General features: G+C 38.8%; 2 protein-coding genes and 2 long non-coding RNA genes across 18 annotated transcripts; 1 reads left to right on the top strand and 3 right to left on the bottom strand.

Annotated features, from left to right (window-relative positions):
* Positions 1-88,604: 88,604 nt before the first annotated feature.
* Positions 88,605-226,557, bottom strand: LOC5577356 (monocarboxylate transporter 14). Of its 13 annotated transcripts, none has more exons than XM_021850302.1 (11): positions 226,408-226,557; positions 220,021-220,301; positions 122,400-122,524; positions 103,007-103,552; positions 102,518-102,942; positions 102,252-102,454; positions 96,331-96,562; positions 96,081-96,259; positions 95,791-96,013; positions 95,494-95,725; positions 88,605-90,140 (listed from the first exon to the last, which is right to left on the bottom strand). In XM_021850302.1, exons 2-11 carry the CDS (start codon positions 220,105-220,107, stop codon positions 89,882-89,884), a joined length of 2,511 nt encoding a protein of 836 aa, XP_021705994.1. In that variant the 5' UTR covers positions 220,108-220,301; positions 226,408-226,557; the 3' UTR covers positions 88,605-89,881. The 13 variants fall into 13 exon arrangements, with proteins under 13 accessions (XP_021705994.1, XP_021705993.1, XP_021705995.1 ...); XM_021850301.1 differs by having other exon boundaries at positions 220,021-220,282; positions 226,408-226,555; XM_021850303.1 differs by having other exon boundaries at positions 220,021-220,311; positions 226,408-226,554.
* Positions 226,558-245,597: 19,040 nt separating this feature from the next.
* LOC110679380 lies at positions 245,598-246,539 on the bottom strand. Its single transcript, XR_002502441.1, has 3 exons — positions 246,233-246,539; positions 246,089-246,167; positions 245,598-246,018 (listed from the first exon to the last, which is right to left on the bottom strand). It is a non-coding gene; the product is annotated as an uncharacterized LOC110679380 (long non-coding RNA).
* A 7,247-nt stretch (positions 246,540-253,786) lies between these two features.
* On the top strand, positions 253,787-254,186 carry LOC110678796. Its single transcript, XR_002501946.1, has 2 exons — positions 253,787-253,983; positions 254,043-254,186. It is a non-coding gene; the product is annotated as an uncharacterized LOC110678796 (long non-coding RNA).
* Positions 254,187-254,191: 5 nt separating this feature from the next.
* On the bottom strand, positions 254,192-254,717 carry LOC5577355. Of its 3 annotated transcripts, none has more exons than XM_001656383.2 (2): positions 254,564-254,717; positions 254,192-254,498 (listed from the first exon to the last, which is right to left on the bottom strand). In XM_001656383.2, the coding sequence occupies exon 2, from the start codon at positions 254,474-254,476 to the stop codon at positions 254,246-254,248; it is 231 nt and encodes a 76-aa protein (XP_001656433.1). In that variant the 5' UTR covers positions 254,477-254,498; positions 254,564-254,717; the 3' UTR covers positions 254,192-254,245. The 3 variants fall into 3 exon arrangements, with proteins under 3 accessions (XP_001656433.1, XP_001656432.1, XP_021707870.1); XM_001656382.2 differs by having other exon boundaries at positions 254,571-254,671; XM_021852178.1 differs by having other exon boundaries at positions 254,557-254,653.
* Positions 254,718-263,090: the final 8,373 nt, after the last annotated feature.

The raw sequence follows: 263,090 nt of genomic DNA, 5'->3' as shown, positions 1-263,090 counted from the left end.
AAATTGCTGTCAATTGAACATTTTGAAATTCATTGTATCTCAAGATTCTGATCATATAGAAGCATGACTTTTTCTTCAAGTTTGTCAAGGTTGAAAATCGCTTTCAATTGAACATTTTGGAATGCAAGATGGTGGCCTAGCAATCAAGGTGGTGACATCCGGTTCATGAAAATCATTATATCTCAAGGTCCTGATCATTTAGAAGGCTTCTGGTCCAAATGATACTGCTCAAAACTTCTATAAATGATAATAATTATTATTATTCAGAAGGATGATTTCTTCGACAAGTTTGTTCAGGTAAAAAATTGCTTTCAATTAAACATTTTGGAGTCCAACTTGGCGGTTTATTAAACAAGATTGCGACTTCCAGTCCATAAAAATAATTGTATCTCAAGATCTTGATCATTAACGAGGAATGATTATTTCTACAAGTATTTCCAGGTTGAAAATTGCTTTCAGTTGAACATTTTGGAATTCAATATAGCGGCCAAGAAAACAGAATGGCGACTTCCGGTTCATGAAATTCATTGCATCTCAAGATCTTGATCCTGAACTAAGTAATCGAGCTCGTGCAGTTTCAGAAGTTCTGTCCAAACAGGAGAAATGTCATCGTACTTTTCTGAGAAGTTTGAAAAAATCGCAATAATTAAGAGCTTCTTAACTCCGATATCTTTGAAATCTTTTCCAGTCGCTTGTTCCGTTTGATTGTAAATCAAAGATAATGTGATTTTAAACCCTCTTCTTTTTCATCTTTCTGGCATTACGTCCCCACTGGGACAGAGCCTGCTTCTCAGCTTAGTGTTGTTTTGAGCACTTCCACAGTTATTAACTGAGAGCTTTCTGTGCCAATGACCATTTTTGCATGCGTATATCGTGTGGCAGGTACGAAGATACTCTATGCCCTGGGAAGTCGAGAAAATTTCCAACCCGAAAAGATCCTCGACCGGTGGGATTCGAACCCAAGACCCTCAGCTTGGTCTTGCTGAAAAGCTGCGCGTTTACCGCTACGGCTATATGGGCCCCTCGTCAATTCCTATTTTCACTAGAAAATTATCTCCAATAGATTGTCTTGACCGCTTTACTCATTTTATCAGCTCGGGTACATCCGTACAATATACAACATCCCCACCCGACGCAGAACCAACCTTTCCTATGAGGCTTTTTAATTCCTTGACTTCAAATAAATCTTCTACAGCCAGTTCAATCCAACCAAATTCTTACGCATTCCAAGTTCAATCTTCACTCTCGATGCTCGAATACGTTTTATCACACCTAAATAATAAAGTCAATGCTTAACCAATTTTTTTCCTTAATAAATCTCTAATTGCCCAAGGTTAAACAATACTTTCGTCCTCAGATTCTTGAAAGTATCCGGAAACGATACTTTCTTGAATGCAGATGGCTTCCCACGAAGATTTCACAGGACGCGTGTACTATATTGATAGAAAAAATATTTAGATTTTTGAAATCATGTAATAACTATAACAATATCAAATGCACAGTTAATTAATGATCATGTAGGCAATTCCCGCCTAACGAAACTTGCTGTTATAAGATTTGAAGTTTACATGTACACGACGAAACACGTGTCAAATATACAAATTGAATACATAATATCGTTTAACCTGGTGATTCCGACTGTGAACGCATAAGGTCCAAGTAAAAATGGAGCAAATATCAAAACTGGAAAAAACAGTTTTCTTATTTTAAACCAACAAATTGAAGAAACATCTTCTTCTTCTTTCTGGCGTTACGTCCCAACTGGGACAAAGCCTGCTTCTCAGATTAGTGTTCTTATGAGCACTTCCACAGTTATTAACTGAGAGCTTTCATTGCCGATTGACCATTTTTGCATGTATACATCGTGTGGCAGGTACGAAGATACTCTATGCCCTGGGAATCGAGAAAATTTCCTTTACGAAAAGATCCTCGACCAGCGGGATTCGAACCCACGACCCTTAGCATGGTCATGCTGAATAGCTGCGCGTTTACCGCTATGGCTATCTGTGCCCCCAATTAAAAACATACAGAAGTTTAATTTGGAAAATAAAAGAGCTGTGTGTCCTTATTTTCCTCGATTAGGGTCAGTGTTTCCTTAGTGGACAGTCCCCTATAGTCGCACTAGTGGCTTTTTACGGTCGTTTCGCTATAGATTTCAAAATATTGTTTGACATGAAGGTCAGGAGCTATTTATCTAAGTACCATTGATACACAGCTTTATTTTGTTCAAGAAATAATCGAAATAATTAGTTTTGCTTAAAATTCTAAATCTATTGTTCCTATAGTAGCACTACTGAGAGAAACTGTTTCTTATTATACGAAATAATTAATGAATTAAGAATTTTTTTACATCAAACGAAAGCTTTTGATCCACACTTTGGAGAAAAAATATAAAAGCTTTGTAACAATACGGTTTTTATTAGTATTTTGCCAACGCCGTAATGCTAGTGCTACTATAGGAACAAAAATTAGATATAGTGCTACTATAGGTACATGTCCTATAGTGGCACAAGTGATAATAAATACAAACATATGAGTTTTCGTAGTATTCATATTTTTCCCACAAAACCAAGATAAAAAGCTTTCAGATGATGTATATAATAATGACGCTAGCGTTATTTTTAGATTTTATACGAATATTTGTTCTTAGCTATGCGGCTATTGGTACATCGACCCTAATTGGGTCCTAAAATTTTCAATGAAATCTTGTTTTTATTTAATACCACGATAAAGCATGTTACTGCAACTACTTTAGCAATTTTTCCCGCTTAAATAATGGCTATATCATATTTAAATTTAAATTTAAAAAATTGGTCCATAAATGAACCTTGACACTTTAGATCATGTTTGACGTTCGTTTAGTCGACAAAAACACCACAGGGGTTTTAGTTTTAACACTGGGATTGTTCCTATCTGACATTTCGGAAGGGACACGTTAAACAAAATACACACAAAATTTGAGTTTAAGCCAAAAGTTTGACAAAATCTAAAAAAAATATTTTTTGGACTTAAACCAATGGAAAACATTAGAAAATTAAGTAAAAATGTGTTTTTGGCCTAAACTTAAGCGTTTGGCACTAAAATTGGGACAGGGCTTTAGGACCCTATTGAATTAAAAAGAGAAAACTGCTTTCTCAGTTTTGACATTTGCACCATTTTTACTTGAGCCATAAAGTCTGCTACCGCTGCATCCACAGAACTCGACGAGGACTTTCCATTTTTCATCATACCTACTTTTTAAATTTGATGCTCGAGTGAAGTGATTGCAACGGTGCCCTTCCTCTTCCGTATTCGCTGTAGTTAGTTCCACAAATAAACATTGCTTTACGTACACTCATGCCTTCTGTATCAGTACTAGATTTGGGTCTTCCGCGCTTCAGACTCTTAGGTTTTAAACCCGGCAGATTACTTCGACCCTCACGTGTACCGGCTGCGACGAAAATCTCGCTTTTGCACATACTCTGAGATCGAGTGGTGATTGAAATTTCGAGGTTGTAGTTGTGAATCTTCGGAACCCTCGGGCTTTCCTTCCCATACGACCCACAAGCCACGCGGCACGTTCCGCAGATGACCAACGGATACAAATTTTCTCTGGATTGAGAATTTTGCAGAAATTTTCAGTTAACATCTCTTGTACCTAACTAGGTATATCATTTAATTCCACTAGAGTTTGTATCCTTTGACAGATACGCGTATTTCGATCTCAACTGTAAGTGTCGTGTACTAGACTCGACTTGAAGAAAACCATCGTATGCATACATTAAATATTTAAACTAGAATAGTCTTAATTCCCAATCGTCTTTTGCAAAAACTTTATAGCTGTTAGATACAGTGCTGTTCTGAATAATAGCAGCGCATGTCGATTTTCATACAAAATGCTCAACTTTGACATGCTGTAGTTTTGTTCCCTTTCAAGCAATCGAGCTGAAATTTTCTCCACAGAACTACAAATATGATGACAGTTTTTTTCTGAGTCCCTGCCGAAAAGTGAGACACTAGGTGAAATTTTTCGAAAAAATAGCAGTTTTTCATTTTAAAATTTTTCTCCTACAAATATTTTAAACATTTTCGGTTTAGGTGTAGGTTTGATAAGTAGGAGGAGATTGTTCCAATGGTAAGTGATATACAATACAAAACTATAATGTCAAGCCGAAATTCAAATTTTTAAAACTGCTATTTTTTCGAGCAATTTCACCTAGTATCTCACTTTCCGGCAGGGGCTTAGAAAATTTTGAAATTTTGTGTTTACAAAATTGGGCATAATTGTAGTTCTGTGGAGAAAATTTCAACTCAATTGCTTGAAAGGGAACAAAACTACAGCATGTCAAAGTTGAGCATTTTGTATGAAAATTGACATGCGCTGCTATTATTCAGAACAGCACTGTACATCACGGGAGCGATTAGTAGGAACCAAGCTGAAAAGCCATGTATTGCTGTTGCGTAGGTACCTGTTTGCAAATTTCCAGACTCTCCACCACATCCAATTTCCAAGGTGAAGAAACAGGGCCCAGATAGCCGTAGCGGTAAACGCGCAGCTATTCAGCATGACCATGCTGAGGGTCGTGGGTTCGAATCCCGCTGGTCGAGGATCTTTTCGTTAAGGAAACTTTCTCGATTCCCAAGGCATAGAGTATCTTCGTACCTGCCACACGATAAACACATGCAAAAATGGTCAATCGGCAAAGAAAGCTTTCAGTTAATAACTGTGGAAGTGCTCATAAGCTAACGCTAAAATTGGAAATTTTTGAAAACCCACAGCCCCCCCCTCCCCCCGGTACCGCTTTTTGTATGAAAATTTTAAAAATTTTGTATGAGCCGTAACGCTAGAGCCTACTCCCCCCCTCCCCCTAGAGCGTTACGTAATTTGTGGATGCCGCCTAAGTGTTCCTTGAATCTAACATCGAGAGACCGCTTTGTTTGACCAACGTAGACCTTGCTGCAATGAAGACAACTGATTTTGTAAACACCGGCCTTGTTCAGTGTGTTTACGGGATCCTTAGCTTTCGGCGGTGCTGTTTGCTGATGTGTCTGTCGTATAGGATGGAGACTCTCTTCATGGGTTCGGTGATAGGGGTGAGTGTCGTCAAAGCACTCCGGAAATGCTGTCTTTCCTTTTTGTCGATAATGACTTTTATAGTCCTTTCCTTGTATCCGTTGAACCTTGCCGTCTCGTAGATATATTCCAGTTCCTTAGTTTTTCCGTCTTCGCTGAGGGGTAGAGTCTGCATCCCTTGGATCATGTGGTGAAATGCTGCCATGTTATGCTGGAACAAATGATTCGATGTGAAGGCTTCCTATATATTCCGAAGTTGTGAACTTTCTTCACTGGTGAGATCCAAAAACGGTAGTTTTCCATCCTTCACCTGCTCGTGGATGGTCTTGATTGTGTACGCTGTTGATTGTATAAGCTGCTACGTAAAAAAAAGGGCACTGCAAAACGCAAGAGCGTAAAGAGAGCCTATAGCTCATTACCACAGCGGGTTAAGAATGACAGAATGTCCTGAAGATTCAGGTTTCTGAAATCAGTTTCACTTAATAAGTGTTTACCAAGTAATTGGAATCGCAATTACGCGAAAATTGGACAGTTACATATCATGTGATAAGAAGTTCCATAATCGGAATCACAACTATCACACACAAATCTATCAGCACGCTGAATGTTTACCATGTGATAGTTGAGTCGGCAGTAGCCAGTCAAGGTTGTAACCAAGAGACTGCAATTCTGCTTTGACAGATTTGTTAAATACTTAGCCATTTTTGGGATGGCTCAGTAATGTATAATTTTGTTTGACGACAAGACTCCAAATTATTCCAATATTGCTTGTGCTGAGTTGCCGCCCAAGAATTTCTGGAGCTTCACACAGCACTTCAAAATTGGAATAGCTGCCTGAGGGCCAATGAAGTTATGCGATGCTCCATTGCGAGCTAACTCATAAGCCAATTCATTCCCAGCAATGGAAGAATAGCATGGACCCATACAAGGTTTACAGAGTTCACTGAATTCAGTTCCTCAAATTAAGTTCGACGTGCGATAACAAGCATAGACCCTGAATTGGCCGAAGCAAGAGCTTTAAAGGCAGTCTGACTATCTGACATATTCCTTTACAAATAGCCAGACGTCCACTCGTCCTGCGAAGGGACTTGTGAGGAACATTTCCTATAAGCAAAGTGACAAGCAATTGGGTCATAAAATGTTTAATGAATTCTTGTTTTTATTTAATAATACGAAAGAGCATGTTATTGCAACTACTTTAGCAAGTTTTCCAGCTCAAATAACGGCTATAACATTTTTAAACTTCAATTTTAAAAATGGTTTCGAATATGAACCTTGACACTTGTGATCTTGTTTGACATTCACTTTTTCGACAAAAATGCCACAGGGCATATAGTTTGAACACTGGGGTTGTTCCTATCTGACATTTCGGAAGGGACACGGAAAACAAAATATACCCAACATTTGAGTTTAAACCAAAAGGTGTGACAAAATCATAAAAAAATGTTTTTTGTACTTAAACCAATGAAAATCAATTAAAAATTGAGTAAACATGTGTTTCTGCCCTAAACTTAAGCGTTTGGTACTAAAATTGAGACAGGGCTTTAGGACCCTATTGTGAGATCACTCGAAGCAAGGACAATTGTGTCCCAATGCACTGGAAGTGGAAACATCCAAATCACTAGGATTTCCAATGGACGCAGAGAATCCATGGTATTTGGTGACAACCAATTCCCAGTTTGTGGAGTATAACAAATGCAAAGTCTGCAAATTTACATTCATATGTTCATATTGAGATGTAGCGATGATCAGATAATGATTCATCATCTGATACATGTCAATTCGTCAACTCGTGACTGATTCTGTTCTAGCGAAGCATTATGTCTAACACTTCTTCTCTAGCAGATGCCATGAAGGTTCCTACAATAAGTAATCCAAGATTTGAACTACATAAGCATTCCATCAGACTGGAGCTTCTCAAATTGATATCCGAGCTGCTCCAGATGATGTGATGAGTATCAGCATCACTGCCCACAATCAGCAGAAGGCCTTTTCATAGGCAGTGAACGACAACTCGTTTGAAATCATCCATTGGGGATGGTCCACCATGTGGCAAATACACCACAAAACGAAAGACGTATTTCCTATTGAATATATAATATATGAACAGAAATATCAATTGTGACATCACATACATCTCTGGTTGTTAACTCAGAAATGAGTGTAGCAACGTCTGCGCTATTTACGAGCACGCATGCACGAGGCATGTCACGTGAGTTTACCATTTCCTGTTTCTGAAAGTAGCAAAAACTGGGTCCACAAGGTTATCTAGATAAAAGTTCACAAAAGTAAGGTTTTTGAACTAGCGCCACTTGAGCTGTACCATTTGCATGAGTCTACAAAGAATCATCGTTGCTGATATTCTATGCTGAAGATTGGTCTAACTAAGCTATCCTAACCGTAGCCACTACCCAAACTAGGTAGGAATAAGCTTTTCGCAATCTCAGCACGAAAGACCAGCAGCGAAAAAAACAGATCGGTATCTCTTAAAAGTCGCCAAAGGCAAAAAGCACAGAATACACTGTGTAAAACGGATAATGCGAGACCATTAAGGTGAAAATTTAAACTAAATTACAACGTATTAATAATCCCACCCTTATTAAGCCTCAGGCTTGAGACTGAAGAAGGGAAGCCGATTATCTCGGAGAAACACAAGGTCACCTGCACCATTGCTCCGGGTAGAACAGGAAGAGCATAATACTGTAGAGAGCGCCCTAATACTCCACAGGCTCCGTTTGCGGTTAGGTTTTATTTAGACCCCCCTAACCATTCATTCTTAGGCACGGTAAGCTTAAAGCCGCATGAATTAGGGGTCACCTGTTAGGTGGACTTTTACCACCGGAACAAGCAGTCCGTAGTGTTAATTCTTAGCCAGTTGAAACAACCGCTACCGACACTACGCGGCTATCTAGGCTGATCGGAAAAGGAAGTTAACATTGATGATTAACTCCTGACGTGCCCCGAACCAACCCGGAAAGAAGTGTGCTTCGAGATCACCAAAAGTGGCGTGTGAAGTACTGTGGCCGGTTCAACACCTTCGAAAGTGGTCACGCGTGTGTTTGAGGGCGACAGGTTTCCCACGTTTGCGGGAACAATTTGTGCCACCTGACGGATCCAGACACCAGATCAAGGTCGAGTGCCGATAGCCAATTTCGCTGCGCCACACGTGACGTGATCGCGGAAGCGCTCGTCTCTGAGGTTGAGACCCGGTAAGGTTGTTTGGTTTCGCGCCCGCTTACCGAGGACCCTTAACTGATGCGTTCAGCGTATGCCTGTGGGCATTTGGACCATTTTGAGGACAGTAAGAACCACCCTTGAGGAATACCCGTGCCGGTGACCAGTGAGTACCCATCGCCAATTTCGCTGGGTCACACGCGGCGAGATTACGCAATACGCATACGCTCGTTACTGAGGTTAGGACCCGGTAAGGTTGTGTGGTTTCGCGCCCGCTTACCAAAGTTTCCTGACGAATGCGTACCGCATCCGTCAGCGGGTACCGAGAATCCCTTAAAAATCCATGACGTGACAACCCAACCGTGAGAGCCAAAACGACTACACCCAAGACCCGGCGGAGCCGGTCAGTACGAGGACGAATCAAGTCAATTATCACCAATAACCAGGACACCCACGTTGCTCAGCCATCCACAAGGAGCGCCTTTGGGCATTCAGACCCCTCCCCCTCGGCCCCGCTCTGTATCGTCAGCATGGTACGCCTCTATCATAACCCACCCCACACGAGGACCGTCGGCCAGCGCCAAGTCGCCGACTCCATCAGGCAAGTCATCGAGCAAGCCGCATGAAAAGGTATGACAAATTCTCCTCCTCCTATTCCTTACCACCATTTAAAGGGAAGCAAGGGCCCCAACGTTCCAGTAACGGCCGCACCGAACTCAATCAAAATTAAAGAAGCATGTAATTTGTAGGTTTAAATAAAATATGTATGTTTAAGCTATATTTTTCTGTTAAGATTATTTTTCAAACCACTTGTCTCGTTTGGTTCTCCACTTTGTGCTGTTTTCACCTTGTCGTTCAGTTGTTTGATACTGGTGAGACCTCTTCCAGCAAGCTATCGCCGACCCTGAGAGGATATAGCCACGGGTCTAGTCGAGCATTACACTATGGTAAACGAAGTTATCAAGGGGGTTTCATCGACGGCCACCTGACAACGGATTAAATCTTTTCATTGCGGCCAAATCTTACAAAAATGCCATGAATATCAGGTCTTACAATTCTCTTGTTCATCGAATTTAAGACGGCATACGACAGTATTGACCATCAAGAGCTATGAATGATTATGGACGAAAACCCAGTACCCTGAAGGTGGCGGAGTCTGTTGTTAGAATGCCGGACAACAACACTGTGAAAAAGGGTAGGCGAATCCGGCGTGGGGTCCAGATAGCTGAAGAAGAAGAAGAAACAGAAAAAGTAGGTGTTTGGGCAGCGATCTAGGTGGATTGTTCAGTTGAACCATGACCAAAAAAACGGGGGTCACAACCGAGGATGGAGAGTGGCGGCCATGAACCCATTGAATTGGCAAAATATTGTTGAACCTCGTTTCATCGAGGAAATTGATGTAGAACCGAATGAATAATAGCTTGAGCAACGATTAAAATTTATTAAAAATATCACAAGCAGCAAGCTTTTTGGAAATGTTGAATGTTCTTGATTGTTTACAAACATCCGAGTAATCTTGCGCAATAAAATCGTAGGTACCTTCACTTTTCATAAAACATGCCTCTAGCCATGGGTCAAGGGATCTGCTTTTTTATTGCTCTAGAAGAAAAACAAAGTTTTAGAACCTCATGATCGTCGATTCGTCTTTCACTTTTCAAACATGTATTGAAAACGAAGATTGCGTGTGGTAGCCATAAAGATTGTAACATGTTTCGGTTTCTTTTGGTTCGATTCGTGCCCTCGTGCGTATACGTGCTTGCTCAAACAGAGTCTCGCCTCGGAGCTGGCCCAAGCCAAGACAGACATCAATCGTGTATTGGACGGTGCGAAATCGAAGTCTCTCCGAGTCGATCACTTGAGCCAGCTATTCGATTTGGAAGAGATAGAGAGAGAGGATCACAGGACGGAACAATTCTGCGAAGATGCCATTCCATCAAGTGGAACTTTGTTTACTCGTTTTGAAAATGAGAAAAAAAAATAAGTGCCTTGCCTTTGATACATTTGGGCCGAATCAATGGCCATTCGCCTTTTTTGTGGGATTCTGTCTTTCTCTTTTCTTTCACATGTATCACCATACAGGATTTGCAAGATATAGGGTTTGTTCCTGTTTCGAGCCTTATATAATAGGTTTTTGGGAAATTTCCGAGCACATGGTATTTGCAAAAAAAAAATCAAACAGTGTGTTACAAACAACAGAATAAGGTCCAAGTAGATGAGATGTTTACATAGAATTTGATAAAATAATTCTTGAGCCATTTTTTGTTATTAATTGTGGATGTGAACTGAGAATAAGCATAAGAATCCAGAAAACCAACAAACACGCGTAGTCAAATGTTTCGTGAAATTTGGAATAAATTGCTAACATAAAGCAATTCAATGGCTTATAAGCTCTGTACTATTGCTATTAATCTAGTTACTAAACTCTAGTATAGTTGATTTGGTTCGCTAAGTACCTGGTGGTTACTTGGGAATAAACATATCCTGTTTTAATAAGCCGAGAGTCTACTATTTCTCCTGATCACGAAAAGTGCACATAATTCATGACTAAGTACCAGTCTAGATGAAGCCTTATTTGGAATGCAATACACGATGCGGCCCCACATACTGTGCAGACGTTTGAGAACCACTCAAAAATGCGTAGCAAATATGCTCACGCAAACGATCATGCACAGATAAACCATGGTCAGACGATCTTTGAAGGTCCATATTTGTGCGCTGGAACATTCCATCAAAGAAATTTTCCCAGAAATTCCGAAACTTCACGTGGTTTGTTTGAAGCACGTCTCTGCAGCGACGACGACCAATACAACTGTGGGAATAAGAATAAAATACATTATGCAGAATTATCCGGTCGCGAGCTGATACGGGATTTTTATCGATTTATTGTCCTCTTCAGACGTACGTCGGCGGAATTGTTTTACTATCCTCATCGTAATCAGTGACTGAATTTTTCGAGTGTTTAATTACAAATGTATCGTGATTTGGAAGTATAGAGCGCTGCATATGACGAGCCTAACCTCACTTATTTGACAGCTGCTGGTCCTGTTGTTTACGTTTCGGACTTAGTCGTTTTTTCCATCATTTTTTCATCTTCGCATTTCTATCACCTGCTGATGGTGACGATTTTCCACGGTAGGAAGATAGAATAATACGATCCTTGGGTGTCTGCAGTGGATTTCACCTCTCCTCGCAGCAAACTTTCACGAAATTAAGAATGATTTGAAAAAAGTACTAAGTCCAAACTGTAAACAACAGGACCAGTACCTGTCAAAATTGATGCGTGACGTCACAGTGCAGTGGATTTTTGTATTCTGCCATTATGACCAAGGGGTCGTCCATAAACCACGTGGTCGTGGGAGGGCGGTGGTGGCCAAATGATCACGAAAAGCTACGCCTATGGGACGCCGGTGGGAGGGAGGTAGTATGATCAACCACGTGGTTTTATCGGATACAAGTTTTTGTTGTGGCTTTTTTTTTGGCACATAATAGTGTTTTGATTGAGTATTCTTGTGCTGTAAAACTCTTCTTGTCCATTTTATACAAATATTCTTGATAATAAATGATCTTGAAATTTCAACTACTTCTCAACAATCCTAGCTTTGTTAGAAGCCCTTAGAATTCTCAAATAAGTAGTTGTCATAATTTCCGAAAGGTGCTCGAAAAAATATCTGATTTCTTAAAATAAACCGATATTATAATGGGAAACTATAGAAGCAATTGTGAAGGCGTGCCTTCAGTATTACAACAGTAATTTCCCACAAAAATTCTAGAAATATGGATATTTACGTATTCTCGGCAGTCTAAGCCGATGTTGCTCTTCTTTTAATATTTTCTCGGTCATATGTACACAAATTACGTGTCTGTTTATATTTATACGCTGGTAAATCCTTCATCGATTCACATCGACAGACTTGTTAAAAACGCTTCAAACATCTCATGTCAGTTGACTATTAATGGCAGCCTTTTTCTCTTCGACAGCTTTCCCAAACTGCAGGCAAATCTGTTCGGCAGCTCCAAGTCAGTCGCACTTTGAGGCGTATTTATTTCAACTCATAATTTCTCTGGTGAAATTGTTTATTTAGCCTCGGAAATCTCGTCAGCGGGAAGCTGACAGAACATGAAATCATCTGAATGTTTGGTTCCAAAGCCGTAAATTAATCTATGTCTTCATAATTCTCCCCAAAATCTTTTGATAAAATTTTGATAGATAATGGTAAAAAAGAGTGATGGTTAAATAATATTTTTGCCTTCATTGAAACCTCTGTAATTATCACAATTCAGAGTAGTTTTCACATAAGTTTCTGAATGACCACTGGAGATATCTTTACTGTGGGACATTTCAGTTTTTGTTTTAAAAACTAGACATGTGACTGCTCAATCTTCTTTATTTTGAATTCCTGTGACTCTCCTCGTTCAATTATAGATGAATGACCACTCTAGCTTATTGTAACCATCCAAATAACTCAGGAATGACCACCGGAGATAGCCGTAATGTAGGATACTTGAGTTTTTGTTCCAAAACTAGGCATGCAAAGGCTCACTCTTCATGATTTTGAATACCTACCCGATCACGCGCCTCTGCATTTCACTCATCATTATAAAAGCTGTTCCCAGCTCGTTTGTGTTGCCGCAGCTCTGGTAGATGGTATGGTTCTCTAAACTGTGGTGAATACCACCCTTAGGGTTTAAAACGATCAGCTACTGCCATTGTAGCGATCAAAATCACATAAGATAACGAATTGTTACGTATTAATAATACCTAAAAGAAGAAGATCTTTTGTATAGATTCCTACAAATAAAGTGATCGAGCAGGCACTCGATCTTCTATAACTTGAACTGCCAACTAAACAACATCTTTCAATATTGGAGTTATCTCGAGAAACCTTGTTTATTTCCTAGTTTATCCTTTAGCTTATATCAATTACACGTATATAAAATAAACGAGCGCACCATTGATCCCTTACACGCAACGATGACGAATCCGCGGTCCTTCAGCACGTCGGCGAGTACGTTTGTTTACCAGTTCGAATTTTTCTCCATGAACTTGGTAGTAGTTCAAAAGGCAGTGCTTCGAAAAGCCCAAGCGAGACGGTTCGTTTTCGGGTCGCTGAGAAGTTCTACGGTTTGCGTTGTGTGAGTGCGAAAAGATATCCGTGTTAAGTCGAGGATTTTTGAATGGTTCGACATTATGGATGTTGACGTATATTTTAAAACTTCTATCAAAAACTTTTAATTTCGAGACATAAATGTACAGCGTTATTCTTCTGAACTTTTCAAACAAACCATGTATGGTTCGTCATTACAAGTGTCAGCATTATTCCTGTCTCATATTATTTAAAATATATAGGGTCAGCGTTCCCTTAGTGGACAGTTCCCTATAGTCGCACTAGTGGCTTTTTACAGCCGTTTTGCTATAAATCTTCTCAAAATATTTTTTGACATAAAGGTCAGGAGCTATTTATCTAAGTACTATTGATACACAGCTCGATTTTGTTCAAAAAATGATCGAAATAATTAGTTTTGCTCAAAATTTGATCGCCCTTGCGCCTATAGTAAACCTATTGTTCCTATAGTAGCACTACTGAGAGAAACTATTTTTTATTATACGAAATAATTAATGAATTAGGAACTTTTTTTACATCAAACGAAAGCTTTCGATCCACACTTTGAAGGAAAAATATAAGAGCTTTGTAAAAATACGGTTTTGATTAGTATTTTGCCAACGCCGTGATGCTAGTGCTACTATAGGAACAGAAATTAGAAATAGTGCTACTATAGGCACATGTATTCCTATAGTGGCACAAGTGATAATAAATACAAACATATGAATTTTCTTAGTTTTCATATTTTTCCCGCATAACCAAGATAAAAAGCTAGCATTAATTTTCGATTTTATACGAATATTTGTTCTTAGCTATGCGGCTATTGGTACATCGACCCTACATATTTTTTTCTCTTTTCGCTATTACTAAAAACATCTTTTGAATGGTTCGGCATTATGGATGCTGACGAATTTTTTTAAATCTTCTACCAAAAACTTCTCGAGACAAAATGCAAAACTAGCTTTAACTTGTATTTTTCCTCCTTATTCATGGATCGCATCACCGACCAAAGGTGACTCCCAGATCTTTTCCTCCCTCACTAATAAACACCCTTCCCGTGGTGATTGTGGAGATGCAGAGGTATTCTCGGTCTCTAGCAGCAACAATTATTACACCCTAACATTCCTTCTTCATCCCAACTGACTGTAAGGACTTGGCCGGCGCCGGTATTGATCAATAATATTAGAGCTGCTAAAATTGTATTTCGAGAATAAGCGGACACTCCCATCCCTTATTCATTTGGAGCGTAGTGCAATTCTTACCAGTTCCGATCAATCACGGACATGTACAGTCAGTCTATGCTATGCTATGCTGAACTTGGTAGTAGTTCAAAAGTTTTCCAGGTGTGACTAACAGGAATTACACCAGGAATTCCTTCATCCGGGGATTTCTTTCAGGAATTTATCCTGGAATTTGCTGCAGGAATTGCTCCGAGGATATTTCCTCCAAGAATCCCTCCCGAAAACCCTACAGGTATTTTAATCACAATTTTCTTCGTAGATTTCATCCAGAAATTCCTCCGGGGATTCGTTCTAAAAAAATTTCCGGGGATTTCGTCCTGGATTTTCGCTGGAGATTTTCACCAGTAATTCATCCGGGGATTTATATAAGAATATCTTCCAGGCATTTTCTCCAGAAATTCCCACGGGAATATTATCATAGAATTTATTCAGGAATTTCTTCCAGGAATTTCTCTGAGATATGCACTAGCTATTTCTTCGGGGGTTTCGTCCAGGAATGCTTCCGAGAATCACATCCAGGAATTCCTCCACGAATTCTGCCATGGATTTACCCCAGGAATTGCTGAAAATTTGTTTTAGGAGTTCCTCCGGGGATTTTCTCCAGAAATCACTACGGAGAGTTTTTTCCAAGAATTCCTCCGGGGATTTTATCCAGAAATTTTTCCGGAGTTTTTTCTAAGAATTTCTCCGGAGATTTCTCCCAAGAATTCCTCCAGGGATTTCATTCAGAAATTTTCCGGGGGATTTCTGAGAATTCCTTCGGAAATTTCGTCCAAAAATTCATTGAAATATGCTCCGCGGATTTTCTCCATAAATTCTTTCGGGTTTTTTAATGAGAATTCATCCAAAAAGTTCTGTGGGGATTTGCACCAGATTTCCTAAAGGGATTCCTCTGGGGATTTCAAGGATTCATCTGGAATATCCCAAAAGCAATCCTCCCGGAATTTTCTCCAGGAATTTCTTTTTTCCAGAGATTTTCAAAAGCGATTCCTGTGTTGATTTCGTCCAGAAATTCCTCCAGAGATTGTTTTTTTTTTAATTCATTCGGAGATTTCCTCCAGGTATTTGTCTGGAAATTGGCACAAAGAGTTTCTCCGGAGATTTCCTACGACGATTTTAAGGATTTCCTCCGGGGATTTTTTCCAGAAATATCTCAGAGGATTTCCAAAAGCAAATCCTGCTGGAATTTCGTCCAGGAATTCTCCCGGGGAGTTTTCAGAGAATTCATCCAGGAATTTCTCTGAAAAATTGCACCTGGATTCCTTTCCTGCTGTTGGAAATTCCCTCTTAAAATTCCTGGAGAAAATCTTGGAAGAGTTCTTGGGGGAAATCCCTGAAAAATTCTTGGAAAAAATCTCTGGAGAAATTTCTGGAGAAAATCTCCGGAGGAATACCTGGAGCAAATCTACTTCCTCCGGGAAATACTCCCAAACTTCCTCCGGAAATCCTCCACAGTTTTTTTTTTGAAGTCCCTTCAGCAGTTCCTCTGAAGTTCATCTGGAGTTCCACCGGAAATTTCTTAGTAGTTCTTCCGAAAAAGTCTCCGGAGCTCCACCGAGAATACCTTCGGAGCTCTGCAGGAATACTTTCTAATACTTCGGAATTCTTCAGGTTTAATCAATTCTGCTATTCAATTGATTATTTGTTTGTTTTTGTCGATCACATTCAAAATGGATCGAAAAAAATACAACAACCGGTGTATGCGCGTGCGTCTTGGTCTATTTTTGGTGGTCTATTTAATTTTAACAGGTCCATTTTTGGTATAAATTTGGAACAATAAATGGACCACCGATGGAGTTGCCCTTAGGTTCCGCAATTTTCAAATTCGCCTCGTATAAATCATTGATTCCTTCGGTGGCTCTCTACGGGCATGAAGCGTAGACGTTGAAAGAGGCAGACCGGAAAACCTTCGGCGTTTTTGAGCATAAAGAGCTGCGGACAATACTCGGTAGGAAACTAGAAAATGGTGTGATGCGCAGACGCTTGAATTACGAGTTATATCATGTGTATAATGATCCGAATATTATTAAGCATGTGAAATGCGGCAAACATCAGTGGGCTGGTCACTTAGTGCGAATGTCGGAAGAAAGAATCGCGAAAATAATATTCAGCAGGAAACCAGGTAGGGATAGGCAATTTCGTGGAAGATTACGATTACGCTGACTGTATGCAGTGGAAGAGGACCTGGCGATCTTAAACGTTCGGACAACTGGAGAAGTATCACCCCCCACCGTATTTAGTTTGATCAAATTCGGATTATAGTGTTTTCTAATACAGAACACCTAGATATAAGAAATGAATGTAATATATGGAATGATACTAATAAATAAATATCAAATAAGCACAGATTTTATAAATTGAAGAGTTATTTGTGAGCCTGTCTAAAATGAAACAAATATCGTAAAAATATGCTAACATAAGGATAAAAAGAGAAAAATAGATGAGATAATACTTCTTAGAAGCATTGGTGGATAAATTTATAGGAAAAACTCTAACACGAATGAAGTTTTTCGGATAACTAAAAAAAAAAATTTACTTATAAACAACTTGGGGAAAATCTTGGTGTTATTCAAAAAATATATCTTTGAGCAATGTAATCAAAAGAACTTTTTCCACTGTGAGTTAATTAGGGTTCATGTAACACAAAACAACAATTTAAAATCGGCGCCACCGAGGACCTTTGCATTCAAACCCATCGTTTGATAAGGTTTCCGCCGGGAATAAAATGAAATACATTCACATCACCAAATTTGCCAAGCCCTCCCTTTATAAAGGAATCACTATTGCCGGCAGGAATGGCACCTGGAATAACGATGGTTGAGTTGAGAAATTATCAGTATATTATAGTAGAGGGCATGAAATGTGCATCTCTTGCTTCCTCTTATTTGATTGCCGATCCTCTCACCTTATCAATGGTGGGTCAAAAAGGGTATCGAGCCGTTATCAGTCATGCCATGAGTTTTAAATTTTTCAGAATTTGCCTTCTTTTTCTATACTATTTTTTTGTGCTGAATAAGGCTATTTAGCAAAAAAGGCAACAAACGACGGTTGATTAGAATTTAGATGATGCTCCTCACAAAACCCACCAGTTGCCTCAAAAAGTTATTTTGATTCAGTGACATTGTTTGTTTAAAATCAACGAAGACATGTAGAAAAGAGACACTATATTCCCGAGCAGAATCTGATTGCAAAATTATATCTAATTTTGTTTACACTACCATATTGCTAATGGTTTTCTATAATGAATACTTATTTTGATTTCATTTTTTTCTGTCGAAATAACACAAATAACTAAATAAGTGATCAATTTGATGGAATTATATCAAAATTTGTTATTTAATTTGTTTTCACACAACATTTGGATCTCAAATTTTTCTATGAATGTTGTTATTTCGACCAGAGTATTATCGTATTCAATGATTCCAAAACATCAAAATAAATTTTCATTTAGTTTTCATTCCCTACTCGGATTCTCTTCAAAATGCAATGACCTGCATTTTGCGTGTGTGGGACAGGTTTACATAGAACTGCATAGACGCATGTTGGTAAACCTTTCGCTACAAATCGGCTGCTGTCGTTTAGACGCACCGTCGGGAATGCGAAGGAATACCGGCTAAAAATATCCGATGCAATGTGATGGATTGGTTCTTTCTTGCATCCCATTACTAGTCGTACTTGATACAAATGATTCTTCTGTTAGAGTTAGAGGGTTTCAACAGCTAGCTCAACACAGTTTCGTCCGTACACTTGCGAGAGGAGGCTATCAATTATCAATCAAGCAAGAAGCAAAAGATTTAGCTCAGCAGATTGAAATCTGGATCAGCATGCAATACGTAGGCAATATTTACTGATAAAGGAAATTGAGTTAGCGATAGGAAGAGTTAGTAATGAAACAAGATTAAAATTGTAAATATTTTCCACTCGATTGTTACATTTAAGAAAGTTTATAATATTTTCAATCCGAAAATTATGTGACCGTATCGAGGCTGTCTTTCTAAGTGCACATGATCCGGGATTAAATTTATCAGTTCGGGATTCCCTTCAAGGATGACAAATGCTTCGTCTATATCGCACACTTTATATCAGGACTGAATAAAAAAAACACAAATTAATGAGATTAATCTTGATTGGGTTACAACATTTTTTCTAAAATGACTTCCTTTAACATTTGATGATTGAATCCAGAACAAAAGTAATTGTCAAAATACCAACATAATTTCACTGATTTATAGATTCCACTATGGGCGGTTTCCATACAGACTGGTGGCCAAAAATATTGTTTCCATCTCATGTCGTATTCATGAGTTTTGTTATACAAATTTGATGTTTTATTTTCAAAAACAAGTTTTTGAGACTAACTTTTGAATAGGGCCTATAGCGAAATAATAAGTTTTGTTTATAATGATGCTTATAAGCCATTTAGGCGATTAACGTTGTGCAAACCATTAAAAATATTATAACTAACAAAGAAATGTTGATATGAATGATTTAGCGCTATTCAGTCATCCTCTGAATTATTTTTTAGCAGGGGCTATTGCACATCGCATCCTCCAGGTTAGCTGCGTAGCCATGCAGCAACGAACATCGATGACACGCTTATGGGGGTCCACCAAGGTAGCATGCTGGCGCATTGCCAGCTTCCCGGGTGGTCCTCACCTCCCGTTGTCCGCTGAAAGCGGGCAGGGTTGACCACTAAGCCCGCGCCCAGCTGCACCGCAGGTATCAAGAACTGATACTGCGGGCTTCGCAATTTGACCTACTGAAGGCTCAGGCCCTATCAGCTAGCACCAGCTGGGATTGCTGACGAAGGGGCCTCCACCTGCCCCGAACAACCAGAGGCTCGTATCCACCCAGTAGGCCGGCGCTACCAGGATGTTCTCCCCGCGGCCACTTAATCGCTGGAAGGGTCGATTTTGGCCGTAGGGCACCGGTATGACCTACGTAGCCGACTGCGAACCCTTGGACCACCTGTTGATTAGCGTCTGCACTAGTCACTTCTCGAGTCCACAAGCCACCTCCTTTGGAGTTCCGAGACGATGTGGGTGATAGCCGATGAAACGGCATTCCAGCCAAACTCGTCTGCACGCATCCTCTGGACCAAATTGTCTGGAGTCGTGTCCCAACCGCATGTGGCAAACATGCGGTCACGCCTTGTGCTGAAACGCGGGCACACGAACAAAACGTGTTCCGCCGTTTTCTCTAAACCTGCACAAACTGGACATTCGGGAGAACCCGCATGACCGAAACGGTGTAGATACTGTCTAAAGCATCCATGGCCCGAAAGGACCTGTGTTAGGTGGAATGTTAGTTCCCCATGGCGCCTATTGCCCGACTAAGGGTACATAACAAAATTATATCAGCATATGTTATTATGTTATAAGTTTTTTTCGAACATAGGTTGTTACAAATTTGATGCAGGATGTTGTTAAAATAACTAAAATTATAACAAAAAGTGTATGAATAGTAACATAAACATAACAAAATGTGTTTTAATTCTATCAAAAACATATCAAACCAAGTTATGATGTTTGATACAAAGTATCAAAATTATAATACTGTTCGATATACGATAATATTGTATATTATTGAAATGCATAACTATCTTTTTATTTTGTTATAAAGTTGTTAAAAATGAACAAAAAAATATCTTAAAGGGAAATAAAACACATAATGTTATATTTCTGTTTTATTATGTTCTATGGATAGCGGAGCCTAACAAAATTATATCATAATATGATATGCATATCATATTCTGATAAAATTTTATTATATTTTTGTTACAAGCCTCTAGTCGGGTGACCCAGATATCTGACCTCGGAATCAACCTGTGAGTCCACACTCCCTTGGTGGAACTGTCCCACGCACGCTGCCATTTGACCATGGAGGTCAGTCTGGCAGTCCTGCGTATGCCTCTTGTGCCGCGCCTTTCGAAGCACTCTATGTCTTCCATGATAAGGATACCCGACTAAGGGTACATAACACAATTATATCAGCATATGTTATTATGTTATAAGTTTTTTTCGAACATAGGTTGTTAAAAACTTGATGCAGGATGTTGTTAAAATAACTAAAATTATAACAAAAAGTGTATGAATAGTAATATAAACATAACAAAATGTGTTTTAATTCTATCAAAAACATATCAAACCAAGTTATAATGTTTGATACAAAGTATGAAAATTATAATACTGTTCGATATATCAGGTATCAGAAGGCCGGCTCCAAAGGCACGTTCCCCACCAGTTGGGAGATTTGTGCCATCGCCATATTTGAGCCTATTTCATCATCTACCCGATGGGAGAGGAAAGGGAAGGGAAAGATGGGAGGAAATAGGAGTGGGGTCCCTTGAAGAGGGAAGATCGCATAAGCGAAATGAGAGCATGTAGCTCCATACCACAATGGGTTCGAACAGCGCCCTAAAAAAGGCACTGCAAAACGCATGAGCGTAAAGAGAGCCTATAGCTCATTACCACAGCGGGTTAAGAATAACAGGATGTCCTGAAGATTCAGGCTTCTGTATTCAGTTTCACTTAATAAGTGTTTACCAAGTAATTGGAATCGCATTTGCGCAAAAACTGGACAGTTACATATCAGGTGATACGAAGTCCCATAACACAACGTAACAAAAATGACACTTTCGCGTGTCTCAAGGATCAAACTATGTGTTTCTATTAGATTTTGGGTCGCTGAATCTGATGCCGATCTCAGAAATGTTCCAGCACGTCACAATTTTTAGCTACAGGTCGCCAAAGTTGTATAAAACACTGGTTTTATTGATGTTTACATGAAATTTAAAGTATGATTTATTAAACTTTTTTGTGATATAATCTACCAAACATGCTAAATAGGACTTGAACTTTCAGTTTAGATACAAATCAGTTGAAATTTTACGATAAAATTTAGGTTAAATCGATTTTTTTCAACATGTTTGCAGTCTTCATATAAAATTATTCGTTTCTCTTATATGGCATAATACAATACTTTTCTGAACCCCCAAAAAATAACATTTTACCATCGAAAATATTTTGAACTTCGTTGATAATTATTGTTCTATACATAAAGTTTGAATTCTGTGACAAATTGAGCAAACAAATTGCCGTACAAGTTGGAAAACTTGCATGCAAGTTGGCTGAAACAGTCAAATTTAGCATTTTCAACAGTCAATATCTCAAAAACTAGACGTGCCATGATATTTCTGAAAACGGCAATGGACTCAGCAACCCTTAATTTAGTAAATAGCGGTATTTTGGTTCTTGAGGCAAAACCGTGTTCCGCAGTGTAATCGGAGTCACAACTATCACACACAAATGAGTCAGCACGCTGAATATTTGCCATGTGATAGTTGAGTCGGCAGTGGCCTGTCAACGCTCTGACCAAGAGACTGCAATTCTGCTTTGACAGATTTGTTAAGTACTTCGCCACCTTTGGAGATGGCTCAGTAATATACAATTTTGTTTGACGACACGACTCCAAACTATTCCAATATTGCTTGTGCTGAGTTGCCGCCCAAGAGTTTATCTGAAGCTTCACCCAGCACTTCGAAATTGGAATAGCCGGCTCAGGGCCAATGAAGTCATGCGATGCTCCATCGCGAGCTAGCTCATCAGCCAATTCATTTCCAGCGATGGAAGAATGGCCAGGTACCCATACAAGGTTTACAGAGTTGACTGAATTCAGTTCCTCAATTTGAGTTCGACATGCGATAACAAGCTTCGACCTTGAGTTGGCCGAAGCGAGAGCTTTTATAGCAGCTTGACTATCTGAACAGAAGTATATTACTTTACCCATTACGCGCTGTTGTAGTGCTGATTGCACTCCACACATAAGAGCAAATATTTCCGCCTGAAAAACGGTGCAGTTTCTACCAAGTGAGTAAAACTGATTCAGCCTTAGCTCACGAGAATATACTCCTGCACCAGCTCTACCTTCAAGAAGGGAGCCATCAGTGTAACATACTATACACTGTTTGATATACTTCTTTCCAAATAGCCAGACGTCCACTCTTCCCGTGAAGGGAATTGTGTGGTAAATGTCCTGTAAGGAAAGTTACAAGCAATTGTGAGATCACTTGGAGCAAGGACAATTTTGTCCCAATTTACCAAAAGTGGAAACAACGAAGTGTGTGTAGATCTACGATTCACTGGATTTTTTTCCAGTAGATCCAGTACCCATAAACGGTAAGAGCAAGAAAGTGCTTCTTGTTTAAGATATATGTGTAGTGGCGCAACGTCGAAAAGGCCCTCGAGCGCTGCTGTGGGAGTTGTAGAGAACGCACCAGACATCGCCATCAAGCACATCCTTTGGAGATGGCCCAATTTTGATCGGATTGTTCTCACTTCGCCCTTTTGCCACCACACAAGACATCCATATACCAATATTGGTCGAACAACTGTTGTATAAATCCATTTGATATATTTGGGTTTGAGGCCCCAAGTTTTACCAAAGGTTCGCCGGCATTGACCGAAGGCCATGCAAGCTTTTTTAACTCTGAAATCAATGTGAGGTGTCCATGAAAGTTTGGCATCTAGAATGACTCCGACATACTTTACTTGATCAGTCACATTAATCTCAGTGCCAAAAAGACGTAAAGGTCGAATTCCATCGCGGTTTCGTCTTTCCGTAAAAAGAACAATAGATGTTTTATTCGGGTTAACCGAAAGGCCATATTGGCGACACCAACTCTCGACTACCTGAAGAGCACTTTGCATCAGGTCGAATAGGGTGCTTATGCACATACTAACTATCAGAGCTAGATAGTCGTCGGCAAATCCATAAGTTGGAAAACCGCAATTATTGAGTTGCCTCAATAGCGTATCTGCTACGAGATTCCACAAAAGTGGTGACAAGACTCCCCCTTGGGGGCATCCGCAAACACTCAATTTTCGAATCGCTGCTTGACGCAATGTCGAGAAGAGATGTCGGTTTTTGAGCATTTGATGAATCCAATTGGTAATCATTGTAGGTAGCCCATGGTTTCGTGCGGCTTCCAATATGGCATCGAAAGACACGTTATCAAAGGCACCCTCAATATCCAAGAAAACACCCAAGCAGGATTGCTTCTGAGCGAATGCTTTCTCGATATCGTATACAACTTTGTGAAAAAGAGTCACAGTGGACTTTCCAGATTGGTAAGCATGTTGATTGACATGAAGAGGCATGTTTGCCAAATAAACATCACGGATGTGATGATCGATAATGCGTTCCAGACATTTCAGAAGAAAAGAGGTCAGACTGATTGGTCTAAAACTCTTCGCTTCCTCATACGACGCACGTCCTCCTTTTGGGATAAACTTTACAGTAATATCACGCCAGGATTTGGGAATGTACCCGGTAGCAAAACTGCTTACAAGTAGCTTTTTCAAAACATGTTTGATAGACTCAAATCCCTTTTGGAGCAGAACCACGGAGAACAAAATATAGTGTTCGTAATCATTTTTCCGGTCAATATAACTATATTTTAAGGTTAATTTGGAGATAACTAAAAATATAGTTGAATTGACACTATATTGTTAAACATAACTATACCATATAGTTGTTGATAACTATATTTTTGATTGAATTTACAAACGTCAAACGTCAAAATTTAACTATATTTTTGTTGACTCAAAGTGAATTTTATTGAGTTTACAATATTTTGCAATGTTTACTCAGCATTTTGTTCTGCTTTATCAACATATCTGAAAAGATTCGGTGCTGCTTTATCGATCTAAAAAAAACATTGCAAAAATGAAAACAAAGGGCGAGTCGACAAACTTGATATGTGGTCTCCTGCGACAAACTTGATATGTGGTCTCCTGCGTGAGAGGTGGTCATCTTAGCACCTACACTATTCCTTGCAAGTTAGAAGTAAGTAGATTTGTGAGCATGACTTGAATTCTAGGGAGATGAATGTTTCCGAATAGTGATAATTATCAAAATTATAATTGTTATAAGGACAAGTGGATAGCTCAATCAAAGAAGTGTGTTTATTTGATTTGACGTTAATTTAGTGTTGGCGTAAGTTAATTTTATTTCGAAACAACTATTTGTGCGTAGGTAAAAGTAAATGACAGGATTGTAATCTTAACATACAGAAATTCTTCTGCGTGACAGGATAAATCCCATCCGCTCCTGGAGATTTGAAAGGAGCAAAACTATTAAGTGCCCATTGAATCGATTCAGTAGTTACGATACTACGAGCCGAGGCCAGAGACTCGTAACTACATGAAAAGACATTTGGTTCATCCGCAGATGCTATGTCCACACATCCGGGGAAGTGTGTATTGAATAAACATTCTAAAACTTCTTCATCGGAAGAAGTAAAGTCACCATTAGGTAAGCGAATTTCGTTCACTTGGAAATCCTTAGATTTTGCAAGAATTTTGTTCAACCGACTGACTTCACTCAAACTGGAAACATTTGTACAAAGGTTTTTCCAGCCGGATCGTTCAGCAGAACGAAGAGCCTTCTTGTAAGCCTTGCGAGCCGACTTGAACAACTCTGATCCAGCTGAACGGCGTCGGTTCCAACTCCTTCTACATTGTTTCCTGAGTCTAGTCAGATCGGAATTCCACCATGGGGTCCCTCTTGTAGTCTTTACAGACCGCAGAGGACATGCTTCTTCGAAAGCTTCCATAATGTAGGATGTTGTAGTATCAACGGCATCATCCAGATCACTTGGATTTTCAATGGACGGAGAATATCCATGAAATTTGGTCGCAACCAATTCAATGTAGAGTTCCCAGTTTGTTGACCGGGGATTCCTAAAACGCAAAGTCTGCGCAGTTACATTTGAATGTTCAAAGAAGATGTAGCGATGATCAGATAATGATTCCTCATCTGATACATGCCAATTCGTCAACTCGTGACTGATTCTATTCGAGCAGAGCGTTATGTCTAACACTTCTTCTCTATTAGAAACCATGAAGGTTGGTCGATTGCCCATGTTAAGTAATCCAAGGTCTGTACTACTTAAGTATTCCATCAGACTGGAGCCTCTGAGCCGTGTAGTTCCGGCGTCCAGAATAGAACTACGGACGACCTGTTCCGGTGGTAAGAGTCCACCAAACGGGGTAGCCCCAATTCAAGGTGTGATGCGAAAAACCGTGCTGAGGAATGAATGGTCGAAGGGGTGAAAAAGATGTTCGGCCGTTAACGGAGCCTGTGGGGCACCTGGGCACCCCTCACAGTATTTTGTCCCTTACCGCGTTAATGCAGGGCTCTGGCGTGGTGGACCTCTTTTCCCGTGCTACTCGTGGGATCCAATCATGAATACAAACTTAAACCAAAATCAAAATAATAGTAGTAGTGCAGGTAGTAGCAGTAGTAGGGAAGCGAACCCCTTCGCAAGAAGTGGGTTAGCTAGGTCTCCGTTGAGGAGAGCGGAAGCAGGAGGAGGCAGCAGCACTGACTAAACTGACGTGGTGGCTAGAGCATTTTGCTTCATGAATAATAGCCAAATATTTGAATGAAAATACGTTGGAACACTAACTCCATCTGGTGGTTTTTGTAAAGAAACACTTTGACGGACAAATCTTTAGCACTCCGAGGAAAAACTACACATGTTCGGGTAAAAATACGAGGAATATATTTAATCATATTTGGGAAATAGAGAATACAAAAATCTAAACTTTCCTTTACGAAATAAAATTTTCTAGACTCAAATATATTGCTTTAGAATCAGACTCACATGATTGTCGATAGTTTTGACAAAACTAAAATGCATCATACGAAATTGATTTAGTTTATTTTAGATTTAGTATTTTCCTCATACCTTACTAGTTTGAAACCAGTGTGTATTGTTTGGTTTGACTGATGAAGATGCTCGTTGTATAAATGTCACCTTCGCATCAGTTTGACTTATGCGACCACTCATCATTTGAATTGACCGTTGCATATTTTCGGTTACCGTCTGCAATCGAGAGTTACGTCAGTTTAGTCAGTGGCAGCAGTGCACGTAGTGCCAGTGCTGGAAACCATATTTCATCCCCGGCTAACGCATCGGGTGAGGTTATGGATGGAGCGTGGTTGATGAGGGCCATCAATAAAAGTAGAGATGGGCTCTCTGCGATGGAAGTGGCTGCACAGCAGCTCGACTCCATAATTGACTTTGCGTCCTCGAAGTCTAACATCAGCAAGGACCTCAAGCAGGCCCTGTTCAGACTTCGTAAGTCGATGTTCGCGGCCAAGCAGAATCATGCTGAACCCATGGCGACTGTGGCTGCGGCAGAACCCGTGAAATTGAAGGTGCCGAAGTCTACCCAGACGGAGCCCTTCGTCTTCGCGGGTAGCCCCAAAAGTGCGGAAGCGAATGCTTACAACAAGCAATCGCAGAAGCGCGCGAGACAGCCGTCAGGGGAGGAGCTACCCGGCGGCGCTCGCAAGGCCAGGCGGATATTAACCCCGAAAACCGGCAGAAGTGCCGGAAAATCGGACCCCAGCCAGGCGTCCCGGAAAGCCGAGAAGGGTGGGCCCGAAAAGGCTGGCCCCTCACGGAGTGATGGGAACAGGGGGTTGCGACCTTTGAGAGGTCCTCAATCACCACAGGTTAGGGCGGATCAGGGGGGGGGACGCCCCCTGGACAACCGTAGTGAGAAAGAAGAAGAAGGAGAAGCAGGAAGTTCAGGAGCGCAGGGATACCAGGCCTAAGAAAAGTAGGAGGGTAGGTGCCAAGCGCGAAAAGGGTGATGCGATCATCATCAAGACGGAAGAGTCCAAGTACTCGGAAGTCCTGAAGGCGATGCGCAGTGACGCGAAGCTCGCAGATCTTGGAGCCGACGTACGCAGTGTCAGACGCACTCGTACAGGTGAAATGATTCTCGAGCTTAAGCGCGACAAGGAGCGCAAGGGCGCCGCCTACAAAAGTTTGGCGGAAGAGGTCCTTGGCGAGGGTGTCGAAGTGAGGGCTCTGACGCAGTCAGTGACTCTGAAGGTGATGAACCTTGACGAGATCACCAACGCAGAAGAGCTCGTCACAGCACTGCGGCAACAGTACGAGATTCAGGTGCCCACCGCTGCCGTTCAGCTACGGAAAGGTCCGGCAGGTACTCAGGTGGCCTTAGTACACCTACCTGTGGCGGACGCAAATAAGTCCGCTAAGGTAGGCAAGATCAAGGTTGGTTGGTCAGTATGCTCACTGAACATACATGAGCAACCGGTGATCTGCTTTAGGTGTAGGGAACCAGGACACAAGTCCTGGGGCTGTAAAGGCCCTGATAGGACCAAGTTGTGTAGGCGTTGTGGTGAGGAAGGTCATAAGGCACTAGGCTGCAAGAACCCTCCCAAGTGCTTGATTTGTTCCGGCAAGTCCGTGAACAACAATCATCCAACGGGAGGCTCAAGGTGCCCGACCTTCAAACGAGCCATTAACGAAAAGTCACAGTGCAGGTAACGCAGCTGAACCTGAACCACTGTGACGCAGCTCAGCAACTGCTGTACCAGGCAGTTGCTGAGTGGGGGACGGACATCGCCATCATATCGGACCCATACCGAGTACCCGCCGGCAACGGCAACTGGGTCGTGGATGGATCCGGAAAAATGGCGGCGATATGGACGACGGGTAAATACCCCGTCCAGGAGTTGGTGTCTACTACGAGGGCTTCGTGATCGCCATGGTAAACGGAGTCCTCTTTTGTAGCTGCTATGCGCCTCCGAGTTGGTCGACCGAGCGGTTCACGCAGATGCTGGACTGCATGACGACCGTGTTGACAGGGCAAAGGCCAGTAGTAATAGCGGGTGACTTCAATGCCTGGGCCGTGGAATGGGGAAGCCGCATCACGAACCAGCGAGGTCAAATCCTGCTAGAGGCACTGGCCGTGCTAGATGTCGATCTGGCTAATGTTGGTACCAAAAGTACCTTCAGCCGAAACGGAGCGGAGTCGATTATCGACGTTACTTTTTGTAGTCCTGGCCTAACGAGTAGTTCGAACTGGAGGGTAGACAATGCCTACACTCACAGCGACCACCTGGCGGTTCGCTACAGTATCGACTACAACAACAGCAGGCAGCGCGTAGAGGAAGCGGCTAGGTCACGGCCAAGCCCTCGTAGGTGGAAGACATCGTACTTCAATGACGAAGTACTTAGGGAGGCGCTCCGTCGTGAGCGTAACCTACTCGGCCTAAGCGGGGACGAACTGGTAGCGGTGCTTTCGCGTGCGTGCGATGCGACCATGCCTAGGAAAGTCCACCCTAGAAATGGGAGACCACCGACGTACTGGTGGACTCAAGCAATTGCGAACCTGCGCCGTGCCTGCCTACGGGCCAGGAGGCGGATGCAGCGAGCACGTACCGAGCAGGAGCGTGAAGAACGACGGGTGGTGTTCACCGCTGCCAAAGTCGCGCTGAAGTCCGAGATAAGGGCAAGCAAAAAGGCCTGTTTTGAGAGACTCTGTCAGAGTGCCAACGTGAACCCGTGGGGTGATGCCTACAGGATCGTTATGGCGAAGACAAGAGGTGCAATTGCTCCTACGGAACAATCTCCACAGATGCTGGAGGGGATCATCGAGGGGCTCTTTCCGATGCGCACCTGCGTCTGGGGATACCCGAGTACCTGTACAAGATTCTCGGAAGTTACTTCCAGAATCGGGTATTAGTCTATGACACAGAGGTGGGTCGGAAGTGCTTTCACATAACCTCAGGAGTCCCGCAAGGTTCCATCCTGGGCCCGGCTTTATGGAATGTCATGTATGACGAGGTGTTGAGATTAAAATTACCGGCGGGTGTGGTCATCGTTGGCTTTGCCGACGATATTACGCTGGAGGTCTACGGTGAATCGATCGAAGAAGTGGAATTGACTGCAGCCCACTCGATCGCAATTGTGGAGGAGTGGATGAGCTCCAGGAAACTGGAATTGGCTCACCACAAAACTGAGGCGGTTGTTGTCAACAACCGAAAGTCGGTGCAGCAATCGGTGATCAGTGTAGGCGACTGCACGATCACTTCGAAGCGCTCCGTCAAACACTTGGGGGTGATGATCGACGATAAGCTTACCTTCGGTAGCCACGTCGATTATGCCTGCAAGAGAGCCTCCACAGCTATTGTGGCACTGTCCCGGATGATGTCCAATAGCTCTGCGGTGTACGCCAGCAAGCGTAAGCTTCTGGCCAGTGTCGCCTCGTCCATACTGAGGTATGGTGGCCCGGCTTGGGGCACGGCTTTGAGTATCGATAGCTACCGTAGCAAGCTAGAGAGTACTTATAGGCTAATGTGCTTGAGGGTTGCGAGCGCGTACCGTACCGTGTCACACGATGCACTTTGTGTCATCACCGGTATGATGCCTATTGGTATCCTTATCATGGAAGACATAGAGTGCTTCGAAATGCGCGGCACAAGAGGCATACGCAGGACTGCCAGACTGGCCTCCATGGCCAAATGGCAGCGTGCGTGGGACAGTTCCACCAAGGGAGTGTGGACTCACAGGTTGATTCCGAGGTTAGATATCTGGGTCAATAGGCGCCATGGGGAACTAACATTCCACCTGACACAGGTCCTTTCGGGCCATGGTTGCTTTAGACAGTATCTACACCGTTTCGGTCATGCGGGTTCTCCCGAATGTCCAGTTTGTGCAGGTTTAGAGGAAACGGCGGAACACGTTTTGTTCGTGTGCCCGCGTTTCCGCACAATGCGTGACCGCATGTTAGCCACATGCGGTCGGGACACGACTCCGGACAATTTGGTCCAGAGGATGTGTGAAGACGAGTTTGGCTGGAATGCCGTTTCATCGGCTATCACCCACATCGTCTCGGAACTGCAAAGGAGGTGGCGAGTGGACTCGAGGAGTGGCTAGTGCAGACGCTAAACAACAGGTGGTCCAAGGGTTCGCAGTCGGCTACGTAGGTCATACCGGTGCCCTACGGTCGAAATCGACCCTTACAGCGATTAAGTGGCCGCGGGGAGAACATCCTGGTAGCGCTGCTGTCGTGGCGCCGGCCTACTGGGTGGATACGAGCCTCTGGTTGTTCGGGGCAGGTGGAGGCCCCTTCGTCAGCAATCCCAGCTGGTGCTAGCTGATAGGGCCTGAGCCTTCAGTAGGTCAAATTGCGAAGCCCGCAGTATCAGTTCTTGATACCTGCGGTGCAGCTGGGCGCGGGCGTAGTGGTCGACCCTGCCCGCTTTCAGCGGACAACGGGAGGTGAGGACCACCTGGGAAGCTGGCAAAGCGCCAGCATGCTACCTTGGTGGACCCCCCTAAGCGTGTCATCGATGTTCGTTGCTGCATGGCTACGCAGCTAACCTGGAGGATGCGATGTGCAATAGCCCCTCTCCGAAGCAATGCCTTCTTGGTGGTCCCGGAGAGACGAAGGGTTTGGCGGCAATGGAAATGGTTTAGTGGGTCGGGAGTGTAGTCCTGTTTACTGCTTGCATGTAGTAAATGGTCCCTAACCCCACACGGCGTCTGTTGAGCAGATTATCCCCCCATTGCTTAGAAAAAAAAAAAAAAAAAGACTGGAGCCTCTCAAATTGATATCCGAGCTGCCCCAGATGATGTGATGAGCATTGGCATCACTGCCCACAATCAGAGGAAGGCCTTTTGTTACGCAGTGTACGACAACTCGTTTGAAGTCATCCGTTGGGGATGGTTCATCATATGGTAAATATACCGAACAATAGACGTATTTCCTGTTGAGGTCACCAACAGAAACATCGATTGTGACAGCACATACATCTCTGGTAGTTAACTCAGAAATGAGTGTAGCAACGATTGCTTTATTAACGAGCACGCATGCGCGGGGCATGAAGCGCGAGTTTGCCATTTCAAGCTTGCTAAAAGTAGCAAAAACTGGGTCCACAAGGTTACCTAGATAGAAGTTCCCTCTACGAAAGTAGGGTTCTTGAACTAGCGCCACTTGGGCTGCACCATTTTGCATGAGTCTGCAAAGATTGATCGTTGCTGTTCTTTTATGCTGAAGATTGATCTGAGCTAACCTAGCCGTAGCCACTACCCAAACTAGGCAGGATTAAGCTTTTTGCAATCTCAGCACGAACAAGACCAGCAACGAAAAAACCAGATCGGTATCTATTTAAAGTCGCCAAAGGCGAAAGAGCACAGAATACACTGTGTAAAACGCATAATGCGAATCCATATAGGTGATAATTTAAATTAAATGTCAACATATTCATAATCCCACCCTTATTAAGCCTCAGGATAGAGACTGAAGAAGGGCAGCCGATTATCTCGGAGAAGCACAAGGTCACCTGCACCATTGCTCCGGGTAGCACAGGAAGGACTCAATACTGTGGAGAGCGCCCTGGTACCCCACAGGCTCCGTTAGCGGTTAGGTTTTATTTAGACCCCCCTAACCATTCATTCCTAGGCACGGTACGCATCACACCATAAATTAGGGGTCACCTGTGAGGTGGACTTTTACCACCGGAACAGGCAGTCCGTAGTGTTAATTCTTAGCCAGTTGAAACAACCGCTACCGACACTACGCGGCTATCTAGGCTGCTCTGGAAAAGGAGGTTAATATTGATGATTAACTCCTGACATGCCAAAGCAGCCGTCAAAACATATCAAACCAAGTTATAATGTTTGATACAAAGTATGAAAATTATAATACTGTTCGATATACGATAATATTGTAGATTATTGAAATGCATAACTACCCGACAAGAGGCTTGTAACAAAAATGTAATACAATTTTATCAGAATATGATATGCATATCATATTATGATATATTTTTATTAGGCTCCGTCATCCACAGAACATATTAAATTATTTATTATTTCCCTTCAAGATATATTTTTGTTCATTTTTAATAACTTTATAACAAAATTAAATAGATACTTATGCTTTTCAACAATATACAATATTATCGTATATCGAACAGTATAATAATTTTGATACTTTGTATCAAACGTTATAACTTGGTTTGATATGTTTTTGATATAATTAAAACACATTTTGTTATGTTTATGTTAGTATTCATACACTTTATGTTATAATTTTAGTTATTTTAACAACATCCTGCATCAAGTTTATAACAACCTATGTTCGAAAAAACATTTAAACATAATAACATGTGCTGATATAATTTTGTTATGTACCCTTAGTCGGGTATCTATTTATTTTGTTATAAAGTTGTTAAAAATGAACAAAAAATATTTTAAAGGGAAATAAAACACATTATGTTATATTTCTGTTTTATTATGTTCTATGGATAACGGAGCCTAACAAAATTATATCATAATATGATATGCATATCATATCCTGATAAAATTTTATTATATTTTTGTTACAAGCCTCTAATCGGGTACCAATAGGCATCATACCAGTGATGACACAGAGTGCATCGTGTGACACGGTACGGTACGCGCTCGCAACCCTCAGGCACATTAGCCTATAAGTACTCTCTAGCTTGCTACGGTAGCTATCGATACTCAAAGCCGTGCCCCAAGCCGGGCCACCATACCTCAGTATGGACGAGGCGACACTGGCCAGAAGCTTACGCTTACTGGCGTACACTGCAGAGCTATTGGACATCATCCGGGACAGTGCCACAATAGCTGTGGAGGCTCTCTTGCAGGCATAATCGACATGGCTACCGAAGGTAAGCTTGTCGTCGATCATCACCCCCAAGTGTTCGACGGAGCGCTTCGAAGTGATTGTGCAGTCGCCTACACTGATCACCGCTTGCTGCACCGACTTTCGGTTATTGACAACAACAGCCTCAGTTTTGTGGTGAGCCAATTCCAGTTTCCTGGAGCTCATCCACTCCTCCACAATTGCGATCGAGTGGGCTGCAGTCAATTCCACCTCTTCGATCGATTCACCGTAGACCTCCAGCGTAATATCGTCGGCAAAGCCAACGATGACCACACCCGCCGGGAATTTTAATCTCAACACCTCGTCGTACATGACATTTCGTCCCCTTGATGCTACAACTAGATAACTCGAAATTTGAAATTTTTGACTTTAATATGTCAAAACATTTTTCTTAATTAGATCTGCAAAATATCCACAGGTCTTAAGCGTGTGATTCAAAATACACAAGTTAAAGATTATTTTTAAATCATAATCGCTGCGATTAACCATCACCTTGTTAAACGGTCATACTTTCAAAGTTGCACATCTCAAAATTTTAATTTTCGAGTTATCTAGTTGTAGCATTAAGGGGACGATTTCATAACACCGGACCCAGGATGGAACCTTGCGGGACTCCTGAGGTTATGTGAAAGCACTTTCGACCCACCTCTGTGTCATAGACTAATACCCGATTGTGGAAGTAATTTCCGAGAATTTTGTACAGGTACTCGGGTATCCCCAGACGCAGGAGCGCATCAGCAATAGCCGCCCAACTGGCACTATTAAATGCGTTCCTTACATCCAGAATCACTACTGCGCAGTAGCGAATACCCCTCCTCTTACGCTGGAGTGCTATCTCAGCGGTTTTCTTAACCGTCAGAATAGCGTCTACGGTGGACCTACCTTTCCGAAAGAGCTTTGTTAGTCTTGTTGTAACGACTGGCATGGAAATGAGATTGTTCGAAGCAAATTGATATTGGTGAAAACAATCTAGATTTTAAAAAATCTACTTTGAAGTTTTTTCAGCATCAAGAACAAACAAGCCAGTTTTCCCAAATATCTCCTTCTTTTGATTGCTGATCGTTTTTTCTAGTTCAGCACCCTGTCACTGGAGACTATTTTTGCACATTTTGGAACTATATCACTATTCGGGGAAACGGGTCTCTTCGGAAACTGAAATTCGAGGAAATGACGATTGGGGAAACGACATTCGGGGAAAAGTAGCACAATCAAATGAACCACATAAGTGAAAGACATAAAATACTACACAGCAAAAATTTGTAAAATTTACATGATACGTAACTTTTTATGCAAATGATGTAAAACGAATTATAACTGAATATTCAACGATAAATAATGTAAACTGTCTCATTGCATGCGAAAATGCTTGCAATCTTGAGTGAAACTGAAACATTTCATGATCTTTCATCCGTCAATGTTGCATGCTTTGCATCTTGAGAATGAAATTGCAAACAAGAATGCACGGTTTACATGATTCTACGCTGAATATTCTGTCTGCACATGGATGGATCGACGGCTTGTCATGTCATTTTCAGCGTGAAAATCATGTAAACCGAGCCGTTTTGCACACAACATTCCTTGAGAGAAGACGTTTCGCTTTCAATATCATGGATTTTGATAACAATGTAGGATACAATAGATGTATTTATGGGTTTTATCATTGAATAATACATGAGAAATGGCTTTGCGAGATTGCGACTAAAATCACATTACGTGTAAATCTAAGATTTTTTGGTGTGTATCAGCGAAATGTCTTCAAATTGACAGAAATCATGCTTGAATATCACATTTTTCGAATGTTGAATAATTCGAATCTGTAGGTTGTTTGCTTTAGTTGTTACTGGTAAGTGATGCTCAGCTCGAGAAATTTCTAAAAAAAATATCTCTTGAAAATAACCCTTAATCTTCAAAAAACAATTAATTCCGGGTAGAATCCTTCAAATATTTCTAGTGTTATTCCCGTAGGAATCCCTCGATGATTCTATCACTTCCTGGTACAATTTTTTAGAAAGTACCTTAAGCAAATAAGATGAATTCATGGAAGAATCTCTGATATATTTTTAAAGCTACTAGTAAAGCTACTACTAAGCAAAATACTTCAATTTCGAGATAAATTTATTGATTTGATTTACAGATTGCATTTCATCCACAAATATCTTAGAAAACAGAAATTTATGGAAGGATCCTTGAAGGAGATCATTGAATTGTCCATTGCAGAACCTTGAGTGAAGACTCAGGAGCCTTTTTATGAAAAATCTTGATCTTGATGAGGTACTGAAGGTGTCTAAATAAAAGTAAAATTAATGAACTCTTCAGGAAAAACAGAAAAAAAACGTTCTTGGGATAATTTCTCGAAAAATCTGTAGGAGAAGTGGTGCAAAAATGAACACCGTGCCACAGAATAAAAACAAATACAGGTATGTCCCGTTTTTATCACGTTCCGATTTTGTTACGCTCCGATTTTGTCACGTTCCGATTTCGTCAACAAATTATTCCGTTTTTATCAACACAAAATATAATATATATTTTTTTAAATTCTTCAAATATAAACTTAAAACTTATTTTGATGCTATTAAATGTTTTTCAATAGCCTCAGGGTTGAATTTTCGCATTATGTTTGTGTTGATCACCTACGATCCATAATAGATGTCAAGTCATATACGATTCAATAAGGTTTGACTCCTTCCTAACCGCTAATCAATTAGAGTTTTCAAACTTAGCATGGACCGTTGGACGATATTGACGCATCTTTCAGCAGTCGAGAGTTGCTCTGGCCACGTCCTAGCCACCAGGCTTGACAGAAGTCTTCTGCGATACAAAAAACAATGAAACGATTTCGATGTTTTAACACAGATCTTGAGGATTCAACACAGATCCTCAAACGATTCGAGGGAGAGTGCAAAAAATACGAGGATTTTTTCTGATACTCTTTTCCGCTTTTGGTACTATGCTCACATTTACTCACGCTTTGAAAAAACTCTTGAGTGTCCCGCCCGAACAAAACAGCATTCGCAGAGTTGTGATGGCACTCTTTTTTATGGAATTTTGCTCTGTTCTGCATCTTCCTCGCTCATTTTAGTTGCCTCTCTGTTTATAATTTTATCGCTCCCTCGCAAAGAGGCAAAAGCAGCACGCTATGTTAGAGTATGTCACCTGTTGATGTTGAGGAGTATTATCAAGCCTGCTAGCAACAACTGGAATTTGTGATACGTACTTAATAGAGTTGTAGAGACCTCTCCTTTTTCTTATATAAAATGGCATAATCGAATTTTCGTTGTGAATGTGATAGACATATATCAATGAGCATGTTCAGTTTATAAGGGATGTACCTGAGAATGAGTTCAAGATAGTTTTAGTAATGGAAAGGGACATGATCAAGTTCATTTTATTTTTGATTAGAGTATCGATTGCTATCGATCTCGTCATATTTGGTACATTATCTTTTATCTTGTTACCGTTGAGATACGCTAACTTTGTTAATTGTTTGTTAAGAATAAGTTTGTCAATTGGTTAGTATTTGTTATCAGAGTTAATATTATATTGTGTTAATTGTTATCCTTTTGTTTGTTAAATGTTAGTAAACTATTAGAAAATTAGGATATATGAGAACAAAATTTGTTAACACACTATCACCATACACTGAACATGTCTAAGACAACACACATAATATTGATCCAAAATGGGGAAAACGGGTTGCCACAGTTAAACCCACATCAAAAAGAGAAAATAAATGATGAAAAGGACAGAGGGAAAAGGGACAGGCATCTGGGTCGAACTGAGCTAAGAGCAAAGCCTATTCAAGTTAGAACCTCGAGGCAACCAGTTCGCCAATCAAACTATATACCCGGTGTACTTAAAATAACCGTTGGTCAAGAAGTTAAGTTCTAGTAACAGTCGCTGTGATAGATAACCGAATCAGGACCCATTACTATAGGCCGATTTCGCGTGGTATTGACCACCCCCGGACCGTCGGCTTCCGAGTGGTGTACTACAAGCTACCCAGAGCATCCAAGTGGCTCTAGAAGTCACACCAGAGACCCAAACCGTCGTTGAAAGCCCTCCGACACCCAGGTCACTTGGTGGACGCTCCAAGATACCGAATTCTCTCCGCAGCCATCGCCCAGTCGATAATCGGTGGCATCCGCCCCAGAAACCCGAATTCAGCCCAGCAACCCCAGGACAACCCTCACGTGCTCCACTTCCGGCTGGCCGCAACGTTCCACGCGCCACACCCAGACACTACACACACCAGTAAGTTGGAAAAAAATATAAAGTTAAAAGCCAAAATAGTGCGTTTTACTTGAGTTCTTGACCAGCTCAAACGTGCCGACCCTAAGAGTCTCACCCCTAAGGCAGGTCCTTCCGACCCGCCAGCTAACAATCTCTCAAACTCTATAACATTGCACAGATTATAGCAACAGCCATTGATTAGGTCCCATTGCAAGAATAGGGGAAATGGTCCAGCAAAATTTAACAATCTATTTAAATATTTGGAATCTCCATACAATAAAATTGCATCAAGAAATATTTTGTCTAAGAAAATTATTCCGTTTTTGTCACGGTTCCGTTTTTGTCAACTGAAAATTGCCGATCGTGTTGATAAAAACGGAACATACCTGTATCATGCAAAGATGGTGTTTGCTTCGAATCCGGTTGGTAGAGGTTCCTGGGGCAATATGCACCACTTAAGGAAAACGAGCCGAAATTATCACTTAACAACATGTAGGGTAAATCGCCAATTGTTGAACGGTAAAAATGCTCGCTAATTGTTGAACACGCCATAAGGAATACACGGGCTGTTCAACAATAGGCGAGGTTTTTAGCCGTTCAAAATTAGGCGACTTGCCCTATATAGTGTTTAAATACATGAATCTAGTTGGTTTGGGTTCCCGCTACATGGTGTTGAGCGAATTTTCATCATAATTACATTAGATTGTTGGAAAATTCAACACTTTTGCGTGAATTAAGATTGATGCGGGCACGATGCATCGCTTTTTGGGGCAGAACGCACCACATCATTGAGGCAAGACGCACCTAAACAAAGGGGCATGATGCACCACAACAATGAGACAAGATGCACCATCGTGTTTTAAACGTAATTTTATTTATCGTAAAAAACACGAGTTTTGGATGATTTTTGTCTACAAGATGATACAATTGTGCATAAATACATCAGTAAACACTAACTTTTATGACTGTAGTCTATTTTGGAATGGATCGTTCTGCATCGACCAATGGAGTGCATGTTGCCCCAACCGGACGCGTTACAAAAAAAAAATTGGGAAATAGAAATTGTTGTGTTATATCGCCAAATCATGTCATCAACAACTTACCCATTCTCTAATCATATGTTTTTTGATGAAAGAATGTAAAAATTCTCAATTCAGCGCTTTCAAAACAACAAGGCAAATGATCGGGAAAGTTACATCATGAATCCGCATAGTGTTTTTTCTCTCACAACTCGTTTATTTTAGAGAAATTAACAAGGTGAGTTTTGTCCCGGCAATGCATATTACCCCAGGAGCCCCTACAAGAAAGTGTGGAGCGCAGTGAGCTAGGTGGGTGGATCAAGTGCGCGTCGATTTGGAGAGTGTGGGGCAGAACCGAGGATAGAGAGATGCGGCATAGAACCGATTGTGGCGTCATTTTTTTTTTATTTAGTGTCATCTGTTCGGATGTTAACAAAAAAAATATTAGTTGAATTTCTCATCATCATTATGATACATTGCCATTTCATTATACTCCAGCCGTTCCAACTTACTCCGGTGAATGTACCTTACTCGAAATTGACCAAAAATGCTAATGTTACAAATATGCGTAAACTGGTGAAGGAGCAGTTAGGCAAATAAATATAGAACTGTATCCAAGCGCTTGTTGAATCATCTTCCCAATCGAAACGATCGTTGAATGGCTTATCAATCACTCGATGCACATAAGATTTAATGTTATCATCACCCATTCGAATTTCGGCCGTACAGTGGTCGTGACACAAATGGAAACTGTTTGTCTCCCATTTCTACCAAATAGGTTATCTCGTCGAAAGGCAAACAAACTTTGGTGAAAGCACAAACAGCAACAGACAGTTTTGTGGAATAAATCTGTCTCTAGCAGGACGAGGAGCCGTCTTGTTTTTGCGGATGGAATTGAGTGCACTAAAACAAACTTCCCAGAGAGCAAAACAACCCCAATTACGTTGCAATCGTTCAAAGGGCAGTGTCTGATTTTTTCGTCTAATTTCCATATAGTTAAGCTATCGGTAGGAATAATCGAACATGTGCAGAACTTCAGTCACTTGACTGGGTAGTTGAACAAGACAATAATTCCGTTGGCCATTATTGTAAGCAGATGAGCTGTGGAACCTTATCTCGCACGTCCAGTGGCAAATCAAATAAGCTAAAAGCTTAGACTGTTGTTCTGCAAAGATGACGGGCCTATTATTATCAGTGCGCCCGTTAACACAGTCCAGTTCACATGGCATTGTTGAAGCCATTGATGGATTATATTTTAAGACAGGAGTAAATTTTTGCATAGCACTACACGCTTGGTTGCCTACGCTAGGGAACAGATAGCGCCATTTAGCTGTTGTTAGTCAACTGTTTGCTTAAATATTGAAACTATGTGTAAGTTTATCTCACAAATGTTGTACGAGTATTTAGGGTAAGATAATGATTGTTGGAGCTCTTTAATAAGTAAATGAATCAGTTGATTTCATGTATTTTAAAATGGAAAACTGGTTTCGTAAATACCGTAATCCGGGGTTTTTTTTATTTAGCGGATATGATCACCTATGTAAACAACGTTCGGTATTACTGAAAATGTCATTACTTACTTTAATCATGGCCCCTGAAGCCCTTACAGGTCATTTGCTTTTTGAGTTATTTCAAAATTAATAACACCTTGAACCATGGAATACGCCTAAAGGTAGGAATTTTCTAAGGAAATTCTATATTCTTTACAGTAATTTGTAAATGTTGCCTAATTGACCATACTTATGAAAGTTTTGACAACGAAATCGTTTTCAGCGATGCCATTTTTAGTAAGCATCGCATTTTCTTTGCTCAAATCTTTTTCAGAACTTATGTGCGACATGAATCTTACCCATTGAAATCATTGTTTCGAAAAGTTGACAAATTTACGCATGAGGTAAACGCAATTTGGCACAGTAAATGGCTGGGCATGGCGTACCATTGGTACCTCGCGTACCTACAGGAATAAAACAGACCCCATTGTATGGTCCTTAGCCTCTTGCCCATCAACTCCTATCCCTACCTGCTCGTGGTCTTGGTCTTGGGGAAGATCGGGTAAACAACCCCCGGTGGGAACTTTGGTCGTATGCTGACAGGGAAGGGGGGTTTGCTTTTGATCTTACTTCTGCAAACCTTGAGCGTCTGTACTCCATTACTCCATGTTAGGAGCGGCTTCCCCATGTCAGGGGGATCAGACGCTGATCATCGTCCGAGTACCAGAGAAGGACTCTAAGCTAAACTTGCGCACTATGGCCCTCCGAACATTTACGGGGAATGGTCCTCCGGAAATCTAGGGGGATGGTGTCAGGCCCTGCAAGCCAGCCGTAAAAATACACCAGCACAGGAACGTCAACGAGAGAACACGGACCGGAACAATCGGCAAAGACCACAGCGGCAAAAGTGGACTAGCGATTGGAAACTCGGTACGTGGAACTGCAAATCTCTCAACTTCATCGGAAGCATACGCATACTCTCCGATGTACTGAAGATCCGCGGTTTCGACATCGTAGCGCTGCAGGAGGTGTGCTGGACAGGTTCGATGGTGCAAAAGTTAGGGGTAATCATACCATCTAACAGAGCTGCGGCAACACACGTGAGCTGGGAACAGCTTTTATAGTGATGAGTGATATGCAAAGGCGCGTGATCGGGTGTTGGCCGATCAACGAAAGAATGTGCAAGTTGAGGCTCAAAGGCCGGTTCTTCAACTTCAGCATCATAAACGTGCATAGCCCTCACTCCGGAAGCACTGATGATGACGAGGATGCATTTTACGCGCAGCTCGAACACGAGTACGACCGCTGCCCAAGCCACGACGTCAAGATCATCATAGGAGATTTGAACGCTCAGGTTGGCCAGGAGGAGGAGTTCAGACCGACGATTGGAAAGTTTAGCGCCCACCGACTGACAAATGAGAATGGCCTACGACTGATAGATTTTGCCGCCACTATCTAGTGATGGTTAAACTGCGCCAAAAACTACCCGTCATCAACAATCTACGGTATCGCCGCCCGCCTCGGTATAACCTAGCGCGACTGACCCAACCGAACGTCGCTACCGCATACACGCAGCATCTCGAGGTAGCGTTGCCGGAAGAGGGCGAGCTTGACGATGCTCCTCTTGAGGACTGCTGGAGCAACATAAAAGCAGCCATCAACAACGCAACCGAGAGGAGCATCGTCGGGTACTTGGAAAGGAGGACATGTAACGATTGGTTCGACGAAGAATGCAGGCAGGTTTTGAAGGAGAAGGATGCAGCTTTCCCAGATTATCTTCCGTCGTCTATCACCAATAACAAATGAGTTTGTGGGAAGTTATCAAGCTGGTTTCATCAACGGCCGCTCGACAACGGACCAAATCTTCACTGTACGGCAAATCCTCCAGAAATGCCGTGAATACCAAGTCCCAACGCATCACCTGTTCATCGATTTCAAAGCGGCTTATGATAGCATCGACCGCGAAGAGCTATGGAAAATCATGGACGAGTACAGCTTTCCCGGGAAGCTCACAAGACTAATAAGAGTAACGGTGGACGGTGTGCAGAATAGCGTGAAGATTTCGGGCGAACATTCCAGTTCGTTCGAATGTCGCCGGGGACTTCGACAGGGTGATGGACGTTCGTGCCTGCTGTTCAACATCGCGCTAGAAGGTGTCATGCGGAGAGTCGGGGTACGATTTTCACAAGATCCAGCCAATTTGTTTGCTTCGCGGATGATATGGATATTGTCGGCAGAACATTTGGAACGGTGGCAGACCTGTACACCCGCCTGAAACGTGAAGCGACGAAAGTCGGCCTGGTGGTGAATGCGTCCAAGTACATGCAGATAGTTGGAGCCGAGCGCGACAGAGCCCGCCTGGAAAGCAGTGTTACGATAGACGGGGATACTTTTGCGGTGGTTAATGATTTCGTCTACCTCGGATCCTTGTTAACGGCTGATAACAACGTTATTCGTGAAATATGGAGACGCATCATCAGTGGAATTCGCGCCTACTATGGGCTCCAGAAGAAGCTGCGGTCGAGAAAGATTCACCCCCGCACCAATTGTACCATGTACAAAACGCTTATAAGACCGGTGGTCCTCTATGTACATGAAGTATGGATCATGCTGGAAGAGGACCTGCAAGCACTTGGAGTGTTCGAACGAAGGGTGCTTAGGACGATCTTTGACGGAGTGCAGGAGAACGGTGTGTGGCGGCGAAGAATGAACCACGAGCTCGCTAGGCTCTACGGTGAACCCAGTATCCAGAAGGTTGCGAAAGCCGGAAGGGTGCGCTGGGCAGGGCATGTTGCAAGACTACCGGACAACAATCCTGCAAAGATAGTGTTTGCGTCGAATCCGGTTGGCACAAAAAGGCGGGGAGCACAGCGAGCGAGGTGGCTTGATCAGGTTCAACAGGATCTGGAGAACGTGGGCCAGAATCGAAGTTGGACAGACACAGCCATGGACCGGGTAGATTGGCGTAACATCGTTAACGAGGTTTTATAAAATTAATTGATGTAACACCAACTAAATAAATAAAATAAAATAGTAAAAGCAATTTTAATAAAAATCTTCACTCTCATTAGCTCATAAATATAGGAAAGAGAAGCACCATTCATGATTTGGGAATGTGCCACCAATAAATGATGATACGATTTTTTTACAAGATGAGTCAATCCGATCAATGTTACTCAGCTGATCAATGATACCCCGGATTACGGTAGCTTAAAAGCAATAAGCCAAAGCTTTCTATAATATTTGTTAAAATAGCACTTTTTTTTCTACAGCTTCAGAAGTTCAGTTTGCAATTTCTAATGAATTTTCTCAAAAAAAGGTACTAGGTACTTCTTTACGAATGTCCTTAGAGGACATATATGAGAATTCTGTACATTCGCGAACTCTTTACGGACAATTTGGTTCTGCAATCATGTTACTTATGGTTTTGAAATAATATGTTTTATTATTTTATTGTTTATTTTCTCATGTCAAGGTATGAAGTGTTGGTAAATTACCTCCCGTTTATCAAAGTATTATGCCCATATTATATACAGAGCGTTAATTATATATCTATCTATATAAATAAAAATGGAGTAGTGTTTGAATGTCACGAAATGGCTTGAGAACGGATTAATGGATTGACTTAAATTTTTCGCTGTTGCGCTCAACAAGGAATGCGACGTGATCGTGTGAGAAAAAGTTCAGGAAAGTCTCCAAAAGATTTGGGAAATCGGGAGAATACTAATGTGACATTTTGTATGGGAGATTACATGACGTTTTACAACAGCCTACTTAAATCATAAATCATAAAATCGTGTTATCTATGTGTCCATGACAACGAATGAATTCAGCTCCGCTCAAACGTCAAAATAGTGAACCCGTGCATCGGTCCATACTGACATGAATCGCAATACAAAATTCATTTGTGCATCATTATTTGTTAGCTATATCCGTACATACACGTGGATCCTGTACGATTTTCCTGATATATTTTTTTTTCTTACATATTCGAATACATACTGGAAAAGCTAACCAGAATGATACTCAACCTCGGAAGTGGTGCATTTGATTCTAATTCTACTGGTTTGGTTGGAATTTCGATCCGATTGGTTTGATTAATGCTTTATTCAAACCGTCGTTTGATTGTTTTTTTTTCATTTTCGGGTTCGGGTCGGGTTTGTAGGCTACAAAACTATCGGGTACGGATCGGGTTTGGCTTGAAAAAAGTCGGGTTGAAGGGAAACTTTAGATGCATCAGAAACGATGAATTTGTCATTTTTCAAACCTGATCGCACAACGGATATAGATGGGTTTATACTACAATTCTCGACTCGTCGTGTAAACCAAATGGAAAATCACTTCACTAGAGCCGAGAATTGTCACTTCGCTATACGAGACCGACAATTCTGACCTGATCTGGAGGCTGCATGTCGAAGAAAATGAAATAAATTGGAAAAATCATTCCCTACGTGGACTTGCTGTTGCTGTTAAACAAGTATGATTAGTCTAGTTACTATTGGATTTGTGCATGGAAAAATTACTCAAAAATATATGTTGAAATTCAAGTAATGCCTGACATGCTGTGAAAACTTCATTTTAATCCGTCAAAAAATAACTGAGAACTAGCCTGCTCAAGTTGACCATTTTGTATAGAAGATTGAAAATATTGAAAATGTATTGTCCAAACCTGAATATACCAATTATCAGTCCAAAACAAGAAAAAAATGAAAATAAAAGTCCATATTAGTTCAAAATGACATAAAATATGTAAAATACATGATTTCAGCTATTTTAAAGAGAGTTTGAGGTTTTGGCCGACATTTTTTCTAGATCGAACCACTGTGCAATGTGTAGTGATGCAACATCGCACTCTGGATCATAATCACTGCAAGATGAGTGATCACGTGGTAATTACCCAAACTAATGATGTTCTACAGTGAACAAGACGTAGTTTCAATCCATCTGCAGCACTTCCAAAAATATCGTACTGATAAATTGCTATTTTATTTGCCGAAATAAAGGCTAAACTTAACCTATCAGTGATATTCATAGTCTAGTCATAGTCAGCTTGATGTTGATGTGATATCGAATTATCAAAATTGTATCGCATTCGGCCTGTACAAATCAGCAACTTCTAAGCGTTGAAAGTGACAGCAAGCAACTCTGTGATATACATCGTTTTACCGATTTTACAGATGTTATTTGTATTTATTTATTTATTTATTTATTCATTTTAACAAAAAAATGGAAGAGGGGAAAAACCGTTTTGAGTGATTTGTTTTTCCAAAATACTTCTCAAAAGGGCGCAAAACCTCTTCATCTTTTCGAAATACGTTATAAAATAAGTAAAACTAATACTAATGGCTCAACCGGAAGCAATCCATAACAGAGCCAATATCTTGAACGAAGAACATCGATCAGCAATAGTTGAGGGACAAATATGTTTCTTGAACTCTGAAAAGAAAATTTGAAAGGCAATATCAAATAATATAACGAATTTCATTTAAATATTCAAAAATAGTTTTCATTATAACAAGAGATTTACTACCAAGAATATCTCGAACCGATGTAGGTACAGAATAAATTAATTTTTGAAAACTATCAAAGATTTTTCTCCTTGGCATAACATACGTCTGACAATGAAAAACAATGTGATCAATATCTTGATAAGATGCACCACATTCACATAGATTAGAATCTACAATATTTATACGAAACAAATGACTATTGCAAATATAATGATTGGACATGAGTCTTGAAATAAGACAAATAAAATTCCTGCCAACAGATAAATTTTTAAACCAGGGTTTATTATCTACATTTGATGTACAGTGCATTTGTATGTACAGTGTCCATTTGATTTTGGCACGGTTTGTTTTTAGCACTCATCGATTTTAACAACACGAAACATTAATTTTAACACCGTGCCAAAACCGAACAGTTTTCCAAAATATGATAGATTTTAGGAATTCTTAGCAACAATTTCTACACTTCAACCAAAACTAAGGTTGTAGGATGATTTTGTAATTCATTCACAATAAATTAAGTTAGAAGAAATACACCATGGAAAGACCGTTCGATTTAAATAACATAAAATTTTGTACTTGTTGCCAAAATCGAACTGACACTGTAATTATAACTGTCTGTATAAGAAGTTTTCTTCTAACGGGTAGCTTCTACCATTAGCAACTCATTTTTACAAAAATTTGACTATACTGTTTTGTCTCAAATTCCGAATATAACCCATATTTCGAACACTCGACTTTTTATAGCGATTTTTGAGGAAACCTAATTTTTTTAAGAAAACTCAAATTACTCAAACACTTCAATCTTCGAATTCCCGAAGACATTTTCATCTGAATACCAGCAATCGCTAATGCAACATAGACGGATATGGCGAATCGATCAGTGGAGCTGACAAGAAGGAGTTAATGGAACTGACGAATGATCTCGCTAATATGCTTCATACGCTGTACATCATGCAAAGATTGAACCCACAAGGCATGTGCTGATATACGAAGCACCCTGTGGGATACCCTATTATGGGAGATAGTATGCTATACAATGTACCGCTCGGTTTGCTGCCAGTTGACGTTTATCCAACCGAGTCGGCATGCACTGCCAACACGCATACCACTAACGTATGCACGCAGTAGCACAATTCGTCCCCTTTCTCCTGTGGACTACCGACCCGACAAGACGTGCCGATCTGCATCGTATAGTGAGTATTGGCATCGTTGGGCAATCCTCTGCGGGTTTATTCTTGGAATTCCACAATGGCGATCCTGCCAGGTTAGCAGCAAATTGTTTGCTGCTAATAATTAAAAGCGAATCGAGAGGATAAACAAATTGAGGATTGCTCAACATGTCCGGCTTGGGTAAAAAAATAGGATCGGAAAAAAGTACTGTGTGCTGCAAGTGTGCGTGGAATATTTGACAGTGGCGGCTGGCGTCGATGGAAAAAGTAGGAAATATTTGCCGCATTTGATAAAATGTTCAATTTATTTTTTCTTGGTGTTTTGCATCGAAACAAAATAAGCTCAAGTGTTTGCTTTGTTTTGTTTGCGCAAGATGAGCGCCAAGTGATGACAGCGTGCATATTTTTTTCCTACGAATATAGCGGTGTTGTTTGATAGACGGCGTGTAGCTGTTTGGAATTTTCAAGCTGATGAAAATAATGTTCTTCAATGCTTTTTTCACGAGACGGGACGCTCGGTGAATATCGCAGATAAGGGAAACTGTCACGAGTCGGGACGCTCGGTGAATAATGCAAACTAAGAAATTTTCACGAGACGGGACGCTCGGTGGAATACAGAAAAAGTCAACCACGGAGTGGGATGCTCAGTGGAAGATTTCAAGTGCTTCGTTCACGAGGTGGGACACTCAATGAAATGCATTTCAAAATCTGCCACGAAACGGGACGTTCGTAAGACTAGAAGGAAAGTTTACCTCAAGGCGGGATGCCTAGTAGAGATTTAGAAATGCTTGATTCACGAGATGAGACGCTCGGTAAAATACTTCATTATATTAAGAATCTGCCACGTGTCGGGATGCTCAGTGGAGATTTTGTGTTATCCACGAGAGCGGATGTTCTGTGGAATAAGAGGCTGTTCAAGTAGGCAAAGGCTGCACATCGTAAGCAACTAAACGCCACCGTTCAGAATAATCTGTCAGTAGGTTAAAATCTGATGGAAGCCAGTAATACGAAACGATTTTACTTAATATTTCCAAAAATCTTTTACCCTGAGAGCAATTGCACCGTTCAAAAACGGGATAAGCGTGTATATGAGGAGAAGTTTTAGTGTTGAGTATGTGCTCTATACAATAACATTTCTAGTAATCCTAAGTCAACTTGACGGAAAGAGCTACAGAGCTTCTACAAACACATCTATAAACATATACACACAGTCAACTGGACTATCGAAATTTTAGCTTGAATGATGGAACGATTATTGCAATAGTAACGCTCTATGCATCGTTTTAGCAGCATTCCACATCAAGTTGTCGATTGGCGCGTGGTGTAAGCACGGGCCTATCAATCGCAAGGTTATTGGTTCCATTCCCGGTTTCCGCAAATTTTTTGTTGTTTTAAGTTTTGGTTTTATAAGCCAAATTGAAGTTATTTCCCCGGGATTGCATTTTTTTAGAGAAGGAGTGGGATGTGGGATACCCTATTATGGGAGATAGTATGCTATACAATGTACCGCTCGGTTTGCTGCCAGTTGACGTTTATCCAACCGAGTCGGCATGCACTGCCAACACGCATACCACTAACGTATGCACGCAGTAGCACAATTCGTCCCCTTTCTCCTGTGGACTACCGACCCGACAAGACGTGCCGATCTGCATCGTATAGTGAGTATTGGCATCGTTGGGCAATCCTCTACGGGTTTATTCTTGGAATTCCACACACCCCTTTGCCTTTCTGTGGGTTTGCTGTAAACTTTGATTGTGAAAATCATAGTGTCCGAATATAGAGGACATAGTGCCCGGTCATAAAGGACACATTTCAGTGCACACCATTTTTGGTACATAATATAATCCACCATAAAAATGAATTGGAAAAATTTATTTTTTTTCTGTGAGTTTTTACTTCAAATAATGTGATTTTTTATACTGTACAAAAATTAACGGTAAAACTAATGTAGATTTTGAAATATTACCAAAAAACAGAAAGTGTCCGGGCATAGAGGACTTCCCCCTAATATTCTTCATGTTGTGGCATCAAAGTCTTCACCCACCATTCGAAAGTTAAGTGTCTTGAAGGCTTGATAACATAGAGGAATCATACAGAATGATATATTTTATATGCTCTTTGGTGAGTCCTTAAGTGTCCGTAATTTGAATCAAAAGAGTACACTCAACTCTCCATAACTCGATATTTCATATCTTTGTATCAAAGCCACGGTAGACTTAACAAGGTAGGCTATTCCCATGTGTAAACAACGATTTTCAATCAAAACATGTGTCGTCATTCCTATCGCCAAGCATGAGGCTTACTGGATAATAAAAGAGAGCTAGCCTTGCTTTCTTTTGCACTCGTCTGAGTTTGCGATAGAAAATGACGTCACTGCCAAATGTCATTTTTCGGAATATAATACCTTTATTCTTTTTACCGTGCCAAGAACCACCAAAGTTAGTTTTCATGGCTACCTCTATGATTCTTTGGACCGCAGTTGCACTGATTTTGATGATCCCTTAGTATGAAGTGTTAACTGTATAGCAGCTTGTTTTCAAACCCATTTTCAAAGCTACCCCAAAACTGTCGATGCTATCATAAGCCGCTTTGAAATCGATGAACAGGTGATGCGTTGGGACTTGGTATTCACGGCATTTCTGGAGGATTTGCCGTACAGTGAAGATTTGGTCCGTTGTCGAGCGGTCGTTGATGAAACCAGCTTGATAACTTCCCACAAACTCATTTGTTATTGGTGATAGACGACGGAAGATAATCTGGGATAGCCCTTTGTAGGCGACATTCAGGATAGTGATCGCACGATAGTTTTCACATTCTAGTTTGTCGCCCTTCTTGTAGATGGGGCATATGACCCCTTGCTTCCACTCCTCCGGCAGCTGTTCGGTTTCCCAGATTCTGACAATCAGCCGGTGCAGACAGGCGGCCAACCTCTCCGGGCCCATTTTGATGAGTTCAGCTCCAATACCATCTTTACCAGCGGCCTTATTATTCTTGAGCTGGCTGATGGCATCCTTAACTGCCCTCAATGTGGGGGCAGGTTGGTTTCCTTCATCCGCCGTGCTGACGTAGTCACTTCCTCCGCTGTCGTGACCCTCGTCGCCTGTGTTCTCCGTGCCATTCAGGTGTTCATCGTAGTGCTGCTTCCACCTTTCGATCACCTCGCGTCCGTCCGTCAAGATGCTTCCGTCCTTATCCCTACACTTTTCGGCTCGCGGCACGAAGCCTTTTCGGGATGCGTTTAGCTTCTCGTAGAACTTTCGCGTTTCTTGAGAATGATGCAGCTGTTCCATTTCTTCACATTCCGCTTCTTCCAGGCGGCGCTTTTTGTCCCGGAATAGGCGGGTTTGCTGCTTCCGTTTTCTTTTATATCGCTCCACGTTTTGTCGCGTTCCTTGCTGCAGCATTGCAGCCCGCGCTGCATCCTTCTCCTCCAAAACCTGCCTGCATTCTTCGTCGAATCAATCGTTACATGTCCTCCTTTCCACGTACCCGATGATGCTCTCGGCTGCGTTGTTGATGGCTGCTTTTATGTTGCTCCAGCAGTCCTCAAGAGGGGCTTCGTCAAGCTCGCCCTCTTCCGGCAACGCTACCTCGAGATGCTGCGCGTATGCGGCAGCGACGTTCGGTTGGGCCAGTCGCGCTAGGTTATACCGAGGCGGGCGTCGATACCGTACATTGTTGATGACGGATAGTTTTTGGCGCAGTTTCACCATCACTAGATAGTGATCAGAGTCAATGTTAGCGCCACGATAGGTTCTGACGTCGGTAATATCGGAGAAGTGCCGTCATCGATCAAAACGTGGTCGATTTGTGATTCCGTCTGCAGTGGTGATCTCCAGGTGTATCGATACGGGAGGCTGTGCTGGAAGTAGGTGCTGCGAATGGCCATGTTCTTGGAGGTGGCAAAATCTATCAGTCGTAGGCCGTTCTCGTTCGTCAGCCGGTGGGCGCTGAACCTTCCAATCGTCGGTCTGAACTCCTCCTCCTGGCCAACCTGAGCGTTCAAATCTCCTATGATGATCTTGACATCGTGGTCATATAAATAATTAAGTTAACGCAAAAAATTTGCTCCCTTGCACCAATAGTCGCCGTCGTGTTCCAGTAGTGGATCAACGGATGGAAGCAGGTTTTAAAATGGATGTATAAAAATGAAGAAAAGTCCCATAGATGATCTTTATGCTTCATTCGAAAGATATTAATTGCTGTTTCGAGGCAAAAATGTAAAACTTAACCATTTTGTTCAAAATTCCTTGTATTATTCCCGAACGTCTACTACTGGAGCACTAGTGCAACTACTGGAACACGTGTACCAATAGTGGCTCAAGCGATTTTATGTTAAAAAATTAGTTTTATCACTCTTTTTATATTTTTCCCATATAGTAGAGGTTGAAATCTTTCTGTTGACGCCAAAAGATCTCTGTTAAGGCTTTTCGTTATTTAGTTATGATTTTTTAAGCTTAGGTAGTCTACTAATGGCACCGGCACTCTATATGAGAAATTATAAGTCAACTAAAAGTGAACCGTTGTTCAATCACACAACTGCACCTATTGATGAAGTAGATAAAATAGAAAGAAATCAACATTTGAACACATTTAGCCCCAACATTTGACACTAACGATCAAAGCACCCACAGTAGGTGGTTAGGTGTTTTCTGTTCTCTTTCTCCTGAAGCTTTATTGCGCAATGCCTGCTCGCGAATCATGGTCGCTGCAGCGTACTTTGACCCCTTCATTCATCGTTTTCGCTAAATCTCATCGTACCTCTCTGTGCTACCTTGCCAAAAATTTTGCACGTGAAAAGCGTCCAGCCAATCGACTTCACGCTTCGATCGGCCCGCAAAAGAGGCTATTGCGTCGTATTTTATTACTTTCTGTGTCAATCAATCAACGAACGAGCGAGAAAAAAGCACAGCGATCTGAACAGACCTTCTCAGTTTTGAAGGTTGTTACATGAATTCGCACATTTTTTGTGCTAGTTCAATTCCAGATACTTTTGTTCAACCTTTTAATGGTAATTTAAAATATAAGAATTGAACATTTTATAGGAAATATTAGGTCTAGATTAGTTACACGTGGTCATAGGAGGTGGAGTAAATGGTTTAGTTATAAGACTTAATCACATGGACAGGGGCCATGTGGTTTAGCCATTACGTAAAGGGGGAATATTTTAGATTTCTTCCACGCCATACAAATTATTTTAAATTTTCATACAAAAAACTTAATATGTGTGGGAAGTGGTTAAATAATGGACGGCCCCAGACAGCGGAAAGATTTTAAGATGAACAAAATCATAGTTTATGGACGACCCACGATGAGATTGAGAGGCATTGAGGGCATAATAGAAACATTAATTGAATGCTTTGCTTATGAATATGTAATGGTATTACCTCCCAACTCATCTCAGTTAGTTTTATTGTTTCTTATAAATATTGCTGTCTTCGTTTATATCATTCAAACCGTATCAAGTGTTCGAGAAACGAGACAGAAAATAAGGTTTAAATCACGGCTGGCGGATTTCTGATAAGCTCATGGATCTTTCAAGAATCAAATTTCGTTGATATCTAAGTTTTTACTTCAATATCGAAGTTTCACTTATCATATTTATACCAAAAGTGAACTTTGGAGTTCACTGCCTAAAGTTTGTTCCACTAGGAATTTGGCCGCACAATATGAATGGTGTTGTGGCTTTTTTATTAAGCTTCGAGGTAAAATTATAAGAAAAAATACCTGCAGCAGTTTTTTGAAGAATGAATCTTTATAATAAATGATTTTGTGATTGAATTGATTGATTTACTCGTATGCAAGATTTACTCGTAGGAGTTTTCGCTGGAGAATTTTGACTATTTTAATTATTCTGGAGTTTACTTTAAAGTTCAGGATTTTTTACTAGTTCGTTTATTTAAAGGCTCATTTGTGAATTACACTTTACGGAGCCGATACTTTTTTAAATAATTACAAAAAAAACAATACAAATCAATCATGGTACACTTCTACTAGGTCTACATGCATATTGTAGACCTCAGCTATTCTTCTCTGGTCATCCTGTATTAAAAGCTGGCGTTCTTTCTCATCTTCAATCCACTCATACGATGGAATATGGAACCTTCTTTTTTCTGGAGGTCGGTCGGGAACCGTTACAGGACTACACACACTTTTACTTGACGATGGGTTGTCTGTGCTCGGCTTCTTTTGTATCTGGGTTTCCGCATCCGAATCGGATGAGTGCTGTCGCTTTGTCTCAACTTTTTTTCCTTTCTGTTTCGCTTGTTTGTTCTTTTGTTTGCCACTGCAAGGTCCATTGTCAATAGCTCCTGCAGCATCTGTTGCATCTTTGACCTCTTTGAGAATCTCGGCATCTGGCTTCACCGATGATGGCTTCAGGGTCTCCTTCACAGCACGTCGTTCTTGGAGCAGCGGACAACACTTTTTCAAATGTCCATCCGATCTGCACGCGTAACACCTCGTTTTGATACCGTCGTAGTAAACTCTCCCTTTGCGGTGACGAAAGTAGAGCACCTCTGGAATCTCCTGTTGAATGTCCATATAGACTCCACGTACACCAGTGTACATGTCTAACTGGAACTCGGCTGGGAACCGTTCACGCACGGTGCGGTGAACCTTCCCAAATTTCGCCATTGCTGCTGTCAAGTCGAGATCCGATATCTCCGGTGGTAAATCGAACACCCGCACATACCGATTGTTTCCTCCCGCAATAGACATGCGAACCATCACCTCTTTTCCATCAGTGTAATGGAAAGGAAGCATTTCGTCGTTGTTCTCGAATGAGAACTGCATCGCTTCTTCGCTTTTGAAGCGAATGAACACTGACTTTTCATCCGATATTTTGTATGCTGTTTCCATCATTGACTGATCGCCGGTAAGCGCTTTAACAAAGCGAACCATGTCAGCCAGGTTTGGTTGAGCGGCATTTGCTGGAAATGCAAAGGCCAATGTACGCTTCACTGTAGCTCCTTCACTGCACATTTCGATCGATAGGTAACACGTGCGCGATTGAAAACAATAGAAAAACAAGCTCGAGCGAACAAACGCGTCTGCTCACATCGAGAGTTGATCGTTCACTGAAAGTTCAGGATAAGGTAGAGATCCTGGGAACACCGATGGTTGCTACAGTGAAACCTCCATGAGTCGATGTTCCATGACTCGATATCGACTCATGGAACCATACTAAACACAAAATGTTATGGTTACTATGATGATCCCTTTAAACAGCATTCCAAAGCATTCCTGTTCCATTAGAATTGAAGAAAATTTGTTACTAGCGCCACCTAGCGAAGAAATTCTCAATTAGTTTTGTTACTGCCGTATAGCCCTTGATCTGTTGAACAACTTTGCCGAAGACACCAACCTTGTAGCTCGTCTGGGTCTTGAGGGCCAATTTTGGTACCCCAAGACAATTCGGAATATCTTCGGAACCACTTGGACCATATTCCCAAGTTTCCTGGACCATAAACTAGAAGAGATTTCGGGAGGTTTTGAAAGTGAATGATGCACCCTTCTTCCAAACTTCAAATCCACAACCATTAGCGAAATTTGGGGCAAGTGTGCCACTCCTGTTTTTTTTTTATAAAAACTACAAACTATATTTTTTTCTTTGAGCTTAACAATATGTTCTCTTATAGTTCATAATACAATGATCAAAGTATGATGAAAATTACTCTATTTTTCACTTTACATCAACTTTTGTAAAAATCATCAAATTCTAGCGATTTTTTATAAGATTACGATGTTTCTAAATAGCATGGTGAGAGGTAAATTAAAAACAGATTTTTCAAACGTACTGTACATCGTGAAGCTATATAAAGGTATAAGTAATTGTGGCATTTGAACGAAAAAAATATTTAGTTTTACATACGAAATCCATTTTGGTTGAAATCTATACTTTTTGGGGCAAGTATGCCACCTATTTGGCAAACAAAATTGGTTGGAGTGAATTTCATAATAATGAATCAAAATAAAACACCAGTAGTGGTTTCTGAAGAGTAGAAGGGGAATAACGAACTTTTTTGCTCCCGAAGTGATCTTTTCTTCAAATATTCGATAATAACATGGTTTTAAGATCTTTTTTACTAATTTTCATCAATATTTTACCGTTATTTAGTGCTGATCTAGTGTAATATAATACAGATCACCCGTAATGAAAGGGTAATTCATATATCGTATTGAATGGAGACAAAAATAATGATTTTAGTTATTCGAATTGAACCTTGATGAACCTTGTTATAAAGCATCCCCTTATGACAGTATACTTAAATAGTTATTTATGCAACAAGTTGCAAAATGATGATTTTTTCAGCACGAGTCGGATAAATACGACGAGTGCGGAAAAAAGCGAGTTTTGCAACGAGTTGCATACAACATTTTTTGCAATAACGAAAAATGCCGGTAGAGTTGGAATTTTGGGGATATTTCAAGAAAATCCACATGGCCATCCATGCGTTGTAGCAACTCAGTATTTCTCAATCAGGTAGGCTGTGGAATGACTGTCATAAATTTTCACACTTTCATTACTGATTCTACTTTCAAAGACAGACCAGGTAAGGACGCCCCGCTTAGAATTTCCAACCATATTGTATATGCTGAATTGCCAAGATTACAAGAACCGTCCCATAACGTCCCGTCCTTTTATATAGTGAACCCATAAATCCTCTACTTCCGCAAGACTCAGAATCCGTGGGTCAACCAGTTTCTGATTGTAGGATCTGAATCCGATTTAATTCGGTACGTCAAATGGATGAAGAATCAACTTAAGTTCTGATTCTACATTCATTTGGCGAACCGAATTAAATCGGATTCGGATCTAAGAATCAGAAACTGGTTTAAGAAAATCACAGTATTCAATGACGTATAGAGGTGAACCGACGCCGATTCGGTAACTTCCAAAACAGTACTGAAAAGTGCTACTTTTCGATACTGTTATTAGTGCTGAAAAGTAACACTTTTCAGCACTGTTTGTATCGATAGGAAAAGTAGGCTGTTATGTAGGTCATTTCTTTGATAAAAAGTAAGCCGATATGCAATCGAATTGCAAAAATAATTTTCAAAACTATCAATTAGGCGTTGATTTGATAGCAATATCAACAGGAAATAAAGAAAAAAATTTACAAGTAGAATTACATGAGTTGTAATTGTAATTGCCGTCGTGCTTATAAAAAGTTGTGAAACTAACATCATGAGGCTAAATTGGTGGGGTTTTAAGCTTTAGACAAAGTTAGAGAACCATTTGCTTAAGGTGGCATACTTGCTCCAAATTCCGCTACTGTTTGACATCATTGCAGTTGGAACTGGATTGCAAAATGTCAATCTCTATGAACGTGGGTAAGATTCTGTTATTATAAGTACAGAATTTATAGAAAAAAAAATCACCTACAAAAATATTTTAAGTGAAGGAAAACACGACAAGCACCATTACAAGTTTATAATAGTTCGATAAAATCAATTTGCTGAATAGATTTCGAATCATACCCAACTTATGTTTCGACTTCAAAATCTTCATAAATCAATCGTTTTCGTTGCTGATTCATAGCTAAGCATATTTTCAACAAAATCGGAAGAATTACGTGAAGTAGGGTGTAATACCACTTATTTATAAGTGTTTCAAAACTGCTGAAATCTCATCAATTTTTAATATTCGAATATAAAACCAGAAATGATCTCGATTCCAATGACAATAGTTCTGACATGAAGTGCCATACTGAAGCCCCAAACACAATGTGAACGACAGCACGGTATAACGGCAAGCCCATCTAGATCTACACTCTACTTGTCATGTCCATGTTGAATCTGATTAAATCGACATTGGTCAAAACATTGATATGTCACTCGAATCGGTGTTGCCGTTTTGCCATTCTTGCTATTGCATTGTCTTTGACCCTTGATACTCTTTACTTTTGCATTCGTTTTGCTTAACAGATTAACTGAAATTATGCTGCTTAGATTATCAAAGATACCCCATTTTACTGTAGCACTTTCAAATCAAATTATATAATGATTGTTTCACAACTGCTCGTCTTCCGAACTGCGCTCAGTTTCTCGAATATTTCGCCAAAATGTATGCAACCTCTTTTAGAATTAACGTTTGGCCGATCAGGCATTCTTGCTCGATTCGAATTCGGCGGGTATACCCTATAGTAAAGTAACCAGACGTCCCGCGTTTCGCGGGACAGCGCAATTTTCAACACGATATTACAGCATCAAATCTATTTGTTTGACTGAAATAAGCATTTAGATCATGAATTAGGCCTAAAACGGTTGTGGAATACATATCCGATACGAAAAATGTTTGATTAGAAACGAGAACTGACAGGGCGTCCCGCGTTTCGCGGGACATATATGGTCGCTTTACCCTATAGCAATTTTATGAGACGTTTCGAATCATATGGTTTCCGTTTGTTTACCAGCTTTGAAAGTTTCTGGCGGGCCGATTTATTTACGTTTCTTCTAGCGCTACATTTGGAAGGAGTCTATTCAACAATGGCGCTGGTGGCAATGCAACAAAGTTTTTAATTTTCGCATATAAAATTGAAATCAGCGGACAGGGAAGATATTTTTCATCTACAGGTAACATTATACATGTAAACCGGGTAGAAACATGCGCTGAAAGAGACGGGAACGTCATCGCCAACAAAAATGTGACCAGCGCCATTCAGATATTATGCTAGTTTTTTGAACATCAACAATGAGCGGCCCGACAGAAAACGTCATTCGAACGTCTCGTAAAATGGCTTATAGCAATACCTAGCAATACTTATCACTGATATTTTCAAATTTTGAAACCAAACACAACAATTATTTATCTTTTTCCAAAAAACCGTTAAGATGATACGAGAGGATGGGACTTAAAATTTATTCAACTCTGCATCACCAAAACAACGCACAGTGGACTTTTTTGCAAAAAAATGTCTTTAAATTCAATATCTCTGGATGCCGCTGGAATAAAATCGATCTTTTTACCGCAAAAGAAAGATTTTTTTCATGGGAAAAATGATAGTGAGGTGAGTATTCACTGCAAGTTATTTTTTCGTACCGTTTTGACCTATTAAAGGTCATTTGACCCTATTTTCTACGGAAATGATATATTCATAATTCAATATTTCTAGATTCTGCTGAAATAAAATCGATCTTTTTAGAGCAAAAGAAAGATTTTTTCATGGGCAAAACGATAGTGAGGTGGAATTTTACTGCGCTTTATTTATTTTTGTACGGTTTTGACCTATTAAAGGTCATTTTACCCTTTTTTCAATGGAACTCATGTATTCATAGTTCAATAACTTTGGATTCCGCTGGAATAAAATCGATCTTTTTACTGCAAAAGAAAGATTTTTTCATGGGCAAAACGATAGTGAGGTGAGAGTTCAATGCACGTTATTTTTTGTACTGTGTTGACCTATTAGAGGTCATTTTACCCAATTTTTTATGAGAATTTGATGTTTATATCTATAGACTCCGCTGAGATAGAAACGATCTGTTCGCCTCTGAAGAAAGATTATTTCATATTTAAGTGGATGGTGACAGGGTGTCCATCCATCCGGGAAATCCGAGAAAAGCGAGAAAAACCCGGGAATTACGATTGACCGGGAGAAATACGGGAAATACCCAGGAATTTGTAGGACACGCCGGGAAAAAGCACTAGAAAAGTTTGCCAAGGAATAGGGCTCTGCGATGTTTTAATTTTGTATGGGATTTTGACGTTTACTGGCCTTGTTGTTTACAAATTGTATGTAGGAGTAAAAGAGAGAGGAAGATTTTTGTGCAGTGACCCATACACGACTGAATGCTAGAAAAATTGTTAAATAAATAAATATATAAATAAATAAATAGCATCAGTAGCAAATGTAATGAACTTCATCATTGAACTCGATCGCTCAGTTTGAGTGAATAGTAGCATAGAACTCAATTAACTCACTGAGCTCACTTGCTCCACACCGCAGTCCATAAATTAAATGAGTTCCAACTAGCTTTCAGGCGCCAAACCTCAGCAGCCATACGAACTTTGTTGAAGCGACCATGTGACGATCCTCAGACATCGACCTGTCGAGATCGTATTGAAGAATCGTTGACCCGGACTTTCCTTTTCATAATCTTCGGGAGGGCAGCGATTTGGAAGATCTATCTTGGGGAAAGGGAATGCTTTCACCCGACGAATTAGAACGTTGGTGTGCGTGAAAGCGAAGTCTTGACCTTCGCGAAATTAACTTCGTTTATTACGCGTAACATCCGGTGACAAAGACTGTTGCGAACGGATTCTTTCGGAGGTCTAGCAGCAGAACACTCGTTTTAGGAGTAGATTAAGCTCAAAGCTGTAAATAGTAATTTTATTGGCAATCAATTTAAATTGTCTTGACTTATATTACGACTCACATGCTCAGTAGGGGTGTTCGATACGAGGGGCTGTTGCGGCGAACATCCCTACTGAGCACCATGGTGAGCTACCTAAAAGTCAACAGACAGTATGAGATCTTCTGGTATGACAATTTAAATTGAATGCGTAGGAGATTATTTGTATTGAGAAATCTAATTTGATCGATTGTGAAATTTTCTGAATTAAAAAGGTACAAGAGTTTGAAATTAAACTGAATTTAAGTAGTATTCAATAATACATTTTTATTATAGCATTTTTGAAGTTAAATTCATCATCTGTTTGCGAATTGGTAGTGATACAGTTAAATCGGAGACTAAAATGTGAGTCGTAATATAAGTCAAGACAATTTATATTGATTGCCAATAAAATTACTATTTACAGCTTTGAGCTTAATCTACTCCTAAAACGAGTGTTCTGCTGCTAGACCTCCGAAAGAATCCGTTCGCAACAGATTCTCAAAGATTTTAACCGGACCATAATGAACCTCCAGAGTAACGTGCGGTAGACTCGGTCGAGAACGAGGGCTTTCCAGCAGGAGAATGCTGACCCTACTCCGCCGGGTGAAGACGATAAGGTGTCGAATGCGTCGTCGGATGTTTCGTTCGTTCCATCCATGGTAGACAACGATGGAGGTGAGTTACGGTGTTGTGTCGGTTGTGATCGGCCGAACAACGCAGAAAAATACATGGTACAATGTCAGAAGTGTACTCTGTGGTACCATTTCTCCTGTGCGAATGTCAGCACGGCTACGGTACGTATGACTACTTTCGAGTGTGAGAAATGTAGGCCAAGCGGTGATCCGCTTGTACCGGCGAGAACGGTGAGCGTAGCAAGTGGAATTTCTAGTTCATCTAGTGCACGCAGGGCCAGAATCGATCGTGAGCTGAAACGTCTGGACGAAGAAAAGAAGCTTATGGAGGATTTGAGTCGTGAAAGGATCGAGATGGAGCGAGCTCTGCAAGAACGTCGACTTCAGGAGAAATTGGACCGAGAAAGACAATTCATCGCACGGAAACATGAGTTGTTAAGCCAGCAAGATGGTGAAGAGGGTAGCGTACGTAGTATGCGTAGTAGCCGGAGTAGTACCAAGCGCACGGAGGATTGGGTCAGGCAGTCAGTTGGTAGAACGGCCGAGAATTCCGGCCGGAATGTCGTAGAACCGATTACGTCAATCGCTACCATCTCTGACCTACCGGACGACGTACAATCAGAAAATCCGCAGATTGTACAACATTCCTCAACACCACTGAAGGCTACCACATCCACAGTTCCACCACTCACTGGTAACGCTATACGGGATGCAGGATCAGAGGCAAAATCGATCGCACGCACGCTCGGAAGCATTACGATTGGAGATGAATCAGAAGTGTCTCTGGAAGGCGCCGTTGGAGGAGATGCGGACAATGAAGACAAAGGACCATACAATTTGCCTTTCGTTGATCTGCAGCCATACACTGATCTGTTGAAGGTTGAAGAAGTACCGCCAGCCGGCGTAGATCCGAGGATTAATCGTTTCGGCTCCCATTGCTACAAGCGTTGGAGCGTTCAAACTGGTGAGCTCCGAAGTCAGATTGCGTTACAGCAACAACAGTACACGGAAGCGGAACGCCGGGCAATGCAGGAACTTGTAGTGAAATATCAGGTTGACATCGACGAAAGACGGCAAAGAGAAGTCGATCTAGTGCATCGGATCAAAAGTTTGCAGTTGCAACATAACGCCGAGTTGAAGCTAGTTCGGAATTCGGAGGAAGGATTACGTATTCAGCTGAACAAGCGAGACAGTGAATGGATAGATTTGAAGAACCAAATTCAAATTTTCGAGAAGCGACTTGTCGAAGAAAAGGAGCGAATGTGCACTTCGGAAAAAGATTTGCACGATCAGCTCATGGAAAGCAAGAGAGAATGCGAAGCTCTTCGGCTTCAAGTGGCAGAACTGGAGAGTGAAATCCAGTGCCTGCGTGAGGCGGAGCTGCAGCTACAATCTCAAATTGATTCAAGTCGTCAGCGTGAAAACGAAGCCATCCGTCTGCGGCGTGTAGCAGAGAAAGAATACTGGGACCTGCACGACGAGGTTTAACAGATCATCAATCGAAACGAAGATCATTCAACAAGCGGCGATTGTTCTCCTCCGTTACCACCCCCTCCGTTGTCGTGGTATGAATCCATGAATGCGTCTAATACAGATACTTCTTCTCTTCCTCATCCTCCTCCTCCTCCAATTTGTGTTGATGATGGTTTACCTTACGATCGACGAGAAACCACCGCAAATGTTGGAGCCTTTGGTGAAAGTATCAATATTCCTGCTCCAATTCCATTCACTTCCACCACCGTTCATCCCGAGGTTCACCCGCAACTAGCAACCCACCATCTAGTGCCTCCATATGTAAGCAATCAGTGTGGACCATCGCCTCAACAAATTGCCGCTAGACAAGTGGTCACCAAAGAGCTTCCGGTCTTCTCCGGGGATCCAATTGATTGGCCGCTGTTTATTAGCAGCTATCAGCACTCAACGGATAGATGTGGGTACACTAATTCGGAAAATCTTCTGCGGCTACAGCGCAGTTTGAGGGGTAGTGCGAAAGACTCCGTCAGTAGCTTCTTACTTCATCCGTCGACGGTACCACAAGTTTTGTCCACTCTACAACAATTGTACGGACGACCGGAACAGATCGTTAACAATATGATTGCTAAGGTTCGTGCGACACCACCACCGAAGCCTGATCGTTTGGAGACGCTTGTTAGTTTCAGCTTGATGGTCCAAAACCTTTGTGGGCATTTGAAAGCGGTTGGCCTAGAAAGACATCTTGCAAACCCAATTCTGCTACAAGAGTTGGTCGATAAGCTGCCGGCTACAGTAAAATTCAGCTGGGCACTCTATCAGGAACAAGTTCCAGTGGTGGACGAATACATGGCGAAGATATCCTCAGCGGCTAGTGGCGTCACCCAGCTTGCGAGCTTCCCGCAGAAAGCACCAAAAGATGAGCGAAGTCGTCAAAAAGAGCGATCGTTTGTGAACACACACGTCTCAATGAATCAACCAAAAGCGAATCGAAGAGAAGAGGTCAATAAATCAGTAATAAACAACGAAAAGCAGAACGAAAGAGATGCTGGCAATATCAATGTCAAATCGTGCTCGATGTGCAACGCAGGGAGCCACCAGATTGAGCATTGTACATCTTTCAAAAGCCTGGATTTGGATGGCATGTGGAAGGCAGTGAAGGCGAATAAACTTTGTGCTCGATGCCTCACTTCCCATGCCCGTTGGCCTTGCAAAGGCGAAGTTTGCGGGATCAACGACTGCCCGAAGCGACATCATCGTTTGCTGCACTTTGAGCCGCCAGCGGTGGCCAAGGCTACCAATGCAGTGGTAACGGTACATCGTCAATTGTCTTCATCAACGCTTTTCCGCATTCTGCCAGTCACGTTGTTCGGGAGAAACGGGAAGGTGGACACGTTCGCGTTCCCCGACGACGGATCATCAGTGACACTCGTCGAACGATCGATCGCGGAAGCTCTTGGAGTCAACGGAGAGATAGAAACGCTACATATTGAATGGACCGGCGGTATCAACAAGACAATTGCAGGAGCCGAAGTCGTAGCGATGAAAATATCCGAAGCCGGAGGAAACAAGCGCTACAAGTTGTCAGAGGTGTACACTGTAGACAATCTCGGTTTACCAAGGCAGACTACAGACTACACAGAGCTTGCAGCGAGGTTTGCCCATCTCAAGAAACTACCAGTGAAAAGTTTCAGATCCGTTGAACCCGGAATCCTGATCGGACAGAGCAACTCTCATCTGTTAGCTACATTGAAGTTGCGCGAGGGAAAACTTGACGAGCCGATTGCTACAAAGACGAGAATTGGATGGGCTGTTTGTGGTAGCCTGCGAAATGCACAATCAAATACGACGCACAGACAGCTTCACATTGCAGAGCCAACACTAGGGGATCTGCACGAGTATGTCCGCGGCTTTTTCGACATCGAAAGCTTGGGCGTAGCAATTGTGCCAGCCGTGATAGGCACAGAGGAACAACGGGCGCTGCACATTCTTGAAGCGACTACACGACGATTACCTGGTGATAAGTTCGAGACGGGCTTGCTCTGGAAGCATGATTATGTGGAGTTTCCAGACAGCTGGCCGATGGCAGAACGACGTTTCAAGTGCCTGGAAAAACGTTTAGCCCAGAAACAAGACCTTTATGAAAGCGTTCGTCTTCAAATAGCAGACTTCAAGGCCAAAGGATATATCCACGAAGCGACAGCAACAGGAATGGAAGGATTCGACTTGCGGCGAACCTGGTTTTTGCCGATTGGAGTCGTCGTGAATGAGAAGAAGCCAGGAAAGGTTAGAGTTATTTGGGATGCTGCAGCGAAAGTTGACGGCGTTTCGTTGAACTCAATGTTGCTGAAGGGCCCCGATTTGCTTACTCCACTGCTGTCTGTACTGTTTTCATACCGAGAACGTCAGGTGGCTGTGTCGGCAGACATCAAAGAGATGTTTCTGCAAATTTTGATTCGTCAGCAGGATCGCAGCGCTTTGCTATTCCCTTATAGGGAATCCCCGCAACTGCCGATGAGTATCATGGCGATTTTTGGCGCAGCATGCTCGCCAGCACACGCGCAGTACATAAAGAATTTAAACGCTACAGAACAAGAAGTAGAGCTTCCACGAGGTTCCGCGGCAGTTAAAAAGAAGCACTATGTAGACGATTACGTAGACAGTTTCGATACGTCGGAAGAAGCATTTGAAGTGGCAAAAGAAGTAATCGAGGTGCATCGGCGAGCAGGATTCTACATTCGGAATTGGTTGTCGAGTGACAAAAGTGTACTGGAGAAGCTAGGAGAAGTAAGCCAGGAACCGTCAAAGGCCATGCTACCTGAAAAAGACATTAGTTTTGAACGAGTGTTGGGGCTGGCATGGATGCCTGAGGAGGACGTCATTACCTTTTCGTTGAAGTTTTGTGAAAAAGTGCAAGCCTTACTGGAAAGTAGTCAGATTCCCACGAAAAGGGAACTGCTTCAATTGGTGATGAGTATTTACGACCCTTTAGGGTTAGTAGCATCGTTCGTCATCCAAGGAAAAATCCTTGGAAAAATCCATCCAAGAAGTATGGCGTACGGAAACAGGTTGGGACTGCCAGATCCCATTAGAAATAGCGCCTCGCTGGACCGAGTGGATATCGGTACTCAAGAAGATGGACGTGTTGCGTATTCCTCGGTGCTATTTTCCGGGCTATGATCCAGAAAGTTTTAAAAACCTGGAGCTACACGTGTTCGTGGACGCGAGTGCTCAAGCATTTGCAGCAGTGGCATACTTCCGCATAATAGATCGGGGACAGATCAGAGTCGCGCTTGTTTCCTCTAAAACAAAAGTTGCTCCGCTTCGGGCACTTTCGATTCCTCGACTGGAACTGATGGCAGCCTTGCTGGGCGTTCGATTGCGGAAAACTGTCGAGAAAAACCATTCATTGAAAATCCAGAAAACCTTTTTTTGGAGTGATTCATCGACCGTTTGCTCATGGATCATTGAGTTTTGAGTTGACTGTGGTATGGAGTGGTAGTAATATTCTTGCCCGCGATGCTAATTGCTTGAAATCGTGAAAAACGCTCTAAATATCCTCCTAGTGAAGTTAGATAGTCACGTCATATTATATACCACAAAGGGAAAGCGGTGCACCTAGCCAAAATTCTTATATCTCTGTGATATTGGCTGGAAAATAATCGTCAGAATCACTGTAGTTATCGTCGACGCCATTACGCTGCTACTTGTTTCGATATCCAACCGAAGAGAACTGCTGAGTTCCAAATGATGTCGAGGAGAGATACAACAGTGTCCAAGCGCGTGGGCAACGTGAAGACTGGTGAGGTGTACAACGACGATACCGACGAAATGACTATCTCCCAATTAGCTGGCTCAATATCGGAGCAGCTAACCAACACCAAGAGAGAAATATCGCAACAACTGTATGATGAGGTTCGTGGTCTTAAAAAAACCATCAAAACTGATTTGGAAGGAATGCGCTCTGCACTGGAGAAATCGGTATCCGAGCTAAGCCGCTGTGTTGATTGTTATATTCTCACAGGGTTAAACCCGAGACGCTCGCTGGGGACGAGACCTTACAGGCCTAGCCACCAGGGGTTCCCAAACTCTTCTTTCAGGGTCGGCTCTTAGCACTGATCAAAAGTTCAACAACTAGCACTTTTCTTTTAATATAATTTTATTGACTTACGGTGTGTCTGGTGTGGGTGTGTGTGTATAGGGGCCGGCCGGCACTGGAGAGGCGATAGGGCGATCTAGCGGGCTAACAATGATGGGATTGGTCGTGGTCTCCTGGGCTGGTGGTTTGCTGGGCTTCGTGGTGCTGCTATTCCGGGCGTGGGGTACACTGATGGTAGGATGTTCCCACGTGGCTTAGCAAGCCGATGATGGAACGACGGGCTTCGCGGGTCCTACTAGCGTATCCACGTGCTTGCTAGTGTATAGCCACGGAATGTGACCTCCGGAATGGATGGTGGGTTTGGAACCCACTGAAACTCCTAGCCGAAACTTTAATGGGTCCTAATAGGGATGGCGTAGGGGTAGGGAGCTTTTAGGGTTCTGCTAGGCCGCTTTATTAGGTTAGGTTACCTGACTCGGTGGTACTTGGCGTCGTCTCGCCTTTTCCACTTCTTTTGAAACCCTTTCAGGGTCTATATTATCACTAGTGAACTAAGGTCCAACTGCACTTCATTATCTATTTTCGTACGTCTGTACTGCTTGAATACTTAAGTGGAAAAGACTGGCCAAAGGTCTTACAACTTAAGGCAGACCCCTTAGCATACCCTATCTTCCCCCTTCGCACCTCCTTTTTCCATCTCCTTTGCCCCTCCTCCCATCCTTTGATCCAATAATGCCCACTTACTCCTCCCATTCCAGTATCCTTTTGTGTATGTGGTATGTCATGTGTTATGAGCGTTACAATCGTTTTTTTCTTCATTCAAACCAACAGTTGGCGGTGGGAGTGAGTCATAAATTTTCTTTCTAATCGGAATTCAATTTTAATCTCCGCTTCCCATGTTGCATACAAGAAATGAGTGACTATGATAATCTTATATCTAAACGAACAGTTTTAGTACCCTAATTTTCTCTCTCCAACTATTTCGTTCCTTCTTCTTTGCTCGGAGTTGGGTCCTAGGGTAAAGTACCCAAAACGGTAACACTACCTCACACTCCCCGTAAAAATAAATTGATTTATCAATTTATTTTATCATGTGTAATATTCTTATTTTCCTCAATTTATTTCAGTAAATCACTGTACAGTTGTACTCCCAGGGTTGGGCTTGCCTTTTGCAATCTTCGTAATCCGTAAGAGTAAATAATTCGAAGCTAAGTTAACTAAATAGAATCATCTTGTCAAATTTTGGACAAGATACCATTTATTAGCGTCTCTACCCTTATCTCTCATTAATCGGTCTTTCTCTTCCTTAATCTCAACTCAATTGAGAGGGAGAATTCTGACCGAATGTTACCACATTTGACTAGAGCTGTACATGATAAAGTGGAACTCAAGAACTCCATTGGCATTGTGACTGATACTGAAGTAACCCGAGTAGATGGTGGGTTTCATGATGTTATTAGTGTTGATCTAGTGCGGTTGTATGGAAAATGGTTGAAGTGTCGCAATCTGATATCATAGGAAAAATGAACGTTCAAAATTTTTCTGTGCTTATCGAATTTTTCCATTTTACCGTTGTAAGTTCCCTTGATCAGTTTTCCTCCGATTAAGCGCACTATGATGTCGGATAGCAAGATCTATTGCAATTAAGACGAAACTTGGGAAACAAATAATTGTGAACATAACTACTACTCTGGACATGACAATCGAACACCAATTAGACAGACCTTGAACTTCATCATACTCTAGGACTTATCTCCTTTTAAAAACGAAAAATTTAAACAAAACCAAACTAAATAACGTAATTATGGAACTCTGAAACATTGTAGAACGACATGTAACTTGAAGAACAATTAGGGATAACAAATTAGAGAAATTATTCCTACAAACTACCTACCAATTTATTATGATCTAGTATCTACATTTAGGAATCTCTTTCCTCAGCATTCCCTGGTCTGAGATCAGCCGCTGAGAAAATTCCTACATTTTTCCCGGTAGTGTCCATTAGCTCGTAGGAACTAGTTCCACGACGGGCCACAACTGTGCACGGAATGTACATCGGTCCTAATTTGGCATTATAAGCCTCCCCTGCGGAGGATTGTGCGAAGTTTCTTCGGAAAACCTTCTGACCTACTTCGTAGAGAGGAGCTGCTTTCCGAAATCGCAAATTGTAGCTCCTAGTGCTTTTCTCGTGGGCTCTTTCTAGGTTTTTGTAAACCGTGTCAAAAATTGAGTGATCTATCTTCAACTTCTGCTCCACTCTTTCTTTTTCAGATAGGTGCTCAGTATCTGCATCGAGACGATGCTCAACACCATCAGCAACGATCTCATGCCCAAATAGTATTCTATATGGCGTAAAGCCTGTAGAAGAGTGCCTCGTATTGTTGATCGTGTACTCGATCTCAGAGATACGAGTATCCCAGAGCCGTTGGTTGGCCTTGACATATGTCCGAATACATGCATTAATATTTCGGTTCAGTCTCTCAACTGGGTTCGCCTGGCTGTGGTGGCGTGCTTTAGCCCAGTGTTGAACGTGATACCGGTCGAGGAAGGTCTTAAATTCTTTGCTTAAGAAGCAACTGGCATTATCCGTAATAAGGATCTCTGGTACGGAATATCTACGGAACCAATGTTGTTCCACCAGCCGGATAACGATCTCCGAAGCGATCTTTTTGACTGGGAACAACATCGTCCATTTTGAGAACATGTCCATCAGAACAAGCAAATGTGTGTTTCCAGTTTTGCTACGCGGTAAGGACTGGATAAAGTCCATTGAGAGGATCTGAAAAGGTTTTGTGGTGAGACGCTGTTTTCCCATTTCGGGGTGCTGTGAAACGTTCGCCGGTTTGAATTCTTTGCACTGTTGACAGCTTTGAACATATTTCTTGGCCGACTGAGCCATGTTGGGCCAGAAATATCTTTGTCTCAGCTTGTCCAACAACTTCTCATACCCTATGTGAAATGCGGATACGTGCTCTTTTTCGAGAATTTCCTTTCGAAGCGCCTCGGGTATGCAGAGTTTCCACTCATACCGATAATCGAAAACATCGGTTTTCGTCGGTACAAATTTGTATAATTTGTCAGATTCGATCCGGTAATCTAGGTTTTCTTCAGGATTTGCCATAACTTTATTGAGTAAATCTTGATACCAGTCGTTTACCGTGATTTCTAACACCTCGACTGCTCGAGAGAGGGCATCAGGGATGATATTGTCCCTGCCTCTCCTGTGTTTGATATCGAAGTCATACCCTTGCAAATCAATGCTCCACCTACTCAGACGGGATGACGTCTTCCACCTCCCGTTCATAATATAGGTTAGTGCGGACGCATCGGTCAACACGGTGAAATGCATCCCCTCGATATATGGTCGAAATTTTTCGATGGCTGAGAGTACCGCCAGGCCCTCTTTCTCGGTCGCTGCGTATGATTGCTGAGCGGGAGTCAGTTTTTGCGAAAAATACGCAATCACTTTCTCACCATCATCGTGCTCTTGGGACAGCACGGCAGCTATCGCATTATCGCTAGCATCGGTCTGTATTTGGAAAGGTAAGCTGAAATTCGGATTGCTCAAAATAGGAGCTGAGATCAAACTCTCCTTCAAACGAATAAACGCCTGTTCGGCTTCATCATTCCATATCAGACACTTGGGTTTCTTTTTGAGCAGATTGGTGAGAGGGGCGCTAATCTCACTAAAAGAGGCAATAAATCGCCTGTAATAGTTTGCCATGCCCAAAAATCGGCGCAAGGCACGAATGGAGCTAGGACGTTCATAATTTAGTATAGCGTCGATCCTGTCTGGGTTCGGGCGAATTCCCTCAGGTGTTAATATGTACCCCAAATAGGGTAACTCAGTCACGCAAAATTTGGATTTTTGGAGGTTGATGGATAAGTTCGCAGCCTGTAGCCTCCTGGCTACTTCACGAAGAGTGCAAAGGTGTGCCTCGAATGTGTCGCTTACCACGACGATATCGTCGAGGTAAACGAACACATTCGGTTCCAGTTCACCATAGCCCAATACCTCGTCCATGAGTCGTGACAGACTTGCTGGACTATTTACTAGACCGAAAGGCAGTCTGGTAAACTGGAACAATCCTCTCCCCACCACTGAGAAGGCCGTATACTTACGTGAGTGGCAATCGAGCGGGATTTGGAGAAAGGCTTTCGTTAAATCGATCGTGGTCATAAATTTACTTGCTCCTAGCCGACTCAGTATACGGTCTTGGTGGGGAAGAGGATAGGCATCCCTTTGTGTTCGCTCATTCAGACGACGGGCATCTAGGCATAATCTTACCTCGCCAGAAGGTTTGACCACTGGCACAGTACTGAGAGACCAGTCACTGTTGCTCTTCTCGATCACCTTCTGAGATAATAGCTTATCAATTTCTTGGTTTATTTTCCGCTGCATCTCCGGAGAGGTAGGGTAAGGATTGATTCGAACTGGTGGAGAGCTCCGATATTCTTCCCTCAGTTCAATTTTATGGGTAATCAAGGGTGTGACGTCGAGGGTCTCACCGTCAATTGCTACCTTAAAGAGTGTTTTCACCGCCTCGAGCTGAGCTCTTTGCTCATCTGTGAGATCGTGAGTGGACTCTTCAATACTGTTTCCCGGGGTACTCTCTACTTCGTCAACTCTAACCAGTCCTTCCTCTCCTAGCAAAGTTGGTCGTATATGAAATGCTCTCCAGAAGTCTTCGAAACCCAAAATGAGTCTCCTTCGGAGTTCGGGCGCCACCAGAGTGGGAATGATACGAGTCTGGTTGTGAAAAGTGATAGGCAGATGAACGAGACCTTTTACAGGGACGTCCTTCCCCTCCGCCGTTCTAACCGAAGCCGGAGTAGAATAAATTTTCAATTTTAATGTTCTAATGAGCTTTTCGGCACCGGTCCCCAATACTGAACGCTGGGCTCCGCTGTCCAAAAGGCCGAGTATTTCTACTCCCATAACATTCACCTTGGCAAAAGGTCTACCATCTCCCTGTATGTGAACGAAAATTTCGTTTAAATCGTGTGCAATGTCATAATCGGTAGCTGAAATGGGCTCAAAGCCGTATGAGGTCAAGGTTTGTGCCATTTGCTTTTGAGTGGGAGGGTTTTCGAGGTCTAAATCAACTTGCCTCCTCAAGCTGACCCTTTGGTGTTTTTTTGACAAACTGGACATGCACTAGTAAAGACGTCCTGAAAACCACAAACTCGACAAAATTTGTGCCTTGGCTCGGGACATTCAACATAGTGGTGTCCGTGAGTTCGGCAATTGTAGCACGTGCCAATGGGTGGTCTACGGTATTGCTCTGCAATAGCCAGCATCGTACCCGTAGAAGACCCTTCCATCGGTTGGATTTTCTCCTCTACTCTCCCCTTACCACTCTCTTTTCCTACCTTGGGTGGTTGTTCCTCCTTCCCCTCTCCAGATAGTTTCGGTTTTGATTGGTTTTTACTATTCGTAAAAACTCGGGTATTATTTCCTGAGTTACCGCTATTGCCTTTCTCTCTGTTGGACGTGATCTCGCTAACCTGGTTTGGCCTAGCCCGAGTGTCGTTTTGCTTTTGGAGAAAGCTGAAATTCTCATCAATTTTCCTGCCATACTTTTTCAATTTGCTTAGGGATCTGATCCCTGCTCCCGTCAAAGCATTTTTGTAATCGTGGCGCATATTGCGCCAGATTAAATCAAATTTTCGTCTCTCCGATAACTGTTTGGTCATGCACTGGAAAATTTTCTGCATGTCGTGGGAATAATCAGAGAATTTTTCACCTCGGGATTGGCGGCGATTGGTAGCCTGAATTTCTAGTTGGAAGTCAAGATCGGGGGGTAAAAATTCCCTTTTCAACTCCCTCTTCAACTCTGACCAATTTCTGAAATCCCCATTGTCAACACCATCGATATACCAATCTTTGGCACGACCGGTGAATAAATGAAGCGCGGACCTAAACAGCTCTCGATCTGAAATATCCTCAGATCTAGATCGCATCTTGACTTCCTTCAAAAATTCAGCCAATTTCCGACCGTCATCCTTACCATCATATTTAAGTCGCCATTCGGCTACTGGGATCCTTTTTATTGATTTTCTAACCCTCTTATGCTTTTTCGACCTCTTGTTTTTCTTCCTTTCTTCTTCGGTTGAGCTACTAGAACTCGAACTCAAAGATTCTGAGCTCTCCGAGGAATCAGTAGAGAAAGTTTGCTCAGACGAAGTGGAGCTCCTTACCGTCTTCTTCCTATCCTTCTTCATTATCGACCTGATGCTATCTCTTTTTCTCAGCTTATTCATTTTTCCTTTCTTTTCAGAAGTTCGAACACATTCATAATTTTCACCAGAGCTTTCCATTGAACTTTCTACGTTTTTCTGAAACTCTACACTTCTTCTATTTCCTTTTCCCGAATCAGCTTTTACAGATTTACTAGAAGACGCTGATCTTTTTAATTCGACCTGTTCCCTTCCATTCTCATTTTCTGATGTAGATGAACGGTCTGATGGAGACGCGTTACTGGTGTTCAACATAATAGTGGAACCATTCTTAGATTGGCTCAGGTTCTCATTCAGTTCAGTCAAGAGTTTTTCTAAATTCTTCTTTCTTTTAATACGAGATGCCATTTCCTCCAATCTTTGCCGTTCTATTAAAATTTCTTGCTCTCGCTTGAGCCTCTGCTGCTCAGACGTATGAACGACAAAGTCCTTAAATGCAGAGATCAAATGTTCAAATTCCTTCTCTTTTCCTGGTTCGTATTCATTCAGTTTTAGTAGAATTTCATCTGCGCTTTTCTTCGAAAGTTCAATTTCATGCTTCTTCTGTTTTATGACGCTCATTTCTCCTCCACTTGCCTGTTCTAACTCTCCCCCTTCATCCCCACCTTCGAGAGTAGCAACCGTATCGTTCAACGTTGCGATCTCGGTGCGTACTTCTCCTAAAACCTCTGTTATTTTCTCATCCAATGGAACTGCTTTGGTTTTATCGCTCTCCGAGTTCATTGCATCAAAATGAGTTGCCATGATCTCGTCTATTTGGTCTTCGATGTCACTAATCTGTTGTAGATACTTGCGAGCATCAGTAGCTCTCGCAAGCTGACTAATTCTCACACGGTAATGGATAATACGGGTTCTCAATTTTTGTTTTTGCCTGGCATCGGCTTTGGGATTCTCAAAAATTCCACGAATAATCTGAATTCGGGATCTCACAATCTCAATCTCTTCCTGGGCTGTTCTCCACGTCCTAGCGAAGGCCGTAGAATTTATGCCCATATTTCTCTCCTCTTTCATCCTATCCTTTAATTTTCGTCGTTTTACGCTATCGTGATCGTCAAAATGAAATAACATATTTCTGATCAAGAGTTCGTGTTCCACCTCGTCTATAGCAAGATGGGACACATCCATGTGTCGGTAAGCCGACTGTAAATCCATCGCAAGGCTTTTCCACTACAGTCACACTTGCCAATCGAAAAATGTTCTTGTATTAATCGAGAGATAACGTTGATCAAAATTTGTTAATTACCTAGTTTTGATTGGTTGAGTCAAGACCCATTAATGAAAAAAAAATTAGAAAAAATACCTAAAATTGATTCGCGCGCAACTATTTAGTACGCTTTTTATCAAATTAATTACTCTAAACGACGTTCGCGCACTAGTAGAAGCACAGCTCTCTCAGTGATCTCTGCAGAAAGTGTGTCTCGCACTACACAGATCAAATACCCTACCTATTCACCAATCCGAGCAAATAAAGGTTATTTTTCTAGCTATTGCAAATATGCTCCCTAAGTAATCTCACTCCCGTTGAACTTCTGATCAGTATTGCTTTTCTTTAAGCTGGGCGCCAATTGTTATATTCTCACAGGGTTAAACCCGAGACGCTCGCTGGGGACGAGACCTTACAGGCCTAGCCACCAGGGGTTCCCAAACTCTTCTTTCAGGGTCGGCTCTTAGCACTGATCAAAAGTTCAACAACTAGCACTTTTCTTTTAATATAATTTTATTGACTTACGGTGTGTCTGGTGTGGGTGTGTGTGTATAGGGGCCGGCCGGCACTGGAGAGGCGATAGGGCGATCTAGCGGGCTAACAATGATGGGATTGGTCGTGGTCTCCTGGGCTGGTGGTTTGCTGGGCTTCGTGGTGCTGCTATTCCGGGCGTGGGGTACACTGATGGTAGGATGTTCCCACGTGGCTTAGCAAGCCGATGATGGAACGACGGGCTTCGCGGGTCCTACTAGCGTATCCACGTGCTTGCTAGTGTATAGCCACGGAATGTGACCTCCGGAATGGATGGTGGGTTTGGAACCCACTGAAACTCCTAGCCGAAACTTTAATGGGTCCTAATAGGGATGGCGTAGGGGTAGGGAGCTTTTAGGGTTCTGCTAGGCCGCTTTATTAGGTTAGGTTACCTGACTCGGTGGTACTTGGCGTCGTCTCGCCTTTTCCACTTCTTTTGAAACCCTTTCAGGGTCTATATTATCACTAGTGAACTAAGGTCCAACTGCACTTCATTATCTATTTTCGTACGTCTGTACTGCTTGAATACTTAAGTGGAAAAGACTGGCCAAAGGTCTTACAACTTAAGGCAGACCCCTTAGCATACCCTATCTTCCCCCTTCGCACCTCCTTTTTCCATCTCCTTTGCCCCTCCTCCCATCCTTTGATCCAATAATGCCCACTTACTCCTCCCATTCCAGTATCCTTTTGTGTATGTGGTATGTCATGTGTTATGAGCGTTACAATCGTTTTTTTCTTCATTCAAACCAACAGTTGGCGGTGGGAGTGAGTCATAAATTTTCTTTCTAATCGGAATTCAATTTTAATCTCCGCTTCCCATGTTGCATACAAGAAATGAGTGACTATGATAATCTTATATCTAAACGAACAGTTTTAGTACCCTAATTTTCTCTCTCCAACTATTTCGTTCCTTCTTCTTTGCTCGGAGTTGGGTCCTAGGGTAAAGTACCCAAAACGGTAACATGATCTAAACAAGGAGAGCATACAACACAATGCCCATGCTATATCACGTTCTTATCTACGAAATGATCTCGTTATCAGCGGAGTACCATTCGTGCAGGGAGAGAACCTTCGCGAGTACTTTGAGAAGTGGTGCCAAGCATTGGGATTTAACAACAATGATCATCCTAGTGTGGATATCCGCCGGCTGCACAAATCAGTTATGGTTCCCGGAAAAAGCTATATGATACTGGTCCAATTTGCGATCACAAACCATCGCAAAGATTTTTACTTCAAGTATTTACAATCAAGATCGTTTACATTGGATCAACTAGGCTTCTCTTCGAGGGACAGGATTTTTGTCAACGAAAACCTGACCGTCACTGCTAGATCTATCAAAAGCAAGGCTCTCTTGGCCAAGAAGAATGGGAAGCTGTATTCGGTCATCACGCGAGATGGGATTATCTACGTCAAGAAGACCTCAGAGAGTGAGAGCCGCCGGGTGGAAACCGAAGATGAACTACTGAAGATCACACAAACATGCTAGACCTTTCCTAATAAGCCATCTCTTTCCTTGTTGATACCATCCTTGAATTATCCCATGTTTCCGATCCTAAAAGTCAAGATTTAATTAAAAACTGCCTTTCCTGCGAAGTGGCCTCTGTCCTTCCATTCCTTGCATTTCAAGTCTATTGGCATCGCGAAAACGAAAATGGAAATTAATATGTTTAATTTAGTAGACTGTAGTTATATGATTCTTGACCAGTTGATTGCTTTGCATTGCTCATTGAACACAATTATCAGAGATAATGGCTAGTATGATCCTAAACAACGCCTCAACAAATATATGTTTGCCGGGAGCTGTTGTCAAGGCAGCTCTCATTCCCGAAAAGCTTTCTATTTGTTGCTTAAACATGCAGAGTATGTGTGCTAGACAAATGACAAAATTTGAAGAGTTTAGTCAGATTTTGAATATCTCAGAGGTTGACGTTGCATGTGTTTGCGAAACCTGGCTGAATGAAACGAAATCAAGTGACATGATCAAAGTTGAAGGTTACCACACTTTGAGAAGTGATAGAGTGGGGAAAATCGGTGGAGGACTCCTAATTTACGTGAAGAAATCTTTAAAATACAAGCTTTTAGAATGTTCCTTTGTAGAGACCCGCAGGAAAACTATAGAATTCATGTTTGTTGAACTTTCCACCGCAAGTGATAAAATATTATTAGGTCTGTTCTACAACCACCCCGACTTGGACTGTTCCGATCTTATTAGTGACAAAATGATCGAATATGGCACTCACTATAATAATTTGATTCTGATAGGAGATTTCAATACAAATATTATGAAAGCAAGTCCCAAATCAAATCGCTTCAAAGATACCCTTATGTCTCTTTCACTATTTAACGTTGGACTGGAACCTACCTTTTTTCACCCCACTGGTGCTTCCCAACTAGATCTTATGTTAACAGACAACGTAGAAAACGTTCTTAGGTTCAATCAAATCAGTGTTCTCAACATATCCCATCACGATCTTATCTTCGCTTCGCTTGACTTCGATACTACGAAGACCAATAATGATGTTTTTTATAGAGACTATAAGGCACTTGATCCGGAAATTGTTCTCAACAAATTTAACGAATCTGACTGGGAGCGGTTTTATTCAATCACTAATCCTGATGTATTAATTGATATGTTTAACAATACTTTTAATTCAATCCATGAAGAATGTGTTCCTCTACGTAAAGTTAGAAAATCCGCAGAATAAGGTTAACCCTTGGTTCAACAGTCAAATCCAAATAGCTTTCATAGATCGAGATCGAGCTTATAAAAAATGGAAGCATTCTGCTGATTCAGATGATTTTGCACGCTATAAAATACTTAGAAATTTATCAAATCGACTAGTGACTCAAGCAAAGCGAAGTTATTATAATGCGCAATTTAGTGGAGAGATGACAACAAAAGACTTCTGGCACAGAATTCGTCATACAGGATTAGGTAAGCCAAATTCCAACATAGAAAACGATTTTAATGCAGATGAAATTAATGCTTCATTTCAAAGGCATTTTACATCGCAGATACGCACTATTACGCATGATCCCAGAAATAACAATGACAGACGTTTTGCCTTCCAGCCGGTGCGAATTTTCGAGATAATTAATGCAGTACATGAAGTAAAATCAAATGCGATTGGGCTTGATAATGTTCCAATAAAACTGATAAAGAGTCTACTACCATTGTTGTTGGCACCCCTTTCACATATTTTCAATAATATCATTGAATCCTGTGTTTACCCTCAAGTGTGGAAACTAACAAAAATAATCCCATTCAGGAAAAAATCTAACGTTTGTTCATTGAACAACTTACGACCCATAAGTATAATAAGCGCGATATCAAAAGCATTTGAACGAATTCTGAAAAACCAGATATGCTGCTTTATTCACGAAAATAACATGCTATCATCTTTGCAATCTGGTTACCGTAGTGGTCATAGTACCAAAACTGCGATGTTGAAAGTTTGTGACGATATAGGCGTCGTATTAGATAGAGATAGTAAAGTTGTTCTTGTACTTTTAGACTTTTCGAAAGCATTTGATACGATCTCGCACTCTATTATGTGTCACAAATTAGAAAATCTTTTCAACTTAAGCAGAAATGCAGTAATTTTAATACATTCTTATCTCAATAATCGCCAACAAGCTGTTTTCTGTAACAATACTCTTTCCAGTTTCCTTCCCGTTTCCTCTGGTGTTCCCCAAGGGTCTGTTCTTGGCCCTATTCTTTTTAGTCTTTATATTAATGATTTGCCAAACGTTGTAAAATATTGTTCTCTTCACCTTTTTGCAGATGACGTTCAATTATATTTAGACTGCACCAAGAAAAGTATTGAAGAAATCACAAGACTGGTAAATTTTGACCTCGAAGCAATTCGATTGTGGTCACTAGAAAATACCCTCAAACTAAACGCGACAAAAGCTTATGGTATAATGATCAGTCGAGAAACCAATGTAGAAAAACCTTTACTGAGAATCGACAATGAAAGCATCGAATTCGTAGATTCGGCAAACGTTCTAGGGTTCACGATACAGAATAATCTCAAGTGGGATAAATATGTTTTGAAGCAATGTGGTACAATTTACGCTTACCTTCGAGTATTGTATGCAAACGGAAATTTGTTCAATCGCTCTACCAAAATAAAACTATTCAAAAGCTTTATCTTGCCTCATTTCATATCGAGCGATTTCTTAATCGGCTCTACCTCATGTTCATGTTCAGAGTAGAATGAGAATAGCTTTGAATTCTTGTATTCGCTTTGTTTTTAATCTCCGTAGATTAGATCCTGTTTCGCACCTGCAACCTATGCTTCTGGGATACTCGTTTCAAAATTTTATAAAAGCTCGCTGCTGCATATTATTGCATAAAATAAGCACAACCAAAATGCCTGGGTATCTCTATGATAAACTCCGACCATTTCATAGTCCAAGAGCAAAACAATTTATCATTCCTACGCACTTTTCCTCCGCTTATGGCAAAACATTTTTTGTTAGAGGTGTTGTTCTGTGGAATTCATTACCGAACTACATGAAAAATCAGCAATCTGTGTCTGTGTTCAAAAAGCAATGTCAGGAGTATTTTAATTAGTCAAGAATCAAAATTGTGTATTTTATTGTATTTTTGTTTATGTTCTTTGATGAGATGTTTAAAAATCCATGCCAGTATGCTGTGTAGCATTTAAAAAGACATTAGTCTTAAGCTATCGGAGAAATAAAAATCAAATCAAATCAAATCAAATCAAGTCGGACACGCGGCGATACAGACAGTTCGTCGCTTTCAGAGTCGACGAGATATTGAGCCTCTCATCTGTCGACGAATGGCGATGGATTTCAACGAAGGTGAACGTTGCCGATGAAGCCACCAAGTGGGGCAAAGGTCCAACGTACAACGTAGAAAGTCGCTGGTTCCTCGGGCCCGCTTTTCTCTACAGCAACGATGAAGATTGGACGAACAACCCAGCAGAAGTAATAGACGAGAGTGATAGAGAATTACGCGAAGCGTACGTTTGCAGCCATCTAATAAGACAACCGTTGGTGAACGCTGAAAGATTTTCAAGGTTTGACAGAATGCTACGTTTAGTTGCGTATGTCCATCATTTCGGAGTGTTTGCGGACAACGAAGAGTCGATCCGCAGATATTGTTGGGCTGACTAGTTCGGATATCCAAAAAGCTGAAAGAACGTTATGGACGTTAGCGCAGTCAGATGCGTTTCCGGACGAAGTTGCTATCCTCAAGAAGAACTTGGAGCGTAGCCGAGAAGCAAATCGAAACTTCAAGCTCTCTTTCGAAATTATCACCATTTGTAGACAAGTTTGGAACGTTGCGAGTTGGCAGCAGGGGAACAGAAGCACAAGTACTAGCCTATGATACTAAGTATCCCATCATTCTGCCGAGAAGCCATCGGATCACAGATTTGCTGTTGGATTTCTATCATCGAAAGTATGGCCATGCTAACGACGAAACCATTGTCAACGAGGTGCGCCAAAAATTTCATGTACCAAGGCTGCGGGTGGAAGTTCGATTAGCAAGAAAGCGATGTATGTGGTGTCGAGTTTACAAATCAAGGCCGGTAGCTCCAAAAATGGGACCTCTTCCGGCAATACGGTTTGAACCAGGTGTGCGGCCATTCACCTACGTGGGCGTAGATCTTTTCGGTCCGTATTTAGTGAATGTCGGACGAAGCGTTGCAAAACTTTGGGTATGCCTTTTCACCTGCCTTACGATCAGAGCTATCCATCTAGAGGTAGTTACAAGTTTGTCGACGGATGCGTGTAAAAAGGCAATCAGAAGGTTCATAGCTAGAAGGGGCTCCCCGTTGGAAAGCTACTCCAATAATGGGACAAACTTCGTCGGAGCAAGTCGAGAGCTGCAAGACGAAATCAAGAAGATCCATACGGAATTAGGCAGTACTTTCACAAACGTTCAAACCCAGTGGCGGTTCAACCCTCCTGCAGCTCCTCATATGGGGGGTTGTTGGGAAAGGATGGTTCGTTCTGTGAAATCAGCATTAGGATCTGTTCCAGTAGAAAGAAAGCTAGATGACGAATCGTTTGCTACAGTACTTGCTGAAGCGGAGAGTATGATCAATTCCCGGCCATTAACTTTCATCCCTCTGGAAACCGCGGACCAAGAATCTTTAACACCGAATCACTTTTTGTTGCTAAGTTCAAGTGGCGTGCGTGAACCAGAAAAGTTTCCAATGGATGCAGGGATGGCTCTACGAAGCAGTTGGAACTTGGTGAAACATACACTGGATAACTTCTGGCGACGATGGTTGATAGAGTACTTGCCCACTATTATCCGTCGCACAAAATGGTTCAAGGACGTACGACCAATCGAAGTTGGAGATCTAGTGCTCGTCGCCGACGAAAATGTCCGGAATAGGTGGATTCGTGGACGAGTGATCCGAACCATTCCGGGAAAAGACGGAGTGGTACGTCAAGCGGAAGTAAGGACTATGGGAGGAATTTTGAAAAGATCTGCTACGAAGTTGGCTGTGCTGGACGTTGTAGGAACTGGTGACGCCAATCCGGAGTTAGAGGCGACACGGGGGGGAGGATGTTCGCCGCAACAGCCCCTCGTATCGAACACCCCTACTGAGCACCATGGTGAGCTACCTAAAAGTCAACAGACAGGTATGACAATTTAAATTGAATGCGTAGGAGATTATTTGTATTGAGAAATCTAATTTGATCGATTGTGAAATTTTCTGAATTAAAAAGCATTTTTGAAGTTAAATTCATCATCTGTTTGCGAATTGGTAGTGATACAGTTAAATCGGAGACTAAAATCTTAAAGAATCCGTAAGAATCCGTTCGCAACAAAGACCTTAAGATCTCGCGCCTTATCTGAGGATATTCAGACTTAGCTCGTTCACTTCGTTCAGGTCCGCGGAAGAGGCGAGAACGGCCCGAATTTATTTATCGCGCCGTGGTGTGTTCCGAAAGATTTAGATAGAGTTGCTAGTCTAAAGTGCGTAGTAGTGCTATTATTGCGGTTTAAGTGCGAGTGTAGACTTGCGGATTAAGCGATTTGTGGAAGGAAGTCCCGGCGGTACACGTGGCCGGATAGGGCAGCGTACGTTACTCCCGAGCCCTTGGCAGGGCGCCAAGCAACAAGGCGGGTTTCTATCGGCGAGGTTCTCAGTTCCGACGACGTTAGTGAGTGAGAAACAGCGAAGGTCAGTTAGCATCAAGCATCGCTTGCGTGCGGACGTTTTTCGTTTATCGCTGGTCGATTTTATTGCGTCGATATTCTTTTAATAGTTTTTTATTAACTGTTACTTTTGTGCGTGTGTTTATTTTTACTACGGGGTTCCGTATTTTAAAACGGTTGTGTTTTCCCTGAGAAACATAACTTGTTACGCGTAACGTCGGGAGTGTGAAAACTACCGCGAAAGTGTCCAGACCAAGCCGTCTCAAATAGACCGGCTCTAGGAGACCTCTCCATATAGAAAAACGACCCTCTGGGTCGAAAGATACCCCCTCAATCCCAGTGCTTCTTAGGGAGGAGGGGGTGTGTGTAACAGAATCAGGCTAGCTGTAGCCGTATCATTCACTGCCAGTGTGGTATAGTGGCTTAAAAAGTGCAAAAATAGCAAACTGCTTCAACTTTGACCGACAGTGAACTTACAGATTGCGCGTGTGTTTCTTTTCGCACAAAGGTTGTTTTTACATATCGGTGGTTCATCATAACCACCGCCCAAAAAGGAATACGAAAGAAGACCAGTGAGTTTGACGTGGATAGATAGAGTTTGCTCACTCTCAAGCCGTGGTGTGCCTTTCCCTTGGTGGCCCCTCTGATAGGGGAAAAAATATCAAAACGATTCGAAAAGTGTGATTTTGTGAAGTGGTGAAAATCTACTTTTTCCAAAGGAAAATAATCCGTTGAAAAAGCGTTGGAAAGAATACATCTCCGCCAACTTTCAAGCTTGTGTTGTGTTGTGCTTATCCCAGAAAAGCCTTCAACGCCTACATCGAGGAAAGGTCATACGGGAACGCCGTCAGAACATTCATCGGTGAGTTACTGGGGCTTTATCCGGGTTTTTCTTGGGGGTCGCCTTGATGGCGACGGGTCTGGGGGGCCCTCCTTGGGGGGATTACCCCCCTTTGGCACAAGACCAGGGCGATAGTTATCACGCTGGGCCAACTCTGCCTGGTTTTATGGATCGGGATGGATTTTATGGGGAATTACGTTTCCTTCGCATTCAGGGTATCGATGGGAGACCTTTACCAGAGGCCCATTTCATGATAAGAAAATCTGTACACAAATCAGCAGGCGGAAAGATTGAAGGAGCCTTTCCTGAATCAGGAGGTAAAACATACGCCCTTAAGGTTCGGCAACTGACCTTCTACCAAAGGCTGCTCGACATGAAAAAACTCAACGATGGAACACCCATAGAAGTAATTGAGCACCCAGGCTTTAACCAAACGCGCTGTGTTGTTTCTTGCCGTGAAGTGCTGAACGTGGATGTTAACGTGCTTCTGGAAGAAATGCAGGAACAAGGCGTGAAAGAAATTCGGAGGATTCTCAGAAGGGCCGGCGGAAAACAAATCAATACCCCTACTCTTATTGTCACAACCAGAGGAACAGTTCGACCTGAATTCTTGGACTTCGGTTTTATTCGTTGTCGTACTCGCCCCTATTATCCATCACCCATGCAATGTTTTTCTTGCTGGGCTTTCGGTCATACTCGATCTCGTTGCAATTCCTCTCCCATCTGTGGAAGATGTGCACAAAATCATGCTTTCGAACCTGAACACCCGTGCATAGCTGCAAAATATTGTAAAAAATGCGAATCCAGTGATCATGGTGTTGGCGATCGGTCATGTCCGGAGTATATCAAGGAAGGCGATATTCAACGCATACGTGTAGACTCCAACTTATCCTATGCTGCTGCCCGTCGAAAGTATGAGGAGGCCCATGGTACGCGCTCTTACGCCAACATGACAGCGGTTCCCGGTTTCACCAGTCTTAACAACCAAAATGATCTAGCCAGTCTTCACCGCAAAATCGACTCTCTTATAGCTACCATCGAAAAAAAGGATCAGCGCATAGAACAGCTTGAAGCTGCGCTTGCGCAACGCTCGTCTACTGCTGCCACCACCTCAGTACCAAATGTTTCTTCCCAAACTGGAGACGATATGCCAACTTTTATGAAGCTCTTCCTAGATAGCAGATGTTCGGAAATACAGTCAAAAAAATGTGGGAAAGTAATCTTAGAATGCAAAAGGACATCCTTGAACTACAATCACGGTCTGAACTTCCTTCCGATGAGCAGATTTATTTGCCTGCCCCTCTCCAAGCAAACACTGCTTCCCTCTCAACACTACCAACTAGAATGATCGCTGCAACCAAATCCACACCTACTGCCTCCGCAGTTCTGCCAAATAGCACCATGGAGTCCAGTGAAAAATCTTCCCCAACTCAAACCAACATCAACGACAAATCTAACACCGACCCTCTCAACAACGTAACCCCCAATCCAGTAAGCCCTGCCACTAAAACCATAGCAATCGATGATTCCTCTCACGATCTAAACTCTGATGTCTCGTCCGACTCAAGTAGCAGCCCTAATCGAAACCTACTCAGCCATAACAGTACCCCCAGACCCTCCCCTAAAACCCCTGTACAGAGCGAAAATATACCCAAACCCCCACTGCGTGCGGTATCTCCTGGTTCTGCCAACAAGCGAACCTTAAGAGACATCTCACCCGACAGCGTTATAAACGCACAAACCGTTTCGAAACAACAGCGGCGGTCACTTCCTAGAAGCGGCCATGTCAAAAAGTCTTAATTGCTTTCCCCGCAAAAAACATAACTCAGACGATGACCGATCCCTGTACAACGCCCGAACACAACAGCAATACCGCCAACAACGATAAGCCTTTTTCGAACTTTGCACCGGACAGTCGAGGCACCTTTGGACCGGAAGTAAAACCCCAACCGGAACCTCAGGACCGACCTCGGCGTTCGAGCTGCGAGACGAACGAAAATCTAATCAGAAACAGTGCCTCGGGTAGCCGGAGTCCCATCACGCTATTCCCCATCCCATTGTATCAAATCCCCCAGCGGAAAGTTCACCGTCATCTACCATCGATGGATCTCTGTCTTTCGCTGCTCCCGCAACGAATCCCCTACCAATTCATTTACCTGCAAATCAGGTCGCATCGTTCCAACGGCAGTCCAGGCACCGTTATGGCAGCAGACCCTACAGACAAACTTCGTACAATCGTAGCCGTGGCTCATCGATTTCCGAAACCTATCATCCTACGCCTGCACTCCCAAAGCCAGTCAACATCTTACTTCAGTGGAATATCAACGGTTTTTTTAATAACCTCGCAAACCTGGAGCTTCTCACAAGTTCAACTACACCATGGTGCTTAGCTCTGCAAGAAGTGAACAGGGTCACACCGAACAGCTTAGTCGATCTCTTCGTGGCCAATACCGTTGGGCCCTCTTCCGAGGTACCAACCTAAGACATTCCGTTGCTGTCGGAGTCTTAGCCTCAATTCCTTTTGAAGTCCTTAGGCTCGAAACCGACCTTCCAGCCGTTGGAGCGCGTCTCCATGGACCATTCAACATCAGTGTAGTAAACATCTATATTCCCTGTGGTGCCCAACCAAATCTTCAAGAACAGCTCCATAGACTCCTTGAAGCAACACCAGATCCAGTTCTGCTAGTTGGTGACATGAATGCCCACCATCCAATATGGGGCGGGCAACGCACTGATAATCGAGGAACCTCTCTACTACATGTCTTCGAAGAACACGATCTCATTGTCCTCAACAATGGATCAAATACCTTTCTCAAAGGAAACTCCGCATCGGCTATTGACCTGGCTGCGGCTAGCCGGTCCTGTACCAATCGATTCCATTGGAATGTTGACTCCGACCTTCATGGTAGTGATCATTACCCTATTCACATTGCTACCAACGTCGCTCCACCGGCGACCACTCGTCGTCCAAGATGGTTATATGAAAAAGCCGATTGGGATAACTACGAACAAACTTTCCGGAATTCATCTAGGGGTCGCGAATCTGCCCATTTGCAAGAGCTCACTGACATTATTAACAAAGCTGCCAAGTCTTCCATACCCCGCAGCAGTAACCAACCGGGTCGCAAAGCACTACATTGGTGGACCGATCACACTCGGATAGCGGTAAAGGCCAGAAGGAAAGCATTACGCGCCGTCAAACGCATTCCCATAGGCGATCCTAGCAGGGAGAATGCTTTGAACTTATACCGAAGCCGGCACAGTGAATGCAAAAAGATCATTGCAGACGCCAAACGCAATAGTTGGGAGAACTTTCTGGATAGCATAAACGCATCACAAACTTCATCTGCCCTCTGGACTCGAGTAAATGCCCTCAGTGGCAAAAGAAAGACAAAGCCTCTGACTCTCCGTATTGAAAACTCGCACATCTCTGACCCCTCAACGGTAGCTAGAATCCTCGGCGAATACTTCGCCAGCTTGGCTAGTGTAGATAGCTATAATGATAGCTTCAAGCGTCGTATGCAGCCCACCATCAGCTCAGTCACTACCTTTCCCGTTCCTGATGACCCAGAAAACTTGTTGATAAACCAACCATTTTCAATTAGTGAGCTTCTTTTCGCACTCAAATGCTGTACCGGAAAATCTGCCGGCCCGGACGGCATTGGTTACCCACTTATAAAAAACCTTCCTCCTTCGGGTAAGTTGCAGCTATTAGAACTTATGAACAAATATTGGCTCACTGACACCTTCCCCCCGGAATGGCGGGAAAGTCTCGTGGTTCCCATTCCAAAGAGTAATGCAGAAACCCACGACCCATCCAAATACCGACCGATTGCTCTAACCTGCTGCATGTGCAAGGTGATGGAACGGACGGTTAACCGGAGGCTGAAACAATTTTTGGAGTCCCAAGACTTGTTGGATCATCGGCAACACGCCTTCCGAGCTGGGCATCGAACATGCACTTACTTTGCCCAACTTGGCGACGTCTTACACACAGCGCAGTCGGAAGGCTTACACACCGAAATTGTCTCATTGGACCTGTCCAAGGCCTTCAATCGAACATGGACCCCGCTAGTGCTACGTCAGCTAGTTGAATGGAAACTATCGGGTCACATTCTGCGATTTGTCCAAAACTTCTTGTCTGAGCGATCTTTCCCAGTCATTGTTGGAGACTACCTATCCGACTCCTTTCCCGAAGAGACCGGCGTGCCACAGGGGTCCGTTATAGCTGTCACACTATTCTTGATAGCAATGAACAGCGTTTTTCTTACCTTACCGAAAGGCATCTATGTATTCGTATACGCTGACGACATACTCATTGTCGTCTCCGGCAAAACCCCAGTCCGCGTCAGGATCAAGGCACAGGCGGCAGTTAACGCGATCTTCAAATGGACCACTGCAACTGGTTTCGAGCTGTCCGCCCCTAAAAGTGTTAGATGCCACGTCTGTCCCACTAACCACCGCATATCCGTACCCATAAGTATCAACGGTCAACGCATCCCCACGAAGAAAACGGTGAAAGTGCTCGGCGTCACTATTGACCGAGCGCTCACTTTCCAGCATCACTTTGATTTGGTCAAGCAAAGCTGCCGCACGCGCCTCAACTTGATTCGAACAATCTCTCGCCCTCACCGCTCGAACAACCGTAATATCCGTTTCCGCGTTGCGCATGCCATTGTTGACAGCCGATTAACATATGGCCTTGAGCTAACGTGCATTGCAAGGGAACGATTAATAACAACACTCGCACCACTGTACCATGGATACATTCGCATCATATCCGGACTTCTTCCATCCACGCCTGCTGACTCTGCTTGCACTGAAGCTGGCCTCCTTCCTTTCCGCTTCTTTATATCCGCAGTGATTTGCAAAAAAACCGCTGCCATTATCGAAAAAACAATCGGGGACGACAGGATCTGCCTCCTCACTGAGGGGAACAGTATCCTCCGCACTGCTGCCAATGTAGATTTCCCCCCAGTGGCCAGGATCCAGTGGAATGGAGACATTTGTTGGCTTTCACCTAAACCTAACGTAGATAGCACGATTGGAAACCAGTTTCGTGCTGGGGACAACTCAATAGCTCTTCGGACAACCGTTCTGGACTGGCTACGCACAAAATATCCAAATCATGATCACAGATACACCGACGGATCTCTTTCCATGAGAGGCGTCGGCCTTGGCGTCTTCGGCCCTAATATTTCAGTTAGCCTTAGTCTGCCACCACTTTGCTCGATATTCTCAGCGGAAGCCGCAGCCGTGTATTTAGCAGCCACTACACCATCCGACCGACCAATAATTGTTCTTACGGATTCAGCTAGCGTAGTATCCGCATTGCAGTCAAACAGGCCTTCACACCCTTGGATTCAGCGCACGATCACCGATGCTCGACCCAACACCACCTTTGCATGGATCCTCGGGCATTGTGGTATAGCCGGCAACACAACTGCCGATCGTCTAGCTGGTGCTGGTTTTTCCTGCCCCCGCTACGAAGATAATGTACCCTTCGATGATGTTAAAAGGTGGCTAACAAAGCAATTCAGGAGTATACGGAGTATGGAAAGCAAAATTCACCGTACCTACGAAAGGTGAAATCGTCCACCGAACGGTGGAAAGACCTTCCTCTTTTGAAGGAACAACAGTTGGTATCTCGGCTGAGGACGGGGCACACGCGTTTTTCACACAACATGAGTGGCAATGGATCTTTCCGCCGGATGTGTTCCTATTGTCACATAAGGAATACCGTAGAACACGTAATCTGCGTCTGCCCATTATACGAGTTTTCCAGGAATATTCATGGGATCTCAAGAAGCATTCGTGAAGCACTGGGAGATGACGTAGCAGCCCTAGAAGCCCTATTGCGTTTTTTGAAAGATTCTGGCCTATACAACATGATCTGACGCCCACGATAACAAACTGCTACAAGTATCACTTTTTCGTGTCCGTCCTATTAGTCCACCAGCTACACAAACCGCCCTTGGTTTAAGGAAACTTTTTTAGATTAACAAATTAACAGTGTACAGTATTTATACTGGTAGCATTCTTAGAATAACAAATTACAAAATGTTTTGACGTAGGACTTTACATACTGGCAAACCTTGGAAGCTGTGGTTCGGCGAGACCCCTTTGGTTGGGCTCGAGTAGTGATCCCTTCTGGGTCACTTCTACCTTTTTAGTGTTGCCCCTCTGGCACACCCCTTTTCGAGGCACCGTTCTGGTGTTCTCTAATCCGACAAAGTGTTGAACTAGCGTCAGTTAAAAAACCGGAGGAGACCGCGTGTAGTACACGTGGTACTAAGAGTTAAATCAGCAAACAGCAAATGCCCCCACGACATTAGACATTGTCCAAACCGTTTTCACATGCGCATGGTGAGCCTTAGCCAAATCAGCTAGTGTAGCCGCTGCAAATAGCCGTACCGTTTGGCCGCGCGTGAGCGCCGGCAGCAGGCTTCAGTTTTTAATTTAAGTCGCTCACCGAATGAATACCGCAATAATAATACAATAATACCGCACAAAAGTACGGCACGTAGGAATTTATAGTAAGCTAGCGTACACTCAGAAATAAAAATAGTCACGGAATTACTAAAGTTTATGCATTAGGCACCGTCCACAAATTACGTAACGCTCTAGGGGAGGGGGAGTAGTCTCAAGCGTTACGGCTCATACAAAATTTTGAAATTTTCCATACAAAAAGCGTTACGGATAAAAGGATGCTCTCTTTCATTCTGCTGTGAATTTCTACACTAAAAGTCATTTCGCTAAGCTTCAACCCAGGTGAATTGACAAATAGGAATAAAATTCGCTGCAGAATGAAAGAGAGGCAGATAGAAAATAGTCATAAATTACTAAAATTTAGTTATTCTGTGACCACCCGTGTTTCTGAGTGTAAGAGGGAATGAATTAGACTGAATAAGATAGATAGGCCTATGAAATTGGAAATACAAATGTCGAAATGAAAAGTTGAATTGAGTTGAATAAATGGGAGTTTGGGTTAAACGATAGATCAACAGTTTTTTAACAGCATTTCGTATGAGAGAAATCTGAAGCGGTAAATGTAGGAGTATTTTCACACTACGGTCGTTTTTTTTTTGTAGTCTTTTTTGAGTATTTTCTGGGAAGGTTGGTCCTGAATCCAACCAAGGATTTTTCTCTAATCAAACGTGACTTGTTTGAAGTGTTTACTGGTGAAGTCTGCCCGTGATGATACCCCTCGCGACAATTGTATAGTTACCGGCAGAGTTCGCTTTTTCACACACAAATTTTCTGATTCTCACGACTTCACAGTCGTGTGGCATCTTGTTTCCCTAGGTCAGCCAACTCGTTTCCCGCCCAATAACTTTGGGAAAATCTTTAACCCTCCCCTGAAAGGTCTCAAAAGGTCGGGCAACCTCCAAAAACGGTTAGTGGTCTCCAATCGGAGTGGCGCTTAAGCCACTTTAACTTACATCCGGGAAACTCGTAAGGCTGCCGGGTTACACCATTTAAGCTGGAAATTTGATCGAATGTGGTTTGTGCTTTTGAAAATTTTAGGTTTGGCTTCGAGTAATCTTCACCTTAATGGTAAAAAGGGACTTCTTTCATGCATTGAAACACAATTTTTCCATGGTAGCTTTGTGTGTTATTTCTTCGCAATTTCAACATTTGTATTCATAATTTTAGCGTTTTTCGTTCATCCCAAGGATGCTTGCAGCAATTTAGTATCAGGGTTTTGTTTTTCGGTTTAGTCAAATCATTCGCCGCGCCATTACGGCTTGCACCGGAATTTTAAACAATGTGTTAGTTTTCAACTAATTAATAAGGAAATCAAATATTAAAGATTTATTTCACGTCTTGGTATACGCGAATACGAAGTACGACTTGAGATCCCAAACTAAAGGTGATATGATATGTTTCAGTAAGTACAACTCATAGTAGTACCAATAAAAAAAGGAGTTATTCTTTATTCATTCAATTAAATTAAATGAACGGTAACCATTCAATTCTGAAATCAATGAAGACAAACGGTTTACACGACGAATGAAATGACACAATTTCTCATTGGCGCATTATACTGGTAGCAATACTAGCTAGAGTTCAGCATTCGTTAGAGCGGCTACTGGTAAAGTGAATTGGTTTGGTTTTCCAATAACTTGTTATTCTAATATCAAAAAACAGTTTTACAATAATTAATATACCCTACCGAAAAAAGAATGCTTGTTCAATAAGCATTATTCCTGCTGCTCATTCCTACATGTTGCTTCTCTAATGACTCTGTTGTTTGTCGACTCTCTTTAAAAGAAAAAAAAACAGCTCTTATAGATGTAAATCTTTGACATACCTTATCGTTGAGTAAACTTAAAACGCATTCTTATTGTTTCATTTATACACTCACTCTTCCTATGTACACCTAGAACCAATTAATACTCTTGTTTCACAATTTATCAGTTTCCCTATAGTTTTTTTTGTTTTAATGTAAACATTGGCTTCAGATTTGGATGTTTCACGTTAACTAGCTTTGCATATCTACTAGGTCCTTAATAATTCGGTCATTATTTTGTAGCTGTGTCAAAACTAAACAATCGTAAAAATATATAACGCATACAAAAAATACACACAGTCGAATCACACATCGCTCTTAGTTTTACTAGCAATTTGTTTCAGTTGTTCCTAATAATTATATACTCTGATTGGTATCCTCACAGACAACTTTTTCCACTTTATGACACTGTTTCAATAATTTTGCCTTGTTTTAAATAAATATAACATAATCAAAACACGTTCGTCCTATATCATAAATATACAATTGTAAGCACAAGCGCGCATAAACTCGTGTTTTACTTGTTTTGTGTGAGATGATCACGTGTGTGTGTGGGTACTCTAAGTACGTAGCCGGTTACAGTACGGATTCCATCTGACTAATTTCCTTGCTGTTGCCGTTGGCCGGCTTCTGCTTCTGCCGCTCATCGTTGCTGATTGTGGAGGCGATATTGGAAGTGATTGGCTGTTGTTCCGTGGATGGACTCGGTGCGGTTTGGACAATCTTTGGTAGTATTGTGATGGGCTGGTCATCGTCGGCCAGGTCTTCCGATGGTTCCTCATCGATCGGGGTCAGCACCTCCACGTGGACCGGCGCTTCCTCTTGTTTGCGGAATCTGAAGCGAAGGCAAAGATGCGGAAAAGGTCAATCAGTGGTAAAGATTATAACTTCTTAGCGTGTGAGTGGAAATTAAAGAAGTTCTGACTGAAACTAGGTAAGAGTGTGATATGTCCTCGAAAATGTTTCAAACATTTCTAGAGTGCATTTGCTATAAAGTAAACATTATTAATTTGTACATGAATTTAGTATAATCGAATAAGACTGCATTTGCTATAAAAACCTTTATAGTAAATGCCTTCGAAATAAATCACCCGATATCTGTCGGCCCAGATAGCCGTAGCGGTAAACGCGCAGCTATTCAGCAAGACCAAGCTGAGGGTCGTGGGTTCGAATCCCACCGGTCGAGGATCTTTTCGGGTTGGAAATTTTCTCGACTTCCCAGGGCATAGAGTATCTTCGTACCTGCCACACGATATACACATGCAAAAATGGTCATTGGCATAGTAAGCTCTCAGTTAATAACTGTGGAAGTGCTCATAAGAACACTAAGCTGAGAAGCAGGCTCTGTCCCAGTGGGGACGTAACGCCAGAAAGAAGAAGATCTGTCGGGCCTCTTGGATTGTAGACATCGAACGATAAGGACGTTTTCCCGTGCAAGCTCCGAAAGTCTCTTCAACCGAACTTTAATAGTTTAGAAGTCTTACTGAGTGTGAACCCCCTCTGGTGATTTAATTGTTTTAAAGTATAAAACCCGTACATATTATCTGGCGACGAGGATGGGATTAATCAATTACTATAACAGGTTCATTCCAGGGCTGTCTTCCAAGTTACACAGTTTGTATAATTTATTGAAGAACGATGTAAAGTTTATTTGGAATGATGAGTGCGACAAAGCTTTTACAAACTCAAAGAATTTACTTCTTGAAACAAATTTTCTTGAATTTTATGATTCCAGAAAACCAATCATAGTAGTCTCTGATGCTTCCGGCTATGGACTTGGTGGAGTTATTGCACATTCTATAGACGGTGTAGAGAAACCCATTTGTTTCACTTCATTTTCACTCAATTCTGCTCAAAAGAAATATCCTATTCTACATTTGGAGGCGCTTGCACTAGTATGCACAATAAAGAAGTTTCATAAGTATCTTTATGGACAGAAGTTCACTGTTTTTACCGATCATAAACCGAAAAGAGGGTAAAAATGCTATTTTTGTGACAAGACTACAGCGTTATATTCTGGAATTGTCAATTTACGAGTTTGACATCCAGTACAGGCCTTCTTCAAAAATGGGTAATGCTGATTTTTGTTCGCGTTTTCCTTTGGAGCAGTCAGTACCTAAAGATCTACATTTAGATTGTATCAAACACATTAATTTTAGCAGTGATTGTCCAATTGACTTTACAAATATTGCCAAAAACACGAAAGCTGATTCCTTTTTACAGCGTATTATAAGTTTTATGCGCCACGGTTGGCCTAAAAAGATAGAAAAAAATTTCAAGGATGTTTTTGCAAACCAACATGACTTAGAAATATTTGAAGGATGTTTGTTATACCAGGATAGAGTAATCGTGCCGCAGAATTTGCAAATTGAGATTTTAAAACTGTTGCATGCCAATCATGTTGGTATGGTGAAGATGAAGCATTTGGCAAGACGTTCAGTGTATTGGTACGGGATCAATGCTGATATTGAAAATTATGTCAGTGAATGTGAAACTTGTGCTAGTTTGGCAGTGCATCCAAAGCAGAAAATTGATTCAAAATGGACACCTTCCACTAGACCATTTGGTAGGGTACACATTGACTTTTTCTACTTCAAGCACCATGTTTTTCTATTGATCGTAGATAGTTTTTCTAAATGGGTGGAAGTTGAGTGGATGAAAAACGTTACATCTTGTAAGATGTACTGTGGTATAAAAATCATGATCCCCACCACCAGGCTAAATGGTTAAAAGCGCATTTTCTAAAACGTATGTGTAAAAATATTTTACAGATCACGATTGGAAACGGAATAACAACAACAGCTCACAGAAGTCAAATCAAAATCGCTAATGACACCGGCAGACGGGCGTGTCGGAGGATGGTGGTACATGTCGATCCTATTGTCGATTATCCCGATCCATTACCACCAAGAAGAACGAGTGACGATGAGGAGCCTTTCGCTGGTTTCCAGGAGTGCGAATTGGAAGGAGCCAGCTTATCAACGGTCAAGCCGAATCGAAAGAGAAAGATTGAGACAGGTTTGGCGCTCGATGGCCAGCCACGGCGTTCGAAGAGAACGCGAAGAAATAATTTCCGAAATGATTTTGAATATTTTTGATTGATACGTTTAATTAATTTGTGAGTTCATAAATGATTTTTTTTAACTTCGAGATTAACGAATATCTATAAAAAGGGAAGGACTGATATGTCCTCGAAAATGTTTCAAACATTTCTAGAGTGCATTTGCTATAAAGTAAACATTATTAATTTGTACATGAATTTAGTATAATCGAATAAGACTGCATTTGCTATAAAAACCTTTATAGTAAATGCCTTCGAAATAAATCACCCGATATCTGTCGGGCCTCTTGGATTGTAGACATCGAACGATAAGGACGTTTTCCCGTGCAAGCTCCGAAAGTCTCTTCAACCGATCTTTAATAGTTTAGAAGTCTTACTGAGTGTGAACCCCCTCTGGTGATTTAATTGTTTTAAAGTGTAAAACCCGTACATATTAGAGTGTTGACAGAACTTCATCACAACCTGTCAAGTGGTTATCGAGATGGCATCTCGGAACAGACCCCTTAAAATGAATCGAGAAACACCTTAAAAGTCATTGAAGGAGACACAAACGACCCAGCGGCGCTCAGGGAACTGCAGAAAACCGAAGATAGCTAACCCAATGAAGCAACGTCACAATAAAACAGGACGTTGAATTTGTTCCATTTAAGGTGGAGAATTCCATCTAGTTTGTCGACAAATTAAGGAACCGTGTTGGCCTTCACGTCTACAAGATCAAGAAAACAGCAAACCAAAACGAAAAACAAAAAACAGTAGTTAAAACACGCGACATGAAGCAGCTCCGGGGATGAATGGCTAAACGTAGGTGCATCGCGATGTACGACGAGATCAAGGCACAGACATAAAATAATAGTCAGAGCAAAAGTTTAACGTTACCGCACCATGGTTAGTCGTTCCTGAGGGGGTAGGAATAGAATAATCAAATTCGCCAAAATGTTCTGGGACTGACAAGTCATCTGTGCGTGTGACAAGATATGCCAGCCAAAAATCACGACTGGTACTGATCTACCGATACATCTGCGGTCCCACAGACGCAAAAAACTTTTTTTTTTTTTGGCATTACATCCTCACTGAGGCAGAGCCTGCTTCTCAGCTTAAGTGTTCTGAGATCCACACACTGATTCAATTGCAACTTCTTAGCGTGTGAGTGGAAATTAAAGAAGTTCTAACTAAAATTAGGTAAAATTGTTAATATCTACGTTGACAGAATTTTATCACAACCCGTCAAGTAGTTATCGAGATGGCATCGGAACAGACTCGTAAAAAATAAATCGGAAAACATTGAAGGAGACATAGACGATCCAGCGGTGCTCAGGCTTCGGCAGAAACCCAAAGACTAGCGGAATGTGAAAGAGAGGCTTCTGGACCCATCAGTAACCGGCTAAGGTTCCCGCCAAGGAAGGAGGCGATTAACATCAACTTAAGGCCTGTACTCGAAAAAAAATGCACCATTTCCGCGTGTAACTTTTTTCCCATGGGTAAAAATTGATGAAAATCTGGGTATAACTAGTTTGGAGTGTATTGTTTTCATTTCAAATTTCAAAACAATCGGTTCAGTGATTATTGAGATGGCATCGAAACAAGAAAAAAATGGCTAAGACCAAAGGTGCCATAGGGCCCCAAGAGAAGTCGCCCGAGTTGTTGCGATCGATAATCGATGTACTCTTCCAGCACCATCCCACAAGCCCATGGCTCCCTGCAGATGAAAGAGAAGAAGTGGCGACGGTGACGAACAAAGAGCTGTCAGAAGTCGTGAGATCATTCGGGTCAAACAAGGCATCGGGACCCGAAGGTATTCCGAATATTGCCTTAAAAGCGACAATGAATGCGGATCCGGACATGTTCAGAACCACGATGCAACGCTGCATAGATCAAGGAATCTTCCCGGATGTATGGAAGCGACAGACATTGGATTCTACTACCCAAGGGCGGGGAAACCATCAGGTGACCCGTCGGCGTATAGACCTATCTGTCTACTAGATACGATTGGCAAGTATATACGGAATATATACGGAAGGAAAGGTAAATGTACTCGCCACCTCAGCTGTCAGTTGTTCAGACAGCTGTGGTGGCAATCGACCATAGAAGGAGCGGCATCCATTGCTGCGCGTTTGTTACTCTGGATGTGGAGAATGCGTTCAACAGCGCAAGCGGAGAAGCAATAGCACACGCACTTCACCGTCTCAAGGTACCGGTGCACTTGTGTAAGCTTCTAGAAAGCTATTTTGATGGTAGGATTCTACACAGGGGAGGGACAGAAAAGCGCTCGAATTACCGTGGGAGTACCTCAAGGTTGGTTGAGGCTGGTTTTGCGACGACATCACCCTAGTGGTCTATGACGAATCTATGGAGGAAGTAGAGTTGACAACAGCGCACTCTATCTCCATAGGAGAATGGATGAGGTCTAGGAAACTAAGACTGGCCCATCACAAGACTGAGGTGGTGGTGGTCAATAACCGCAACGGGCGCTCATATCGATAAGTGATTGCACCATAGAGTCCAAGCAATCCTTCAGACATCTTGGTGTAGTGATCGATGACAAGCTCAGCTTCGCAAGAAACGTTAAATATGCCTGTAAAACGGCTATAGCGGCGCTTTCGAGGATGATGTCTAACAGCTCTGCTGTAATTTCCAGCAAACGAAAGCTCCTGGCAGGCGTAGCTCTATCCATACTAAGGTATGGAGGACCAATCTGGTCAAAAGCGCTTAGAACGAGCAGAAACTCAAAGATGTTCAACGCTTCAACCAAAGAGGTACCAGAGAAGTCCTCAACGTGTGTAAAGAGGCAACGCTCAGAAGTTGGCAGCAGGTATGGGATAACTCCACTAAAGGTAGATAGACCCATCGGTTAATGTGTCAGATTGGTATAAAAGAAACCATGGGGAAGTGAACTTCCACCTGACGCAGTTTCTGTCAGGACATGTTTGCTGTAGGCAGTAGCTGCATAGGTTCGGGTAATCCAGGGCAAATGTAGAGATCAATGAAGTTCTGATTTTGTCGAAATCAATTTAATAACACTTGAATTTTAAAGGTTAACATGTCAAAAAGTTGCCCCGGATTACGGTAGTTGTTGTATACACGATACCGACGCCCGCACTTAAAACATCCTTCAGTTTTCAGGACTTACCTCTTAGTTGCTGGTGCAGCAAAGCTGAAAATCGCCGACAGACCGAACAGACCTCCGGCAACGAAGAACGGAATCGAATAGGTCTGCGTCGCGTCGTACAGTGCTCCAGCCAGTGGTGACCCAACGATGGTGGCAGCTCCTCTGAACAAAATCAGCAAACCGAAGGCATTCGTCAGCTTATCCAAGCCCAGCAGATCAACCAGAATAATTGACGTCAACGAGATGTAGCCAGCTGTAAAATATGGAGTTATAAATGTTATTTTGTCGAACTATGAGGAAAAATCAATCGAAACATACCAACTGCTATTCCAAATGCAATTGCCATCGCAACATATGCGTAGTAACTATGACAGAACGGTGTCAGCGATACGGCAAACGTAGAGATCACAAGGCAAATATTGTTCATAAACAAGGCGTCCACTTTCGGGAAATCGGCAACGTAACCGCACAAAATCCTAGCGAAGGTGTTGGTAATACCGATGATCGAAATCAGGAACGTGGCTTTGCTTTCCTCAATTCCCTGTAATGAAAGTTTCAAGGCCAATAGTATTAGTGGTTGAAGTCTACTAGACAATGTAATGCCTTACATCAAGAACAGCTGCGTCCACTAAGTACACGAAAGGAACGTACAACCCCGCCATGCCAAAAATGTTCGAAATGGCAATCATCATGAATACAGGATCCCGCAGTAAGCTCACATCCATCATAGCCCCAATAGCATTCTTGAAGGATTCGGGAAGCACCAGGCACGGACACAGATCGTACTCTGTAACGCAGAGAATCAACGTGAATGAATGACAGACTGAGATGTAATATCACGTTAATGCTAAAACTCACGTTCCGCCCCTTTCTCCAAATCTTCACGGACAACGTCACCCCTGTGCTCGCGTTCGAATTTGGTCAACGAAATGACGGAGTTGCGATAGCTGGCGAGCGACTTCTGCGACTGGAACTCCTTCAGGTTGGTAACGGATCCCGAGTAGAAGATATCCTTACGTGACAGCGGGCGCACCATTTGCGGACGATCCGCCTTCAGGGAGGCCTTCGACGTGTACATGACACTATCATCCTGGAAAGGAAGTGACATCAAACACGAGGCAATTGGAGAAACGTTAGTTGAGGTTTTTCGGTTTTTCGGATTGCATGCAACAAGCACAACTAAATACAAACCAGTGCTAAGTTAGCAGAAATGGAAACCAGCAAATGAGAGGCACTAAATCTAATGTTGTAGAATTAACTACACATGTACATGAGAAATACACAATGAAAATGTAGTGATTGTCTTTTAAGCGGTTGAGATGATTAGTAAAGTGACCCATTTTTATATACAAAAAAAAAAACTTTAGGTGCATCCGCCAAATCCGGATTTCATTAAGTCTAAAAGGGGGGGGGGGTCTCAACGAGCTGGAAATTTGTATGCAGAAAAACGATCAAATGTATGCAAAGACTGATAAAATTACACTTTTGAGCAAAGATAGCGCTCAAATCGATTAATTTCTTTGATTAGTGACTACAAGATTATCAATAACAAAAAAACTGCAATTAGCAAGAAAAGTATTCATTTACAATCAAGAAGTATAACTTAGGAAAACGAAAATGCAGGTCCTGCGAGATGAAACGGGCAACTTCACAGAAACTTTTTTTTCGAAAACCTTCTGTTTATTGCAACTACTTATTATCTCTATTGTTTTGGGAATTTTTGAGTCTCTGACAGAGTGGATGTTTTCCAAAACTAGAAATAATTGATTAGTGATAAATATACATAACTTTGTTGAATGAAATTAACCTACTAGAGGCCTGCTTTTTTAAAAGTAACCCTCAGAATATTTACGACATTTTTTACGTATTTGAAATCTCAGAAAAATGAGTAGATTGGTAAACAAATCATAAAGTGGTAGTCGGAATACTCTCCAAAAGATAAGCATTAGAAGCGAAAAAAAGAGTAAAAATTACTCAATGTAAGGTAATTTCGAAAGATTTTCAATTCATATCATTTCTGTACGAGATCACATAAAAAACAGACATGTTTTTAAAATTTATCTCAAGCCATATTTTTTTTTCACTTTTCAAGATTAAATTGGAAACTATGTGTATAAAAAAAAAATACAAGTTCAAACGCAAAAGTCCGTATACACTCAATAAAACTCGTATTTAGCGAGCTAAAAGCAATAAAGAAAAGACATTCTTGCACTAACAGTCACCTGAACAACGCGCCGTTTGTGTTGTCCCGACTAGAGGCTTGTAACAAAAATATAATAAAATTTTATCAGAATATGATATGCATATCATATTATGATATAATTTTGTTAGGCTCCGTTATCCATAGAACATAATAAAACAGAAATATAACATAATATGTTTTATTTTTCTTTAAAATATTTTTTTGTTCATTTTTAACAACTTTATAACAAAATAAATATATAGTTATAACATGCATATATACAATGATATACAATATTATCGTATATCGAACAGTATTATAATTTTGATACTTTGTTGCAAACATTATAACTTGATTTGATATGTTTTTAATAGAATTAAAACACATTTTGTTATGTTTATGTTACTATTCATACACTTTTTGTTATAATTTTAGTTATTTTAACAACATCCTGCATCAAGTTTGTAACAACATGTGTTCGAAAAAAAATTTATAACATAATAACATATGCTGATATAATTTAGGGTACAAGTCGGGGTACCATTATTTGAAAATTACACAGCAGTATTTTCTTGTTCAATATACAATTTCGGGAAATCCCGTTTTTTTTTTAAATATCCCAGGATTAACATAGCATAGCATTAACGACTGTACATATCGTTGGTGGCTGTACAATGCTCAACTCTATTGGTTTTGAGAAATCTACATGTAGTGTCGCAAAAACGTCGTTTTTTTTTTAAATATCCCAGGTTTCAAGATTTTTTAAATCCCAGGATTCCCCAGACAAGACCCTCTAATCGGAAACACAAAAAGCTAAGACAATTTTTGGGAATAAATCTGCAAGCGATGCAAATACTAATGATCATTTCAAAATTTTAAATCCCGTAATCCGGGGTAACATTGATTAATTTTTATATATTTATTGAAATTTTCAGTTAAAAATGCAAATCAAGTACTGGAACCTAATGCTCGTGACTCTATATCGTATTTTGTTTTCTGAAAGTTTTGAGCATGTTTTAAATATTGTTTTGTATAATTTTTTTATTTAGCTGATATGGGATAACATTGATCACACTGCGGAACACGTTTTTGTCTCAAGCACCAAAATACTACTATTTGCTCAATTAGGGGTTGCTGAATCCATTACCGTTTTCAAAAATAGCATAGCACGTCTAGTTTTTGAGATATTGACTGTTGAAAATGCTAAATTTGACGATTTTAACCAACTTGCATGAAAGTTTTCCAACTTGTATGGCAATTTATTTACTTAATTTGTCACAAAATCCAAACTTCATGTGTTAAACAATACTTTTTAACAAAGTTCATAATTCTTCCGCTGGTAAAATGTTATTTTTTGGTGGTTCTAAAAAGTATTGTCTTATGCCATATAAGAGAACCAAAGAATTTTATATGGAGACTGCAAGCATGTTGAAAAAATCGATTCAAACTGAATTTAATGGCAAAATTTACAATTAAATTATATCTAAATTGAAAGTTCAAGTCCTATTTTGCATGATTGGTGGATTAAATCACAAAAAAGTTTGATAAATAATACTTTAAATTTCATGTAAACATTAATAAAACCTGTGCTTTATACAACTTTAGCGACCTGTAGCTAAAAATTGAGACGTGCTGCAACATTTCTGAGAACGGTATCAAAGTCAGCGACCCAAAATCTACTAGAGACACATAATTTGATCCTTGAGACACGCAAAAATGACATTTTTGTTACGCTCTGTCACCCATGCAAATAATGATCGATAACATTGAACATGTCATTACTTACTAAAATCATGGTCCCTAAAGCCGAATATGAAGGCCAAACTCTTACAAGTAATTAGGTTTTGAGTTATTTTGATATTAAAACACCTTGAATCGCGAAATACTCCAATTTTCTAAGAAAATTCTACGTTCTTCATGGTAATACATTCTATAAATAATTTCTATACACAATTATCACTAGAAATTTATCTCTTTATTCTTAAGATTTTTTTTCTAGAATTTTCGCTAGAAATCTGAACATGTTTTACTAATATTTTTACTAAAGAGATTAAGATGGTATTGCTGGATATCCGCGAAACCTTCAAACAAATATGTTAAATCTTCTTCCCAGATTTTACACAGAAAATTTCGTTAGAAACTCCACTTGAATATGATTAACAAATTGTCAATACAAATGCTGACACAAATCCCCAAAGAACATATTTTTCCATCTTAATATTCAATCAGAGATTATTTTAGTAAACCACCAGCAATTTCTCCTAGAATACAATAAAAGTCTTAACCCTCTAAACCCCGGAACAGACCTTTTATTTTCAGCTAACTTGAGCACAGAAACAAATAAGGTTAATCAAATCCGATTTTCATTATAATCGATGGGATGAGTTAGACTTCCTGCAAGTGCACTTGGTTTGTTTTCTTGCATGGGTCGGAAGCGGAACCTGGTTCCTGCAAAACTTTCTGGGTAGGAGCCGGGGCCGAAGAACAAAAGTAAATTTGACCCGTAGCAACATATGCAGCTAATAGCAGAAACTTAATTCAAGACATCAACTCTTAATATTGTGAATTTTACCATATGGCTAATGCTGGATTGTAGTGTCACTTCCGATGAACCACGAGAAAACATGCATAAAGCTCAAATCTAAGCATGCGACTGCTCAAACTTTATGAAATAACCTCAGTGATACTGTTAGAACAAGCTTCTTGTCTATAAGGACACTTTGCCCAGATGACCAGACATTCTGAAGATGTGACTTTAACAACATATTTATTGATGTATGTATTGATACTTTGGCGAGATTACCAGGCATTGACCGAATAAATAAATTCTGGTGAACCAGGGAGCAAACAAATAAGAGAGAAAAGTAAACATCATGAAATGGCCGGATTCTGAAGTCACTTTCGGTGAACCAGGAGACAAACATGCATAATGTATAAAAAGAGGTGGGCGACCACTCAATCTGCATAAATGTTTACTTTGCAACTTAATTATCACTTATACCGAGTCGTAAGGATATTTCCTCCATTTTTTGATAACATGGCCAGTAACGTTAAGGTTCTTTCATGAAGTTTGAGTAATCGCTTGTCTAGTTTTACTTATTTGTGTTTGGATCATTGGAAAGCACATCAGAATCCGACCATTGTCTGGTTATTTGGCCGAAGTGTCCAAATAGGCAAGAAGCATGAACGAGCAACGGCTGAGGTTATTTCATGAAGTTTGAGCAGTTGCATGTCTTGTTTTCAGCTTCATTCATGTTCGTCTTCTGGTTCACCAGAAGTGACACTACAATCCAGTCTTGGTCATGAGGTAAAATTGACAATATTGAGAGTTGATGTCTTGCATTTGGTTTCGAGTCAAATTTACATTTGTTCCTTGGTCTCGGCTCCTTCCCGGAAAGTATTTCCGGAACCAGGTTTCGGCTTTTGACCCATGTAAGAAAATATACCATATGATGTATTCTTTCATTGGTACGTTACTTAAAGTCTCAAAATTACAAAAAGCTCTCGTTATTTATTAGTTTTGTTGGTAAAGTTGTAAAAAATGTGACAAGGTAACACTTTCCGGTTGTAAAACATGTCCAAACCTGAATTTCCGTTTTGAAAACCTTACAGTACGGCCTACAAAAAATGCGATAATCGTCATATCATGTTTTATGGTAGTTTTTGTAAGGAATATGCAAACGAAACTAATTTTGATGATAATGATTAGAATGAGATAAAAATAAAAAATAAAACATAAAATAGCATGGCACCTCCTCATTAGTTTACGGTAATTGGATTTATCTAATACCTAAAACACACTATCGCATGGTATTTATATGAACAGGCTTGTTAAGAATGTCTATACCAAAAAATGAAGAAGAGCTTAGGAGCTGTCATGGAACAGAATAAATTTCATAGGGGTCTAGTATAAAGAAACATCCAAACTAACTAATATAATGAGACCACAAACTACAGAGCAATGATTTAATTATGAGTTTACGAATGATATAACCTATAAATGAAAAAGCAATGAACGCTATTCGATGTATAATAACAGCGCTGAACACCCATTAGATCGCCTAAACTACCTATAGTTCATTCAAAACAATAATGCAAAACCCAGAAAAGCAAAATCAATATTTTCAATGACAATAGCAAGCAAACCCTTAATCGCCCGTACTGCATAGCTGAGAGTTCAGTATACTTATATATGCTAACTGAAATTAATTCTGCATTAAATTATGCAAACCATTAGAGCAGTAATTAAAGGCCGATTAGGAAGCTAATTTCTCGGTTTCAACCAGTATGCATATGCCTACATAAAAGTCAAGTGTTAACTGAAGCGAATAGCAAGCAGGGCTAAAAGAAAACGAGCAAAACGGAGCAGGGTACTGTATTCTATTACCGGAAGGGTGTGAAAATTATATCCACTGCTCATTAGGACCCCATTATCAAATGCCTAGGCTACGAGAAGTTAAAAATGCAACCAAAAAACGTTATATCCATCAATTTTGAGTACACTATCGAAACCAATATCAAGAAAACGCATTTACAGTATATATGTAAAGAAAAAACGAATTTCAAGAAATAAATAAAAGTGGTGGCTGCTACTAACAAAATCTTCAGCGTTATTATTTTTGCTGCCGATGAAGGAACCGCGTGACAGTTTTAAATGCATAGTTTTACGTACATCTCCGTTACTACCAACATCACCTCTAGAGCTTGCTTTAATTGCAGCTAAGGATGGCTTAAATCTTTCACCTGTCGAGTGCTTACGGACACGGTCAAAAGTTGGCACGGATCCGTTCTTTGGAATACCTGTTCGAGGACATCAATGAGATTGGATAAATTGGTAACTGGAGGTTTTTGGGAGGCACTCACCCGACTGATTACTGGTGAAAGCAGGTTGCGAAGCATTGCGCGGCATGTTGTTAGAGTTATATTCGTTGGCATCGGACTCGGAGTTGGCGGTACGCTTCCTCTGCAGTGGTTTCTTGATCTCGATCTGGCCGGACTCGGATGAAGAATTGCTGGAGTTGCCGTTCTGCTCTTGAACCTTGGCTTCCGTGATGGTAGGCAAAGTGGCCACCGCTGTCATACCCTGTTGTGCAGCCAGCTGATCCAGAGCCAAGCTCGAGTGTACGCCCGGATCGGCATTCAGAGGAGCCTTCAGTCTTTTTTCCATCGTACCGTCCGGTAACTGCACCATGAAATAGGAACCACCGATTGAACCACGCTCCATTTGCATACGTTTTTCCTCGTACATTCGCTGCATTAAAGGCTTGACTTTGTCTTCCTTTGGATAGCTGTGTAAGAAAAAGATTCCAATTACAACCAGTTGTTGCACATCGACGTTCTGGGGGGACTTACGTGAGGGGTCTCATCATAGCACCGAAAATTGCGCAGTTCAATATTAGACCAGCTAATATGAGAGTGGAATTTTTCCAGTCGAAATTCGCCAGCAGCATGTTGGCCAGGGGAGCGAAAACAAAAGTTCCCACTCCGGAGCCACAGACAGCGATGCCCGTCGCCAAGGAACGTTTCGTTTCAAAGTAATATCCGACGGCAACGACGGCAGGCAGATAGATGAACCCGAATCCGATACCGCCCATAACGCCGTAGGTCAGCATCATCACGGTCACATTTGGGCTTAAGGTACTGAGAGCAAATGCCACGCAGGAGATTACACTACCAGCTATACAGACTGCCCGGCAGCCATATTTGTTCGCCAGGGCAGACACCACTGGACCAGCACTTAAGTACATTCCACTAAGTAAACTACCCACCCACGCAACCGTACCCTTGCCTTCGCCAAAGTACTCCACGAAATCATTCAGGAACACACCGAAGGTATACGCAATACCGTCCACTATCATGTTACACATAAACGACGCAAACACAATCACCCATCCGTAGCTGCAACGAAACAAAAGGAACGGGAAACAAACCGTCAGTTGGTATATTGTAAAGAACATAGCTTAGAATCATATGTTGTGTATTAGCTTAAACTGTTTAGAAATAGGATAGACATTTGCACCTCTAATGCTGAAGACAGAATTCTTCTTGTCACTAACGATGTCTAATAGAATATGTATCAATAAAATAGTTTGCTCAAAAACAGCCTTTAGTGTCTTCTATATTAAAGTGACCAGACGTCCCGGATTATCCGGGACAGAACAATTTTTAGCTTGACTGTACAGTGTCAATACTTTTTATTTCAATTACCTTAGTATATGGTACATGTCTTAGATTGAATACGAATGTAAATTATACATCAAATATAGGCAGCGCTTCATTGGGGATGAGATCTGACAAGCGTCCCGGATTTTTTCCGGGACACATCTGGTCACATTATTCTATATAAATAAAAATGGAGTGGTGTTTGTATGTCACAAAATAACTTGAGAACGGATCAACGGATTGAGGTAAGTTTTTCACTGTTACACTCGACATGGGATGCGACGTGTTCGTGCAAGTTTGGGAAAGTCTACGCAATAATTGGGAAAACGGGAGAAGACTCAGGTCTCATTTTGTATGGGGGATTACATGACGTTTTGCAACAGCCTACTTGATGGCAAGACGAAGTTTGCCGGGACCACTAGTTATCAAATATTTTATAGAAACAGCTTTAGAACCAAGAAATTAGGAATCAAATTAAGGGCCTATTCACAAATTTCATAACGCTGACGGGCGTAGGTGGGTGTTCTAAAAATGTTACAGATCATACAAGTTTTTGAAATATTCATACAAAATGCGTTACGAAGGGGTGGGTGGGTGTCGAAAAATTCCATTTTTGGCATTATGAAATATGTGAACAAACCCTAACCTAACATTTCAACCAGAATGAATGATTGGTCATATATTTGAATCCACCGTTAAAAATGTGATCGATGGACATTGATGAGAGTGTGACAACTGTTTGTCTGTGATGTTATCAACTAAGTGCATCAAACTTTGAGATAAACTACGTATAAAAGTAGGAAGACATGGTATACCTAAATCCGTTAAAAATAACTACTAATTCTGCACCACCATTTAAACCATAAAATGAATGTTATAGTGAATTGAAAATTTGAAAACAATTCTAAATGGATATTTTGGTGAAATTTCCGAACGCTGCATACCCTTTCAAAACTTATCAAATAACTATCAGGATCACATTAATCATTCAAAATATGTAATTTCTGAGCATTTCCCTATTGACGTAGCTAGGATTTTTTTCTGGAGGGCCCAGAGAGGAGGGGGGGGGGGGTCAACGTGTTGTTTTCACAAATGTCGATTTTTTCATGGATTTTTAGTTATTGTACTTTTTTTAAGGATTCGGATGTAAGGAGTAAGGATGTCTAATCAAAATTTCAATTTTTAATATGAACAACGTTTATTGTTAATGAGTTTATTATTCTCGGTTTCTTCAAAGAACAACCTTCGGAGAATTCCTTCAACAGTTCCATAAAAAATTTCTTAAATACAGTCGACTCTCCATAACTCGATATTCAAGGGACCATCGACTTATAGAATTATCGAGTTATAGAATATACCGACCCTAAAAATCACAAAATCGAAGCAACAAATTTCTATATTTCCAATACATATATGATCACTTCTTTAAGAAAGCAATATTAATTTGTTGAAAGTATTTTACAAACTATTATTTAAAAACTTTTTTCGAAATACTCGAAAAATCAGGTTATTATTACTGGCAATATTTTGTTGTTATTTTGATGTTTTTCAACTTATTTTACAACTTGCAAGTATTTATTCTCCTACACACATGAATTAGACCAAGTTTCCTCAATTAAGAAGTATTTTTAAATATATATCGAGTTATGGAGGAAAATTTACCTCTCACGTGACATCGATTAGTGGAGATATCGAGTTATAGAAATATCGACTTATGGAGAGTACGATATATGGAAATTTGAAGGGACCGAAAAATGAATCGAGTTATAGAGTATATCGAGTTATAGAGTATATCGAGTTATAGAATATCGAATTGTGGAGAGTCGAGAGTCTTCCGTAATATTTTTCAGGAATAATTTTATGTATTTCTGGGATACTTCTAAATATTCAGCACACTAAAAAATTTCAGAAATTTTATCAATAATTATAAAAAAAAATGTTCTGGAAAACCTCTATAATTTTTTTTTCGGCAGGGTAAAACCTTTTTTCTAGTTGTTTTTTTTTTTCAGATATTTCTCTTGTACAAAATTAATAGTATTCAAAAGATTCTACAGATCCTTCTACACACTACAAACTTTGTCATATATTACTCCATTATATTCCTCCATAATTATCTTGAGCGAACTGTTTGTTAACTCGCTAATGGATTCCTGGATTGCTTTTACCAAGAACATTGAAAGATGTGTACTACGGAAATTTTCACACTTTTTTCCTAGAATTTCGTTCTAACATTCTGCTATAAATGGATGGACCATTGGATTCTAAGAAAGTGATACAGTCGCCTCTCCACATCTCGATATCGAAGGGACCATCGAGATAGGGAGAGATCGAAAAGAACACATTTTTATTGGTGGGCTTCGTGGCCTTGCGGTTAGCGGCGTCAGTCGTATAGGCGTATTGTGCCACGGGGTGTGGGTTCGATTCCCGCTCCAGTCGGTGAAAACTTTTCGTAAAACGAAAAATTCATCGCTGGGCTACTGGGTGTTTCGTGTTGTCCGTTGCCTAACGTTAGTGATCGTTCAGTCTGTGCAGCTTATGTGCTGAAGACAGTGTTAATTGTCTTAAAAAAAAAAAAAAAAAAAAAAAAAAAAAAAAAAAAAAAAAAAAAAAAAAAAAAAAAAAAAAAAAAAAAATGCTGGATTGAAAAACACTACGTTGCCAAGAAAATAATAAACAATCAGACGTCGTTGCGCGCTTCTAATTTGTTTTGAACCACAAAAATTTGGTCTAGTAACCTTTGATATTGGTCATATCGTCATACAGAGAGAAAATTGGGAACGGTAAAGCAACAAGCACACATCGAGATACGGAGATAGATAAGGAGGATATCGAGATGTGGAGAGAGAAATTGTATGCAGAATGAAGGGACCTAAGAAATCATCGACATAGGGAGAGATATCGAGATATAGAACATCGAGATGTGGAGAGTCGAGTGTAATTCATTCGTGAGATCCTCCATCAATGTGTTAAAGGATTCCACTTTTTTTTTTAAATTCAGAAATTAATCCAGCTGTTCTTTCAAAAAATAACAAATGCGACTGATTGTGGTTTTCAAAATGTGCTATGTCATGAAAAAACATCAAAAAGTTTGGTGACGCACACTGGGGCAGAATTGAAAAAACGCGGAAACAATCTGTAGTTCTTCGGAATGAAGAGATAGACGTTTGGTGTCTTCAGAGAAAATGATCCTTTCAATGAGGCCGATGTTTTGAGATAATGTCATATTTTTTAGCGTTATTCGCATAAATGACTGAAATGCCATTTCGGTCAAATGACAGTTTAGGTGTATGGTTTCTTCGGCAAAGTTGATCATTATTTTGTATGTATGTATGTATGTAGGTAGCCACCAATCCTTGCTTGAGTCTTGCTCTGCATGCGGCTCCACTCAACAGTAAGGTCAAATTTTATTACCAATCTGCATTCAACATATCGCTGTATGAAGGGCCAAAAGGGGGGTGGCGGACCCGTAAGTAGAAACACTTACGCGAAACCCGCGGGAAATAGAGAATCTCCTTCCAGCCATATGATCCAACAGATTGAGTATTAGAATTTGCAATACTTGTCGAGCTTTCCACGGAAAGGTTTGTTAGAAGAAGGGCGCGTCAAATCTTTTACAACTGTTGGAGAGAAAAGTACTAGACGCGAACGACTAACACTTTTTCTCCTGACTCCGATTGGCACTCCACTTCATTGTCCAGTTGTAAATTCAATGATGCCCTGATGCTCCCTCCCTCCCAAAAACATGATAAATTAAATTATAGTGATATGTTATATAGTAGAACAGATTACAATATATATAATAATATAATAATAAAATATGAAAATAAAATGGTAGTAACAATAAAATATGACGCAGTGAAACAGCATCTAAATGCATGTAGTGTTATATCGGCCGACATATATTTTTCTTTTGAATATTTGTCCTACTGATGATATTAGGCTGGTCGAAGGAAGACTGATAAAAATAAACAAATACTTTGAATAAAAATAAAAAAAATCAGCGATGTGTAAATAAAGTTTCCGGATACATCAAAAACAAAATTCCAGCTTCCATATGTTTAGGGAGGACAAACAAAATAATATTACATCCGACGCTTCGTTTCATTCGCTGTAGCCTACTGTAGTAAACAAGGACAATTACATTTAATTAATTTTTAAGTAGCAGCATGTAGTGTAAGGATGTTACGGCACATTCCCCTATACTCCGGCTGACACCTTACTACACCATCTGTGACTTCTCTGATGCCCTAATGCACTCTCTCAATACCCAGCATATAATAAATGAAATAATTATAATAAAATATATCCAATGGAATTTATAGCTGTATATGATATGAATATAGATGTTTCAGAATTTTCATTCTTTAAATATGATGAATTAAACCTCATTAGGTAGTCTCCAAAATAAGGACGAATTACAATTTTCGGAATAGAACGACATGCTGAAATATTAATAGCAGTGATTATGTTAGTATCTCCGATGACTCCATGATGCTTCTGTAAATTATGCCAATGAATTAGTATAACAAACCAATTATAAATAAGTAATTCGTGCACCTCCACTGGACTAGTAGCTATAAGGAATGAAAATATTTGATTATTATTATTTTCATTATTATTTTCATTTGATATCAAACTACTTAAACACACAGAATGATTAAAAACTTGAAAATAATCAAATTATCTCGTATGGCGAAATAGGGAACCATTATGTCCATAACTGGTACACCTACCCTAGAGAGAAGAAATTATGAAATATAACTTAATCGAGGGCCGTGTGCAATATGCAGCTTTAGTCCCTTTTCAGCTCCAACATCGATCCATCGATTGTTCCTACTTTGTTCTCTAAAAGTTTAATAGAATTGAAATTTAATTTATTGAAAATTGGAATTTTACATACAAGTGTTAATAGAATTCTGTTATGTAACGGTCAGTATACTCTGTAGTTTCATCAGATTAAACTGCAATAGATGTATAATTTACTGTTCACTACTCGAAAAAAAGACGAATATGTTTATTGGATAATATAGTAAAATACAATACAATACAATAGATAATATAGTAAAATACAATCATGCTGTAAAATAATAATGGAACCCTTTTTGTATGTAACGATTTGGTAAAGTCAATTTACCTGAAAAGTAAAAAAAAATCATTCTGACATTATGTTTGGGACCTCACACTGGCAGGAACAGAAACAGATGGAACTTAAAATCACACAAACGCTGCAACAGTGTAAAGTTTACCGTACGATCTAGTTTCATATTTTAAAATACAATAGTATAACCTATGTATTTTAATGTACTATTTCATGATACAATCCAATAAAATATTACATAATTTTATATAGCCTAACACAATTCATTATAATATATCTCTGATTTGGTCCGTTTCTGCTCTTCTGTTATTTTTGCTAGAAGAAAATTTTATTTGGTAAGAACATGCATATTTTAAAGGAAACATTGTTATTTTGAAATGATCCTTTCCGCACTCTTTTTAATTGGGCATTTCCTTTCCATAGCAATCTCCATATAAACCTCAAAGAGCGTATGCACAACCAAACTTCCTCCGAATCACTCAAAACCTCGGGAGTATCATTCTCATCATAATTGGCATCGTTTAAGCACAGGGGAGCAAAAACTTCAAAATTTGCATCAATCTAATAGTCACGCAATCATCTAACAGTCACGCCCAATGCCAAAAACATTATGTTTGCCATACCGGAAACTATGTGGCGATTGTGAACTAATGCCAAACTCTAATAAAACCGATACGCGTGAGTTGTTGGTCAACCACCAAACATTAGAACAAAGCGTTTTCCTTCAGAACGATTTTTTTTGTGTTACGTCTGTTTGTCTATACTACATATAACGCAAAATATTCGATTTTTTTCTACTTTTGCCATGATGTATTTCACACGGCCGTGCATAAACGTCAATGCATAAAAAGCGTTATGTAACATAATGACCCTTGATCGGAGACCTCTATCAAACAACAAACATGAAGTTACGCGTGCTTAAAAGTCACCTCGCCCTAAGGAAAAATTCCAACTTCCTACCGACAACCTACTTGCATTTAACAATCAACAAAACCTAATAAACAACCAAGTCAGATTCAGTCATTTCTCGAGATCAAAGCAGCAGAATTTCACAGTAGGGTAAGTGTGCCAGTTATGGACCTAATGGTTCTCTATTTCGCCATACGTGATTTGATTATATTCAAATTTTTAATCATTTAGTGTGTTTAAGAACTTTGATATCAATTATATCTTGATGTTAAAACATTCAAAGATTTTCAAAATGTGAAAGTTTTCGAGAAAACACATATGACAAAATAGGGAATCACCATAGCCATAACTGGTACACTCTCCCTAGGTATTGTGTGTGAATGGGGACAGAAGAAAATATTTGTGTGTTGCGTCACTGAGGCTTTGCGCGAGATAAAATGGTTGACTTTTGCTGTGCGTTTTGCTTTCAAATACTACGCGAAGGAGAGTGAGACATTAGCACAGAGTGCACTGCACAGTGAAAGTCAGAGAATAGCACTGAAATGAAGAGTAATTTTCTCCCGCAAATTCTACCTACGTCCTCAGCGTCGCTATACAACATCAAACACATATTCAAACGGAAAAGTCAGAAGTGTACTTAGCTTCAGATTGCAGTTGTAGTTTCTCCGCATCTTCGTGTGTATTCTCCCTTGAAATATCTCACTGATTGCGAAGACACGCACACATTATGACATGCAAATGTATCATCACTGTCATCACTCTACCAAACGCAAGCAGAATATTGCTTTGGTTGCATGGATCGATGGCACTGTTTATGTTCGCATTACTGTGCTACACTTGTTTAGTAACAGCTGTTCGTTTGAATGGACATACATGTAAAGGCGTGACATTATCTGTAGCACTAAACACACACACAAACGACATGCTCTCCCACAAAACTTGAACGCGAAAAAATGGCTGCTAGGCAGAAATGAATCACTTGAAAAATTCACTATTTTCATATCATTTTCACTCTATTCATTAGCCCTTCACTTCCCTCTTTATCCACGAACACGTCTTAATCAAAAACTCTTCATTTTGCTATTAAATTGTGATAATTGCACTAAATAGAGCATAAAGCACGGAACCACCACACAATATCAGGACTGTTTCACAGTAGCGCCCAACTTAAACTCGCAAAGTTGATCATTATTTTATGCTGAAAATAATTGCTGAAGACGTCAAATATCCAAACTATTTTTGAAATACAGTCGACTCTCCACAACTCGATATTCTATAACTCGATATACTCTATAACTCGATGGATTTTTCGGTCCCTTCAAATTTCCATACATCATGCTCTCCATAAGTCGATATTTCTATAACTCGATATCTCCACTAGTCGATGTCACGTGAGAAGCAATTTTCCCTCCATAACTCGATATCCGTTTTTAAATCCTTTTTATTTGAAAATAAGGCCACTTCTAGTTTGGATGTGAATAAATACTGCCAAATAGTAATAAAAGTTGAAAAACATGAAAATAATAAAAAAATGTCAGTAAAAATACCGTGATTTTCGGAGCTTTTCGTAAAAAGTTACCATAACATATTTGGTAAGAAACTATTAACACAATAATATTGCTTTCTTACATAAGTGATCACATATGTATTGAAAATACAAATAAATGTTTCTTAGATTTTTTGATTTTGCGTCGGTATAATCTATAACTCGATAATTCCATAAGTCGATGGTCCCTTGAACATCGAGTTATGGAGATTTGACTGTATAGACATTTATTTAAAAAAAATGTGCTTAAAACCGCATTTTTTTTGCTTGCAATTTTTCAATTAAAATACCATATAGCTAGCGCCTATGACTATGTCGTTAATTAACATAAAGCAGATATGGTGAAAATTTGATGGTAAAAATAAAATTTTGTTGGATTTTTTAAGTGAAATTTTCAAAAACAGGGGTATTGCGTATAGGCCATTCTTGCGATCGGGCAAGTTCGGGCAGGTATTTTCATCGCCATCCACTTACGAAAGGTCAGAGCATTCATGTCTTATTTTTCCAAGGATATGGTGTTTAATATATTTTTTCTATGTGATCTGAAAGTATGCTAAGCTTATAAAAAGGTTCAAAATTATTTTACATGGCAATGTAATAGTTTTACAATATAAGCAAAAGTTCAACATAATCATGAATATTCTTTCGGTTTACTGGTATACAAATGCACTAACTATTTGCTTTTTACATTGCCTGTATATTTGCTATAGAATAGAAATACAGGAATATGATTCCTTCGGCAAAGTCGATCGTTATTTAAAACTGATAAACAATTGCTGAAGATGTCAAATGTCCAAAGCCTACTATTTTTGAAAAACTGACAAACTATTGATAAATTTTGATAAAATCCGTTGCATACATAAGTTTAGTGTTTTTTTCTTTCAGTTTAAATACCATTTATCGCTTATGATTATGTCATTCATTGGCATGGGGCAGAGCTGGTAAGAATTTAATGGTAAAAACAAATATTTTGTTTGATTGCTGCAAGAATAGGCAATATCACTGTTAGTTTTATTAGGTTTTCTTACATTATTTTTTGTTTTTACAATCTCTGCCTAATGCCAATAAATGACAAGATCATAGGCGATAAACGGTATTTAAACTGAAAAAAAACACACAAAACTTATGTATACAACGGTTTTTTAACACAATTCATCAAAAGTTTGTCAGTTTTTGAGAATAGTAGGCTTTGGAAAATTAACATCTTTGATAATTGTTTTCAGCTTGAAATAACGATCGACTTTGCCAAAACGAATCATATACCTAAATTTCCATTCGACCGAAATGGTTTGACATAATGAGTCTGGCGCTTAGGGCGTTTTTGCCTATAGCAAATATACAAGCAATGTAAAAAGCAAATAGTTATGTGCATTTGTATACCAGTAAACCGCAAGAATGATCATGAACTTTTGTTTATATTGTAAAAGTATTGCATTGTCATGTAAAATAATTTTAAACCTTTTTATAAGCTTAGCATACTTTCAGATCACATAGAAAAAATATATTAAATACCATATCCTTGGAAAAATAAGACATGAATGCTCTGACCTTTCGTAAGTGGATGGCGATGGAAACACCTGCCCGAACTAGCCCGATCGCAAGAATGGCCTATACGCAATACCCCTTTTTTTTGAAAATTTCACATAAAACAACCAACAAAATTTTATTTTTACCATCAAATTTTCACCAGATCTGTTTTATGTCATAGGCGATATATGGTATTTTAATTGAGAAATTGCAAACAAAACTAAAATATTACGGTTTTTAGGACATTTTTTTTAAATAAATGTATAAATTTCAAAAATAGTAGGCTTTGGATATTTGACGTCTCCGGCAATTATTTTCAGCATAAAATAATGATCAACTTTGCCGAAGAAACTATACACCTAAACTGTCATTTGACCAAAATGGCATTTCAGTCATTTATGCGAATAACACTAAGACATATGACATTATCTCAAAACATCGGTCTCATTCAAAGGATCCTTTTCGCTGAAGACACCAAACGTCTATCTCTTCATTCCGAAGAACTACAGGTTGTTTCCGCGTTTTTTCAATTCTGCCCCAGTGTGTGACGGTCGAATGGTGATAAGGCAAATGTACCATTATAGTAATGCACCTAAGGAAAAAACATGCTGATAAAACCATAAAATATGTTATTTTAAATTAGGAATGATTCAAACATTACGTAACGGCAAAATTTGCCAATTTCAGACCTCTCCATCCCACACGTAACAACTTTTGTAAGGGAAATTTTAAATTTTTGTTTGGACCGTAACACTACGGAAGACTCCTCCTGTTGTGACACGTAATATTTTAACGATCCCTTATCAGTGGATAGATTTTGAATCGTTCTATCATTCAAATGTATGAAAATTACAATTAATTTCAAATTTCCCTGCAAAAACCGTTGATTTCTTCACTGATAAAAATCCGCTCGCTGATCTGTGTGTTATAATTTATGAATCGATTCATGAACGTCCATATCGATTTTATGTGATGTTCAGGCATTGCAGGATTCGCTCTCATTTGAGTATGAAGCACGATCAAAACAAGCAAAGAAAAACATCCCATCTGTTGCGGTCCACGATCATCATTGTATCGCAAGGTGTAACAAGTCTGATAAATGGAAGCAGCGAGCGAGAGCCCCAAAGAGAGCCCCAACGTGCAGCATGTTATGATAGTTACAGAGAGCGATACGTGAGAGATTCTCTCAATTTTCTCAGGATTCATGTTCTTGTAAATTTCTTGTGTGTTACACATTCAATCCTTTTGTTTTGCTATATGGGATGATTCATTGACCTAGAACAGGGATTCCATATTTTTTTCACATAACATCCTGAAGGTTTACCTTTCAGATTCGTATGCGTCAACCTATGGAGATCATCACACAACACGGATTCAGTTTGTTTTACTTATGGTTATCTTGTGGCATTATTATCACGTTCGATTAATTGATTTGCGCAATTAGTTTGTTATGATAAAATCGATGAGCTTTGCTGTCGATTTCCATGTTCAAAATTTCTAAATTGTTTGTGATCAACCCATAGCGAACTAAATTGTGGCCGGCCCACGAATCAAATAACAATCATCTTTATGCTTCCAAAAAGCAGAAGCAAATTCTGAAGCTGAAAGTGTTAGATGAAAATTCGATTTTTCCTTTATGTTCTTTTATATCCGAAATAAAAGGAGTTCATTCTTCTTTCAATTTCACGTCATTCATGTTTTATCACACATGTCCATCTAAAGCTATTACATTTCGTATTCAATATGTAAGCAGCCGGTTTTCATTATACAAACTTTAAACATTCATGTTTTTTTAAAGACACGGACACCGTCTTCAGCCATTTAGCTGCACAGACTGTAACTTAACACTAGACAACGGACAAGCATGCTCCAGTGGCACAGCCGAGAAACATTCGTGACGAAAAGTTTCAATGGCTGCAGCGGGAATTGAACCCACACCCCATGACACGATGCGCCTAAATGCCTGACGACACTAACAGCACGGCCACGAGGCCCACTTTGCTTCACATGACCATCTAATGTGGGTACACATGTAATTAAACCATGAAGTCAATAACAAAATCCATATGGGTACTATATTCAAGTCATGTGGATTTTCTGATTGCGCAAATCTATAAGTAAAACACACCACCTTGACGTGTACATTGTTTTCAGTGTGGGACCCTCCACTATGGGTACTGATGCACTACTATAGGAGCAAAGGAGTAAAAATTTTAAGCAAACAATTGTTTTACCTTGACGATTAAATTTCGTGGATATTATTCGATTTCTTGAATCATTGTGTAAGAATTTCCTTATGAGATCTCTGTGAAACCCCTAAGTAACACCAAGCATTATCACATTGCACGAATTCTACTGCATATCAACAATACTGATGCGACATTGCTTTTATTCGATAAATTACAAGAGCTGTCGAGCAAAAGAGCATTAACGCTACATTACAAATGTATCAATCCACTAATATTACTTTATAAATTGCTTGGTTGCTTTCTAAACATTCTTGCATTAGTTCGACTATATCAGGGCCTTTTTCCACTTTTAAGCTACTTTAATGGTAGGCTTACGGCAATGCAGCTGCTTTATATAAGCAATGCTATAATGCTCCATGGTTACTTGGGACAGTTTTAAACAATGTTTAAAATGAATTTCTGCCCTTCATTGATTTTGTATTGAATCAAGATTAAAGTAAAAACAAAAAACTGATCATTTTATCAGGAAACCAGATACAGTTAAATCTCCATCAGTCCATATTCAAGGGACAATCAAGTGTTTCCAAATAACGGATTGCACTTAAGCAATGAACACCAAAGATCACTTTTGGTAAAATTTCAGCAAAACTTTTTCGCTGATAAGAGAACAGTAGGGATATTAACGGAACTTGATTCTTGAAGGAGTAACTTGAATTGTACTTCTTTCTTACTTGAAGGAAAATATCACTCTCTAAAAGCAACTGAAACGAACATAATGTAAACTGTATAGTTCAGTTAATTACTTAAAAAGTGTGCTGATTACGCAAAAACATGCCCTTTTATCAGATCTTTTGGTTGCTTGGGTTGGGAATATCGAGTTAGGGTTAGCAACTAGCAATACTAGGAAATACTTGCCGTTGAATCCTAGATGCAATATATTGTTGCCCGCGTTAATAATTAAACATAAATTTAATTGAGATTTTTGATTAAAAATTGTGATTAATAAGTTAAAACAAAGTTCAACAGATTTGTAGGGGAAGAGCACCCATTTTCGACCTAGTACTAATTTTCGACCTAATTCATACGATTCTGGCCTCCTTTGTATGAAAATTCGAGAACTGGCACAGATTTCTTGTAGGTCGCAAATTAGTGCTTTTCCCCTATATGGAATTTATCGTTAACCATGAGTAATATTCATCGTTACCTAGTGTACAATCCGTTTCTCACGTTTAGTATAACATCATTGTTTGACTTTCTTGTCGGTCCACTTGTCCACCCACCTTGTGTTCCCTCGAAACCCGTTGTCATTGTCTACTCTACGTTCTTCCAGCAGCAAAGCAAACACGTCATAACCGAAAGCTGCTAACTGTCAACGAAATGATCCCATTGTCCTGTTATTTCTTTAAAAATATAGTTACCCCTAACCTAGCCCCTAACCTCGGCCAAACCGCTAGTTACGGTTCCCCAATGCTAACAATAGAGAATTAAGAAGCCATCATATATTTTTCAAAAACAACCAAAAGAACTTGGTTCCGTTATGCCTAATGGCGTATGAGCCTAATAATTAAATATATTATTGAGTAAAAAAGGCGTTTAGTTCGTATCTTCAGTGATCGATTTCTCTTCATCGATTTTCTCTTTGGATTAGTATGCGAAATTCAATCGATTTATACAACATTTTACGATACAGCTTGACGAAGAACGATGAGTAGCTTCTATTGAATCAACAATAGCAGTCAAAAACAGTTGCCCGGCCAAATTATTAGCTGAAGAGAAAGTGGGGAAGAAAATCGATTACTGCAGTTACGCCCTTATAATACTGAAAGTGAGAAATGATTTTGGAGATACGCTTGAAAGTGATTGGCTTTACTCAGTGTGAAACAAACAATCGAAATTAAAAAGCTTACAGCATGATTTATCGTTCGATCGTCAAATTTTTGATCATGATCAACATTGCAACATTCTCGAAAACTGGGAAGGTAGATTTCACGTGGGGATGTAATAGTAAATGAAAGAAGGGCTGCTAAAAAGTATGCTCATAAGTGATTTTATATGGCATACAGTATCGAGTGGAATTCTTAGGAACTTTAATGTTTATATTAACAAAATAGAAGAATTTAGAAGGATTAGAAGGTCCTAAATGAATTTTATAGCAAACTCAGTAGTTCTACCAAAACTTGTCCGAAATTGAAATATTATTAAAAATCAGTACACGCTTAATTGTATTTGCCGATTTATAGCATTTTCAAAGCATTCCTCCGAGATTAGCAATACCAATCGCACAGCAAACATCTTTTCCCATGAGATCTTAGCAAGCATGATAAAAAATTGATTGCCGAGATTTGGGAAATTTGTTGCTGATAATCAGCTAACAAACTTTTTTTGCCAAGTACACGGCGATGCTGGCAATTGCCGAGCTCAAATTAATGTGTAGGTACTTCTGATAATTGTTTTGAGATTCTGCTAAGATTCACTCCATGAATTTCTCATCGGATCTCTTTCCTAAGGACTGTTTTAGGAGGATCTTAATAAAATGCATCGGTTTATTAATTGGAGTTTATCTAGGGTTTTCTTCTTGGATTCATTCAGAATTGCCAGCACTGAATCCTATGCGGAAAACCTGTTGATAAAACATGGAAATGATAATTTTAAATCATTTAAAATATAGAATACATCGGTACTGTCCATGTTTGCAAGGGCGACGTTAGCTTCATCGAAGTTTTCAGCATACTTTTGTTATTTGAACGAACAAACAATAACGAATACTTTGAGATTATTTCTACGCAGGTATCTAGTGTAGGATCAAACCCCCTGTCAATATAAAATAATAGTATTCGCTAAATAAAGCACTGAAAATGCTGCAATTGTCAATGGCACTTACGTCGGTCTTGCAAACAAAGGCAGTGTAAAGCATAAATGCCTCGTGTTTCAAATATTGATTCAAAATGTATTTATAATGAAGCGAACTATAATTAGAGTTATTATGAAAACAATTCTAATTGGATCCTAATTCAAAAGAAAACAATTTTAGTTGATTAGTAAATCTATCCTAATAGATTTGACGCAGAATAGGCTTTTTAACTACGTTTTGAATCATGAGAGGTCAATTCTATACTCTTTACCGAAGCACACGCTCCAAAAGAGCTCTTAAAATCGATAACTTTCAAAAACACAGACATTGATCACACTTTTTAATTTCTATAAAATACAGTAGAATTTTTTTAAAGCTATTTCTGGTTTACAACCTTTTTTGTGTTTGTGTTTCTATCCATTTATTTATATTGTAATTTCTAAATTCCCGTATAGTAAAGAAACAACTTTGAGTTCTAAACAACGATTTTCACATGATGACATAACCCTCTAGAAAGCCCAGAACATAATTGTTTTCGATAGGTGCTTTTAAGCGGCCGTCCATTATTTACGTAAAGGGTTACGGGCAGTGGGAAGTCTTAGTTCATACATAAAATGGAAATTAAATTCAACTTATCTATTTGGATGTCTTTCTTCCTTATATTCCAGCATTGCTCATCTTTTGCGTTGATTTTGATCTACCACAACCCAAAATGTATAATTCAATTTGTAATGGAATATTTTCTTAATTGTGATTAATTAGCTAACGCTAGCTAATCAGTTACAGAACATTTGGCAAACGCCATCTGAGCTGCGCCAGGAATCGGTAATTCGAATAATTTCTTAGCACATTTCTGTGAAAATTTGCGTCCACAGGCTGATCGTTTGCACGTTGATTGTGCGGCATTTTTCTTTATCGGCTGTGCTAATTTTTGACTTCGATATACCAGTTTTAATGGAACTTTTTTAGATGTTTCACGGGGTAAAAACGTGTGGTCTGAGGATAAACATGCGATTTCGTTTGGTGAAACTTTTTTTGTGATCTTATGTGATGTGATGTCAAGTTGAAAATTCAAATATAATAATTAGACGCTTCTCTTCGTTTTTTGTTCTCCAAACTATTCTGAATGGAATTCGTTTTGAGAGGCCGCTCATCTAGGGTAGGAAATATCTATAAGGTACACCGGGGCAAGTTGAAACAGTGGCGCAAGATGAATTGCAAAGTTTTGAATATGATGTCAATAGGGTCGGCGTTCCCTTAGTGGACAGTCCCCTATAGTCGCACTAGTGACTTTTCACGGCCGTTTTGCTATAAATCTTTTTAAAACATTTTTTTACATGAAGGTCAGGACCTATTTATCTAAGTATCATTGATTTACATCTTGATTTTGCTCAAAAAATGATCGAAAAAAATATTTTTGCCTAAAATTTGAGCTCCTTTGCGCCTATAGTAAACCTATTGTTCCTATAGTAGCACTACTGAGAGAAACTATTTTTTATTATACGAAATAATTGATGAATTAATAACTTTTTTACATCAAACGAAAGCTTAAGATCCACACTTTGTAGGAAAAATATAAAAGTTTTGTGAAAATACGGTTTTGATAAGTATTTTGCCGACGTCGTGATGCTAGTGCTACTATAGGAACAGAAATTAGAAATAGTACTACTATAGGCACATGTATTCCTATAGTGGCACACACGATAATAAATACAAACATTTGAGTTTTCGTAGGTTTTATATTTTTCCCACAAAACCAAGATAAAAAGCTATCAGCTGATGTAAAAATAGTGACGCTAGCATTATTTTTCGATTTTATACGAATTTTTGTTCTTAGCTATGCGGCTATTGGTACATCGACCCTAAATGTTTGCAAATTCTGCATAGACATAGCAGATTTCGGCAAATGACGAGATGGATGTAACAAAACAAGAAGATACTTGAAACTGATTGACATAGCACAAAATATTTACATCTTTTGGATACGAATAAATTAGGTTCCAATGGAAAAAAATAAAGATTCGATATCAAGTACAATATCGTTTAAAGTTGAGTAATTACTCTTTCTACACAATGCTTGTTCACGCATCTCGATTCTACATAGAATTCTTCCAAGAATTAGTACCGTAAAAACATCGATTAACTTCAACATTGATCAGCAGAGTTCTCTTCGTAAAATGTGGAAATAAACATTTTTTTAAAGAATATATTTTTAAAAGCTATATAAACTTAGATTTTTGCAAAAACTTATTTTTTCTTTTAAATTTTACATCTTTTAAAGCAATGATTTTCATGATTGTGATTGATCTTAGGCGGCATCCACAAATTACGTAATGCTCTAGGGGGAGGGGGGAGTAGGCTCTAGCGTTACGACTCATACAAAAATTTGAAATTTTTCATACAAAAAGCGTTACGAAGGGGGGGGGAGGTGGTCAAAGATTTCCAATTTTAGCGTTACGTAATTAATGGACGCTGCCTTACCGAATCTAGGCTCCACAAATAATATAATCAAGGAAAAATTAAATTCACCGAAAATGATATCGTTCACAAAATACTGATAACGATGTTCGATTCAGCGAAGTAACCGAATTATTTTGAAGAATGCTGAATTTTCTTAAGGGTCGTTTATGAATAACGTTACCCGAAATTTAGCAATTTTGAACTCTCCGAAATTGCCACATTTTTGTATGGAGCCTGTCAAACTTTTGTATGAAAAATCGTTACACTATCCCTTTCTCTATATCAGAGCGATTTTTTTTAATGAAAGGCGCCTTAGGAAGATACCTGTCCTAGAGGTATTCTCAAGTTCATTGTATTTTAACGATCAACGCCCCGTCATCGTAATCATCGTCGTCATCGAAACTTCAAAAGCAGTTTTTCTGTTCAAAACTAAATATTTTTAGATGAAAATGTGTTCACTGTGTTTCGATTGGAGAATATAATACACTGAACACATATTCCTGTAAATTTTCTTGATTTTGAACGAAAAAACTGCTTTTGAAAATTCCGAAATCAATGACGGATCCTGCCCCCTTAATATCAAAGGAACTCAAAATGAGTTGAAGGAGCTTGATATTTATATTCGACTTCAGAGGCCATGAATTTAGTAAGTTATGGATGATCAACACCCCTAGCTTCACTTTCTACGTCAAAAAAATATTTGAGTCACGATAACTATTTTGGTTTTCAATACTTCCATTTCTGGAATCTTTATCGATATTAATCATTGGTTACTTGGTTTTGAAGATATTCCGAAATTCCTTGGGGCTGATTTTTCCCATATAAGACTCCTTTGGGCGCGTCATCTTGTTTTAAGTCAATGTATCAAAATAATATATGGGATAAATATTCATATATTAAGGCGTTTCTCTCAAAAAATCATAAAAATCGGCTGAATTATCTAAAAAAAAAAACTGAAAATTAAGAAATGATGTTTTATGATGTTTTCAAGATCTTTATACGGCCAGAGCGACACAAAGTACATAAATGTTCATTATTCACAATAGACTCACATCAAACTAATGTTCTGAAAAATGAATAATTAAACATGAGGAAAATTCTTTAGCCTGAGATATCAACGTGGGTTATGGCTAGGCGTCGGTCCCTCAAAGGAGATTCGGAATATTTTCTTATCCAGATGACCAAAGGGGCCCAGACAGCCATAGCGTTAAACGCGCAGCTATTCAGCATGACCATGTTGAGGGTCGTGGGTTCGAATCTCGCTGGTCGAGGATCTTTTCGTAAAGGAAATATTCTCGATTCCCAGGGCATAGAGTATCTTCGTACCTACCACACGATAAACACATGCTAAAATGGTCAATCGGCAAAGAAAGCTCTCAGTTAATAACTGTGGAAGTGATCAAAGAACACTAATCTGAGAAGCAGGCTATGTCCCAGTTGGGACGTACGCCAGAAAAAAGAAAAGAATGACCAATGTTCAAAACTGATACAGATTTTTAAAATAGAAGAGTTTTTTGAAAAGTTGTGGAAAAATGGAAAAAATATATCGATAAACGAAAAACAAATATGGCTATTTAAGTAACTTTGTGTGGTAAAAAATGATGCTGCTCTCAAAGGAATTATCATTAGCAGCCAAATAAAAAAAATAATCCAATTATTTTTAGAGATGTTTAAAACATCTCGAAAACAAAACACATTATATAGTCATGAAATTTGGATGCAAGTACGTGTACATTTAAGAATCACTCTATTAACTTTTACAGCTATTTCAATAGAGATTCTTCCGGAGATCATTTCATTAATTTATCCAAAGATTAACCATTAGAGAAACCGTAGATAGTTGTACAAACATCTTTGGCAAACACTGGCTCAACACACTCATCATAGCTAATGATTCATTACAGCACCGATATAACGTTGCCAGCCACTATCAAAGTATCACAGCAAACCCAGAAATCCTAAATCTATCCAATTACTAGCCAAGGTATAAAATTATCACTTACCCGCCATCCGGTGGTGGCGGCATATCATGGTATTCACACATTCCATCGTCATCCTCAGGTGACGCCTCGTCCTGTAGATCGGCCGTTAACCTGGACGCTTCCTCGCATGCTATATCACTATCAGTCTGAAACAAAACAGAAATGTATAGAAATAGTATTAGTACTTTATATTATGTAATCTGGAGATGTAGGTATTTTAGCAGTAGACATTTCGTTCATTATGTCTAAATCTGTTTAGATATATCGTTTTACAAACAAAAAGGTTATCTAAATTCTTAAACTATTACCATATTTTGAATGTAAATGAAAAACAGAATTTAGTACTATACCATTTAATTCCACTAGAGTTGGTATCCTTTGACAGATACGCGTATTTAGACCTCAACTGTAAGGCCGTCTTCAGTGTCGTGTACTAGATTCGGCTGGCATATTTTGATTTAGTTTTGGAAAGTAAAAAGTCGATTTGGTAGAATATTAGACATCATCAAAGATAACCCTTTCTGCTTAGCCAACATGTATGTCTGTTTAAATAAATCGTTTAAAAATCAATAATTTTAAAAATTCTCAAATTCCTAACAGTTTTAGTTCTAGTTCTGAAACGTAAAAAGAGTCGATTTGGTAGAAATTAAGAAACCGTAAATTCTTAGATGACCCTTTCCGCTTAGGCAACTTGTATGTTGCGCAAGAGCAGCTCGGCTACCTACCAGTAGGATAGCCATAGACCCTGTTGTCAAGTGTCAGCCCATTTTAGTGACATTGAACAATATGTTGACCAGAAATATCGCATTACCGAAAACAACAGCCACTCGCATATTCTGTTGCAGCCGACGACTGAAAGACGAGGAGAACAAACGGTGCTACAAAGCCGGGCAAACAAATTGATTTAATCAACTCTAATGAATTTGTATGTCAACAAGTTATAGCTCCGTAAAAAATGAGACAATTTCATAAGATGCCTTTGCTGCCTCGTCTGAAACTGCAGCGGTTGCTGGGGAGTTCTAATATGGTGCTTTCTTCTAGCGCTGAATAATATGGTAATTGGAAAATAACCCTACACCTACTCACAGGTTGACACGTTTGTAGCAAACCCATTTTCGAGTTCACTTAGAACCTTATATTCCAGCGTGTTTTTATAACGAAATTAAACCGCACGTGGGATGGGAGGAACAGTTATCTAAAATGCTTTCGCTACTATTCCATGTGGTGGTCGATTGAACAACTCAATTAGGTTTAATCAAAGAAGTAGATTTTTTAATTGGTGAACATCATCCTTAATCAAGCGTACGTTATTTTGTCTTGACCACTCGCAATAACGGCAAAACCTACAGTATGTGTCGGAAATATGCTCAAAAATGGGTCAATATATTTTTTTTAATATCTGAACAGAAAATTGAAACACTGATTTTGTTATTGTGTTCTTATGTGACTAAAACTTGATTTGATTTTATTTTGAGCGAGTTAACAACAATCATATCAGAAAAAGAGATATTTTTTTATGAGAATTATATAACTATTAACATACATGGGGCCCAGATAGCCATATCGGTTAACGCGCAGCTATTGAGCAAGACCAAGCTAAGCGTCGTGGGTTTGAATCCCACTGGTCGAGGATCGTTTCGGGTTGTAAATTTTCTCGACTCCCTGGGCATAATTATGTTTTTGTTGAACTATTAGAATCTATATAAATAAAAATGGAATGGTAATTGTATGTCACGAAAAGGCTCGAGAACAGGCTAACTGGTTTAAGTCATTACTTGTCTGTTACGTTCCTCAAGGGCTGCGACGTGTTTTTGTGGAATAATAATTGCAAAAAACCCACCGAGACAGTTGAGAAAACTGAGAACCCAAATTTGGTATTTTGCCGAATCTTCTATGGTCTACTCCAAAGTCTACTGGGCAGTACGAAGTATGCCGGCACAACTAGTAAGTATTAAGGCGAAGTAGGCCGTCATTGATATTTGTACGCGTCGTTGATGATTGTTGCTAATTCATCTTACGATTTCGAATCAAAGAAAATCAGTTGGTTTTGCACTGACACAGAATACTTTATGCCAAATATCAGCATACTTTATGCATGTTAGCGCGTACAGTGATACTTTTTCAAGTCAACATAAACTATCAAGACTGAGTTTTATCACTTTGAAATGCAAGCTGAAAAGTAATCATTGTTGCCAAAACGAATGACGGTCTACTTAGCCTTAAATATGTTCTACTTAATATCTCAGATACACAGGCAGGTTTGGATTGCAACTTTAAACTATAAAATCAATTGATATCACCGGGGAGGTCCTGGTGTAGTGGTTAGAACACACGCCTCTCACACCAAGGACATGGGATCGAATCGAATCCCATACCCAAGATAGTCAGTAAAAATTTCAGTGACAAATTCCTTCGGCAGGGAAGTAAAGCCGTTGGTCCCGAGATGAACTAGCCCAGGGCTAAATATCTCGTTAATAAAGATATAAATAAAAACGAATATCACCTTAAGAAAGTTATATCACGTTCCAAATTATGATATTTTTCAAATTTTTGAGAACATTAAATGATATAGTTTCGATAATTTTAATATTATTGGATTTAAAACTTCAACTATAATTGTATTGTTGACTGAATACGCCAGTTTTTTACATTTTCTCAATCTACGTTAAAATTTAAAGCAGAATCCAAGTTTTCGAAACTTCTTGATGCCCAGACGCGCATGAAGCTAAAAGGAAAGTATCTTTTGATTCACCATCAACAAATTCAACTTCGAGTGAGCTGCCACTATGTGATTCCGAAATGTCATTGCGCCCATTGGCGCACGAACGGGTGGGAAGAGGCAAGGCTCATTTTCCTCCAGAATTGTTTTATGATATTGAATATTAAGTGACAAAAATTGTATTTATAATCTTAGGAGTATTCAATATCGTAACATTATGCTTAAATAATATACATCCGGCGAGACTTGAACCCACTATTTCCTTGCAAATTTCAAGGATATTTATATTTACACATACAATCAAGTATTTTTTATGTTTAATTACAACACCTTTGCGAACAAACACTTCTAAATTCCAGTTTTATTCATTTTTATTAAATGCCGACTCTGATTACGTCAAAATGATAACAATTAAACTATTTCTTATTTAAATTATAAAGGAGTCTACTGCGGTATGTTGAGCACAATAATTGCGAAAATGAAATTTCTACTAGAATTCATGAATAAATTTATTAATTAAGATAAATTTATGTATTAGGAAATTTCTGAGATATTTTTTAAGAATGTTTTTCAATATTTCCTTACAACATCACATTTCGGCAGTGTTGTTAACTATCACGGTAGTCGACACGTTTTTATTGGCATTCGATAGCCTTTGCTACCAGCATTCACAACACGAGCGATCAAACGAACGTACGGAAGAAAAATTTCAATTTTATGCTGCTGATCACAATGGCATTCCCAGAAAACGGTAGGGTTTTGTTTATTTCTATCATTTTTGTAATAAAAGCTGCTTTCGCTGTAAGTGTGTTACGTTCGACATAACAAGCAAGATTAAACTATTATTGTTGATTAAGATCGGACATTTCTGAAATCTATGCAAAATTCATGATTTATGAAAATGTCATCGTGTCATTCGACAGTTTTTTTGCTTTTAGATGTTCATTCTATCGCTCGTGCTGTGAAGTGACGATAGCGGTTGAGTGCAGAGAAATCATTTGACTGCTGACCATGAAAGCTAAACAAATGTCACGAAAAATGTCGAATGTTTATAGCACTGCATTTCGGTAATTGTCATGAGAAGTTTCATGAAATTGTCGTTAGAAGTTTTTATCAAATTTCTGGGATGAAATTCTGGTGCCAAATCCTTGGAGAATACAGAATTTCCTGAAGAAAATAAAAACAGATATTTCTGGTGACAGATTTCATAGAATTCTAACTCAGTTATTCCATTTGTAATTCTTAGAGATGAGTGTTCCCTAATTATGATGCAAGAAACTTCCCAGAACTTTCATCACAAAAATGGAAACGTCCTTGAGAAATTCCAACACGATACAAAAAAAGGTCGTCTGAAAACTATTCAAGACGCCACTGAGATTCCCTTGGAGGTTTACCTTAATAATTTACAAGCATTTCACAAAAAATACCAAAAAAGAAGTCATCAATAATTTCCGGGTGATGTATAAATCAATTCCTTCAAATGTTTTAAAAGTCCGTGTTAATTTCGTGAACAACTTTTTTAGAAGCTTCAGCAGAAGTTTTCCAAGAATCAGGATTCTAATATCCTCAGTCAAATTATAAATATATTTCACTTAAGTTTACTTCTGAGATTCCCATGCGAGTGACTACTCGAGTTCCACCAGTAATTGCACAAAACATGTTGCCAAAATTTTTGAATATGTATCACATATGCTGCTCTCGGAATGTTCTTAAAAATCTTCGATTCTTCCCACAGGAGTTTGCGAAAAAAAACTTAAATAACTCTTCCAGATATTGTTCATTGGACTGAATCAACATTTGAAATTTATATTGATATTGAAATATCAGGAAACATTTATAAAATGATTCCTAGAGAAATACCTGAAAAAAAATCCCTTAAAAATCTACAGTGTTCTCAGGAGTATTTTTTGAAAAAAATCTTGAATAATCCATGGTGAAATCAATAAAAGAACTTTGAATGAAATTCGAGGGGAATCTCTAGAAAAAAATCCCACCGAACAACTATAAAAATACAATGGTTATTTGAAGTTCCTAGCACAAGCATGAGAAAAATTATGAAAGCAAGAGATTACAGAAAAAAATTGCTCAAGATAATTTTGGAGTAATATCAAACGAAATTTCTAGTTGAATCTGTAGAAGCATTTGAAGATTTTTCTGACAAAATAAACCTAAGAAAGCTCTTGGAAGATCAAATGAATTTAAATGTAGTAGTATTTAATATCAATTGGCGGAATCCAAATGACAATGGGACAATTTTACACAATATTTCAATACAAGTCGAAAAGTGCATGAAGCAACAAGACACACCAGATTATCGGAAACAATGATAGATTAGGAGTTCTGTTGAAGATGAAAGCAAAACATCGGATCGTGAAACATTAAGAATTGATTTATATGATAACTCCAAGCCTGTTGATGATTTATTGACTATTAAATGCTGACTATATTAACAATTTGGAGAGAAAAATTTCAAAATAATAGCGCTAGATTGTTAGATTTTTGTTTAGGAAACTATTTTAAAGAAAAGCATAAATAAACTTGTGATAAAAAGCATAAAAAGTGGCTCTCGTAAAAAGTGATATAGGATAATTCGCCAATTGTTGAACAATAACAATTTAACAATAGGCGAATTGCGCTTAGCAACTCCACTATTGGAACATTTATCCTATTCACATACTTTCAGAAATGAAAAGCCAGAGTACACGTAAATAAAAGAATAACACAAAGCAGACATAATAGTCAACAACTCTGGAAAACATTAAAAGCATTGTGGGAATTGTGATAAACCGGCTTCTTGTGTCAGTTTTAATTGAACAATTGAGACAAATAGCATTTATATTTTAAAGATAGTGTTCAAGTGATAAATAACAGTAGAAGAAAAGTTGAAGCAGTAGTAGAAGACGTTCATGATACATTTAGTGATTGAAAATCCAAATTGCTTGAAAAAAATATTGCTGTCGTTTCTAAAATAGTTACTGTAGTTTTTAAAATATTGCGGAGTGTATTCCGCCATATTTCAAAGGAAACTTTAAGGAACGCAATAAACAGAATAAGTAATTTATCAGGAATGGACAACGTAAATCTGCAAATGCTAAAAGACTCATTTGAAGTTACAGTTGAATATTTACTAGATGTAATCAATGTATCTCTTGAAACCGGTCAATGTCCGAATGCATGGAAACGTCAGTTGTTGTACTCATTCCAAAAGTATCTGGAACGACAAACGCTGAAGAGCTTAGAGCGATCAATATGCTGCCAATTCATGAAAAAGTACTGGAAACAGTGAATCAATTGTCACCCAACGCGTAGCAACAAAGAAATTGTCATCGTCTATTCTTGTTGCAACAATTTTTTTCCGCAACATCAGTTTATCACCACTTTAACAGAATATGACAAAGATCGATCACCACGTGCGCAGCGATTTTCTGGGCTTCGCAATGCAATTTTCGAGAACTTTCTACGTGTTGGTAAACATTGACACATTATCAAACAGCATCCATAAAACAAATTTGGATTTATGATTAAAATAACTGATTAATCGCAAATTGAAAAGTTTGCAACAATGTTGCCTACTGTGATTGTCATGACAATTTTGCTTTTGAATGTATCCTTCTCCGCAACAGTTGGGACAAACGGTTGTGAGCGAGCTTGCTCTGTTGTTTGCTTTTCGTCTGTTTTGATGACAATTTGATTCACTGACTGGAAATAATTGTGAAGGATCAAGAACTGGAATACCTAAGTGATCAAAACATATAATTTGTGAAATTCCACGTATAAAACTCTTGAGAAATAACAGCAGGAATCACAAGTTAAGTCCTAGAAGAGGATAATCCACTGTAAGAATGGTTTGGGGAATTTCTAGAAGATTTATTGGAGAACTTAATGGAAAATGTTAGAAATCATAGTAAATTGTGTTACGCTTAGACAAATGAGATTTTTCAATGAAGCTACGAAAAAATCTTCTTCGTCACAAAACAACCTAATTGATTGATCGCTGAAATATAATATCAGTGAATCCTGAATGTTGATCATAATATTCCTTATCAGGAAACAGTTGGCTTTTGCAACCACTCTAGCAGCTAGTCAGCGCTTTTGTGAATGACTAAACCCAAAACTCAGAAATGAAGTTGAATCATATGAAGAATCACATTCATACCGCCCCACACTGTGCACATCCGTCACATTGGCAGTGCAATTCCCAACCAAGCGTCGAACAACAACCTCTATAACGCTCTACGAACGTCGTCGCCCAGTAAGATGCTGCTGTAGCCACTGAGTCTGTCGTCTAAACGACATCTTTCGTGACCACCTTTGGCACGCAATCCCATTACCCTCGGGTAACTCTCTCGAAACAGAGCACAGCTGGGTTGTGGTTGCTTATGTAGTATAGAACAGTTCGTAACACTGACCTATTTTTAGGTTTCTCGATCTGGTCGGGAAACACAACTATGTACGATCCAATCATCCGAAAGACAGTTTCCAAAATATTGCAATCCATTTGGACGCTTCACATAGTTGGCTTCTATTAATAGCACCATCGGATGAACAGCGCGAAAATGTGTTAATTGATTCGAACAAAACAATCAAATCATTTCGTAATTAACGTATTCAACTGTTATTGTTGATTCGGAAAACAGCATCGCTGGTTTATTCCTCATGTAGATTCAATGCCAACGGAATCAAGCATAAACTTTACAAGCACTATGACTGACATTCAAGCAGCATCCTCCCACAGAGCGATAACAAGCTTTCACAGTTCGTTGCACCCGTATTATATACAATGTTGACTAAATTATTGTGTTATTCACAGCTAGATGAGCATAGGTTTGCTCAGCATAGGCCTTTCATATCTTTAATTTCACGCAAAAATAGTAACTTTGACAAGCAATGTTACACTCCAAGTCTGATAGACTTTCTGTAAGAGCTGATGGTGCTCCTCAAGGCAGCATTCTGGGACCAATATTATGCAAATTATAACATCCAACTTATCTGAGTTACCTCAATTTAAAAAAAATCTTTGTTTGTGGATGACACAAGCCTCTCCGTCAAAAGATGAACCCTGTGTTTCATCTGTAGTAAATTGCAAAAAAGTTTGGATATTTTTTTTATTGTAAAAAAAATTGGGATATCTAGGACTCATGCTAGTTTAAAATTTCACTTTCAAAAATCACATTGAGGGTATTCAAGCCAAATGTAACAAACATAAAAAAGTTCTGTATCCACATGTCAACAGAAAATCGAAACTTTGTCTTAAGAACAAGCTTCTTCTTCTTCTTTCTGGCGTTACGTCCCAACTGGGACAAAGCGCTTGCTTTGTCGATTGACCATTTTTGCATGTGTATATCGTGTAGCAGGTACGATGATACTCTATGCCCTGGGAATCGAGAAAATTTCCTTTACGGAAAGATCCTCGACCAGTGGGATTCGAACCCACGACCTTCAGCATGGTCAACAAGCTTCTGATCTTCAAACAAATGTTCAGATCGGTCATGTTGTATGCTGTACCAATATGCGGAATAGCTGTCGTAATATCATAAAAAGAAGCTCTACAGAGGATTCAAAATAAAATTTTGAAGACGATCCTGAAGATCCCTACTTGGTATAGTAATAATTACTTACTTAGAATATCTAATATTGAAAAATTGGAGCAAATGGTGAATAAAACTAGCGATAATCTTAGACAAAAATAGTTGCAAGCAGTTTTTTACCCTAGCCTAACTGTTTTGCGTTTCGTGATCCTGACGTTAGTGTCGTACTAGATACATTGTGTTAAGTAATTAGGGTTCTATTTTTTGTTCAGTCTGGTAAACTTTTAGTGTATCTATAAGCGTTACATGCTAGTCAGTCGTGTAATGCTCGTGTAATGCTTCCATCATATGACGAACTTGTGGAAGCATTCACATCTAATATTATGATACAACTATGCTCACGTCTCTCAGAGCACCATGCGTCAAATAAATACTTGAAACTCAGGGCAAAGTTTGTCGACCAAATTCTTTATAACCAGAATTATAAATCCATTTCTTCCAGACATATTCCCCAACAAAATTTAACTAAAAATATCTATCTACATCAAGGTCAATAAAGATTAATTGTTTTAAAAACTTCAAAAATACCTCTATAACCGACAATGATAGCGAGCAACGTATCATTGAATTTCAGATGGGCATAAGTACTCAGGAATGATTTGGGCGATACATCAAGAGGCAGTACGAGTAGGGCTTCCGCACATTCCACGTTGTCAAGCAATAGGCTTAAGCAGTTTACGATTAAATCTTATCTATTTGAAGTGGATAGACAATTATCGATTGCAGCTTAACGTGGAATACCGCAGAAACATGCTTTTTATACATACTCTGCTCAGGTTAACACATTGAAAAACGGTCTAGTGGAAGTCGTATAGCGTTGCTACGGCACGCGGCTTACCATTAATGCATTCTGCCTGTGGAAACCATCGATAAGACAATGGACTCGGCTGCCTATCTGATAACGGCAATATTGATCATTGAAAATGGGCTAAGCAACAATCACAGCACAAATATTGCCTCCCCTGCTGGTCGTTTAGTCGTAGCGGGACTGCGTAGGAGATGCTTCCTTTGTGCCTCATGCAGTTATCATCTGTCAACATCTCACCACCATTTGGGCATATGATCGATGGACTCGTCGTATATTATGTCGCAATCTATCTATCAGGCTCAGCTATTGTTGGGAGTTTACCAGTCATACAGCCCATCTGATTGGTGTTGTTCAAATGATAACGACCTAGTAATTGATTTGGGCTTTTGGCAAGGTTCATGATGATTAGTTTTCTCCTTGGGATAAGTACAGATAGGAGTACCGTCCCTTTTTTTTTTGCTTTGCCAGTTCATATGATGCACTACGGTGAGGAATAGATATCAGTCGGCTTCTTGACATATGCTTGTCCAATCAGATCAAATCAATCAATCATATTTGTGTTTATAATTTGGGGAATGGAATTTCAATTGTTCAAATCTGATAACAAACATACATAATAAATTTTGCAATTGAGTTACTCATCCTTAAGCTAAACGTTTGTTTTTTTTTTGTCTAAGCAAATGCATTTTAACATATTCAATATTATACTCTATGGAAAATGAAACCATTCTAGCTAAATGGCAAGAATGACGTGGATGCCAGTGGTTTGTATGCATGTTTCTAAGGCTACAACGAAAAGACCCAGATACAGTGTTGACAGACTCAAACTCAAACCTCAATTAATGAGCTCTACCACGGGAGCATACTCATTAGAGATCTGTTTGCATTGAAAATCTCATCCTTGAGTTTTTCGTGCAAAATCACTCAACTCAAGCCGTCAAAAATGATTCAGTAATAAATTTCTCTAATTCTATCAGACTAACAAGTAATCATGAGTTGCGTGATTGACAACTAACGCATGAAAAATTTCATTCGTGAGTTATGAGAATTTGAGTTTCCTACAACATTTCCCAGGTATCCGAAGCGATAAACGCGTAGCTACTAAGCAAGATCAAGCTGATGATCGTAGGCTCGAATCCCGAAGGTTTTATTCGAATAGGCTTTTCCGATTTGGAATTTTCGATTTCCTAAAATCTTTTGCTTGTCACACGACATACACATACAATATGGTCAACCGGCAAAAAAAAAATCATAACTGAGAGCTGCAAAAATGCTCATACGAACACTAAGCTGAGAGTCAGACATTGTACCAGTTGGGACGTGATATCAGAGAGAAAAGAATAACGAACTATCCGTAACTTAAGTCACAGTTACACAGATTATATGTTCTATAACTTGACGCCTCCCCGATTCGATGGATCCTTCAATATCAAGAAACTAAACTGCCCATAAACGCATGTCAGTCCCATGTTTGCTGGATTTCCTATTCACATGGGACAATTTTGCGTTTATGGGCAGTAAATAATGCGTTATTTTTTCTTCAAAGATCTAACAATGGATTATAGACTATTTCAATGAGATATTTGAATTGAACACACTGGTGCTAGAAACTCAGTTTTCTATGGACCATCAAAAAAGGTTAAAAGACTCATGTCTTATTTTCATTAACGCCATAGTCTAAACAAATCATCGTGTTTAGCCTACATCCCCATACTTCTGTACACTCAGAAATACAGGTAGTCGCAGAATTACTAAATTTTAGAAATTTATGACAATTTTTTACCTGTCTCTCTTTCATTCTGCAATGAATTTTATTCCTAATTGTCGATTCGCCTGGGTCGAAGCAAAGCTAAGCTTCAACCCAGGCAAAATGACAGTTAGTGTAAGAATTAAAAACGGAATGAAAGACAGACAGCTAGAAAATAGTCATAAATGCATAAAATTCAGTAACTCTGTAACTATTTTTATTTCTGTGTGTAGACTCTTTCAGCCCTGCAACTCATCATGTCTAACTATTCTTCAGTTCTTATGGCGGAACGACCCTATTTATTTAACCCCTCTACTAGCAGACGCATTTCACACCAACTCGAACAGATGTTTTTTTTTCTCAGATTTCGATGAAACTTTTTGGATGTCAAGGTGTCAAGGATCAAGGTCTACGATTAAGTAGAACACTATGCGTACTTAATTTTTCCAAAATTTCTCTGGACTATCATTTGAAAAAGGGCCAAACTTTTCTACCCGATTGTTTTCAGAATAATGTAATAGAAAAATGTCAACTCCTACAAAAAATGTTTAATTGTATGGATAACTTGTAGTTGATCGTGTAAATTTTTGAAAAAAAAAAAAATACTGGAAAAACTGTCATTTGTGACCTACACTGAAAAAATGATTTTCAAAGCCTAAAGTCGATTTAAAATAAATGGCCATTTTTTAATTCATTCAAATTTTGTTTCAAAATAGGTAGGTAATTATGTTTACTACCAACATTAATACATTGCGAGATAGACACTTTTATGGATAGCTTGTCTTAAATGAAACATTTTTAGCGTTTCAATTTCAAACAAAACTGAACAAGCGAAAGTTACAATCATCTTAGAAGTAAATGAAGCTCAATAAGCGAGTCAATTTAGTCAACTCAATTCACATTAAATTATCGAGAATTCCACATAAAAATGTATCATTTGTGGCCAACACTGCAGAAAAGATTTTCAAAATTTAAAGTTAAATAAGAAATTGAATTTGGCCCATTTTTTATTAAGATGAAGCTTTTTCTTAACATAGGTAATTATGTAAACTACCAACCGTCCGTACAGCGCAAGATGAGCACTTTTAAGGAACCAAAGTTTTTCTAACAAACACTTTTACTGAGCATAAATTATTTTTTAGCGTGTCATTTCCAAACGATGTTAAGTTTTGTTTGAAGTGAAAGTTACAATCATCGCAGAATTCAATGAAGATCAATAGACGAGACAATTTCGTCTTATGAGTTTACTTTATATTATCGAGAATTCAATATAAAAAGGGCTCATTGCGCATATCTTGCCACAATACCTTCGGAGTTGACAGCACTCTCTTAGAATACAAAAAAAAAGATATTATTGTGTTGTCTATTAATTAAGAAGAATGTAATAACACGTGAGAGAAAATAAACATTTTTCATATTATAATATATAAATTTTGAAAAACATTAAGTATGCGGAGTGGCTTGCTTAAACAAAATCTGAATGTCCAAAAAATCTCATTGAAATCTGAGAGTATGTTGGCATCTCGGAATACGATTTGGAGCGAAATGGGTTAGCAGCATCATTTTTGTACCACACAAAAATATTTAAATCGTCATAGCCTTTTGTGTCAAGATTGTTTTGCTACATTTTCTCACAACTTCTCAAAAAAAAACTCTTCTCTTTAAGATTCATTGTCATTGTCGGTCATATCTCAGGCTACAGATTTTTTTTCTCATGTTCGGTAACTCGTTTTCCAAACCATTAGTTTGATGAGAGTCTGTTGTGAAAAATGAAGCATAATGGTGGAACCGTTTTTGAGTAACGAACATTTATGTAGCTATTCGGTTCCGCTCTGGTCGTATATAGATCTCGAAAACCTCAAAACACATCATTTTGTAATTTTCAGTTTTCTTGGAGATAACTCAACCGATCTTTATGATTTTTTAGGGGAACTGCTCAATACATGACATTGCTTGCCCACATTGTTTTTTTTTTTAATTGTTAAATAAGTCTGTGGTTGGGTGACAACACGTCGAATGCCAAAATATCGAAAGGACAAAACCTCGAAGGGACAAAACATCGAGAAGAAAAAAACAGGAATGTTTGGCAAAACGTCGTCTTATTCGATTAATAAGAAATGTGAAGGAAATCGGTACAAATGTAACGTCAAATTTAGCGGTCTATTTTATAAAACGAGCAGATTCATGTGACTCATCTGAAGTCACTGTCGATCAAAGTAAGCAAAGATAAGGCCCTTTTAGTAAGTCGAGATGATCAAAAATAACTCGACTGGAATCACAATCGACCGTAAGTTCGCTCAACTCGGCTCTGTCACTCGAGTTGTCACTCAATGGCCTGTATTACTGAATTTGATCTTATTATTCATTATCAACGTGGAATACATTGATAAAATTAATTTATGGCATAATCGAATGCTTTCGAAAATTTGAGGAGTGGCTCCGAATTGTATTCAACTGAAGTAAGTCCATTTCACTCACATACGCATAAAACGCGGAAATTCGTTTATCAGCGAATATATAGTTCGTTTGAAGGTGGCAAAATTTAAACTTTCTTTTAATTTATTTTCATCCAATGCAAACCTTTTTTTTCAAATTATCTCCAACCAATCCAAAAACTGATTTTCACAAAAGAATCTGTATCAGTACGTCAGCACATATTTTTTTCTTCTGACGTGACTTATCTGCTAGAACAAGTCCCACTTCTCAGTTAAGTTATCTATGAGAACGTTCTCTTTTATTAACTGCGAGTTTTTTTTGTCATTTGACCATTTTAACATATTTTTATCGTGAGGCAAGAAAGGGTCTGTAAGACCGGTCTTTATTGGTCGAAAAAAGTATAACTCACGGAGGACCTCGACTGGAGCTGGATTCGAACCGGCCACTCTTAGCATGGTATGACTGAACAGCTGCATATTCACCGATACGGTTATTTGGATATATTTTTATTTGAGAGACAGGAAAATTGAAGCATACAACATAATTTCATCTAAACAAACCGTTTTCAATTACAGTTACCACCGACGAAATATGTAACCGTAAAAGATAGTATCTCATTCCAACCTCTCCATTCTCAAAACAACCAGTATTTTAAAAACCACCAATGGCTATAGTTGTAGCAACTTCAGCGTCTTTTTGGGATTCGCAAAATCATTAAATCCATGCCACAATGCCTCCCTCTGATAACCCGTGTCCAATGTGTTCAGAACACTTGGAATAAACGCCTATTCTAGTCACTTTCAGCCATTATCTCTTACCGTTTTGCTTTTATCGGTCATCCTGACGCCACTTAATCCTCACCAAGTCACCGCACAACTTAAATCAATAGTAAAATTGAGATAAACAGCTTCAGCGAAACTTTTATCTAACACATGGTCCGAGCCAATCCTTCAACGCCCAAGAAAATTCCATCCACTAACAGCACTCCCGATCCAAAATGGATGACAACTGTCCACACGAGTCACCAATCAACTGATGGGGTTTCCTCTCCCGAGTGGGGTCTTCGAGAAGTGTTATTCAACTGCCAATTAATCTAGACGTCGGGAGATCGTCAAGTGCTCATTCCAGTATTGTATATGCTGCGAGTTTCATTTGTGTTCCAGAATGAAAACTCATACCGCCACTTGTTCGTTCGCTGGTATTGTTGAAGCGAATAATCAGCACTTAACATGTGCGAATGCAGTACTTTCCGTCTATCAGTTGTGAATAGTATGATAACGGATCCAAATCAATGAGTGTCTACATATGCGTCGAGTATTGACTCAGATTACGTTTATCATTATATTACTCTGTTGTGGTAGCGATGTGAGAAGTACCTACAGGTTAAACCATTGGTCAACCTCAGTCTACGGGTGAACCTCAGATAACACAACAAAAAATTAGGTAGGTTACAATTTCGACTTAATCGAAACCCACAAAATCTACAAACAGCCGCGCTACTATCCGTAGACGAAAAACCGTAAAAAGGACATCCACGGGTTCTACATAGAATGGTGGGTATCATTAGGTCATCGTTTATAATAATGTAAACTGTAGATACGGGGAGTGAGATGTCTACAGCTCGTGGGTTCATATCTACGAATCTGTGACCACAAAGGTGTAGGACGTGATTGGCACTAGTCGAAGACAAAATGAGTAATTTGATGAAGCGTGCCAAACAGTGAGAGATGTAAAAATTTCCACCAAGAAATGATTGTTAGTATCTTATACTTGACTTAACAAGGAGTGGTACAAACAAAGTGGCAAAAGCAGAGGAACAGCGGGTTAAGCGAAAAAGTAAAAAAAGAAAGCAAATTGTGCCGCCAATCATGATCAGTATTTCCGAATTTGGTGGATTTAGTCAGGAGACCATGAACTAAATTAATGGAATCGAGGTTTCCTTCCAAATCGCGGAGACTGCCGCGCTTTATGATCTGTGCACTACTTCTCAATCGTCTTGAATAGAAGACGCACATTTTTTAACTTATGACGATAAAACGGAACATTTGTACGAGGCCGTCTTGAATAGTCTCTCAAGTGATGATAAATCTATTCAAGAGATCAAAAGTGAAATTATTGCTTGGATTTGTACTCAATATGAGAAAAAATCTAAATCTGGCAATCATCGAAAAGGACTTTCTCAAGATACTAGGTATCAGGTATCAGAAGGCCGGCTCCAAAGGCACGTTCCCCACCAGTTGGGAGATTTGTGCCATCGCCATATTTGAGCCTATTTCATCATCTACCCGATGGGAGAGGAAAGGGAAGGGAAAGATGGGAGGAAATAGGAGTGGGGTCCCTTGAAGAGGGAAGATCGCATAAGCGAAATGAGAGCATGTAGCTCCATACCACAATGGGTTCGAACAGCGCCCTAAAAAGGGCACTGCAAAATGCATGAGCGTAAAGAGAGCCTATAGCTCATTACCACAGCGGGTTAAGAATAACAGGATGTCCTGAAGATTCAGGCTTCTGTATTCAGTTTCACTTAATAAGTGTTTACCAAGTAATTGGAATCGCATTTGCGCAAAAACTGGACAGTTACATATCAGGTGATACGAAGTTCCATAATCGGAGTCACAACTATCACACACAAATGAGTCAGCACGCTGAATATTTGCCATGTGATAGTTGAGTCGGCAGTGGCCTGTCAACGCTCTGACCAAGAGACTGCAATTCTGCTTTGACAGATTTGTTAAATACTTCGCCACCTTTGGAGATGGCTCAGTAATGTACAATTTTGTTTGACGACACGACTCCAAACTATTCCAATATTGCTTGTGCTGAGTTGCCGCCCAAGAGTTTATCTGAAGCTTCACCCAGCACTTCGAAATTGGAATAGCCGGCTCAGGGCCAATGAAGTCATGCGATGCTCCATCGCGAGCTAGCTCATCAGCCAATTCATTTCCAGCGATGGAAGAATGGCCAGGTACCCATACAAGGTTTACAGAGTTGACTGAATTCAGTTCCTCAATTTGAGTTCGACATGCGATAACAAGCTTCGACCTTGAGTTGGCCGAAGCGAGAGCTTTTATAGCAGCCTGACTATCTGAACAGAAGTATATGACTTTACCCATTACGCGCTGTTGAAGTGCTGATTGCACTCCACACATAAGAGCAAATATTTCCGCCTGAAAAACGGTGCAGTTTCTACCAAGTGAGTAAAACTGATTCAGCCTTAGCTCACGAGAATATACTCCTGCACCAGCTCTACCTTCAAGAAGGGAGCCATCAGTGTAACATACTATATTGTTTGATATACTTCTTTCCAAATAGCCAGACGTCCACTCTTCCCGTGAAGGGAATTGTGTGGTAAATGTCCTGTAAGGAAAGTGACAAGCAATTGTGAGATCACTTGGAGCAAGGACAATTTTGTCCCAATTCACCAAAAGTGGAAACAACGAAGTGTGTGTAGATCTACGATTCACTGGATTTTTCTCCAGTAGATCCAGTACCCATAAACGGTAAGAGCAAGAAAGTGCTTCTTGTTTAAGGTATATGTGTAGTGGCGCAACGTCGAAAAGGGCCTCGAGCGCTGCTGTGGGAGTTGTAGAGAACGCACCAGACATCGCCATCAAGCACATCCTTTGGAGATGGCCCAATTTTGATTGGATTGTTCTCACTTCGACCTTTTGCCACCACACAAGACATCCATATACCAATATTGGTCGAACAACTGTTGTGTAAATCCATTTGATATATTTGGGTTTGAGGCCCCAAGTTTTACCAAAGGTTCGCCGGCATTGACCGAAGGCCATACAAGCTTTTTTGACTCTGAAATCAATGTGAGCTGTCCATAAAAGTTTGGAATCTAGAATGACTCCGACATACTTTACTTGATCAGTCACATTAATCTCAGTGCCAAAAAGACGTAAAGGTCGAATTCCATCGCGGTTTCGTCTTTCCGTAAAAAGAACAATAGATGTTTTATTCGGGTTAACCGAAAGGCCATATTGGCGACACCAACTCTCGACTACCTGAAGAGCACTTTGCATCAGGTCGAATAGGGTGCTTATGCACATACTAACTATCAGAGCTAGATAGTCGTCGGCAAATCCATAAGTTGGAAAACCGCAATTATTGAGTTGCCTCAATAGCGTATCTGCTACGAGATTCCACAAAAGTGGTGACAAGACTCCCCCTTGGGGGCATCCGCAAACACTCAATTTTCGAATCGCTGCTTGACGCAATGTCGAGAAGAGATGTCGGTTTTTGAGCATTTGATGAATCCAATTGGTAATCATTGTAGGTAGCCCATGGTTTCGTGCGGCATCCAATATGGCATCGAAAGACACGTTATCAAAGGCACCCTCAATATCCAAGAAAACACCCAAGCACGATTGCTTCTGAGCGAATGCTTTCTCGATATCGTATACAACTTTGTGTAGAAGAGTCACAGTGGACTTTCCAGATTGGTAAGCATGTTGATTCACATGAAGAGGCATGTTTGCCAAATAAACATCACGGATGTGATGATCGATAATGCGTTCCAGACATTTCAGAAGAAAAGAGGTCAGACTGATTGGTCTAAAACTCTTCACTTCCTCATACGACGCACGTCCTCCTTTTGGGATAAACTTTACAGTAATATCACGCCAGGATTTGGGAATGTACCCGGTAGCAAAACTGCTTACAAGTAGCTTTTTCAAAACATGTTTGATAGACTCAAATCCCTTTTGGAGCAGAACAGGATAAATCCCATCCGCTCCTGTAGATTTGAAAGGAGCAAAACTATTAAGTGCCCATTGAATCGATTCAGTAGTTACGATACTGCGAGCCAAGGCCAGAGACTCGTAACTACATGAAAAGACATTTGGTTCATCCGTAGATGCTATGTCCACACATCCGGGGAAGTGTGTATTGAATAAACATTCTAAAACTTCTTCATCGGAAGAAGTAAAGTCACCATTAGGTAAGCGAATTTCGTTCACTTGGAAATCCTTAGACTTTGCAAGAATTTTGTTCAACCGACTGACTTCACTCAAACTGGAAACATTTGTACACAGGTTTTTCCAGCCGGATCGTTCAGCAGAACGAAGAGCCTTCTTGTAAGCCTTGCGAGCCGACTTGAACGACTCTGATCCAGCTGAACGGCGTCTGTTCCAACTCCTTCTACATTGTTTCCTGAGTCTAGTCAGATCGGAATTCCACCATGGGGTCCCTCTTGTAGTCTTTACAGACCGCAGAGGACATGCTTCTTCAAAAGCTTCCATAATGTAGGATGTTGTAGTATCAACGGCATCATCCAGATCACTTGGATTTTCAATGGATGGAGAATATCCATGAAATTTGGTCGCAACCAATTCAATATAGAGTTCCCAGTTTGTTGACCGGGGATTCCTAAAACTCAAAGTCTGCGCAGTTACATTTGAATGTTCAAAGAAGATGTAGCGATGATCAGATAATGATTCCTCATCTGATACATGCCAATTCGTCAACTCGTGACTGATTCTATTCGAGCAGAGTGTTATGTCTAACACTTCTTCTCTATTAGAAACCATGAAGGTTGGGCGATTGCCTATGTTAAGTAATCCAAGTTCTGTACTACTTAAGTATTCCATCAGACTGGAGCCTCTCAAATTGATATCCGAGCTGCCTCAGATGATGTGATGAGCATTGGCATCACTGCCCACAATCAGCGGAAGGCCTTTTGTTACGCAGTGTACGACAACTCGTTTGAAGTCATCCGTTGGGGATGGTTCATCATGTGGTAAATATACCGAACAATAGACGTATTTCCTGTTGAGGTCACCAACAGAAACATCAATTGTGACAGCACATACATCTCTGGTCGTCAACTCAGAAATGAGTGTAGCAACGATTGCTTTATTAACGAGCACGCATGCGCGGGGCATGGAGCGCGAGTTTGCCATTTCAAGTTTGCTAAAAGTAGCAAAAACTGGGTCCACAAGGTTACCTAGATAGAAGTTCCCTCTACGAAAGTAGGGTTCTTGAACTAGCGCCACTTGGGCTGCACCATTTTGCATGAGTCTGCAAAGATTGATCGTTGCTGTTCTTTTATGCTGAAGATTGATCTGAGCTAACCTAACCGTAGCCACTACCCAAACTAGGCAGGATTAAGCTTTTTGCAATCTCAGCACGAAAAAGACCAGCAACGAAAAAACCAGATCGGTATCTATTTAAAGTCGCTAAAGACGAAAGAGCACAGAATACACTGTGTAAAACGCATAATGCGAATCCATATAGGTGATAATTTAAATTAAATGTCAACATATTCATAATCCCACCCTTATTAAGCCTCAGGATAGAGACTGAAGAAGGGCAGCCGATTATCTCGGAGAAACACAAGGTCACCTGCACCATTGCTACGGGTAGCACAGGAAGGACTCAATACTGTGGAGGGCGCCCTGGTACCCCACAGGCTCCGTTAGCGGTTAGGTTTTATTTAGACCCCCCTAACCATTCATTCCTAGGCACGGTACGCATCACACCATAAATTAGGGGTCACCTGTGAGGTGGACTTTTACCACCGGAACAGGCAGTCCGTAGTGTTAATTCTTAGCCAGTTGAAACAACCGCTACCGACACTACGCGGCTATCTAGGCTGCTCGGGAAAAGGAGGTTAATATTGATGATTAACTCCTGACGTGCCCAAGCAGCCGCTTTAGTCAGGAGACCATGAACTAAATTAATGGAATCGAGGTTTCCTTCCAAATCGCGGAGACTGCCGCGCTTTATGATCTGTGCACTACTTCTCAATCGTCTTGAATAGAAGACGCACATTTTTTAACTTATGACGATAAAACGGAACATTTGTACGAGGCCGTCTTGAATAGTCTCTCAAGTGATGATAAATCTATTCAAGAGATAAAAAGTGAAATTATTGCTTGGATTTGTACTCAATATGAGAAAAAATCTAAATCTGGCAATCATCGAAAAGGACTTTCTCAAGATACTACACATGAATTATGAAACAAAGTTTTCTCAAACTACAAGATAACTCCAATTTGCCAATGATAATCAAGGCAGACTTGATTAAAATCGCTAGTTTTTTTTTTTTTTGTGTAACTTCGATCTTTCCGGACAAATATGGAAAAAGGGCCAATGTTTTCTATGCATTTGATTTTTATTGGGAAAAGTAAAAAGATGCGTATTTTAATACTTCATATTTAATCAGAATAAAAGGTGCAATCGAGACATTTCATTGGAATAAGCATGAATTGATTCTCATTCGATTTTTACCACCTTTGTTAAATGCAAAAATATGTTTTGATCAATTTCGCGCTTTTCTCTTGTTTGTCCATGGTTTAGGATCCCGGCTCACAGTGACAGTTCGTGACAGCAAAATCTCGGCTTACTTTGACATACAGAAATTTCGTATCGGTTTCTCCTTCCCAGGAAGAAACCAACATTGACCTATGATCAATGCTATGCCAACAGCACACAATGAACCAGGTTTTCAAAAAGCTGGCAAAAACCCAATTTTAAAACTTAGTTTTAAGTTAGGAAACAAAGATAAACATTCATCTACAAAATCATATAGCAGGAACACACTCAAGAAATTTAAAAGAAAATATTTTCAACAGGTTTGGATGCTAATTAACTGCACATGTCCGAAAATCTTACTTTTTTCTTCAAAACTCAAGCAATTTATCTTCACCAAAACGCGAGCAAATTTGGATTTCAGCATATTTTTTTCGGGTCGATAATTTAGTTATATAACAATACTCTTCATCTCTGGATTCAAACTTTTTTTAAGTGTCGCCAACCTAACCTAAAGAAAGAGTTATTATTGCAGAATACCATCGGTATGATAGCGAAATAATAGTGAATATAGTGACTGATATGATCAAACTAGTGACAAAAAGTGATCCCATCAACCAAAAAATATGGTTAGAAACGAGAGCACACTCGATGTAAAGTTTTAAATATGGTAAACTGTAGTGATTTAGAATATTTCATAACCATTTTCTGTACGGACGAACACCTCGTGGTTTCGATGGCTCCTTCTCAGAAATCAAGTCATCTATTTGCAATAGAGGCCCACAAATGACGAGAAAAAGTGTGCATAAAAGATGGTACAATAGAGATGATATTATTTCATGTCTTTCGATTATAAGTTAGAACTACGCTATAGTTTTGAATGAAGATTAGAAAATCTCAGTTGGAAGAGAGTAACTGCAAATTCTTAACCCATAAACCCTTTCAATTCTAATTTACATATAAGAAAAACTTTTGTTATTCCCACTGGCGAAATTTTTTAAGTTTACCTACATTTTTCACTATTTATCACACGATTTATCCTGCTTACATCACCCGCCTCTGCAAGAGCAGGCGACGCGACCAGAGAATCAAAAACTACTCGTGCAAGAAAATCGTGAACAGAAATTTTAAGTGACATCTTTGTCAGAATTCGGAATTCAAAAATGAGGAAATGAATCCTTTAAAAAAATCTAATCTGGCACACTTGTTGGAGTTTCTTATTTCTGTATTTATTTTAATGGAATTACTGAAGTTTTTAAATAAATTGAATATTCAGTTAAAATGTATGAAGCAATTCTTAGTGAAGGTACTGGCTAATTTCTTGAATAATGTTTTGTTTGAATTCCAGAGAAGCTGGCAGGATTAAGCTTTTTGCAATCTCAGCACGAAAAAGACCAGCAACGAAAAAACCAGATCGGTATCTATTTAAAGTCGCTAAAGACGAAAGAGCACAGAATACACTGTGTAAAACGCATAATGCGAATCCATATAGGTGATAATTTAAATTAAATGTCAACATATTCATAATCCCACCCTTATTAAGCCTCAGGATAGAGACTGAAGAAGGGCAGCCGATTATCTCGGAGAAACACAAGGTCACCTGCACCATTGCTACGGGTAGCACAGGAAGGACTCAATACTGTGGAGGGCGCCCTGGTACCCCACAGGCTCCGTTAGCGGTTAGGTTTTATTTAGACCCCCCTAACCATTCATTCCTAGGCACGGTACGCATCACACCATAAATTAGGGGTCACCTGTGATGTGGACTTTTACCACCGGAACAGGCAGTCCGTAGTGTTAATTCTTAGCCAGTTGAAACAACCGCTACCGACACTACGCGGCTATCTAGGCTGCTCGGGAAAAGGAGGTTAATATTGATGATTAACTCCTGACGTGCCCAAGCAGCCGCTTTAGTCAGGAGACCATGAACTAAATTAATGGAATCGAGGTTTCCTTCCAAATCGCGGAGACTGCCGCGCTTTATGATCTGTGCACTACTTCTCAATCGTCTTGAATAGAAGACGCACATTTTTTAACTTATGACGATAAAACGGAACATTTGTACGAGGCCGTCTTGAATAGTCTCTCAAGTGATGATAAATCTATTCAAGAGATAAAAAGTGAAATTATTGCTTGGATTTGTACTCAATATGAGAAAAAATCTAAATCTGGCAATCATCGAAAAGGACTTTCTCAAGATACTACACATGAATTATGAAACAAAGTTTTCTCAAACTACAAGATAACTCCAATTTGCCAATGATAATCAAGGCAGACTTGATTAAAATCGCTAGTTTTTTTTTTTTGTGTAACTTCGATCTTTCCGGACAAATATGGAAAAAGGGCCAATGTTTTCTATGCATTTGATTTTTATTGGGAAAAGTAAAAAGATGCGTATTTTAATACTTCATATTTAATCAGAATAAAAGGTGCAATCGAGACATTTCATTGGAATAAGCATGAATTGATTCTCATTCGATTTTTACCACCTTTGTTAAATGCAAAAATATGTTTTGATCAATTTCGCGCTTTTCTCTTGTTTGTCCATGGTTTAGGATCCCGGCTCACAGTGACAGTTCGTGACAGCAAAATCTCGGCTTACTTTGACATACAGAAATTTCGTATCGGTTTCTCCTTCCCAGGAAGAAACCAACATTGACCTATGATCAATGCTATGCCAACAGCACACAATGAACCAGGTTTTCAAAAAGTTGGCAAAAACCCAATTTTAAAACTTAGTTTTAAGTTAGGAAACAAAGATAAACATTCATCTACAAAATCATATAGCAGGAACACACTCAAGAAATTTAAAAGAAAATATTTTCAACAGGTTTGGATGCTAATTAACTGCACATGTCCGAAAATCTTACTTTTTTCTTCAAAACTCAAGCAATTTATCTTCACCAAAACGCGAGCAAATTTGGATTTCAGCATATTTTTTTCGGGTCGATAATTTAGTTATATAACAATACTCTTCATCTCTGGATTCAAACTTTTTTTAAGTGTCGCCAACCTAACCTAAAGAAAGAGTTATTATTGCAGAATACCATCGGTATGATAGCGAAATAATAGTGAATATAGTGACTGATATGATCAAACTAGTGACAAAAAGTGATCCCATCAACCAAAAAATATGGTTAGAAACGAGAGCACACTCGATGTAAAGTTTTAAATATGGTAAACTGTAGTGATTTAGAATATTTCATAACCATTTTCTGTACGGACGAACACCTCGTGGTTTCGATGGCTCCTTCTCAGAAATCAAGTCATCTATTTGCAATAGAGGCCCACAAATGACGAGAAAAAGTGTGCATAAAAGATGGTACAATAGAGATGATATTATTTCATGTCTTTCGATTATAAGTTAGAACTACGCTATAGTTTTGAATGAAGATTAGAAAATCTCAGTTGGAAGAGAGTAACTGCAAATTCTTAACCCATAAACCCTTTCAATTCTAATTTACATATAAGAAAAACTTTTGTTATTCCCACTGGCGAAATTTTTTAAGTTTACCTACATTTTTCACTATTTATCAAACGATTTATCCTGCTTACATCACCCGCCTCTGCAAGAGCAGGCGACGCGACCAGAGAATCAAAAACTACTCGTGCAAGAAAATCGTGAACAGAAATTTTAAGTGACATCTTTGTCAGAATTCGGAATTCAAAAATGAGGAAATGAATCCTTTAAAAAAATCTAATCTGGCACACTTGTTGGAGTTTCTTATTTCTGTATTTATTTTAATGGAATTACTGAAGTTTTTAAATAAATTGAATATTCAGTTAAAATGTATGAAGCAATTCTTAGTGAAGGTACTGGCTAATTTCTTGAATAATGTTTTGTTTGAATTCCAGAGAAGCTGCTGTACCTTGTGAAGCAGATTTGCTGAGTTTTTTAGAAGTAAAGACGGAAAAACCTTCTGTAATTTTATCAAAATGTTCACCACACATTCTTGAAGAGACCCGGATACATTTTCAGGCATTTTACCAACTTAATGCAAAATTCTCAGTTCAGCACTCACTCGATATTCTGTATCTCGATATTTCCCCTAACTCGATGGAATGCGCGGTCTCTCAATTTAGCTTGCTTTGATACCTCTGTAAGTCGATACCCCAGATCTGGTCATATAAAAGTTCATCTTCCTCAATTATAACATATGCTTTACTTGGGTATCAAATAAAATTCCTAAAAATGTTGGACAAAAAGTTAAGTTTATTTGGATGCTTCTTGATCCAACTACCAGGAGATTGAAATTTGCCTATATACATCTGAAATGTAATTTGTTTTCAACAAAATGATAATACTAATATAATTCAGTTTCATAAAACTAGGATTGATAGTTTGTACAGAGCATACACACTCAAATTATTTTACAGGAATCCGTGAATTTCACCGTAATCTCAACAGCTGAAAATTTCGGTGAAATAAATTAACGGAGCACGGTAAATTTATACAATTTTCGGTAAAATTTCACCGGAATCCGTTGAATTTCAACGGAATTGCGGTGTTTTATTTTACCCAACTGTACAGCTGTTGAGATTACGGTGAAATTCACGGATTACGGTAAAATAATTTAAGTGTTTATAGATGTTAGAAATGAATGTGAGGTTTGAAATGATGCATTTGAAAAACGATTTGAAGGACCTGAATTATTTATTTTTTAATAGTTATGTGTAAACGGACCTGAATTAGTTATTTTATACAAACAACACAAATGTAACGTTTATACAAAAGCGAGATAGCACTCACAAAAGGACTAGACTAATGTTTTGTTGCATGTTTGTAGTATAACAACTTAGTAAGATATCTTACCCTAGCGACTTTCCGCCCTTTCCTGTTGGACATCCTGACTGACTATTGGACAAACCCAATATTCTACACTTTTACACTATTTTGGCACAGCGTCACCTTGCAATACGCTAATATCAGAGTAAAATACTATTCCGTTGATCTCAAATGTAACACTTTCAGGGTTCTATGAAGGCACTCATGGTTGCACCAGAGCTCAAATGCGATGAAAACTCCGGCTGGCACTGCTATTCACTTCCGACACTAACAGCTTCAGAACCGATTCTCGGTCAGCACTATAATGAACAGATCGACACTTTGTTAGATGACATGAGGCCAAGTTTCGTTGATCTGGATCGATGTTGTCGGTCGTCAGTTCAGAACAATTCGCAAAAACACACACACAACTAGCGGCCATTCACACTCACTGGAAAAGCATATTTGTCAAGTTCTGTTTAATCACACCCTGTGGAGCTTCGATGATTGGTTGCATTTGACAATGATGGAACAATCTTTGTCACTTCGTTCGTATCGTTTCTAGGCGGGGGTCGTCATATGATTCAAATACCTACAGAAATGCAAGCGTAATCATGTGTCGGACAGCAGACGTTTTCGCTCTGATAATAAACTCAATCAATATCGCACTACACTTATCCCCAGTACACAACTCGTGCTAATTCGATTCGATGGCATAACTAGACTAGTCTCCTAATCAGCTTATGTAATGCTTTATCCGTCATATGATGGAAGCTGTATGGAATTGAGATTAGAAATGCGCAAGTTGTTGATTTCCTCAGTGGGAGGGAAAACTGGGAGACGGAAGGACTGGAGAACAGAGACTAGAAGATGGAAAGATCCACACTATGCTTATCTTATCACGTAACGAACGCGTCATCTGGTGTTTTTGCGAGAATCAGTGCATTCATTCTAAGCATGAATGGCAACACGGTTTGTAATCAGTAGTATGGTTCAAATGTTTTAGTTTTGCGCTCTGGAAATAGTACTGCTATATACTATGGAGGTAGCATTACAAGGCCGTTAAACTGCTGATCGCAAAGTAATGAAAGAGCTTTCATAATCACAGTATCGGTCTGTTTGATGAATGATTACCACGTGGGAGGTTATTGTTTTTCAGGGCTTTCGAGAGCCCGGTGCAGAGGTCGACAGCAATTACAGATGGATGTATTCCATACGATAGCCGTCATATATTGAGGCGAATGAGCAAACACTTGATGACGACGTTCCATTGGTAGGGTACTCGAATAGTACTGATTAGTTTTATTGTGGGAATTTTGTACTTATAGAATGGCTCTTGAACAGATAAAAAATGAGCAAGCTTTCATGAATGAAAGTTAAAAAATGCGAAGAATTTGAATACAAACGCGTACAAACCTTAAAAATCCAGCAAAACATTCAAACGAATATTTTCTCTCTGAATAATGGTAGCAAAACAAGCAAAACGTGAAGATTTTTTTTAGTTTGGTTGCAAAACACAAAAATGAAAGTTAGAGATATTGAGGGAAAACTTTGATCTTAATGTCATGTTCATGTCTTGAACTGTTCATTTTTTGTGGTAGGTAAATTAAAGAGAACTTTCTTTTCGCTTTCCGTTATAAAAGATATTACCTCTACTCAAAATCAAAGCAAAATAAAGTTCAAATATTCACATTTTTACATGATGTCCATATAGTATTGCCGTTTGAAATGCAAATATCAAATGCGGGAACACTAAACTGCCCATAACTGCATATCAGTCACATTCGACATTTTTGAAAATTTCGAGTTATTACCGGGGAGAGTCATCTAATGACAAATACTTTCGATCAACTTACTGAAATCTGTGAGATTGTTCTAGAAAATTCGAAAAAAATACCAAGTTGTTTTGTCACATTGGCAATAATAACCGCATAACAGTCACATTGAGATTATACATGAGCCTCATAATGCAGTATCAACGAAACTTCTATCAGAATTATTTTCTGACTGCTCACCCTATATGCGATATGAGTTGTTCAAAATTTCAGCATCAAATAAGCACTTTTGAATTCTCAGTGATTTTTTGAAATTCTAGTTTCCTCCCATACTGCAGTAAAATGCAAACTTGGTATCCCATTTACTCAATGCCTACTTTTGTCGAATGTTACAATTATGCAGTTATGGGCAGTAAACGCGATAATTTTTTCACAAGCATGGCGATATCAAAGATCTTTTTTCTTTGCTAGGTTGGCGGTGAAATTGATCATGGTTGCTAAGTATCCCTTGATTATTTTGTGTTACCGTATTTGAGGCTAAGTTAGACAATATTTGCACGTCAAACGCAAACAGCATATGTATTCTCATTTCAGGGAGAAGTTCAAATTTCTCCATAAAGTCCTCAGCAATATCTCAAGATTTTTTAGCTTCCCATACTTTTTTTCAATTCCAGAAATTCATTTATAACTTCCTTTAAGAATTTCTATGAAATCCCTACAAAATTTTTACAATGAATTTATTTTTCTCTAGACACCTCCAATAATCCAGGTTTTTACGCTCGCCATAAAACAACTAGGGGTTTTTCCATTTTGATATTTCTTGCTTGCAGATTTTATAGTTAAATCTAAGTAGGCAGTAATTCTACTTTGTTGATTTAAATGTCAAAATTTTTCACAACATGTGAAACGTAGTCAGGAACCTTTTTTGGAATCTTTCATTCAATTCATGTTTGTTTTGATAACTGATTTCTTTTACATATTTTTAGGCTTCTCTAGAGAATTCAAGAGAATGCATCGTTATTGGCAAAATGCTATAAAAGTGGCCTCCCTAGAAAATATCCTTTGTCGTCGCTGTCAGCAGATAACACTGATGGGGCTATAAGATATAACATAAATTTATATTTTGTGGTGCATGTATGAAAGCTTTCATGCATCGCAAATTCTATTATTCAATAGTCATTCATATTTGTTTATAATTGATTCAAACAACAAAAGTTCCGTTGCGATTAACCCAGATCAAAATTTGTTCCTGGAATCTTGAAGAAACTATTGAGGTTTACGATATAAGTTCTTATCTTCATGAATCTCCAATAAAAGATCAAAAAATTCAAATGATTGCTATTGAGAACATTTGGTTAACTTTCGTCACAAATACGGGCTTTTCTTGGAACTATTTGAATTCTTTGTAGAAAACAGTCGGGGTTCTTTTCAATATCATGTCATGCTGCAACTTATGAGATTGTAAAGGATGGTTAAGGGGACAGGGGAGACCGTGTTATTTTCCCTATCTTTCGTCTCACTCTAACAATTATCATCAAAACTTTGTGGAAGCAAATCTCGAGTTTTAGTGAACCGATGAAGCTGAAAATGTATCGGGTTGTGCACTGCATATATAGAATCATAGTGATATATGGATATCGATCACTCGATATATGGAGTGGTTCTTGAGATTTGCTTCTTGAAATGGATAGGGTGATTATAATGACGTCCCATGCGGCCTTAAGGGAGCGAGACCTTCCAAAATCATACAAATGCAGTTAATAATTGACACAGTTTATCGAAATAGAACAGATTAATGTAAAAAAAAAGATTATTTGCACGTTACACATGAGCCTATGCTTGCTATAAAACGTTTGACTTTAACTGTGTTTTCAAGTTGCCCGTGAGAGAGAGCGAGACAGCACCAACACACGGCGCACAGTAAAAGTCAAAAGAACAAAATAATTTATGGCACGTATAGAGGCTCATTGGATGTTGCCAAGATTCAATGAGCTTCACTCCCCACAGCGTTCCAAACCAGAATGATAAAAGTTACTTGTCTTGTAGTGAAAGCCGGCACGTATTTTAGGATGTTGCATTCTAGTAGAATTCAGATTGGAGCTTCTTCAACACAAAATTGAACCAAAGTCAAAAAAAATCTGCTGGCATAACTTTATCCATCCTTCTAAAATAGTAAACCGATTAGAATTATAAATGCAATTTCAAAAGGATTGATTTTCATTTCCAAAAACACAACAATGCAACATTTTTTGTTTTCACTGTTTAGCTTGCTATGATCAAGCCATAAAAAATATAGTGTTTACAAGAAATGTCTAATGGGGGTGATTCGAACATTTATGGCATGCTAGCGTAAAAAGCTGGATTCATCTGTGGAATCCTGGCATATTTTTTTGTTTTAAATACAAGAAATTGTACATTAAACTTAATCGAACATTACATTAATAATTACGCCTTAGAATTCCTATTATTTTGAGACTCGCTTCAAGATTTTTTTAGTAGTCTTTAAAATTCTACCAGTTTTTTCCGTCCAAATATCTTCAATAATTAGTCAACATATTTTTTTATAAATTGATATTGATAAATTTCAAAAGATTTTGCCTTTAATTACTCCATAAAGTAATCCCTCCAAAAATCCATTTTCGTATAATATTCCCAGGAATTCCTTAATAAGATGCAACCTGTGACTAATCAAAATGTCTGTTCGAAGAAACCTATGAGAATTTCTCCAAGATCTCTTCGAGATTTTCTTCTAGAAATTCCATTTCCCATCTGAAATTATTACAGAATTCACAACGAAACAGGAATTTTATTGAGAATATCTTCAACATCGTCTGCGGCAGGGATATTCCAAGACATTACTACGAGGATTTATCGAAGAATTTGCTTCGAGTAGTTTTAGGAGATTAAGTATCCTAGCAATATCTCAAGAAATGGTAGTTTGGCTGCTTCAAGGAAGTTTTCAGATTTTTTCAAATAATAGTATTTTTTTTAGAAAATTTCCCTGTTATTTCTCCAAATATTCCTTTTTCGATTATTCTAGAAATTACTCCAGGTATCACGTAAAACATATCTCATTACAGTTCGTACACCGGATCCTACTCTTGAAACTACGGCCGTAGCGTTTTATGCTTCTATTTGCAAATTTTCAGACGATTCAGCCAAGAAAAATATGCCAAAGTGAATCATAGAAAAGCCCAAACAGCTCTGCTCTTTAAGCACTTTTAAGAACTTTTTAAAAGTTCAGCAAAAAATCATATAGATATTTCAGCAATTTGTAAATTTCCAAGAGTTGAAAGAAATTTATAAGAAGTACCAAAAATGTTATGTTTTGATTTCCTTCAAAGTTTATCTTATACATCCCGCATTAATTTTTTCAGGAATTACTCCTGTAAATTATCTAGAATATGTTTCCTCAAATTTCCGCTTAATAGTGAAACAGAAATTTTTCAAAGGTACATTAGAAAAAAGTTCAGAGATTTTTTCAGGATTTCATCTAACACAAAACAATAAAAGATTTTTTATAGTTTTCACAGAGAGAACTTTTGGGGAATGAGTCACAAAAGAAATTCCTGTGCGTTGGTATAAGTCTTTACAGTCTTTATTCTTGAACATGTATATGTCCCAAATACAACTGGGAGAAATGTATAAGAAACATCTTCTTCTTTCTGGCGTTACGACCCCACTGGGACAGAGCCTGCATCTCAGCAGTGTTCTTATGAGCACTTCCACAGTTATTAACTGAGAGATTACTATGCCAATGACCATTTTTGCATGTGTATATCGTGTGGCAGGTATGAAGATATTCTATGCTCTGGGAGGTCGAAAAAATTTTCCAACCCGAAAAGATTCTTGACCGGTGGGATTTGAACCCACGACCCTCAGCTTGGTCTTGCTGAATGGCTGCGCGTTTACCGCTACGGCTATCTGGGCCCCTAATTCTTCTAATCTGTAACTTTCCAATCCGTTAATGGACATGTCAGTCAGACAACAAATTGAACCTTAACTTGTTTTGTACTCCCCTTTGCGCACTGTGAATGAAAAAGGAGGATGTTCATAATATTTCAACGTTCCATGCAAAAAGGTGCATATGTTGTGTTTAATGATCGATTTTCAACGTCGCTTGCCAATCCCTGACGAAAATCCTGGCTACGCCCATGGCAACTTATTCAGAGATCAAATTTGCTTCTAAAACAAAGATAATTATCATGACAGAATACTCAAATCAAGGTTTCCAAATAGAGTTATTTAAATGAAAAGTACTTCCAGGGATTATTTATTGATCTATTCCTAATTCTTTTCCCCACTGTTCATAAAAGGACGTTTTACCCTTGTTTAGAAATCCAACTCTGCTATCGCTTTCCAAATCAAACAGATCGCTGTTTTCGACTCTAGATTTGCAACCAAGAGGTTTAGTATCTTCGATAAAATATTTTGGAATAATTTGTACTAATTTTTTTGAATCCTTCGGTTTTGATCTAGATAAGTGAAAACTAATCTAGATCTGTTTTATCTTTTGACAGCAGCGAACACTTTTTCTGCCGAAAACACTAAGTTCTATCACTTTTTTCTTCACGACAATGAAACTGATATTCTTGACTAGTCATAGTCCGAGATGAGCCAGCCTCGGGCTGCAAATCTCGTTAATAAAGATAATAATAATAATAACTAGTCATAGACCAACAAATTAGCGGCATCATCCGCCGCTTCATGACTTATCCAGGATTTGAACACTGAAACACTGTTTTTGGACCGGTTTTACTAAAAGTAGCTATAACTAGTAGCATTATTAACTATTTTGTTGTTCGTACGAAGAAATCGGCAAAATCATTTGCAAATATTTATTTATTTTCAACTTAACATACACTGCCCATAAAGGCATAACTGTCCCATATTGAAAAAGTAGGCATTGATAAAACAACGCTCAAAGTATGAAGTTTGACTTCTCATACAAATGTTCATGGGTTTCTAGTACATTTCTACTTACCATATTCATTCATCACAACCTCACAGGTAACTCTTTTTGCTTCTATTGATCATCAAAAAATATAAACCTGAACACAATTCATGTTTCGCAGTTGCGGTTGAAAGTTCATATAGAGACTGTTATGCCTTTATTATTCAATATGGGACTGCACCAACTTCATATTTTTTCACAACACTTTCAAACAAAGTGTGTAAATTTTTATGTGCATAGTAAAATACATATTAAAACATGGATGTTGCGACGAAAAAAGGTGTTAGTTCGAAAATCCATATGGGACAATTATGCTTTTATGGGCAGTACAGTGCTTATGTAAAGAAGTAAAATTCGTGATAAAAGATGGAATAATAGTAAACTGTTCAAAATGCATATAACTTGATAACTTCATGAGCATTTGTTAAAATTAGTTGTAAGTATTGTAAAGTTTTTAAAACATGTCACCATAGATAAACAAAAAAAACTAGCTGTCATCCGGCAAATTTTGTTCTGAAAAAAATTCATCAAAAATCAATTGTATGGAAAACCGAAAATTTCAAAAGTATCACAATTCCCATAAAATTTACCATGATTTTAAGCCATCCTTGCGTGAAAACTAATCATACAAAACTGACCCGATTAAATTCTGATGACCCGTTCCAAAGTTATGTGCGGTCAATTTTTTTATTTCTTTATTAGTGCGGCTCTAAGCCACAGGCTGGTTCGCTCTAAGGTAAAAATTTACAGATATATAATTTTTTTACAAATCATCATTTACAGATTTTAATATTTCATTTTAAGGGATCATTTTGAATGTGAACTTCTAGTCACCCTACGCACAACGAACAAAATTGTTTCTAAATACCTCATTGGCTGTTTTGATTCTAGCCTAGCGTCCCACAACGTTCAATTTCACTTCATTGCGTTCCATGAGCTGAATTACGTTTGAGCCATTTTGAATTTGAACGATGTGCAAATTAGCGAGGGTCAAATTAAAAGTGTTCAGATTAAAAGAGGTCTAAGCGACGGGGGTATACGGTATATACCTTACTACGCTATCAACAATGAACACACTTTGTTTTATGAAGTTACGAAAAATATTAAATAAATGTAATGTGAACGTTCAACCTTCATAGCTGACATACAAAATATTGCCAAAGAAAACTCTCAGCTAATTACTGTCAAAGTGCTCAAATGAATACTATGCTGAGAAGCAATCAGAAATGTACTGGAAAATTAAGATGATTTGTATGAGAAGGCAAATTTCCAGTTTTGAGTGACATTTTCACAATGCCTACTTTTCTAATATGAGATATTTATGCTTTAAGGCGAAGTAGGCCGTCATTGAAATTTGTACGCGTCGTTAATGATTGTTGCTAATTATTCTCACGATTTCGAATCAAGTAAATCAGTTGGTTTTGCACTAACATAGCTGAAAAAGTATCAGCATACTTTATGCATGTTAGCGCGTACAGTGATTCTTTTTCAAGTCAATATAAACTATCAAGACTGAGTTTTATCACTTTGAAATGCATGCTGAAAAGTCATCATTGTTGCCAAAACGAATGACGGGCTACTTAGCCTTAAGCAAAGTATGCACATCAACAGAAAAGTAATCGCCTATCTCGATGCGTGGGAAATTTCTTGCAAGAAATGCTCAAGAAAAGCATTTTTCTTTGATCGCAGTACGCAGTTGAAAAGAAATGTCAATTCAAATGGAGTTCACTGTAGGAAATTTCTTGTCCATTTCTTTTCTTTTACTTTTCTTTAGCAGAACAGCATACCTGGCTTTAATGGGTAGAGCATCTAGAAAAGTACTTCTTCTCAGATATTATTGTATAATCAAACCTCCGTAAGTCGATATTCCATTACTCGTATAAACATGCCGAAAACAAAAAAAATGGTTATTGTGATGGTCCATTCAATTAGCTTTCCAAAGGATATTCTGTTTGATTAGGCAATCATCTCAGATTTCGACTCCGCCTAAATTGACAGTTTCCGTTTGATATACAAAAACTTCCTGCAAAATTTCAGCTCAATTCATCTAAATTCCAAGCATCGCAAGGAGTTTTTCGAGATCACTCATATTCATTATTTCGTCTTGAAGGTTGTATGCGACTAACTTGCAACAATATTGTTTTGTTTGTAAAGAAATGTTAACATCAAGATTACCATTCATATATATATTCCAGTCGGCTCGAAAATAATTGATAGTGGAGCTGATAGGATTGAGAATCGATTCATGGTATATTTGAAATGTAACAGGGACATGATCAGAATCAAAATCAGCATGAGTAATCAGTTCGCTACAAAGATGACTAGAGTCGGTTAAGACCAAATCAAATAGTAGAAGAGTTTCTTGAAGAGGAACAACATGTAGGGCTATCAATGAATCAAATGAAATGCTGCCGTTGGAATCACTTTGTGAAGTTGAAGTCCCATGAGCGATGTTTGGCATTAAAGTCAACAATAACAAAAAAATGACTTATTGCGAGCCAATTTTCGCAAGTCAGAACATGGTAATCCTAATAGCAACAAGAGTGCGCTTGAAATTTTGTATGATGTAATTGAATTGAAGTCTTTGGTAGAATGTGTATCAATTGCACTGCGTAAATTTAACTTCAGGAAACCTAGTTTTGTTGAATAATTCATGTTCTAACAATACTCAAAGTTCAAGCTATGCGAATTCAACTAAATGCACTGTTAAGGATGGAAACACCCATAGATAAAGCCGTTCTTTTATTTCGTGCATTGCAGAATATTACAGAATGATGTATTTCATTTGCGCAAAAATTACAGTAAAAATAGCACTAGCGAAGACGCATCTCCTAAACAAAATGTTAAAATTGAAGAAGAGGATGAACTCCTAATAATTCAGAATAACACAAACATGGCAGAAATTGTTGACTACAACTGCTAGTTGATATTCGTCTTCATTTCAAAAATCACCGCTCACTATGAATATATTATCTTGTATGCAAGTTGATTTCATGCAATCTCATGACCAATTTAATTAATTTGCATAATTTGAAAAAAGAACTATTTGCGATGCTTGAGTTTTAGATGAATTGAGCTTAAATATTGCAGGATGTCTTTGAATATCAAATGAAAACTGTTAATTTAGGGGATGGCGAATTTTGAGATGGTCTTGAAAAATAGGACACCCTATTCCACATTAGTTAGGTCGTAGCTGAATAAATTCTTGGAAGAATAACATGAACTCATAAAGCTAACCATGTAGAAGTCTATGGCTAAAGTGACATAAGAAATTCGAAAAGTAATTATTGAATACACACACAATTTTGATCATATTCCCATTGGTATTCTATGGAATCGTTTATAAAGAAGTTCAGAGAATTATGTAAAATAGCAAATTAAGAATTGATGAATGAACTAGGTATTTAATCATAATCCAAAAATCTTCAGCTTATCCTAGGAACCTCACAGTTGACCGGGAAGTTTCTAACTAAATTCAGTAATAAGCAACTTCCAAAAATAATCGCTGTTTATCTTCCTATAAACTCAGACTGATTGATACGAGAAAAAGAATAGTTTGTTGAAAGTAAATGTTTAACGTCTTAATAATAAATAAAATTGACCCCAAATAGAGCAGGATATACAAAATTTATTTATTTTAGCTATCCGAAATACTATAATTAAACCCCCAGTAACCCTTGAAAGTATTTATTTACTCCAAGGAGTCGCATAAATTGCACTTCTGGCAAAAACACATAATCGTATATTTTAAATCGCATTAAATAAGCTACTAGTCGGATATCGTCACCAGTCGATATCTCACCAACCCTGACCTTTCTGTTGTTCGATGAAGATTAACACATTTGTAGGCGCCACTCACTCTCTACCAGCTGCACCCTGCAGCAGTTTAATGCACTCTTTTTGTGGGGTTTACCCTTGAACGGTTTTTGCATGTGTAGGAGAACGCGTCGCCGACAGCATATGGATAACTTATTCACTTCAACTTCTCACTGTTTTGCTTCATTGCTGAAGTGCATTGCTTGACTCATTGCATCGTTTTTTTTTCTTGCCTGGATGATATGCACTTTCAAAGTATCGCGTTGCGATTGCATTCTGCAGACTGCTGGTGACAAAGCCTTGATTTTTAAATTTCGCATTACAGGCTTATCACTGCTAGTTGTAAACCCATATTTGCAGGTTATAAAGTAATTGCCGCACTGGGTATTAATCACTCACATGATTCCGAATGAGTTCTAGTGAGGATTGGCCTCTGCGTGACTACAAAAACGACTAAAGTCATTAACATGTGCGGAGGTGATTGGATGGATAAACTCCGTCATTCCGCCACCGGATCTAGTGCTGATGCGTAGAATAATTGAATCAAAACAAAATACACAAAAGTAGTCAGACAACAAAATGACGACGTCCCATAAGTATGCCAGTCAGCCAAGTCTCGGCTAGAGGCCAGCGTTCGACCAGACCGGTAGAATATTGCGGTAGGCCACCTTGACATTGTTTCCCATTTCTGTGTTCCTGTGTCGAATGATGCAAAATCGAGTCGGAACTGTACATACGTCAGTTGACGGGGAACTGCAATTCACAACGAAATATTAAAAACTGGTTACGTAAGGGAAGACGGGGCAATATGTGCCCCCTAAGGAAAGCTCAATTTTTACTGTGAAATTCGACGAAAATATTATTGTAGTTTGGTGTACAGGAAAGTCACATAAATAGGATCACAATAACTAGAACGAGTCAATGGAATGAGTCAATTATATCTAAAAAATAAATTAAAATTAAAGGAATAAACTAATAGAGATATCTATGAAACCATCGTTTTCGACTTGAAGATATTACGGTGGCGCATTTCACACTGACGGCGCATTTCGTACCTAATTCCCCTATCTATGTCATAGAAGAAAGGAACATTTTCATTAGGCCACAGACAAGCAGACGTCACACTCTCATCGCTGTCCATCGACCAACTTTTTAACGCTCAATTCAAATATTGGGTAGGTGGTCAATCGACTACCCGCAGCGCTCGCGTCGTTTTTGTTCGTGTTTGACGTTTACACACTACCGCCACCTGTTGGTCCATCGGCCAACTACAGTGTTTTTAGCATTGGGCGTACAAGTTTTCGCGACTATGATTTTGATCGCGATTTGTTCTAAGTGTTACGTCTGTTTCTCTGTGATTAGGCATTGCATAATTTCAATGTTAGTTAAATAACATGCAAATTAATCAGAAGAACAAGAAATTGCAATAAACCTAGCTTTCCTTTATCTCAACACAAATGATTGTTTAAGGTTGAATAGCAAGCAGTTTTGATTCAAAATTCGACACAAAACAGTTTTCGAAGTAGCAGAACATGTATAGATCATAAACATGATCAAACTGATCAACTACACCCCGTTTTACGAAATCAGATTAAAAATTACAACTCATTGTTTACAACGTGACGGTCTCAAAACCTGATGTTTGTTTTTCAAATTTCTCTTTGATGATCAATCGTAGCTGACAAACAGTAATCGTGGAAAAATCCATCAACTTTTTTTTTTGGCAGGGGTGTGATACAAATTAGCACCGAATACAGAGGACGAAACAGAAACGATTTGTTTACACAAAACGTATACAAACATAAGTGAAGATTAAATGTAATTTTCTCAGAGTGAGTCATCGGAAAATTTTCCTTTCAAACAGATTCCCTAAGAGACCACAGTTTAATGGCTTTTCCTGATTGACGAAAGAAAAGCGGTTTGTTCTGCATGCCAAAAACCAGCTTTCCAACTGAATTTGTTTTAAATTTTTAGCAAGTCATCGCATTGAAATGATGGTGAAAAAAAAACGTTTGCATACAGACAATTACTCAACAGATATTTTTGTTAAATCTGGGTGGTATACTGTAGTTAGAGAGATAGGGGCGAACAGTTCAAGCGGGACACGCTTTGTCTAAACCAGCAGATTATGCAAATCGAACGTACCTTGGATTTTTTTCACTAGAGTTCAGTATTTGGGTCATATTTTCATAATCAGATGGTTTCAAAATATTCCATCGGTGAAATTTTTCCCATACATTTTGTATGGGCTGAAATTCGTAGGAAAACGTGATTTTCATTAATTTTCATAGTCTTTATATAAAAAATATAGCTAAAAAGTGGAAAAAATCAAAATTTTAAAAAATTGGAATATTTTAAAGCCTTTCGAATATGAAAATATAACCCAAATACTGAGCTCTAGCGGAAAAAAATCCGAGGTACATTCGATTTGCATAATCTGCTGGTTTAGACATAGCGTGCGGGACAAAATGAAATGAAATTAAGAAAAGTCTTGATTCGATTTTTGTTCGCCTTAAATGCGCATTTAAGGCGAACAAAAATCGAAACAAGACTTTTCTTAATTTCATTTCATTTTGACCTGCAACTGAAAGTACCGTAATCCGGGGTAACATTGATCAGCGTGGTAACATTGATCGCTACGACCCTCCTCGTTAAAAGCTCCAATCAACATTTATCTATTATATTTTCAATGCATAAATCATGATTCTCTTTCTTCTATTCATGAGCTAATAAACAATAAGGTTTTTGCGAAAATTAGGTTGTGTTCATGCGTATTTTTCAACTTTTGGAAACAATGATTTTCATTATTATAGATGACACGAGCAAAGAATCATGTCTCACATGAATTCTTAAAATGATATGACCAAGGGAAAAGCGATAGTTACTAAAAATGACATTGCTGAAAACGATTCTGTTGTCAAAACTTCTATAAATATGTTCAGTTAAGCATAATTCATAAATTACTCTGAAGTATGCAGGATTATCTTAGGAAAAAAATTTGGGGTGGGTAATGTCTATTACATTACCGCGGGGTTGACGTAGAACTACGATGATTAATAATTTGATTTGTCAAGTGTATGAATTTGTAAGTGTACTAGTTTTGTGTTGTTATTGATCGGATGAAGTTTTCAGAAGTTAACTCTTTTTGGATTTATTTTGGTAGTCCTGAAAAGAACCATTTGTCGTTCTGTGGTTCCGAGAACCGGTGTTTGGTGTTCCAGGAATAATGCCAGATGATTGAATTTGTTTGTTTGGTCGTTGCTTCCTTGTGTTGCTTAGTTGGGTGATCGGTTTCTGGCTCCAGCTGTAGTTCGCCAAACTCCTCCAGTAGATTAGATGTTTGATATCTCGGGTGCTTCGATCGTGATAATCGATAGAATCGGTCCAGTGCTTTGGTCTGTAGCAATATCCATTGCATGAGCAATATACTCATCAATATGCAGGCTTGGTCGCTATGATCCAGTATTTCACGCAGTTCGTCTCAAAGCGTCACTAATCGATGATTGCCTAAGCGCTGCAGCTCATTCCTCAAGTCAACCCTCTTGGGAGAATTGCTGCCTTTGGCGTGATGGAACTTAAAAAGTAAGAGGTTGTTTCCGAGATACGACCGCCAAAGTGACGTTGGATAACATTAGCATCTTCTATTTCCTGGCTTGAGACCGTCACGAACTTATGAAAGATTTCTGAGAGAACAGCACCAATTTTCGACCCAACACTAACTTTCGACCGATTTTCGATACGGTTTTGGCCTACTTTGTATGAAAATCCGAAAATTGGCACAGAATTCTTGTAGGTCGAAAATAAGTGCTCTTCTAATCCATTTTCACACTATTTGTTGCATGCCATTTTTGACCTATTATGAACATTTTGTGTTATTATTTGATTGGTTCGATTAACTCTTCAACCGGTCGATGGAAGAAGAAGCATGAGCGATAACTTTTGCTCAACAAACAAATATTCCGCTTGAAGGTCCACGCATGATCCACTAAGATTGATTGCTTAAATGGGTTCCGAGGCCTTTCGATACTCGTCGTATCCGTGGCGAACGTTTATTTATGGTTGCGTGCAAATGACTGACCAAAATCTGAATCAATCACATCCAATCATCAGTAATGTCGCTCTTCACGGTGGAAAATTCTCACAACTCTTTTAAAATGAAATTGTCGTCCTGAAAAGGACGGTTGGTGGTAGTCACCGTCGACCAAACTGGGTTTTCATTCCATTGTTAGACAGAAACACACCAAAAGATCACCGAAAACGATTAAATTAAAATGCGGTCGGTAATTTTGTGCTTTCTTGTCCATCCTTGTATTCGATGGTTTGCTCACTCCTCCGACGGTAATTATCAAGGTTTCTGGACGCATTCTCCACGAATTCGATGGGCTAGCTGGATGCTAAGGGTCATAATGAGCGATTACACGGAACCCGCAGCTTTTAGCTTGGGAATAAACAGCAGCAGCAGCGACGAACGTGTAAATTTTATTCCGATATGAGTCCTTCTCCGGTTGCTGGTCAACGATTGAATGATGCGCGCGTGACGTCGAGTTTGGTTGACTTCGACTGAACACGAGATAATAAAGAGAAGTAAGAAGAAGACCGAAAGGGGCGTTTCCCTTTGAATGACGAAAGTGGCTAAGATATCGCGCAATGATGTCTGTGTCAGGAATACACAAGAAAAATGTGCTTTTCTATGAAAAATAAGACATGCTTCGATATTTCTTAATTTTTCAATAGTTTAGTCATGATAATCAATAGTTTTCATTGTTGGGGTAGATTCGAAAGATTTCCAATCGATTGGTGCAAGAATCTTGAAAATCTATCCGGGCGTTAGTAAGTTATTAACAGTCAAAATCTAACCTCTTTTCGTGACGCGAGCGATTTTTCGTTTTTCGAAATTGTACCCCAGTATGTTGCCGTAAGACGTTATCCAACGTCAAAAAATTGGAAGAGTTTGTCAAAAATAGCGCTTGCAGTGAAGTAACCCGCGACAAACCAACATATACCAATTGCTGATCCTGGCTTTTGTCATAGTCGTACACGACCTCGGGGAAAGTTCCACCTTGCGACTTATGAACAGTAAAAGCACAGGCACTAACCATCGGGAACTGAATGCGTTTGCATTTGATTATGCCGCACAGTTTGAAAGTAAAATAAAAATTATAAGGAGTGAAATTGGAGTTCCAAAACCAAGAGCCTTACGTTGGCATGAAATATTTTGAACTCTTATAACTGTTTGCTGGTTTAACGAAATTCCTTGAATGGCACCTCATTCCGTCCCCTTAATGCTACAACTAGATAACTCGAAAATCAAAATTTTGGGATGTGCAACTTTGAAAATAAGACCGTTTTACAAGGTGACGGTTAATCGCAGAGGATATGGTTCAAAAATAAACTTTAACTTGTGTATTTTGAATCACACGCTTATGAGCTGTTGGTATTTTACAGATCTAATTAAGAAAAATGTTTTGGCAAATTGAAGTCAAAAATTTCAAATTTCGAGTTATCTAGTTGTAGCATCAATTATTGATAGACAAGACATCAAAGGGTCATACTGAATCCCACATAACTGTCCAAATAGAGTAATAAGTGTTTTAAAAGAGAACGTTGATTTCAAGCAAGCTAGAGAAAATTTGACGTCATTTGCTTTCCATTCTCCGCTTGGATCGCATCTCAACAGGCAACAGATCGTCTTGCTCTGACCGGGCGTGCTTCTCAAGCACAGACATCGATAGCGAAGGACCTCCCCGTTTGTCTTGCTTCGCTCAAATCAAACTGTCGAGCGAGCGAGAGAAGATGCCGTCCGAAGCCAAAGTCATCATCACTGCCGCCGCCAAGAAGAAGAAGAAGAAGAAGAGGAAGCAGTCCACAGGAAAATTTGCGGTCGAACTGTGAACACGGTCGGGCAAGTCATTCTCGCTTTATGCTTCACCGCTTGTTTGCGTTCACCCAGCCATCGTCATCGCCGCCATCATCAGATTTCGACTTAAGCCCGGTGATCCACTACCTGTTACTGTTGTGCGTCATCCACGCCACGAATCTTTCGGTTCGTCGTATAAGCAAATAACTTGCTCAAATTTATACATTTGAGTTGAGGATTCCCCGTTTGACCATGGCAATCAACTGATAACATCCCGCAGTGTTATTTATCTGTAAGAGCATCAAAGCTAGCAAAGCCATCGGCCCTTTTCAGGGCCATCAAATTAGTGGAAAAGAGTTAAAAGAGAAATATTTCCGACTTTATATATGACTTCTTATATTCCTAAATCAATTTCACGACTTCATACAAAATTTCATTTGTCATGAATAATTTATGACTAAACATTTTGAGACTGTAATCGCGGACGCTGCTGCAGTGCCGTCGGGGTGAGTGCTCAACTTTCCACAACAATTGTAAAATAGAATGGCATTTCCAACAGCGTCTTTGATGTTCCATATTTTGTGGGAACACTTTGATTAGCAAAATTATTACATGTAACAAAATTGCGACATTTTAAGAATGCTTTTGAATAGACATTCTCATTGAACAATTGTAATAATTTGGCACCCATGGATCAGAAATTTACCGTCATAATAAAGAAAACTATTGATTATCAATGACTCGTACTGAATATTTAGTTAATGTCATCCCTTCCAGCAATTCATATTCGACCAATTGCTCACGCATTAGCATTCTCCGCAATTTTCAAGTAATTCTAAGCCCAACACATTATTGGCACATACCCATTTCCCAGATTGGTCGGCTCTCGTTTTCGCGATTTTGCCGATAACTTAACTAGTGCTACGCCATCCGGATTTCAATTCGGAAGTGAATATTCAAAAAACGTAGATATTAAAAAGTGAATAAACCACTCAGACGCGTTCAGTGTGATGTCGCTTTGGCTAATTGGCTTTGTTAATATTTGTGCATCCACATGATTTTTTTCCCGATTGCGATTGTGTTTCGGTTGACGGTACTACGCCCTCCGGACGGATGGTTCGGAGGAATAAAAACAAAATTATGATTTTGTGATTATGTTAAGTGGTAAAGTTTTATAAATTTGTGAAAGTAAGAAATAGAAATGGTGATGGAAAGAAACCCAATGTGGTCTACCACCGACAAATATTATATGTGCCACGAGGAGAAGGAAATAGATACCTAATCGATTGCTGAGTGGTTTTGATGACAACGCCGCATTGGATGGATTTTGGTGAGATTGTTCTGATTACATATTTATCGATACCTAAATATTAAATACGCGCCAGTTTCAAAGCAAACATCTTTGAAACAGGAAGTGTGTATGCATTATCATTATCCATTTGATAACGGTTATGCATACATGCGGGGCTTGTTGTTAGTGAAAGTGACTTCTGAATGGACGTGTCTCTCCAGCCATTCTGAAATGGGTCACAGGGTCTGCAATAGAGCTATCACCTTCTAACTCCCGGACTGAAGTTTTTTGCAAAAATGTAGGATCTAAGCAGTTTTGCTGAAAACTTTTTTCCATAATACCACTGCCGGACAGTGGGGGTTAGATGGATCACACACACACACACACACACACACACACACACACATACCCATTTCCCAGATTGGTCGATCAGAAAGCGAAGAGCACAAAAGGGAGGAGCATCATCTGCTATTCTGAGGTTATAAAACATGCTTCCTTCGTCGGCATCAGTTTCATTCCAATTCCGCTTTCGAGCTGGTAAGAGCTCCTCCGAACTTGCTCAGCGAGAAGTACCTCGCTGCTAGAAATCTGCTGAGCTGTTAATCTTCAAGCTGCCAATCCATCTGGTTTGTGAAATCGCTCAAGATTTCTAGGTTGACCGATCCGCGCTTCTAGATTTCGACTCGTGGTAAACTCGTGGTCACAGCATCCAAGCTCAATCGGCCCTTTTCAGTACCAACATACGTTCATAAAAGGGTTTATTTGATGATATTTACTGATTTATCTATAATAATCTCAATATCGCGATATACTACAATTTGGTTCACATAATTACATGAATTTGAGAATTTACCACTGCAGCGCCGTCGAACCGTAATAACATCATACTACTCAGCATTGTATGGTATTTCTAACAGCATCGTTGATTTATCATATAATGGGGAACACTTCCTAAATTCTCAAATATGGAAATTGGAAAATGTATTAAAATTGCGACAGATTTTAAATACTGTTCAATAAACTGTTTCCTGACCAATTGTAATGAGCAACTATTGATCTGAAATTTTTCTACATGTTAGTCTATTGCAAATGTCATAGTATATAAATCAGAACACATTGAACATTGATCAGAAATATTTAAAATTTGCACAAAAGCAAAACATGCGTGATCTTAATTTATTGTAAGCTATTAAAATAATGTTGATATTTTTACTGTCCATACGAACGCGCATGTGAATTTTCCAAAATATGTAAATCCCTAACCAAGACATCAACTTCATGTACCTTATCCTAGATTGGTCAATCATATGAAGGCGAAGAATACGAAAGGGAGGAGCATCGTCTGCAATCCAAATTATGTAAAACATACTATCTTCGACAGATTCGGTTCATTTAAGGGACAAACGACCTTCGGATTAAAATCCCTCTGTAACAACAACAGGATTCGGTTCATTTCATTTACACTTTCGAGCTAGTAAGAACTTCTCGTGATAAACACAGTATAGCTAGTAATATTTCTTAATGTGCTTACCACATACTAGCTATAGTCTCTTAATTCATCTCGTAGCATGTTCCGAGAACGCTGCTGCAGTGCCGTCGGGATGCCATAACAGCATAATGCTCATCTTGTACATCCCTTGCCAAGACACCAATTTCATATAGCCTATTTCTCAGATTAACGCAATAGACAACATGTAGAAAAATCAATTCAGATCAATAGTTGCTCATTACAATTGGCCAAGAAACAATTTATTGATTTTAATGTCGCAATTTTAATACATTTTCCAATTTCCGTACTCGAGAATTTTGGAAGCGGGGCCGTGATGCTCTGGATGGATTGTCCTCCATGACTGGTCCTGGCTGGAAATATTCGTGGGGAGAAACTCGACCCTTTGCTGCAGGAATTTCATTAACAACTCTTTGGTAAAGCAGAAATTTTCCGAGGAAAATTCTGATAAAAGTGAACTTTTTCAAAACAACTCTTATTGATTGGAATATTTATCAACAACTCTTTGTTAAGTAAAATCATCCTAAATAACTCTTTGCTCCATCGCCAAACCAAAACCAAACCATTTCATTGAATTCATCAAGTACAAGAATATGAATGGTAAGGAGAGGCAGATGGTGTATATTATTATTTCGCTGGCATTACTTTCCAACGGGTCGCCGGTTAGCGCTGACTACTAATCCGTCCACTGAATGATTTTCAGTTGTTGCTTTCGCTTCGTTGATCTCTGGTTCCGTTCGCTACTCGCACACTGCTGTGGCTTTCACGCGCTCTTCTTTGCTGCTCCGCTGCTTGATCCGTTCATTATGCCGTTCGATTTGTGAATGAGCTGGGAGCAGAACAACCAGTGGTTTTATTTGCTCGAGCTCCGTTCACCGATGGCGAGTGGTGGGGTTCTCACTTGGTTGTTTCGTCACTCCGTTCGCTTCTCGCACGCGATTGGTTATTGCTTTCGCGCTATTTTCGTTCTATTCTTCGCTGAGAAAAAAAACTGCAACTCTTTTGATTTTTCATGCAAAATGACCAACTTTGATAAACTATATATCAGTTATTTATGGACCGATTTCAAATTTTCACAGAATATCAGACATAACTTAAATTTTAACATATGTTTTTGAGTGATTTTTCCAATCTTACGTTGAGAAGCAGTTACGGTTTGACTAAAGTGAAAATTTTTGACGATTTTTTATGATTGACATAACTAAACATATTGAAGGTATAGCTTCATGGTATCTTCAGCAAAGTTGTAGATTTTGACGAGATGAATAAGTTTGCTGAAGACAGTTGTTGTGTAAGGCTATCAGATTTTAAGATAAAAAGTTTTGAATTTTTTGTCGAAAACTACAGTTTAGTCAAACCGTTATTACTTATAAACTTGTGATTGGAAAAAATATTCAAAAATATATGTAAAAATTCAAGTTACATCTGATGTTCTGTGAAAGTTTCATTCGAAAATATTTCCATAAATAACTGAGATCTAACTTACCAAAGTTGGTCATTTTGTATGGAAAATCGAAAAAGTTGCAAATGCATGCGAATAAGTTGAGGCCTTCCTTAGCCGAGTGGTTAGTGTCCGCGGCGACAAAGCAAAGCCATGCTGAAGGTGTCTTGGTTCGATTCCCGGTCGGTCCAGGATCTTTTCGTAATGGAAATTTTCTTGACTTCCCTTGGCATAGAGTATAATCGTACTTGTCACACGATATACGAATGCAAAAATGGAAACTTTGGCAAAGAAAGCTCTCAGTTAATAACTGTGGAAGTGTCATAAGAACACTAAGCTGAAAAGCAGGCTCTTTCCCAGTGATGACGTTATGCCAAGAAGAAGAAGATGAGAATAAGTTCTCTGTTTATTCGACAAACCAGCTAAATATTTCATTGGTGCACAACAGCAACAGGGTAGCGGATCACAGGGATTTAGTTGAAATCTGGAAACGTAGCTCAATCTTGAAATCTTGAGCGATTTCACAAACCAGATTCTGGATTAACAGCTCAGCAGGCTTCTCGCAGCGAGGTACTTCTCGCTAAGCAAGTTCGGAGGAGCTCTTACCAGCTCGAAAGCGGAAATGGAATGAAACTGAATCCAACGAAGGCAGCATGTTTTATAACCTTGGAATAGCAGATGATGCTCCTCCCTTTTGTGCTCTTCGCTTTCTGATCGACCAATCTGGGAAATGGGTATGTGCCAATAATGTGTTGGGCTTAGAATTAATTGAAAATTGCGGAGAATACTAATGCGTGAGAAATTGGTCGAACATGAATTGCTGGAAGGGTTGACATTAACTAAATGTTCAATACGAGCTATTGATAATCAATAGTTTTCTTTATTATTAAGGTAAATTTCTGATCCATGAGTGCCAAAATTATAACAATTGTTCAATGAGAATGTCTATTCAAAAGCATTCTAAATATGTCGCAATTTTGTCACATGGGATAATTTTCCTAATCAAAGTGTTCCCATAAAATATGGAACATAAAAGGCGCTGTTGGAAAAGCCACTCTATTTTGCAATCGTTGTGAAACATTGAGCACTCACCCCGACGGCACTGCAGCAGCGTCCGCGAGTACAATCTCAAATGGTTGGTCATAAATTATTCATGACAAATGAAATTTTGTATGAAGCCGTGAAATTGATTTAGGAATATTATAAGTTATAAATAAAATCGGAAATATTTCTCTTTTAACTCTTTTCCACAAATTTGATGGCTCTGAAAAGAACCGATGGCTTTGTTAGCTTCGATGTTGTTACGGATAAATAACACTGCTCGGACCAGCAAAACTCAGGGGGCTTCTGGTATTTGCTCCTAACGGGATTGCTTCTTGACCACCAATGATGGTTTCATCACGAGTCGAAGTTTTGAAGCGCGGGTCAACAGCTCCTCGGCCGATGAAATTTGCGGCGGCGATGACGATGGCTGGGTGAACGCAAACAAGCGGTGAACCACAAAGAGAGAATGACTCGCCCGACCGTGTTCACAGTTCGACTGCAATTTCTCCTGTGGACTGCTTCCTCTTCTTCTTCTAGGCGGCGGCAGCGGTGATGGCTTTAGCTTCGGACGGCATCTTCTCTCGCTCGCTCGACAGTTTGATTTGAGCGAAGCAAGACAAACGGGGGCGTCCTTCGCTATCGATGTCTGTGCCTGAGAAGCACGTCCGGTCAGAGCAAGCCGATCTATCGCCTGCTGAGATGCGAGCCAATCGGAGAGTGAAAAGCAAATGACGTCAAATTTTCTCTAGCCACCCCTATTTATAGATTTGCTTGAAATCAACGTTCCATTTTAAAACAGTTATTAAACTATTTGGACAGGTTTGTGGGATTCAGTAAGTAAACGACATGAAGCTTTGATTTCTTGGCTTTCGATTGAGGTGCTAATCAAGAAATTTCGTTAAGCCAGCGCAAAGTTATAAACGTTTAAATATTTCATGCCAACGTAACGCTCTTGGTTTTGAAATTCCAATTTCACTCCTGTATAGAGAAGAAAGACGTACTTCTACGTCAAAATGGAAACCTTGGCAAAGAAAGCTCTCAGTTAATAACTGTGGAAGTGTCATAAGAACACTAAGCTGAAAAGCAGGCTCTGTCCCAGTGAGGACGTTAATGCCAAGAAGAAAAAGAAGAAGAAGAATAAGAAGATGTGAATAAGTTCTCAGTTTATTCGACAAACCAGCTAAATATTTCATGGGTGCACAACAGCAACAGGGTAGCGGATCACAGGGATTTAGTTGAAATCTGGAAACGTAGCTCAATAGTGAGCGATTTCACAAACCAGATTCTGGATTAACAGCTCAGCAGGCTTCTAGCAGCGAGGTACTTCTTGCTAAGCAAGTTCGGAGGAGCTCTTACCAGCTCGAAAGCGAAAATGGAATGAAACTGAATCCAACGAAGGCAGCATGTTTTATAACCTTGGAATAGCAGATGATGCTCCTCCCTTTTGTGCTCTTCGCTTTCTGATCGACCAGTCTAGGAAATGGGTATGTGTCAATAATGTGTTGGGCTTGGAATTACTTGAAAATTGTGGAGAATACTAATACGTGAGAAATTGGTCGAACATGAATTGTTGGAATGATTGGCATTCCCTAAATATTCAATACAAGCTATTGATAATCAATAGTTTTCTTTATTATGACTGTAAATTTCTGATTCATGGGTGCCAAAATTATTACAATTGTTCAATGAGAATGTCTTTTCAAAAGCATTCTAAATATGTCGCAATTTTGTTACATGGGATAATTTTCCTAATCAAAGTGTTCCCATAAAATATGGAACATAAAAGGCGCTGTTGGAAAAGCCACTCTATTTTACAATCGTTGAGCACTCACCCCGACGGCACTGCAGCAGCGTCCGCTAGTACAATCTCAAATGGTTGAGTCATAAATTATTCATGACAAATGAAATTTTGTATGAAGCCGTGGGAAATTGATTTAGGAATATTATAAGTTATAAATAAAATCGGAAATATTTCTCTTTTAACTCTTTTCCACAAATTTGATGGCTCTGAAAAGAACCGATGGCTTTGTAAGCTTCGATGTTGTTACGGATAAATAACACTGCTCGGACCAGCAAAACTCAGGGGGCTTCTGGTATTTGCCCCTAACGGGATTGCTTCTTGACCACCAATGATGATTTCATCACGAGTCGAAATTTTGAAGCGCGGGTCAACAGCTCCTCGGCCGATGAAATTTGCGGCGGCGATGACGATGGCTGGGTGAACGCAAACAAGCGATGAACCACAAGGCGAGAATGACTCGCCCGACCGTGTTCACAGTTCGACCGCAAATTCACCTGTGGACTGCTTCCTTTTCTTCTTCTAGGCGGCGGCAGCGGTAATGGCTTTAGCTTCGGACGGCATCTTCTCTCGCTCGCTCGACAGTTTGATTTGAGCGAAGCAAGACAAACGGGGGCGTCCTTCGCTATCGATGTCTGTGCCTGAGAAGCACGCCCGGTCAGAGCAAGCCGATCTGTCGCCTGCTGAGATGCGAGCCAATCGGAGAGTGAAAAGCAAATGACGTCAAATTTTCTCTAGCCACCCCTATTTATAGATTTGCTTGAAATCAACGTTCTATTTTAAAACAGTTATTAAACTATTTGGACAGGTTTGTGGGATTCAGTAAGTAAACGACATGAAGCTTTGATGTCTTATCTTTCGATTGAGGTGCTAATCAAGAAATTTCGTTAAGCCAGCGAAAAGTTATAAACGTTTAAAATATTTCATGCCAGCGTAACGCTCTCGGTTTTGAAATTCCAATTTCACTCCTGTATAGAGAAGAAAGACGTACTTCTACGTCAAAAATTGTTTGATAGGTTGGAAATTGCTTCTTTTTCTCCATTAACTCCATGAATGGGATTCAATGATTTCTGACTTTAAAAAATCCAGGAAATTGTAATGAAATGGATCCTCTGATTCGTCAAAAGAACGACCAGAAATAACATCGGAAAATGTCCAAAAACCCTGTGGAGAATTTTCAAAAATTATTTTTTGTTTGCTCCAATAACATTGGGTTTTGACAGATTTCCAATGGGTTTTTTCATTGAACCATTTTTTACGGCAATTTGCGATCTGTCAAGCTTGGGTACCTTTTGCTGTATAAGGGACCAAATGCAGTACTAGAAGTGATAAAAAATATGTTTAGCAACGAAATCACTATAGATATATAATGCATTTTCAACACTACCAAACGTGCTATGACATTTTTGATAACGGCAAAAATGATTCAGCTACCTCGCATCTAATAAATAGAGGTACAGGTCGGACTCGATTATCCGGAGTATCGATTTTTATTTCACTCCGGATAATCGAATCCTCCGGATAATCGAATCACTAAGAAAAAAAATTGAAATCTTCGATAAAAGAACATAAATATTATCTTTCATTGTTGTTTTATTTATATGATGCGGCGGCGTAGCCAGAAATTATTTCTAGGAACAGTGGGGGTCTTTACAAGAAAAAAAAAACTTTTTGACCAGCATACACAAAAACCTCTTTTTCAAACCCCCTGATCTTAAATACGTTCAAAACTGCAAAACCATTGATGTTGTATATTGCAATACCAAATTATCTCAGATTTATGCATAAAAATTGAAAAAACAAGAACATCAAAAATCAAATTCCGGATAATCGAGTCTAAAATTCCGGATAATCGGATCCCGGATAATCGAGTCCCCGGATAATCGAGTCTCCGGATAATCGAGTCCGACCTGTATTATGGTGCTTCAGACAAAAATTGGTCCCGCTTTGAAATCAATGCAAAGGAGTCGATGCTAATGCCTACAGATTTACAGACTTCCATGAAGCACGGAGTACTTAACATAGTACTTAATTTGACAGCAAATAATTTTGTAAATAATACAGAATGGTCTTCTATCGTATGTGAAAAAAATATTCTAATTCTCTGCAGAAGTTCCTTCATAATTAACTTGGTACTTTTCATATGTTACACTGGATATGATTTTAGGTGTCACTTTTATGAGCTCGAATGTTTAGAAAGTAGAAGTTGCCACGTATGCCTTGTGTGGTACTACAGTCACAATAAAAGAGAAATAAATAAGAGTGACCTATATTGTTAATAAAACATATTTGTTTATATGCTATTAGGCCTCAAAATAAAATAAGGAAAGGCACTAACTTTCGAACTACAGAATTCTGTGCCAATTTTCGGATGGAATACAAAGTAAGTCAAAATCGTATGAGTGGATCGAAAACTAGTGTTGGGTTGAAAGTTTTATAACGAAAAAGTACACTGTGAGTAAAAACTTCAAGGAACCAAAACTTTTTGTTTCTTTATCACGTTATGTTCCAACTGGACAGAGCCTGCTTCTCAACTTAGTGTTCTTGTGAAAACTTCCACAGCTATTGACTGAGAACTTTCGTTGGTAATTGGGTCCTAAAATTTTGAATGATTTTTTGTTTTTATTTAATAATACGAAATAGCTTGTTCTTTCAACTACTTTAGCAATTGTTCCAGCTCAAATAATGGCTATAACATATTCAAACTTTAATTTTAAATATGGTTCCAACTATGAACCATGACAATTTTGATCATGTTTGACGTTCACTTTATGGACAAAAATGCCACAGGGCTTTATGTTTTAACACGGGGGTTCTATCTGACATTTCTGAAGGGACACGGAAAACAAAATATTCCCAAAATTAAAGTTTAAACCAAAGGGTGTGACTTAATCTCAAAAACCGTAAAAAATGTTTTTTTTAATTTAAATGAATGAAAATCATTTTAAAATTTAGTAAACATGTGTTTCTGGCCTAAACTTAAGCGTTTGGTACTAAAATTGAGACAGGGCTTTACTGCCCATAACTGCATATTTGTAACATTCGACAAAAGTAGGCATTGAGTAAATGGAACACCAAGTGTGCATTTCATGGCAGTATGGAAGGAAACTCAAATTTCTAAAAATTACCAGGAACTCAAAATTGCTTATTTCAGGCTGATATTTTGTACAACTCATATCGCATACTGGGCGAATTGTCAGAAAATAATTTTTATAGAAATTTCATTGCTATCACATTACGAGGCCCACATATAATCTCAATGTGACTGTTATGCGGTTATAATTACCAATGTGACAAAACAACTTGGTATTTTTTTCGAATTTTCTAGAACAATCTCACAGATTTCAGAAAGTTGATCGAAAGTATTTATCATTTGATGACTCTCCATGGTATTAACGCCATTTTGTCAAAAATGCAAAAGTTTCTATCATAAATATTGTCTCGCCTCTCAAGTATGCCTTGTGTGGTACTACAGTCACAATAAAAGAGAAATAAATAAGAGTGACCTATATTGTTAATAAAACATATTTGTTTATATGCTATTAGGCCTCAAAATAAAATAAGGAAAGGCACTAACTTTCGAACTACAGAATTCTGTGCCAATTTTCGGATGGAATACAAAGTAAGTCAAAATCGTATGAGTGGATCGAAAACTAGTGTTGGGTTGAAAGTTTTATAACGAAAAAGTACACTGTGAGTAAAAACTTCAAGGAACCAAAACTTTTTGTTTCTTTATCACGTTATGTTCCAACTGGACAGAGCCTGCTTCTCAACTTAGTGTTCTTGTGAAAACTTCCACAGCTATTGACTGAGAACTTTCGTTGGTAATTGGGTCCTAAAATTTTGAATGATTTTTTGTTTTTATTTAATAATACGAAATAGCTTGTTCTTTCAACTACTTTAGCAATTGTTCCAGCTCAAATAATGGCTATAACATATTCAAACTTTAATTTTAAATATGGTTCCAACTATGAACCATGACAATTTTGATCATGTTTGACGTTCACTTTATGGACAAAAATGCCACAGGGCTTTATGTTTTAACACGGGGGTTCTATCTGACATTTCTGAAGGGACACGGAAAACAAAATATTCCCAAAATTAAAGTTTAAACCAAAGGGTGTGACTTAATCTCAAAAACCGTAAAAAATGTTTTTTTTAATTTAAATGAATGAAAATCATTTTAAAATTTAGTAAACATGTGTTTCTGGCCTAAACTTAAGCGTTTGGTACTAAAATTGAGACAGGGCTTTACTGCCCATAACTGCATATTTGTAACATTCGACAAAAGTAGGCATTGAGTAAATGGAACACCAAGTGTGCATTTCATGGCAGTATGGAAGGAAACTCAAATTTCTAAAAATTACCAGGAACTCAAAATTGCTTATTTCAGGCTGATATTTTGTACAACTCATATCGCATACTGGGCGAATTGTCAGAAAATAATTTTTATAGAAATTTCATTGCTATCACATTACGAGGCCCACATATAATCTCAATGTGACTGTTATGCGGTTATAATTACCAATGTGACAAAACAACTTGGTATTTTTTTCGAATTTTCTAGAACAATCTCACAGATTTCAGAAAGTTGATCGAAAGTATTTATCATTTGATGACTCTCCATGGTATTAACGCCATTTTGTCAAAAATGCAAAAGTTTCTATCATAAATATTGTCTCGCCTCTCAAGGTCATTGTTCTGTTATTGTGTGAAATTACATGTATTGCGTATGTAAAAGCATACCACAACAATAGCGGCAAACCATGCAAAAGTCGTGTCTTTTATTTCTTTATGAAATTTCATGAAGTGAATTGCATATTTCCAGTAAATTCATATTCAAATGAATTTCTGAAGTGCCGTATGAAATTATCAAAATTTTCCTTTTGAGATCCTGATGATCTCTAGCTGGATATAGGAGTTTACTACCTGGATGCTGGACAACACTCCTATGTTCTTGCAATGGCTTCTCAAAATTTTCAGCACATTCTTGAAAATACTAAGCGAAATCTGGGTATTCATATCGGATATTATGGGTTTCTTGTGGGGTCCTGATTGTGAGATTGAATAATTAGTTATTGGGAATGCTGTGCGAAATCTGTCTTTGTACCTCTTAAGATTTCTAAGGCGTCATGTGAATTTCGAGCGGAATACGGTGGATTTTTAGTTGTACATTGAATATTCCCGGCAAAATCTTGACAATTTCAAATATTTGAGGAATTTTGAGATTGTTAGTGGTAATCTAGGAAGTCGTTATGGATTTTTGAGGATTTCCATAGGATACTAGCAGATTTTCAGCAATATCGCAGCGGAATCTTAAAATTCTAAGCAATGTCCGCTAAATTCCTAGCAAGCTCTTGGATAGATGTTAGTTACTATCTGGCTCCTAGGCAAGATCCTGTGGATTCCTAGCATCTACTTCAGAGTTCTAGTGGGTTCCTGTTGATTCTTAGTCAATCATTTGATATGAGCAAGGTTCCGAATTCTCACTCACTCTCACAATAATGGATTTATCCTTCAAAGCAATTTTCAGCGATAAGTTGCCTTGCGATTTTATCCGTCCACAAAACAAATCGAAAATAGATAATTGCACATTTCCACAGCTGTAAGAAATTTGTTTTCTCTTTTTCATATCCATGGAGAACTTCTCCTGTATACATCGCCACAAGCAGCAGTTGCTTTTATGCATCAAATTAACCAATAATTTCGTCAAGTTGGTGTTATAGCATGGTTAGCGTGCACGCATCGCGGTTGTTTTTAGCCATGTTCTAGGTTCGAATCCCGTCGCAGGCACTGGTTTTTGTTTATCCACATAATGATAATTCTCGAGAGCAAGTGGTGAGCAAAAATATGATGGAGTGAAAAAGAAATTATCTCCAGTGTGGAATGATTTTCGGTTATCCTCCATCGTAACTCTAAGGATAATTAGAGTGAGCGAAACAATATATTCGCATGAGGAAGCGAAAAAGCATTCTCCTTACGTGCGAAAAATCATAGATTACGCATTATTGATACGAAAATTCAGAATCCTGGATATGAGATAAACTGATTTGTAATGTTCATTGAATTGGGAATCACGTCTGCGATTATTATCTTTACATTCATTGCCTAGGCGGCATCCACAAATTACGTAACGCTCTAGGGGGATGGGGGGAGTAGGCTCAAGCGTTACGGCTCATACAAAAATTTAAAAATTTTCATACAAAAAGCGTTACGGAGAGGGGGAGGGGGTCAAAAATTTCCAATTTTAGCGTTACGTAATAAATAGACGCTGCCCTATGTATACAAACTTATAAAACATCATTGCACATATTTCAGCAATGAAAAGTGTGTGAAACGTCTGTTACAATTAATGTGACAGCTCTATAGATTTAAACATAGTTCTTTCCTACGGAAATCTGCTTCAAAATGGAATGTGAGGAAGTCTGGTCATCATTTGGTTCCATAATGATGATGTAACGACGTCCAAATGATATTCTTGAAACAAAAAAAAATGGGTTCCAATTTTGACACGGTTCCGTTTTTGGCAACTGAAAATTTCGACTTTGTTGTCAAAAACGGAATCCCACTGTACTTCATTCTTTATTAAGTAGATGATTTGTCTGGTAAAATATTTTTATTATTTATAGTTTGACATACTAAATTCCGACATCAATGTCGGAGTTATACCCGAGGAGGAACAAATAACTCCCTAATAACTTTTGCATACCATATGTTGGTATCATACCAAAATTAGGTATTGTTCAGTTATCAATACCTTATTTTGGTATTATAATGGTATTTGAAAAAATGTTAAAAATACTTCATTTTAGTATTCGTTAGTATTTTCACTTTTATATGAAAATCCTTCAAGTATTATTTAGGTATTACAATACCTCATCTAATTATCAGCTTGGTATTTGTAGAATATGCAGAAGGTATTATTTGAGGTATTTTACCTCTTATGCAGGGCTCATTCATACCTCATTCAGGTTGTAAGTATTGGAAATTATCTGGTATGGAATACCTCAATTTGGTATTCAGTAGTTATTTTCTTCTGCTCAGGTATTATTGATTCATGTATAAATATTTTCAATTCGGTTAAGGTACCGCGGGGCAAGTGGGAACGAAAAAAACGATAGTTCAAACAAATTGTTCAATAAAATTTTCAAATGTCAATATTTTTCAAATCCAACAACACAATCACGTTTTGGTAACATATTTGACGGTGTGTGCATGAAACTGATCGAATAATTTCAAAATTGTGAAAACCTTAGAAGAAAGTTTTAGAATGAGCCAATGGACGCAGTTACCTCGCTAAGCGGGGCAAGTGGGACACATCCAGTTTCATGCGTCAATCCACATCAGTAAGTCAACCATTACAATAATAGGATTGATAAGTCATAGATTTTTAATTTTAATTACATATTTGATGTTCATAAGGGATCAACCACAAAATACGTTACGTTTTAGGAAGAAACCCTTTATGTAATAGTATGTCACCTCACATTTAATATTAACTGAAAATTCCTCAATAACAGCGTAAAGAGGAATTAAACATGTTCAAAATATATCATTTATAAGTTGTTAATTAAAATGTAGCACATGAACAATCAATAATTGACGAAATTATAAATATGTTTTGTTATTATTTATATGCATGGCAGAAAACCACCTTATGGGATGGAATTGTTTTCCATCACTACTTAAATTGGTAGAAATAACAAATAAAGTTAAATTAAAATAGAAAAGTAATCGTTCTCATGATGCATTTCAAATTTCAACTTTGTGTTTGTTCAATTTTGAAGTCGTATTTCAAAAATAAAAAAATAATTAAAAAATAAAGAATAATAACACTTTTCTTCTCCCTCTTATGCAATTACGTAATTTGAGGTTGATCTTTTTTGATAAAAATCATTTGTTTGAATGTTTTTGTGCTACTCTCTAGCAAAATGTATGAAACGTGTACGAAAAGTTTTGATTCTGGTTTTTGTTTTGATAGGTCCCACTTACCCCAGGTACAACTATATTTTAGGGTAAGATAGACCATCAAAAATTTCATATGAAATGAAAACAAAATACTGGTTTATCGTTAGCAGCTTGTAATAATACTAAAAATTATAGCTTACTGATGGAAATTCGATTTAAAACACATTTATTTTTTGCGAGTCAATGCAAGACGTGAAACGTGTCACAATTTGTCATGCAAGTTGAAAATGGCGCTGAACTGACAACTGTTACATGAACCACATGGTAATAAAAATAAAAATATGTTTAGTACTAAATACATTCCTTGTCATTGTATCTTCAACTTTCTAGAAGAATACCCCCATGAAAAACTTTTCCTAGTTGAGCTATGACGAAACGCCCCACTTACCCCAGATTCTCACTTGCCCCGGGGTACCTTATAGTTTTGGATTTTGGCCCACCTAGAGTATATCAAAATTAAAAATATGGGGAAAATACAAGAAACTTAATAAAAAAAACTTCAAAATTCAACAGAAGATCGATCATATAAAATGAATATATCACCTGTTTTAGTTTGGAAACTGTTGTTGTCATTTAAGGAATATGGTCACCAGATATCAGTTCCAGTAGGGACCCTAAGAAGCCACTTCCAGAATATCATGCCCTGATACCTTTCAGAGGCTCAAATTAATGGGTTTTCACCTAGATGTGATTGAATATCGTGTCTTGAATTATAAAGAGGTTCTGCCCATTTTCGGATGATCGGTGAAAGATTCCGATTGAGCTCCAAACGGCTTATTTTTGAATCTCTTCTGCTGTTGTCGTTTGATGGCTTGAATAAAATAATTTTTCACACAGAAGTGAGTTGATATCATATTTTTTCCTTCAACTTAAATATTTCTTACTATTTCACTTGCAGTTTCACATTATTGACCTGAGAAATTTCTTTAAAAACTGATCATTATTTTCTAATTAGTCTCTAAACTAAAATAGGTGACGTTACGTTTTTACTGGGACAGAGCCTACTTCTAAGCTTAGTGTTCTTATGAGCACTTCCACAGTTATTAACTGAGAGCTAACTATGCCAATGACCATTTTTGCATGCGTATAACGTGTGGCAGGTACGATGATACTCTATGCCCTGGGAAGTCGAGAAAATTTCCAACCCGTAAAGTTTCTCGACCGGTGGGATTCGAACCCACGACCCTCAGCTTGGTCTTGCTGAATAGCTGCGCGTTTACCGCTACGGCTATCTGGGCCCCTAAGAGATAAAATTACAATGATGTATAAAATTTTTGATAAGGGTTTTCGCATTTACCCATCATTTTAAATTAGAAATACCTTAAGTATCCCAACAAATTTATACCTAAGCCTGAAACTGTATCCGAAATCAAAACTTTTATTGCACGAACCAAAAAAATAACTTATTGGCTACTTTTCCTGAGAATCTTTTTAAAATCAATCTAACGATGACGAAGATACAGAATGTTGAAACTTTAATGTCCATATCCAGTACTGCAAAGTTTAACCTTGCAAGTTATGATGTACATCGTATGAAAAGTAGAAATATAATCTATGCACTTGGAATTTGGGAAAATATCGTACCCGAAAGGTCTAGGATTGCAACCCGAACTCGTATTACTAGGAAGAAAAAGGAAAAGTGTTAATGGCATAAAAAATAGAAACTAAGAAAAATAGGAACTGAAAAAAGTTTATAAAAATAGTCTCAAATCAAAACAATAAATTAGAGTTCCCGCCTTTTCTCATCAAATGTGAATGCTTATTTTTCTAATAGACAGGATAATCTGCACTGCATGATACGTTGCATGGGTGCTCTATTCATCAGAGATAAAATACAGGTTGCACTCGTTTAAACGGGGATTTCTTTAATCATAGGCTTGACTATCCATGATTCGATTATATGGCTTGATAAATAGGGGATCCACAACGCGGATTTAGTTAAGAATATGCTAATGCAGTAATAATTGATTTTGCAACAACCAATGAAATTGTTTTTAGACAATTTAAAGCAAAAGTGGCTGTTTTCGGAGGCCCACACAAGATGGTTTCAAAAACAAGAATTCATCTATGTTAGGCTTGATTATAAAATGCAAAATCTTAGTTTGCGGATGCGGCCTCTCCACCAAAGGAAGAAACCTGCGGTACATCTGTAGTAGATTGCAAAAAAGTTTGGATATTTTTTCTTCATATTTGCAAAAACGGAAGATTTCTCCTAATGCTTCAAAAACTCAACTAATAATATTCCTGAATAAATCAAAAGCTCCTTATTTGAAACCTTCAAGAAGACATGTTGTCACGATGAAAGGAGTTTCAATATTTTGGTCAGATGAAATTAAATATCTAGGGTTCATGATGGAAAAAACTTTAACTTTCATTCAAGCCAAATGTAACAAATATGTAAAATGTCTTTATCCACTTATTAACCCAAAATCAAATTTTGTCTTAAGAACAAGCTTTTGATCTCCAAACATTTTTTCAGGCCAGCCATGTTGTACCATTTTGACTCGAAATCCGGACACTTAAGCATCGAACTAACTTCAACATCATTTATATCATTAATGATACCTGTTTCCATAAGGTGGTGAGATGTTTCACGATGGTGTATATTTATTTTTTAGGATTGTGTAATAAAAAAAACGATTATTTATGCAAAAAACTTTAAAATATGCAAAACCAAGAGATGTGTCTTGCTTCGAAATCCGGACACTATTGTTTTGAGTTCCGGACACTTCTTTTTGACAAAATATTTGCAAATTTTGTATCAAATTTACCTTACCATCTCAACATTTCAGGATTTTTAGCAGTTTACTTTTAACATTACGTAACAAAAGTATCGAGTCGTGACAAACTCTGAAGCTAACAGAAACGTAAAGGAAGTTTGGGCAAAATCAAATCTCTCACTTCATGTCAACCGTGAGATGAAGTCCAACATGCAATGAAAGGTATAGAATATCGGTACGCATTTTGTTCTTTCATTTTTGTTAATAATATCTTGATGCCTACAGCGATACCTCAACATCCATAACATACAACTAAAGTTGAAGAATAGATTTGTGCATAAGTATTATAGTAACATTCAAATTTACTGTATGAAAAATTTAAAAAATAATCATAGTGTCCGGCTTTCGAAGCGTCCGGCAATTCGAAGCAAAACGGTATGCTGTACCAATATTGACTAGCTCTTGTAATACCAGGAAGAAAGCTCTGAAGAGGATTCAAAAAAAAAATGAGAATGATTTCGAAGCTCCCTCTCTGGTATAGTATTAATGAGCTACATAGAATATCCAATTGAAACAAATGTCAAATAAAATAATTAATAAATTTAGACAAAAATCGTTGCAATCTTCTATTGCCACGATTAATGCGTTATAATTTTAGGTTAAGTTAGGTTAAATTAATTGAAAGCGTTTTTCTTTTATATACAGGTGAAATCAACTCACCTGTAAAAAAATAAATTCACGAGAATTGACGGTATTTCAACTCATCAATAATGGTCAAATTAAGTTATGAAAAAAAATGTATGTGAAAAACTTCTTCATTATTTTCTTCTAATCTAGAACCAAGAATGTTACGTTCGGTATCACCATATCGTAGAAAGTTGCCTTGGAAATCTACCGTTACTATCATAGGTAAAAGAAAAAAAACATTGTGGCTTTTTCCAGTCCACCAAACTACCACTAAATGATTTGAGGACACGAAACATCGATAACAACAAACACTAGGTTTTACTATTCCAGTCCCTCCACCCAAAGCACTCAACCACCCTCGAGGCACGAACGAAGGGAGTGTGAAAGTTAGTGCTCTTCCAGCAATAGGTACCTTGGCAGCCTGAACTATGCCCACAGAGTGCTGATTAATTGTTCGTATCAAAATGAATGTCGCTGTACATTAGGGTGGTTCACGTTTATTCGATTTCAGTTCTAATTATGCCGCCCTCCCAAACCTTGAACTCATTTGGACAAAAACTAGATTGCACAAGCCCTCCATAGTTTGTGTTGGGAATGCCTGCTTAGAAGAGAAATAAGCACTATTTGAGATTCTCCATTTTTAAGGAAACCTGTAACTAATTTATGAGACGTCCGATTTGAAAACGGTCTTCGACAAAGTAGTAACTGATACTAACCCTTCTCGGCATATGGAAAAACACCATAATCAATTGAATGAATTTATCGTTTCTGCCATAGCGATTCCTATACAAACGCGAAGGGCTTGTGCAGTAGGGGACGTGGTGGTAAAATGAACAGGGGTGGTAAAATGAACACCTTGCCTTTTATCGAGAAAAAACAAATTTCGATGAGTTTTTATCACGCACGGACGATTTATGGCATACATCAGAGTGTTCGAGTTGATACGTAGGCCAATTGAAGTGAAAATATCAACGAAAACTAAGATTTTAAAAAACCACGTTTAAAAATTAGAACTGACGTAACTTTTAGTTAGGGAGACTTGAGGTTTTTCAGAGAGGTGAATATTGTTATGATATGAGGTCAAAACTGATACCTTTAGAATTCTTTTTGAATGGGTTACAATCATCAATGGATATATTTTCGGTAAGGCAATAAAAACTTTCAGAAATATCTGGTTTGCTCACGTTTTTTGCATGATGTTCATTTTACCACCAACAGCTGTTCGTTCATTTTACCCACATAGTGCAGGTAAAATGAACATTTAAATCGTTTTTTGCTAGCTTCAAAAATATGTGAAAATTCAGCTATTCTCGTATAAATTCGTGTCACTGCTATAGATAACATCCCTGTTTTTGATGTTGTGGGATAGAACTATATAAATTCCTCGTTTTTCTATCAGAAACAAGATGATTTCCTTAAGGTGTTCATTTTACCACCCCTTCCCCTATCAGTTTTCAAACAAATGAGTCAAAATTTAGGTAATATTAAGCCATTTGAGCAGCTTGGTACGGAGGGGAAAGTGGTTTCTGGTTGAGCTGAGCTCACATAGCGTTGCAAGATTTTCGAATTTTGTATCAGAAACAACTCATTTTCATATTTGTGCTGGTTAAGGAGTATACCTAAAAAAAGTCAAAAATATCTAAGAGTTGCAGGGAGTTGCAGCTGTATCTTTCAGACCTCTTAGAGGACACTCTAAGGAACAAGTCTGTGCGTGATTTAGGGCGGAACTCGGTGGAACTTTTTTTGGATCGATAATCAAAGTTACATGTTATTATTTCATAAGTTTGATTTCATAGCCAATTCAACGTGCCGATTTATCATGTTCAAAGTTAAAATTGGTGTTGTTATCCCATCAAATATACATTATCAACCTTCAACCAAGGTCCCCTTTAGATTTTGATTGAATAGACTTGTTTCAATACTATCCGTACGAGATGAAGGGAATGCTGAAAACATGCAACAAAATTTAGTTTTTCTGCTACTCCGACAACTGTCACTTTCGACGCTTGTTGTAGTAGTGTTAGTGCTTTCTAAAGCTTATCAATACTTGTTTCAATAACGGATGCTATCTATAAACACATGTGAATACTTATTATTGTCGAATAAAATAACTTGAAATTTGATTTTTGTATATGACGCAAAGCACTGTGCGCCCCTCAGAATTCGAACTATAATCGAATGAGCGGTGTGGAGCAAAAGCGATATTTTGTACCACCCTAATTGTACATACAACCACAGCGGGAGGCATCGAGTGGCCTTATCATACCAAACTAACTAATATTTTTCTGTGCAGTTCTGTTTAACCGATGCACAACGATAATAGCGGACAAGCACGTATTAAAATAGCAGAAACGCGCAAAAGTTACGCTGTCGTTTTCTAAGGTCATTCATTTAAAATTCAAAACCTTAACGTCTGTCACAGTGACTGTGGCTATGATAGCGAAGGATCACTTTAGTTCAATTCAATTTTTAGTTACAACAATTGCAATGGAATACTACCGACTAAACACGCTTATCGAGTGGATTTGCCTGAATTTGCAAAATTAAACAGCTGTTTCGAGGTTTTGTGTTTGTGTGATGTGCTGTTATGTGACGAAGTCTGACGAATATAGAACCATCACGTACGTAACCAATCTTTCAAAGTATTCCACGGTGGAAACCGCCTTTCGTAATGTGTATGTACGGCTTCGTGCTCCAATGTTTTGCTGCACCACATTCAAAACTGTTTCCGAAGTGGTATACAGCCAACAGAAACAACAACATCGTCTAGTCGGACCGCGCGATAATTAGAGCAAACTAAAATTAATATATGTTGGTGTCGTTGGTTCCGTCCGTCTTTCTTTCCTCCATCCGTCACCAAACAAGGATTATCTGTTTAACAACGCTTGCTCGTGGAAAATATCACATACACCATACACAATTTTCACCGAAATTTTCCGTTTCACGATGTGTGTTTTTCCCCGTTTCGTTTATTTTTCACACTAAAATCAACCGCCGTGATTGAGCGCATGAACTGACTTCACTCCCCCACACTCTGAGATATCTCCCTCGCGGCACAAAGAGGCTCCCGAACGTAAAACTTTTATTTTCACCTTCAAAGTCGTATTTAGGTCCTTTTCCTTCACTTCTTTACACAAGCAATGAGTAATTCACTTGTTCTAATTATTGCGTTCTGATTTCGCGGTAGCACAAAGAACACCCGAACGTCCGAAACCCTTGCTCAAAATCAGGCTTTGTACGATCTTGTGCTCATTTCAAGCGATAATTATGCAAAAATGTGTACTTGATATTGGAAACTTGATAGACAAGACTAGAAGACCGCAATGCACATACGCGTGGTCGGCTAGAGTCGAAATGGTACACTGTAGTTGGGTTTACACGTACAACACTCTCTTTACAGTATGCCCAGCCTTCACTAATAGGGCCGATCCGACTTCGACCTGCTTGAAAGAACTGCTCGAATCAGACTGAAGCTTTCAGCGCGACGGAGATTAACTTCAAGCGTTTCACCTAGACTGAGAGGTGGGCGAAGAATCGCTACCGTCGTTAGCTTAGAGCAGATACACGATCGACTCCGGATCTCCGCGTGGTACTGGTGAGAATATTATTTGCAAATTTATGATCTACTTTGCGACAAACGGCATGAGAGCGAATTTCGCACGAAAAAAAAACCTCGACTTTTGTTCGTGTTCGTCAAACTGTTCGTTCGTGTCCATTGACAAACAATCAAGCCGATATCACATGCGCGTCCATCGAACTGCCCATCGTCAAAGCAAATTAAACAGCGCGCGAAATTGTTACAATGGGCCGAGAAAATGTTTGTCTTGATCATCAGTAGTTTATTCAAATAAAATTAACACGATTATAACATTATTTACTTATATTGAATCGTAACAATATTACACTTTAAGATTACACTCTGTTGCAAAGAAAAAGCTCTAAAATGACTTATTGCATTTTGAAAGTTACTCAAATTAAATTGCATTTAATTTAGATTTCAACTAATTTTAATGTTTAAAAAAGGAATGCAAGGTCACTCAAAAACTACTGAAGTTGAGAACGTTATTTCTTACCCTTACAGAAATATTTCATATCGAATAAGGTAAATCCATTAGAGATATGGTGATACACAAATAATAGTATACAGCTATTAGGGTGAAACACATATCTTGTCAGGTTAAAATTTGGACACACTCGACTCCGTTACCCTCATTATCATGTTATTTGCATGATAACTCTGGAAGCTTTGACAAACTTTTATAGTCGCTCTAACTCTAAGACGCATAAAATTAGGAGTATGATGTCCTCGGAAGAGATTTTCCTTACAAAATTTCCCTTCTCTTTATGAGTGAAGAATTTAGTTTGATGCTCACTCATAAAAAAATTAGAATAGGTCTAAAAACTCATAGTTTTAACATATTAAAAAAAAGTAAACAAACGAGTGTGTGATCTTTTGACCGCGACACTTACTTCTGTGGAGGCGGGTGATGCAGTCTGGATTATTCGTATCAGTTGCTTCCTTCGCGTATTGCTGTGGAAATATGTTTTTTTTTCTATAAGGCAATCTGACGTTTAGTCACCCTTTCCTTTCCTGCTCACGCACGCATATGGATTGTTTTCATACGGAAACCGGCTTTAGGTCATTTCGTCGAAAGACATTTGGTCGAATGATGTTTGGTCGAATGACATTTGGTTGAAGGGACATTTAGTCTAATGAACATTTGGTCGAATATCTTTAGAACATTCCGTCAAATGATGTTTGTTCCAAAGACGATTGTTCGAAAGAGCAGTTGGTCAGAAGATTATTTTGTAATGGTTGTTTGAACAATCATGTGGTTTAACAGATAAGTGTGAACCAAACCAAAATTGTTGCACAATGAACATTGGATCTATTCACAGCAGTGTTCCTCAACCTAACTGACTAGGTGGGCCACTCCAATGCATTCAAATATTTCAAATCAAACGCGGGCCGCAAGTTATGTGAGGATATATTGCAACAATTTTTTTGAGAATTCTTTTTTTTATGAAAAGCTTAAAGCTTCAAAGCTCTACCAAAGAGAACACCATGATCGCAACGATTCAGGAAGCTTTGATGACAACATGCACCTGGATTATCATGAATTTCAAAATCTTTTAATTTTAGCGACCAAGTCATAACTTTACACCTAATACAATTTGGAGAAATGTTTGAATTTCTTTCAAGACAATGACACATTTTAAGGTCATAAAAACTGAATGTTGATTTTTGGACTGTAAGGAAATTTTGAAGCTTATAGCATTAGGGCGATTCATAATTTAAAAATGTTTGAAAATCCAATCTCCCATATGCAGAGTAGCTCGCTGTCACTATCAACGCTTCAAATTTGCTGATTTGTACAGGCCGACTGCGATACAATTCGGATCAATCTACATCATATCAATATCATGCTGTCTACTCCATCACAAGTGCATTGATGGCGATAGACTATGGATATCACTGATGGGTTAAGTTTAGCCTTTAATTAAGCAGTAAAATGGCAATTTAGCTGCACGATATTTTTGACAGTGTTGCAGATAGGTTGAAATTATTTGTTGGTCACTGAAAAACAGTAATAGCATGGATTATTACCACGTGATCACTCATTCCGCAGTGATTATGATCTAGAATGCGATATCGCATCACTGCTGTTGGTTGTCAAATCAAAGTAATATTGATAGCTCGCAAGTGATAGTGAGAGTTTAAGACCATCAGCCATCAGCTGATATGATTGATCTTAAGCAACTCTGCCCATATGTTCCTTACTATCCTTACCATAAAAATAGTTTCTGTGAAATTTTCAGCTTGCTTGGTGGTGATTTAAATGTGGCCCAAACACAATGTAGGTTTGTATGGAAATTACTATGGATACATGTTGAGAAATGTTCCAAACACTCTAGTACTATAATGTAAATACAAATTTATCATCCACGAGTGAATACTCAAAGCTTAATGAAGGATGTTTCTGAAGAAACATATCCCTTTTGAGTTATTTTTGTTTGGGATTTTTGTTAATGTTTGCAGGGTTACAATCCCATAGGAAGCTAAATAATAGCTAACAAACACATGAATATCTCTTCTGCTATCCGTCGGATTGAATTTCTCTCTTCAGCAAATTTCTTTATTATGGTTTTCACTATAGGTATCAGGTATCAGGTATCAGAAGGCCGGCTCCAAAGGCACGTTCCCCACCAGTTGGGAGATTTGTGCCATCGCCATATTTGAGCCTATTTCATCATCTACCCGATGGGAGAGGAAAGGGAAGGGAAAGATGGGAGGAAATAGGAGTGGGGTCCCTTGAAGAGGGAAAATCGCATAAGCGAATTGAGAGCATGTAGCTCCATACCACAATGGGTTCGAACAGCGCCCTAAAAAGGACACTGCAAAACGCAAGAGCGTAAAGAGAGCCTATAGCTCATTACCACAGCGGGTTAAGAATAACAGAATGTCCTGAAGATTCAGGCTTCTGAATTCAGTTTCACTTAATAAGTGTTTACCAAGTAATTGGAATCGCATTTGCGCAAAAACTGGACAGTTACATATCAGGTGATACGAAGTTCCATAATCGGAGTTACAACTATCACACACAAATGAGTCAGCACGCTGAATATTTGCCATGTGATAGTTGAGTCGGCAGTGGCCTGTCAACGCTCTGACCAAGAGACTGCAATTCTGCTTTGACAGATTTGTTAAATACTTCGCCACCCTTGGAGATGGCTCAGTAATGTACAATTTTGTTTGATGACATGACTCCAAACTATTCCAATATTGCTTGTGCTGAGTTGCCGCCCAAGAATTTATCTGAAGCTTCACCCAGCACTTCGAAATTGGAATAGCCGGTTCAGGGCCAATGAAGTCATGCGATGCTCCATCGCGAGCTAGCTCATCAGCCAATTCATTTCCAGCGATGGAAGAATGGCCAGGTACCCATACAAGAGTTACAGAGTTGACTGAATTCAGTTCCTCAATTTGAGTTCGACATGCGATAACAAGCTTCGACCTTGAGTTGGCCGAAGCGAGAGCTTTTATAGCAGCTTGACTATCTGAACAGAAGTATATGACTTTACCCATTACGCGCTGTTGAAGTGCTGATTGCACTCCACACATAAGGGCAAATATTTCCGCCTGAAAAACGGTGCAGTTTCTACCAAGTGAGTAAAACTGATTCAGCCTTAGCTCACGAGAATATACTCCTGCACCAGCTCTACCTTCAAGAAGGGAGCCATCAGTGTAACATACTATATTGTTTGATATACTTCTTTCCAAATAGCCAGACGTCCACTCTTCCCGTGAAGGGAATTGTGTGATAAATGTCCTGTAAGGAAAGTGACAAGCAATTGTGAGATCACTTGGAGCAAGGACAATTTTGTCCCAATTCACCAAAAGTGGAAACAACGAAGTGTGTGTAGATCTACGATTCACTGGATTTTTCTCCAGTAGATCCAGTACCCATAAACGGTAAGAGCAAGAAAGTGCTTCTTGTTTAAGATATATGTGTAGTGGCGCAACGTCGAAAAGGGCCTCGAGCGCTGCTGTGGGAGTTGTAGAGAACGCACCAGACATCGCCATCAAGCACATCCTTTGGAGATGGCCCAATTTTGATTGGATTGTTCTCACTTCGCCCTTTTGCCACCACACAAGACATCCATATGCCAATATTGGTCGAACAACTGTTGTGTAAATCCAGTTGATATATTTGGGTTTGAGGCCCCAAGTTTTACCAAAGGTTCGCCGGCATTGACCGAAGGCCATGCAAGCTTTTTTGACTCTGAAATCAATGTGAGGTGTCCATGAAAGTTTGGAATCTAGAATGACTCCGACATACTTTACTTGATCAGTCACGTTAATCTCAATGCCAAAAAGACGTAAAGGTCGAATTCCATCGCGGTTTCGTCTTTCCGTAAACAGAACAATAGATGTTTTATTCGGGTTAACCGAAAGGCCATATTGGCGACACCAACTCTCGACTACCTGAAGAGCACTTTGCATCAGGTCGAATAGGGTGCTTATGCACATACCAACTATCAGAGCTAGATAGTCGTCGGCAAATCCATAAGTTGGAAAACCGCTATTATTGAGTTGCCTCAATAGCGTATCTGCTACGAGATTCCACAAAAGTGGTGACAAGACTCCCCCTTGGGGGCATCCGCAAACACTCAATTTTCTCTTCAGCAAATTTCTTTATTATGGTTTTCACTATAGGATTAAAATGAGTTTTCACTATAGGATGATAAGCTTGTGCTTACATTCCAGTACTAACGTGCTTGGAACGTTACTCAAAATTTCTCCATAGTAATTTACATATAAACCTACTTTGTCTTTGGGCCACCTTTAAATCACCAAGGAATGGAAGATTGGATTTTCTAACTTTTTTAAATTATGAATCGCCCTATTGTAGCATGCTTCCCTTTTGAACCAATTGCAATGTTTGGATAAGCCTTGGAATGTTACACATAATTTAAGCTATACCTGAGCAGAAAATCACAGATCCTCAATAGTTCCTGATAAATTGAATGCAACTGCTGGACATGTAGAAAAGCAAACAAATTGGTCCTGATTATAATCATCGTTTGCTAGAACGGGCTCTCTTAAAAAGTGACACCAAATTGAGCTCTCTGGGACAACACATCTGTGAGTAATTTTCACACATCTTCGTACCGTCGTATACTTTGAAACAAAGAAAAAGAAATTCACATGGGAGCAGTTTTTTCAGAATTTGTTGAAATAACACATGATGTGCTGGTCTATAAGAGCTCAATTTTGTGTGAATCGTTCTCAATTCTATAGATATATGTAACTTCGTTTAAGCATGGAAGAATTAAAATGGTGTCTTCAAGAATTTAGTACTTGCTGGCTGTCAAAGTGGCCATTAACATTCAAAAGCTGTTCTGGGGGCCGCACAAAATGTTCTCGAGGGCCGCAGTTTGGTGACCACTGATTCAAAGCATATTTTTCATCAGAAGTCAATAACGAATCTATCTAAATGGTTATTATTTATTGAAAACGTTTTTAACAAGGTTGTAAGGTAAATTATTCTTGTCGAATATCTTATTCTTCTGATGTTTCCACCCGATATAGTAGAACTTCAAATGAAATTGTGTCAAATGATTTTAAATAAGTTTTACCATATTTTTCGATGTTGATTTTTGTTTGTTTGTTTAATTCATTATTTTTTTCAAAATGTCACCAAACTTTGAAAAAATGCCTTACAATTATTTTCATTATTATTCAGTAACTATCCAACTCGGCAAGCCTCCTTGGATAAATGTACGACTCGGTGGTTCGAGGATTGGTCAATTTTCATGCAAATATAGTAAAAATTAATAAATTTCAAACATTTTTTTTGTTCAACATTTGACAATGCATTACTTATTAACGTTTTCCCATTGACCCATTCTCACCTCCGACGACGATGTTCAAATCTTGATGGTTTGAATGAAATGTGTTTCTCGTAAGATAAGCCTAGTTATTAGAATGTGTTATCCCTTCGTTTTACAAACTAACTATTAAAATCTCAGATAATTTTAATACACAATCTTATCCTTCTCCATTTAGCGGTAAATTCGCCGAAAGCAAAAGGGTACTCTCACTCACGAAACGCGATGCGAGACAAGACATTACACTTTCATTATTCTAAGCAATTATAATCCTCCTCCACCTGGAGTATATTAACTTGTTTTTGAAGTTATTCAGGAAGAAGAGAATTTATTGCAAAGTATTGAAAGTGGCAAAACAGCTAAGAAAATTAGAAACCTCAGTAGGTATTTCTTTTAGACACTTTCGATTCATTTCGTCAATAAGTTTTTATGGCCTTCATTTAATCGCAAGTTTCACAAGGTTTATCCAAAACCCTGGGCTCAGAATCTGCATCTGTTGACCTTAGTTTGGAGCATTTCGCCTTCGTGATGAAGTGAATGGAGGATAAAATATCTAAAAGCATCTTGTAAAGGAACACAAAAAAGGGCCTTAGATTTGTGATCTACATATGAGACATACATATATGCTGATGATAACATATTTAACGTAGCAATGTTACGTTAATATAATTTTCAAACAACACGGATGGTTCGTCACTACAAGTATCGTCATAAACTCTTGTTCCTGTTTTATATAATTTTAACATACAACATATTTTTTTTATAGTTCGGCATAGAGTGTCCATTTCCCGGCCATTTTGCTCGTCCCAGGATCCGGGACAAAAATCTATGCTTGTCCCGGTATATCCCGGGATCCCGGGATTTATCAAATTTTCAATAAAACTAGCATGTCGGTTGAAATGGAAGTACAAATTAAACAATACAATTTTTTTAATGGAATAAACAGATAATGGAACTTTTAAAAATAATATGTTAATTATAGCAAATCACATTTCAGATAGGACTTTCTTATTCTGATGAAGTAAACTAACAAAAATCGAACTTAGCTGGACTAATTACGGGTTTGCTATGATTTTTTTCAAATTATCTATAACACTTATAAATGGAAGTATGATAAAAACGTAAGTCATAATATTAAAGCAATTTGCTTCAAACATTTGAAAAGTCATAAAAACTTCTGAACAAAAGAAACGATTAAATATCATTGAAGGTATTGTAGATCATGCTAAAAGTTAATTACTGAAAATTATTGAATGGAGTTTACAGCCGTGAATCGCAAGTCTGCATGTTGGTTTTAGTAAAAATTGGTCATTTTGGTCAAAATTGAGTTAATATCAGTTTACATTATATATTCTAATGATCTTTCAGTAGCACTAACGATAAATCACTTTTTGTTTAGTAAAATTAGGGAAAACACCAAGTCTCGAATTTCCCCGTAATGAAATGTAAACACATGCCAGTCTCACTGCAGATTTTCGCATCGTGTAACACAAATATGAATCGTTATTTGAACATTTTTATATTTTTTTTATACATTTTTTTTATATTTTTCTTGAAAAGCTAACGGAGTGAAAGGAAAATTATGAAAGTTTCATTGAAATCGAAACATATTCCAATCTCCTGGAATGTTTTGAATATTTGTATGGAAAACGAGATTGAAAACTTCTCAATCAATTTTCTCAATGCCTACTTTTTACAAATGGTACTGACTTGCGATTTGCAGCAGTTTAGGTGTACTTTCAAATTTGTTATCTCAGCATAAGCTTATTAAAACTGCTAATGCTGAAAAGAAAAGCATTAAAACTTTGCAACTGGACAAACAAAAAAAAATGTGTTTCTTAATTGGTAAATTGATCTTTTCATGAAAATAATTACTCGTTTATTCTCTTTTTCATTATGCTTCTCTACTTCATATAAGGTTGATAGTGAAGAAAAATGTCATTGTTTTACATTGAAATTTAGTGGTTTTCATCAAATTCTTCGTACCTATCGGGAATCGCGGGATTCCCGGGATGTCAGAAATAAAATACCGGGAAACGGAAAATCCCTAAATTCGTCAAATCCCGGGATTTTTTGTCCCGGAATGCCCCGGGATGGACACTCTAGTTCGGCATTATGGATGTCGACGTACTTTTTAATCTTCTACCAATATGTTTTCACCGCTGAACAATAACGCAAACTAGTTTTAAGTAAGAGTCGTACATTTCCTTTTTTCCATAGAACGCATCACCATCCAAAGGTGACTTCTAGGATGGTTTTCCTCCCTTACTAATCAGCACCTTTCCCGTGGTGATTGTAGAGGTGCAGCGGTATTCTAAGTCTCTAGAAGTAACAATCATTACGTGCTAACATTTCTTCCCCATTCCAACTGACTGCAAGGACTTGGAAGGCTCCGTTATTGAACAATGATATGAGAGCTGCTAAAATGTGCACTTCGAGAGTAAGCGGAAAGTCCATTCCTTATTCATTTAAATTGAAGTGCAATCCATACCAGTTGCGATCTATCATAATCTTATGCTATGCTATGGTATGCTAAAGTATTAAGGTGAAATAGTTTGGAATCAACTTCTAAGATTGCACTAAAACTTCAAAGGCACAAATATCGCGAAGAAAGCATCTCACAACAGTGCACTTTTTATTTTGTCTTTGTGCACTAGCAGAAAGCTTAAAATAAGAAGATCAGGAACGTTTGCCAACTATTTCTTCAGTTTTGTGCCTTCGAAAACGTGAGTAGGGGGAGAAGTTGGTCATCTTTGGATTCCGAGATGTTTCACCTTAAGTTCTCAGTTGGTGAGGTTAGTTATCTTTATCAAAGGAATAAATAAAAAATTATACATCATATGGTAAGCATGACGATACTCTACAACCCAAGAAAAAAAAATACCACATTGACATTAATACTTTATCTTTAGCCCACAGTAATTAACACATTAGAGATTTACAATACCGATGCACTAACATTCGACAGAAGCGGATTTTACTATCGACACACGAGAGAAATTTATATCATCTGCAGAACGTGATGGTTAAAAATAAAAGGAGATGATGAAAACGATTTTCTTTCTGCCGTCGATTTGAAGGCATGTAGTGGAAAATTGCAAACAAGCATACCTAAATGTTCATGCACGATTGCTACCACCACCATTATTTTTTTGGTCAGTATTTCGTTGTTCTTCCATGCGCGCAAGATCATTGAGTAGCTATGTTAACGGAATCACCGGATTCACCCAGTTTATGAGTATGCTAGTCATATGACAAAAACACAAGAAGTCGTGAACCAGGATAGTTAACACGATCATAAAAAGTAATAATAAATAATGCTGTATAGGAAGACGAGCAAATGTAAAATTGTACTATTATAAAGTAAAATACATGTTTCAGCAATAGCATGAGCCCATACCAGAACCATTGACAATTACAGTATTATATTGAAATCTACCGATATATGTATGTGGAAATTGTAAGGGCAACTCTAACTCAAAATTTTGAAATTGCTTTTCCCGAAAACGAAATATAGAGTTCCATACCAAAAACATGAGTGAGTATTCCTGATTCTGTTCCTTCCAACGCTAGAAAAGGTGAGCACTAGGGCGGTTCAAAATTTAAAAAGTTTAAAAATACAATCTCCCATATCATCCCAAAGTGAAAACACATTCTCTAAATCATAATGAAGAAATTTGCTGAAGAGAGCAATTCAATCTAGCGGATAGAAGAAGAGATATTCATGAGTTTGTTTGCAATTTTTTGCTTTATATGGGATTCTAGCCCTGCAAACATCTTCAAAAAACCTAAACAAAAATTAGCTCAAAAGGGACTTTTCAGCGGTGTCCGGCCATTTGGCCGAACGCCGTTTGGCCGAATGCCGTTTGGCCGAAAGGGTCATTTGGCTGAATGCCGTTTGGCCAAACGCCGTTTGGCCGAATGCCATTTGGCCGAAAGGGTCATTTGGCTGAATGCCGTTTGACCGAATCATGAACAAAAAATCAAATTGCTACAACGCTGATGTGTAGGATTCATAAGTGTGACCCAATAACTGATAAGCTAATTAATTTGTTCATTTTTATGATGTGACGGGACGTCATGTTTGTCACTATATAAGAGATCCAAGAGAATGATAACATCGACCCTTTTATTCAGGACGAAGTTGTGAACTTCACACTTCACGTTAAGACTCTGAGGTGATGATTGATTCGCCACTGGATTATCAATGGTGTAATAAGGTTTCAAGTGTTTTTAATGATTTCATCAGAATTTTTTCCTTCTTTTAAACATAGGCTATTCTTTCTAGTTATACTGGTTCCATTACTATCGGCAATGATTGACCTTATATTTTAATTGGGAATTTTTCCTTCTTTAAATCATTGGCAATTCTTTGTTGTTGTATTGGTGATATAAATTATTATATGCATTGCACTTGTTTTAATTTTCATAAGAGATTTATCCTTCTTTTGTTCATAGGCTGTTCTGTCAAGAGGGAAATATTTTTCATAATTAATTTAATTAAAGCTTCTAATACGTTCTTTTCAAAACATATTTTTTTAGCTCAAGGGTCAACTTACACACTCAAAAAAAGCATGCGATTTTACGTCTTTTGGATGCACATAAAAGAAGCGAGCCAAATGACGTGAATTTGTGTCTTATTTTAAATACGATGGTGTCTGATTCGGGAAATGTCAATCATAGCGGCATTATTTCCATGTCCTTCATTATGTAAAATTACATTTTTCTTTCAATACACCTTTCAGAACCCATTTTTACGTCATTTCATCACTTACATAATGTGCCTTTCAGTCATAATGTGAATTACGTCCGGAGTGATTTTCATTATTTTTAAGAGTGTAGATGAGATGTCATTCTCCGCCAAGATTAAAATTTCAACTTGGGAACTGAACACTGCACCGTTTCTTGAATATAGCAATAAACGACTCGGTGAACACTTACGTCAAAGAAGTACACTGTTTCTCCGTTATGAAAAGAAGAAGCCAAGACTTGTTGATGTCAGAACTATGACATATATTAGTTTAGTACGATTCGAGGGATCGAAGCAGGCCGATCCAGCAGAAGGACGAATAAGTTTTAAACTGTTTCAGTTACTGTCAAAAGTTAACTACAAACGCGATGCCAAAACATCTTCTGCTGGCTATTACCACTAGCATAGCATTGACCAACTGCTTACATTTAGGATGTTCTTCTTTCAGCTCTGACTGTTTCTTCAACTAACACTAAAAAGCTTATGTATATCAATGATGATATTTCCTATTTTTATGAATAAGCTGAATAAGTTCTTTGAATTTCATAATAAATCCATGCTAACTGTAGTTCACTTTTGTTTTCAATTTCGGCCAAACGGAATTCGGCCAAATGGCGTTCGGCCAAATGACCCTTTCGGCCAAATGGCGTTCGGCCAAACGGCATTCGGCCAAATGACCCGGAACCTTTTCAGCAACATCCTTCGATAAAGTTTGAAGAATAAGTTTTTACTATGGGATAATAAGTTTGTACTTACATTCCATTACTAACGTGTTTGGAACATTTTTCAAAATTTCTTCATAGTAATTTCCATATAAACCTACATTGTCTTTGGACCACCTTCAAATCACCACCTAGAAAGCTGAAATTTTCAAAGAACACTTTTTTATGATAAGGTTGGTAAGGAAGATATGGGCGATTGGATATTCAAACATTTTTAAATTTTGAATCGCCCCGATTTTTTTTTTTTTTCAATTTGAATTATGCCAATGTTGCTGCTGGTACAAATTATTTCAATTGTCTTTTATCAACGGAAAATCTCTGTAAAATACTTAGGTACTTCAAGTAACATCATAGTGACAAAATTCACTAACCTAATTGTTATTGGCTTACGCTTTGCTAATGAATCCATTTTTTATCAAACGTACGTTCTCTAAACGGTTTAAAAGACGGCCAATTTAATTTTGTTCATATGACAGTTATTACTGAAATGTATTTGAAAACAAAATCAAACTAAAAAGAGCGCCAAACTGTCTTATATCAAATGATTTCCAGAGTGGAACATGTTATAAAGATGGTATCATAAAGCATAAGCGTATCACAAATTTCAACAGCAGTACCACAAGCTTCCATATGACTAGCAAGTATATGTTTTTTCATTGGTAACTTTCGCCAAGCACTGTTCTTTGGACTATTCCAAAATAAATTCAAACGACAGGCTTTTATTTGACGAGTTCTCTCTCATGATATATGTTAATTTACTATCCTGATAATTCTGAACCGGTAACTCGCGCTAACTTTGATTCTGATCATGTTCATGTTACATTTCAACAGTGGCGTAGCTTTTTGGGACACGGTGCGGAGTTCGATTTAGGGGCCCTCAAAATTAAGATAAACGCTGTTTAAGTGTAAGGCGCTAATGTGAAATCGACTGTTGAAATAAACGAGAACAAATAGCTTTTGTATAACTATGACTAAAGTGGTGCAACTTATTTTGTTGTAGTAGTTTAATGTCACAAATGTCAATTAACGAGCCTACAGTTCTTCTTTGCTTAATTCTTGTTCAGAAATAAATTATCGAAACTCCTCAGGAGCTAATATTGGCATTTTTACGAACTTCCTAAGGATTCCGATTAAGATACCTTCAAAAATTCAATGTAGATTTTTTCTAAGGATTACCATATAAATTACCTCAGATATTCCACCACAAATTCCTCCAAGGAATCTTTAAGATTTTTTTCAAGAAAATCTTAAGTATGTATCCAATGATTTTACTATCGTTTTCTTAGAACTTCCATCAAGATTTCCGTTTACAACATTTCAAGATTTCAACTAGTATTTTCTCCAGGGAGTTTCAAAAATTTCCTTCAGGAATTACTCCAGAGATTGTTCCTAAGATTCCTTATTCCTTCCATAATCATTCTAGAAGTTCTTAGAGAAATTTCCCAAAGATGTCTTTAAAGAATTTTACCAGGAATATCTTCAAAAAAAGATCAAAATTTTTTTCAGAAATTTTCGTTCAAATTTTTGTTCAAAATTCCTAAGGATTTTCAGAAAGAAATCCCAAAGTAACAACTGATAAAACTTGATTAAGTTTGAAAGTAACTCTTGATAAACTCTCACAATGTTCTCTGAAAGAGCTCCTGAGTTCTTGAGGAAGCCTTGAAGGATTTCGTAGATAAATTGCTCAAATGATTGGAATTACTAGAATATTTACTGTAGTATTAGCTGGGATGAAACCTCAGATGAACTTTTGAAGAAGCCATGATTTTTTTTAATTATGAGAAATTTATTGGAAGTACTACAGGAGTAATTTCGCATGAAGTGTCAAATTAATCTTAAGACATTTTTTTTTTAAACTTCATGAAAAATCCCAAGTCAAATTTGAAGAGGAATACCTGGAAGAGCATTGCATATATTTCCTCATATAATCCCTGCAGGACTTTTAGTTACAATTCTTAGAATGAATGCTTAAGGGTATCCAAATAAAAATTTCTGAAAGGATAACTGGAGAAGCTGGCGTAGAATGTTCTCGTGAATGTTCCTGGAAAAATTCTCAAATGAATGTCTCTAAGGACTGTACATTTGTGTTCTCTAAACTCCTGTAGGAAACTTTGGATATCTCCTATAGTTAAAACTGGGGAAATCGAAATAGGCAAGAAAAGTGTTGTTATGCTCATTGATTTCCTGGGGCAAATTACGAGGAAATTCCTATTTATTTTTTTTTTTGTTTTTAGAGACTTTTCCCAGAGGAGCATTCGTCTCTAATTCCTATAATCATTCCTTGAAGCAATGCAGCATAGGAAGGAGCACACATATTACACTTTTTCTCGGAATAGTTATGTTGTAGACGATCAGAGAGCATTGAAAAACATGATAAACTTTTTTCCTTTCCAAAATGTACAGATCCGGTCAGTGCTCATGTACGATTTGTGGGATAAAATTGGAAAATTGGTATTTGGCTACATAGGTTATAAACTTCCGGATTCTTTGTTTGTGGCTAAATTTGTTGTGAAATCATGCGTATCGCAAGAATAAAGGGTCAAATAGATTATGCCAATGGAAAATAGTTTAATAATTAATTGATTATGAGCTAATTTTTGGGTCGAAAAATTGAATTTTGGACGTAAACAAACATTTTCAATGACATTTCTCTCCTTCTTACCTAGCAATCTCTATGCTGGTGGCGCATTAAATTTGCCTATAGAATGTTCCTTTTACTCTCACGGGGTACACATTACAGGCGATTCCTCACCAACTTTAAAAATTTGTTGTAACACCGAAAAGTCCATGCTTTGTCTTTCCGAATTTGAACAGATATGGTTCTCAATCAGAACATCTTCTGCGATTCAGAACACTGAAATATTACATGAGTGACGAGAGTTCGAGTCGCGACGAAAAACTTTATGGATGCAGGATAATTTTTTTACTCACTGTATTTATGTTTGTTGGAGTAAACATTACCTAACAATCCCATAGAAACGGTAGCGTGAAAACAGTGTACACAAATCCGCCAGCTAGCCGACTCGCTAGCTGTTACTTCCACCTTCCCCGCAGCTAATCTCACCGCGCACCCACTGACTGCTTAGATCAGTAAACCTGTCATTATAAAAACCTTGGGTGAGATGTAAATCTCTTCCAAGATTAAAACGTGTGAACTGAACTCTGCACCGTTGCTTGCGTATAGCAGTGAACCGAACGACTCGATGAACACTTTCAAAAAAAAACTCACTGTTTCTCCATTGTGAAAAGAAGAAGCTTAAATTTGTGGTTGCTAGAATTATGAAATAATTTACTCAGTACGATTTCAGTGGTCGAAGCAAACCTATCCTGCTCTGTTGGTAGCTATTACCGCTAGCAGAGAAGTGAATAATTGCTAACATTTAGGTTGTTCTTCTTTCAGTTTTGACTGTTTCTGAGCTTAAATTTGTATATCAATGATGATTGATACGCCTTTAAAAATCAACTGTTCTATGAAATATATTACAAATAAACTGTAGTACACTTTTGTTTTCATTTTCGGCCAAATGACCCGGAACCGATAGCCCCTAAAATAACTTTCCATAGCATCTGTGTTCCAAAACTCGATATTTCCATTAGTCGATGATCCCTTCAGATATCGACTCATGGAAATTTAACTGTATTCACTTAAGTATGCCATTCAACTCATGTTGACACATTTCTATAGGTTAAGTTGTGGGCCAGTATATTTACAACATAACTGTCCCATAGTGATTGTCAAACAAGCATGGATAAAACAGTTATGCGATTTTGGTCAGTTCGCAATTTAGCTTAAAAATATTTACTCCAACTTTTTCGCAATTTATGTGACGCATTTCGATGGACTACAAAAAGCGTTTTAATATCAAAACTCTCAGCTCTACCCATAAATTTAATTAGCAAGCATCTTCTAAAAAGAAACATAAATAAGGTCCGTCTAAAAGAAACGGGCCCTCGTCGTCGCGAACTCAGTTTTTTCATTTCATTCAAATATTGACCGAAATATGAACGGATAAATTGCAATTCAAACAAAATCACCTCCACTCCTCAAACGCATCACGGCGCTCTAATTGGCCCTGAAAATATATCAAATATCGGATACATATTTGCCTGCAATCTGGATAAAGCACATCAAGTCCCCTGCGATTGGTCAAAACAAGTTAAAATATGGCAGATCACGGGTGAGATTGATGTCACCACCCACCGCACAATTGGAAGGCGTGTTGCTTACCTGGCGCGTTGCTTTGGCTTTATAGCAGTACAATATCAACAAGTTCAGCAAATAGCGACTGCAAAACGGCTGTTAAACGATACGAACTCATTTTTAGATGGACCATATTTATTGTACCTATTGGCAACTGCCTCACATCATGAGCGTTTGTGGTAGTTTTAATGTGATAAGTATCACTTACATACTCGATCGGGTCTATAGAAAACCGCGTTTAACTTTTTAGGCGCTAAAATCCTTTTCAAAGCTTTTTGCTTGAACAAAACCAAAATGATAACGTCACTGTTCCTTTTAGAGTTTTTTCTCCGTAAAAATTGGGTAATATTTCCAACCTGTTCACCTTACAGAAATAATCTAAACCAAAGTTATAACAAACTTGATAACAAATTTGTTAATGGTGATATTTTAATATAGACTTGATAAACACAGAAGCAAACTGATGAAAAAATAATGAGAAACGAGCTCACCACGTTTGGCTTCAGTGGTAGTCACTTAGGATCACCAACGATGTTGCTAGATTACTTTTCGGACGAACTTCTTAGAAATGAATTATCAGTAATTCATACCGGTTTTGATCCAATTAAATGAAAATTATCTGAAACATGTTCATTTAGGACAACGATTTTGTTTGGCTTGATACTCACTTTGTTGGTTCTGGATTTCATGCATAAGATGATTTTCACACAATGATCATTAAACAGTCTCAATCCATTTCGCATCACTTTCGTTCTTCCAGAGCCAGATGGTCTTTTGTTTTCTCAAACAGAAGACGATTCGTGACAAAGTTGTTTAATTTTATTTGGGTGGCAGCTCTGAACACCATATTAACCAGTTTTTTTAATTAGCATACAGCAATGGATGGTATCAAATGCATTTTTGAGATTGTCATAAAAGATAGATACATTTTTCAAACAAGTTTGAAGTTAGTATGCAAAAATCGACCAATATATGGGAAATGGTTCTTATTACATTTTTGGCCATAGGTCATTGTATTCAAAATAATCCAATAGAGAAGAGAACAGTCAATAACCAAAAGAAGGGTGAATTGAATATACACAGTCAGCTCTCCATAACTCGATATTGAAGGGATCATCGAGTTAGGGAGGTATCGAGGTACAGAACACAAAACCAGTGCAACTGCGATTCAAGGGACCATCGAGTTAGCCATGAAAACCAACTTTTACTATGGTTCGCTTACTCGATATCGAGATTCGGAATATCGAGTAAGGGAGAGTTAACTGTACTATGAAAACAACAAAGCAAATTTTATGAATTTATTTTTCACATAAAAAAAACATGTGACCCAGTACAAATCACCCTTTCAACAATAAAATTTGAATAACCGGCCAATGTTTAAAATAAGATGGAATATCCTATGAAAACAACAATTTTGCCAACAACTTGGGGTAAGTTTAATGATAAAACATAGAATAACATATAATTTTAGTTGGTGCCTCAGATAACATTAAGAGTGGTCTTTTGCTCACATAAACATTTCAAATTTATATGAACTTTGGTCTTTGGACAGACCCCTCCCAATAGATGACCACGTGGTTTATGGATGACGCCTTAGATGATTTGCTTCGATCTCCAAATTCCATAGAAGGCTTCCGTCATAAATTCAACTTGTATTTCAAAGGCAGAGAAGTTCAAAAGTTCAATTCGGCAGAATATATATAGATATTTTCCGTCTAAATATTATGCAATACGAGTGAATAACGCATTATTGAACAAAATTAATAAATAAAACGAACTATCCAACGCAGAGCTGAATAAAGATTGCAAGACAGCATTCAAAGTATTGCATACATTTTGAGCAAAAAGTGAGACAAGGGAAGCAAACACTCGCCTTTGAATAGTTATTTATGCAATAAGTTGCAAAATGATGACTTTTCCGGCACGACTCGTACATTTCCAACGAGGCTTGCCGAGTTCGATGAATCCGACGAGTGTTGAAAAAATCGAATTTTGCTACGAGTTGCATACAACATTTTTTGCTATTACGGAAAATTCCGTTTTATTTAATTATTTTAACAGCACAATCTTTTTTTTCGCAGATTCCTAAAATTGGTAAAGTGCGATGGGGTAGTTCAGTATACAAACGGACAGTTGAAAATAGGATTGGTAAATTGTAGATATTAGTAAATTTGCTTAGATTTGCATGCTCTACCAATCGTCCTGAATCGTCCTTCCATGCGACAATCACAAACAAAATTATATCCATCTAAATTCAACAACGGACAGGTAAGGCGCCACATTCAATTTTCGAATTATTTAAGTTAGAATTTTTTTTTTTTTTTTTTTTTTTTTTTTTTTTTTTTTTTATTAGTATCATTCTAAACATTACATTCATTTCTTATATCTAGGTGTTCTGTGTTATTAGAAAACACTATCATCCTAATTTGGTAAAACAAATTTAAGATTTAATTAACATTTTGTTAACAACATATTACATTGCATTTGCCGTAGCAGTTCAGATTTTTTACAGGTGAGTTGATTTCACCTGTTTATAAGAGAAAAAAAAAACGCTTTGAATATACTTAACCTAACTTAACCTAAACATAAAATGCATTAATCGCGGCAATAGAAGATTGCAACGATTTTTGCCTGAAATTATTTATTATTTTATTTGACATTTGTTCCAATGTTTCAACATTGGATATTCTATGTAACTCATTGGTACTATACCAGGGAGGAAGTCTCAGAATCATTTTCAAAATTTTATTTTGAATTCTCTGCAGAGCTTTCTTCCTGGTATTACAACAGCTAGTCCATATTGGTACAGCATACAACATGGCTGGCCTGAAAATTTGTTTGAATATCAAAAGCTTGTTCTTAAGACAAAGTTTTGATTTTCTATTAATAAGGGGATAGAGACATTTTACATATTTATTACATTTGGCTTGAATGCCCTCAATGTGATTTTTGAAAGTTAAATTCTTATCTAGCATGAGCCCTAGATACTTAACTTCATCTGACCAATTTATTGGAACCCCTCTCAGCGTGACAACATGTCTACTTGAAGGTTTCAAATAAAGAGCTTTTGGTTTATGTGGGAATATTATTAGTTGAGTTTTGGAAGCATTAGGAGAAATCTTCCATTTTTGCAAGTATGAAGAAAAAATATCCAAACTTTTTTGCAATCGACTACAGATGACACGCAGGCTTCGTCCTTTGGCGGAAAGGCCTGTGTCATCCGCAAACAAAGATTTTTGACATCCCTGAGGTAACTCAGGTAAGTCAGATTGAAAATATTGTATAATATTGGTCCCAAAATGCTGCCTTGAGGAACACCAGCTCTTACAGGAAGTCTTTCAAATCTGGAGTTCTGATAATTAACCTGAAGTATACGATTTGACAGATAACTTTGAATTATTCTAACAATGTATGTTGGAAAATTAAAGTTTTTCAATTTTACAATCAAACCTTCATGCCAAACACTGTCGAATGCTTTTTCTATGTCTAGAAGAGCAAGACCAGTAGAATAGCCTTCAGATTTGTTGGAACGGATCAAATTTGTTACACGTAAAAGTTGATGAGTGGTCGAATGTCCATGGCGGAATCCGAACTGTTCATTGGCAAAAATTGAATTTTCTTTGATGTGGGCCATCATTCTGTTCAAAATAACCTTTTCAAAAAGTTTACTGATGGAGGAAAGCAAACTGATTGGACGATAGCTAGAAGCTTCTGCAGGATTTTTATCTGGTTTGAAAATTGAAACAACCTTAGCATTTTTCCATTTGTCAGGAAAATATGCTAATTGAAAACATTTGTTAAATATATCAACTAAAAATGATAAGCTACTTTCTGGAAGTTTCTTGATGAGGATGTAGAAAATTCCATCATCGCCAGGAGCTTTCATGTTTTTGAATTTTTTAATAATAGTTCTCACTTCTTCCAAATCAGTCTCCCAGGCATTTTCGAAAACGTTCTCTTGATTGAGAATATTTTCGAACTCCTGAGTAACTTGATTTTCAATTGGGCTAGTGAGTCCTAAATTAAAATTGTGCGCACTTTCAAACTGCATAGCAAGTTTTTGAGCTTTTTCGCAATTAGTTAGTAATAATTTGTTTTCCTCTTTCAATGCCGGTATTGGCTTCTGAGGTATTTTCATGATTTTAGATAATTTCCAAAAGGGCTTAGAGCCAGGGTCCAATTGAGAAATTTTATTTTCAAAATTTTTGTTTCTTAATTGAGCAAAACGTTTCTTGATTTCTTTCTGCAAATCCTGCCATATAATTTTCATAGCAGGATCGCGAGTGCGTTGAAATTGCCTTCTTCTCACGTTTTTAAGACGGATCAAGAGTTTAAGATCATCGTCTATAATCACGGATTCAAATTTTACTTCACATTTTGGAATTGCAATGCTCCGGGCTTCAACAATGGAATTTGTTAAAGTTTCAAGAGCATTGTCAATATCATGTTTAGTTTCTAAAGAAATGTTAACATCAAGATTAGAGTCAACATGCGTTTTATATATATTCCAGTCGGCTCTTAAATAATTGAAAGTGGAGCTGATAGGATTGAGAATCGCTTCTTGGGATATTTGAAATGTAACAGGGACATGATCAGAATCAAAATCAGCATGAGTAATCAGTTGGCTACAAAGATGACTAGAGTCGGTTAAGACCAAATCGATCGTTGATGGATTTCTAGAAGAGGAAAAACATGTGGGGCTATCAGGGTATTTAATTGAGAAATATCCTGAAGAGCACTCATCAAATAAAATTCTGCCGTTGGAATTACTTTGAGAATTATTCCATGACCGATGTTTGGCATTAATGTCACCAATGACAAAAAATTTTGACTTATTGCGAGTCAATTTACGCAAGTCAGTTTGGAGCAAATTAACTTGCTGTCCAGAGCATTGAAAAGGCAAATAGGCAGCTATGAAAGTATATTTACCAAACTGTGTTTCAACAGAAACACCTAAAGTTTCAAAAACTTTAGTTTCAAATGACGAAAACAGTTGATGTTTGATACGCCTATGAATGATGATTGCAACTCCCCCACATGCCCCATCAAGTCGATCGTTACGATAAACAAAAAAGTTAGGATCTCTTTTGAGTTTAGATCCAGGTTTTAAATACGTTTCGGTAATAACTGCTATATGCACGTTATTAACCGTAAGAAAATTAAACAGCTCGTCCTCTTTACCATTCAGAGAACGAGCATTCCAATTTAAAATATTTAAATTATTATTTGGATCCATTAGAAAAACGTAATCCAATAACAATTTGATTTGTAAATTTTACACCTACTTGGACTGCTTCAGTCATAGTGGTGGCTTTGAACATTGCATCAATCATTAGATTCAATTGTTCAGTTAGAAAATTAAAATCAGAGGCAGACATGTCATGTGATTTCCCATTAGAATTTCCGGTAGACGAAGATGCGGAGTTACCTGTGGCGGTAGGATTTTTTCCATTTGATTTGAAACAAGTAGAATGGGTACCCATGGATCGAACAGGGGAGGAGTTCGAATTTCCTGCTACGATATCGGCAAAGGATTTACCGTGGGTAGATACATTCGAAATTGAAAGATTCGAACGGCTACCCGACGGATTAAAATTTGTTTGTGAATGAGCATGATTATGATCTTCCTGGTGGGTATGATTCATGATCAAGCGATCGTTAACTGAAAAATGAGCATTGTTCGATACTCTACCAGGCAAATTCCGGAAACGACCGTTATCGTAACGGATATTATCTTTCATCTGCCTGGCACGAGCCTCAATGACCCTTTTGCGTGAAGGACAATTCCAAAAATTGGACTTATGGTTAGCCCCGCAATTACAGCATATGAATTTGGTGGTATCTTCCTCCACTGGACAGACGTCTTTGGCGTGAGAAGAACCTCCGCAAATCATGCATTTAGCATCCATGCGACAATTTTTTGTACCGTGACCCCACTTTTGGCACCGACGGCACTGAGTGGGGTTCTGGTAATTTCCTCCAGGTTTCTGGAAATGTTCCCATGTCACACGGACATCAAACAAAAGTTTTGCTTTTTCTAAAGCTTTAATATTATTTAGTTCTTTTTTGTTAAAGTGAACTAAATAAAATTCTTGAGAAAGCCCTTTCCGAACAATGCCAGATTGGGTTCTCTTTTTCATAATGATTACTTGAACTGGGGAAAATCCAAGTAAATCATTTATTCCATTTTTGATCTCTTCAGGTGACTTATAGTCACTTGAGAGACCTTTCAAGACAACTTTGAACAAACGTTCAGTTTTGTCGTCATAAGTAAAAAAATTGTGCTTCTTCTCTTCAAGATGTTTGAGAAGAAGTTCGCGATCTTTAAGAGTTTCCGGCAAAACGCAACAGTCTCCTTTCTTTGCGATTTGGAAGGAGACCTTGATTCCCCTAATGGAGTTCAAGATCTCCTGCCTAAATCCCGCAAATTCGGAACACCTGACAACGACAGGCGGCACTCTTTGCTTCCTCACTTGAATCAAAGAGCCTGGGCTAGAGGCTGCTTCGATTTGGTGTTCGGAAAATTTGTCTAATGCATTGAACTGATTGCTCATTTCAATACAATCATTCATTTCACCCTTGGAAGAAAGTTCGCATTCCGGAGAAACGTCCTTTCTTCCATTCTTGCCACGTTTAGTGACAGTTTTAAATCCCACTTTTTTGGAAGGAAGTTGTGAATTCAGAGATTCACCCTTCCTTTTATTTGTTGTTGCAACCATGTTTAGTGAATAAGAAGACGTGACCTTCGAGAGGTTTTTTCCCAAGACGGTGTCCAAGAAGGATTACCACCGTTAGCTTTCACCAACGGGTCCAACGAAAAATCGAAGGCACGGGTCCAAACAAGGATCGTAAAGGGATCAATAGTAGAAAAATAGTACTGAAAAGTACTGTTTTAGTAGCACTGAAAAGTACTGTTTTGAATTTTAGCACTGAAAAGTACTGTTTTTGTAGCACTGAAAAGTACTGTTTTATTGCTTTAGGTAGTTTTTAAGAAAACTTCCAAGAGCAGAGAGAATTCGTGTACGCACAGCACGAAGGTACGATGCGCACTGGGACATTATGGGATTACTTTACAGCAACCTTTAGGTACACTAGGTGATATGCTTTTGAATCAGAATGGATCGCCGGGCTCACTTAAGTCGGATACGGATCGTCCAATTGTCTCAGAAGTAGACGTATGGTCAAATACTTGTCTTCGAGACAAATAGCGCAGATATTCAGCTGACAACTCTCAAACAGAACTGAAAAGCACTAAAAAGAGTGCTGAAAAGTAGCACATTTCAGAACTGTTTTTGTTGTTAGGAAAAGTAGGCCATTATGTCCTTGGTAGAAAGTAGACTTAGATGCAACGTTATGGCAAAAACGTATTTTTAGACTCTATTCCATATTTTTTCGTTTGGTATCTGTAGTGTTACCGTTTTGGGTACTTTACGCTAGGACCCAACTCCGAGCGAAGATGAGGTTGAGAGAAAATTAGGGTGTTACTGTTCTTCTAGTTATAAGATAGTCACTTCTTTATTGTATACAACGTTGTTAGCTAAGCTTAGCTTAGCTTAGCTTAGACTGACTACACATATCAATGGTTGCTATTCCGTGATTGACCGAAGTCAGTGAAAATGCACAAAGAATCAACTAGAAGATCGGCTGGGATTGGCCATAATCTTCTTCAGTGTGCATAATTCAGTGCCTCTATTTATACATAGTCAATAACGGCGCCTGCCACGTCCTTCCAGTCAGGTGGGATTGGGGGAAGGAATGTTAGTGTGTAACCTTTGCTATTTGGAGACTGTGTTTGCCTCTGCATCTCCACAAAGGTTACTGGGAGGGATGTTCGGCTAAGGAAGGTCCCATTCACCATCTATTTTCAAATAAAAACCATCGCACAATTTACTTTCCATATCATACCAAACAATGTCCTCACTAGAAGAGATGCGACGTGTTTGTGAGTTAAAATATTGGTGAACATCAACCTAAAAAAGGGAACAAATTAGGATGCATTTCACGGACATTTTGTAGGTGATTTTTGCATGGCTTACTTCACAGCCTACTGCTTGGCAGTACAACGTGTGCCGGGACAACTAGTTTGCAATACAATTGCAAAGAAAATTAAATATTTGCAAATATTGTTTGAACTTTATACGATTTGGTTAAAATGAACTTCACATATAATTTTACCTAATTTTATAAACCTAGCAAAAAACAAAGCCAACATTCTTCAGAAGGAACAAAAAAAAATTACTCACAAAACAGACAGAAATAATCGTACAAATTCAATGGGCAATATAATACAGTTAACTCTCCCTTACTCGATATTCCGTATCTCGATATCGAGTAAGAGAACCATAGTAAAAGTTGGTTTTCATGGCTAACTCGATGGTCCCTTAGAACGCAGTTGCACTGCTTTTGTGTTCTGTAACTCGATACCTCCCTAACTCGATGGTCCCTTCAATATCGAGTAAGGGAGAGATGACTGTATACATATAACATGTTTTTTTTTTTTTTTTTGAAAAAATTACATCAAATTAGCATAATTTTTGCGTTTAAAGAATCTCCCGGGATCCCGGTAATTTCCGGAGAATGTCAAATTTATTTCCCGTTTCCCTGGAAATCAATTCCCGGGAAAATTGGAAACTCTAGGATACAGTATTCAAGTAGATTTACTCTTTATAGCTTTCAATTGAGTGTCCTACAGTCAGTGAATTTGTCGAGTTAGCAGTCAGTTTGAATCACTCGATTACACAGCGTAACAAAAATGACATTTTTGCGTGTCTCAAGGATCAAATTATGTGTCTCGAGTAGATTTGGGGTTGCTGAATCTGATGGCATTGTCAGAAATGTTCCAGCACGTCAAAAAAATTTTAGCTACAGGTTGCCAAAGTTGTATGAAACACTGGTTTTATTGATGTTTACATGAAATTTGAAGAACAATTTATCATTTTTTTTTTGTGATCTAATCCACCAAAATGCATGCAAAATAGAATATGAACTTTCATTTCAGATATAATTTGATTGAAATTGCACAATTAAATTTCGGTTAAACTGATTTTTTCAACATGCTTGCAGTCTTCATACAAAATCTTCGTTTCTTCTATATGGCAAAATACAACAATTCTCTAAACCATCAGAAAATAATTTTTCCTCGTCAAAACTATTATGAACTTTGATGATAAGTATTGTTTTAGTTCTGTAACAAATTAAGCAAATAAATTGCCTTACAAGCTGGCAAACTTGCATGCCAGTTGGTTGAAATAATCATTTTTTGCATTTTCAACAGTCAATATCTCAAAAACTAGACGTGCTATGATATTTCTGAAAACGGCAATGGATTCAGCAACCCTTAATTGAGTGAATAGCGGTATTTTGGTTATCGATGCTGGAGACAAAAACGTGATCGGCAGTGTTAGTAATATAAGTTTCTATAAATTAATGAAAATTAGTCATCAGAAGCTAACTAGTTTATTGTCCTGTACTGCCCATAAATGCATGTCAGTCCCATGTTTGCTGGATTTCCTATTCACATGGGACAATTATGCGTTTATGGGCAGTGTAGCTCAGACCTACTTTCCCAGTAAGACATCAGTCACGGGAGTTCCGGTCATTTAGTGAAGTTGCACTGAATTGTAAGTCCGTATGAATGAAACCCACTGAATTGTTACTAAATAAGGATTGATAAATTTCAGCATAAAGCTGCTACTGCTACTGTAACTGTATTACGGTGATTTGTAATTGCTAAAAGAGATGTCATTTTAATCCGGAACTTGCCGTTGGAACATATGTTTATTCATATATTCTGTAAGGAACATTAAAAATCAACTGCAGAATTTGAAGGAAATTTCTTATAAAAGAAAACATCATGAAGAAATCTTTAGAAGAGTAAGGAGAAGGAATTTCTTAAGAAACACTTGGATGTATTTTCGATGCACGATGATTTAGGCATTTGTGTTATTTTCATTTGGGAAAATTTATTTAGAAATCTCTGGGTTAAATTCTGGAGAAATTGTTCAAACTATATTGAAAGGGATGCGAAGGAGAGTTCCTGTGGAATTTAATGTTACTATTTTTGAGGTATTTCTAAAGAAATCTCTGAAGAAAATCTTGTATCTGAAAGAATTTCTTAGATTCTTGATGTAGCTGTTAATGTTAAATTCAAAAGAATCTTAGAAGATGTAAAGCAGTGTTTGAACCGCTGAATCTGTTGCATGCTCCTTTGTGGGCGAGCGACGGATTCCGGATCAATTGGCTTGTTTAGGGGTACCCTGTTTTTTACATATACTGATTCTACGTTAAAAACTGAGCAAGAATCCAAAGTTTCATAATTTTTCGTGCCCTGGAACTTTTTTAAAAACAAGTTTGAATTTAGTATGGAAATCGCGTTTGAATCACCCCTCGGCAAATTTTACTTCGGGGCGAGCTGTCATTATGTAAATTGAAATGTCATTGAGTCGACGGAATGAAATCTATTTCAATCATTTACTTTATCAAAATTAAAATATTGAAGCGCAATAAAACTGTGTTACATTTAGAAAAATGTGCTTTTTCGATCAAGCTACAAAAAACTGTGAACTTTTCATCACTAAGGCTGTGAACCGTTTCACCAGTTCGTTTAACTTTTAGTTAAAATTTGACAGCTCAAAAGTTATTTCCCCTCCGGTTAGAAATAACCCTGCTCTGGAGCATGGTTAAACTTGACAGTTCGAAAGTTATTTTTTGCTCCCGTGAATTTGAGAATAACTAACCATCTGTCAACTTTGTTCTGAAATAACTACTCGACTGTCAAAGCTCAAATGGGTCGACTGCGATATTCAATTTAACCATTTGAGGGGAAAATAACTATTGAAATGTCAATTTTTAACTAATAGTTAAACGATCTGGTGAAACGGTTCACAGCCTAAACAACCCAATTGCGTTCGGTTCGCGTTGTGTGGGAGAAAAAAAAACATGCAGCGAGTGAAAAAAAAAACAAAAGTCAACTGCCCATTGCATGGTGACGTCATCAGAAAATCTCTATCTTTCCCTCCTTCGGTAAATCTGAAAACAACGGTGCCAGTACCTGTCAAAGTTGACAGATACTGGCACCATTGTTTTCATGTTTTGTTGTGGAGCGAAAGAGAGAGAATTCCGCCGTGAAATGCCTAACAGTACCACGGCATAAAAATTAACAAGCCTGCCTTGTTACTGGTGTAAACATCGAATTTGGATGTAAACATGTGACGTCACTCCTATCGTACGATATACCATCCGGACCACTACATCATTTTTTTTTAAATTTGTTCGGGATGAATAGGAATGACGTCGTCAAGTAGCTGTCAGTTTTCGGAATATATCACCTTCTCAATATAGTACACCGTGAACAGTACTGTTTAATCCGTTGAATCTGTTGCATGCTCCTTTGTGGGCGGCGAGCAGCGGAATCTGAATCGTGTCTTGTTCGCTTAGCAATCGCATTATCGGTATTGCTCGTCCGTGTGTATGCTCAAGTATTCATTTCAAATTACATATTTATTGTTTACCAAAACGAATCCTTTCCCATATTCAAACTCCCAGTGTTTTCTTATGGGAATGCAGAAAATTCCTCGGCTTCTATAAAGCAAGTAACACGTCAACCGTTTCCTCCCATTCCCAAATTGACCTGCATTCGGACGCAGGCGACGCCGGTATGGTTTGTTATAATAATGAGAGCACCAGTATTTACACATTGAGGATGCTACTGATTTTGAGTAGCATCTGTTGGTTCTCTGTGTAAGTACAGCTGTTCTTGCGATAACGGAGTAGCAACTGCGGGCGGTCAATCATGCTCATGCTCAATTCAAAAGAATCTTAGAAGATATGAAATTAATAATTGCTGTAAGAAATACTCAAAAACTTTTCTCAAAGATGAATTTAATTAAGAGAAATTTTTTAATAAAGAGATCGATGGAAGCACCCTAAATGGAAAGCAGTCATAGGAAAATTATCAAGAGAAAGAAAAATATCTTGACGATATCTCAAGAAAAAAGTTTGATGAAATTTGAAAGGACTTCTTCACAAATTATTAGATTGATTACAGATCATACACACTTAAATTATTTAACCGTAATCCGTGGAATTCACCGAAATCTCAACAGCTGAACAGTTTGGTAAAATAAAACACTGTAATTCCGTCTAAATTTAACGGATTCCGGTGAAATTATACCGAAAACTGTAAAAATTTACCGTAATCCGTAAATTTACTTCACCGAACTTTTCAGCTGTTGCGATTACGGTGAAATTAACGGATTCCTGTAAAATAATTTAAGTGTGTACATTGACAGTATTCTTGATTCAATCCTTAGATAAATTCCGATTTTAATTCCTGAAGGAATTCAAGAGGAAATACTTCGTAACATCTACAGTATTGGACAAAACATATGCAACTTTTTCGATTTTCCATACAAAATGACCAAATTTGGTAAGCTAGATCTCAGTTATTTATGGATCGATTTGAATGAAATTTTCACGGAACATCAGACATAACTTGACATAATTTTGACATATATTTTTGAGTGATTTTTCCCAACACGAGTTCAAAAGCAGTAACGTTTTGACAAAGTCAATATTTTGACCATTTTTTTTATAATTCACATAACTAAGCACATTGAAGGAATAGCTTCAGGGTATCTTGAGCAAAGTTGTAGATTTTGACGAAATAAACAAGTTTACTGAAGACAGTTTTTGTATAGGGCTATCAGATTTTGAGATAAATAGTTTTGAACTTTTCATCGAAAATGTCACATCGTTATTTAATTTAAAATCGTGGGTGGAAAAATTGTTCAAAAATATATGTTAAAATTCAAGTTATGACTGATGTTCTGTGAAAATTCAAATTTCATTTGAATCGGCCCATAAATTATTGGAATCTAGCTTACCAAAGTTGGTCATTTTGTATGGAAAATCGAAAAAATTGCAAATGTTTTGTCCATAAGGTGAAGATGAATCGAAGCCAAAGTTCAACTTTTCAAGAGCACGGATCTGGAGAACCAAACATCCATTTAAACCGTCGCCACCAGCTAATGACAAATCGATTAAGTTTTCAGCTTAAACGAATGTTTGGTTCTCCAGATCCGTGCTCTTGAAAATTTGAATTTTGGCTTCGATTCATCTTTACCATAACTGTATTTAGACAGCGCAATTTATCTAAAGGGTAAACTAAGATCAGATCCTGGAAAAATTTCTAAAGATATCCCTGGAAATTTTCTATTGAGTTCTTTTTGGGAATACTTGCTCGATAAAGAGAGATACCTGGAGAAAATCTGTTTTTTTTTTCTGCAAGAAATGAAATAACATGACTGAAATTTACGGTCATTAAGAACTCCAACAATCGAAATTTTCAATTTTTTTTCTTTTCAATATGGAATTTTCCAATGCATTGAATGGTCAAGAAATTAAATCAAGGCCGTTTCCTCTGTTCTTTAAAAATTCTGGGGAATGATCTATTCTGGAAAATGGATTTCTGTGCAATTTCTTTTGCTGAGAAAAGCAATTCCGGGAACATAATTCGGGTGAATGTCGTTCTAGGAAATATCCTACAACCTGTTTGAAAACCAAATATCTGCACATGTCCAAAAACCATTTTTTTTTTGCTTCAAAACTCGACTAATTCAACTTCACAAAAACCGTGCACATTTGGGTTCCAGCATTTTTTTTTTGGTCGGTTACTGATTCTCACCTATATTCAGCATACCCGGATTCCTATTTAATTGTCGTTAATCTTATTAAATGTGCAATTATTATTGTAGATATGTCTAAATATTAAAGGACAGATTCTTTATGTTGTACAAATCGTTCCCGCCACTGTCCGCGGAGATATCTTGCTCAAACGCGTGCCTAAGTTTAGACCACTGTGTGACTCCGGGCCCCCGCAAATCACGACCAAAATATTTATGTATAATTTAACTTGGTACCGATGGAGTGGTACCAACTTTTTAAAATATAACAAACTTTTTTGTCTCTTTGATATAGGGATGGTACACAAATTATGTCACGCCAATCTTCAACTTTTTGACCACCAGTTCGCGTTCCAGTTTATTTTGTTGGACCCAGCGATTAAGTAGGTTTGAACATTGTGCAGTTCAATAATATGAACCCGTGCGAGCCGAAAACTGAACCAAATTAATGTTTAATGATTTACGACAAGAATCAATGACAAAGTAATGTTTTTCATATACATAATATTAAGGGTTGCACGCTTTGCTTTTCTTTTCATGATAAATTACAACGATTAATTCGTTCATTTCTCAAGTGGAAGCTTCAATCATATTAGCGAACTGAACGAGCCGTTCTTGAGCAACGGCAGGCTCTTGCTCGTAAGTTCATTGACTACTGCGTTCAAGTGCAAATTTGGCTCGGGATCCGTTCACTTTTGGCTCGCGTTCAACAGAGATATCTATCGACACCGAACTAAAATGTATTCCTCAAGAATCTTCCAAAGAACAATACTCACCAGTTGTTGTTTACAGTATGGCCCTTCATAATGCGGTAAAATCAACAAATGTACGTAGAAGTCGCATAATAACCAAAGCCGAGTACACTACTATTTGAAATCGATATACACTCCCGTGCATAAGTTTTGGTTCACCCAATAAAAAAAAATCTAAAAATGTTCAGTCCGTATCTCTGTGACCCCAAACCCAAACTTTTGCACGATTTGCATCATGCTGAGGGGTGAACCCAAAATTTTGCACGATGACTTGACTGACTGTTTCATTGATTTTGAGTACTTTCCAAATTTTTCCGCCAAAATTTTGTGGGGTCTCTTCAAAGATTATAAGATTACGATTCTAATGACACTTTGATTTAAAATTTTGGTCGATCCAATGCTGAGGAAATTAGATATGATTTTTCAGTGTGTTTTTTTGAAAAATGTAACGACTTTGAGTAAAAATTTAGTACATGTTCAAAAAATGTTTATGGAAAAATACATACGAAGTAAGAATAACTCTTTGCCTTTCGAATGCGGCTTAGAGAGTTTCAATTGGACGTGTGATCACAGAGATATGGACTGAACACTTTTGCATGTTTTTTAGGGGGTAAACCCAAACTTATGCACGGGAGTGTATCTGAAAATTCAAATTATTTCGAAACATAGGGTCTTCAGTAAAGTTGTTCTGGAGGTGGGGCGCTATCTGATGGTAACTCATTTAATTCGGAATTAGACCGCGAGGTGGCATTAGTGGGCATTAAGGTGAAGATCAATCGAAGCCAAAGTTCATATTTTCTAGAGCATCTGGAGAACCCAACATCCGTTTGAGCTGATAACTTAATCGATTGATCACCACCAGCTAGTGATCAATCGATTAAATTTTCAGCTAAAACGGATGTTTGGTTCTCCAGATCCGTGCTCTTGAAAATTTGAATTTTGGCTTCGATTCATCTTCACCTTAAACTTTTACTTTTATTTTGCAGATTTTTCGACAAAGTTGTTCAGTAACTTAAGCGCTATCACTGTTCGAGCAAGTTGATTCAAAATTTTGCCACCAGGCGGCGCTAGTGAGCACGAAACTTTTGTTTGGCAGATATCTCAGGAGCCTGACTTGATGCTTAGAAAGATGGCGTCTTCGGCAAAGTTGTTCAGTAGGTCAAGGGCTATCATTATTTCAGTCAATTCCAATTTCAAAGGCCTAATAAACAAAAAAAAAACCTTTGAGCTACTGAACAACAGTTACTCTGCCTAAGACGCCATCTTTCTAAGTGATCGTTCTGCTGAGGTATTCGCAAAACAAATGTGTCTTGCGCATTGGCGTCACCTGGTGGCAAAATTTAGAATCAACTAGCTCGATCAATGATTTCCCTTGGCTTATTTAACAACTTTGTCAAAAACCCCATCTTTCTAAGTGGTTAGGCTCCTGAGATATCTGCCTGGTGGCAAAATTTAGAATCAAACGATAATCAACAATGATAGTCCTTGAATTACTGAAAGACTTTGCCGAAGGCGGCATCCTTCTCAGTTGTCGGGATCGTAAGATATCCGCAAAACAAAAGCTTCATGTTCACTAGCGCCACTTGGTGGAAAAATCGCAAATTATTTGGCTCAAATAATGATAGCCTTTGAGCTACTGAACAACTTTGCCGAATACGCCATCTTTCTAAGTGATAAGGTTCCTGAGATATTTGCAAAACAAAACCTTCATGTACACTAGCGCTGCCTGGTGGCGGAATCCCGAAACTGAAAAATAATCGCATGTCAGCCCTTGATTTCATTAACAACTTTGTCGAAGATAATGTTTCTATATTTAATCTAATTCGCGGGATACAGTATCAGACATATACAATGCACCAAAGCCGTTTTCCCATACAAAATGGTCAACTTCAGAAAGCTATATCTCCGCCGTTTCTCAACCGATTCTTTTCATTTTTTCGGTGACGAACTAAAAATTTCCTCAATTTTCGAAAACTATTGTAAAAATTGTGTGGATATTATTAATTCAAAAGTTACAAATAAGTTGAATTGTGACATAAAAAATGCACCGAGACACAAAATGATGTAGCAGAAAAACTACGCATCGTAGAATCTTGGTGTCTTCAGCGCATTTGTTCATTGAGTGATAAGGACCTTTGAGTTTGTCGACGCCTAGTTTGTGCGACACATCAATTTTCGTCTTGGTGCTTTTTTAATGTCAAAATTCAACCTACCTGTAACTTTTGAAGCAATAGTTTTCACACCACTTTTTCAATAGTTATCAAAAATTGAGGTAATTTGTAGTTCATCACAGAAAAAATGAGAAGAATCGATTGAGAAACGGCGGAGATATAGCTCTCTTAAGTTGACCATTGAATTGAAAGATCAATTCATTACATAAATGAGTTTGAACATCCTAAAGAATACGTTTTAACGAACTTTGGATAATTTGGAAAAGTAGTGTACCTGGTCATACAAAACACACTGAAAGCAAAATACTGAAAAATGAAATGTTTAAATTTCCACGAATGTGATTTAGTGGTTCACTTTTAAATCAAACTTTTCAAATTTGTATTTCATCAAAAATTCATCATTGAATCATCAGACAATCTTTAAAAAATCATCATCATCAGCAGCAATCACACTTTTTTGTTAAATTTATAGAATCCTTTTTGAGAATCATTTTGTTACATTCATTTCTTCAGTTTTGAGTGAAAAACTAGTTTAGAAATTTGTTAAACGATGACGATGATTTTCTTCTTTGAACAGTTCAGAGCAGCTTAAAGCTAACTTCTGGTAAATACTGCTTCGTAGTTGTGGGCTTGTTGGCCGTGCGATTAGTGTCGTGAGAGTGATTTGTTCAACTCTTATTCAGCCAAAATGTTTGCTGAGCTGTCCATATGCTGGGTTACCAATTTCAAACCAAGTTACACTGTATTATGATTAAAATGCTTCATCATTTTGTCCTTTTACTTTTGGAAATAAACCTCTAAGGGCCGATTTCTTCACCTTCGCTTAAGCCGTAAACCACGTTTACCCATATGATTAAACTAGGTTTAAGGCCTAAGCGGGGGTGAAGAAATCGGCCCTGAGTTTTAAACTATGGAAGTTTCCTTAGAACACTAAGCTGAGAAGAATGCTCTGCCCCGTGGGATCGTAAATCCGGAAAAGGAAGCAGACGATTAACTGTTACCATAAGCAAAATGAAAGAAGAAACATATATCTACTATGCTCCACATAAACACAATCACATCTCCATCCGTCTGGCTAAGTATACATACTCATCCAATGATGATTATCGTGACTCAATGGTGAAACATGCAATCCTTATCGATTTGTTCAACAAACACTACCCACCAGAAGTATGCGATTACACATTATAATACCGGATATACAAACATTTCGCATCTCCCTAACAGTGTGAGAAAACATTATTATTTCAAACGTAATTAATTAGTAGATGTACCATTTAAACTAAAGTTAAAAACTCTATGCTGAAGATGAAACGAAAGCAAATTTCAAAATTTCAAGACAACAAATCTGGAAAATCAAGCATCCGCTGGTGGTAACTGGTGGTTAAGGTTGGGCTTCGATTCATCCTCACTTAATTGGCATCTAATAAATACTAAAATAAGCGCATTTTGAAGCATTGTAAAACTTCCATACTTTTGACAGGTAATGTACATAACATTGAATAAGAGGAAACAACAAACGGAAAGACAGCGGCCTCAATTTAATTCGAACGAATAAAAAAGCAGCCAATCACGTAGAAACTATTCAAGGGAATGTATAAGTTTTTGACATTGTGAATTACGTATCAATGTTTTTTTATTGCTGTTGCAATGGTTAATCGGCCACAGTTTACATACAAACCCACACTTCTCTGTCAAATACCTACTTATTCCACAACTATATTATATAGGAAGGAAACTCATATCCCAAAAGGGTTCAATCGGGTAGAAAAGTATGAATGAAAGCTCACCAGAAAGCGATCTCCACGCATGGGAATGATTTCGTCGTCCTCCTGGTCGTTTTCGGCATCGTCGGTTTGGCTCGCAGCTTGTCCCATTTTCCCCTTCTTTGAGCTGCTCGGGAACTCACTCCTTTTTCTTCTTTTTTTCTTTCTTTGCTAAAGCGCACTAATAACTTTTCCTTCGACACTTCTAAACCATTCCTCTGCCGACTAACACAATATGCTCATTTTCTTCATTGTCCAACAGCTAACGATCCATTAATGCAGCCAACTGGAAAGCAGTGATTCACCTTCAATAAACTTTTTCACTTTAGAACAAAACCGAACTACACGGACTGGGAAATCCTGTCATCTGCTTGGCAGGAGGGAAAAACGCTGGGAAAACCGATGCAAGGATACCCCACTCAGCTGGCACTCAGTTTTTTTTCGCTAGGGTGACCCGGAATTTGTGTAAGCGTTGGGATTAGATTATTATTTTGGTTTGAAAGTAGATCAAACCTTATTCTACGTTTTGATTTAGTCTTATTTAGTTTTATTGTGTTTATGTTTTTGTAAAAACTGTCAAATTCGTCAGCTAAAGCAGTGGCAAACTAGATTAAATTCTTGTACCTCATGGCCGTCCGGATGTTTGTATGTAACTTAAGTGAATCAATCAAAAACTAGCACAGTCATTAGTTTGCCAATTTACAGATATCTTCTTCATAGCTCAGCGTTCTTATGAGCTCTGTCACAGTTTTTAACAGAGAGAACACGACCATTTTTGCATCCCTTTAAGCCTGATTTGCAGTTGAAAAGGAATCGCTAAAGAAATTTCTTTCCGATTCCTTGCAGAAATATTCTACACCTACTCTGCCGTGAATTGCAAGTCAGTCCCACGTGCATTTTCGTCAAAATTGAGTTGACTTCAGTTTTCAACATATTTTCCTATGCTCTTTCAACTCCACTCATAAGATAATATGATTCGTTCGGAAAAATTAGGAAAAAATAGCAAGTCAAATTGTCCCATAATGAAAAGTAACCGCGTATCAGTCCCACTATAGATTTCCGCACCGTGTAACACAAAAAAGAACCGTGTTTTGATCATCTTTATATTTTTCTCGAAAAGATATCGAAGTGAAAAGCAAATTGTGAAAGTTTCATAAATATCTGATCATGTTTCAATCCTCTGAGATTTTTTGAGTATTCGTATGGAAAACGAGTTTGGGAACTTCACAGTGCATTTTCTTAATACAGTGCACCCCCGCTAATTTGAACGGTACCTCATGCAAACCATCGGGGTTCATTTTTAATTTGAACATCTATTCACCCTAGAAACGTGTTTCTGGTTAACTTTTTCACTGTTTTGTTTTGATTCTGCGTTCCGTTCCACAGCTTTCTGTTTCACCTTACTCCGTTCCTTGAGCTAAATGACGTTTGAACCATTTTTAATCTGAACGATGTGCAAATTAGCGGGGTACAAATTAAAAAGTGTTCATATTAAATGTGGTCAAACCAACGGGGGTACCCGGTACCTACTTTTTACAGATAGGACTGACTTGCGATTCACGGCAGTACTCTCGTATGAACTGACATTTCTTAAACTACGGACTGCGATCAGAAAAAAGCACTTTCTTGATCGATCTGAAGTAATTTCCTTGGCTTGTATTGGTACTGGTCGGGATACGAGTAACCTTAGGGAGGATCGGATAACAAATTCAGGTGGGAGGTTTGATCGTATGCTGACAGGGAAGGGGGAGTTTGCTTCTGCAAAACTTGAAGCGTCTTATATTCTATGTTAGGAGCGGCTCACAACACCGTCTGTTTCCCATGTCAGGGCGGCTGGTCATAGTCCGAGTGCCAGAGAAGGACTCTAAGCTTAACTGTGTACTATGCTGGCGTGAATCTCAAGTCAGTCCAAGGAGGTGGTCACTCTACGCAGCGTGCCTTGCGCAGTTATGGCACATTTCGGCGCACTGACTGGCACAGCTCTATAAAGTGGGTTGCTATAAAATCACATTGAACTGAAATTCTCATCTCAGCAATCATTGAGTTTTCTGAGTTGTTTTCTTCTTCTTCTTCTTTCTGGCGTTACGTCCCCACTGGGATAAAGCCTGCTTCTCAGCATAGTGTTCTTATGAGCACTTCCACAGTTATTAACTGAGAGCTTACTATGCCAATGACCATTTTTGCATGCGTATATCGTGTGGCATACTCTATGCCCTGGGAAGTCGAGAAAATTTCCAACCCGAAAAGATCCTCGACCGGTGGGATTCGAACCCACGACCCTTAGCTTGGTCTTGCTGAATAACTGCGCGTTTATCGCTACGGCTATCTGGGCCCCCATGAGTTGTTTTCTATCAAATACGAAAAATGTTGACATTGGAGCTCCAGCTTGAGAGGGACTTTCTTCTATGGACCAATGCACGAGTTCACTAATTTGACGTTTGAGTGGTGCCGTATTCACTTGTTGCCATGGTCACGTAAATAACACGGCACCGCTCAAACGTCAGATAATGAACTCGTGCATTGGTCCATGGACCAGTGCACGAGTTCACTATTTGACGTTTTAGCGGTGCCGTATTATTTATGTGACCATGGAAACCAGTGAATTCGGCACCGCTCAAACGTCAAATTAGTGAAAACGGGTAAAACAATGTAGGAAAATCTGGGAGGAAAATAGTCAATGCCTCTCCGCATTTCAACAGTTGAACATAGAATTCTCCCCGAATAAATACCGTAAGGTGTTCCCGGGAGAAAAGGGTCTGACCAAGGGTAACGCCTTTGCATTCTGTACACACATGAGAATTGCACTCTTACAATCAAGCTTACAGTGCACGCTTTTCCCTTTAACCACGTCACCGTACATAGCCGTTGAAACTTCATATTGTTTCTGTGACGTGGAAATTGATTGAGCCATTCCTTAAATCTCTCCATTGAAGTCTTAAGGCCGGTTTGCTACTGACAAGAAAAGGAATCGCCTATCTCGATGCGTGGAAAATTTCTCCCAAGAAATGGTCAAGAAAATCACATTTTTCTGATCGCAGTACGCAGTTGAGAAGAAATGTCACTTCAAATGGGGCTCTCTGTAGCAAATTTCTTGACCCATTCAGTCAAGGAATTTCTTTACTTTTCTTGAGCGAAACAGCATACTCAGCTTTAATCTTAAAGATTCAAAGCATCTCAAATTTGTAGAGCGAGCACGTATATGACAACCCCTATCCCACCTATTGCATTTGACAGTAGCCAAGATCAATTGAGTGTCCACATAGGCCTTTTCATGTGACAGGTCCGTCTATGCATTTGTTTACATCGGTGGAGGACCGGTGCATACACGAAACTGTCATTTTCATAGAAGAACTGTCAAAGAGCTTCCCGATCAGCTGTTTTTGAACGTCATGTGAATAGGCCTATTACAATACATTTGAGTATCCAACGGTTACTTAGAACATGTTGGACTGGTGAGGGCCTGAGACGAGACTCGCGAAGACGGTCTTCTTTTTCTGTGATTGCTGAGTTTTTTTCTTATTCCACTTTGTGTTTATACTAATTATGCGCATGCTGTTCAAAACCTCACATGAACCTCTCAGCAAAAAATGATTGAGTTTGCATCACATCGAATCATAAATAGCCGTTTGAGTGAAATTCCACGCCAGCAAACGTAGCAGACATTAGAAATAATTAATCTTCTACTTAGATTTATCTGCAACTTTGGAAAAAACTGCTCCGCCGACTGAGGTTTTTAATAACAGTTTACTTTGAACACAATACTTTTCACTTTTTCAGCCTTAAAAACGGTGGGCTGCATTTGACGTTTCGTGAGAGGGGAATCTGGGCTGCATATGACGTTGATATTTTTCCTCTTCGCGAGTCTCTCTCAGGTCAGGGCGAGACAATGAAGAAAGAATAATACATATCTCAATGCTTGCTGAGAACGATTATCTGTAATTCCAGTTCATTGAATTTTTATGGCTTACTACTATAATTTATAACACGTTTGGCGCGCTTAGCTCACTTTGGCGCTCTGAAGGCACAGCTGTGCAGAATGAAGTGCGTAGAGTGACCTCCTCCTTGTGTTCCTTGCAGTTGCCCAAAATTTTATGACACATGGGGTAAAGGAGCAAAATCTAGAATGCCGTGAAAAGTGTACTGCGATTTGTCAAACTTGGATACCTTTAGCACTACCAAAGGACCAAATGCAGTACTAGAAGTGGTACCCAATCTGTACCCGAGTGGGACGCATTGCTAGAGCGGCTTAAGCAACCGGATGTCACAACTGCGTACGCGCAGCACCTCAAGGCTGCATTACCGGAAAAGGGTGAGCTGTATGAAGCCACTCTTGAGGACTGCTGAAGAACAGTGAAAGCAGTCATCAAAAATACAGCTAAAAGCAACGTCGGGTACATGGGACGGAGTCGACAGAACGATTAGTTCGACGAAGAATGTAGGCAGATTCTGGAGGAGAAGAATGCAGCGCGGGCGGTCATACTGCAGCAAGGGACCCGGCAGAACGTGGAACGGCAACAGCAGACCCGCCTCTTTCGGGAGAAAAAACGCTGCCTGGAGGAGACGGAGTGCGAGGAGATGGAACAGCTGTGCCGGTCTCAAGAAACACTAAGTTTTATCAGAAGCTCAACGGCTTCGTGCCGCGAGCCGAGATATGCAGGGTTAAGGATGGGAGCAACTTGACGGACTAGCATGAGGTTATCGAAAGATGGAAGCAGCACTTCGACGAACACCTGAAAGGCGCTGAGAGCACAGCCAATCAGCCAGGTCGGGACAACGGATGAAATGCCTTCGGCAGTACTACGGACTGAGAAAGCTCTCAGTTAATAACTGTGGAAGTGCTCATAAGAACACTAAGCTGAGTAGCAGGCTCTGTCCCAGTGAGGACGTTAATGCCAAGAAGAACAGAATACAAACTTAATCCAGCTAATCATAACCTCCAACGCTAGGACGTGGCCACTGGCCAGGTAAATTCTTAGTTGATGTCTGTTAGTCTTGTCTAACAGTCCAAGTTTAGATTGCAAACTCTATATAGTTAGCGAACGGGAAGGAGGTACCCCTAATTGAATAGTATGTCTTTGGAATAGGACTTGACACCTACGATACACGTACTGAACACTAACATATGAAGAAATCGGTACGTGACAAAACAAAACCGGTATCTGTACCGGTAAATTTGTTTGATTATTTCTCTGTTTTATGAGTAATTAATTAATTTTTCACCAAAAAAATCTCTTGGTTTCGTTTTGAAGGAGGGGCTTCAAAACAAAAAACTTTAAACTTCAAACGTCCATGCAAAAAAAATACGGACTGCAGCTCATTCTTGACAAATAATATTAATATTTTACAACATTGAATCAACCTGATACCTAATTGATGAAATAGATCTCTCTAAAGATTTGATCGTCGAAAACTATTGCTTTTTATTAATAACTGTTTGATTACAAAAACAACAAATAAACATTGATATATAACTAATGATGAAAAGTAAATTGTTCGTTAGATTTTGTTTTAATAAAGCTAAACAATGGAAATGGTTAGATCAAATTGAGCAAAAAAAACTAGTTCAAGTTAATCAATTCCGCTTTGTAGACACTATATAGTTTAAAGAAAATTACAATTGAAGTTTGATTTTTTAGGGGCCTGAAGATTTTTGTTCTAATGGCAAAAAGTACAATTGTTCCTGTCACATGTTATGCGAATGCAAAATTATAAACAAATAAGTGAGAAAAGCTGCAAGTTCTCTTAGAACAATGAACTGAGAAGCAAATTCTTTTTCATAGACACTGAAGCGATGTTTTATTATTCAAGTGCAGTCATAATGTATGCTTCCGCTGATCAACGACATCTCCGACAACGGTTTCCTGAGCGAACCGACAAACCACGTTTTTGTATGTCACTTATTCACCATTTTCCTTACATCGAGCTTTCAAGACACGTTTCCTTAACTCGGGGCACCCTAGCATACACAACACACACTATCGTAGCTGCATCGAACGGCTCTCATTTCCACAAATGCAACACAAACTCAAAATCGATAGCCGAGTCGAGGCCGAGGCGTGTCGAACAAAGTGCTCACTTGCCTTGGCATCACACGATTTTCTGGCCTATCATCCTGAAGCTTTTGATGTAACGAACAGAGCCTATATTTAGGCTTTTCTTCTTTTTTTTTGCAAATGATATTCTAGCATTTTGGAACCACATTTTATGTACAATATCTAAAACATCAAATTTAGTTCACTTAATCCAACTGTATAGCAAAACACAACCGCCTGAAACTTGAGCAATATAATAAGCTGTGCAAAGAGTACCCGAACTGCACATCAAATATTTATAAACCAGCTCCGTTCGATGGACGAAAAGTCCAACCGCAGACTGAGAAATCAAATTGCAATTTAAACACGCAACACTCACATTGCACTGTATGCATTAAACCATTCTCTGAAGCACAGAAATACTTTGTACTCGAACGCGACTTGTGTCCTTTGCACTGTGATGCAGAAACAAAACTACTGCATCATAAATATCCGAATCACAACCAACACTCAGCACTTGAACCAGCCAGATGCTCACTTTTATGTTGTATGTAGCGTGCAAATCATAGGACCTGTTTTCCCTGACAATGTTTTGCACCTTCTTTTGACGTTTCTCTGCAACTCCAAACAATCGTCCGTCACCCCTTTTTTTCCTCTTTCGTGCCGACCCGTGGAAAAGTGGGAGGTGGAATAGCGGAGAAGCTTTCGCACATTGTTTGGTTCGAAAGCTCATGCTGATTTGCACCGACACTAAATTGCATGGCGATATCTAATGAATCGAAACAACATTCGAAAAATGAACTACAATAAGGACTGTGACGAACTTAATTTGTAAAATTTCAAACAACGATAGCTTTAAAACTTTAAAACCAATTCATGTACCGTAATTCTGGGTGTAGTTGATCAGTGGGGGGAAGCTGATCATTCCCATACCCATGAGTATAGTCTCTCAAGAGAGCTAAAATTCGATTTCTAGTATCAAAATTTCTGTTAACTCGCATTGTCGGCTTGCTGTTCTTGATTTACCTAGATTTGAATTGAAATTTTAAATAATTATACCATAGAAAAACAGGATTTTTTGAAAATGTTTGACGAACTGTTGAAGGGTTCTTCTCCAAACAATCGACTACAACCAAGGCCATATAAATACACAATTCAAATAAACTATTAATAACATTTATTCCAGATTTGTTTTCTAAACCCAGTTCAGAATTTGCATTGAGGATAAAAATTCATTTTCGACAGAATAACTGTTCTTTTCGTGAACAGGTTGCCAATTTCAAAAAACATTGCCTACATTTAGGCGTTTGATATGGTTTATTCTGTGTTTCACAAACTTCAATTCCAAAATTTACTGATTTATCAACAATTTGTAAGATTTTTGAGACTTTATTCGGATTCAGTGACCCCATATTTAATGAATAACATATGCTATATACTCGAGTCATCGAAAAAATCTCACAATTAATTTGGGTTCGAATCCCAGCAAAGGAAGGAACCAAAATACACATATGAATCATAGCTGAATTTACACATTAATAGCGCCCTTTTCCACTTCAATACTGCATCAATGAGACATGTAATGCAGTATCACTTTATATGCCACATTTTATAGTGGCATATAAAGTGATATTGATGCAACTATATACAGCTGTGCGGTTACTTGGGTATACATCAAAATATTACCGAAATAATGCCAGGAGAACCTGAAGATCGCAAAAGTGGTTCACATCAAATTACTTCAAGTATAACATAAATTCAAAACTTAAACTTTATTTGAAAATAGATCTTTAAAACATTATTTACAGAGGACACTCAATGAAAGATTTATAGACATAGTTTTCAGTAAAACCACCTGAAACTGTTACGGAAAGAATGGTGTTATAGTAAGGAACCATTCACATTTTGAGTAGAATCATGAATTTGATAATCACAATTTGGCTAAATTACTTTCTACAGTGTAGTATCGAACTGTTAAGAGTAGGCCATGGATGTTGAGAGTGACATAAGAGTTTTGGAATAAAATATTGTTATTTAGAACACCATTGAAATCAGACGTGTTTTGGTGTCTCTACATTGGCGACGAGAGTAAAATAGTATCAAAAAAAGGAGGAAAAGAACAGTAAGATCTGCCCGGTTAAGCTCTGTATTGAAAATTTGGGTCGAAGTTATGGAGACATGAAAGCCGGAAACAAATGCAACGTGGAGTCAGTTTCAAATCTTTCACAGTACCGACAAGGCGCATCAGACAGGAACCAAGATGGATGAAGGGCACGATTTGGAATGGTAAATATGAAAATACTTTGGATATACATTGCAAGATGACGCCATGAAGGTAGTGTGTTCATAGGAATTGTTTGCAAAGATTTAAATTGACGAAGAATTCTCAAAACTGGTTTTTGTACTGATTGATTGTACTATAAAATGGTTATTGAAAGATTATTTGCAAGTGGATATTAAATATTATCAATAATGTTTTCTAACAAGTATCATTTTCAACCGGAGTTTACTAATTGAGTTTTATTTTTGCAAAATTCTAAAACTATAAAAAAATACACTAAACTGTCAGAAAAGGACGTTATTAAGATTGTTTCAATGCTCTATATGATTCAAATAGAAAAAAAGGAGGAGAAAAAAACAATTAAAGCTTCCGTTGAATGTCATTTAATGTTAACTTTAATATTAAGACTAGTGACAACCATGTTCCGGCCCCAAATAAACGGGAATCAATTGGAATGAACCGTGCAAAATAACAGTAATAACAGATACTACCCGTATATCAAAATTTTACATAACTGTAATTGCAATCATTTTGCGGCTGTTAGTGAAGAATATATCACACTTAGAATAAATCACCGACGTCGGTAATTTATTTACCGAAATCTCAACAGCTGAACAGTCGGTAATGCGTTCGGTAAACGAAAAAAGTACCGAATGATCGGTAAACTGTGATGTGCCATGAAACGTCAAAAATTGCTGAACGCTTCGGTAAATTTAAGGTCCACCTACCGATCTATCGGTAATTTTTTCCCCGCTTCGTTCCCCAGCTATTGCATCCTTCAAAAACAAAACAAAAAAACATTATCCGTTTGATGCGATTTGTATTCAAATATTCGTTCGTATTCCTAAATGCATTTTACACGATGTAGTATAATATTCCCACCAGCGCCGCACGTTTTGCCAGTCCTCTCATCCCGATTCCGACCTTCATGGCGCTCGATGAAAGAGGAGTTGAGTTTTGCTTCTGGAAGGAAAACACCAACGAAATTATAGAAACAACTGTCTCCATTTGCTAAGCATGGAACCGAAGGATACTTACCAACAGTTTCGAATGGATTATGATGAATTAATACACCAATTTCGTAGCCCATCGCCTACGTTGCGCCTTTCAGGAGGATTGCGTTGCACTACGTATTTGACAATTTCTGTCGAAAAACATATGGAGGCCGGAGTTGACAGTTCAAATTTACTGATGGTTCAGTAATACTTTACCGAACTCGGTATTGGATCCGTTTTACAGATATTTTCGGTGAATAAAATTACCGTACTCGTTAAAATGGGACGATATCACCGATATACCGTAGATTGATTTACAAATTTCGGTAATCCAGCAGGTCATTACCGAGACAACTGTAATATTTGAAATTACCGGTCTGTTTCGGTAAATTGCTTTACCGAACTCTGAAAGTCTGTTTGAGTGTGTAAGCCCTGCTGTAAGCTCTGTTAAGATACTTCGGGAATCTTTATTTCAAAATCATCCGAAGAATCCAAGGAAAAAAATAGACAGATTCACAGAATTTTGATGTTTTCATCAAGAAAATAGAAAATAATGTTAATGGCTGATGAGTTTCGCAGTTTGTTCTAGTTTTTGTAAAATATGTCTAAGTAAACTGGTGAATTTCAAGGGTTCCTTAAATTTGAATGCTTTTCTGGACCTCCATATAAAAAAAACATATGAAAAAATGCCTACGTTTGTCCTACCCATGGTTTTGAATGTGGACGCGCCTCTGGGCAGTTGATAATCATAATATGAATTTCCTAAATTCAAATCTACACAAAATCGCTATATTTACAATCTGTTCAACAAACCAATGCTTATTAATTTATTACTGTGTTTATATAGCATTGTATACATCCTAATAAGAAATACTCTACTCAGGCTACCAAAATTCAGACCTGTAGTGCTTGTGCTATATATTTGATTAATTTTTTTTTGGATATTGTTTCATTCACTAAGCAGTGTGGTTCATGTATCCAACATGTGATGAAAAGTAGTGTATTCAATGTTGGAACTATGGCTTATCTTTGTTTGTCTGGTAAAATTATAGTAATCTAACGTAAAAAAACATCATTCGGGTTTCACGAGTTTTTGACGGGTTTTGCGACTGAATCATTTTTTACGGTTTGAGCTGATTAAGTGATTTTGCATCAAAATCTCAAGCGTGAGATTTGCGAAGCAGATCTCCAATGAGTTTGCTCTCACGGGAGAGCGAATTGATTGAGATTTGAATTTAATGCTGCTGTTCTTCCAAACAATTTCTCGAGAAATTTCTCAAGTACAATCTCACTGGATATTTCGAAAACTTATTTTAGATTTCACACTAGATAATACTTTTGTTATTCCAATAATTTCTCCAATCTCCCTATACAAATTTCTTCAGAGAATTTTCAATGAATTTCTGCAGGACAATGTGAACAAGTAATGAAATGTTATTGAATTGATAAACAGGTTTAGAGAAATTCAGTATGGAAACCAAGGAACAAATATACGGTAAGTTATTAGTCTAATCTTGGCTCGCACAGACGCAATTTCAAGTTATTACATTGTCGCAGCCGGTAGAGAAGAGCCCCTGGTAAAGCTTATGTAAGATAAAAATCTAATTTCTGAGCAATATAGCTATTTGTTCAGGAAATCATCCAATATTTCCTGGAGAGTCTAAAAGTTCTTACACAGAACTTTCAAGAGTAATCAAGGATTACTCTAGAACTCAATCAAGTTTCATCAGATGTTACGTAAGGATTATTTTTAGAAAATCATCCCGAATTATGTAAAAAAAATATTCATTGATTTAAAAAAAAATCCATGTCATTTTCCTGCAGATATCCCTAAGAATCTCCAGCAATACTACGCTAGTGCTGTGTACAACAAGCGAGTTTTGTTTAAGATGCGAGTGCTCAGTATACAATACTATTGATATTGGATCAATATATAAATTATTTAAACGATTCTTTAGAAATTTAATGATAGTTCTCCATGCAATCCAGTAATTTGTTCAAGTTTTAAGTTCAAAAAACACTGATGGCAATTTATCCAAGAACATTTACATCTGGCTGTAGAAATTCTGTATGAATGATGTCACTTCGTATTGAATCATGGGTTTGACAATCCTTTGACTGTCCCATCCAGGTATTTTTGTGCGTAGGACATGTCCTACCTGTCCTACTCACTTCCCGCGCCACTGCAACTGCCGTTTATTCGATAAAAAAGATTATTTTTTGAAAGACACATATTTATATTGAAAACTAAGAATGAAAAACAAATATAGGGAGTCGATGCCGGTTATGGACCCTTTGCGTATTATGGACCCCCTACAGAAAAACATAAAATTAACACTCAAACCAACTTTATTTCTATGAAAATCCACCGGGGGAACTTCGATTACATTGTTAGTCAGCAGTTTCAGGCAAAATATTTGGTTTGAGACGCATAAATACAGATATTTGAACAATTTTGTAAATGAAACCACACAAGAGGGTCCATAATACGCATTTCCAGGTGGGTCCATAATAGGCTCGTCGGCAGCGAGCCGGATAACATGGGAATCAAATGGAGGGTCCATAATACGCAACGTCAAATTTGTAAACAATCGTATTATGGACCCCGGGAGGGTCCATAATATGCTTTCGGACAACAGTTTTTCAAATGCATATTTCGCTGGAAAAATCGAATGATTTTGTATGTTTCATAGACGTACTATGAAGTGAAGACATTGAATGTGTTGTTAGACTTCACAAAACGTATATGCGTCTGAGATATCATTACGGAAAAGCGTCTAGAATGAATTTCAGCTACTAAGGGGTCCATTACTAGCATTGAAACCCTACAAGACTTAGCTCATAGAAATTTGTCATAAGTATAGAAATGAAAAAATAGGTAACGGTGCGGTTATTTCTGTTATACTATTAACATTGACATGCTTTTAATATTAACGATGATTCGGAGAGTTGCTATAAGGGTATAGTAAAAACAATATATATACAATATAATTCTGAATATTGTATGAATTATAAGAAATCTACCATAATTGTATATTACGGCATAACTATAAAAAGATAGAGCGATCAAAACATTAAATTAAATTTTGAATGAGATCATGTGAGTTTTTCATTCTTATATTAATTTGTGACATTTTAGTCATCGAGGCTAATATTGATGCCAAGACATTTGAGTTCGATTCCCACTCCAGTCAAAAGTTTTTAGCCTAAGTCAGAAGAAATTGCCTATGTTTCTTGATAATTAATAATTGTCATATTTATTGTTTTAACGTTACTGTTATATGGTTATTCCCATTACAAACTTTTATCGGTACAAAACTTCCTATAATTTATGTTTTATAGATCAGATGCACAATTTTTAATGCATTAATAGACAATTTATTTAATTGTAAATATAGATGGTATTTTAATTTTGAAGAATGTGTAAATCATAATCGTTTAAAAAAATAACTTGAAGCTAGTACAGATGCCAGTATAGATTGAAAATTATAATGAATAATGCTTCCTTGACCTTGTAAAAAGTTTAAAATTAATAGGTTATCATAACAAATAAAAAAAAAACATACTTACATTAATCAAATATAGATTAAAAGAACTCGAAAAGTAATCGCGGTCTACAAAGGTACTAGAGCCCTTGTTAGTATCTGCAAATGAGAGGCAGGCAGATGAAACAATTCTGTCCAATTCTAGTGTGAAATGAGAGGTTATTGTTAATATATAGTAGAGAGTAAAGGGAATACTAAAAGTAAAAATAAAGTAGAGGATAGAAAACCTGGTCCGTTTCTGTAACAAGAACGTAGGGAGTCTAGAAAGAAATGAAGGAATAACATACACACTTAGTTTTTCTTTCGTTGTTCGGTAAATTTTGTTACCGAAAGCGTACTGTAAATAAATATTCAACTGATGTTTCGGTATTTCAAACGAGCTTTACCGAAAAAACGTTCACAATTAGGCGAATTCAAAGAATATTTGTTTGTTTTCACCGAAGTCGTCATGTTATTTACCGAAAAACTTATAAACCATTTAGATTCACCGTAGCCAGTAAAAGTTTACCGTACTTCGGTACCTAGTGCTACGGTGCTTTACCGAACAATTGGTAACTTGTGTTTTTAACCGCCATGTTTATTTTTGTAAGCAAAAATATAGGTACCATGAGAAAAAAAGAACAGTGTCAGGCATCGTAGAATAAATCAAGGTAAATAAATCAAATTAGATTTACTACAGAATACTAAAAATAGTTATTTTTGTAGATGGAATGTAGGATATATGATGGGTCATTGCACAAAGACTGAAAGTCAGATATATTGAAAAACAAAAAAAATAATGCTTGCGGCTAACGCAAGACTCGGTTTAAAAATAAGTGCAGTTTGGGCACAGAGAACAGACGTTCATCTTTTCTTGTCAGCGTGTGTAAAGCATTGTACTGGTCATTTCAAAGTATGTCGTTATGCTCCTGTTACGCGGCGCTGTCGTCAGATTGAGAACGCTACAAATTTGCCGTTTTTTACTCTTTGGCGCTAGTGTCGATATCAAAAATTGCCACTTGTCGCTAGCGTTACTTTGTGTGCTAATGCATTTTGACGTTCACTAGTGACATCGTGTTGTCGAAACGAGTTTGTATGTCGGGCTGTCTGCGTTGGCGGCGCTGATGGTTGATTCGAAGCTTTACACATGGTTCAGATAAAATTTTGTTCGAGCCTCCATGTCTGTTCTCTGTGGTTTGGGGTTCTCGAGTATACGCGATTTGTTTATCAAACTCCGATTCAACAAGATTATCAACGGAAAATTTTATTCACATTTTGTTGGTGTATGAAGGTTGTACTGTATGAAGGTTGTACTGTTCATACTGTTTCACTGTATGAAGGTTGTACTGCCACTGGGTTAAAACATTTGAGCGTGTTTGGAGATTTGAAGAGCGCCAAAAGCAGGCAAGCGTGACGCTCAGCTTCTGATCGATTTGCAGACTCTACTACGGCGAGTGATTCATTCAGTGTTATAAATTTGAAGCGACAACACGCGTTTTGCTGAAAACTGAAAATATTCGGCACAAAATGGAGTCTCGGAGCTACGACATTGGCGTAGTAAACGCTCCCAACAAGTAAGTATAAAATTCTCTAAGAAATGGCGAAAACTCCCAAACATGTGTAAACCAATTTCGGTACTAGTAAAAGTACGGCAAAAAAAATAAGATAAGCCGTTTCGAAGTTGAATTTGGCAAAAAAAAAAGGTGAGCCATTTAGTTATACCAGGCAAAAAAAAAGAAAAGATGAGCCTATCTGCATGAAGGATGCGAAAATTGAAAATGAATTGGCAAAAAATCAAGATGAGCTTATTCTGAACAAAATGGCAAAAAAAAATAAGGTGAGCCATAGTGGAAATTGAATTCAAATGGCAAAATAAGAAAAACGATAAGCCATTATGAAGATGAATCAAAGTTCGATAAATTGGTTACACAAATATAATCATCCCTGGAAGTTAAAAAAAAAATGAGGTTTTAGAACTGACATTAAGAACATTGCACTGACAGGAAGAAAAAGAGCTCCAAATTGGAAGCGGCTATACGAGATCTATCCGAAGCCAATATCAGTAATACTCTTTTCGCAGAAGAGCTGGCAAAGGCGCAAGAAACAATTCGTTCGTTGCAAACAAGTCTGTCGTCTGCCAGAAGCGAATGCGGGGAGGTAAACAGCGTTGAATTTGAAAACGATTTGGGGCCAACCAGTACCAGGCGACTAGCGCAGCGTAGAAACGACACTACCATCGAGCTGTCTCGATTTGTCTCATCGATGAACCAGATGTCCGTGTCATCAATCAATGTGCCGGAATGCAAGCCGAGTGTTGAAGGCGACGATATTTCTAAGATCGATTTTGACGCTTGGCAAGATCTCTTGACGAATTCATTGGCATTGGCAGGCATTACCGATGAAGCAACACAGATGGCGGTGTTCAAAGTGAAGGCTGGCCAGAAGCTTCTGGAAGTATATAAAGCGACGGAATCTTCCAGTGAAGCTCCAGATGAGAAAATGTGTCCTTTCTCAAATGCCATATTCCGTCTGAAGACCTTCTTTGTGTTGGGCAGAGGTGGACACGGCACAACGGAAGCGAAACACCGAAGAAAAGGAACCGGACTTGGAATGAAACACTTGTGTGAATGAAACGAGATAAACTTTAATAAACGTCTGCTCGGGTTGAATAATAAACGGATGAATGAAAAAAGCACACTTTGCTTCGTCTTCTCCTTCTCATTGATGCGCTTTTGGCGCGCTCGCACGATGGTGCAGTGGGTAGCATTCAGGGTTGCCACCTTGGTTACCACTCACCGAATACTGCACGGAGAGGAAACAGCATTGCATATTCCATCACTCCTCCTCAATGCTGATCCTCGCTGCATTCCTCGGAATATCTACTCCTGACTTCTTGCTCTCCTGTCTTGCAGTCCTGCCGTCGGCTCTTGCTATGCCAACAACGTATTCCGACAGATGACCGGGTGGTACACCCCGATTACTCCTCCTGGATCGACGCATATTTTCAGGATTTTCGTCTTCACTAGACTCTTTAACCTCTTCCTTCACTTGCAACGGATCTTGTTCTTCTCCCGTATCGTCCAAATCAAAATAGTCTTCTTCCTCACTTTTGTCCAACTCGGTTCCAAAATTGTCTACTTCGATAGGCTCTGCCCTCGAGTACCACTCAACTTCACTACCTTCGTTCACTTTCTCCCGTGATGAACACTTCGGATCCTGCATTTCCAAGAATTTCGCATCTCGGCTTATCGTCACCATATCCGTTCCGGTATCCACGAACCGGTAGCCTTTATGTTCCTCCGAATAACCGATGAACGTCAACTTCCTCGCTTTGCTCTCGAACTTGCCACGTTTCACTCCTGGAACATGAACATATGCCGGACACCCGTATGCCTTCAGATGCCCCAGCTCAGGCTTGCGACCACACCACTTCTCGTACGGTGTCGTATCTACTGACCGGGACGGAAGCCTGTTCTGCAAGTATGCAGCAGCAACGCAAGCTTCTCCCCAATAACGCTTGTCCAAACCAGCATCCAACAGCATTGTTGTAGCCATCTCCTGTAGCGATCTGTTCTTCCTTTCCGCCACTCCGTTTTGCTGAGGCGTATACGCAGTCGTATACTGTGCCGTAATACCCTCGTCAGCAAAGAACCGTCGCAACTCTTCGTTGGCGTATTCACCACCGCCGTCGGATCGGATAACATGTGGTTTCTGCCCAAACAAGTTCTCCACGTACCTCACATATTGCTTTATCTTACCAGCAGCCTCCGATTTCTTCTCCAGTAGATAAACGACCGTGTATCGACTGAAATCGTCGATCATCGTCATCAGAAATCGTTTTCCACCAGGTGTCGTTGTTCGCATTGGACCACAGAGATCTGTTTGGACCAACTCCAAAACACGCTTCGACTTTCTTTCCGCTACTTTCGGAATCGGATTCCGCGACAACTTACTCTCCAAACATGGCTCGCAAGTTTGTCTGATGCCGCAATCCGTGATCTTCACGCCTACGCCCAATTTGCCATCGATAATCTTCGACAATACTGCCGGGTCTCTGTGCCCGAAACGCTTATGCCACTGATGTTGGCAGTTATGATTGTGCATCTTACCTTCCACTTTCCTTGCGACTTCCGCCAGCTTCAGCTTGTACAGGGATGCAGCCTGCTCCCCGGCAACAACCACCCTACCGCTGACGTCGCAAATAGAACAACCATCCTTTCGGAATTTCACCACAAATCCTTTCGCGGTTAACTTGTCCACAGACACAAGTCCACTTGTGAGGGAGGGAACATACAACACATCGCGCAACTTTACCACAGAGAACAGACATGGAGGCTCGAACAAAATTTTATCTGAACCATGTGTAAAGCTTCGAATCAACCATCAGCGCCGCCAACGCAGACAGCCCGACATACAAACTCGTTTCGACAACACGATGTCACTAGTGAACGTCAAAATGCATTAGCACACAAAGTAACGCTAGCGACAAGTGGCAATTTTTGATATCGACACTAGCGCCAAAGAGTAAAAAACGGCAAATTTGTAGCGTTCTCAATCTGACGACAGCGCCGCGTAACAGGAGCATAACGACATACTTTGAAATGACCAGTACAATGCTTTACACACGCTGACAAGAAAAGATGAACGTCTGTTCTCTGTGACTTTACTTCGATTGTATTTCCATCTCCACCTACACACAACACTACACCATCACCGCATCCAGCTGTGGCAGCAACTTTGCCGTCGGCCAAAATCACATTTGGACCAGACTTGTCTTCGAACGTCGTGAAAAATTTCTTGTCACTTGTCATGTGGCAGCTCGCTCCACTGTCGATGAACCAACATTCACGCTGTCCATCATCCGCCACCATGAAGCACACACCGGCACTGCAGGTTTCGTTTTTCACTTTCTTCGCATTTTGCCTGCCGCTCGAATTTTCTTCTCCAGGTTTCTTCTCGGCTTCACCGCTTTTCTGCTTCGCCAGATAAAGCCGGCAATTCCGACGTACATGGCCAGGCTTTTTACAGAAATAGCACACACGTTCTGAAACACCGCCCACACTTTGCATTGCACTTTTCATCGCTTTCATGTCAAACGATTCACCGGATCGTTCCTTCCGCCTCTCGAATTCATCCAGTAGCTTCGATTTTACCAGTTGCATGGTGATATCGGCATCGGCACGACTCTCTAGGGCCGTCACCAATGTTCCGTAGGAGTCAGGCAAGCTGCGCAGGATCATCGCGATCCGCAGCGACTCTTCCAGCGGTTGCCCCGCATTCGACAAACGGTCGAATAAATCTTCCAGCACTACCAAATGGCACTCGAGATCACCACTTTCCGCGAGATTCACACTGCAAAGCTTTTTCAATAAAGACACACGCGACGTGACCGTGTTCTTCTCGTGGTATGCTTTCAACTGTTCCCAGAAAGCTTTCGCACTGTCCGCGTTTTTCACTAAACCGAACTGATTGTCCTCGATACATAAACCGATCGTAGCACGAGCTTTCCGATCGTCTTTCGTCCACTGATCGGTAACCGGTTCCGGCTTCACATCGCCCACCACATACCAGAGCTCCTCCCTGGTCAGGAGCATCTCCATCCGGAATTTCCAGATCTGCCAGTTGTGGTTGCTCAACCTGGCAAACGCGAACTTGTTCGGCTCCGCCATTTTGTTTTCCGAACTGAATCACCACAGCAGGAAACAAAATCGAATCACACGCGGCGCGAACACCCGAAACAGGAAAACAGTTTCTCACACTTTCTTCCTAAACTATCCGGAAATTATTTTCGGATTTCCTCTGGGACCATTACCTGTTGGGCAGAGGTGGACACGGCACAACGGAAGCGAAACACCGAAGAAAAGGAACCGGACTTGGAATGAAACACTTGTGTGAATGAAACGAGATAAACTTTAATAAACGTCTGCTCGGGTTGAATAATAAACGGATGAATGAAAAAAGCACACTTTGCTTCGTCTTCTCCTTCTCATTGATGCGCTTTTGGCGCGCTCGCACGATGGTGCAGTGGGTAGCATTCAGGGTTGCCACCTTGGTTACCACTCACCGAATACTGCACGGAGAGGAAACAGCATTGCATATTCCATCACTTTGCATCTACTTCGGACGTCATGCTCCAACGGAGAAAGCTTGCTCTCATGTCGCAGATGCCTACTGAATCAGACCTAGCGTTCATCAGGAGAGTTGGATTAGCGGCACGACAGTGTGAGTACCTTGAAGGAAAGCAATTTGAAGAAATTTTGAGTACTGTGGCAGAGCAGGCTAAGCATAAAAAGGTGCGAGTTGCTGCTCTGAAAATGATGAGCCGAAAGGGATCACTGGCTGATCTCATCGATAAGGTTCGAGAGATTGAGACCATACGTTTGAATGAAGAATATGTCTCGAAGAAGCATGGCGCTACCGAACCAATTACAGCCTCTGTGAATGCAGTACGAGCTACTGCTGGGCCTTCACGGTATGTTCCAAGTTACACGACTCCAGCATACGGTAGGACACCTTACCAGCGATCTAACCCTCGAGGAGGACGAAGCCAGCGACCAGTAAGTGTACAAAGTGCAACAGTATTTACCACACTGCAGAGAGATGCTTCGCGATCAATTTAACGTGTCACAACTGCGGTGGCGTTGGCCATCTTCTGAGAGCGTGTAGCTTGCCGGTGGCACCAAGAAATCGACGACAACAGGATGATCGGAAGCTCAAGGAACAGCAGTTGGAGATAGATGTGCTCGGAACCAAACCAGAAGCAAAGGTTGGCGATGACAACGACGAGAAATCTGTCACCGAATTGGGAAATTCAAGTACAGTAACAACAATGGCAGAAGTGTGCGAGCCAACGGATAGCGGAGTTATAAATGCCAAGGTGGCGGGCATGCCGTGCACATTTCTGATCGATTCAGGCGCCCAGGTCAACACAATGACGGCAGCTATGTTTGAGCAGTTACTCGCAAACGAGGAATATAGCAAAGAATTACATAACATTCAACCCGGCACTGATCGACCATTGAAAGGCTACGCAACAACGGATCCAATACAGGTGCTATGTACGTTCGAAGCTTTTCTACAAATTTCGGATGACCGTCCGGTAATTTTGGAACAATTTTATGTAGTAAGAGAACTGCGTTCGCTGCTAAGTAGATCTACAGCAACCAGATACAGCATCCTACTGCTTGGGTTGAAAGTTCCTCTCAATGCTACCAAGTTCGAGAAAGAGTGCGATAACCACTGGCGGAATATTGCTTTCGTAAGTACTACAGGACCATTCCCAAAGTTCAACATTCCAGCCGTGAAAATAAGCTATGATACGTCTATGCCACCTTGTCGTAACATCTATATGAACGTACCGACTGCAATGAAACAGGCTGTGAATCATCGGCTGGAGGAAATAATATCCTCGGACATCATCGAGCGAGTATCAGATAGCATGGACGTGTCGTTCTGTTCATCAATGCTCATTGTACCGAAAGGACCAAATGACTTCAGACTCGTTGTGGATTTGCGGGGTCCGAACCGATACATTCTCCGTAGCCCATATACTATGCCTAGTATGGACAAAATCCTTGCGCAGTTGGAAGGTGCATTATGGTTTTCTACCATAGATTTGTCCAGTGCTTTCTTCCACATAGAGATTCACGAAAGTTGTAGACACTTGACAAATTTTATGACTGAATTTGGCATGTTTCGATACAAACGTCTTCCCTTTGGATTGTGCAACTCACCAGACATCTTTCAGGAGGTCATGGAGCGCATAATTCTAGCAGACTGCGAAGGGGTATGCAACTATCTTGATGACGTCCTAAGTTTTGGTGATACAAAAGAGGAGCACGATAGGAACCTTTCCAAAGTTCAGGATAGACTAAGAGACCATAATGTAAAGATCAACCACTCAAAATGCGTATTCGGTAGCCAAACCGTAACATTTGTGGGATTTGAGTTGACAGCAGAGGGATGGAGAATTGATCAGCAGAAAATTAGCGCCATTAAAAATTTCAAACGGCCCACATCTTGTGCTGAGGTTAAAAGTTTTCTTGGTCTGATAACTTTTGTGGATAAATTCCTCGTTCATCGTGCGACCAAGACCGAACATCTTAGGACATTGGCGAATGCTGCTAAATTTTACTGGACAGACATGGAGGAAGCTGAATTTGTTTCTATGCGGACCGATGCCCTAGAAGCAATCAAGACATTGGGCTACTACAGTACAACAGACAAAACGGAGCTTTTTGTGGATGCCTCTGGAGTCGGTTTAGGAGCTGTATTAGTTCAATACAATTTGAACGGAGTTCCAAGGATTATTGCGTGTGCATCGAAGGCACTCACGGCGGCGGAAAAGAATTACCCTCAGTCCCATAGGGAAGCTTTGGCAGTTGTATGGGGTGTTGAACGCTTCACGTTCTACCTCACCGGTCGACCTTTTGTTGTACGAACGGACGCTTCAGCGAATGAAATTATTTATCATTCAAATCACCGCATTGGGAAACGCGCTTTCTCCAGAGCTGAAGGTTACGCACTAAGATTACAGCCGTTCGATTTTACACTGGAAAGGATCAACGGGGAAGACAATGTGGCAGACGCTTTATCGCGATTGATTTGCGAAACTCAGCAACCAGAACCCTTCGATGACGATAATGACTGCCACGTGCTGTGCTCTTTGGACGCAGGTTACATGGAAATTACATTGAGCGAGATTGAATCGAATTCCGAACAAGACGAGGAGCTGAGTGATCTGCGGATTGCTTTGAAAGATGACGTTTGGCCGAAGGAATTACGTAAGTTTGAAGTTCACAAAAAAAATCTTCACAATCTTGGTGCACTTCTCTGCAAAGGGGATAAGATAATCTTGCCGAAAGATATGAGAGAAAAAGCACTGCGGTCGGCTCATAGTGGACATATCGGGGAGGTTGCTATGAAGCGTATTATGCGAGAATTGTTTTGGTGGCCAAAAATGGGTACCGATACAGAGAATTTCATCAAAAATTGCGAAACGTGCGTACTAATATCTAGAAGGAACCCTCCGGTTCCATTGTCATCACGAGAACTTCCGGAAGGATCATGGGACAAATAGACTTCCTCAAAGTCCCAGGTTTTGGATCCGGAGAATTCCTCATGCTGGTAGATACGTATTCAAGGTTTTTATTTGTTATAGAGATGCAACGGACAAACGCTGAAGCTACAAATTCAGCATTACAAGAAATCTTTAGATTGTGGGGACTGCCACTCATAATACAGAGTGACAACGGTCCTCCTTTCCAAAGTCAATCCTTTTGTGATTTCTGGCAAGAAAGAGGGGTAAGAGTGCGCAAATCGATCCCACTGAGCCCCCAGTCCAATGGTCTAGTAGAGCGCCAAAATCAAGCAATTATCAAGACATTATCTGCGGCAAAAATTGAAGGCAAAAATTGGAGGAAAGAGCTGGATGTGTTTGTGCACAACCACAACACTTTGATACCTCATTCTCGGTTGAATGTTACACCCTTTGAGCTTCTTGCGGGATGGAAATTCCGAGGAACGTTCCCAAGTCTGTGGAGTGATAGGTCTCAAAGAGAAGTTGACCGGGATAAGGTTCGAGAGGACGATGCTGAACAAAAATTGACAAGCTCAAAATATGCAGACCGTGTACGACAGGCCAAACCTTCAGGAATCCGTATAGGGGACATTGTTTTCGTGAAGCAGCAGAAGAAATCCAAAACAGATCCAACGTTTTCTACTGAGAAATACACGGTGGTCGCACAAGAGGGGGCGAAGATGGTGATCGTTAGCGGAAACGGCGTACAGTATGCAAGGAGCATAAACGATTTGAAGAAGGTCCCTTGTGGCCCAGCATCTGGCGTGCCAACTATTACGGATTCTGATGACGAATACGAAGTAGACAAGACGGTTGTCGCCCAGAAGGAAAGCCCAGAGAAGACCTACATACAGACTCGATCAGGACTTCGTCGAAGAGAAGTGAAAAAACCTTCGCGATTCAACAACGATTTTATCTATAGAATATTCCAGTGAAGTACGTAGGTCATTTGCGTAGGTTGTACTGTTCATACTGTTTCACTGTATGAAGGTTGTACTGCCACTGGGTTAAAACATTTGAGCGTGTTTGGAGATTTGAAGAGCGCCAAAAGCAGGCAAGCGTGACGCTCAGCTTCTGATCGATTTGCAGACTCTACTACGGCGAGTGATTCATTCAGTGTTATAAATTTGAAGCGACAACACGCGTTTTGCTGAAAACTGAAAATATTCGGCACAAAATGGAGTCTCGGAGCTACGACAATAGAAGTTGACCCATCGAAGACAGAATCGGCGACACCAGTTTTGTTCGCTAAAAGGAGCGAATAGCTGCAAACGTCCCGCAGGATTGTTGCATATAGTGGGTAATCAATGGATTATTCAATTGCAGCAGAATTTGCAACTTACTTTTGATGGTAGAATCGCTAACAGTGAAATATTTATAAAAAAATAAACATGTCGAAACGATCTTGAAATGACTTCGATCATTTTTTTATACATCACAATACATCGCCATTATTTTTTTTTGTTTTTTCATTTTTGATTATCCTATCCAATTCTGACTGCCTGCAAATATGAACAATGCGTTCGGTAATTGAATGAACGTTACAAATCGTTCGTGAATAGTTACCGAACGAATTGTAATATTTTGACAGCTGTGTTTTGATTTGAATTACGGATTGTTCGGTTATTTTTAAGTATACCGGAAGCATTACCGAACGCTCAGCGGTTTATATTTCGGTAAAAAACTTACCGGAGTCGGTGATATTTTCTAAGTGTGTAAATCGTCCGGCCCGCTCTTAGTCAATATGTAGAGAGTAAAGAGAACATCTTAAATGATTCTGGTCTACTTCTCCGTAAGAAATGAAGAGGAAGAGATAATCCTGGTCCATTTCTGGAAAAAGAACGTAGGGGGAATGTGAAAATTCGGTCCTGTTAAAATCTATACAGTAGGAATAACTCATATCATCCGGTCAGTTTCTTGAAAAAAAATGTCTGATTGAACATGGAAAACTTCTCCATATGAAACGAAAAGGAAAAAAATCCTGGTCCGTTTCTGTGAAAAAAAAAAAAACATAGAGGTGGAGCGATTCGAAATAGTCATAATAATATATATAAAAAAAATAATACCAAATTTCCAATTCACTATTAGTCAACTAGCAGAGAGTAAAAAGAACATTTTTAATGATTCTGGTCTACTTCTCCTTAAGAAATGAAGAGGATAAATAATTCTTGTCCATTTTGGAAAAGAACTTGAAAACGTATCATTTGGTCAATTTCTTGGAAAAATAGAAATTTGTAAAGTTATGAAAAGGAAATACAAAGTTTCAGTCTGCAGACTAAGATTCATCTCAGTCCTTCTGGCTGTCCTGTTGTTCATGAGATATAAAATGTACGATAAGTACATCTAAATTTTCCATAAAAAAGAGAAAAACATCAAGTTGTAGGATAACTGGTAGTCAAACCCACATCTAGAGTTCATTGGTATTAAATTTGTTCCTTTCCACATCATTTAGCGATTAAAGAGGAGAGAGAGGTATCTGAATGAAGCTAAGTATAAATGATGACATATCGATACTGTAAATATTGATGATATGTTTTTACTAATTGATTTCCTTTTATTTAGAGACGTTTGGCGGGATCACGTATATGGCAACCCCAATCCCACCTAATGGATTTAACAGCAGCCAAGATCATTTGAGTTTCCGCATTGAAATGCATTTGAGTATCCACCGGTTGCTTAGAACATGTTGGATTTGATAAGATAGCGGCGCCGCATACTGCTGGGCGGGATACTTACAATAGCATAGAGCATAGGTTCCCAAACTTTTCGAGTAAGCGACCCACCAAGCCGTCTGGCATACTCCTCGCGACCCACTAAATGGAAAATGTTTAGGAGTTCGTTTTCCACTAAAACTTTCTTTGTCGGATACAGTATTTGGTCAAGGGCATACACCAAGCGCGTTTATGACAGACTTTACGATGTTGCTAACATATCAATGTCACTAATTCTCATTCAAACAATATTGTTCAAATAGCAATATTATATTGCACCACAATACTTTTTTGATGGAAATATAGTGCAGAGTTACTTGTGCACTTCCTTGGTACACTTTGGCATGGGCGGTTTTTTTGGGCGGACCAATTTTCTGAAAATTTTCAATTAGGAACACTTTAATACGACGCATATTGTGACCATATAAAAGTACAATAGCTTTAAAAAACTATTGAAGTTAAGTGCCAAGAACAAGATCCGGCTCCCCATAAATGAGTTTTACATAGAAATTCAGGAATCACGAAAAAATATTATTAATTGTGAGTTTTTCTGTTTATCAACAATATTCAGCAATTTTTTCTGAGCTGAAAATTTGAGCATTTAGCACTGAACTGACATCTGGGTGCTCTATCATTGACAGCTTCCATGTTCTAACATTTTTCCAAGAAAATTTCAAATGCCACATCAAGTGTCTTGATCATCAGTAACTAATGATTGTCAGGCACTCTAAAATAAGTGCTGAAATAAATAAATGAGAACGATTTCAAACCATTTACCTAGATTTGAGCAGTCATTTGAAAATGTAGGAAAAAAATCTAAGAAAAATAATACAAATCAAGAATTTTTTCGCGACCCACCAGAGACCAGCTCACGACCCCCCTGGGGGTCGCGACCCACAGTTTGGGAAACTATGGCATAGAGACAACAACTGTACAAGAATGAAGACCTCGTGGATGATTTGCTCAATACGGTCGTACACGCTAAGAAAATAGAATACTAGATAAGTTAAATACCATTCTAAAACCATATTCCGTCTATTCACTCATTGTGATGCATTTTAACGTATTAAGCTTAGCCTAGTATAAACGTATTTTATATCAGCAAATGATTTTTTGGAAATTATTCACTCAATGCTTAAAGTTCTAAAATTCTGCACATTGAATACAATTAGCCATTGTTATTGAATTGCTGTAAACAAAAGTAAAGAAAAATGAAAGAAAATGATTTTTTTCATGTTGTTAATTTATTTTTATGTTAATCATATGTAAATCTTGTATTAAGCTCCCAATAAGTTAACTTTGCTTTCCATTGTTAGCTTGGTTGGTCCTACGAGTGAATTTTTGCGGTTTCTGTGTCTCCCATGTCACCGATATTTCTTGCTGCCGTTCCATGAAAACCGCTGAAAACAATAATAATAATGTCTTGATATCTTGATAAGCAGATTCAATAAGAGATCTTTTAGAAATCACCTCCTTGCTGTTCACAATACTGTCTTTGATTTGCTCTGATTTCTGCGTATTGCGCAAAAACTGTTTTGCGGCAACTTCCCTGTAATGCTTGGTAAAAAAATCTGAAAATTGAGCATGTAGATTTGTGGAATCCTTGATACATACCTGAAGGCCATAGAGCACGCAATCCGGAAAAAGATCAGAAGTATGGATGTTTTAAAACGTTTTGACGAACGTGGAACTAGATATCCCTCAGGAAACGCGTCGTTACTTGCTTTCTAATGTGGATTGAAAACCATGATGAATCTTCTTAAGTCCCAAGAATAGGTGCCGGAAACGTATATGACTAGTGAAATATTAATCACTGATATGCATTATAATGTATAAAATTATATACATTATAAAGGATAAATATGAAAAATATCAAGGACATATTAAATGCCATACTAAATAGTATTTTTTATTTTCACCGTGTACCATTAAACATCCGTAATAAGTTTTATATCAAAGAAAACAAAAAGTTCACCTTACTCTCTAGGTTATAATTGCCCGTCCACATCCGATTGCAAATCATAAAGAAATACAATACAGTAGATGTTTCCTTCAACTGGGCAGCTAACTGACTGATACCTCAATCAGCAGCTGCACCTCTCTTTATTCAAACCAGGTATCTATTTTTACAATTCAACATCCTAAACAAATATTATACCTCACGACAAATCTTCTACCTGAGGTGCGACACTACATCTATTCCAACAATAATCTCAGGTCTATACATTAGATTTAATTATTTTAAAATTATAGAAAAAGGAGAGATGTAGTATCGTACTGTTAAGAGTAGGCCATGGATGTTGAGAGTGACATAAGAGTTTTGGAATAAAATATTGTTATTTAGAACACCATTGAAATCAGACGTGTTTTGGTGTCTCTACATACAGCAAGCATGATTGTTGTTTGACGTGCTACCACCAAATCGTAGTTTTTTCGTTCAAATTTATTGCAATTGAGGCTGTGAACCGTTTCACCAGTTCTTTTAACTTTTAGTTAAAATTTGACAGCTCGATAGTGATTTCCCCTCCGGTTAGAAATAACCCTGCTCTGGAGCATGGTTAAACTTGACAGTTCGAAAGTTATTTTCTGCTCCCGTGAATTTGAGAATAACTAACCATCTGTCAACTTTGTTCTGAAATAACTCTCGACTGTCAAAGCTCAAATGGGTCGACCGCGATGTTCAATTTAACCATTTGAGGAGAAAATAACTATCGAAACGTCAAATTTTAACTAATAGTTAAACGAACTGGTGAAACGGTTCACAGCCTGAATAGACATCTCAGATTGTAGTTCTATAATTGTTCATGAGCTATTATTTACCGCAACTTGTTCACCTAAAAATAGATAGAAGAAATGTTGGAAGGGGGTGATTCAAAATGTATCCAGCTTTTTACACTCGCCATAAAAACAATATGCTATAAAATATTTGAAAGATACTGACTATCAGCACTGAACTGAAACTTGGAAATATATCCTCAACATGCCTTGAAAATTCGTCAAATTTCATTGTTTTTCTTTCTGTCAATCAAATGACAATTTTGTATGAATTTGCAGAAATTATCTTATTTGTTATTTTTATATTTAATAATGAAGAACTCTTTATTTTATTTTAGGCTTAAATAAGTTGGTTGACCATACCTCCCAACAACTTGAAGGAGAAATATTTAAAAGACCCGGCTTAGCTCTTTGATTTTTGCAAGACTAAGGCTTACAAATTTGCGAAAAAAAAAATGAATTAAACATTGCACGGTGAATGGCTAGGCATGGCGTACCATTGGTACCTCGCGTACCTGCAGGAATAAAATAGACCCCTTTGTGTGGTCCTTAGCCTCTTGCCCAGCAACTCCTATACCTACCTCCTCGTGGTACTGGCCGGGGTACGAGTAACCTTAGGGAAGATCGGGTATCCAACCCCGGTGGGAACTTTGGCGTATGCTGACAGGGAAAGGGGGTTTGCTTTTGGTTCTGCAAACCTGGACATTATTCTCACAGATTTCATGGCAAGAATTTTCTTTGAATCCAGAACTGGAGTCTGCAGACTCCATGGCGTAATATTGAGCACGATTTTAACTCTGGGTGATAACGACGGAATGAGTTCCAAATAAAATGTACCTCTGAGCATATAATAAACGAATCTTAATTTGTGCTACAGTCAACTGAGTCAGTTATTTTATTTCGGTGCCCCTTTTTTCCCAGTTACATCTATCTCTGGGAGATGTTTTCACAAAACCTTGAAATTTTACTGTAGCAGAGATCTCAATTTTCCAGACAACAAGGGCCCATTCACAAATTTCATAACGCTGAAGGGGGTGGGTTGGTGTCCTCTTGATGTTACGGCTCATACAAAATTTGGATAACATTCGTACAAAACGCGTTACGAGAGGGTAGGTGGGTGTCGAAAATGGTCATTTTTAGCGTTATGAAATTTGTGAACAGACCCCAATTTCTTGACTGATATTCAAGCGATTTACGAAAATGGTGTACCGTACTGTATTGTTTCAATGATTTGGCCTGCAGCTCGAAAAGGTATTGCGGCCAGGATCTAAATGGAACCTACAAAAAACAAAAGAGAATGATTAATAAGCGATTTAAGCATTAATTAGGCAAATCGGAATTAGATTTGAGTTTGAATGACAGAAAATCAACGAAAATTATTTCAGTGAGTGATGGGTTACTAAGGATTTATTTTCGAGTTTCAGTTCAGTGGTGATAATCAGCTTCTGTCAAAGATTTTATAGCATGGCTAGCGTAAAAAGCTGAATTCAAGTATGGACCGATGCACGAGTTCACTATTTGACGTTTGAGCGGTGCCGTGTTATTTACGTGACCATGGCAGCGAATGAATTCGGCACCGCTCTAACGTCAAATTAGTGAACTCGTGCATCGGTCCATATTTGATTTAGGCTGGACACGGGCAGTTTTGGAAGGCGAAAGAAAAAGAAATCGGGTTGGTGCCGGAGAACATAAAGTTCATTTGACATCATAGGAACTCTATCAACGGCGCTATGGTAGAGCTGGAAGACGCTCTTATTGAAAAGAACATGCGTCGGTCTGCTTGCGGTGTCTCAGCTGAGCTAGTCAAATGTTTTGTACGATTTGCATTCGACTCTCGTAAATTTTTCTTCGTGACGGGGGAGCGAGCTAAAACTCATAGCGAAAACATTGAAGGCAAAAAGAAGCAAACATTTTTTCAAAAGAACTAATCAATTCAAGCGTGTGCTAGAATAAGGGCGTAAGTCGCATGATCAATTTCTCTTCATCGATCATCTCTTATGTGAATAAAAGTGACAAGATGCAAGTTCGTTGGCATTTTTTCACTTCAGACCGCTCAGCTCCAAATTCGCGTCTACGAAGCAAAAAGAGATCCCAGAAAGCACTTGAAACGGAACGGAAGTGCCTCGTGAGCAACTCTGGACAAACATTTCAAAAGGGCACATCGACATTGGTAAACATTGGCTTCGCAAGACGCTGTTGAGCCCAATTCATCTCGATCACGCTCACCAATACCACTATCAGGAAGAGCTAACACCAATCTATCTAATAGTGGTGTTAGTTTGCGTGGGCGGGCTACAAAGGGCTCAACAGCAACGTTTCTGAAAAAAGGCTCAAGACCTCTTGGGCCCTTTTCAAATGTTTGTCCAGAACTGTCATCGTGTGAGTGAATAAAAACAACATATCTCTCCTTGTTTTTCTCACAGAAAACCGAAGAAACATCACCAGCTTTGAATCAGTCGCAAAAGATGACATCTTTTGCGAAATTGTTTGTTCAGTTTCCTATATTGGCGAAAAGCTGACGGAACAAAGAATCATCCAAATGCTTTCACTGGTGTATTTCGATAGAAAAATACCGTGTATTTGGCATTTGAAATTTTATTGCCGATAATACTCGAATGGTGCCGAAGCCGTGAATTACCCTAATACGAGTATGTTAGGCGGTTAGACTCGGAGCAATCTGCTCTAGAGTTCCAAAGTTCTATTAGTCGTTAAAACTGTTTTACAAATAAAAATAATTTATAGTGTTCAATTTAAGATTCAAAATGAAAAAGAAATATCATATTTTTTATTGATAAGATTAACTTTTTCAGGTCTACAAGAAAAGCTTCTACGCCAGTTTAAAATATTTAACATACTGAACTGCATTTGTGCAACAAAACTTTACTGAGTTTGAGGCTGGATTCTACTAAAATTCTGATATTTGAAAATCTAAACTTCTTCCGTGTTTCAAATACATTCAGCTACTCTGATAACTTTACTAACAGTTATTGGATGAATTTTGGTGCAGCAAAACAAAATTTTTTTTTGGGAGAATTGTTAAAAAATATATGCTGAACATTTTAAGCACGTTTGGAGTTTCTGATATAAATAGAAAAAATATGAAAATTTTTATGACAGGAACAATTGTTGTTTTTCGTTGAAAAGTAACAAACACAGTCTTAAAATTTTTCATAAAATTTTCTCATGGCATACCTGGAACATTAGCTGAACCTTAAGTGCCCAAGTAGTTCTTTATTCTAAAAAGTATTTTTATAACATGTTTTTAAGATGGTTCTTCTAAACAAGATGTTGTTCCTTTTTGCAAAAAAATGAAACAGCTTAATTTTTTAGTTTTAATTTAATACTTATTCATACTTCAAAAATCAGGCATAACTAGTTCAAATTATAATCGTCATAGAATCGCAATATATGGTATACCTATTTAACTTGTTTCATGAAAAGAAGAACGAAGATAGGTTTTGGCTTCGACAAGAGGGTGCACAGATGGAGGTTTGCCAAGGGCGCCTTGAAGCAACGCTACGGCTCTGCTTATCTAGCATGAGCCCTAGATACTTAACTTCATCTGACCAATTTATTGGAACCCCTCTCATCGTGACAACATGTCTACTTGAAGGTTTTAAATAAAGAGCTTTTGGTTTATGTGGGAATATTATTAGTTGAGTTTTGAAAGGAGAAATCTTCCATTTTTGCAAGTATGAAGAAAAAATATCCAAACTTTTTTGCAATCGCAGGCTTCGTCGCTTCGTCCTTTGGCGGAGATGCCTGTGTCATCCGCAAACAAAGATTTTTGACATCCCTGAGGTAACTCAGGTATGTCAGATGTGAAAATATTGTATAATATTGGTCCCAAAATGCTGCCTTGAGGAACACCAGCTCTTACAGGAAGTCTTTCGGATCTGGAGTTCTGATAATTAACCTGAAGCATACGATTTGACAGATAACTTTGAATTATTCTAACAATGTATGTTGGAAAATTAAAGTTTTTCAATTTTACAATCAAACCTTCATGCCAAACTCTGTCGAATGATTTTTCTATGTCTAGAAGAGCAAGTCCAGTAGAATAGCCTTCAGATTTGTTGGAAAGAATCAAATTTGTTGCACGTAAAAGTTGATGAGTGGTCGAATTTCCATGGCGGAATCCGAACTGTTCATTGGCAAAAATTAAATTTTCGTTTATGTGGGCCATCATTCTGTTCAAAATGACCATTTCAAAAAGTTCACTGATGGAGGAAAGCAGACTGGTTGGACGATAACTAGAAGCTTCTGCAGGATTTTTGTCTGGTTTTAAAATTGGAACGACCTTATCAATTTTTCATTTGTCAGGAAAATCTTCTTCTTCTTGGCATTAACGTCCCCACTGGGACAGAGCCGACTACTCAGCATAGTGTTCTTATGAGCACTTCCACAGTTATTAACTGAGAGCTTCCTTTGCATAAGTTGCCATTTTCGCATTCGTATATCGTGTGGCAGGTACGATTATAGGCAAATTTAATGCGCCACCAGCATAGAGGTGGCTAGGTAAGAAGGAGAGAAATGTCATTGAAAATGTTTGTTTACGTCCAAAATTCAATTTTTCGACCCAAAAATTAGCTCATAATCAATTAATTATTAAACTATTTTCCATAGGCTAATATTTTCAAAGCTGAACGATCACTTCGACATCTGGTGGCTAGTAGGAGAACCGTCATAAAAGAGGTTGGGTTGAGAACGCACCGTGTGCAGCATAGGAAGGAGCACACATATTACACTTTTTCTCAAAATAGTTATGTTGTAGACGATCAGAGAGCTTTGAAAAACATGATAAACTTTTTTTCCTTCCAAAATGTACAGATCTGGTCAGTGCTCATGTACGATTTGTGGGATAAAATTGGAAAATTGGTGTTTGGCTACATAGGTTATAAACATCCGGATTCTTTGTTTGTGGCTAAATTTGTTGTAAAATCATGCGTATCGCAAGAATAAAGGGTCAAAATGATTATGCCAATGGAAAATAGTTTAATAATTAATTGATTATGAGCTAATTTTTGGGTCGAAAAATTGAATTTTGGACGTAAACAAACATTTTCAATGACATTTCTCTCCTTCTTACCTAGCGACCTCTGCTGGTGGCGCATTAAATTTGCCTATTGGCATAATCATTTTGACCCTTTATTCTTGCGATACGCATGATTTTACAACAAATTTAGCCACAAACAAAGAATCCGGATGTTTATAACCTATGTAGCCAAACACCAATTTTCCAATTTTATCCCACAAATCGTACATGAGCACTGACCGGATCTGTACATTTTGGAAGGAAAAAAAGTTTATCATGTTTTTCAAAGCTCTCTGATCGTCTACAACATAACTATTTTGAGAAAAAGTGTAATATGTGTGCTCCTTCCTATGCTGCACACGGTGCGTTCTCAACCCAACCTCTTTTATGACGGTTCTCCTACTAGCCACCAGATGTCGAAGTGATCGTTCAGCTTTGAAAATATTAGCCTATACTCTATGCCCAGGGAAGTCAAGGAAATTTCCATTACGAAAAGATCCTGGACCGATCGGGAATCGAACCCAGACACCTTCAACAAGGCTTTGCTTTGTAGCCGTGGACTCTAACCACTTGGCTAAGGAAGGCCCCCGGAAAATATGCTAATTGATAACATTTGTTAAATATATCAACTAAAAATGATAAGCTACTTTCTGGAAGTTTCTTGATGAGGATGTAGAAAATTCTTTCATCGCTAGGAGCTTTCATATTTTTGATTTTTTTTTTTATAATATATATTTTAATCAAAGAAGCCAAGAAAACAAACCAGTTGTCAGTGAGCTATCTCCTCTCTCTCAGGTTTTTACCGCACTATTTTTTTTGCGTTAAAGCGAAGTAGGCCGTCATTGAAATGTGTAGTGGACATTGAAGATTGGGGCTAATTCGTCTCATGATTGCGATTTAATTAAAATCACTTGGTTTTGTACTGACATAAGGCCGGTTTGCTACTGACAAGAAAAGGAATCGCCTATCTCGATGCGTGGAAAATTTCTCCCAAGAAATGGTCAAGAAAATCACTTTTTTCTGATCGCAACACGCAGTTGAGAAGAAATGTCACTTCAAAGGGGGCTCTCTGTAGGAAATTTCTTGACCCTTTCAGTCAAGGAACTTCTTTACTTTTCTTGAGCGAAACAGCATACTTAGCTATAGCTGAAAAAATATCAGTATAATTTCAGCATGATACCGCAAGTAGTGATACTTCTCTGAATCAACATTTTCTATGATGAATGAGTTTTATCACTTAGAAATTGCGATGCAAAATCAACAAAACACGGGCAATGACAATGACGGGCTATTTAGCCTTAAGAATCATCATGAGCTGATGACGGTTCAATGATCAAATTTCCCATTTTGACAGTGACAGTTGTTATGCAATTTGATGGCCAAATCAAAACATCACCAGAGGATCGCTTTGTGAACTGATAAAACAATCATTCAATCGAAAGTAAAGTTTACCGAACAATAACGTTACAATGTCATATTCTACCGCTACCTTGCTTCGATATCCGCTTGTGTTTGGTACCATTTTGGCAGGATTCATATATGCATTTACTAACAGGTGAATAAAACTTGTACAGAGACTTAATGCAATTTTTTAATGATCGATTTATCTTGCAGAGATAAATTCATGACCGATTTGGATGCCGAACGCGAAAGATTGGACCGTACAGATCAGGAATCCAAACAGTTACTTCTAGATTCAATGGATTCGGTCAATAAAGCCCGCGCTGCAAAACATTAGAGCGCAGTAAGAAAACTCAATTGCGTCTTTTATTTACAACTAGTGTCCGATTTATTCCTTCGCTAGAGCATTATTTCAACTAATCCGTGCGAATTTTGGCTGCGCGGGGATCTTCGGGGCGCATGACGACGTAGTCCATCTTGTAACGTCGGTTATCGCTATCCTTCCGGTAGTAATTGCTTAGGCCAACCAAAGTGAGACCAATTCCAACAAGGGCCATTGCTGAAGAACCAACAACTTCGGGAATTTCGTTCCAGCCTCGCTTGAACAGGGCCGTTAGACCGCGGCTAGCTGGAGCACTGGCTGCCATATTTACTTAATTCAAAGTATTGCTGGAAAGGCACAGAAAATTGTGAATTTCAACACTTTTTTCGGAAAAAAAATATTTACGAGCTACCACTCACGTAATCACGACCACAGCACGATATTCAACAATTCGATGTTTAAGCCGCGTTTTGACGTTTGTCTTGATCGGTCTTGGATTTTTGGTCGAAAACAAAAAAACATCGAACGATGACCATCTGTCTCAATGTCGAGTAATCATTAGTAGGGTAAACGGATGAACTTTGGACCCTCTGATTTTGAAAACGGCATTTCACAAAAATCTTCCTCTCTCCTCAATCCTGTTGAATTATTGCGGCGCTCATTTTGAATCCACATCCAGCGGTGGCGGTAACGCGCAGAAGATATGCGCGCAATTCAAACGCAACGTCAAAATTCAAGTAGGCTTGGATTTTTTCGTTTTTGAAGCGAAGTATGCACCTCAACAGAAAAGTAATCGCCTATCTCGATGCGTGGAAAATTTCTTGCAAGAAAAGCATTTTTCTTTAATCGCAGTACGCAGTTGAAAAGAAAGGTCATTTCAAATGGAGCTCACTGTAGACAATTTCTTGACCATTTTCTTCCGCAGAAATTTTTACTTTTCTTGAGCGGAACAGCATACTTAGCTTGAAGGACGCAAATGTATTGTGCTCTGCAAGATAAATCCACGTAATGCGATTATCTGAAAATGTCGGAACACTATAGTGTATACACTATACTGTATACGGAAACAATATTGTGCTCTGCAAGATAAATCCAAGTAATGCGATTATATGAAAATGGCGATATACCGTCGCAGTGATAATGAAAATCACCAAATGTTTCAGATTTAACAAATTTGAAACATTTGTGTGCTTGAAGGACGAAAAAATCCAAGCCTACTTGAATTTTGACGTTGCGTTTTAATTGCGCGCATATCTTCTGCGCGTTACCGCCGCCGCTGGATGTGGATTTAATATAAGCGCCGCAATATCAAATTTGCTAAATCTGAAACATTTGATGATTTTCATTATTACTGCGACGGTATATCGACATTTTCATATAATCGCATTACTTGGATTTATCTTGCAAAGCACAATATTGTTTCCGTAGTGTTCAAGTAGCTTTTGTTCTACAACCCATAAGAAGTTTAACAATTGACTGATTAAAGGCTTCTATAAGTTGTAGTCATCATTTTAGTAGAATATTGAACATTTGATTAACAACAAATCGTACTAAAGTTTCAGTGTCTAATACTTAAAACGTTGACCAGCATGATTAGTAAAAGTTAAAAATAATGTGAATAACAGTATATGAGTATGTTTTTATTCAAGCAAAACATATTATGTCTGTTTTATGTTATTTTCAAATGTTTCAAATGTTTTTCCATTCAAATCTAAGACTTGTAAGCGACTATGGATCAACAAGTATAAAGTTCGAACCACATTGGATTAAAAAGATCATAATTTAAATTTTCCAAATGTAGTGATCATCATCTGCGACGTTATTGATATCGGAAATAGTTACTAACCATAACATTTTTAATGATAATCGAAGTATAAATAATAATTTAACAATAATTACATGAAAGTTGTTACCCAACTAACAGTCCAGAGTCACAAATAAATATAACATATATAATTATTGTTGATTAATGGTGACAGCTGAAAAAATGCCCTACAAAGAGCTCAGAAGATGCTATTTAGATCCAAATTTAAGTCAATGTTCAACATGTTTCATTGGAATGAACAACAGTAGAATCAACACTTATTGAACTTTTCCGAAGAATCTCTGCCGACTTGTCAAGATTGTTTTACTAATGAGTTGAACAAGTCATTTTTCCTTCTATTAAAGAGCCAACCCAAGTACACAGTTAAAAAAATAAAATTCTGAAATGAATAAAAACTATACTAAATCCATATTTGGTCCATCCACCCCTTCGAATGCATATCAATACAATAATCATCCAAAGTATAAATGGGTTTTAATATTCATAAAGCTTATTTGGCTTATATTTTTACGCGGTCGTTTGTTTTGATTATCGTGAAAAAAGGCAAAAAGTGGAAAGTAAAGTACAACAACGAAATACGATGATCATAATTTTATTTCGAGAACTCAATAACTTTTAACAATATGACAGAGTTTATTATATTGCCATTACTGGAACGGAGATGTCGCTCTTGCTTACGTATCCGCGTAACCATCGAATTAAACATGCTTCTACTGGTCACGCTGGATTATGTTCTCAGAAATTCTGCCACATCACAGGAGGCGGTGCTGTTCTGCTTGCATAATGTTGGAATCCTTGATTGGTTATGTTTGCACCTACTAATGAACAGGCCAGCCATTTGCAGAAGGTGAAATTCGCTAGAAAAAATCACGGAATTCTATTTTATGCACAAAATATGGAAATATATTGAACTTACTTAACGATTTTCCTTCGCATCCGGTTCAGATTTTGATTGGCACTTTTATCTGTTCCCTCCTGTCGTTCAGTCATCGGAGCATCCGTTTTTTCGCTTTTCCACAGAGGCATTTAACTTCCCTTTCCGGGAGGCAAAAATAACTTGCCCTTTTGAATTGAAGTCTTTAGACCACGGATAAAAATTGGGAACAGAAGTTTCGACACTTTTTCGGACAGACAAGAAAAAAAAGCACACGTTCTGACCTATTCTATTTAGTATTTTCCATTTTCTCCGTGTAGCAATTTGATGCTGCTCAAACGCTTTTCCAACTAATTTGAATCAGCCTTTGTTTGAACAAAGGCTATTCATAGTCTCTACACACTTTTATTCAGCTTTTAAACATCTAATTCCGGCGATTTTATTCAGCCTTAGACTTAATTGGGTCCTAAAATTTTTAATGAAATCTTGTTTTTATTCAATAACATGAAAAAGCATGTTACTGTAACTACTTGAGCAATTTTTCCCGCTCAAATAATAGCTATATCATGTTTAAACATTAATTTAAAAATTTGGTCCATAAATGAACCTTGACACTTTTGATCATGTTTGACGTTCGCTTAGTCGACAAAAACACCCCAGGGGTTTTAGTTCGACCACTGGGATTGTTCCTATCTGACATTTCGTAAGGGACACGGAAAACAAAATACACCCAAAATTTGAGTTTTATGCCAAGGGATGTGACAAAATCTAAAAAAATGTTTTTTGAGCTTAAACCAACGGAAAACATCAGAAAATTGAGTAAACATGTGTTTTTGGCCTAAACTTAAGCGTTTGGCACTAAAATTGGGACAGGGCTTTAGGACCCTATTAGCTCCTAAAATGTTTAATGAAATCTTGTTTTCATTTGATAACACGAAAAAGCATGTTACTGCAACAACTTTTGCAATTTTTCCCGCTCAAATAACGGCTATATCATATTTTAACTTTAATTTAAAAATTGGATCCATAAATCAACCTTGACACTTGAGATTTTTTTATACACCGTCAATGTTGATAGACTCACACTCAAAATCTCAATCAATACGCTCTCCCGTGAGAGCAAACTCATTAGAGATCTGCTTCGCAAATCTCACGCTTGAGATTTTGATGCAAAATCAACTCAATCAAATCAAACCGTAAAAAATGATTCAGTCGCAAAACCCGGCAAAAACTCGTGAAATCCGAATGTTTTTGTTTACGCTAGAAATGATTACTATAATTTTACCAGACTAACAAGAAATTATTGCAGTGCGTGAGTAAACTGTGGAAATACGAGACAATGAGTTAAAAAGGTGAGCGAACTCATCCATGATTTTTTGACTGCTGAGTTGCATGATTGACAACTCACGCATGAAAAATCTCAAGCGTGAGTTGCGAGAAATTGAGTTTTTCACAACACTGTACACCGTTGCCGTTGGTGTAACACGTACGTGAGATTGCCTTTTCACTACCACGATTTTTGTGTGGTTTGTTTTGATTCCTTTTGACAATTTTTTTATGTTACTATTGCAACGAGCTGGAGGGAAGCATATTGGGAGGGGCGTTTTGATGCATATTTGGAAAATTTGATTTTGGTAAAGTTTTCAATTACTTTGATTTCAATCAAATATTTAGAAATATGTTCGAAATTGGACTTCAATGTAGTGGTTATATATAGAATCGTCGCTTTACAGATGTTTTATGTTTATCGTGAGTAACTGCGAGCCACAATCCTATTGAGTTAGAGGATATTCATACCGCCTGAATGTATTAGAGTGCCCCTTGAAATTTACCGCTGATTTCGAACCAGCTCAAGCAATGTCCCTTCAAATCCATCTTCCAAGAAAATACACAATATCTATCCTGATAATCACGGCCAATGAAAACTCGTTTGAATATCTCAGATTTCTTTAGAATTAGTGGACTTACACATTCAAAAGGGCGTAACTTCAAAACGGGCCCTACGATTTTTTTAAAATTTTGCCCAGACATGCAGCTTAGCTATAGAAATCGACTGGTGAGCACAGATTTGATGGAGATTTTTTTCTGATAATAACGGTCAGGGGAGCACCGTGCATGCGCCTCGTGCAGCAGCTCGCCCAGCGTCATAGGTGGCTATGATGCGCTTAGTGGCTATGTTGAGAAAATTCAAAGCAGTATTGTTGCTGTTCCTAGCAAATCTACTTCAGATAGTTAAAACTTTATCAATTTTAATCATGATACAACCTTCTACAATATTGTTTGTTATGGCATCAAGTAGTGTTTTTGATATTCTGGGTACAATGGAACGCGACCAACAATTTTCCTAAACCAAACAGTAGATGATGTGCTGTTTCTCATATGTTTGAGCTGGAAATCCCATATTAATTTCAATTCAAATGCGCCAGCTCATGGAACGACCAATGGAGCTGAAATTTTCAGCAAGTCTTCCTCTCCCTACGGAATAATCCTGGGGAGTGCCTTGTGGAATTGAACAACTTCAATTTTCTCCCATACTAAGCTGGGCCAGTCTGATATGGAATATAATTATTTGTCTATTGTTTTAGATCCTGGCTCACAGTGACAGTTTGTGACGTCAGAATCTCGGCTCACTTTGACGTACAGAAATTTCGTATCGATTTCTCCCTCCCATCAGGGCCAAATCAACGGGGAAACTTGTTGAAGTTTAGACGACAGTGATCATAGTAACCTAGCTTGATCGAAGAATCTATGACTTAATCTGAGTTTGTTCATTCGTCTTAAAGCTTTCATTAAATACAGACCTATTTTAGTTTCACTGCGTGTTACTTATTACCAAGAGGTTATGGACCCAGAAACGCGATAAAAATGACGAATAGTGGAAATCCAACGATTGAAAGGTTGATTGGCAGAGAGAACTGGACGACTTGGCGCTTTGCTGTCCAGACGTACCTTGAAGTTGAAGATTTATGGGAAGCGGTTGAGCCCAAGAAGAAGGACGACAGAACCTTGGAAGCTGTTGATCCGGTAAAGGACAAAAAGGCTAGAGGGAAAATCATCCTGCTCTTGGAACCAGAAAACTACTACCACGTTCGAGATGCAAGCACAGCTTGGCAAGTTTGGCAGAAGTTGACCAACGCATTTGAGGAAACAGGACTCACCCGTGAAGTTGGACTCCTTTACAAACTTATTCGAACTGACTTGGAATCTTGTGGATCGATGGAGAGTTACGCTAACCGAATGATATCTACGTGTCATCAACTGAATGAAATTGGATTTCAAATTCCGGAACGGTTCGTTGGAGTATTGCTACTGGCTGGGCTTCGAGAGCGGTACCAGCCGATGGTAATGGCGCTCAAGAACTCAGGAATGAAGATTACCGGTGATTCCGTGAAGACTATCCTGTTGCAAGAGGAATTATCTCCGAGCGAAAAACTGGCTTTCGTTGCTAAAGGGAAAAGTGAAAAAACTTCCAAGCCGTCACCAAGGTAATCAACAACAGAAAAAGCAATCTTATCAACCGAAGGGCCCCAAGTGCAGGAAGTGCAGTAAATTTGGTCATATTGCAAAATTTTGTACAGAAGGAAGAAATGAAAAGAAAGCTGAAGCCTTTTGCACGGTGCTCTCTACAATCGGAATTTCGGACAACGAATGGTACCTGGACTCTGGAGCTACGAAGCACCTAACGAAAAATTTCGAATTACTGGAAGACGCGAAGTGTTCCGGCGGTACGGTGCTAGCAGCAAACAAGGGCTCGATGCGGATCGAAGCTACTGGAACGGCGAAATTATATCCTGAGTGTCAAGATGGCGGATCGATTGCAGTCCATGATGTCCAGTACATTCCCGATTTATCAACGAATTTATTGTCTGTTATCCAAATCGTAAAGAAAGGTTACACCGTCACGTTCAACAGCGAAGGTTGTGAAATCCGTAATAGAGACAACAAGCTCGTAGCAACAGGAGTAATCAAGAATGATTTGTTCAAGATCAATCAATCTGTTCCGGTTGGTAAAGCAATGCTTAGTTCTTGCGGAGCAACATTGGAAACTTGGCATCGACGGCTTGGGCACCTGAGTGTGCAGAATGTGAAACGACTTGCCGGTGGAGTTGTCAATGGAATTCGAATCAATAACGAAAGCACCGGAGACTGTCAGGTATGTCCAATGGGGAAACAAGCGAAACTACCATTTAGTAAGCAAGGGTCAAGAGCAACAGAGATTCTCGAGGTTATTCATACCGACATCGCTGGACCAATGGAACAAGCATCAATTGGAGGCAGCCGATACTACATCACGTTTATTGATGATAAATCCCGTCGAATGTTTGTCTATTTTTTGAAATCAAAATCTCAAGACGAAGTTCTGGACAGTTTCAAACAATTCCATGCATTGTCTGAGCGTCAGACTGGTCACCGATTGAAAACATTGCGAAGTGATAATGGTAAGGAATTGATGGCTGCTTGGTCGTTCATAGAAGTTAATATTCAATGTTATCTTCTTTTCCAAGCAGCCTAGATAGCCGTGTAGTGTCGGTAGTGGTTGTCTCAACTGGCTAAGAATAACACTACGGATTGCCTGATCCTGTAGTAAAAATCTACTAATCAGGTAACCCCAATCCCAAGGTGTGATGCGACCCGTGCTGATGGATGAATGGTTGAGGGGGTTTAAAATATGCTCAATCGCTAACGGAGCCTGGAGAGCACCAGGGCGAACTCTCCAGTATGTAGCTCTTACTGCATTAGGGCGGGGCAATGATGCAGCGGACCGTCTTTCCCCAGCGACTCGTGGGACCAAAAAATGAGTGCAAATAATCAAACCAAAATAAAAGGTGTCGACTGCCTCCCTCAGTTCGAAAAAGGTGACGACTGCCTCTCCCAGTCGGACGAAACGGAAACAGAGAATGCTTTTGGTAAGCTTGGACTGACCGAAGATGAGCTTCTCAGTAGTTCGCATGAAAACATGGAAACCGACCTCCCTCTGACACTCCCGAACGACCCAGGACTCCATCCTTCGGTTGAACCAATGGACGACGAAGAGGATGGAATTACAGTCACAATAAACTTGTCAGGATCGCAGCCATCAATCACAGGATCGAACGTCACCTCGGGTCCTATTGATGGGAAGACCGATCAACATCCAACAGATGACGCGAACAAACAAAAACCTACTGGCACCAAAAAGATCACTCGGAGCCAAAGGAAGCAGCTAAAAGCACTCCGACAAAGTGGCTTAAGCCGCCCTGAGGCCCTATCCAGAATCACGGGGGGTGAGACTATGGTGTCAACTCCTTCGAAACGCACTCGGCAGGACCTTGACAAGTCTACAAATGCTGAAGAAGAACATAAGCAGAAACGGATGAAACAACACCTGAATCCGAGAAAGCGCGTTGGGCAACAGGAAACCAACAGCTCAACAGCCTCGACGATCAACAAACCCCCACCAGAAGATAAAAAACAGACTAGTCTAAGCTACGGTGAAATTACCAGTCGCAGGAGAGTCGGAATAATCCCAAAAGACTTCCCCACGACCCAACTTTCAACGACTCAGCTGGACGTTCTCCAGGAGGCACTGCTGCTTCGGGTTGAACAACAACGGAACGCGACAATGAAGCCCAAGTTCTCTAACCTTATCTACAAGTCTGGCCATATGGTTCTTATTTGTAAGGATCAGGAGACTGCGGAATGGGTAAAGGAGATAACACCTGCATTAAATCCCCTGGAAGGCGTTGAGGTGGTTGCAATGGATGAGGATAAGATTCAACGTCCAGAACTGATTCGAGCCTTCTTCCCTCAAAGCGCACAATACACCGATGATCGTATCAAAGCTCTCATCGAGAGTCAGAACGATCTGATAACCAACAACTGGCGTGTCATGCAACGGCTCACTCCTAACAACAAGCATGTGGTGTGGGTCTTTAATGTAGATGGACCGTCCATGGAAAAACTCATTCAATCCAAGTTCATCCTCAACTTCCGCTTTGGAGAAATACAGTTGAGGAAAGTAAAGAGCACAACCCCAAACTCCAATGACAATCCAACTGGACAGCCGACCCAAGAGAAATCTGAGGAGGCCTCTAGAAGCATCCCACAACCAACTCCCACCATACAGGCTAGCTTGTCTTCCTCTGATGGAAAAGATGCATATTTGACCTCACTTCCTGGCCCAAGCGGTGTCACCTCAATGGCTCCCAATAAGGGCAGTGGAAATGTCAAAAGTGTAAAATTGACCACAGGGGATAAGCC

This window comes from Aedes aegypti, chromosome 3, assembly GCF_002204515.2.
Source record: "Aedes aegypti strain LVP_AGWG chromosome 3, AaegL5.0 Primary Assembly, whole genome shotgun sequence".
In the NCBI taxonomy this organism is placed as follows: domain Eukaryota; kingdom Metazoa; phylum Arthropoda; class Insecta; order Diptera; family Culicidae; genus Aedes; species Aedes aegypti.
The sequence above is the reverse complement of the archived record's forward strand: the minus strand, read 5'-3'. Positions and strand labels throughout refer to the sequence as shown.

What these genes read in the sequence shown, in the direction of transcription:
- LOC5577355 (XM_001656383.2), bottom strand. Translation starts at nt 254,476, where the DNA reads ATGGCAGCCAGTGCTCCAGCTAGCCGCGGTCTAACGGCCCTGTTCAAG.
- LOC5577356 (XM_021850302.1), bottom strand. Translation starts at nt 220,107, where the DNA reads ATGGGACAAGCTGCGAGCCAAACCGACGATGCCGAAAACGACCAGGAG. An exon ending in TTTCACCAGTAATCAGTCGG is followed by an intron (nt 102,455 to 102,517) that starts GTGAGTGCCTCC and finishes GTCCTCGAACAG; the next exon opens with GTATTCCAAAGAACGGATCC. An exon ending in TGCATTTGGAATAGCAGTTG is followed by an intron (nt 95,726 to 95,790) that starts GTATGTTTCGAT and finishes CATATTTTACAG; the next exon opens with CTGGCTACATCTCGTTGACG.